The following is a 209,334-nucleotide window of genomic DNA, read 5'->3' on the forward strand; positions in this document are numbered from 1 at the left end:
ATATCACCTTAAGTGCACTGGGAATCTCTTTTCATTCATTATTTTCCGGGTCTCAATATAATTCGCAGGTATTCACAGGCCCAGACAAGTGTTGTTCACTGTGTTATATTGTATCCTATGAGCTTGAATAATTGGTTTTGAGAAGAGAGAGGTCATTGAAACTGAAAAGATGGAAATGCATATGCACATACCTTTTTTTGATGCCATGTTTATGATGTATAACATGGCATCTTAATACATTTAAAAAGTAGTTGTTTTAGTTTTTATTTTTCATAGCATCAAAACATCTTGTGACGTCTAAGCTTCGCCTCGAGGTGGAAGCTGCAGTGATTTTATTTGGATCTTCTGCATCTAAAACCACAACACTAATGTTTAGTTGATTTTTATATTTGCATTTTAAATTAAGTGTGACTTTGACATAATTTCAAGCACAAATGACAAGCCTCTACATCTATATCTGTATCCCTGGCAACCAACATAAGGTGTCATTTAAATATATATATGTATGTTCCTTTCCATAACAAAAGAAGACTCTTGGATGCCCTTGCATATTCGCAAATTAAAAGCCGTCTGCAGTGATGGAAGCTTATTCGACCCAGTTATCTAATCAAGCTGTAACCTATAAACAAGTCCTGCAGAGGAGGCAGACATCTGTCAGAGAGGAGTCACACAGATGTTCGATGTTTGGCTTTCCCTAAAAAGCTAGTATTTCTATCGCTCTGCTCTCTGCGTCATCGCCACATTGTTCTTGTTCCTGAACATTGGGGACAAGTCATCGCTGTGATCACACATATTACACCACAGACTTCCTGCACAGCTCATGCTTTATTTCAGTGTTGTGGACTACAGTTCCCTCTTCTAACGCCAGATCTGATGGATATCTGCTATCTGTCTGTCAGCCTGGTGTCACTCCTCAGAGAGATGGTACTTTTCACTTGATGCGAGCAGCAAAATTAAATGGAAAAACCACCATAAACGAAGTAGCATCCACCTGTATTGTATCCCTGTTGGCTGATATTTATTTAGCTTGGGTTATGTAATAGCTGTTGGGACTTTCATCAACTCCTGCGGCGTTTGCTCTCCTGCTAAAAAATGAGTATGTTCAGACAGTCAGTGAACAGATGAGCAATGCAGCCAAGCTCAGAGCAAACTGGATGAAATCACCTGTGAAATCTTGTGAACAAGATTTCTTACTTTGCTGACATGTATTCCTTTTTATCTGGAAACTACAACTCTCACGGTGATTGTGTCAGCTTCTGTTGTGATGTGTGGCCTTTACACTTAGCCTCTTAATGTTTCCTCAGTTTTACCTGATATAGTTTGCAATTACATGCAATACACACATCCTTTTTTATTTTGAATTTTAACTCATGCAAATTCTGGATGATTTTAAAAGGAGTTAAAGAAACTAAATTAATTAGATGTTCCTAATTGGTCTAGTCCTGCACCCTTCCATTGTAGGTTTTACATCTTTATTTAGAAACATGAGGAAGAATAGGCATTCAATGAAAACAAAAGAGAAAAGCGCATAAGGGCTTGTGCAGAAATTTGAAGCGCAGATAAAGAAAAGAAAAGCCGGGTGCAACGAATAGGCTCTGACAGCATTAGATTGTGGGTTTAGATGTAACTATACATTGTAAGGTTTATTATGAATGGTTATTGTCTTGTGGCTTCATGTGGTTTGTGTATTTTTAGCAGAGAGGTCAGTGATCACAGGCGTCCTCCCATAAAAAAGAAAACTGTGGGGGAAATTCCAAGTTACATGAATAAACATCCTCACATACTTTCCTATATGAGCTTATGAATCGAATTATAGCTTAAGTGCAATTTGTGTTTAAAGAGGTATTTGACATTTTTCCATTAATGTTAGACCTTACTTGCAAATATAAATTATGTCCTTGGAGTTCTTTCAATATAATTATTGCTGGACTGTATTTATTTTAGACTGCAAATAATACGTTTTCATCTGTTGGCTTTTGTGGAAAAAGGTTTCGTCAGTGTTCTGCCCAACAGAAATGTGCAAATTCAAACTAAACTGAAAACAATCACTGTCTTAATTTCACGATGGGCTTTGCATGAAATTCAAACCAGTTTTTTTTCTTAATTTCAGGCTGCACAGCACAACTCAAATATTTGTAATTACTGCCAAAAGAATACTTTGAGAATTGTAGCTGCCCACATTACAGGAGTGGGTGATTTGCGTTCATGTTTAGTTGCTCCAGAAAAGAAGTGCTGCATAAAAGCATCTCTTAATGTCCACATACATGATATTACAGTCTTTGATCCAGTTCAGTGAAAAAGGCAGTGAAGTGCAGAAGAGTCAACAGAGATCAAATGACTTGCTTAACTACTGTTGGCTAATTTATTCCAATTAAATTGGTTTGAAAGAGTAGTTTCATATTTTTGAGAGAGGGGGGAGTGGCCTGTGTTCGAAGAATAAAAAAGATCCATCAGCACTTCTAGAGTATTAATACCTGAATCCTAACTATTTACCAAAAACTATTTTACAGGGAGCTAGAGAGAGGCCAATGAGAAGTGGCAAAATGTCAGCTTGACCTAGCTGAACACTGGTAGTTCACCTGGTTAAGCACTAAGCATTAAAGCTGTTTACTGTCTGGAGTGTCATGGGTTTGAATCCAGCCCATCTCTCTCTCTCTTGCTCTGTGTTATTTTAAAGACAAATACATTTAAAAACAACAGCCATTAGTCTGTATGAAATTGTGGAAGTAGCTGGGAGCACTTGACCACGCCATGAGCCTCTCCCACACACAGCCAGAGACGCAACTGTTGCTTTGCAGCATCACTTTATTAAATGGATCATTAAACATAAATCAAACTCAACATAAACAACTAGCTTTGCAGCTCAGGCGTTCAGTCTCAGTCTCTCCACGTGTCTCTCCCTGCCTGTCTCTGTCCTCTGAGCATGTCTCTTTGAGGCCACACTGCTGCTGCTGCCTTTTGTACCAGAGCATCAATCAGCTAACAGCTCTCACCTGCTCTGATTGATCCTCTGGTCCAGGTGGAGGTGCTCTCCCAGCCACCTCCACAGAAATCAATTGGAATCCTTTCAAACATTCTTTTGTATACTATAGGTAAAACATTTAGCAAAAAAAACTGTGCATCAACCAAGTGAAAGTCATTTAAACTGGAGACAACTTAGTCTTTGGTTGAAAAAATTCAACTTTAAAGCCCAGAGATGAGAGAAGACTTCTGGAAACAGGTTGATGTGTCTAATGCAAAAGACTTTGATTTAAATTTTAAATCCCTGCTGCATCACAAAAGCAAAGTTTTCCTTTAATTGCACCCACAATATTGTTTGAGAGAAGAGTGTGTGTGTGTGTGTGTGTGTGTGTGTGTGTGTGTGTGTGTGTGTGTGTGTGTGTGTGTGTGTGTGTGTGTGTGTGTGTGAGTTAAGGAAAGTTGGACACTGAAAGTTGAGGAAAAAGAGCCGTTAAGAATTAATTGCTTTTCCCCTGGTTGTGCAGTAATTACCATGTATTGTCGTGCATCAGTACAGAGCTGTCGCTGCAGAGCACAGCAGTTATTTGCATAACTCCACTTGATCCTGCTTTATACTTCTGTCTGAAGTAATACACCAGTACATTAATCAAGAGTATTTCTAAACCCAGAGCATGTGGCTTGTTATTTGAATTCAAAGTTAATATGCTACTGCACTCTGTAATTCTGGGCCCTACAAAGAAAAAACTTCTTTCCAAAACTAACCCAGCAGTGGAAAACCTGAGACTAGAGCAGTGGCTCCAAAACCCAAACCTCTGAATTCATGTGAAAACCACGAACCACAGCAAGAATCCAGTCATGGGGTTACTCAGACACTCCAGAACAGCTCAGGAGGTAGAGTGGGTTCTCCACTAACCAGAAGGTTGATGGTTTGATCCAACATTCCACAGTGTCCTTGGTCAAGATACTGAACTCCAAATGTGTATGAATGTGTGATAGATGTATGAATACGTGTTTATGAGTGTGACTTGAGGTGAAAAGCACTTTGAGTGGTTGATTAGATAAGATACAGGAGCGCCATTCACCAGTCTATAAGAAGGAGAAGTACACTAACATTATACTATTGTAAAGTATGTCGTACAAAACATGACATTATACATGTTGTATAACATCTGATATGGACCAAATTGAAAAGTATGTGTCACAAAATATGAAATTATACTGTACACTTAATGTGATATTGTATAAAATCTCATATTTTGTATATGGCAAAGTACAAAACATGACATAGTACATATTAAGAATTATGTGGTACAGAACTAGATGTTTAAATTTAAGCACTTTTTGCTTTTTCCAAAACAAAGAGATGAAACTTGTGTCCCGAACGATTTAATTTGTAAATTGAGAGACAAAAATAACTCCAAACTTTATATGAGAGTAAAAGTTCACTCTTGACATGACAGTGAAAACATCTTTAAACTCAAGTTTTACTTACTAACTTCTTATTCATTTACTGATGAAGGCTATGAAATCCAGAAGTTCAAAAAGGGATCTGCATCCAAAAGGTTGACCAATGTTTGGCACAGGGATCAAATAGAAGAAGATTGCAGGTATCTGGAATCAGGTTCAGCGTTGCCCTCTGGTAATGCAGACAACTCTGAAATGAAAGGTCCTGGTTTGTAGAGCAGCTTTTCCAGGAGTGCACAGCAGCTGAGCATTTTCTATTTGATGACTGTAATTTTCAAAAGAACTCGGCTGGCGTGACAGGTGGGAGGTTTAATGGCCCCTCGGATGGATAGATGGAGCGGCACCTCGGCTCAGACGATCAGGACACATTGAATTAGTCTGGAGGCTGCTGATCGAAAATGGTGGCATTCGCCGTCGTCTGGCATACGTCTGAAATAAAATGAGTCTAAAATAAAGAGTGCAGTGAACATTAGAAAACTCTCATGAAAATCCGTTCTCTATGCAATGCACTGTCAGCGACATCATTTGCCATATGTGAGACGTGCTTAGCGTTGCGTTATTGCTGTTATAACAATATCAGCAGCAGCCGCTCCAGTGGCAATGCAATCACACTTACGCCTCAGTGGGGACACAGTGTTTCTCTTTCACATATCTTGTTTATATTTTTGTGTCTGACTTGCATTTGTGATTTAGCTCTTTGATCTAAATGCAGGCAGATGTACACAGTAGTCACAGTGGATTGAGCTGCAGCTTGGACTAAATAAATAATTGTTACTATCATTAATGTAGTATTATTCATATTGTTGTTGTTGTTACAAAAGCTGCTATCTCATAGCAAGAGGGATTCCATTTATGCCTCAGTGTTAATGTTCAGTCCTTCGGTAATGTGAGACGGAACTTTTCCCTCTTTGCTTTCTTTCTGTGTTTAGGTGTGAGTAAGCAGATATTGGCTGTTCTCTGTAGTTGATCTACACAACAATTACAGTTTATTTTCCTGAAACAAAGATTGTACAACTTTTAATACTTGTTTTCTTCGTAAGTCCATTTGTTTATTTAGTTATTTGTTTGGCTGTTGGTTGTTTGGTTCAGTTGGTTGGTTGGCTGTTGTTTGGTTGATTGGTTGTTTTAGTTGGTTGGTTCAGTTGGTTGGTTGGTTGGTTGGTTGGTTGGTTGGTTGGCTGTTGTTTGGTTGATTGGTTGTTTTAGTTGGTTGGTTCAGTTGGTTGGTTGGTTGGTTGGCTGTTGTTTGGTTGATTGGTTGTTTTAGTTGGTTGGTTCAGTTGGTTGGTTGGTTGGTTGGCTGTTGTTTGGTTGATTGGTTGGTGGTTTAGTTTTTGAATAAGATGGATAGCACTCTCAAATGCTCTGCATTAAAACTGAAAGTAGGCAGACAATATTTTCAATGATCTTCTGCTGCAGCACCTTTTGATGGATTTTCTTGTTGCTCCTTGGTTCCGTGAACACCATGAGCCTCTTTACCTGAAGGAACCCCAGAATGTTTTGCCTTTGCACAACAGCGGGAACTACCCTCATCTGAACCCTGACTGATGCCTATCCCCTGTTGTGAAGTCAAATTGAAAATGTATTTCTGACTCAGAATTTAATTTGAATAATGAAGCCTTTGGTCCAGAGTAACTGTTGTGATGTGCTAATGAAACTCACTTTGATCTAAAATAACTCAGGAAGCCGAAGCGCACGCTGGACCCATGCATGGAATTCAAACAGTGCTGATCTGCAGAGACTCGAGTCAGGGAGCTCGATGCAGAGCATACGCACATTGAAGAGATAGAAATAAGACTGTGAGAAAGGAAAGAACAGTAACGGTAGTGGACAGCTCTTTATCCTCCAGTTGTCTGTCCTCGACTCATTTTGTCTCATGGCTCCCTTCTTTTTTTTCTGCTCATCACTCAACCTGACAACCCGTTCATTGTATTTCCATTTTACTGAAAAGCAACACAGTCACAGGGATTGATGGTAAATCTCAGCAACTGAAATCTGTTGTAAATGTGTATTTACTCTAAACTGTTAAACTTATTCTCATATTTTCTTCTCATAATTCAATGTTATAACTAGAATTTCATTGGTTGTTTTGTCAGCCGTCAATGTTTTGGCCCCTGTGTGTGTATGCACATAATAAGTCAACAACACTGGGATGGATTTTCCCCAAACTTGTTGGAAATATTACTTGGGATTGTTTAACCAAAGGATTCATGTTTGGAGCTTTTAGGTCAAAATTAAGTTCAACAGAAATGTGTTCAGAAAACAGATTTTCCAAGATATTCTCCATCATATATCATGATATATCATGTTTTCATTTTTAGTGGTTCTCATGGTTTTATTGGCGATTTGGTTTTTACTGTTGAAGCATGTTTTATTAATATATGCATGATTGTAGGGCCGTTGCTAAATCTGTGGAACGATTTGTTCAGCAGTGAATGACAGCCTTTGCTGCACATGTTGAAATGTGTTTCCTCCCACGCTCCTGAAGTGTGGTGCAGATTCATACTGTTCTGCGTATAAATGTGGCTGTGAGTCAGTGATTGTTTGGAGGCTGATATCTGTGACGGACTGGTGACATGATCCTGGGTGTTTTCCCTGCATTCATCCAATGACGGCTGTTACAAACAACAACAATCATTGACCGTGTGGAGATAAAAAAAATTATAATAATTTAAGCTTTTGAACATATTATCAAATATTAATGGCGGGGGGGGGGCTGGATCATGCAGGGGTTGGCATGAGGGTTCAAATCCCCAAATCATCCTTAATTCTTTTGAACATCATAGGAAACAAATACAGAGATATTTTCTGTCTAGATTGTTTCATCTCAAATTTCATCTTTATTTTGAAAGATGTACCACATTTACAGCAAGAATGTTACCAGGTTAAAAATGCAACAAAGAATTATTTTCAGATATTCTCACATCTACCACCGCTGTGGCCGTGATCTGTACAGTTAACTATCAATGTTTCAGCCTGCGACAAGTCTGTGTGTCATCTGCTTCTGTCATTTTTTTCTTCTGTCATATTGAGACCAAAAAAAGAGGTAACGGTCAATTTTGAGCTTCCTGGAAATACCCAAGCAAGACACAGGACCAATATAGGTTTCCAAGTATAGTGTGCTTTTCTGAGTCTTAGTGCTTAACTCAAGTATAGAGAATTCTTAGGGAGGAAAGCATTGATACTATAGATATTAGAGCCTTTACTTTCTTTAATTTCAGCTTCTTTGTAATAATGTTACTTGGCTATAATGGAACTATATTTATAGACTCAGTGAAAGCTCTCCTCTTAACATTTTTAACTTACTTGTTTAACTATTAATGCTCATGTAAATGGAGCCAACACCGTTTTTTTTTTTCTCAGGTTGAAAAGCACAGGAGGTTAAGGCTCTTTTGAGTTCATGGGTTCCGCAGACAGGACCTCTTGAGCGGAAGCAGCCAAATGGAATCCAGCCATCGTTTAACCTAGTTTGATTTTCTTTCTCTCATGTGTCAAACTCATTTCCGATGATCCCCAGTGAGATCAAACTCCCACAGATAATTTTCATTCCTGTCCAAACAGCACATTTGAGTGTAGCTGATGTATTTACCACATGAATCCCAAGCGACCTTCCCGCTGGGAGCATGTCCCCGGACCCCCACGGAGGTTACATCACTGCCTCTGCTCTATAAGCCCCTGATCGTCCATAATTCCGCCCATGGCTCTAAATGTAAGGGCATTTTTTCACCATTGTTTTGAATGAAACACACATAATTTGAGGCTGCTGTACACAGGACAGTCAAATAATTCTGCTTCTGCAGCTGAGGTGCACCAATCATCTCCCCATTCATCCACAGGCCCTGGCAGACCCTACCCTCCTATTTGTGTGCAGCTGGACCCTTTCATTATTTACACTTGAAATGATAATGACATCATGTGTGCACAGCTGCACTATTTTGCATCCGCACGGCAAGCGGCTGAGTTTGTGTGACAGAATCGGTGGCGAAGGATCCTCCTGCAATATTTACTCGCAGGAGATGGAGGTTTTCTTTCTTGTGTGATTTAATAACAGGGTGGAGATGGACAGAAAAACAGAAAGAGCAGTTTGCAAGAGTGATGCAAGTCAGAGCCAAGGAAAGTTCATGGTTGGCATCAGTCAAGAACTCAGATATTGTTGAGCTGGGTTTCTGGAAAGTTTCTGGTTTCTGGAGCAGGGCGAGACGCTTTGATGAGTAAAGATGGTCGAGGAGCGGCGGGTGCCAGTATTGTGCTAAACTATACACTTTGTTCAACAAGAAGAAGATGGGATGACTGGCAACAGGGCTTGGGAATAACAGAGTAGAAGATTTTATTTCATCTGAACAGGTTTAACAACACAACTCTACCAGGCAAGCACGTACACTTACAATCATGTCATGTAAACTGCAACAAGATCATATTCTGGTGATACAGGACTTGGCCAAACATGTCATCAAGCAAGTCTAGAAATTACAATGACACTGAATACTAATCGCTGCTTGTCTGCTCTTGGACGCTGCTCAGTTCACACAGCGGTCAGATGTGACTGAAATGTTGACATGCAGTTCCATGAAATAGAGATGATGGCATTGTATTGGTCCTCTCCAGGCATCAGGGCCTTAGGATGAGTGGGTTGACTCTGCTCGCTTTGATAATGCAAACTGCATAATCTTCTCTTGACATACTGTTGAGTTCCATCTTTTTTGGGGGGGTTCTGTGTCCTTGGTTAACCTCAGAGTGGGTTAATACTGCTACTTGGCTATTTAAAGAATAATGGGGACATATATGTTTTTGCAGTTTCTCGACTTTTGCCAAATGCAACACCTTTAAAGACTCACACCCCCCTCTATGTCTATATGCACATCAACACGACGTGGGTAGTTTTAATCCCGACAGAAGACATACTCAGTGTAGCTCGTCCAGATTTTGTCCTCGTTTGGATCATTGCTGGTGTAGGCGCAGGTGCCTGTGGAGCTGCAGGCCACCATGTGGAAGCCCACCTCTGTCAGCTTGTCAAACGCCTGCTCTAAGAAATTATACTTCAGGTAGTACCGGGACGTGTATCTCTCCGGGGGCCTGTCCGGGTCCCTGCTCTCATTCAGCGTCTCCCCGAACACCTCTTTGGCCAGGGACGTCTTCCCGCACACCGTGATGCGCGCCACCCTCCTGAACTTGGCGTCGGTTTGGATGTCTCTCCCGATGGTGTAGGAGCCGCGGTATCCTATCGTGATGTAGCCCGACTTTCTGGAGTCCAGGGACGGGGAGCGCATGGCACCGGTGATCGACATCGCGCGTAAAGTCTCCATGCCCACGGAGGAGCCGCACAGCTGCGCGCCTTCCTCTGTGTCGCTGTGGCTGATCTCCTCGCTGATTGAATTATCCTTACTCACCCGGGGGCTGAGCCGCTTGGCGAGGTCCCGCAGCTGGAAGAAGTCAGCCTCCCTCTGCAGCCGGCTCTTCTCCGGGAAGTAGTCCGGCAGCACCAGGTTCAGGTCCCGCAGGTAGTCGAGGATGTAGCGGAACAAGAAGCCGTCCCTGTCCAGGAAGAAGCGCCCTTTGCTGTCCCTCGCCAACTCCTTGGGCGACTTCTTGCTGAACATGTTCCACAGGAGCGAGTCCGGGACGGCGACCAGAGTCTTGTGCCTGGTGACGTACACCTGTCCGCCGACGTTCAGCTCGATGATCTCGGTGAACGGGGAGCCGGAGTCCCCGCAGCCGGAGCCTCCGCACTCAGTGTCGGCCAGTGCCATGTTGCTGTGTGCGCCGCTGCACTGATGTGGGATCAGTGGAGACTCTGAGGAGGCTGCGGCTTGTTTATGAAGCCTGGGCTTACCGCGTGCGTGAGTGCGCGTGCATGACGTGTTGACTGTTAAGTTAATATTTAACTGTTACATGGCTGAGTTGTCCTGTATGAGCCCCCCCACACACACACACACACACGCATCATGCATCCCCCTAGCCCCTCATCCTGACTTTATCACAACGAAATCCCTAAAGTTAAACCTAATTCAATTAATCAATCAAATTTCATTTGTATAGCCCATATTCACAAATCATAACATGTCTCATATGAGGTTTAACAAGGTGCAACATCCTCTGTTCTTATCCCTCCACAGTGAAACGATACCAACAACTAATAACAGAGGGTAAAACTGAACACATCAACAAAATAACAGTATTTACAACATTGATTAGAATAAGCAGTCTTGTTATAATCATAGTCCATTTCCTAGATCATCACAGAGCTTTAATTCTAACCCTCAACCAAGTCTTAACCCTCAAACAGCCCTTTGAATCTGAGGACAGGCCAAAATGTCCTCACAACGTCAAAATGTCTTCACAATGATGGTATTGAGCCAAAATTGGCTGCCATAACTACACACACACACACACACACACACACACACAGACACACACACACAGTCAAGTGTTATTGTTCAATGTGTAAAGTTGACTGTAGCAAATTTTAAACTAAACCTAATTCTAACTCTAACTGTAACAATCAAATGCTTAAACCTAAGCTCAACTATAAACTGAGCCTAAACCTAATACTAACTCTAACTTCCCCCTGTATATCCTCCCTCTGTAAGTTCTATGCTCAAAATGGTCCTTGCAAAGATATAAGTAGAAATACTCACAGAGACAGACAGTCTCTTCCAGCATTACTTAAATCATAAAAACACCTACATGTGATTATGTGTCATTCGTTTCTTCTTGGCCTTTTCAGTATAAATACAGATCTAGCCTGTTCTCCAGCTCTTTAGATTATTTATTGAATCAAATCATTTATGAGAGGATTTTTTTTCTTCTTCAAATCCCACAGGAACACACATGATCGCAAATCATGCAGCTGGTTCAAGTTATTCAGCTTTGAGCAGCGGAAGGAAAATATGGGAAGAGTGACACCCATTGTAGCTCTGAGGGAAATGCAACTGAAGTAGCTAAAATAAAATTGAAAAAGTAATAATAAAAATAAAATCATGTGAAAATTTGTCATTCACATAAAAGAACAGATTAAAATGAAATGTTAAAGTAAAGTAAATAAAAAATAAAAATATATAAAATCCAAAAAAAAGTGATAAAAGTGCAGGAGTGCGGGCAAGTACAAGATCTAGTAAAGAGACGTATTTTAAGTTTTCTTTTTAAGTAGTTTACTGAACCAGTTTCTCTGATATCTCGCTGCCGTCTGTTCAGCAACTTCAGAGCATAATTTACAAAAGCTGCATCTCCAGTTTTCTGTTGGCTGTTGTTGGGAACCTCTAATAGACTTGTTATTAACTTTTAGTGTCATATTATATCTTGGTTAGATTTCCTTCATAGGAGCATGCTTTGAATATGATGTGTTGTGTCCGTGCAGGGTGACAGTCATCACAAACCTTGTGCATTGTTACAAGAGAAGTCGAGTTGCAGGTTGGTCATTATCAGTTTCTTAGCTGTTTGACAGCTGTTTGTCTTGTGATGGTCAGTGGGTAATTTTTTCGAGAACTTCCCTGTTCAGAACTTCCCATTGCAAAAAAATGAATTCCCACCGTCTGTCATTTCAAGACAAAACGGGTTGTGAAAGAGCCTGACAAGTCAACCCTCATCTGACGTTTTAAACACTTCTCCTTCTGAACTTAAATGGAGATTTTAAACTCAGACATTTAAAATCAAAACAAAGCAGAGAAAAGCAGTTTAGTGGATTTCCCGATACATCATCTACCAAGAGGTGAAAATAAAAGAATCAAGTATGATGACCAGTTATGTAAAACGTCTTATTTCTCATCCTGGGGGTTTGTACACAGTTTGGAAAGTTGGTAGTCCAGCCCTCAGATCGTGTAATGGCATATAAAAGGCGTCTGCACATTAATAATCTGGCATTGGACGAGATACTTGAGCTGCAACAATGCTTCGCAAGGTATCACACATTTACCTTTTCTTCTGATACAGATTTTCTCATATTGTTTTCCAGCATTTCACAACATGTTTTAAACGAATAAACGCTGCATTTTTCAGTTTCTTAGTCTCTGAACTGGAGTTTGGTTTGTGAGAGTTTTTGGACTGACTGGTCCTGCTTCACCTCACCAGGGTATAACAGAGAGCTTTGGAGCTGCGGTCCATTCACTCAGCACCGCTCAGCTGACAGATGGAGTGATTAACAGGAGCAAAAGGATGATTCTGGACACCCTGGGTGTTGGGTTATTAGGAACCAGGACAGCTGTCTTCAACAAGGCTCTCACGCACAGCCAGGTACAGTCAACTGTTTGATAAGGTATTACAATATAGAAGTTAGCGACACCGGCGAACACAGTTAAATGTTTTACTGGGGCCAGAACGTAGAGTCATGCTTCAAACTGCTGGCTGAGGGTAAATACAGTAAGATTGTTATTCACGTCGGCAGTAACAACATGAACAAAAATCAATATTGATTCTGTGTGTACTTATGCAAGAGCAGCCGGCGGCTTTCATCCCACTTTGAATGAAGTTTATTGAGAGTCAACACCATGACAGTCCAGAGTTGAGACCAGGAGCAGAGTCACCCCCACAATATCCTACAGACACTGTGTCTGCCCCCCCATTATGAATAAATGAAACCAAAAGTAAACAGGAGAGGAGTCATACATTCAATCTAATAAAAGTAAATATGTAATATATTATATTGGTACCAAACAATAGAAGGATAAAATGTGGTTTATTAAACATCAGGTCACTTAATCCAAAATCCCTTTTTTCCATCAAGGGCTGTTTTAATTTTCATAACGTCCTTCAAGGGCCAAACTAAATTACTGATTATTATTAATCGATCCCCATTCACAAGGTTCGATTCAATATCTATTTAGTTGAGGATATTTTATTATACATGACTACTTTAGCTTGGACATGTGTAACTGTGCAAGGAAACCTCTTACCTGGTGTGTTATTAAAAATATAAAGTTAGGCTTGTTATTGTAATGAATGATATTGTCTTCATTTTGAAAATGTTCAAATATCCTTGATGAATAAGGATATTTTAATGAAAAATAAACCACACAACCACAAAAGTGAATAAAACGGACTCTCTGGCTCTGTTGTTACCGGCTCAGTAAACAGGGTGGGGCGGTTATGATTTACATGAGCTTTTAGCTTTGCATTGTATTAGGTTAATATTCCAGCGTTTCCTGGAGCTGAATCAAAGAAACACAGATTAAACAGGAGAGTTCAGTTCCTAATAACCTGTGATGAGTGTCGGTGTTTATAGTTGAGGTGTAGAGTGAGAGCAGGTCAGCAGGGGGGGGGGGGGGGCACTCAGAGACTCTGACACGATACTTCTGCTCTGATCCTGAAACAGCGAATAATCATTTATTCGTTTTATTCATCAAATATATTTGAATCATTTTGAATTCTAATGTCCGACTGAATTTTCTTAAGAAGTAAATCCATTGGTCTTTGAAACGGTTCATATTTTCAATAACAAACCAAGTTAGAGGTTTCCTTGCACAGTTACACACGTCCAAGCAAAACTGGTATCGTACAATGATATATACTTAACTGAATAGATATTGAATCAAATCGAGACCTTGTGAATCGTGTGGATTCATAATAAACAGTAATTTATTATGGCCCTCAAAGGTTATTAAAATTAAAACAGCCCTGGACAGAGAGAAGGTTCCCAACCCCTGTTTTATGTAAAGTGCCTGGAGATAATGTTTATAATGATCTATTCAAATAAAATTGAATTGAATGAAACCAAGTGATCCACTATTTAGTTTCATTCCTTTTACATTTTCACGTCTCCGGTCTTACTACAGGTTTATCTATTGATAACAACTTATTGACTCTGCCAAGGAGTTTGTTTGTTTGTTTGTTTGTAAGCATGATTACACAAAAACAACTTCAGGAACTTTTTCACTCTTTTAATTTGTAGGGATGGAACAAGCTTTTCACCATTTTCACCAGGAATGAATGTGAGGATCTTGTTAAAAAAAATTTAATAATCTAAACCTGGAGCAGTGTGATTGATTAAAGGAGAATGTTGGGCCTTAGTTATGCTCTCGACTGAAGTTCATTCTTGTTTTGCCATTTGTGCAGAATTGTGTTTCCTGGAAGCTGGTTAAACTTACGTCCCTTTTTAATTGCACCCACCCTTATATTGATTTGTGTGATTGCAGCGGTTCATGTCTGAAGAGAGGAGCAGCGTGTGGGGTAAATCCAACATCACTCTGCCTCTTCAATACGCTGCACTTGTCAATGGCATCGCTGTAAGTTTGTTTAAATAAGAGCATCATCATATACAGAAAACAAAGATGTGGTGTGGTGCTGTTTCGACCTGATTATTACGACCGCAGGTTCATTCCATGGACTTTGACGACACATGGCACCCTGCTACTCATCCCTCGGGAGCCGTGCTGCCTGCGTTGCTGGCCCTGGTAGAGGCCCTGCCCAGCCGGACCTCCGGTCTCGACCTGCTGTTGGCCTTCAATGTTGGCATCGAGGTGCAGGGCCGACTCATGAGGTTCTCCAGAGAGGCGCACAACATCCCTGAAAGGTGAGGAACTTTCAAATGTTGCCCCAAATTTGAGTTCCATTTCTGTCTCATTGAACGTTAGTGTGGACTCGAGATATTATAGCACTGAGAAGCTGATTCATCTAAATTACATAAAGACCAACACCTACCTCAAGTGGTATTCATAGGTTTGGTTTTAGAAGTGGGGGCGGTGAACAGGTTTTATTTTGAGATAATCACAGTATTTGATGAAACAGGAAACAGTGTCCTCCAGTAGATTGTGCATTTAAACTATATTTTAAAAAAAGATTTGGGATCTGCCCCCTCATAGACATCAGTCCCTTAAACATTTTTATCACCAAGATCCATTAATTATTCTCTGAGAAATGTTGACTTAAAAAAAAAAAGGACCTTTTCATTTCTATAAATAAGCAAACATAAAAATAAAAATCACTGACTAACTGTGCTAATCAAAGCCTTAGCTATGACTTATTAAACTTGGATATATCCTCATAGTTTGCTCCTCCTTGTCTCCCAGATTCCACCCTCCCAGTGTTGTTGGGGTGATGGGCAGTGCTGCAGCCTCAGCAAAGCTCCTGGGTCTGTCCCCCACACAGTGCATTCATGCTCTGGCCATCGCGGCTTCCTCTGCCGGGGCCCCCCTGGCCAACGCCGCCACACAGACCAAGCCCCTCCACATAGGAAACGCAGCTCGCAGAGGCCTGGAGGCGGCTCAGCTGGCTCAGATTGGACTGGAGGGGAATCCGGCCATCCTGGATCTGGACCGGGGGTTTGGGGTTTACTACAAAGACTACAGTCCCTCAGCGATGCCAGATTCTGCTTCCAGTGGCTTTAAATGGATTCTGGAAGATCAGGACGTGGCTGTCAAGAGCATTCCCGCTCACTTGGGGATGCACTGGGTCGTGGATGCAGCTCTGGCAGCTCGAGGGAAGCTTGTAAAAGCGGACAGGAACTTTGACCTCAGGCACATCCGGCACATCACGCTGCGAGTTCCTCCATCCAAGTACATTGACTGCTCCTCCCCAGCCACAGAGCACCAGGCCAGGCACTCGTTTCAGTTCAACGCCTGTTCTGCGCTGCTGGACGACAAAGTGACGGTGTCCTCCTTCAGCGAAGCTCAAATCAGCCGACCCGCCCTGAAGGAGCTCCTGTCCAGAGTGACGGTGGAGACGCCTGAGGACAACCGGCCCAGCTTTGACGAGATGTACTGCGAGGTTGAGGTAGAAACAGTCGAGGGGCAGAGCTACACAGCCAGGTGCGATACCTTTTACGGCCACTGGAAGAAGCCACTGAGTCACAAGGACCTGGTGGATAAGTTCAGAGTTAACGCTTCGTCAGTGTTGTGCACAGAGGGAGTGGAGGGAACGATCGATGTGATCGGAAACATTGAACGAGTGAGTGAATGTTCGATCCTGGGTTCATATCTGAGGATGACACACGAGCAGTAACACAGCTTGTACTGTATCTACGTTTTTTTATTTGTTAATCAAATATACTTCTCTAATTTTCTGATAAACTGTTCTGTTAAATGTAGTAAATTTTCTTCTGTGGTGGAAGATAAAAATTAAAAAAATTAAATGAACTGAAAATGTCGACTTTTTCATTTTATTGCATTTTTTTGTACAATCCTCTACTTGCTATAGATTTTCATGTGATCAGTTCTGCTGTTATGACACTGATCCACTGCTTCAGATCTCTGTCATAACAACAAATAATCCTGGATGATGTGCAGATTTTTTCTACCAACGAGTATCTGGAAGTGCTTCTAATAGCGATGATGCTTTATCTTCTTAAAAATCAGCTCGGCAGGCAACCATCTCCATCTCATTTGAGTTTCAGTCAAGTCAAGCCAGTTTCAGCACGTCCCGCACCATCGAGCCGATCCCGTCGAAGATCTCGTGGATGGGAGCGTTGCACATGAAGGCGCTGGTGGTGACCAGCTTGTTCTTCTCGTCCACGTGACTCTCGCCGACGCTCTTGCTCACGTGTTTGCAGCCCAGCTGGTTGATGGCCTCGGCGGTGCCGGTTGTGTCTGGGTACCTGACGTGAAGAGAGCAGGACCAAACAGTGTTCAGTTACTTGAAGGAAGATCTTTGTTAGATAAAAGAAAAGACAAAATATCTGAGCAAATCTTTCGAGAATTGAAATCTGAATTTGGCAAAAATAAGACAACTTTGGCAAATACAGCAGTCAAACTTTAACTCAATCGCCCCCTGGTGGGGACAGTTTATGTCATAAACCCTGCCTCCTCCATGTTAGTGGATCATATGGACCAAACTAAAAAGTGAACGTACACGTGAAATAAAGGTTTCTGTGTCATTTATTGAGAAAGTTTGGTTGTAAATAGTAACTTGATGATATAAACCTGGGTTGTAACATCATGAGTGACAGCTAAGACTGACCCGTGATTGGTTGGCAGGACCCGAACACTGTGGCCTCATCCCCTATCGCTACAGCTCCTGTTTCTCATCATGTGAAACTTCTACTTCAGTGTTGCTACATTGACAGATCTCAACATTTGTCTTATAATAAAATTCAAAGTAATAAAACTAGGAATATCTGGTTTGGTCAGACTCACTTGTCGTCTTTCTCCACGCCGACGGTGACCTCACACCCAGGGAGCACCTTGGCAGCCAGCACAGGTGAGATGCAGCAGAGTCCGATGGGTTTGCCCTCACCGTGGAACGCCTGCAGCGCCGCCTTGACCTCCTCGTTGACGGAGCAGTCCTTCCCCTGAACTGCCCACGTACACAGGTTCTTCGCTGCCCCGAAACCACCTGACAATCATCACAACAGAAGTGAGGTGAGAATATTTTATACAATCAGCGTCTAGACAGGAGAGAATTTAGACTGACAAAGAAATCATGTTGCTACGACCACACCTGGGAAGATAACGGCGTCGTGGTCTTTGACGCTGAGCTTCGACAGGTCCTGGATGTTTCCTCGAGCCAGCCGTGCGCTCTCCACCAGCACGTTCCTCTTCTCCTGAGATGGTTCGCCCTTCAGATGATCCACCACGTGCATCTGCTCAATGTTGGGGGCAAACATGTTCACCTGCAGGAGTAAAGGCAAAGGGGACGAGGTCATCACAAGGAAGCGTAGAACTCCAAACATGTTCTTCTGCCAGATGATGATCTGCACATTTTACAAATAGTAAATGTTTTCATCCATCCCTCCACCAAGTTTAGTACGAATCAGTTCAGTACATGAGGTGTAAACAAACTAAACAAACAAATAAACAAACACTTTACAGCCATTATAGTCCAGACGGAATAATTTTACACCAAAGTACGTGAACCTTTACAAGTATTTACAGTCATGCACAATGTGTGTGTGTTCATGCAACACTTTCACAATAAATCAGTGAACGTCATTGCTACACAAAAGAGGAACACATGCACATCACACACATGCAACAAGTCGTCAGCAACATGAAAACAACACAACCGATCAAATTACAGATATTCTGCTGGTACACACCATAGACTGTCGGGCTTTTTAACATGGGAGTCAATGGGAATTGACTCCCTCTTGGAGCCAGCCTCAAGTGGCCACCCAGTGAACTGCAGTTATTTGCACTTCCGTATTGGCCTCAGCGCTCAGCCCGGGATGTTGCCGCTTGGCGCGCGCACACACACACACACACACACACACACACACACACACACACACACACACACACACACACACACACACACACACACACACACACACACACACACACACACTTACAGTCGCCCCCCCTCTGCTCAGGTGAACCAGGACAGCGGAGGCCTCGTGGATCTCGCTCCCGTCATAGACGCCACATCCCGCCAGCACCACGGCCACGCGCTTCGCCATGTGTGCGGAGTAACAGTTGTTGGAGACGGTGTGAACGGGTCTGAGGGTCCGGAGGTGACGAGCACTGAGCCGCAGCACAGAAAACAGCATGGCGGAGGGACACACGCAGAGGACGCCCCTTATCGGCCAGCTCTTCTTCTTCTGCTGCAAGTTTTACACGTGCACACAGGCGTCCGCAGTGCTGTAGCGCCACCGTGTGGTGTAAAGTGTAGACCTCATAAACCAAGTGGTGTTCAGTGATAGTGAAGCAGAAGGAAAAATATAAATTAAATTAAATTAAAAAATCTACATTCTATGGAAAAAACAAGCCGATTAACACAATATGACAAAAGGTGCAGTTATACTTCTTACTATATTTTGTATTTTATTCTGAAAAACATTATTTGCAGTGATTGTTTTACTCTTGTTAGAAAATAATAAAAACAACAATAACAATAATAATAATAATAATACATACAAATATAATATTCATGTCAATATTAACATCGTTTATTCATGCACTTATTTATTTTTCTGTGAATTATTTTAAATAATATAATTAATTGAAGACACTATAAGAAAATTAATATCATACTTATCATTTTTATAGTTGTGTCAAACTTTGATCATCGGGCCTGAAAGGGACAGAAATTGTAAAATGATAAATTTGTGTAAAAAAAATTTAATTTACAGGAAAAAATATAAACTAATTTAATAAATTGCAATTAAAATAGATTCGGAATGAAAAAATGAAGTCTGTTTTATTTGTATTTATTTATTTCCCTGTTTGTTTCTTAGTATTTTCACATTTTAGTTTCTTCCGGATCATGTGATGTCGTGTGATCAACAAAAGCACGTGAGCGGGGAGGCGGAAGTGAGAGAGAAGGATCATGGGAAGTGAGTCGGTCGTGTCTGTAGTAAACAACATGTCTCACGCTGGGTCGGTTGTGTGTCTGTTACACCTGCTGCTGTTTCTTCGTGTCGGGGCTCAGCTCGGGGACAATGTCCGGCAGCGGTGGCCGGTTCCCTACAGGTACCGACACTCCTCCATTACTGCAGCGCGTTCCTCTGTGTGGCGTGACGTCATGTGACTGATGGTTAAATTCAGGTCCGGAGAAAGTTCCGACGACAGGAGATCGTTTAACTTACTGGTGTTTCACGTGTTTCACGTTTATTTAGCTGCAAACCAGACATTTGAATCTGTGCAGTCACGTTCACTAAGTAATTAAAAGTAGATCTGAGTTGAATCTTAACTACAAACTAAATTCAAGTAATTCAAACGAAAAAAAAAAAGTATTTTCTGCAACAAGAGTAGTACAGGTGAAGTTTATAATACTTGTTTTGTATGAACAGGTTTTACCTGTGGAAGAAACGAAGGTACAATCATGAACATTTCAAAAAAGTGGAAACAACTAATCTGAACACTAACAATGACTTTTGTAAACATTTTCATGGACCACCACCACCACACGTTACTTTAACTAGGTGTTGTGAGGTTGTTGAACTCTGGGGATTCATCGATATAATGTTTAGAAAGAAAGTTTAATTGTAAATAAAATTAATTATGCTTTTATTGTTATCATGAGGAAAGACCTCATGTGATCATAACCATGTAAAAGAAAAGCCTCTGTACTCGTATAAAACCTGTGGTGCGGTTCATGTCCTCCTCAGACGGTTTGATCGTCGTCCTGCTGCCGACTCCTACTGCGAAGCTCTCTTCCCCTTCTGTCCCACCGGAGACCGTGACGGACAGATTCCCTACATGAGCGACACTGATGTGATCTCAGTGTATAGACTGCAAACGCCTGTGTGGGAATTCAAGTTCGGAGATCTGCTGGGGAAATTTGTAAGTACGTCGATCCTCAGACAAGCTGGTGATGCTGCAGAACATCATTTAAAACCTTAAATGACAAGCAACATTAGTGCAAATATATATATATATATTTTAAACAATCTACAAAAAATAACCCAACAAATCCTGGAAACATCTGTGCAGAAAGAAAGTGCAAAAAACTCAAATGTACAACTATATTTAAAACTGTTCACACTTCCTCCTCTCATAGAGCCAGTATAATGTTTCTGATTGGTTCACAGCATATCATGCACGATGCTATTGGGTTCAGCAGCTCAGAGACGGGGGCCAACTACACCATGGAGTGGTATGAGCTGTTTCAGCTGGGAAACTGCACCTTCCCTCACCTCCGACCCGACGTTCACGCTCCTTTCTGGTGCAACCAGGGAGCCGCCTGCTTCTTCGACGGCATCGACGACCCACACTGGTCACAAAACGGCACATTGGAAAAAATAGGAGCAATAACTGGTGAGGACATATGAATACGAGTGGATGTGTTTTCGATTATTTATGAATCCACAGCTGAAAGTAGTCCCCAGAAAGTGCATCATTTAGTCATATTTGAGATTTTACTTGCTAAACACTTCCCAACTCTCAAGCTTTCTGAAGAATCAAAACTGTATTTTTTATTTCGTGTTTGGGGCAGAAACAGAAGCAGAATACAAATACAGGGCAGAGAAGTCAGAGTATTGAAAGATGGACTAACACCTTGGTTTGCATTTTACATTATTTCTTTTTTTACTTTTTGGAGACACAATAGCTCAGCTCTCTATTAGCAAGAAGGTTCTAGATTTGATGTTTCATTGGCATCGAGATGCAAAATTCCCACAGCCCAAAACATGTGGTGATTCCCATGCCCACTTCACCCCATTGCATTCTGGGAACAGCTACAAGACCTCTCTTGATCCAGAAAAAAGCAATTTCAATATCAAATTAACAGATAAAAGGATAATTAAACCTTCGAATGCAATTCTGGTTCTGTGGTACAAACACAAAGTGATATTTATTGGTGCTTTTGCTCGATACTCATTGTTTCTTCTTTCTCCAGGGAACCAGTTCAATGACATGGCTCAGTGGGTCCAAGACGACAACGAGACCGGGATCTACTACGAGACGTGGACAGTTCGCTCTGACCCCGGACCTAATGCCACAGTGTGGTTCGAGTCTTACGACTGCTCCCAGTTTGTCCACCGCACGTACAGGAAACTCTCGGAGCTCGGAGCCAAACTCTCCAGTCGATCACAGACCAACTACACCAAGATCTACCTGTACAGCGGAGAGCCCAGTTACCTGGGTAACGACAGCGCCATATTCGGTCAGCCCGCTCTGAAGAACCTGGCAACGGACATCCGTAAATTTTACCACACGTTCCGGCCGCACCAGTCGTTTATAGACTTCGCCATCAGTCTACTGGAGGCGTATAAAAAGGTTGTGCTGGACAAGAGCTTTTACCTCTACTACAACTTTGAGTACTGGCATCTGCCAATGAAACCTCCTTATGTGCAGATTACATACGAAGAGGTGCCTTTGCCTTAACGTCCCACCTGCATGAACGAATCAGTCGATCAACCGATCATCTAAAGTGCAGACATATGAGCAAGAATTAAAAAGCTGGAAAATGGCACATTTGAGAAGCAGAAACCAGTGAATGTTGCTTTTGTATTTTGATAAAGTATTTAAATGATTATTGAAATAATTGTCGACAGCCAAAGGAAATGTCTTTGATGGTGAAGATTAATGATGTTCACCAGCTGATTTTGCTCAGTGGTCCAGTATTTCTCACCATAATGCACTTGTTTGTATCCTCGAGGCCTCACAGACTTCTTCCTTCTTCATACAACAGACCTCTGACTTACTCACACACATTTTATGTAGCACGAGCTAATTATGATTAGCACTATGATGTGCTTCAGTGTTTGGAAAATAATGAAATGACAGTGAGTACATTCAGAAATTTTATTACCAGTACAGGATCACATATCCAAAACATTTGTAATTTCAAGACAGGTGACCAGTAAAGCAAAGTAGACAAAGCATTTGCCATACAACACTAAAGGACAGCATCATCAACACCAGTTTATTCCAAATAAAACTTACCGGAGGAATTACTGTCAACCTGCATCTTTATCATGAAAGATAAATAAACTTTCTGATCAGCATTCACGTGTTTAACTTATTCAACTGAATTTTTCCGATAAAATCAAATCAAGACAGAAAAAAGATTCTGACCAGAAGCGTTATTGAGACACAACCTCAGATTGAAGCTGCTGGCATAACCATTGTTAAATACACTGCACAAATTAATAGAAAATAATCAGGCGATATGTTACTGTACCGTTCAGATGCTAATGTACGAAAGCACAGACACTCAGCACAGGTATCTACTGCAGTGACCAGAGACCCATGCTATTGATAAACTATATAAGTTATCCTGCAAATGAAGTGCCTTAGTTTGTGTTACTGTTTGGCTTCATGAAGTGGCTAAATGAAAATGATGAATAAGAAAAAAGGAATGAAATCTGGCAGAAGTTGTAAAAAGCAAACATAAATCCTAGAGGCAAATAGCGACGTCCAAAAGTTTGTCCACTACTCGCAACATTTTACAAAAGCTACATTTTACAAATTGTAAAACATAAACTCAACTTTGCGGCTCTTAGTAACACAAACTGTCATAAGTCAAAAAGGTTGGATTTTGCAAGCAATTTGAAGTGCCCTCCACCCATTTCTACAGATCCCTTAAGAAGATCCTAGCTAGGGTTTTGAAGTTTTAAATTTTTTCAGGTGACTGTTAACTTTAGTGCTTTTCTGCTGCAAAACAAACTTCTCTTTTATACAAATTCTTAACATGATGGCCCCTCTCTGCATAAAGAGTGCAGGGTCAAATTCCCTAAATGGAGTTTGCTACATCTTTGTTTTAATCTCCATTATATTGATTAATGACATTCAAAAAAAAACTGTTTTGTAGTGAAGTCACAACTTTTGAACCACCTGCCTGCAACAAATCCACAAAGATGGAAGTGGAACTAATAAAACCAAAATCTTGCTGCTGGTTATAACGATTTCTTTCTTTCTGTATAACTAAAAAAAAAAACAAATGAATCACAAAAGCAGTATCTTCATCAATAAATTACACAGCCTGTCTTCTCTAGTGATAGAATGAAAAAGATCCATCAACCCAGACAGAGGGTGAAATAAAGAAACAAGTACATTTCTATTCATAATAATCAAACACACAGCGTTTTATATACAGATGCATTTGACTTCCTTCTTAAAGGAAAAAAAAATGTTTCACTCATCTGACTTGCCAAATCTCTATTTACTGAAATGGTTTGGATGTTTTTGGGGAATGGGAGCACGAAGGAAATCTGGAGAGACGGTGTTTGTTATGAGAAGGGTGAATGATCTGCTTCCTTTCCTGCAGGTACGATGTGATAACATGACACAGAGCAATGTGTGGGCTAACAAGGAGGGCAGATATTCACGACAGGTTTCGAGCTTAAGCAGGCAAATAGCAGAAGTTACAAATGAAACTTACATAGGAAATATATTCATTTAATGCACCTGCAAGACAATGTGATTGCGTTTGCATTCTCGGATTGCACTGTGAGCAAATAGCTGCAGAGACTCGTCTATCTGTTGAGTAAGATTCAGACGTGTCGGTGCAGGGTTTATATTTACATAGAATTATTTATCTGCTTTTTCTTTTTAAAAATCAGTAATTACAGATTCAGTACTTCAATATATAGTTCTTGGTTTCTGATCCCAGCACAGTGTCAACAATCAGCATTTAGATCTGGGTCAAAATAAGACAAGTTGATTACAACAACGTTTCATTGCTTTTGATGTCAAGCAGAAGGACTTGGTTTGTCCTAGTGATTATTTGGTATTCATGTGAGGTGCTTAGGAAATAAGCTTATTAAAAACAGAATATCATTTTGTCAAGCCAGTTGATGTACACTGCTGGTAAAAAATATCTGCAATAAAATAAATGACATCAATTGACATTGTTCACCTTCACAACACAAATATAGAAAGACCTGTAAATTTGTGTAAAATTAGGCGAAGGACCCAGTTTCTGCAAATCTAAGTGAACCCACCATCGACCCCTCCAGACACATCCTATATACAAATAACATTGCAGACATTTGGAAATCCTCCAATGCCATATTGTGTTAGAGTGCAGAGTTGCTGTCGCAGACTGGATTTAGGTAGGCAGAGTGGTAGTGTAACACCATGCAATCATGTACCTTATTACTGCAAAAGACATTAAAGCACACGCGTGCACACACACACACGCACCTCTCAGAAAATAGATTATCATAACCAGGCTACAATGTCCACATTATGTCAGTTTGCAGTTTAAAAATTGCTTTTTTTGTCAAATATTTCCTGCTGCACTGGGCTGTCGAGTGCCGTCTCCTCAATAGAAAAAGCCGGATTCCACAGTCTGTTTTCAAACTACCACGCAGAGATTACTGTGGTGTTTGCACTACATGACATTGTGTAGCAGTCGACTGCCGCACTATACCCCTGAGCTGCACTCTCCGCTACAAAGGGGTTCAGCAAGTCTATGCCCTCCATGATGGCACCAAACATTCCACTACAGCTGAGCATTTAAAGGCTTTTCAGTGCAAACATGGAGGCCATGTGTTCTGCGCCACATGCTTCACGTACTGAACTGCTCTCTGGATTTACTTTACCATGTCGGCATCATGTCTGGGAACCAGACCCGGCCCAGGTGCTTTGAAACCTCCCAGTGAATCTCATCCAGGGAGTACCTGTGATCGGGAATCAGCACCTCCTCCATGATAGAGAGCTGGGACAGCCTCCGGCCGCACATCTTTACAAACTCCACAAACGCGCTGCAGGAGACTTCGCACTCCCCCAGGCCAATGGCCGACAGCTGGGTGCAGTGCTTCGCGATGCGGATCAGCTCCTCGTCTAGAGGGCGCAGGCCGTTGGCGCACACCACCAGCTCCACCAGACGGGGGCAGTGGAGGCCAACGCGGCCCAAGACCTCCTTGCTGACTGAGCGGCCGAAGTAGAGGTGCGTGACAGGGATTTCCTCGTTGAAGAAAGGTCCAAACTCGTCTTCATAGAGAAAGAAGTACATGACCAGGTTGAATTTGGGCGAGTGCCGCACCATGGCATCCCAGCTGCTCTTTTTGATGGTGTGGAAGTGCTGGCCGGGGTTCTCGCTCACCACATCAATACGCAAGTGTTCCAGGTGGACGTGTTTCTCCGAGGAGAGGGCCAGCAGAAGTTCGTCACTCAGGAGGTGGTAGTTCAGTGCTAGCTCTCTCAGCCCGTGACACTGGTCTGCCACACACAGGATTCCTAAAAATACAGATTGTGGTTTTAAAACACAAACAAACTTTTTTTAACCAACTAAAAAAGACAGAATTCCTAAAAATATTTGCCAGAAGTTGCAGTTGAACCAACATCATTATCATAGCTGACAATTAAAAACAGTTCCAGGGAAAATGCATGTGAGAGGGGAAAACTTGAAAGCCGCACAATAGTTCATTTATAATATGTCATGTGATGTCTGCTCGTCCACCACGTGAACTGACAACATTGTATGAGAGCAGAGAGATAATTACACCAAGTGGAAAACACTTAAAAGCCTTGTGACTCAAAGCAGGAAATTAAAAACAAATGACTGAGTGCAAAGCAGGCATAGATTGAAAATGTTTGGCCACTAAAATAGAAAATAAGGACAAAGCTGCTTCTTATGTTGAGCAGTGAATCATAGGAGTCTTTACTGTGACCGACCTGCGGGGGAGACGTGAGGGCAGCTGCTCATCTTCAGCAGTTTCAGGGTGTCACTGTTGTTGGCCACCAGCACCTTCAGAGATGGGTCATCGACTGGCGTGTCGTCAATCTTCAGCGAGGAAAGCGACTTGGAGTTGACGAACACCACAGTCAGAGCCGAGATGAAGTGAGACTGTGGGAGGGGGGGAAATGATGCACTGAATTATAAATAACTAAGATCAGATATGAGATATAAGATATCAATGTTACATTTTTATTTATCTAGAAATTGGGCAAAAATGCACCAGAAGCCTGATTTGCACAGCACTTTGTCTATCTGCCTCTCTCCCATTCAACTCTATTGATCTAAATGTCCCCTTGATTAAGAAACAAGTTTATGCCCCAATCACTGGCTGTAACCCATGACCATAACAAACTCTACTCAATGCAAGAGGTTAGACAAGATGTCAGAGAAAAGCCAGGTACAGCAATTTCTGACATCTCTGATATCTCTTGAGCATGCAGATGCTCTGCAGATGCTCTGCAGATTTAAAATGTCCTAAAGACTGAGATGTACAGAATATCGGGAGACAAAAACTATATACATGTCCAGTGTGTGTTAAAAGTTCATCAACTCATACACACGTGTGACCTCAGTGTGCAATGTGACAAAATAAGAAAGTAACATCCTGCGTCCTAATGAGTCTGTGGAACTAATTACAAATTTGTCCTTGGTCGTGCACAAGAACAGACGCTGCTTTTCAGCACCGTCCTTAGATATGATGAGGATACAAAAGTTGTCCTTTGTACAAACACACTCAGCCAAACTTTAAGAATACCACTATGAAAATGCATTATCACTGTATAACAACATGAGGATGTAGGCTTTAAAAAACATTCTACTGACTTCCCTTTTGAATCTGAAGTACAGGACATCATAAAGTATTGGGTTTATGTTAATTATACCTTTGGAACCTCCATGAAACTTGGTCTGGCTGTAGAGATAAGCCCCAAGGTCTTCAGTGAGCAATTCACCAACTGTGAAAGAATGTCACATGCAGCCTCTGCAGACTCTGTACTACTGTCCACCTGGCAAGTACAAACACAGAAAACACGTGAAGGACATAAAAACACAGTTTAAATAAACCCAAATGGTGCTGGAGAATCACCAACCAAGATTCAAGACATCGCTTGTGTTGCATATTTCTGCACAGACAAGTGCTGCTGCTGTCTCACCTTGAAGCTGACATACTGCAGGTGGTTGGAGTGCCTCTTTATGATCTGCTTGATGAGATCTGGATGTGTGGCTTTCAGGTAAGAGCTTGCCGGCTGGTTGAGCTCGAATTCGAAGCATCTCCACAGCTCAGGCATGTGGAACGCCTGGTTCCAGCGCCGACACACCTGAGAGGCATACGCTCGGTCCAGTAGCGGAAGGTACTGGAAGATGTGGAGCAGGAGCTCCTGAGGCAGCAGCGCCCAGTCGCTGGCCGCCACGGCCTCTGGATCCTCGCTCAACTGCTTCCGAACCTTCTTGCGTGCCTCTGGTGGGCTTTTGCTAGAGGAGCCGTTGCTGCCCTCCTCAGCTCCTTTTATCCGCTTCATCCTGAAACATAGAGATGCAGCAGCTTGGTAAAATCCAACATGGCAAAACAAGTTAAGAGACATCACTTTATGTACATGATGTGTTATATTGACCCTTTTTATATTCATTTAACTTTTAAATTTCACAGACGGGAATGGAATTATTTACTACATAAAAAATTATTATCTTGGTGAATTGTTACAGCAACTTGATAGAAAAAAAGAGTGATACACACTATATACACAATCACATTTAGATAAGAACTCCTAGCTACAAATACACACATGGTTTACAACATTATTGCACAAGGGTGAAATAAAAGATTATTATGATGATAACTCAATGACAGAATAATAAAATCAAAGTGTTTAATTATGCTTGATTTTGAATGATGTGTTAACCTTAACATCAAATTAAAACACATAAGACTTTTTTATTTTTTATTTGTCACCTAAGATCCAAGAACAGTTTCAGTGCACATTACCAATTATTGTGCGTCTCAGTAGATCTACTGGAGCTATGGAACATCATTCTTCCAAGACATATTTTCAATTGTTTTTTATGATGGTGAAGTAGAGCGCAGTCTACTGTTTGTCCAAAACTGTCCATATGTTTCAAATGACTGCAAAGGCCACAGCACATGAGTCACAGCATTTTTACACAATGACACAATTCTGTGCTCCTGTGCGCCCTATGGACGGGGGGCACTGCCGCACTGGAAAAGACCACTCCCATCAGGACTGACATGTCATAGCCTGGAGGTGATCATAGGGGACAAGTGGAACTAAATAACATCCACAAAATGACACCATAGCACAACCACCAGACCCCCCCCCCCCCCTCACTGTAAAGGGCCAAACATTAATGTAGACAACGTGTGCTGGTGGAGAATATGATGAAGCATGACTCATCTGACTGTATCACTTTTTCCCCACATCTCTGCAGGCCGGTGTTTACAGTCTGGGCACCGCTGAACTCTCTAATCATCTGTGTGATGAGGGGTTAATGCACTGCAGGCCTCCTCTGACATCCCTCTCTGTGTGGATGGAGTGGGTTATTATTGCTGACACAGTGAGATCACATCCTGCACTGGCTCTCTGGAGGAGTGAGAGTTGCTCTGCTGTTTATCAACGTGCAGACATGTGCAGGGCAGATTTCTCTTTAGCCACCTTTGCTGTTAAACCACTGGTCAGCTGACTAATCTGTGCAGCTGGATCTCTGTGACCTCCCGGTGAACCCTCTTCTTTACATGCGTAGATCACTGAATCTGACTGGACAGGGCCTTCTGTGCATCATCACTGAGCATTGTGGGATAATACCAGCTTAGTTAGCAGTAGCATTCAGTTAACCTGTGTTACGGCATCTGCCTCAGATTTGCTCATCCACTCATTTATAGAAGATTCAGACAACAAGCTACGACCATAAGACTCTATGGTGACATGAGATTGATCAACGCATTCACCGTGTTACCAAGCAGCCAGACTGTCACTGTTACTGCCTATGTTTGTCTTTATTTGATTTTATATATAAATATGTAGTCTTAAGTTTTACTCCTTGCACTGTTTTTAAATACACTTACATCTCCAGTACCATCATTTTACAGGCTATGCTTCAGTTAAATATCTTTAAACCTGTATTTATATTTGGCTTCAATACTCTGCCTCGGTTGTTTGTGTCGTTCAATCACCTGCTTCTTCAATATGTCGTTATCTCCATTTATACACATCTCTATGCAGTAGTTCTGTTAGCTGGACTTTCATTTCACTGCAGTGAACTTATTGTTGACTCACTTGTATTATTCTTGTGCTCTTGTGTTTGACCATGTTGTATCTATCAGTATATCTGTCTGTGCAGCGGTCTGTGAATTGAGATTAAACGTGAAGTGGTAGGTTTACATCATTAGCTGGGTGGGTGTGCAGCTAGCTTAGCAGCACCGACGTTTGGGTTAAAGCGAGTTAGCGGGATTACAGAAAGCGACGCAGGGATTCACCGTTAGCTTGATTCGCTCACTAACTAGTAACCAGCCTCCGTGCGAGAACACAAACACGCGGTTCATTCACGTCTCGTTCCCCGCTGAGACACCCGGACCGCGGCTCCTGCAGGCGGACATCGTACCTTGTTGTTTACAGCTAGCTCGCCGTTAGCAGGGAAATCCGACAGCTGGCAGGTCGACGCTTCAGCCCGGGCTGGAGAAACTCATCCGCACCGGCCACAGAACGCGCATGGGAGCGCCGTGTCCGAGCCGCCCGACGGTGAAGCAACCGGGGGTGGGGGGGAGACAGAGAGGGTCGTTCACCGGGGAAGAACGTGACCACCTCCGCCTCGGCTGACCTAGTTCCTCCGCCGCAGAGCCGCTGCCTCCGAAATGGCGAAATGTTGTTGTGATGGCCGCGCTGCATCCTGGGAAATGGCAATGCGAAATGGCTGTTGGTGAAGATCGTGTCCGTCGGAGCGATGGCTCACTCGGTGTGAAAATAAAGTGTGCATGTTGTTTCAAAGACTTTTGATGAGCGCATGTTTCTGTGTCTTTATGATGCATCCTGTCTGCTGATCGATATTATATCAATATTCATTCATATATTTAGGTTTTGATCGTTGATTGTTCCACTATTTGATCATTTAATCATTACAAAGAGAGAAAATTGTGTTGTCATTAAGACTCACACTATATTTTTGGTCTGTGTTTTGTCATTTATTTGTGCTTTTATTATTTACTTTTATTCTGATATGAATCTATGAGTCAGAAATCAAGCGACACAAAGTTATGACAAAGAAACACAATAACGCTTCATGTTGTAGAAGCTGGAGACAGTGAATGTCATCTTTGCTCAAAAAAGGACTTAAACAATTCCCGAGTTGTCCCTTTGTGGAGGATGAGGCGAACACCAGATAACCCAGAGGGATCGTGAGATGATAAACAGACTGTAAACCAGGAGTTATTTTAGGCCACTCCACAACATAACATAAATACTTTCAGGATAATAACCTCATGATTAGACAAAAAGCGTTTAGCGTAGTCTTTAAAACAAGATATCACTTTTCAGTTCAGTCATGCTCCACCTCAACTTCATTCAATACTTCAATCATTTTCCTAATTTGGGATCAATAAAGTACATATCTATCTATCTATCTAGCTGCACCGACTCGAAATCCCTGATTCAGTTCAGACGTCAATCACAAATCAAGATCATGGACATTTGTATCACGGTTTCAGTGTGGCTCTTCAGCATCGTCACACTCTTATTTACTAAAAAATAAAAGTATACATCAACCATATATAGTTTAAGCTTGATTTGGCAGCATCAAGCAGGTGGATAAATGAAAAAACGAAAATGTGACCTCTCATTAAGAAACCACACAGTGGATACTTTGTGAAACAGAGAACCTGGTTTATTACCATTCAACTCCATCCACCACAGATATTACAGAGCAGATTCACAAGTATTAAGCTTTTTTATATAACAGCAGCTGCTTTTTTTCCACACTCTGTACCCCGGACCCCCACCCGACCCCCCAGTCCCCCGGCCTCCTACTTGGGGAAAAGCATTACAGGTGCACAAATTTTATTTGGTGTGAAGACTGGCCCCCTTAAAATCATTCAGCTGTAATCAGTCTCACTGTGAGGTGTTTTTGTATTACCGTAGGATTTGGTACTTTCTTTTTGCATTATTTTTTTAACAGAGTTGTAAATGGGATTTAAATCCACCATCGTTCACTGCGGGTGCCAGGCTCCTCCTCCTCATTTCTAGACAACATAAGAGATCTGACATTAAGAAGGGGGGGGGAATTACGACTCTCTACTGTATAAAAATGTACAGTGGCTTTATTGACATACATTCCATAGGTTAAACAGCTGCAAAATAGGAGGCACACCCAGTATTGCACTTCATTAAAATTTCTGGCTCAAAACATAACCCAGAATATCAAACAAAACTGAAGTGAAGAGTAGCAACTTCGGAATACAGCTATTTTTGAATAGTATCGTTATATACAAGATTAGATAAATCGTACACTATTTTCCGCCCCAAATATTTTTAACAGTCTTACCCACCAACTCGTCTTTTTTTGTCCGTCAACCCACGATGCACTTGACAGTGGAGGATACTGTACAAGATTACGAAAAAGGTTTACATACAACAATATTTTAAATTTATAGTTAGGAAGCTGGGAATAGGGCCTGTTCCTTTTTTTAAACCCCCTCACTGATCCACAGTTGCCTTTAAGCAAATTTATTTCATATTCAATGTTTAATCTTGTATTGTTACACTTCAGGAGGTGTGCAACTTCTATAGAAGCCGAGGGAATACAACGGCCGCATGCAAACACGTCACAAGTTTTTTTCTTTTTTTTTTTTAAATCTTGTTTTTTAAATTCTGTTGTTCTTTTTTTCCCTCCACCATTCAGGTCTCTCTGAATTCCAAAGGAGCCACAGCCTGTCTTTGTAGAAGGGCCCGGTTACTGATGTAGGTAGAGGGGCAGACCTGAGGACTCTTGGCATCGAGCAGAAACCTGGTCCAGTGTCCAGGAGACTCGACGGAGCAAGAGCCAAGCTTTGCGGCTGAGCCTCGGCAGCAGCCAGAAATCACAGTAGACGAACTGGTTCTCAGTTTAAGTCCCATGTTGTTTAGAAGGTGTGGGCATTCCTGCACACCCCACAGCCCAAGGCAAACTCCTCCCCCGTTGGTGGGTGAACCACATGCAAAGGGCACTCGGTGCCTTCCAGCTGTTTGCCTTTAGGGCCTGTGATAGAAGAGACAATAATTACATCTCAACTCAGTCTGTTATTTGCAGTCAATCATTGTATTTAAATTGTTATTGTCACAGTGGATTGCTAAATATTTGGGGGCACATTATATAAAACCACATGTAACATTTAGCTGGTTTCTCCTAGTCATGGATATACAGCTTCAGTTTGCAGAGCAATGCAATTAGCCATTTCATTGTGACTTTGGTGTCTGCGTGCATGAATAATTCAATACAGTCACTAGAATCATTTTGTACCTGCAGGACAATGGGGCAGCTCCTCCTTGGGGACACTGGTCATCCTCTGGAAGTCATCATGGCAAGCGTTGCAGAAGTGTGTAGTGCCAAAGCAGAAGAAAACGGCCACCGAGCAGCAGTACCTGCATTTATACTCCAGGAAGTCTGTGCCGTGCTTCGAGCACATCTGGTGAGAGTTCGAATGAAACATCAGGGTTGGGTTTATATTTTGTTTTATCAAAAACATGTTGGCACCATTTTAAAGGAATAGTTCCATATTTTGGGAGAGAAAGCCAGGTTAGTTTCCAGTCTTTATTCTGAGCTAAGATAGTCGCCATTGAATCAAGCTTCATATTTAGTAAACAGAAATAAGAGTGGTATCAATTTTCTTATTTAACCCTCAATGTGTTTCCAAAAATGCTGAACTGTGCCTTTAAAGTAGTTGTCGTCTAGCCAGGATGTTCAGTCATCTAACACCCACCTGTGCCCTGGAGACATCTGAGCAGGCTCCACAGATCAGCTCACTGGGGTCGTAGTCGTCTCCCTGTCCTGCCTCTGCATCACAGCGAGCCTCTCCACCAAAGTAGGCCTGGGGGAATAATGGATGTCATTAATTCTCTACACACAAACATGTAACTTCACACATTTTGCTTCTTTAGCTCACACGGCACCTTCTTGCACTTGTAGCAGACATAGTATGCATATCTGTTCATGGCAAAGCCTGCAGGGTCGTTGTGGAATCGCGCTCCTGGTGTAGTTATTGCCTCGCTCTTGTGCAGACCCTCATACTCCAGCCTCATCAGGGCCTTTCTCCTCACATCCTCATAGAGCTCCTTGATGGGGTCGAGTAGGTCCTTGATCACTGAGTGATTGATTTTGTTCTGAAGACAAACAGACGGCCATGTTCATAAAGTTTGTTCTGCTGAGTCACTTTACACACCAACATCATTTCACAAAGACGATAGTAAACAAAGAAGTCACGGTCTGCGTCACAGTAATCTGAGCCCTTTCAACAAAGCTTATAAGTAAACTGAACTCAATCCTCTTCGAGGCGTGGTGGAAAGCATTTTAAACCTCTTTGTTGCTAAATCAATCTCTTAAGTCAGACGAGCTCAGGTAACAACTCACCTTACAAATTGGACACAACATGAACCCGAACGTGATTCGGGGACCCAGCCAGCGATTTTCAAGAACACGGCGAGTACACTGAAGGTGGAACACATGAGTGCAGTCCAGCTGGGAACAGAACAAAGAATCAAAATGTTGAAACAAGGACAAATCTGAATCCAGGGGTGAAACTCATAGACAGACATATTTAGTAATACCTGTACTGCAGGAGCAGCAGAGAGCGCTTCTGTGAAGCAGATCATGCACATGTCGTCTGCATCCTGTTTCAGACAGCCGGTGCTCTTGTCACAGCCGTGCAGACATGGGAGGCAGGTCTCCTCGTTTTTAACCCCTCCACAGGGGTGGCCACATGCATGAGTCTTACTGCACGCCAGTTTAGAATACTCCTAAAGGAGAACACACAAGAGAAACTTCTGTTATTTCTATATCATATAATGTGCACTCTACTACACAACCTTACATTGCTTATTATGCTTCTTGAGTGTGTGTTTTCTTCACCTCATACATTATTTGTTACAGAATTATTTATGCTTGTGTTCTATCAGGTTGCAGTGGAATCATACTCATCCTATAAAGGTTTATAAATATTCTCAAACAATCTTACCACTCACCAAGAGAAGACCAAAATCTGTCTATCCTAATTAAGTATAGATGCAAATAATAAATTAAATCTAATTCAATTTAACAAACAAAGAGAAAAACAGTTTTTATAGAATGATAGACAGGTTTTTATAATTTTGGAATAATTTTGTTTTCTTGTTATTGTTCTTTAAGCATGTGTTTCTTTGTGAGCATTTGTTGACATGAAAACAAGTTTTTAATAAAACAATAGTTTTAATAGATATGACAAAGAGTAACAGAAAGATGTGCAGACAATAAGGTTTGGTTGAGTTTTGTTGTTTATAGTTGATGTTGCGTACTTGACAGTCGGGGTCTGAGCAGACGCTTCCCACTGCAGACAACTCAGTGCCATTCCTCGTTCCACAGAACCTGCAGGCATCAGAGCTGCTGGAGGCTGGTTTACCTACAGAAATATTAAGATTCATCAGGATGGGTTTACATGTGGTAAAGGAAGGCTCGAGGAAATGTTGTAGTTGTGACTGCAGTCACAGAGAGACAATGATAATCTCTAATTCTGTGTTACCTGTGTGCTCTCTGAACTCCACCATAGCCTTCATAGTCTTTGAGTCAGCCAGAGCCATGAGCCAGAAGAGCTTGGTTCTCCCGCAGCCTTCATGCAGATCCACCTTTATGGCCTCCTCTTCCTCCTTGAACACCTGAAAGCAGTCATGAAATTAAGTTATAATATCAGCCTGATCGATAATCCACATTCCTTCTGTAATCTGTTTCACATTATCTATATTCAAGTAAAACAGACCTGTCTCTGGTGGGAGCGTGTGCGTCGGTGCAGATGGAGGAAGCGGTCACAGTCGGTGCAGAGGTTGCCACACATGTTACACAGTATGATGGCTGCTGTCTCGCCGTCGTCGTGGTTGTCACACATAGGCTACGGAAAGAAGCAGAGGATGATTATTACACATTCTTTTGATTATCTATCAATTATTTTCTCAAAGTGTAACTTTTGGCCATTCTCACCATCTGCTTCTGCTGTCCGTCTTTCCCCATCCAGCGACCGGAGGACAGTCGATCCACATGGTCCTGGTCCAGCACACACAGAGATGCTAAGGCCAGCCACAGCTATGGGGAAGAACAGGTAATGATTACCTAATGTATATTTGTTTCTAACACAGGTAAATGTTCTCATATGATTAAATCTGAATTCATACCCTTGTGGTGGCGATACAGCGTACAGGGGACCGATGCTCCTCCTCCATTTTAGTCAGTGCTATAATGGTCTCAGCTATTGCATTTTTGGTGACTCGGGACCAAGCATCTGAAAGGTGGCCCTATAAAATCACACACAACTCTATTAGAAATACTTTTTTTAGTCTTTACAACAGATATTACAAAATACAATATACAAATGACTAAGACGAGAGATCAATAACACCACCATGGACTTACAGCTGCCATGTCTTTAACCAGCTTTATTATGATCTCTGCGATCTGAGGAGGGGTGGAGCCTTTCATCCACCAGTGGCTCTCCCCTCTGCGGATGTAGCTGAACACAACAGGAAGGAAGAACATGAGACTTAATGTCACAAACCAAGTGAATTTGCGTTGTGATGACTCTGCAGAAACTCACCTGGAGTTGAAGATCATGGGCAGCGTAACGGTGGTGACCCCTTTACCCGCAGCCGTGCCAGCCGTGCCAGAGATGGTGGTGCCTTTGGCTTTCAGCTGCACGGTGAGGGCTTTGGCGATGCAACCCAGAAACATGTCAAGGATGCCGAGCTTGTTCCAGTCGCCCTTCTCCGTAGAGTGGATGATGTCACTGATGTCTGCCGGTGGCAGAGCCTTCACCCCGATGATGCTGGCAAGTCGCACAGGTGCGACCTCTGGAAGGACCCGCCTGAGCAAAGATGTCACCTGGGAGGAGGCAAGATCAGAGAGTAAACCAGAACTTTGAATTTGTTTTGTTTTTTTATCAAATGGTATTTGCTGAAATGTATACATAGAAAAATATCTTATAAAACAATTCTCAAAACTCCACAACCACAGTGAACAATATTTTGGTCCCAGCTGAAATTTCTTTGTCATTAGAATTTGGTCGCCACACAAGGCTCTGATTTGCTCCATAATAATATTTTTTCTTCTATGCCAATTTTAAATTACACATGTCACAGCTATTAAAGATTAAAAATATTACCTTCTATCAGCATTGAGCAGTTTAACAAACAGATGAAGAACCAAGCAGAACAAATCATTCATCGCATGACATCATCAATGATAATTCCCCTGTAAGTTAAACAATTATAGAGCAATATGTTTTCTTTACTTGATCTTTTTAGTTTTTTCGAAAATTAAATATGTGCGCTCTTAAGGACACAATATACACATCTCTGCTGCCAGTTTCATGCTGTTCCACTAAATGACAGTTGGTGGCAGTGATGTGCCAATAAACAGGTCATGAATGAAAAGATGATAAGAATGAAATTAACTAATGAAATTAGCTTTGAAAACATTTTGTCTGTGTGTGTGTGTGGTTGCCCACCTGTCTCTGTACACGTGGGGAAGCCGTGTGCAGCAGCGAAAACAGGTCTTGCATGAGTGTCAGCTGCTGAGCGAGGTACTGGCGGCCCACGTTGGAGCCACTCAGAGCCAGGACCATGGACAGCAGCTCAAAGCAGTAGGCATCTGAGGAGGCGTCATCGTCACTGGGCTGAGAGTTGGCGTTCTCTTTGCTGGAGATGGCGTGCTCCCACTCCTCCCTCACACGCGTGGCCTCCATACGGATGGCCTGGACGATGTGGGCGCACACCTGGAGTTGAGAACACATGTTAGCTCATAAGAGGGCAGAGGCAATAATAATAATTCATCCTGTTGAATGAACAGAGGAACTCATTATTTACCTGTTTCTGCAGGTTGGTCAGTTTGCTCCTGCTGAAAATGATTCCCACCATGTGCTCCTTAAGGTCTGCATCAGATGGAACCTATTCACAGGAATGCAAAGAGTAAAACATTAGGGTGAAGGGCACCAAATGAGTCACTTATTGAAACAGGTCAGTAAAACTATCAGAATTCAGACCTTATCTTCTCCCTCTGGCGACGAGAGCAGATTTTTCTCCTCCTGTTCTGGAGTCGGTTCTGCATCTCCACAGATTAGTTTTCCAAAGACCTAAGGGTACACAATAAATTAGTAACAGCATCAAAAATGCAATTCCATTTTCAAACAGACAGGTAGAGTGATAGATAAACAACTTGTCAGCTGATTGTTTGGCTGAAGCCGTTGAGACAGACCTGTGAGGTGATGAGGCGGAAAACTCTGAGGGTCTCAGCCTCGCAGTTCTTCTGCTGGGCCATGCTGGCTGAGATCTGTCCAGGAATCTTGATGCTTTCACCTTCTTTCCAGCCAAGAATCTTCACCTGCCGCACCCTCAGGGTGTTTTCTGGACCTTTCAGTTCCACTTTGATCACATGATGATCTCCTCCAGGGAGCTCACTTGTTACCCAGCCCATGTGACGGGAGTCAAGGTCAACCTGGAGGGAAAAGTTGTATAATTTGGAAGGCAGACAAAGCAGCAGCAGGACGCCACAGGTCATCTCTTAGTGTTTTGAAAATGGCTTCAATGTACTGAAAGTGGCTGAACTAAAAACACTCATGGCCAAGCATGTTGACTTCAAACAGACTCTTTAAGAGACAAAGAGGTTATACTCCATTCACATGTACTTGATTTTACCCACCTGTTTAATCCTGCAGAGGTCCTCTATTGCTTTTCCACAAAGGAACGTCACTGCTGTGACTTTGTTCTGTGAGGAGAAAAATAATAGCTTATAAATACATTATCATCATCACATGCATTCTGTCTGTTATTTTGCATTTCTATTATAGCTGTTAAGTAGTTTTTAATTTGAATGTCTCTTTACCCCAATGTCCCTGGAGTTGTCCACGTGAACAGACACGTTGGAGGCGTTGATGCCTTTCACACAGCTGATGGTGATGCTCTTGGTTTTGTTCTTGTCCTCATCTCCAGATTCCCAGAATGTCTCTGTGGAGCCGTCTGTCAGGCTGCCGATCATGGCAGGACGACTTGATGTCTTGATGTCCACCACACTGGTCAGATCCTTCAGACAGGTCACCAGGCAGAGATCCTATCGTCACACAGGGACAGATTGCGTCAGAGCAGTGTATGACAGATGAATAACAAACTGAGGACACAGATCTGTTAGTAGTTTTTTTGTTGTTTTTTTTAAATAATGAGGTGAGGGGGTTTTCCTACCTGGCTCATTGCTTCGTAGCCTGACTGCACACTGATGTTGAAGCTCTCCTCGCTGTCTCCATCATCCGACTTGGACAAAATATTGTTGATATGATGGAAAACATTGCTCTGGTGGAGGAACTGGTGGTCCGACTGCTTGAATTTGAGACTCCAGCACCTAAAAAAAATGCGAACCACAAACATTAACATTTCAACATAATGAAAACAAAACATTTGTTGCTAATAAACTGGCAAATATCTAGAAAATTCTACCTTAGTGCCATCTGCTGAAGCGAGCTGCCACTAGGAAGTGACATCATGAGGTCAGAGATGGTCTGAAGGAGGCGGTGGAAAGTGTGAGGGAGAGGATGAGCTGCCTCCCCAGCGATGACAATATCTGACAGAGGGTGTTCACAAACGCCAAGGTCTCTTTCCTGCTGAGTACAGAATGGAGATATTCAGGATTAAAAGATACAACAACAAAGATAAAAGTAATCAGGCATGATTTTTGACCTCGTTACCTGTTCCACAATTTCTTTGTTGCCCTTATTCTCCTCATCTTCCTCATCCTCTGGCTCAAAGGGTGATGGAGTGAGAGATGCTACAAAATGCCAAAGGATGTCGTGCAGAGAGGTGGTCTGGATCACATTGCACAGCAGCCAGTTGAATGCCTGACAGGGACGCCAATCACTCCAATTAGTTGTACACAGAGACAATACTATAGCCAAATTAAATTCTTATTTAGTATTAATCTAAATGATTTAGCTCTGAGCCTGAGACAGATATTGCAGACCAGATAGCAGTTACTGTACCTCCATGGCAAACACTCTGCAGGCAGATTTCCTCAGTGCGTGCCTCATGGCCACCTCCAGGCCCTCCAGGTCATGGTGCTGGATAACGAAAGCCAAGACAGGCCACTGGAAGTTCCTCTCCCCCTTACTGAGGGAGCCGTGGGCCGAGATCAGCCGAGAGAGCTCTGGAGACGGGTGCCTCAGCAGGGAGGAGCCCACCTCTGAACGGGGGGGGGCAGAGAAAGTCAATGTATCAGATGACGCCATTTAACACTTAGAGTCACATATTATTTCTTAACAGTTACTGATGCTTACCGGCATCACCACTATGCACCCTGCGTCTGGGTACAGCTTTGACTCGGGCCGGAGAAGGTGAGTGTTGCTTGTCGTACTCGGAGGCTACGACTGAGTAAGACCTCTGAAACACCGTACGCTTGGCCGTGTCGGTGTCTGTGATTGGACTGGTCTCGAGACTAATAGAGAGCCAATAGGGACAAACACAGATACCTACTGTTAAACCTCAAATCGAAAAATCTTTGAAGATATCAAAATCAGCATCATCTGGAATTTAGCGTTAGCACATAAATGAAGTCAAGTTTAAGAAATTAAGGAAATAGCACGATTAAGATGTTTCACCTGGGGGGCATTGATTTCATGTTCGTCTCAGGTTCCTCAAACACATTGGGGCAGGCATCAGGGGTGACTGAAATATAAGGTGCAGGAACAGATGTAGAGCGCAAATACCTCATCTCATCTTGGAAGAGGTTATCATCTTGGTAGGACCCAAAGTTCTCTGTGTGTTGCCTGGGGAATATAAGGAGAGTGACTCAAATCATTACACAATCACAACATATTGGCAAATTTTTTTCTTACCTATAAAAAGGCAGCCTATTATTTACCTGGCTAGTGTCTGCAGGTAAAGGCAGCCCATTTTATTGGGCAGTTCGTCCGACACGCCCTCCTTGAGGCTGGGAAGCAGCTGCGAGTGCAGGGGCCGGGGAGGGTGGTGGCACAGCATGCTGGGTTCGGCCGCACTGCTCAGGGACAGCAGGAACAAAGCGTTTGCCCGAATCACCTGGTGGGCTTCAATTGTGGGCAGAACCCTCGGGGTCTTCACTTGCAGGGGTTTCTTCCTTGACTGCTTCACCTGGCAAAGACCACACAGACGTTGTGAAAAAGGCACAGAGTGTTTCTAGATAAAATAGATTTAAGAGACTTAAATGCCAAAACCTTGAAGCAGCAGTAGGGTACCTTTTCCCTGGCAGCCGTCTGTTTCTCTCTGAGGTATTTTTCCCGACAGCGATCGCACACCAGGTACCAGGTGCTGCCTCCTATGCCTCCATCTCCACAGTTACCAGCCCAACCACCACAAAAGTGGCCAATACTGTTGTAGCCCTGGCCTCCAGCATAGCGTCCACACCCTGTCACAGAAACACAGAGGAAGGATGTTTAAACATAAAAAAATTGATGCTACTTGAATTAAATGTGGAGTGTGAAAGTGTCATATTATTTGAATGACTATGGTGCTTATACTTAAAACATAAAACTTCTTACCTGGGTGAGCTTGTCTCATGTGGTAGGTGACAGGATACGGGTGAGATTCACCACACAGCTCACAGATGGTGTCTTTCTCCGGTCCACCCATGGCAAGCTGTGCCATCTCTCCAAATAGATTCCCTCTGGGACGCACGTCTGCCTTCTCCCTCTTCTTTTTCTCCTTCTTTGACTTTTTACCGTCTTTCTCGTGTTCCTTCTTTTTTAAGATGGCGCTGGACCCTGGACTGGGGAAGATCATGTTCTGAGTGGCAGCCTTGATGGTAGCCATTGATATGTCCTCCCAGAAGGCGACCAAATGCTGCAACGTTAACGGTAATATCGACTTTACCCTCATAGAGGGATGAGAATTCATCTCGTAGGAAATGGCCTCCCCTTTTCCATCTTCACACTTCTCTGGCAATGGGGGTTCCTTCAACATGGACAGTACCTTGTTTTTGTTGATGCTACCCATTTTAGAGATGTCAGGGCCATGTGGAGCAATGTTAAACATGTTAAGTGCAGAGGAAATCTCTAAAGAGTGTCGGTTCTTTAACTTACTTTCCTTCTCCTCAGCACCCTGTCCACCCAGGGAGCTGCGGATTGGGGCGTGCTCTTTGGTTAAGTCTGGGTTGAACTTTAGGAAGGATGAGCAGGCCATAGCATCATGGACAATACCTTCATGCCAGAGGAATGCTGCGAAGACTGCTCGCGCACATTCAGCCACAGAGGGCGACATGGCCTGTTTGGCAGGCTCTGTGACCCTGGATGAGCTCTCGCCTTTAAAAAGGGGCCCAGACTTGTCCTTCTTCGGGCGCGTGTGTCGACTGGAAGTTTTGCGACTGACTTTAGGTGAAGAGCGACTCTCAAGCTCTTCTTTCACCGGAGCTTTGCCAATGCTAAAGTGCACCTTACATGAGCCTTCCTCTGCATTACTGAGCTCCACATTCTCATCGTTGCCCTCCTCGTTGGAGAGGAGCGCACTAGACGTGCAAACCTCCACTACTTCACTATGGAGGTTCTCTTGGGTCACATGTGGAGAAGGAACACGGTTCTCTGCATTACTGCTAACACCTTTGTTTGGATCTTTAGGAGATAGTTTGGGCTTGGGGGAGGTAGATCGGCCTCTAAGTGGCTCTGTAAGTGGAACTTTCTTCTTTCTGAGTGTGTCTGGGTCCAGAGTGTATGAATCTGATTTGGATCTCTCTCTGGGAGGGTCAAGTCGGGCTTTGGAAGATGGACTCACTTTAGGTGGGAGGTTCTTGTCGTGGTGGGTTGAAGAGGAGTGCTGGGAGGAAGTATTGGAGGGACTCAACCTGCCTGAGGACGATACAACTTTTTGTTTTGGAGAAGAGGAGCGGGAGCCAGGGTTTGGGGACTCAGCCCGAAGTCCTGAATTTCTCCCGTCTGCCTTTAGAGCTTGCAGAGTGTTGTGATTGGGCGAATGTGAGCGACTGTGAGAGTCTGATCTCAGTTTGGCTGTGTCTGAGCGCAGGATGAGTGCTTCGCTGGCTGAGATTCCACCCTCACCCGTCTTGCTCTTGCTCTGTTCAGATGACCGGCTTCCTCGACTTTCCTGTTTTGGCGAGCGGTTCTCCTGACGGTGTTTGGAGGCTGGGGACATGGGTCGTGCACCAGACATCAGGCTCCCTCGTTCACCTAAAAGTTTTAAATTCAAACCGTTATATCGCAAAACAGTGCAGCTTCAGTGGTAAGAGTTTATCCATTTACTGCAACTCAAGATTGAAAAATCAACATCTGAGTGACAAAAAATGTAATGTTAAAAGGATAAGGTCAAGTGAAATGAACGGCAGAAAGACAGATAAGTCCCAAATGTGGAGGATGGTAAAAATAACTGCTTTTAAAAAACAAAATTTAGCAGTTGGGTTTTTCTGCCAGCTTTGTTTATTACCAGACAAACTGATATGGATGAGAATAGCTAGTGAACTATGGAGGAGTTAATGAAAGATGAATTCCAGCCCAGTTCTGGGACCTCTCCAATTGGACCAAGCCTTGGTCTTGATCAGAAATCAGGCAACTTGTCTAGTAACTGTAAAGTCAATTAGTAGAATTTAAACTTGTGCTTATTGGGTACTGACTTCTGTATAGTTTAGAAGGTTAACTTAGCACTAATAGTTTATGCCCAGACTGTTATTATTCACAAGCTCAAGTACAACACACTTGTCTTTTTTTTCCGGAGTTCCTGCCTACCCTCTGCTCAGTCTGAGGGAGGCGTGCATGCTGTGATTACCCACCCTTTTGCCTCAGAGCGAGAGATGAGAGAGCAGTACCATGCCCAGCCACAGACACACTGCTTTTGTGCATACGCTCACGAGAAGCGAGGCTGCGAGATGAACCATCTACAGCGGAAAACAGTGGAGCAGGTAAACAAACAAGCCACGGAATGCAAGGCCACCGCAGAGAGAAAGAAAGCACAAAGAGGCAATGGTGGTCAGGTCAACAGGGTGAGATAGAAAGAAGCAAAGAGGTCACGTTAAAATGAACGAACAATCAATAGATAGGAAAGGAAACTGATAGATACGAGGAGAGAACACTTAATGAAGAAAAAAGAAATGATAGAACCCTGAGGTATCATGGAGAAAAAGAAATCTTCCTACTAATAAAGGTGCCAAAGGTGTTAGATACAATGCATTCAGTTAGCCTCCAGTTTGAAGAAGACCAAGACATTTATAATGCGCTCCAGAAAGTTTAGTTGAACATCCACAATATGAATAGTTTTCTGGCACAACCTTCTGTTATCCTGTGAATTGGTTTAAGGGATTAAAAAAACAAACCCAAAGTATATCCAGATATATTAACCAAAAATGTAACCTATCCCAAGATAATAGCACTCTACAAATGCAATTTTTTTTAAATAAAGATCCCTTCATTATTTCTTGAGAAAACACCCTATCTTGCAAGGTTAAATAAAAAAATCCTGGATCCACACTTGAATTTAATGGGTTCTTCCCTGACCTGCACCGCATCGTCCCACCAAGTTTTATGGTGATCTGTCCAGTAGTTTATGTGCAATGCTGCTGCCTATCAAACATACCAGTGGCATGAAGGTGATAAGTTACTACCAAGAGGATTTTTTACGCCATGACATCTCCATAAGAAAAAGAAATAGGTGAAGAAAAACTAAAATAGAGAGAAAATAGCAAGACAAAGAAAATGATAGACTGGAAGAAAGAAAGCCTTACAGAAAGTTACACACACATTTTTTGTGATTCTGTTGTTGTGTTTTTTTTTTTATTTGAAATATTCAGTGAGATAGTGAGGGTATGCAAATTTGCTGTCTTGGAAATTTAGCGTACAACTATTTTGTTGTTAACATTTGCAGTGAAGCTCTGGGCTGGTTCAAGCAGGAAATGAGAGGTTTTAATTATGGAGGATGCAGATCCAAAGTTAAAGCAGCGATGAAGAAGGTGAAGAAGAGGAGGGAAAGGCCCATTGAACAAGAAAGCAAGCAGAAAAATAAGTATCTCAGCCTTTTACTTCAGCACATGGCAAAAAATATCCATTTTAACAAGAGGATTAGTCTAGTATTACAGTTTAAAATCTTGTTTTCAAAAACAAGTTGATATCACCTCACTTGTTTTTTCATAAACAAGATTCAAACATTGAATAATAGACATTTTAACTTGTTATGGATATTTCTGCATCGTAGAACATAACTGCACCGTTATGTTTCACACATCGCTGCTCATCCTCCCCAGAAAAAAACTACGAGCAAATTCAGAAAACAAAAAAAAGCTGTGAAGAGAAGGAGCTACACCTGTGCAAGCGAGCGCTGTCAGAAAGCAGGACAGACTTACTCAGAAGCTGTGGTTGTGGCTGAGACAGTTGGGAGGGGGATTGTCCAAACACAAATGGGCTGTGGACAAGGGAGGAGGAGGAGGAGGGAGGTTGAGCGGCTTGCTCAAATACGGAGGAGGAGGGAGCTGCTGAGAGGAAAGGCCCAGACTGAATGGAATTCAGTATGGCACTCAACCGGTCACCTGTAAACATGGAGACAGAGGAAGGGGAAAAACTACAGCTTATACTAGGGTATGAGGTTTCCAAAAGGGGGGTGAGGGTCATTCACTATTCATTTTTCTATCAATTGTCCAATCCTCTCCCATAACATAAGAGATGTGTAGAATGGGAGGAGCTAATACAGATATCCGATGTTCTGAAAGTTAAAGCTGTGCTTATTTTCTTTGTGGAAATAATCAAGTGATGGGCAACTGAAACTCTGCTGGATGAAGGAGAAGTGACGGAAAAAACAAAAGGTGAGCAGCTGTAGGAATTATCTGGTTGTTTAATTTTAATGTTAAAAATATAAACGCCTTTTGGTATATGGAAAAAACTAAAAGATGACAGAATTACGACTACTTTGACAAAAAGCATCCAATCACCATGGACACAATTAATTTGCATGCACTGTTAAAGTGTATGCAACAGAAATTAAGCTAAAGATTACACTTTGTAAAAACCTGATCATCTTATATTATGTGATTTTAGATAAATTCAGCAGCTATGTTTTTAGATTTTATTTAAGCTTAAAAGAAGCAATCCAGGTAAACTATGAATGTCTCTCCACAGCAATGTCGGCTGATTTAGTATTTATTATTCACTATACTGAACCAACACACTTGACTTCAGAAATAAATCCTTCCAGATCTAGCAGCTCCTCCCATTTCACAACTTTATTAGAGGAAGGATTGAAGGAGGGGTCAATAGGGGTCTCCTCAGATTCTTAAGAATCTCTCTGTGTGACCACACCAGAGGATCCAAGGATACGCAGTTACGTACAGGGGGAAAATTCACCACTCTCCACATCCTGTATTTTAGGCTGATGCTGCACCAGTACACATTCAAAACCAAATGTTTGGGATTTAAATACGTCCATCTCTCCATGTCAAGTAACCACTTAAGGTCCTGTCTGTTTTAGTGGCAGCCACTATGACACTGAAATTATTAGTCACTGCAATTTTGAAATTAGTTAAATGAGTTAGAAATTAACAGCATGTTAGCATTCTATGGAGCAAACAGATTCAGGAGTATTTCCATCAACCTCTAGACGTGAGTAAGACCGACACAGATTTAAATTTAGTGTCGTAAACACTTGAAATAACAAGTGTAAATTGGGCCTTTAATCCACGACGGCAAGCGTTGTTGAAATAACTTCATATTGTTTGGATAACAAACTCAACTGATCAACCTCCTTTTTCAAGCAAAAGTGAGAAAGTTTCGACACAGTGTCAGCACAGTATTCAGGCAGAAAGACAAACAGACACGTTTGGAGCGAGCCAATCTCTGATGGAGTAGCAAAACTGATGAGCTCATTCAAGTGATGTTCTCAGTAATTATGAGTAAACAGTGAATGATCAAATGTTTTCTAAGAGACTGAATTCCAGACAACATGAGGTAAAGGGTGAAATCACAGAGACGTGTTCAGGGTCAGTTATCCACCAGTACCCGACTAAACAAAGTCCACAGTCTTCCAGATGAGCGGAAGCACAGTGACTGACTGTCCCATGCACATAGACACAGACATTAAGTATGCCTGACACCGCTGAGATGTTAGGCATGAAATAACGACGGCAGACACAATAAAAAGCATGCATAAATAAAAAGACGTGATAGATCATTGACCAAGGGCTCCTGTGATTTTAAAAAGACTGGGTAGTGATACCACGTGGACCTAATTGTGCAATTGAAATGTGATAATGTATGAGACTGTATGAGAAAAGCCTCAGTGAAAAGTATGGGGTGCAGTGAAACAGTGTGAGGAATACATCTGTTATGCTAAACCATCGGTTGAAAGCTTTGACAAGGCTGAGGATTTTAAAAGTTCAAATGTAAATGAACAGAGTCAAAGGATGTGATGATGTTAGAGGCAAAGAGAAGTGCAGATTGAGAATTGTTTGAAAAATGTTGTGACTTAAAACTTCTGGAGTTGACCTCACCTTTGTTGTTGGAGATGCCGTAGTCAAAGCCCTGCGCTCCGTTTGAAGTCGCAGCTCTGTTGAAGGCCTGCACGGAGAAAGGGCTTGGAGGTGGGGTCTGAGCACCATGCTCAATCAAGGCTTGTTCTAGAAGAGCAAATGACATCATGTTAACTTGCAATACTTCATATATTGAGGTTCAAAAAAGTTTTTAATGTAGATTATGAGCAGTGCTATAAAGTGAGGTCAAGCTGTGGCTTACCGTCCTCATGGCGAAGGTACTGGTTCCCACCACGGTCTCTGGCCAGTGACCAGGCCTCTCCTTCATCACTCTCACAGAACTCCACGACACTGTTCTTATCCAGCTGTACCCAGGTCCCCTCTGAGTTGACCACCTGATATACAAACAACACTCTTTATCTGTACTCACACACACAGGACACACACAGTTAAACACCATGTCTATTAAAAACTAGTTAATTTTAATATAAACCCTAAAACACCCACAGACAAAACCATGACACAAATTCATCTGATTGACACATCCACACCAGCAAATCACATGGAATTGATTTTTGTGTATCAGTAAAAAACTAATTAAAGACATGTAAATTAAAGTGTTTTTCCTCAACCTCCTGAAATAGTAACATTTCAAAAACAAACATAGGTGGAAGTATTAGTTTGTGCAGGCTGCAAGTCTCAGATCCAGTCAGGGCATTCAGTTCAGGCTCAGAGAACAACCTAATGAACAGCATGACACACCACAGCAGCCAATGATAGGTCATATCCCAAAAAAGAGGAAAAGCTCCACTCATCACCAGGCCAAAGGCAATTTTAGAAAGTATATAGATTTGACAGAATAGTTAAAGGTGTAAGAAAGATACAGTCAAGGCACAGAGCGGCTCCAGCATTTTGTGATCAGACTTCCTCTGAGAAGTCTCGAGGCAGCTGAATATGACACCCTGAAACTGCAATGGATTTATAGACAAACTGAAATTAGTCAGGAGGCACAGAGAAACGTAGCAGCCACAGGAGGTGATTAGGACTCAACAAGTGGAAAGATACAGAACACCCACCCACACCCAGAAGCAGCTGATTTATTTAGAAAGACAGATTATGTTCTGAACATCCAAAATCCATTGAGGAAAAAACAGGGAACTAATTACTGAGAATTAAGGCCAATCTACTTACATGAGTACATTACTTGATCTAAACAGACTAATTTATTCATCTCCAGTCACAAAAAACACATTGCATTATTTGGGGTGAGTGCGTACCTCGCCTATGGCCTTGACCTTGTTGCCAAGTACTAACATTCCAATGGGGATACCCCTAAGGTTTGGACAGCTTCTGATGTTGTGACCAGAGGGGCCGGTCTTCACTACCTTATAAAGCCCCGGGCCGCCGCCCTGCCCTGCCCTGTTCTGCACCCGAATGGGGGCCTCATGGGAAGGGCAGCTGCTCACCTCCTTTACGTTCTCCTCCGATTGGCCCCTGACCTCCTGCAAGAGTTAAGAATATGGATTAGAAGCAGACTGCAGAAAGATGAAAGACCAGGACGACACTCACGCAACTAAAAGCACTGAATTAAAATGGTGAAAAGTCACCATTAGATATTATAATATTGCAAACAAATGTATTTGTCCTTTCAAGAAATCAAAAATCCAGAGGACTTAGACATATGCCATGTGGTCCTTAAGGTTTTAAATCGGCAGTTCAACATTTAAGAAAGGACTTTCTGGCCAAAACTTAGATGAGAAGACTGACACTTACATCTGTCTGTCAAAGTTGAAGCTATAGCCAACAGCTGGTTAGCATAGCTTAGGTAAACTTAGCATAAGCACTAGCACACAGATTTGGCACTGATGTTCTTATTTTCTCACTGTCTGACAAAGCCAACTTAGCTTTCTCTCTTTGTTTAGTCTTTACACTAAGCTAACATGTTACCTTATATTTCCTAGACAGACAGCTGTGTTATTCTTCTCATCTAACTCCTATCAAATCGGGATATTTTTCCCAAAATGTACACCTATTCCTTTTACAATGTCAGATGACAAAACAATTGTTTTGCAATTACTTGAAAACTGAAAACATACATAAACTTCCATCCTCAACAGCATCAAGTCATATTCAAAACCCCCAAATATCACAAATGCACGTTTCAATTGAAGAAAGTACTCACAGTAATTACAACATAAGAATTAAATTTCCCATTCAACAATGAATGAATGTAGTTTAACAAACTGATACACAACAGACCAATTAAGTACAATGTTCACTTATTTTCTAAGGGGAGGCATGCTATTACACACAATGATACAGGACTATATTTAACAAGCTTTTCAAACAAGGCCTCATGCAACAGACTGAACATTAGTATCTTCAACCCCATGCAACATAGACTCTCGAACTATAATTACTCAAAAATCCAAAATGTGAATACTGCAGTATTCTACAAGAGAAGTGGTCGCTGACATTCAGTACTGTATCATCACTGTACACACAACCATGCAACTGTGGTTCCACCTCCTATGCCTGATTAACACTGTGGAAAAGAACTAAAAAAGTCACAAGGGGTTCAAGAGGACAAGTAGCGCAACAAATAGATGATAAGCTATGGGGCAGTCAAGCTATTTATCCCTTGTTCATACAACTCACCTGTGGTGGGAATATAGTTAAGGGGGTCCACGATAAAAAGCCGATATCCCTGACTCCTTGGCTAGCGTTAAAGACATTCTGAGCAACAGATTGTGAGACAGTCAAGAAACAGTAGATGACCCGAGAAAGGAGAGAAAACAGGATGGGGTTGCTCATGTATTTTTTTGGAAGAAAATTTTGGCCTGGCTCTTCTGGAATTTCCAGGATCAGAGGTTATTTGAGAAAGTGGAGAGGAGAAGACAGAATCTGACTGGGGTCAGAGAGGCCGGTTAGTTGTGGAGCAGTGATAAAAGAGGCCACGGGGGGACTGCATTAAAAATTATAGAAAACACAGTTGCAGAAAGAATTGAAGATTCACTCTAAAAACCACAGGGTCGTTATTTCCAAATCCACGACCAAATCAAATACATGTAAAGAAGAAACTTCCAAAAAAATCCCCCACTTGGATGATGTAGTGTGTCATGCTGTTCAGACAGAGACCTTACATGGAAGCCTCCTATAGCACCTAAAGCATCCCAATGCAAAGGTGGAACTGTAGAGCAGTAGAAGTACATTTTCCCATTGAAACCTTGAGGACAAGTGATTGCTTCATGACAGAAAACCACCTGGATATTATCAAACTTTCCTGTAACTGCAATATTCATGTTTTTTTTTAATCAAGTCACATTTCTCATGTTTTGATACTGTTGCGTATTACGGCGGTTTTTGTGGCATGGAGCAAAATGCAAGAGAAACCCTTGTTATCACATGCTGTAGTGTGCAGGTTTTCATGAATAGTGAGTGAGAGGCAACAAAGAAAAACAGACTGAACAGTGCAGACTAATGAACTCTACCACACTACATTTCTCTACCAGTCAGTTCTTGCTTAAGGGAACACTTCAGTGCACTAATACACTCCCCCAGGCATGTGAACATTTACAAGTGTTGTGTCCAACTGAACTAAACACACAACGGTCATGTAACATTATTAACCTTCGAACATGAGTGAATGCATGCATGCTCCCAGCTGCTGTTCTTTTGTACAGTGTGTTAGTTTCATACTCAGTGCTGCTTTAATAGATGTGTCATGCAAGAGAACACCCCAGTAGTTACACTCCACCATGCTTTCAAGACATTTGGGGAGTGAGTGCCAAACAAGTCCTTGAAAACCCATCATCATTAACCAACAAAGGTGATCTCTCTGAGCGTTTCCCCAAATGAACAGCACAGGAGCCTCTGCTATCAGTAAACTAAGTCCGACTGCTCAGCGGGCCGCCTTCTACTTACGTCGGCTGGGACCAGTAGGCTCCGGCCCAGGTGCTGGTTAAATGAGAGGCACCAGGCTTCAGTGTACCCATTCATGCTGGGAACATACTTCTTTACTGTTTCATCATTGAGCCTGAGCCACACACCATCATCATTGTGGATCTACGGGAAAACAAGCAACAAGAGCACAGCACAGCCATGCCGTCCTGTTACTGTGGAAGCAGGAAGGACAGCGCTCACTCAGTCAATCACACACACTTCTGAGGCTGCAGGAAAAGTCAAATTGGAGGACTGCAATTGTCCTTTATTGCAGCACGGTGCAATTGATATGCATAGGCCCTGTTCAGACCTGGTATTCACATCTGTCCTGAGAGATCTGTTCACACCTTGCATTAAAATACATCCTGAATGTGTCTCCTGTGACCACTTGTGATCAGATCTCACTTCAAAATAAACATGTATGTCATTTCTGCTGGCAAAGACTAAATTATGTTTTTACCCTGTCTTGACAGAGTTCACAGATGCATCTGCTGACAATGTTTGTGAGTGTCTGTGTTAGCATGGCTAAGAGATAGATAGATACAGAAAGAGAGAGAGCAGAGTCCGGAGGGGCTGAGTGAATCCATGAGTCGTGCACATATCTACTATGAAGAAAGATTTTATAATATGTTGGTCAGTGTTTATATTTTGGCAGCTGTCACAGTGACAAGCGTTTCATTTGATTCTTTGTGAAATTGTAGCAGGTCAGAGATGTCAGCTGAATAAGCAGTCCTTCATATGTGGCCTAGGACACGTTTGCATTCACGCTGCAAAAAGAATTTCCGAATGACATCTGAGTGATCGGACCTCAGGACGCACACCCATATCACTTGTGATCAGATCAATTAGTACAGATGCTAACACCAGGTCTGAATTGTATCATAGTGTCACTAGTGTTGTGACTGCAAATACTGTGCAGTACTGGTAAATGTGCAATAGTTAAATAACTGGTAGAATTTTTTATTTTTATTTTTCATTTAAATCCATTTCATCCATTGGCTGTATGGTGCAGGCATTGAGGCCTGTCCTGCAGCCTCAAAACACTTTGCAAGACTATGAAGCAACAAAAGGTAAGAGCAACAAATGTATAAGCTTCGAGAGAACGTGTTATCATTACAGAAAGATGGAATTACATAATACACAGAAACCATCTAAGAAGATTCAAAATTACTTCTACCTTACAAACAAAATTGATTGTAATATTTATTACTTATTGATTTGTAGAAGAAAAACCACAGAAATGGAATAAAAGTGAATAGTGCTCCAGCTAAGTCTACTTATATTCTACCTGGTCTAGGGTCAATTACCTCGTCAATGAAAGTGATGGTGCCATTGACATGCACTATGCCTATCTGTTCACTCTGCAGGGAGGGGTGACTACGCACACGCAGGCCTGCGCTGTCCTTGGACACAAATTTGCGGACCTGAGAGAGGCAGAGGGGAGATGAGACCGTGAGCGGCAGGAGCAAAGAATAGAAAGATTTAAAAAAGAAAAAAAGACAAGGAGTGCAGCAGGAGGAGATAGAAGAGGAAGCTGGACAAGTTGACAGTGGGAGATTGCGTGCATTAACCCACACAGAGCTTGTTGTTGCTTAGTGCACACATACACACAGCAAAAGATAAGGAAACTCTGGCTGCACGATTTTCAGTAGCACCAGTTACATATAAACTGGTGCATGGAAAACCAAAGAACGTACGATAAGAAGGAATATATCCAGTGTTGATTTAAAGCGTTTGGAGATGTTGTTGCTTGTTTCCCCATGAGGGAGTTCATGTTTTACAAAATGATGATGACGACAATACGCTGAACATCAGCTTGATGCTTTCTTTGCATTTGTAGTTCCAAAAGTAACTTCCAACCACTAATCTCTGTAGCCTGAATACATGACTGAGAGACAGTACCAACAGCCAGTATGTTGCACAGTATAATGTGAAGGCCATGAGTAACCAAACTGTCATTAGTCTTAAATAGATGGTAATAGAAATAAAAATTCATTAAAAAGAAAGGTTTTATTTTCATTGTACAAAATACAGGAAAATTAGAACTACTCCTGATAAGTGCATTTAAAGGACACAGAGGAAACAAAAACAACCTTGGTGATAAAAAACAGCCAACAACATAGGTTCCATATTAATAAGTAAAATAAATAAATGAATCTAATGATTGCACTAGAACGAATTAAGTGACTTGATTAGATCTATCAAATATTGTCCTGGTAGGACGATCATCATTTGTGAAAGGGGTCATTCAGAGCTTGTAGAGGTTAAGTGTGTTTGTAGCCCTGGAAAACAAACTCTCTTTGAGTCTTGTGGTCTGTGACTTGATTGTCCTGTAATACCTGCCAGAGATAAATAGGTCAACCAGGAGGTGTCCAGGACATGAAGAGTCCTTTAAAGAATCTCCTCAAGTTACGAAGAAAGTGTAAACATATCTACGCCTCTTTTCCTTGATAAATGTCTGACTTTGTTCACTGGTTTATGTTACATTCCCACAATCTTGTATTAGACTGATATCCTACTGTCAGACTCCGTTGCTTTCTGTGGACTAGCTTTAGTTTGTCTCTTCCAACAACTAAAAGCTGAAATGTCGAATCTCAGTGCAATCAGAAATGGCAATGTTTACAATCCTTTCACATACTGGATCTGCCTTGTTTAATTATTTTATTGATCGTTCTTGCTGAATGTGGCTTTTATGGAAAGAGTTGTGTTAAAGGAAACAGGTACACAGGTGGAAAAACTGTTTCTGGTCTGTTGAGTTGTATTTGATGGGTGAGTGCAAGCACACATGCATTTTATCTGTGTCTTTATGTTCATGCTCCTGTTGGTAGAGAAAAAGCTCACCTTGCTCGGCTGAGGTTCGGCCTTCGGTTTCACCATCTGAGTTCCAGGTGGTATCATTCCTTTGGGAGGATCTTTGACTTCGACCTCCAAACCAGCATCTATCCAAAAAGATCATTCATAGTGCATGGGGACATTGTAAAAGATGGCATGTTGTAAAAATAAGGGGTGTTTCTAACAGACATTAAAATGTTCTTACCTATTTCAATGCCGTCAATGGTGACATGGATTGTATAAAGGCCTACTGCTCCTGGAGTCCAGTTGGCGCTGTAGGTTCCATCAGTGTTAGCACGAATCAACATGTTCTCACTGGGTCTGTGTGGGAAAATGATTAATAAGTACAGACTGTAACTCGCTGGTCATTGAGTCTTGTTTCTACAAACCTCACCTACCTCTTTGGGGTGGGGGAAGCAAAACGCAGCTCCTCAAAGGAGTAGTTTTCATAAGCCTAAAAGAGACAGAGCGCAACTGTAAGACTATCAAAAGAAACAGTGTTAGCAATACAAATAGCCGAACAATATTAGGCAATTTTACAAATACAGAATATTTTTTATTTTGCCTTAATTCAAACTGTAATCTCAACACCTTTTATATTTAGCTATTTGAAATGCCATGAATTGTGTTTCTGCTCATGACTTGCTTTTGCTCATGACTTATTTTTCTTTGCCAATCTGCTTCATTTTCCATTCATTGTTTTTCTTTTACTAGATGATTTGTGCGAACGAACAAAAACAGTAGCTATTGAAAGGTGCAGTGGTGCAAATGTTTATGCTGCTAAGATCTTTTTTGCTTATTTGACAAGACATGTTGACATCTTCAGATCTGCAATGCCATTTCCTATAGGGAGCAGACTACTCCCCCTTGTGGAGAAACTGCAGCCCACTAAATGTAAACAAGTGTGTGAGTGATGAGCCAGTTACACGACGCTGACCTTCATCATGGTAATGGCAATGTATCGAGCTTCTTTCACAATCATGGGCTCGTACGTGGCCTCCAGCTTGGGCATTGGCAGACCGCCAAAGGTGAGGTCAGGACCAGAGGAAGAAGGGGAGGAGCTTCCAGGTAGGCGCTGCAGCTTCTTCACATTATCGGGCTGCATTGACTTCTTTTGTGAAACGGGTACAGCCTTTACCTCCACCTGGACATGAAACCAAGGGGAAAAAAACCTCATAAATGGCAAGTAACATTTTTTAAAATCTTGATTTGACATTATAGACAGAATTATACAGAAAAGCCAAAGGAGCTATCCTGACCTTCATGTTGGGAACATGCACCACATCTCCATACTGGTCTTTTGTCTGTACCACCACGGTAGTTGGCCAACCACAGCGTATGTCATCTTTGTTCAGGATCAGAGAGGTTTTTTGAGGGTCTGCGTAAGAGTCTGGCTGCAGCCACCTACATGTGATGAAATAAGAAAGGGAGAGAGGCAGGGAAGGAAATGACTGGAATTTCTAAAGCAGAGGAATCGCCAATCAAAACCTAATCTATATCAAGTAATCTGCAATGAAGAGACAGCCAGAGCTCAAGCAGGTTGATCACAAAATCTCACCTGGCCAGACGTCCTCCACTTGAGTTCTGTACACAGGTGATGAAGTCCTCAAGGAAAGAGTGCTCATTGGTTTGTAGGTGAAGGGGCAGGTTCCCCTCCAGGGCCTCCAGGATGGTTGGGGAGTGAGACAAGGCCAGACCCTTTCCAAGGATGCCTGAGTGGGACTTACACACCTGGTCAAAGTGGCAAAAGAAATGAGAATGAGATAAAGTGCTCTTTTTACAAGACCAAAACTCCCAGAATTTAACAGATAACATACCTGTAAAGATGCTTCCTCTAGAATCTCAAGATCCTCCTCCAGTTCATTGCCTTAAATTAAAAAGATCAGAAAAACAGAGGTATGTTTTACTCAAGATGCCAGACAAGATTAATCAAGTATCTTTTTTTAGCCAAAGCAATTTATCTTATCCACAGTTTTCCATACCTATAGGGAGGGCCAGGTCTTTCTTCATCAGGGCTGCAGCACAAACGCTGCCCAGGTAGGCCAACTCCTTCTCTAGTTGGATAATACCCTCATCAGGACCAGGGTTGAATTCATATCCCACAGCCACACACTTGAAGCCGTAGAAGCAAGCTTTCTCATCTTTAACATAATCTGAGGCCGTTTCCAGTGAGAACAGAACTTCATTTCCTGTAGGGTAGAGAGAACAGAAAACAGAAAATAACAGATGAAATGAGAGGATGGTAGAGGTCTGTAAGCAACTACTGGTAAACTAATGGCTGCCTGCTGTGACAGGTGGCCCAGTAAAGTTCCATTAAACAGATTAAAACACTCATGAGAACAATTAAGATCAATGAACAACAACTGGGCTGCAAGAATAACCGTTGGGTTAAGAATGGTGTCTCTAATTAATCGCTCCTTATTTATGCTTGATAGTGCAACATGTTCAATCATTAATACTGCAAGTTACAAATAAAAATTAGTGCCACTACCTTAATAAACAATATACATTTTCTTGCTTATCTTATTACAGATTTACGGTCACTACTGTACAGGCAACTTTGAGAATTTCTTATTCCTCAATTTTCCCAGTAAGGCATCAAAGAAATGTGCTTCATATTAACATTTCTATCTTAATTTGAAGTAAAATTTGGTAGACTTTTCAGATATTGAAGTTCTTGAATACTTTGAGTTACTTTTCAGCAGCACGATTATGAACAAGCTGTTCTAGTGAGGTTCCTGTGGTAGACCATTACTGTATTTCACTAGTCTACTACTAAGTTGTAGAGCATGTCTTTGTTTTTGCAACCTTGTTTGATTTCTTCATAACATTTTAAGCTGCATGTCCAATAAAAGTTGACCAGCTAAGCTATTCATACCTGGCAGCACAAGGACAGTGGTTGGCCAGCCTGTGGAGCCTGAGAACTTCTTCAGCTCAGTCCAGGTGTTGATGGTATCATGTATCAGAGGTTTGCTGCCCACACTGGACAGGTGGAGGGTTCGGCTGGGGATGAGCAGGCGTAGGACGTCCTCTGGCTGTGCAGTGCCACATTGAGGATCGAACTCAATGGTTGTCCAACGGACGCAGTCTGGGAATGATACCTGAAGGACGGTGAGAGAGAACAAGATTCCGTTTAACTTAAATTGTATTCTTGTCTCTTATTTTTTTCAAATTGTAGTGGTGGTGGTAGTAGTAGTAGAAGTAACCATCTTACTCTGTATTGTGTGACACCCGCTTGCTTGTAAGGGTGGTCACTCTCCATTACCGAGTAGTGGTTTGAGGTGGTACACGCTGACAGGCCCTGCTCAGGCTGGTTGCCTGTCGTGCTGTCTGTTGATTGGTTGGGATTGAAGGTGGGTGGGGCGTACTTCTGGTTGAGGGCAGAGACGGCAGGTAACAGCTCCTGAACCAGTCCAAAGACCTCTACAGCAGCCTGGATGAAGAAGAGGAGTGATTTTACCACAATGCCAAGGAAAAAAAATCCATTTAGCACAAGAAGACAAAGGGTTTGCTTTGACCTCTTACCTTAGGTACAGATGCTGCCACAGGGCCGATGTAGGCCAGGATAAGGGGCAGAAGCATGGAGAACAGGCTGGAGGAACTTAATAACTCAGGAATGTCATCAACTGGAAAGAGCAAAGAACAAAGATAGAACTTAAGAGAGGCTGAACATATCTGATCTAAATTCAATCCAAGAATTACCAGTGATTTTGTACGACAGGTGTAAGTTTGTCGTGCTCACCATCGACAGCAAATGCTCTATGAAGCAGGTCCTTTGCTGCTCTAACCACAGCACTGACAACAGATAGGGCTCTGCTGCAGTTCTTATCCTCCTCATTGGCTTTGCTAAGCAGCTGTGACTGCAGATCCCCATCATACTCACTCCTTACACCAGGAAAAAGAAAATAGAGTCAGAAAAAACACATCAAGATGGAACATAACAAAAAGCTACGTTATTATAAACCATAAAAAGAGTTTAAAATGATTACCTGTAGTAGAGAATCTGTGGGATCTGTCCTCTGGTCTGATTGGTCCCATTGCTACTCAAGCTGCAGGTGCTGAAGGTGAAGGACACACCGTCCGAGCACTGGACGGTGGTCATACCTCCGTCCCCATTAGCTGTCCTGCTGCCATAGTTTCGCAAACGTACAGCATACTTTACCCCTTCCTGCAACAGAATAAACCCATCAGTGAGAGTTAGCATTTAGAAAAAAACAGCAGCTAGAGTAACAACTGGATATCAACACCAAACTATTTTTTGACAGTGTATGTACCTTGAGTGGCACAGCCTTGTCCAAGCGAATCTCAGCAATATCACTTGGAGAATCATCAGTGCTGTAGGTGCCCTTCACCAGCTCAAGAGACGTCCACCTGTGAGAATGTGCTGAGTCCCCTGGATGCTCTGTTTGCGCCTAAAGGGTGAAGGAACAAAACAATGAGGTAAACGTGTTAAGCAACACCAGAAGACATGTCAAATACAAGTAAATGTAACCTCAAAGCATTTTCTAATCACTTACATCATCAGCCAACACCTCTAGTTCATACTCATGGATGCCCCCTCCTCCGTACACACAGACGCCCACCAGCACAACGCCTGGCTTGTCCACTGTCAGACAGATGGCATCCGGTGAACCATTCCCCGTATTCCAACTCCGGCCCTGGCTCGTTTTTGTGAAGCGGTTGGGAGATGCTTTCACTGAGTGGAGTGAGTTCAGCCCATCAACCTTAACAGCAAGAACATATTAACCAGGTTATTGTATAACCACACATGGCAGAGAGGATATTGTTACTACAAACACAAGCAAACAATGAAGTACTGAACAGAAATCATCACAAAGAGAAATCATCACAAAGTATTATCCATACCACTAGGTGGCAATAGAGAGGGCAAAGCATAAAACGGATCAATTACAAATAATATTGTGTATAACGGCTGTTACATAAATGTGAAGGCCAGGTTTTTTTTAATTATAGACCAAGACAATGCAGTGAGAAACTGGATGGAGTGTGAAAAATTATATGGACTGAAAAAATACCATCTCATATTTTTCCTGTGGTAGTTAAAATAAACTACTACTATTTATATCAGCCAGCTGACAACAGAGAGCCAGACATAGCCGCAGAGGGACTTATCTCTGTGCTCATGGGAGGAAGACTTGTTTCCCTGACAACAGACTGGGGGGCATAACAGTGATGTCAAGGGCTGTCGTCGAGTGACGGTTACTATGACAACTAGAGCTAAAGAGTCCCGATTGCAGCATACGGATATGCATGTGAGCTGACAGAATGATTATAATTACAAGAAGAGTGTGAAATGACAGTATGACAGACGTCGGTCCCACCCTTTGAATGACTCAGTATATTATAAAAACAAAACTCTTTCTGTTCGGTTTTCTAGCGATAGTAAAGACAGCACCTCCTCCCAAGAAAGACCTGTCACTGTGAAAGGTAAGCAGTAAGATGATAAGAAGGTAAGCAGTAAGATGATAGGAGTAATAGTTGTTAAGTGGATATGGCATGAGGAAATAAAGAGAGAAAAAATGTGGAGTGACATGTAGTCAATGGATCGTATCTACAGCTCCTCAAGCTGTTTAACAACTTTGATTTTAACACATCAGGAAGTGGATGCAATTATGACGCAAACTGTATGAAAAAGTAAAATGGATTCGGCATCAGCAATCATGATCCATCTAAATAACAAAGGGCCTTCAATGTGAATGTTTAGGACAAAAACAAGTGAGTTTTTTTTTTAAAGAAAAAGCTTATCAGGACTTGGAAATATGTTTGCCTCAGCAATGTCCTGCATCTATACACAATGCCTTATGTGTGTGTTTGGGGCATGTGAGTGTAGTTACCTCAGAGCCAAGGGCAGAGGCTGTGAGCTCCGAGACGATGGAGGCCAGCAGACCGCAGGTGTTGGAGACCAGGTGTGGAGAGAAGAGCTCCACCTCCTTCCTCAAACTCTTTCTCACTGGCAGCACCACAATCACCAGCATCTTCTCCAGAACCTCTCGAAAACTGGTCATGCCCATCAGGTTTTCCTCCGTCTGCAGGAGCAAAAAGATATTCAAAGTTTTTTCAAACAACAGGAGACCACAAAGTTTCATCAAACAGTCTAACCACCATTTTGAAATAAAAGTACATTGTATGACATAGACAACTCACATGGCTTAGTTTCTCCATATGGGCCACCAGCAGGGGGAAGCGGTGAGCAAGGGCAGAGTCGTTCTCTGTGCTGACTTGTTTGACGAGTGAACGCAGCAGCACTTCTCCATCATATGCGATGGGCAGGATGGACGTCAGCTTGACAGAGGTGTTGCATAGAGCTGACATTACCGCTGCCAGCAGACGACTGCTGGATGTGCGGAAGTTTGCCTCGGCGATGTCCTGAAATAAAACAACAAAAATGAAATGCTAATCTTCTCTTTTTTTACTTTTTTCAACTACCCAGGAAATACTGTGAGAAATCTATGATTTTAAGGCTCAGGAAAGTTGAACTAGATATGAATATTTTACCTGGTCGAGGCAGTTGAGCAGGTCACAGAGGCATGCCCACTGCAGAGCCGGGGTCGGGTAGAAGGAGTGGAAGCAGGCGGTGAAGGTGTTGTGACACTCCTGAAGCACAGCTTCCAGCAGGGTGAGAGGCTGAGACAAGTAGCCCTGGGGGTCATTGTCCAGCTTGGTCAGGCAGTTGTCCATGCCTTCTGACAGGATCTTCTTCAGCAGGCTGCGTGTCTTTCCCACGCACTCTGCAAGCTTGCTCGACTCCTCCACCACAGCTTTGGTGCTGGCTGGAAATCAAACAACAGGCAGACATCAAAATCAAAACCTGCACTATACCATCCCATTGAAATGTTTTTTTGTAAAATACAAAATGTGTTACTATTTTATGTCCGTGATATATAAACATGGACAAAGACATTATATTCTGACATTATCTAAATACGGTTGTTGATTCTCATTCAGAAAGATCTTAACTCAACAGAAAAATATACTACACATGATTATTTTTAATTCAAAGCACCATTGTGGTTTTCTTTTTGCAAAGATCACACCATTATATAGAAATTGATACAATACTTTTAGGTTCTCTGTGTTCATACCAGCAATAGGGAAGATCTCACAGATGTAGACCCTGAGCAGGCGAAGGCAGCATGTGCCAACGAAGCGCAGTCTCTCTAGATCCAGCAGGGTGGCTGTGTACTGGAAGCCCTTCAGCCCTCGCAGCTCCTCCACACCCAAAACCAAGGTGGTCCAGCTCCAGTGAAGGACACTCAGCAGAGACTCGAAACACTCCTGCAAAGAGATGGAGGTAGACAGACAAAATGACCTGTTAAGACACAGGGAGAAACAGATAGGAGGCAAGAAACATGAAACCATTGAGACGGTACTCACTACGGACACTGTGCGAGCAAATGAGCGTTTCAGGATATGGACTGGTTCACTGGTCTGCTGTTTCCCTTTCGATGCATTGCCATCATTCGAAGGAAGCCTAATAAAAAATATAAGTAATTATTTAGACAAATAATTAGTTGACAAGTCTCTAAACAGAAGCTTTCATCTGGTAAGAAAGTGTGAGGATCTTCACTAGCCTGTAAAGTAGCTGAGGTATTTGACCCGCATTAACATCGGTACCGTTGTTTGACTTCTTGGAGCTTTTGAACTGAAAGACAACACTGAGAAGGGAAAAAAACTATTAATGGCTGTGACCACAATTCAAACATTATTAAAATGTGATCAAACGGTGGTAGTTTTACCCGTCGTCAGTGGTAATGGTCGCCTGTCCGTGCGAGCCACAGTCACTGCTGGGACCAGACACTCGGGCCCACGCCACATACCACCAGCCCAGCTGCAGCAGCACGGGCTCATCAAACATCATGGCATATTTCTCCCTAAGAGTAAAAACACCATCATTTAAAGCTATCAAATATAAAAGACTGTATCATTCCATATTTTTCTCCTTAGGTTAATACTAAACAGAAGGGAAACATAAACTGTACCTGGCAGCACAGTCATAAGCCAGGACGTCTGTCTCAGCCAGCAGATCACCATCTGTCTCATGGTCACCCCCATCAGGTCCCAGCTCAAAAAGCTGCAAAAGAAGAATGAGTGAATATATTTTGAATGCATGTAATTTGAGATCCCACTTAATTCACTGCTGAGTGTTTTATCCTCCAGTGGTAATTTGTCAACAATCAACTGACAACCCAGGTGAACTTGGTTTAATTTTGAAAAAAATATATTAAAATGACCGAAATGGAAACAGAGCAAAGGGCAAAAAATCCAATGGACCTTTGTGACACAGAACAGCTTACCTTGATCTTGGCAGTGTACTCCCCTCGACCCCCAAACAGGCCAAGCCCACCCAGCAGGATGTCAGCATCAGCACAGAAGCGAATGGCCTCCACAGAGTGAGCTGAGTAACCCCAACCTCCGCCGTGACCTATAACATCACATGTGGGATCAATAGGATCAATAAAAAAGGAGCAGAGTGTGCAGGGTATGTTGTTTATCTACAATGACAATTTAAATGCAGGTTCTTGACTTACAGTAATCAAATCAAAGCTTATTGTAACCAAATGCATCTCCCATTATGCTGTATCATGCATCACTTATGTATTCTGTGAGAAGTCACTTACTCTCAAAGCGGTTCACCACACTGTAGTCTTCCTTGGAGTAGACCTTCATCACTGCCTGGGTCTCTTCCTCTGCACTGGCTACACCCATCTTTAGCTCCTGCATTGCTGCCAACGTATCAAGGCAACCTAAAAGGACAACGCAGTATATATATATATTAGCGTTGGATGTGGATAAAAATCAAAAGTTCATTACGTACTGTAATAACTCCTGCCAGAAGAATGTATACCTGTATGTCTGGGTATGATCTAAGAGGTGTTTTTCTTCAACTTTTCCCCCAAAAACTAGTTAGAGATGCCCAAATGAATGTCAAGAGCAGAGGATTACCAAGGATGTGCAGTGCTCCGTGAGAGCGTGTGGTAGTTGCATGTGATCCTGATGGCAAAGCCAGCTCTGGACTAAGGATGCTGCAGCGGGCCTGTAGATCGGTAGCAGAGGGCATCCTGGCATCAGCTATCACTGCGTTGTAGCACCACATCTCTCTTGAGGCTGGCAAGAATCTGGTAGGACACAGGGGTAGCACACAGTGGAGTGGATTAAAAATCAGCCAGTACATTACAGTATGTGGTACAGAACTATTCCCAGAAATGATCCCAGGACTGACCTCCATATGACATCGTACACAGGATCGAGACACAGGCCGAATCCCTGCAGGTCCTCCTGCTCAGAGTCATTGAAGGTCCGGCAGCTTCCATCCATTTTGTTTATAAGCAAGCATTTAAATGGAGCTGGCTCGGACAAAGAGGAGGGCACAAGGCCAATGATGTGTTTGCTGGCAAAGATCTCTGAAGTAGCCAGGACATGGGAGTTGATAAGAGCCTCATCGATCCGTAAGAACGTCTGGTCTCCGCTGGCGCCAATCCAGGTGGCCTTTCGTCCATATTTGGCACCGATGTTGGGCATGGGGGATGGTTTGGCGTTCCAGTAGGGCATGTCTAGGATAGGCCGGCCAAGCTGCCCTTTCTGGACAACAAGAAGACACATTAATTTTATGATGTACATCTCAAGTGTTACCTCCATTATGTATGAACAATGAAGTTTGTAATTTTAAAGAATTGCCCTTTCATTGAGGAACAATATTTGTCATACCGAGAAGCTTCCAAATGTGAAGACCTGTCCATCCATGAGGAGAACGGCGGTGTGGTTACTCCCTGCTGTCACCTGGACACTCGGACCCGGAAGGGCCTGCACTAGAGTTGGGGAACCCCTGGCAAGTAGAAAAGTGCAGTTTGTGTGCTGTTGTTTAAATTGCTTTTCTAACTCTTTCCTGTAACAATTTGGTTAATTTTACTTTATTTGTAAATGGCAATGAAACAATTTTATTTTCTAGAAATGACAATTGTATATATCATGATTAATGAATTTAATTCCAATAGAAATCGCATTAAATTAAAAAATCATCATAGGCTGTACCTGGAGTTGACATCTCCATGTCCAAGCTGCCCATGTTGACCATAACCGAATGTGTAGACGTCTCCATTTTCCATCAACACCACTGCAAAGCAACATAAACATGACTCTAATTACTCATCATTACTTTCCCCACTTCCTTTACTTCAAGGTCAGATTACTCATGTTAAATGTTTCTTCATGTTAAATTTTCCTTCAGGAAATTTGCTGATAAAGGAAGTACCTCTCCTGAAGTAACAAGAGAAAGTGAACGAACCTGAGTGGTGAAAACCGCAGCTGACCTGTACAGCTCGTAGCTCGCAGTCAAACCTCACTGCCCCCGGGGGGTAGGTGGTGATTTTGCTGGCGTCTTTCTCTCCTCGCTCGCTGCTACCATCTACAAGGCAAACACTAAAGTCAGCAATTTTGAGGGGAGAGTGGTGTTTAGTAGCGACTTCAGACCGCTGAGGTTGATGTCTCTGCACAGTCCTGGAAAATGGGAGCTGGAGGGAAAAGAGGACTCAAAACAAAAAACAGAGCGAAAAAGGGAAGTGCATGCTGAAAAAGGAAGGAGGGAACAACACCTCTTTAACAGAAAGGCTTTTGGCTACCAGCCCTTTTAAAAATTGATCAATTATTTTGCGCAAATAACTTCTTATCTTTTAAACATTTCTCTGTAACTAATGAAGATGAGTAAATCTGGTTTACCTAGAGCCCTGTGTAAGAGGTCAAAGTTGTGGTGTGGGAGTGGCAGAAGTCGGAAAGAGACCCATGCATTACAGTAAACATAATGACTGTCAATACCTTTTTGGACCAGGAACCAGCTTACTGTGGCGTACCTCTGTAACTGAGGCCAGCCAGATGAGAAAACAACTTGTTTGCAATTCTTGAACTCTCCAATTAATGTGGAATAAATATTGACTGGCTCGTGGCCCAAAGTTTTACAGGAAAGGGGTTGAAAGTTTAGCTCATGGATACAACTGTCAATGTTGATGAGTACACAGACGTTCTTCAGGAACATCTGTATCATAGGTGGGGGGTTAAGAGCACCCATTCCTCTTCATAAGTAGAAAACCATGAAGAAGGACGCTCAGGGGAGGCACCACAAGTCATCAAGCCTTACAGCTGAGCATCAACCACAACGGAAGAAAAGTTATTCTGCAAAGTAGGACAGCCTCAGGTTTTTAACTGACATTAAGGAGGAAACCACTGCTGTTTGGAAAGAAAATACTCTTGTGGCAATCTTTGCTATTTAAAAACAAGCAATTTATCACGAACAATGAGTTTCTATTGATAAGGCTTTCAAATTGTACGTGTTCAGGGGGCAGTCAACAGGGGCAAGCTTTCATGTAAGCTAGTCACCAAACATCAGGCCCAACCACTGACATCCAGTGTCAGAGCAACCTGCGCCTCCTGTTAGCTTTTGTGTGGTGATAACTACTTTTGGAGTTTCTTGACCTTTCATATTTTACTAATTAATATTCGAACTTATGTCATTGGGTGTCCTCCATCCTGATCACTATAGAAGGTAAGAAAAATACACCTTCACAACAGAAGGAGGCTGAGAGTCAGTGGTCAAAACAAAATAAATAGGAATAAGGGATGACTCTGTACTGTCCTTTCTGCTCAATATTTAAATAATTACTGCAGCTACTATTACAATCATATTGGTTGAAATCTATTTCTCAGGAGAGTTTACACTTACTCTTACACTAACCTGAAGTTCAAGTGCCTGAAAACTTAATATTAGATCCACAGATGTTTGTGAGTCTGTGAGTTCTTAACATTTCCATGAAATACTACACATCTAAAGCATTTTTTTAAAGCTATCAACTCTGCTTACTTCCCACTGCGTCGTGTTTTTCAGCTTGTTATTTATCAAAGTTTTGCTCTCCCCTGTAGTCACGAAGTGACAAATCAGCTACTATGGGAGTGATGGCAAATCCAGTTAGACAAGGACGTTGGTTTATATTTAGGTCTGAACAACAGCAGTGGGCAGAGCAGACATCCTACTCTGAGGACTAAGGCTGTTAAACCAGAAAATTAATTAGTATAACAGCCCAAATCTTTATTTTAAATTCAAAAAAGGGAACCAGCCTTTTAAAAGAGGCTGTACTTTACCCTGGCCTAAAGGTTCAGCCATTTCTCCAATGTGAGTCACAGTGAGTCCCTCTTGCTAATAGGCTACTTTGTTTGTTACCATGAGACCTGGTGAAGACACAAGAGTCCTGCGTTCAGAGAGTGAGAGAGGAGGTGGGCGGGACAGCCAGATTGGGAGATGAGTCAAGTGGGTGTCTCTGCACCCGTTGAGTTAGTGAAGACCGTAGTACCTTTGTGCTTGTCCCGTTTATGCCTTAGTGCCTGAAGGGGTCTTATTCTGGCTAGGGCCTGCTCACGTTGGTTCATAAAAATGGGACCAGGAAAAACAAGGGGGCCTGGGGGAGAAAGAAACTTTCACATGCATGCACAATGCTCACAAATGGGAAAGAACACATGAAAAAATACTACACCACAACTATTCACACACACTGAAAAATTATAAAAAAGACACAAGCAAGGGGGAAGTCACCAAGGCACAACACCCAAGCTCACAGAGCCCCTGAAGGTTATCTGAAACTAAGCAGGATGGGTATAATGTTAGCTTCACTGTCTTCTCTAAGTCCCACTCCCCTGTGCCTATGTTGAATGGTCTACCCTAGAAACATCAACCTTTTAAAGCCATTAAAACCGCAAAGCCCTTCCCTAAACATAATCCCATTCCGTCTAGCCCTGACCCATACCTCTGCCCTCCTCCAGCCTGTGCCGGCGGTTGATCCTCTGTCGTTTCTCCTCCTGGCGGATCTGAATGTGTTCCTCAATGTTCACTCCTGGAGGGGGAGGGACAGGCACAGCTGAAAACACAAAAGGCCCCGGGTACAGGCAGCCCAGACAGGATGCAGGAGGACGAGGAGGAGGAGGCGGAAAGATGGAGCAGAGCAGAACAAAACAGGACACACATCAATGAAAGATGGAGCGAGGTGATGGAGAAGCAATGACTCTGCACAACACAACAACAAAATGAAGGCCAGGCAACGGCAGGTGCGCAAAAATACTACATCCAAGCAAATGCAACAGAAAGGGAGATATGTGCAGCATAAGCAGCAACCTGGCACAGCTCAGGACAGAGAGCTTACACACAACTCCTTCTCAATTATTTTGATCAATTATGTAGGATCACAGATAAAACAAACCACCAACAAATGTAATATCCACTAGAGTCAAACTGATGAGTTTTCTGTAAATTGTAAACATAAAACTCCTCTCAGCAAACTTTAGCTACATAACAAATATATCTGTGAAAGGCTAATATCTATTGATTTTATCAGTCGACTAATAAATCCATCGGGCTCCAATATCGACATCATGAATCTATGCCATGGGTACATGTAGGCCTATGAGATTCCAACATGCCTATGGCTTTCAGATTTTGTAGTTTTGAACAAAATGTAAGCAACATAAGTGGCGATACAGATGAGATGTAAATGTTCCATGAATGACAGAGAAAAAGCAGGGGAACATGAAGTCATTAGAAAGCTTTTTTACCTAGCAGCAGGTCCAGTGGAATCATCTCCTTCACAGCATCAAAGATGCCTCTCTGTCTTGCCTCCTGACCATCGAGCTCCCGGGCACAGGCCTTGCAGCAGCCGCAGGCTGAGCAGCCAGACTCTCCAGACCCACAGCCACAGATACTGGTTGATAAAGATGAGTAAAAAAAGATTTTAGCTTAACCTCAAGTCAGATGAACATTTTTTAATCTACTAAACGTGTCCTCTTACCCTCCTGGTACTCTGTCTGGCCGACCACTGCTGACACAGCTGGCCCCATAGCCAGTGCAGTCTCCGCATACTGTGCAGACCATGCATTGGTCCAACTTCCACTTGTGCATGCCTGGCTGGCACATCATACTCTTCTCCTCCTTCTCCTCTAGCTCATCCTCCAGGTCTTCATCCATGGCTGTGGCCATGCTCTCCACACCAAATGCTACACAGAGCATACACACCAAGAGGTAAGGTAAGTGAATGAGTGTACTACAGAGTGAATATACATATGTGTAAAATACAATATACTGTGTATTGTAATGTGTATTTGTTTTTTTCATTATCTCACCTTTCCCTGTCTGGCTCATAGCTCCAGTGTCTCTGCCACATTGGCCCTTGTTGTTCACACCAAATGTCCACACTTCACCGCTCTTGGTCAGGACACATGTATGGGCTTTTCCCATGGCAACCTGAGTTACAAAGTGACCTTTCAGGTCTGTCACCTGACCTGTAGAGCAGAAAGGGTGGGTTTCAAACACATATATATACAAATATTGACAAATACATTTTAATCTTAAAACAGTTTCCTCAGAAAAGCAAAGAATGTTCAAATGTCCCAGTCAACTTACAGGTACTGTCACTGTAAATGGCATCTTTGCCAAACATGTAGAGCTCTCCGTCCTTTGTGACAATGCTGCTGCTGCCATTGTTACACGCTGTATACACTGCCGTCTTGGTCTCTAGCTTGATCATCTTCTTGGGCTTGTACGGCTTGGGCTGTCTGCGACTTTTAGCTGCAGAGGAAAATAACAAACATCAACTATAAACCTTCAGCTGAGATGAGTTTGATTCTGTGTTTACTGAAAGTTGAGTCCACTGTTTAGTTTTTGTATGTAGTTTAAAGTTGTCTTACTGGACTCCCCATCCTCTCCCTTGCTGGCAGAGCCTGTGAAGAACACACTTCCGTCTTCGGCCACTAGCAGAGCATGAGAACCATCATGGCCGACTGAGAATTGAATGATCTTGGGAGACTTTGTAACAGGCAGTTCCACCCATTTTCCTGCTGACGGGCCACCCTGCTTTATACCCAGGCTCTGGTACTTTCCTGTGTAGTAGATCTGTGAAAAGACAATGAGGAAAGAAACAGTGAAAGAGAGGAAATTTAAATATCAGAGGCTGAGGAGAAGAGAATGTATTTTATATACTTGGGTGAGCAGACAACACTGGACAAATATAGGACGACATTTTGTAGAATATACCAACAGATTTTTTTTTATTGCAATGAATGAGGACACTGGATTGGTATATTCAGGTTTTAATTCTACCACAACTTTTTTTGGCTAGCATACTCAGCCTGCATGTGATGGGCTTTCATTGATTGTTTGAAAGATTGCTTGTTTTTCAGCCCTTACATGTAAAATACTTTGTGGCAAAGAGCATTGTCAACATCAACATCTGAAGTATAACCACACATTTTTCAACTCTCGGCCATTGACACTAATAACAGGGTCTCTTTCAGTGTGTGTGTGTGTGTGTGTGTGTGTGTGTGTGTGTGTGTGTGTGTGTGTGTGTGTGTGTGTGTGTGTGTTTGAGTGTGTGAGTGTGTGTGTGTGTGTGTGTGTGTGTGTGTGTGTGTGTGTGTGTGTCTGTGTCTGTGTGTGTGTGTGTGTGTGTGTGAGAGTGCCAATCGGGGCTGCAGCTTGTGATAGAGAGATTTGTCATCTGAACTGATAATTGTGAAAATGCATCATAGTTTTACTCAGAAAAGGAGTTGATGAGATAAAATGTGAAAAATAACTTATATGCATTGCTTATAAATAGAAAAACAATTTTCTTAATCTCTCTCTAATAACAGCTAATTGATACTATGATCTTTTATAATAAAGCACCGGGGCCTGTTTAATAACCAGGTTTTGGTAGCCATCTAATGAGGACCTGGGGTTTTTTAATGCGCTGCACACCGTCTGCAGACCCATTTGTATGTTTTAATCATTCAAACAGCAGAGGCAGCTTGGGATGACACATGTATAATGGCTGCTGCTGCTGCTGTTCGCAGGATCATTTTTATTACCCAAATCTTCTGACACAAAATACTGCATGCAGAGAGATCTGGAGCTCTTCTAATGTTTGTAAGTGGTATCACATGCCTGGCACAATGTCTAGCCCAAGTGATGAGTGACCTTTGTGCCAAGACACAGGTCAGCTGCTCCTATTTTTACCCAACCAGTCGCTCTGGGTTAGGGTAATCTGTAGATAAAGTGCTCTGTGAGATTAGGCCTCAACACAGACACAGAAATGTGCAATAGGCGACTACACTGGGCTGCTATCTACAAAAGAAGCATGCTGCACCACACCTAAAGCACAGAGACAGACAACCACACCCACCACACACCCCAACAACCTACATATTTAGCATTCTCTTCTCAGTGAGAAAAATGTGAAATACCTTCACCAATCTTCCCGACAATGATTGGGCCTGCTTTGCTTAATAATGAGGAATACAAAGATCCCAATAGTCAATAGAAACAGTTTAAGTAGTTAAAGCTACTACTGAGCTGGGGGAAATTACTCCTATTTAAGCAGGGATGTCACCCATAATCTCTGCACGACAGTTCAGTCTATAGCATAATGAACTCCCAACGAATACAGCTCCCTCAGTCTGTACTGTTTAAAGACCATTTAACTAAGAAAGCCATCAACTATTTAAAAAAAGAAAACATGTTTTATTGTTATGCTTTGTTAGAAATATAACTTTACTGATTACTTTATAACATTTCTTTACAAACCACTAAAGTGGAAGGTGTGTATAATGAATGTACGGTAAAATCTGACTACAGCCGACTATCTACAGATGCTCTGAACTAAGAGTTAATTTGTATAATGGGCTTCTGTAGGACAGTGTAGAAGGAAGAGACATAATTCATTCAGAGCTTTCCCCCAGGTTCACTCTCTAAATTTCCTGGCCAGTCATTAACAAGACAGAAGTTGTTAAGAGCTCAGCAGTTGAACTTGCTCCAACTTTCATTAAGCAGTTACGGCACACCACCAGAGAAGAGTTTTAGTCTCACCTTTCCTGAGGCAGTTTTCATCAGAGCAAACTCCCTGCCTGCTCCAAGCAGCGCTGCCTCTTCATCAAAGCCAGTGCCTGAGAGAACAACATACTATTTAGGTCCAAATACACAAGGAGACAAGGTTGCAAAGTACTTTTTTTATTCCTCTGGGTTTTGAGCAACTTCTGACAAATTTGCAACCATGAAAACACATACGGTATGAATTAGCACGTGTACGGACAACATATGGTAATCACTTCCCACAAGCTCGTTCAGATTATAGCACATTTAATATCACTTACTGATGATGTGCAGATCCTTCTCTAGGTCAAAGAGAGAGATGCCGCAGGCGTGCAGACATTTCCTTGCCAGCTTCAGCTGCAGTTCCTGCTGCAGGGCCGGGTCTAAGCTCATAGTATAGATCCGCACCACAAAACCATCCTGCAGGAGTCAGGGCCGAGAGGAGGAATCAACGTTAAGTGTCAAAATTCTACATTACATCACAGTGTGGCAGAAAAAGTTCATCTGATTGATGACAAACATATCTCTGCTTCAGCTGACTGAATGTCACAATCAAAACGAATAAACGAACAGTTCAGAATTATTTGTTTTATTTAATATATTGCTAAAAGTAAGAAGATCAACACCACTTAAATAGTAGCACAATAAATATTTAGTGTACTGCCATGAGGGCAACATTGACAAATATGTGTTCTTATAACACAGATGTGAAGGTAGCAAGAACGCTAATAAGCATATTTCTCTAAATGTCAAGCCATTTTCCAATATTTTGCTTAGAGGACATAGACATGACTGTTTTGGAAATCAAATCATTTTGTAACTGGTGCAATTGTGCATTTTGGTGCAGTAGGAAATTCGGCAAGTTGTGCTGGATGCTGTTTGGATTAACACATGGATTACAACCTTAATGGTTTAAGTCATGGATAGATTTATCAGCAGGGGGTCAATCTAAGTCATTTTTGTTATATTAGTAGTTAAAGCCTAAGCCATGTCATTTTTAATAGTATATCCATATATCTTGAAAACACTGTGGAGGACATCTACTCACACACTCAATGTAGGGCACATAACAAATGATACAACTGCAGGAGAGGCAGGTTAGTCATACTACAGGGGATGCGGATGAAAGGGGACATTTACAGGACAGTTAGAGTTTAGAAAGGACCACAACAGGAAAATAAGTGGGAGACAAAAGGGATTTAATAATAGGATGAGGGGTAGTGTGTGGGTGATCTGGTTTCTACTGTGTGGTAATGATGACAGGCTCTTCTATAGTGCTTTGACTCCCGCTGAGCAGAACACATGTGACACTCAAATCATTAAGTAAGTGCCTCTATCCTCTGGCCAGTACAACCCTTGACTATCCTCTCTACAGGATACCCTTCTGCTCATCATCCTCTTCCTCTCTTCCCCTGCATCTGCTCTTGCTGGCTGACCAGTAAAATCCCAGGCAGCATCTGAGGACCCCACCCCCTTGATGAAGCAGGAAGCTGCTGTCCAGGAGGGAGGCTAGTATGACGGCAAATATGTCTATTTCACATCTTCCCCCTCCCCCACCCACATTACATGCTGCTTATGCTGATGACTCCTGCTTGTGAGATTAAGCACTCTGGAGAAGGGCCGCATATGGTCCCACTGCCCTCTCTGCCACGCCCACTTATGCATTACTCATATATTCCCTCCTCATACAGGGCTGCACACAGCTGGTCATCAGCTGAGGGTCCCGTAAAGTGAGGCTGGGGCCTCTACAGCTGAGGGCGTGACAGAACAATTATTTAAACTAACAAAAGTTTTTGCACAGGATTAAGAAAAATTATTTTACCAGAGATTATTTGACTGCACTGATGCATATAAATTGATCACTTGGAAAATTTGTTGTTAATGCCTCGTTTGCACCAAAATTTGCAGGAGGGTTAACGCGTGATAAAAAGGCGATTGACTGTTTTCCCCTCACCTCGCTGTCTTGCCAAATTAGCGCGTTCACCTGGGTGTCACGTTTTCCTTACTGCTGCTCAGAGCCAATTCTACAGCATTTGACCTAGGAGTGAATGCTGATAACATCCATAGACCAGATGTGCGTGTGGGTTTTGTGACCAATGGAAAAGGGGCTTAAGTTAGTAGGACACCAGCTGACGTCACTATGTGACAGTTACTCTGTCAGGCCATAACTTAGCTACCGCGATGAAGCAAGTCAATGGTTTCTGTTATAATCAAGAGGAACTTACATCTTTGCATGCAGCGATCTGGTTGATGTACTCTCCATCTGTGAAGATGATGTTCTGTCCGTCTGAGTGTTGCCCTGCAGAGCGACACAAAAAGTATTTCAATATTTTGTTAGTTAATATGGTCAACCCCATGAGGTGTTTTTAAAAAAAAGTGTAGTCTCAGCACCTGGCATGGTGACAGTCCCCTCATGCTCCAAGGTTTCTGGGTTGATCTTGACGGCCGACATACTGTGGTTACTTGTGTCCCGATACAACAAGTATCCCTAAATAGACAACGCAGACATTACTACTAATCTGCAATCAGAAAGGATGATTCATAACATAGTATTTACTTATACTTGTGTAAGTCATAGCTTAGCTTATGTTCTAACTTGGACAGACTGTCGATAATGGTTAAGATGAGTGTGTATTCAAACAAGTTAGATTTTTTTAAAAAGGCTTACAGGTCTTGAGAATGTCACATCAGAAGTTTTCAACTGAAGTCTATGTGGGGAGCATCTTAATGAAAGCTCCACTACCTACCTGAGCAAAGCCAAGCCATGATCTCTTCTCCTTCCGATTCCTGATTCGCGATGTGGAGTTGTACACGTGGCCCTGTGAGGCATCAATCACACATGAGCGGACGACCACAAACACTTAAAAATCTTTAATTCAATGTTGGCAGATGAAACGCTAGAGTTTTATTTAAAAAATAAATAATGAACTTCTATTTTTATTATGGAATGCTGACTTCACCTAAATCTCTAATAGGCATATAATATACATACTGTTAGCTACTGATGTTGCACACATCAGACAGCGGTGTTAATAATTGAACTGTAATATGAAGAGGAGAGAATCTTTTCAACCCATAAAAGAACATTTGATCCTTAAGCTTATCTGAAAAAAATCTAAATTTATAAATTATAAATTTAACACCAAAGGTTTATGTAAATATAGTTTTACTGAACGAACATGCAGCTGTAAGGGTTACATACCCTGACAGTGCCACTGTATCCAGAGCCCACTTTGTACAGTCCATCTTTGCAGAGCAAGTACAGGAAGGAGCCGTCGGTCTGCAGAAGACAGCGCTCATCCTCGTCGATGGCCACCTCTTTCAGCACCCACTTGTTCATCAGGGCCGCGCGTTTGATGCCATTCCCAAACCAGTCTTGAATTTGGATCTTTCCCACCAGGACAGCCTGTACGCTTCTCTGTAGCGCATTTAGTATGGTGGGCACCTGGTAAGATTCAGGAAGAAAGGGAGGGTGATGAGTCTGTTTAATTGGGGGGGGTTATTTAAGAAGTAGAATCTGCACCAGGTGGAAACAGACATAGGGAGGTTTCCTGTTGCTGATTGAATGAAAATGTTTAAATAATAACTGGGACTATAGTAGGTGTTGATTAGCATTTTCTCACCATTCACACACACATTCAGTCACTACCTGAAAAGTGATGAACAAGGAGGGAAAAAAACACTAGGTCTATGTCTGTGGGGGATAAAATGTGTGAATAAAACTCCCTCTGGAACCCTAGGAATTGCAAGTAAAGGTGAGATATTTTCATGGTGAAACAGTACTGAAATAAATAGTTGATGTTTTAAGTTTCTCCCAACATTTTACAACAGCAATTTTCATATAAATCAGAAGCAAAGAGGAATAAACAAAGAAGAAAGAGGGAGAAGACAAACTAGAGATCCAAGCAAAAAGAAGACCAGCTAATTGGCGGAAGAATGCAGGCAGGGTAACATAATCAAACAGAAGAATCACAGAGGCTTGACATTTTCCTAAACTCAATTTGTACTGTCCAGACACTGCTCTGAGTCTCTCTCTGCACAAAGGAAATGCTTGGAGGAGCCAGAGGTTACTACATCCAGCCAAAAGCTTCTTTGGTGGTCTAACGCACTGCTACTAATCTGGCAGAAATACATGGATAGATAATAAAAAAGTTGAGATCTCTTGGTGGAGGGGTTTTAGAAAACATTATTTTTGCAAGCAACAGGATCATCTGGAATTCCCCTTCCAAAAAAGTGTTTGTTTAGGGTGAGACAGTCTGAACAGGTCATCAGTACAAAGATTAAATGATGACATCTGATTATGCAAAGTTATTTGTGCCGGTAAAGCCTCATATCACAAAATGCACTGACTGACTCTTCTATTTTATTACCTCTGCTAAGGAGGTTTTGTTTTCATTATCCGTCCCCAGGGTTACTAAAAAACTACTTGACCGGTTACCATGAAATGTTGTAAAGGGGTGGGGCATAACATGGCAAGATAGTGAGTTGCAAAAAAACCAATACAATAGTGCTGTCTAATTGATTTAAGCTGGTGAATTACCTGTATTGTCTGACAGGCGTGGCTGCCGTTGTTGGTGAGGATGGCAGACACGGCCTGCAAGATTTTACCAGTGTCTCCCCAGGCCACCACCAGACTGAAGAGGCAGGCGCAGGACAGGGCAGTGATGGCCTGTCCTGTGGGGTCATTGGGCCCTGTGCTCCGGACTGTGGTCTCCAACAAAAGCTGGAAAAGAGACTCTGAGAAAGCAACCAAGGTGGAGGAGAGGTTAGAGATTTGTGGGGAGAAAAAAAGGAAAATCTGTATGTGATTCTGGCTGAAGTAAAAACTGGAAAAATAATTAAATGCGGACCAATGAGCCATTACATCAAACTATGGCCAAAGAAAAGATCTGATTTTAAGCTTTGCAATCAAGATTGTTGCAGTGCGATTGGATTAAATTGTACATATGCACCTCATTAAACTCCTTTGTTAACTCATTTTCAGCCTTACCTAGCACATCAGGAGGCTCAGTCTGGAAACCCTCAGGCTGTTGTCCCTGTAGCATGTCCAACAAAGCTTGCAGGCTACGCAGGCACAGTGAGGGGTGAGAGAACCGGGTCTCTTTTATCAGTTCAAATACCCCACACAGGCCAATGCCAATGATCTGCAGAAAGAAACAGGAAAAAAAACAGATTGCTATGAGCTAATGAACTCCATGCTAACATTCCCCAGCCAATGTCGAGGTAGACTAGCTGTGATAGAACTTTATGGAGCAAATGAAGACTAAACATGCTGACCTTGTGCACAGGCTTAGATGTATGGATGGACTATAATGAAACAGAACTGATTAACAGAAGCTTGGAGAGGATGTTTTCTTTTAAATGCCTGATCTCATCATGCTACACTAAAGCAACCTCCATTTATCAAGGGGTGGGCAGTGCAGTTACTACCACTGACTTCAGCATCCACCATTAACATCGTGTACAAAGACAGACCCACTTGAGTGTGTGGAGAGGGGGGGTAGTCAAAGCAGTTTGGCCTAGAAAAGGATGCCGTTCCCTCTCTCTCTCAGTATGCCTTGTTATTGAATCAAATAATGATCCAATGTTCCCTCCAGTCTCAGTGAAGAACTTGTTTTGTAACAGCAAAAAGAAAGCTTAGCATGAGCGTGTAATTAATCTAAAAGAAATAACACAGAGTAAATAAACATAGAACATAAGAGACATATCACAATAATGCATTTAAATATATAGTAGATTAATGGATAAGTTAATAGACAATTTACATGTTTAAAACACATTAATTTTATAGTATGGAACAGACCAAATAACACTGAAGAGGCTGTTTGTTTGACAAACACAAGATCCTAAACATATAGGTAGATATGTAATTAAGCAGGAATTAAAATGAAATCCCCTTAAATATGTTCTAATCAGCAGCTGTTTTAATTTGTCTTTAATTTAGGAGGATAAAAGTGATACAGACTTCCTTGTTCACTACGATGACCTAAGTCTTTCTCAGAATTGACCTGATAACCAAAATGTACAGATGGCAGACAATGCAACATACAAATCTCTAAACAGACATGTACATTATTCAAAAACTGGGCTGTCATTCCCCTGCTGCAGATCAAAAGAAAAGATAATTACAGATCCAGTTTTTAAATTTTGTTCCCACATTTAAAAGATGGTTAACAAAAAAATAAAAAGACTCTGCCCTGATCCAGAGGTAGGAAAATAAAGCAGCAGGTGCTGAGCAGATGACAGAGTTGGGGGAAATAGTGCAGGTGTTGATGTAATAGGAGTTTCAGACCTCAGGTAAAGTGTAAATTATCACAACATACAAAATGATGAGCCCTACATACAAACCACAGGGGAAAGAGCACAAGCTGCCTCTCACCTTGAAACCAAGCGCTGCTACCACCATGTAAGCAGACAATACTACCCTGAGCTCATACCTTTGGCAGCTTGATGGCTGGCTCTCGATACTCCTCTTCCTCCTCGCTGTCTGAATCGCCGCTCTGCACCGAGCTCCTGGAGGCCAAAGCGAGGGAGGCCTCTCTCTGCTGCCAGTCCAGCACACAGTGCCGCACATTGCAGTAGACATTGAATGCAGATGGGTTGCTGTGCAGCTTGATGTCCGGCACACAGAGGGCTCCATCTATGCTCTCGGCCTGTGGAGAGAGAAAAAGTGGAGGTAGTCAGCAAGGTCAGCAAAACCTTTTCTTGTTAACCACAAGTACTGATAATCTATACAGCAAACCACAGATGTCAATTCTTCATGAGCAGGCCTATTTATGAAGAGGGGGAAGCCTCAGATTGGTCCTTGACAATTGACCTTTTTGTATTTCTTTATTTGCTTTCAATGACAGTTGCAGCCTTTTTTGGTCTTGACCAACAATGTCAAATTTTATTCTGTAAACACGATGTCAGACAGACTGCCTGGTAGTTTAATAAATTTGCTACATTTTGATAAAGGACTCCCGACAGACGTTAGCTGTTTGCCAGTTGACTTAAAGCAAAATAATTGGGAGTGAAAAACCTCAGCTTAAAATGAAAAGTCTTAAAAAGTCTGTTCTGTCATTGTCTTGTATTGAGTCAGTGACACAACTGTGAAATTAAATAGGTCATTTTTCTTTTATCTTCTCGATCAGCTCAACACAGCTTTCCCCAATACAAAATGATTTTCCCAACATTTAACATTAATATTTACCATCAACTCTAAAGATAACCTTACATTTCTTAGTTATGTTAAACATTTGTATATTCAAAAGATCAAGATTTGATTAGGAAGAGTTGATTTAACTTTTTAGTAATTTTGGAGTATGTGCTATAAACTGTGAGATGTTTGTGATATTGAGCCAAACTTAATTAGGTGTAAATGAGCTGGACAAGCCCTCAGGAAAAAATACATTAAAACCAAGCTCAAGAGTTTACAAACAAATAATCATTATGATGAGAGGAACTACACTCCACAGAGAAACTTGATAAACTAACTTATTGATAAGCTTTTCCCCGACGCACAACGCAAGGCCTTTTTTAACTACAGTGCTGGGGCAACCTCTAGAGAACTGTATTGATCGATTGTGCCTCTCTTGCAGTGCTGCGCTTTTGGCATCACAATCATCAGCGAGTGATGTCATCTATTTGGGAGGAGAGGGGTCATTCATTCTCAGCTCAAACCACCAGGGAGGATATTAGCTCCCCTCTCGTCTAACAGTGCAGCCTACCGCTCTCGTGGTTGCTGCTAATGTAGCATTTGTGACAAAGTGATGTACGGCGTTCACAGAGGAGTGGGCTGCCTGGAAAGAGCACTTATTTCTAAAATGTAGAAATGCTCTGTAAACCCAAAGCAGCATGCAAGAAAAAAAACTAGTTTCTAGGGAGATAACAGCAAAACAAAGGGGTGGAGTACAGACAGAAGCATTGAGATAGGAAGCTCAGTAATTTTTAGCCGACACATACCAGGGGGGTCCCTACTAAGATCCTATGTGCTTGGTTTTTCATGGATATTTCAATATTTTGGTTGTCTCCATTGTTTGGAAGCATTTCAAGCGAAAATCTTGTCGATCTAGTCGATTTTTATGGAGGTAAAAATGAATAATCGCTGAGCTGCTGTGGAATGACCTCAAGAGAGCATTTCAGAAGAGACATCCTCAGCATATGGATGAGCAGAAGAGGTTGTGTGAGGAGGAATGGTACAAATTGCCATTAGCTGCAGAAGGAGCTTGTTTGAGGTTATTGACCAGTAACTAAATCCAAGGCTTCACTTATTTCTTCCACCAGCAGTGAACGTTTAAGGGATGTATTCAGTAAAGACACAAAACATTATAACTCTTTGTGCGTTATTAACTTCAGCATAATGTGTTTGTCAATACTTCTTACTTAGATGATCAGATTGCATTTTATGACGCAGTTAATTCAGAAAACTACATAATTGCACAGAGCTCACTTTCTTTTCTTACTACTGGTCATCTGATCGTTTCTTTTGTGTTTCTGCCTGGGCTGAAATGATTATTTAATGGCCATCTAAAAGCTTTGGAAAAGGACTGGTATGAAGCCCCTGACCGCACTTAAGACCTCTTCAGCAGCTCAATACTCTCCATATGTTCAGGTCAAGTTTGTCAAAATTTCTTCTAAAAGATACACAAGTGGAAATGTATTTCTAATTCTAATTCTTCCAGATACAACAACAAAAAAACTCACTCAACACTTGTCTATATTCCTATAGACATACAATTGTATGTACAATTTGATTTAATTTGAATTAACTTGTCTTATCCATTTGTTTTTCCATTTAGTACAGGCTGTCCCAAATGTGATTAGCTTAGACTGTTGCCATGGTAACGAGGTCCAAATCAGTATTCAAATGCTGTGTTATTTTTGTATAATTATATATGCATTGCCACAAAAATACCACTGGCCCATACAGGAGGAAATAGTAAATCAAAAAAACTCATTATCCATTAACCTTAATTGGTTATTGCAGACTAGGACACTGTCTTAATGATCACAGCTCTCTTTTATAACATTACCAGCACTGACACTAGGACACATGACCACATGGGAGGCGAGTTACCACAACGCAAGCGTGATGTCTAAAAATTTGAGTCTGGGGTCATTTTTCCAATTTGTGACAGGACCCCCAATAAGTTGAGCACCCGATATGCCAAAGGAAACTGGAATAACTGGCACAGCAAAACAAACAAACAACACATTTTGCAAATCAGGTGAAAACTGCATGTGAGCCATCTTGCAACAGCTTAACTGCTGCATGCTATCAAATTATAATGATGAAATCTGATTTTGGTCCTTATCTCTTTCTGGCATCCCCTTCCTTGTGACGTAATAATAACCATTATTGCCAAACCATTTTGAAAGAGAAACGGCCATTTAAGTCTAACAGTCATCCGGCAAACCAGTGGTCATCCGAGGAGTTCTTCTATTAGATGTATAATTTTGTACAATTACATTATTATGATAATTACAGTTTTTGAAAAAAGATAAATCACTTGTGTCCCTGTACACAAGACGTTACATCACCACCTCCATTGGGCTGATAAGTGTTTATGCTTGGTCTTTTGTTCTGCCTCCACTTTCAGATGTGTAGAGGCACAGAGGCAGACAAAAAAGGTGGAGAAGAGGCGCTTTGAAATCACGCTGTTGTCTGACTGTGTCGGAGTGAAAGGCATGACAGAGCAAAAGTGAGGACACGACATACAAATACAGCATGACTGCTGGTGTAGCTTCCCATGTTTTTATGCCTGGTTGCCTGCCTGCCTGCCTGCCTGCCTGCCTGCCTGCCTGCCTGCCTGCCTGTCTGCCTGCCTGCCTGCCTGCCTGCCTGCCTGCCTGCCTGCCTGCCTGCCTGTCTGCCTGTCTGCCTGCCTGTCTGCCTGCCTGCCTGCCTGCCTGTCTGCCTGCCTGTCTGCCTGCCTGTCTGCCTGCCTGTCTGCCTGCCTTGTCTCCGGCTCGATTCTCTGCCCCTAAAAAATAATATCTAATGTTCAACTCACTGAGCAAGTCAATCTGAAGAGAACATAACTGACTAGTTCACTCTACACTGAATCACTCTGTCCTTTTCTGTTACTATCTCATATCACATCTCTCTAGCCTCTGTCTGCAAGCTGCTGGGAAAAATATATATAATAAGGTTAAATCTGAGCAGTGAATAACAACATTACAGAGCAACCACAGAGCAGGCTGCTCTCTCACTCTGAGAAAAATAACAACGGGATGAGTCGATGTAATCTTAGCGGATTATGTTGACATAAATTGGGGATCGACGAGTCAACCTATCTTAACGTTGCCAAGTATACAGCAGCGGCAAAAAAAAAAATACAACCACATCCTCTGACACAGACTACGGTTCCCACTTCGGATGAAGGAGATGGAGGCCGGTAGCTGTTGCCGTGGAAACATGGAACACATTAGGTCGCTCGGCAACAGGACATCGTGCACAAGCCAGAGCCACTCCCATTTGTCTCTCATTCTGTCTGTCCAAATCTCGGGCTTCATGTGTGCATGAGCTTCGTGGCACCTGACCAATGCCACCCAAAAAAAATGACTCTGCCAAACACTTTGAGACTTAAGATAATCTAACTTTATCTTTAATCTAATTCCAATCTGTTAAATTCATTAGTCAGAGCAGCTGGAAGGAATAACAAATGCATACCTACACCTGTGACAGTTGCAAATAAAAAACAGTCATGTTATTGTTTTCAAAAAGCTAAATACTAAATGTTGACATTTGATTGTGTCTATGAAATGATTTAAGTAATGAGGATGTTGAATAATGTGCCTATTTGTGATTTGACATTGCAATAATTACCTCCATGGTGTTTGAAGGGCCTTGTACAGTGTAGCCTTGGCCTTACAAGCCCTCAAAACACATCAATTACGATTATCTGAATGTAAATATAGCAATCGTATACTATTACACAGAAGCACAAGTGTAAAATGGTGTAATTTACTTGACAGTAAAACATTTCTTACCTTTGTTCTTGATTTGACTTTTGACTTGACTTTCTGTCGCCTCTTCAGTTTCTTCTTACTCAAAGCCTTTTTTCCCCTGAAAGTAGGAAGTAATCACTTAGTCTTTCAAAATATAATGTATGTTTAAAGCAACAAAACAAAAAAAGGTTTTATCATAATGATGAAAAGCTTGTGATGGGGTAACGGTTGCCACATTTGTCCTTGAGCTGGCCATGATTACTGAGAAAAAAACATTTATCATTTTATTTTTTGGGAATATCTTTCACTTGGATCAGTTCCATTGTTTTTCATCACAATTAAATCTGGCTTCAATGTTAACACAATGTAACAATGTTGTCAACTTTTTGCTCAGCGGGCTTGAACGATTTTCTTTGTTTCACAACTGTTCAGACTGGAAATATCAACAATTCCATCGTGGAATATAAAACTCGTTTGTTTAATCTTCATATCATCTATAAAATGTGAAAATGACAGTTTTCTAGATCCTATTCAGCAGTCCAAAACAAAGGTATTCAATCTAAGACTATTCCATTCATTAATCAATCAATCAATCAAAGAAAGACTTTTATCAGATAAGATGAGTGTTGAACGCAGCTGGATATGGAAAACAGTGGCTCATTGAGACAAAAGTCTGACATTGCAAAAGTTGGGGCAAAGGCTGAACAGTTAATGAAAATATTATCAAAATCATAATATTATGATGTAATGATATTAAATTAAATGTAATATTTAAATGTCAGGTGCTCCGATTTGTGTAATACAGGCAACTTATGTCACAACTTATCATTATGAATGAAGCATTGTGTTGCTAGATAGTTGAACCAGCCAACAAACAGTTATCAAGCAGACCACTGATAAAAGCACCCATCAATTTAATTACACATATCCAAGTCATCTGTCAAAATAATGGCAATTTATATATGTAATTCAGCCCTAGCTTGGGTACCCCAGGACAATTTACATATTTTATTGATTTCTGGCAGATATCGGAGCTTGCAAACCCTTTCTGCAGTCAGCTAAAGCCTCTTTATTCTTCATTTAGGAATTTTCGCCCACTCCTTCTTGCAGATCAATTGAAGAGCTGAGATATTTTTAGGCTGTCTTGCACACACAGCATGTTTAATATCTATCTGTGTCCAGGGACTGCGCGGGTCATCCCTAAACTTTCAGCTTGTGAACCTTAGTGCTGCTCATGGTGGATTATGCCTCATTGAAGAAGCTTCAGTTTCATTTTGACAAGTTGCTGCATTACATTTGCATCACAAACGTACAGATATTTGTTGGCATACATTCCTCCCTCCATCTGTGCAGATGTTTCCTGTGCCGGTGGCTGCCACACAACCCCAAAACTGAAGATTTCTACCCACACACTTAGCAGGGTGCCAAACTTTGTCTCCCTCGTGTCCCAATTACAGTTTTGGTTTCTCTCTCTCAACATCATTAATTATAATAAGAGTGCATTTTGCCACAGGGATTGCACTCACTGTCCAACTAAAATCAAAAATTGGGAACATGGTTAAAGCGGTTATGAAGGTGATAGGCGAAAAGGACTGTCCTTCCCTTCAGATCATCTAGGAAGGTTCTGTGGCCAGGCGAGCACACAGGATCCTTAATGACCCGTCACACTTTCTGTCCTCTGAATTTGACTGAGGTTGATGTTACAGAGGTTAAGTTTAAGACCAACCACCTCAAGCTCTCATTCATCCCAACGTCCATCACATCATGTATCTCAAAAACCTTTGCACTCTGGCTTTTAGCTTTTAATGCCAGTTTAAGAGCATGTGTAATATTGAACTCACTTGTACTCAGCATTATTATTCTGTCTCTTACACGATATGTCCTTGTGTACTGGTTTTTTTTTAATGTTTGTTGCAGGATGTACTGATCTGTGTCTTTCTCTATGGGGACAATTAAGCATTTTTGACTGGATTTGACTCTGTGGCCAAACTTTTCTCTCTTCGTACTGGCCCACGTTTTGAAGCAGGCATTGTTAATGGCTGGCTGTGGAAAAAACAAATGTGTTTGTGAGGGAGGATGATGCTGCACCGACCCAGCTACTCCAACACTACAACCTGACTGACAATGACGTAACTGCATTTACCGCTTGTGTCGTACGAGCAACTTAGTTCATCCACCTCCAGAAAGCACGAGCAGCGTTCACACAGCAGTGTGTTGAATGTGCTCTGCTTTAAAAACACATATGTTACCACCCAAGTTAAACGTTAGCATGACCTGGGGAAGGGCTGATGCGAACGGCTAGCTATCAAAACGTTACCGGGCGATGGGCCTGAATATACACCGCTGAGATGATATTAAAGCCCCAGTTAGGTGGTGTACAATGTGATGACAATGTTAGCGAGGCGTGTTTGAAGTGGCTAACAAGCTAATTTGAGTATTGCACTAGCCATACGTTTGTTTACGTTTAGCTAGGTAGCAGCTATTTACCCAAAACAAATTGTCAACCTGCTGTCATGACAGTTAGCCAGCTAGCTTGTGTTTGGGCTACACTTCGATGTGTGTGTGATTAAATGCACAGTTTGAGTTTATCACGGCTTGTCGGTCTGAAACACGGTGTACGGACAGAGAGCAGCCCGTCGGTGTAAATCCCCGGCGCAGGGGTTAACCGAAGCAACGTTAGCTTAGATGACACGGATAAGCTAGGGAAGTCAAAGCACCAATGCTACCTAGCAAAGCTGACCCCCGTAGAAAGGTTGCATCCAAAACCGAGGAGCCCCTGGAGCGAGTTAGCGTTTCAAACAAAGTCTGCAGTGACACATGTTAAACTAACTCGTGAGCCATGGGTGTGCGTTAATCTGAGGGTTGCTGGTGCTCCGACGTGCCGCTTAGCAAGGGTTAACGTTGGCTAACGGTCGTTAGCTCGGTTAGCAGCACAAATGACAGACCAGCTCCCCGGCAGACATCTCTGTCTTTTCCCACGTAAATCACTCACCTTCCTTGATTTAACCCTTGCTCTTTATCGTTGATAGCGGTGGTGTAAATCCGCCTGTATCTCTCCGCCAGGGCTCGTCCCGAGAGAAGAAGCTGGTACCGAGTCCGACAGTCCGACTGGGCTCCGGGCGTCGGGCAGGAACCCATGCCCGAACCGATGGTGGAGAGCTCGGCTCCTGCTCCAGAAACGACCCGGACACCGAGCCCCATGGACGGTGCTGCGGAGGGCAGGATCCCACCGCCGGCGGCCGCTGCCGCAGCAGCACACATCATCGTCTTGGAGAACAATGCATATATCACTCAAAACACGGCACGACCAGGTGACATCGAGCCGTCAGAAGCGGGTCCGCTCGTTTTGTTAAATCCGCCACATGTTACATCATCTGCTCGCTCCGAGTTGCGGGGAAAAAACACAATTAGCATCCACGGTTATTATAAGCGCAAATTGAAGCCAATCCGGTGGCGCAACTACGGTCTTCCGATCCAGCCTCAGCGTCAACACGGTGCCCGTCGCCTGGAGAACGAGTCTCATCGAGCCATAACAAAATGTCTGGTGGGATAAACGGAGCCGCTAATTTCCTGGAGGGGAAAAAAAAACACCCTATGGTTGTTTGGGTCTCAGTTGCTGCTTGATTATTTCTTGACCCCGGAGAGGCAGCACCCTCAGCTGGGCTGCCATCTTAGCTCCATCATCCCTCCCCTCCCTGGCGGAGTCTTGCGTCGCTAGCATGCCGGGATATTTTCATACGAGCAAAACCGAGCTATCATTGATTTCTGTCCGAACAATGACCCCCCCTGTTCGCAGATAGTTTTCTGTATGATCATGTTTCTGGTTTGACGTCCGTGGAAGTGGGGGGACAGCTCTGCAGACACGCGGCAGAAGCATAAGCTGCTGTTTTTCTATGATGCATGACACTTTGATTGTGCACTATTAATTTGCAGAGGCTTCATCCACAGCCCCTCCCAGTTTGATCTAAAATTGGCACAGTGTGATGCTTTAAAGCGATTAAATGCAATTAACAGCAGCTCCCTGGAATAATAATAACGATGTTGTGTTTTATTGTGCTTCTTCCTCCAGTGAGACAAACTGGGAGGTGTTGCCCTTTGAACTCATTAGTTTTGCACAAGCACTGCAGCCTCCTTCACATTAAATCATCTTTAGTGTAACAGTGGTCTTCAGGATGCAGACCTCAGTCGAGACCCACATAGCCACTACTGTGCTTTCTTAAAAGATAAGATAATATTCAGTAGCTAAGATTATCTCTTAATATTTCCACAATAAGGACATTTGCCACGTTTCAGCAGCCGAGGACAGTCAAAATAGTACACATAAGTACACATGATAGCCTATAAACACAAGAAATTAAAAGATTATGTATATAAAAGAGAAATATATCCAATGTAAACAAAATATGTTGAATATTGAGGGTGTTGTTCACACTCAGCGAGACAACAAACACACTATATGTTCATTGTAGTTCACTATGTTTGTGTTACAGCAGTAAAGAGGACAGTCAAAATAGAGACATCAGTAAAAGTAATTCATTAGTAACCACACAAAAGTCCATAAATATAAAATAGAGACAATATATACAATGTAAATAGAATATATAGACCCTCCATGCCAAATACTCAATGTACAATATGTTCATGTTTAATGCATAAAAAAATCAAATGGCATGGGGATACTGAAGTGCCTCAGCAATGCAACATGCTGATTGTGAAGATGACAGTACTTGTATTTTTCATTTTCCATTCTGACAATGGTGCGACAACACTGCAGGGGGGGGCAGGGTTGGGGGGGGGCTCCGGGAGACACTGTGATTTGGGCGACATCAGTCAAAATGTCAGTCAAGACCAAAATACCCTGCAAAGCGAAGGCGGACACAGGAAACCGGTACAGATTACACAGAAATACACATAATATGACACACAGATACTCCATGTCTGACTTAGAACATGAACGTGGATTTTCTAAATCCTTTAATTAACTGGATCTTCCTATATTCAAATTCAAATCTAATATAATCTCTTTAAAAAGGTGGTATATGTGTATGTATATGTGTATGTATATGTGTATGTATATGTGTATGTATATGTGTATGTATATGTTAATGTATATATATTGAGAGAGAGAGAGAGGGAGAGAGATTTACACAGGCCCTAGTGGTGCTTTATTGGCTGCAAGGCTTTGCAATAGTCCAATGACGAGAGAGGGGTATGTCCACAGTCTCTCCTCATAGCAACCCAGGAAGCATTCACAGATTATCATGCGCAGTATCAGAGCAGGAGCATGTATCAGTGATGACAACTGAGTCTCCAACAGCAGAATTTATGAGCATAAAAACTGAGGGATCATGCCATTAGATGTTCAGTGTGAAACATGAGAGGAGAAGAGGAGTTTTAGTTGAAGTGTGCAGTTATAATCTATTGTAAAAGCATCATAAATATGCTGGATAACAAACTGCTGACATTCATCGTCCCCCCCTCCCTCAGTGGCCTTTAGATAGAAGGTTATAAAATCAGGATGATTTGGCGTCGAGCTGGTGGAGATTCAGCTCTCAGCGTTCAGAGGCTGCTCACCGTTAACCCCTGGTTGTCATAGCTCTGTCCAGTTGCAGGAGGGAGGATGGAGGGAGGTTCACTGGTATATGTGGGCCAAGATGATGTCATGGGTCAGGACACAAACATGAGCTGAAGTGGTGGAGATGAAATCAAGTTGCCATGAACACATCCAGGAAAGATGGCTGGTAGAATCCATTTAGGTTTGATTGATCAATACAATCACTTGTCCTGATATGACAGCTCCCTTTCAATCACTATAATAAAACAGGTTGAATAAATGAGACATGCATAGACTTGAGCAACTTGTTATATTTAATTATCAGTATTGTCATTTTATAGTTCTGGCACCACCCAGTGCCAGTGATCTCCACTTATATTTATAAAGCTGTAGCGTACAGAGCAGAAGATTATTACTGACTGATGAAAGAATGACAAATAGTTTCATTCGACATAGTTTGTGGTTGACTTTTTCACTTTAATTCAATGCACATGCTTTAATATAACTAACACACATTCACACTTCATACATACTTACTGCATTCCTTTGGTGCTGTCATCATGACTGGGAGGGGCACACTTATCAGTCCTGTGTGCTGTCACACCCTCACATGCTATGCACCTTTCATACCTTTGATCACACAAAACATGGCACTCCCAGACAATGTGACATATCAAGTTCAAGCCTGGTTGTCTTTTGAGTTTTACGACCACTGATGATGATTTAGATCTGTGCGTTTGAAAATAGCCTCTTAACACCTATAACTCTCATGCTCTTACTGCTCAGTGGTAATTGTAATTATTCATTGTTTGTGCTATTAAATGTCATTCAGCTTAAGATTCCTTCAAAGTCGAGGGTATTACGACTTCTCGGACTTCAACCAAACCTTTAACCTGAGAGTGAAAATCAAGTTGAAACCACCTTATCTTGCAGTACGTTTATTAGTATGTGTGTGTAAATGTCCACTGTTAGCCAGGTGTTTTATTAAAAAGCCAGAAGGATATTAATACACAGGGTAATACTTTAATCTGTCCATCTTATGTTAAATTCAAGATGGTAAATCAGTCATGAGCTTAACCTCAATACACAGTATGTAATATTTTTACCTGAAGAATATGGATAACATCTTCTTATTTAATTATGTCTTAAATCATATTCCATCACATACAATGAGGAAGTCGGAGGTGAAAAAAAAAAAATCCTAATGCATTTTACAGTTCTGCTTCCTTGACACCTAAGTTGAATTGCAGGTCCTTCAGCACCCCACCCATGCAAGGTTTTTTAAACTTACACACAGCAGACAGAGCAGGTAATGAGGTATGAATGGAGATGACAGAGAAACATCCAGAGTGACAGAGAGAGAGTATTCTTTGATTTGTTATGTGAAGCCACACCCTTGGGTGTCAGCGGTATCTCCTCCCTCAGCATTAAAACAGAAGGAGTGACCAGGGTGTGATTGCACATTGCTGAGAGATAGACAGGTGTCCGGATACCAACTGTGGTGAGAGTTTGCTCTTTCCGTCTCTTTCAGCGAGTCCCCCCGTGGAGGTGAGTGCAGAATATCTTTGTCAGTCTCTCAGTCTCGATCAGTTTCTATTAATGTGTCTGTGATTTCCAATAATGTGACGATGTGGTTTACAAAATACAGATGATTTCATCTCTGGTAATGATTTTGGATAATAAAAATCAGGTATAATGTTTGAGGATTGTGTATTAATGGAACTATGATGATAAATATAGCCGGTATACTTTTCTAGTGACTTTATTATGAGTATGTAAATGCATTTCTTACACTTGACATAGGGACATGACACATTTGAACACAGTTTAGGATTTCTCGTCCAATCTTGGTTACATGACCTAAGATGAATCTCATAATTGCTGTCGAGTTGAATTATATGGAACACATTTCTAGCGTGCTCAGTTGAAAACATGTTCTGTCTTGAAAAAGTTTTCAGTTACCTAACCAGAGTCAAATTTTGCCACGCAGAATTATAGAGACATGTATTTATAAATCAAAAGCACTTTTCGATTCTGAAATCGTCCTTGAAATATTTTCTAATTCTCAGCAGCAACTTTCTTTTCTTACAAACCATAAAATCTTGAAACCAGAGATTTTACTGAATCTGTCTAGAAATAAAGTTTTTTTTCCCAAATAGCCATTAATCTCAGTCAGAAAGCTCCAAGACAAGTTCAGATTCAGCTCTTTGTCTCATGACGTCTGTTACACGGGCCTCTCATACACATTACAACAAAAGTTCCACAACTACTTCACAAAAACGATACAGACAATCCCACCACTCGACAATCCTTTTTATGACAAATGAAAGTCGTCAGAAAGTAGTTTGTGGGTCTGATAAAAGACAAACGTTGCATTTACAGTTTACAACTTTCCACACAGCTTAACATGTCTGTCGTCAGGCCTCTGATATGAAGGTGTTTGTGCGAGAGTGTGTGTGTGTCGTCAAAAGGACACAATCTTTATCATCAATAGTTAATGGCATGTTACGGGTACACCCCTCTGTTTTGCTGACAATGGTGTGTTTAGAGAAGGTGTGTTATGGAGGAGAGGTGTGTGTGTGTGGGGTGGGGGGATGTCTTCATGTGGGTTAAGATCAAGACAAACCAGTTCAGGCCTTAATCATTGTGTGTGTGTGGGGTTGAGCAGAGTTTAGGCTGATATGCCGCAGCCACCATGACCAACCTGGTACAGTGTGACTAAGTGCCTGAAAATGTGCACCAGGGTGCATGTGAGAAAACAAAAATCACACTGGGGGACTACATGGAATCCCAAAGTGTTTTTTGACCTCAGGTTAAACTTCAACAGAGCTGGTACTATATGGTGTATATGCAAGGTCTCAGGCCACAGTACCATCTAGTGGATAATGTGCTGCAGTGTCATTATGTAATGAATTCTTGTTCTCTTTCACTTACAGGTGAAGTTACAAATGAGCGGGTACACATATCAGACTTGTAAGCACTGATAAATATGAATTAATAAAATTCCGTGTAGTGCTACAAATTTATAGGCAAAATCTAAGATCCATATGTATTATTATATTATTATATTATACTTAAAATACACACATATATATATATATATATATATATATATAGTAGAGCCAGATGTTGATTATGATATATGTATGTATGATATGTAATAGATCTGTTTCCATGTGTTTGCAGCTAAGGTCACCCGCTCGAGTCAGGTGATGGAGGACAGCAAGAAGAAGACGTCTCTGCTGAAAGACGGCAGCTGGATCAAAAAATACGAGGAGGAGGATGAAGATGTTGAGTAAGTAAATGAAGTTGTCGAAGACATTCCACGCGGTGAATTGACCTTACACAAAGTATTGGGTGTGACTTGTAGTTCATCTCGGTTTAAGCCATCTTTAAAAAAGTAGACCTGCTGCATTCCTTTTGCGAGTCGCAGTGTTGAATCATCACTGAATCCTTATTTTTTCTCCTCCCTCAGCCGCGACCCAAACTTTGGCAGATCTATTCTGAGCCGATACAAAACCAGTGAGACTGTTGAGAGGTAAAACCACTTTTCTTCAAATACAAGGCGAAATAATGGGAAGCTATCATTTACTGTGGTGAATGGGAGGAATATTTTTTCATTAATTATGTCAGGAGGTTGTATTTTCACCTGTCTGTCTGTTTGTTTGTGAGCAAGACTACACAGGGAGGCTTCTTGATGAAAAACAAATTAGGCTCATTTAGGGAACTGATGTTTTTGAGTTTGAAGCACAGCTTGATTGAATTCATGGGGACTGTTAGACCCTGGCAGAGGTACAGCATGTGCTCTACTGAATTATTTGTTAAATGTCATTTATTGTCTTTTGCTCACAGTCCAAATGGCAGTGAAGTAAAAACCACCAAAACCATAAGCACGACCACATCTGTGGATGCCCTCACCAGGAGGTAACGTTTCTATAAACGTACTTGTAATCTGATACCTAGTTTTTAATATATGTGATTATTATTTCTACGCAAACTTCACGTGATCAGATTGTGACAGGAACATCGATTGTGATCTTTGTCGTTTCAGATTCAGTGGAAGTCAGGAGGAGGTGAAGAGCAGGTTGGTACAGAAGGCAAACAGTGTTATCTGTTGTTGGCAATCAATGCACTTGCAGTAATTTCAATCTGTACCCTGACTTAATAAATCTCTCTCTCTCTCTCTCTCTCTCTCCTACCGGCAGCACCCTCCCTTCCAGCACGTCCACATCATCCTACACCAGAAGGTCCATTTTCACAACAACACAAATAACCCTGCTAAATCTTGTGATTTTATTTTTGCATGCCAAACTCCATGTATCACTATCACGTGTAACGTTGTTTTTTTATCATATCACTACAGAACCAGTGCTGTTACAGAGGAACCAAAGACAAGGTATGCAACAGATACTTCAAACCAGCGAGGAAAAGTACAGAAAATACACTGAGGCACTTTGTAACTTTGGCTTCGTGTGTGTGTCTTCCTTCAGCACCACAACCACGACCGTCTCCAAGGACGGCAAAACCACCGAGACCACCATCACCACCTCCCAGAGCCTCAGGTAAAAAGCACTGCAGCATCACTCTCGATTGTTTTACTGCACTTTGAGTCCTTGTATCAGATGAATTAATTGTATTGTTATTTCTGCAGATCTCCTGTGATTAAATCTCCCACTAAGACTGAGACGTTCACTGAGCGAGTCCAATCCTCAAGCAAAGGGTGAAAACATGTGTGCTATTATATTTTGTGTTGAGGCAAAAAATTCCATCGTACAAACATGTAAAAAAATAAGTGTACTGTTACATTGCTGGAAAATAGATCTGATTGATCATATAATGTTGAATGAAAGATTGGTTTCAACATCTTCTCCTCACAGGCCACTGTACTCAAACTACACACCGACCAGAACTACGAAACCAACTGAGACTGTTTCCACCAACAAGGAGTAAGATATTTTCAGATTGTCAAACATGTGGTCATTGAATAACAGATGAATTTGAATTCTATACATGACAGTAGAATTAAAATGGTCTTTAATACATTTCTTTGCAGTGCGGAGGCGAAACTTTACGACACCCTACTGCCCTCAGCCATCAAGGATGATTACTCATCTACAGAGAGGTGATACTTTACAAATCAATCAATTGTATTGATCATGACATTAGGGAATTAGGAGTTTTACACTGTACTAATGCATTTCTATTCTTTACAGCAAAAGAACAATCTCCACAACTGAGACTGTGATAGTGAGAAGCAGCAGTGACACTGAGTGAGTTTCATTCTGTCGTAACGATAATAAAAGAAAATAATATTCTTTATTTTCATCGACACTAATGATTAAATATTTACATTATTTAACATTTGCTGGATTTATTTCTCTGCAGTGTTGAGGACCAACTCTACGGTACACTCATCCCAAGCGCTATCAAGGACAGTGTTTCAGACAGGTAATGTTTGAGAGATCCTGCTTCATCTCAACAACTTTACTTGAACTTACCTGCACTACATAATTATATGTATTAGCTCTGAACTTACAATGTATGTGCATTAAGGTTTGATAAATGTTTATGTCATAAAGTATTTAATAGAATACATCTTAATGGGATAAATTATTAACAAACAATGTGTATTAATAAGCACATAAATGTACTAATTAAGACAAATAACTCAAAACAAACAAAACAAACAAGTATGTAATTATTCAGTGAACCCGAAAAACTGTTGTTATCACAGAGGTTCCAGCATCTCGAGGAGTAAGACTGTCACAGTGGAGAGCAGCAGAGGGTGAGTGATGGAAATGGATGATGGAGAATGTGTTGCTTCTTTATATTTACCATAGATTTAACCAGGTTTTCTTTTGTGTCATTTAGAGGCGACAGCCCAACTCTGTCATCACCGTCCTTCACAGGAAGACTGAGCAGGTAAACATGTTGTAGTTAAACCAGTTAGAACAAAACAATACTTTTTTATTTAAATTGAACCTTTCATACATAAAATTCAGCTCAAAGTGCCTCACATACAATTATTAAGATTGAATAGCAAAATCATAAAATACATAAAATAAATAATTAATAATTAATATTAATATCAAATGCTATTGACATAAAAACAATCTACAGATTGTATTATTTAAATGAGAAATACTATTTAATGGGGGGGGGGTATTCATATCTTTTCCAGATCTTATTCATAAAATCAATTTCAATCACTGTCCTTTCTTTTGACACCAACATGCTGCAACACAAAACTTGTAGAACCTGATTTCTAACATGAACTCAGATAAATACAAATAAATATCCAGCTTGTACCCAACTCACTGCTTTGCCTCTGACACGCAGTTACAATGTGTACTCTGACGATAACCCCTCCACCCGCTCCACCTCCTACACCGTCAGCACCAAGCCCAGGTACTCATTTGACTACGCTCACACTGTTATACCCACACCAGATGACACTATGGATGCAGACTTTCCTTTATTCCTAATCTGGTCTGTGTTTGCACACACAGCGACGAATACAGCAGCGACCAAAAATCCTACTCCAGAACCGACAGCAGGTAAGAGGATGCAGAGCAGTCCAACACCTCACGTCATTATTTTTTCTTTTTCATTCTCCTTCAGTGTGGAATAAATCTGTGATCTGCGCTTTGCTTTGTCTTTGTATAGCTATGAGTACAGCAGCATCACCAGCCCCACTACCTACTCATCATCATCGTACAGAAGCAGCAGGTATCAGATATGGGTTTAATGCGGGTGTACGTTATACATTAATGACAGTAAAGAAAGACTCCAGCTGATGACTGTAATTCTCACAGCAGGTCAGATGACAATCTAGGAGATTCAATCTACTCTAAGTCCTCCACCAAGAGTCTGTATGGATCTTCTGACAGGTAGGAAAAGTCTGACAACGTCTTTCTTAATCATGGACGAGGTGGTTTTGCTAAAAATAGATTCCCAGTTAGACACAAATTGCACTTGAGGTTGATGGCTCTTTCATTAGTTTTGCTGGCATTTGGTCATTAACTAAAGTTTGGGGCACATTTACATTTTGATATGATGATGGTGTTACATAAAAACTTAAGGGATCTCTAATGTTACACATCTACCAAGAGGAAACGCGATGAATGTCTGAACCAAATCTTGGTGACGGTTTGAATTTAAGTAATTGTCACGAAATTTAACTGAAAGACAAAAATGTCAACCTCCCAGTGGCACTAAAGAAAAAGTCATGGGTCACAGTTAGAAGGGTTTAACTGCTAACTTGAAACCATGAATGTCAGTTCTTCATAGTTCTTCAGATTTATCAACCGTTGTCTGAACCAAAGTGTTACCGACCCTCTAACAGATCTTATTTCAACCTAAGAGTTTTCAACTCATGTATAATTTGGTCCATTGGCTTTTTTTGTTGCCAAACCACTGCCTCCACAAAGTCAAGAATGAACTATCCTTGCTTTTCTTTTGAAAAATAATGTACTTTACCCACCTCTCTTCCATATAGGACAGTGCATGAGAAAGATTTGTGCACTTCCTGCCGTAAGCCGTTCACTGGAGACGCCAAGATGGTCCTGGATGACCTGAAGATCAACTGCCACGCTACCTGCTTCAAAGTGAGCAGATTATAGACACATATAAATCAGCAATTTAAGAAAGACGTATTTCGACGATTTACAAAAGCAAAAACTTGCAATACTAAACTGTCAAAATACTTTAAAGTACGTTACTACTGATGCATTAATGTGAACGGTCCCTGATGTGTGTGTTTGTTTGTGTGAACAGTGTGAGGTGTGTAACTGCACTCTGGGTAACATGAAGGCCGGCGACAACATTTGGATCTACAAACGCATGGTGCACTGCGAGAACTGCTTTGAGGTCACCAGAGGTAAAGAAAACAAAAATTAAATAAAATGTTTTTATCTTTATGAAGGTGAAAGTATTAAAGACCTTGTTTTCAACATTGTTATTTGTTCCTCCCTTACAGACAAATGGCGGCGTTGAGTTTCTCGTGGGATTTCAGTGGAGATTCAGCCTCTCGATCAATGATGACGACGAATCACTGTTTATCAGCATGTTTCTGGGGAGTGACACTGGTTCCCCTGTACTTTAGCTGAGAGATCTTAATCTGGGTGTTCTGGCAAAAGATGGTTTCATTATACAAATATGTTATACTCTTTATTTTAAACATGCATTGCATCTAGTTGTTACAGTGTTTCTGACACAGTGATATTTTATGTTTCTGTATCGACTCTTTCATAGGTTGAAGATGTGTATTTCTGATACTCTCTTAGTTCTGATGCCTTTATGGGGACTCTTTGTGTAACGTGATAAGAGATATTGCAAAACTTAGGGCCGGGGGCTTTTTCTGTGTGCAATAAAGTTCACGAATGTGTATTTATCAAAAAAGTTAAATGTGTTCCTTCTTTTGTGTTTGAAGAATAGTTATAATTCTTCAGTTATATATATTTTACAGTCAAAATTCTACAGAAATATTAAACATATAATTATTTTATATCACTGTCATAGAATGTTCAATTATTAGTCTTGTTGGAATACTCAGTGAGAAACGAGAAAAGCTTCACTATCACCATGGTGCTCGACAGTTTTCTATATGTTTTTATCCCAGTGAATATATTTTACTGATTCTCTAATAAACAAAGATACAATATATTCTCCTCATGTCATTCTTTTGATATTTAGAGACCTCAGTCACCAATTTGCTTGAATTTTCATGTCTATTCATGAGGTAGTTTTCACCCCAACTTCATAACAAACATTTCACATCATGAAATTAATTTGAAGAGATAAGAATTTATTAATCTCAAAGGAAACTCTTGTTCCATCTTGCTCCTACATTACAGTACAATATAAGACAGAGAATGAAGCAAAAGAGTATTAAGTCTTAAAAATAGAGGACATAGTAATGCCGAACCTGTGAGAATTAAATAAGCAAACATGAGACAGTCGAACTAATAGCAAACAAAGTCACAGTAGGTAGGAATGATAAATAGAAAGAAATATGGGATTTTGCACGATAATGAATCATAAAAAAAAGTTATATTACACATAGTGCAAATATGAATAGTATTATTGCACAAGTGGTCATATTGCACGTGAGAAAGAAAAACGTCTTTAGTATATATTGTTGGTATTATTTCTAAGCGCCTGATTATCAGAGGTCCTCCTTGCAGAAGGGGGGGCTGTACAGTTTGATGGCCACAGGAAGAAAAGACTGCTTGTGACGTCTCAGTCTACCATGGGGAGGGGGAGAGACATTGTCCAAAACACTGAGTAGTCTCCTCAGCATCCTCCTCTCTGTCACCTCCACCAAAGACTGAAGCTCCACTCTCAGGACAGAACCAGCTGTCCCGATGAGCTTGAGTCTGTTAAGCTGCTTTCAAACAGGCACTGAATTCTGGAGATTGTCTGGACATTCTCAAGGGGGGGAGATTGAACCCCCTCTCATTTGCCTTGCAGTGGTAAGGTCCACTGCCTTTCCCACACACATGCACAGTGGTTAGTGGTTACTAACCTCCAGTGAGTCGTAACTCTTTTAACATAAAGAGTTGTGTCGCTCATGTCGTTTTAATTCTACCACTCAGCAGAATAAAACACTTTTCCATTCAACCTGGCAGCATCTTGTTCCTGTTCTACCTCATGGTTGAATCTTAAATCTGACCCAGGCCATGTTGGTACGTGTGCCGCCACGTCTCCTAAAGCACATGTAAGGCAGGTGGTTTATCAATGATTAAAATGTTCGTAACTCATTGAATAACCAACCGATTTTCAAGCCCTTTGGTGTGTGATGAGGTGAAATATCCACCCCTGGTACTGCTGGACAGAAGCCATAATCACTTTATGGGTGAAGAAATGTTGTCAGCACACGTCTCACTCGTTTCCCCTCAGCTTCGTAGTCGTCCGCTCTCACATTACTACACGTGCTGGGTGGCTGAGAGTCCCTGTCGTACTGGAGAGCAGCACTCATGCTTTCCTCATCCACAGGCTGTCCCTGCAGTTCACAGTAGTTGTGCAGAACGAAACAAGCGTAGATGACAAAAGGCAGATCGTTCATGTTTATGTCCATGGCCCTCCTCAAGGCGGCAAACCGTGCTTTCAAGCGTGCAAACGAACACTGGATCACCATGTTTGCCTTGCACAGTGTGAGCCCGTAAGACTGTTCCTGTGGGGTCACTCCGCCTTCAGGGTATTCCTTCATGAGGAAGGGCATCAGTGGATAAGCTGGATCACCCACAAGAAACACAGGCACAGCCTCTTCACCCTCCACCAACACTTTAGGAGAGGACGGGATCGTTCCATCCTTCAGGTCACTGCACAGTTTGGAGTTGGTGAATATACGCGCTTCGTGCACACCACCAGGCCATTTCACAACCACATCCACGAAGCAGTACTTGTAGTCGCACAAGGCTTGGACATTCAAAGAGTAAGCCCCCTTTGTGTTGATGTAGTCTGTGGAGTTAGCTGTGGGTTGTTTCACCTCGATGTGTGTGCAGGCGACTGCCCCCAAGCATTGTGGGACACCGTGTGTTCGCTGGAAGTTGAGGACGAGATCTTCCACCTCAGGCTCCGTGCTGGGTTTCTTCACGTAGTCCGGGCCCAGGAAGACGGTGACGGCCTTGCAGACTCGTCGGATGATGACCGACACGACCTGCCGGGACAGCCCGAACGCATTAGCGGTTTTCCGGAGTCTCCCCTCGTCACACAGGTAAAACAGCGTGCACGCCACCTTGGTGAGAACATCCACGGGCGCCCGCATTTTGGTCGCGGCTCCCTCCACATGCGGCCGCAGCCGCTCGCTCAGGTGCATCAGGGCCGATCTGGACATCCCGAAGTTTTCTCGCCATTCCTCCGGAGCCACGACTCCGTTCGTGAAGTTATCCCACCAGGCGCTCGTTCTCCCCGGTCTCACCCAGAAACGGCGCTCGGCGGCGGGCTGAAGGCGCCGCGGGACACGGGAGCTGTCGCAGATGGCTCGAATGATGGCTCGTCTCCTGCGCATGTACGCGGTGGTCGCGTGATGAAATGCGGAGTTCAACTGCACGACGGCCGTGAGCAGAGACAGCAGGGTCAGCAGCGCCTGAGTTTGATTATCCATGTTGGTTTCTGCCTTCATTGTTGTTTTCTTCCGGGATGGGCGTCACGTGACAGGTGCCTGGCGAATCAGCGAAGGCGACGTCACGAGGGGAAAATAACCAATCGGAAAGCGTTAAGTCTAAAAAACGCGTCCCTGAGTTTTCAAACTAAAACGAATATTTGACGTTTTGAGCTGATGATGGAGCTTCAGGATGAGTTTGGTAATTGTATTTATTTTGATGAATTATACAGACATTTCTCTCCAAACCAAAAATGTATATGTCAGTACACAAGAGGAAAATAATAATAATAATACATTTTATTTATACAGCACCTTTCACACATAAAATACAGCTAAAAAAATCAGAGACATTAAATGAGATAATTAATTGCAATGATAACTGAAGTCATTGAGATTCCTCATCTGGGGACCATGAATGTCTGGAGCCAAACGTTTGTGCCAGTTCATCCAATTAATACACCGGCTGCATTTGGAAAGTCCAAACAATCTCCTTTTCTAACCACTATTCGTTGACCTCGATGGAATTAAAAACATAATATATATTTTTAAATGATATTTAATTTGAGAAAGTTATGAGTGCCATAATGAAAATGTAGCTAACTTTAAATTTTATTTTCGCAGAAACTTTACAGCTAAATCTTCTGAAACCTGACATACAGACAGCAAGGGTCACCATGAACAAGAGTGAGGTGGAATGTCTCTGTCACTTCATAAGGCAAGTTATTTTAATGTTTTGTACTTGCAGTACTTGGATGAAATATGGATGGATACTATTTGTTTCTGGGGCATCATTTATTAGAAATATGTAGTGTATTTGTTTTTCAGGTGTGTTTTATATTTGAGAAACAAAATGCATGTGTTTGTTGGTGGAGTTTTGTATTTGTAAACCACACTGTGTTTGCAAGGAACTAGTAAAACATGTTTATGTGTTTTGAATGAATTTAGCTCCATACCTTCCTCTCAATAATGACTTTGGTCCATCTTCCGTGTACCTGCTACCAAATATTCGGAGGTAGCATCATAGATAAAATAATAAATAGCACACACATATATATATGCTTTTTATATACGATTTAAATCAAATATTTTTGGGTTGTGGAGAAATATTTCCTATCCACTGAAATTTAGAACTGTGCAAATATAAAAATAAAAAGTCAAAAGGGTGCAAACAGCCTCAATGGTGTTTTTGTAATAAACACTTCCTCCTCAGCAGTGGTGTGATGGGAGTTGAACTCCAGGCTGCTGACCAATGAGATGCAAGATGTGCAGTCTCACCAGCAGCAGCAGCATCAGTGTGTGTAGTGTGTGAGTGTGTGTGTGTGTAGTAGTAGTAGCTTTAAACGGGGGGATCTGGACACCCTCTCTGAGTTGAATAGGACCCTCTGCAGCAGCAGGCCTCTTTCTCCGCCTCTCCCTCCCTCTCAATGTGCTTGTTACCAGATGGAAGCAGAAGTGTTGAGCCCCCAGATGATGGCAGACGTCAATGGCAACAATAAAATCACCAACGCGGAGCTGGAGGTGCTGAAGCTCCAGGAGCTGGTGCGAAAACTGGAGAAGCAGAACGAACAATTGCGGAGCCGAGCGAACGCTGTAAACAATTGCTCCGTCGGCCCTCACCATCACCACCACCTCCAGACGTCTCTGTCGGGTCTGCGCGGCGGTGGCACGCCGTGTCCGAGCGACGATTTCCCCGCTAAATACGGCGTTTCCAGCCCCACGCAGCCGAATCCGTGCACCCCCGGAGCCCGGAGTCCGACGGAGGAGCTGTTCGCCTATTTCCAGCCGAGCTCGGTGTCTCCTGATGTCGCTGCGGTGGCGGACAGCGACGCAGCCGGAGCCACGACTGTCCTGGATGAGGTGGATGTTTTGGACCTGAACGTCGTGCTCCCTGTTGGAGAGGCTGATAGCTGGTAACTATACCAACCACTTGACTTCACACGCATGTTCAGTGTGTGGTTGTGATTTTTAAAAACATCAGTGTCGTCTGTGTTTTTGTGGCTGTGCAGATTCTTCACAGGCCACAGCAGTGTCTATTATGAGACATCATGTGTAATACTATACCTGGCATGTGTCCTCTATTGATTATATTATTGATTCTCATCCAGGAAGAGTAGACTGTGGTAAACATATACTACTAATAAGAATAAGAATAATAATGATCATTATTATTATTATAACAGTAATAAACTTTATTCATAGAGAGATTGGTCCAAAGAGTAGGAGCCATGACAGAAAAGACCCTTCCACCTTTGGTCAGAGTAGGGCCTCGCTGTGGACCCCAGATTATGACCAGGCACATATGGTGTCAAAAGATCTGAAATGTACCGATTGGTGCAAGTCCAGAGTGGGCCTGAAAGCTCAACAACAATAAAATCTTAAGATCAATTCTCAAATGTAGTATTATCCTCTCTTATGGTGAGAAATCTGGCTGCTGCAGTGTTTTGGACGAGCTGCGATCTATGTCGACTCTGTGGGCTCAAGCAGGTGAAAAGATAATTGCAATAATCCAAACGAGACATAGCAAAGGCTTGAATGAAAGTCTCCAGGTTTCTTCTAAACACATTCTGATCTTTGAGAGTTTCCCGAGCTGCAAAACACACGACTGGACATCTGTGTTGACTTGCTTGCATTGTGAGTTTTTACAGGAAGAAAGATGAATAAGAAGAACTAAAACCAGGTTTGATATCCCAGCATGCACCGTGTGAGCAGCACAGGTATCAGCTCAGAGGAAGACAGTGCTGGGATGAAATTAGAAACAATGACCCGTTTCAGCCTGGGATCAAACAGCTCGTCTTTGTGTGCAGCAGCATGAGCCCCGGGCTGAACTACTTTGAAATGCTGTATCTGCAGACACGGGAAGCTCTCACACACACACACACACACACACTAAAATGCCGACTGCTGAAGCGTTTATAGCTTTATGCATCTGATGCAATGATGTGGAAGAATGTAGCACACAGCTGGATGTAGCAGTGATGGAATCTAGCACCCAGCATCCATCGAGAGTGTTGGTGTATCCTCAGTCCATTTAACATAACGAACTGACCTCCGAGTCGGTGTTAAACACTGTGGCCTCGTTTTCAAAGGACAGCTCAGTCCTGCATGGTTCAAGAAACTGTCACTCACATAGTCACGCACAGTTTTATATTTATTATGATCTTGTCATTGCAAGCAAGAATCAGAATCAGGTGGTTTGGTTATTACCTCCACCAAGTATATTATGTTTGCACCCCTGTTTCTTTGTTTGTTTGCAAGATTATACAAAAATAGCTTGGTGAATTTCCATGAAACTTGGATGAGGATGTGATATAGGCCATGGAAGCACCCACTCACTTTCACCAACTCAATTTCTTAAATTTTTCCACATCTTCACTGTTTCCCATGGAAATCATTTATGGATCCTGATGAAAAAATCTGGCCTGTGTCGGGGACAGATTTTTCTGAGTGTGAAATTTTCTTTAGCTTCATAAAATGTCATAAAATATACTGTTGGGCCATTTAGTTTCATGTTCCACTGATAAAAAGCAACAATAAAATGGGGGTGTAAATGGTTTGTATTTATATAGCGCTTTTCTAGTCTTGATGACCGTGCACTCAAAGATGTAACCACCAGTTTTGTTCTGGTTTAGGGACAAATATCAAGATATCATGCAGTTAGTTAGTTAGTGACTTTAAGTACCGGTTGATTATTTCCTCAATTGATTTATCATTTAGTGCATTAAATGTCAGAAAATAGTGAAATTGCTTCGTTTTTTCATTTCCCAAGCCGAAGGTGGCCTTGTCAGTATTAAATCCCCCAAATTTCATGTTATTTTACAAAAATATGTCAAAGAAAAGCAGCAAATTTTAGAAGCGACCACCAGAAAATATTTATTTTCTGTTTAAAATTGACTGAAACTATTCATGGATTATCCAAATAGCTGATTAACTTTTAGTTGATTGTCTAATATACTTATTGACGATTATTCCAGCATTACAAGTATTCACATTTCACAATGAGAAGCAACAATATTACAAACCTTGCAGTTGCAGCAGTTAAACACTCACATCCTATACATCACTGCACTGAATGAAGCTGTCACCACTTTAGTTTTTATTTTACACTGTTGGTTTCATAGCTCAGGTTGTTGCCTATAAAATGGCAATTGCTCTTTGGATTTCATGATCCTTTACACAGCCACTGGTTTACTTTAGCTATAAAAGGCTTTACTGCACTGTGTTGCACATCTGAGAAATATCACCACTGTAAAACTCATCTCCAGCTTTTATTCTATGTGGGTGCTGGTTGTGCACGGCAGCCTCCAGCTCGTGTCACTGTGCTAAACTATGGCTTTCTGCTGTGTGTTCCAGGCTGTATGTGAGTCACAAAGCCAGGCTGCAGGGTGAGAGTGCCCTCAGTCCTCTACAGTGGTGCAGGCAGGTACTGGACCACCCGGGGCCTGAGGTGGCACTGGCGAAGATGAACCTCTGTCACAGACTGGACCAAGGTACAGTGTATTTGCCAGTCACATTAACAATCCCTCATCTGCAGCCACATCTGCAACATCTGTCTCTCTGGCTGGACTGACATGTGACTATAAGCTTCAGCCGCAAAATGTTTCCACGTGCAGCAGGATTTCAGCCACAGTTTCCTGAGCCGTGGGAGCGTTTCACTTCACACAGCTCAGTCGTTACAACAAATCGACCATTTAACTCACACGCTTTATATTTATGTCTTTTAAAGTGCGACAGCTAACTTTCCCACAGAGTGATTATTTTTGTGTGAGTGAAGCTGGATGGACTTCTCACATTTCACAGCCTCCACAGAGAAAATTTCGCAACCCCCGCAGATAAAATACGTCTCCACTTCTTCCCACTACCCAGAAATTAAGCCAACGTGTCTTGAGCCAAAGATGTAATTTGGAGCCAGAGTCTGAGCAGTTGTGATCATGGGATGAACCGGCTGCTACAGAGTCTATTTACATTCACACTTGTGCCCCAGATTTAAGTCTTGTCCTGGTTTTGATTATATTTAGAATAAACTGGAAAATGTGCTGGGATCAGAGTAAATTCTGGTTATTCAGCTCTCTGGATTCATGATGATAATATTATCCAGGTTGCTGATGATCTGTGGTGTCACCATCTTTGACTCATACTGTCGATTCCGTACTGAGGCATTTCAAATGAAGTTTCACCCACTTTGGATTCTGGCTAGTTTTTATTCTTTATTTAATAATCGTTAGTGGAGCACTGAAGAGAGGATGCAATTCATCCACCACATTATTATTCTCATAATTTAATTTGTCAAATGTTTTGGTTTTTCTGACTAAGAAAGAAATGATTAGACATTTAAATTGAGGATGCACCTACGCTCTTGGTCTGTCCTGTGTTCCTAATCGGCTGCTGTTTCTAAATTAAGGACATGATATTTAGATGCATTTGATATAGTTAGGATCAAACAAAGCCCCCTCATAATCAGGATATAGTGTGCTAGTAAATTACATTTTTGCTGCTGGCCCCTTTTTCCGATTTGGTGCTGTACTGTTTCCACACTTATGCAAGGGGATATAGTTGCCATAGTAACCATGCTTACATTAACTGGATTTTTGAGTCAGATTTGTCCTGCGCTCGCTGCTCAACACAGCCTGTACAAGAGACTCTTGTGCTGTTAAGAGTACACACTGCTGCACACATCGGTGTGTGCTGTGGGTAGGATGCTTAGATTTTTCCTATTATCCTCATATTCTTGGTCCGAGCTATGATTAAATTCTACATATTTATTTGTTTGGGGTTTGTTCATTAGTGTTTGTGTACGGTCCAATGTCCTCCTCTCTCACCAGAGCTGTATTCAGTGAAGGTTGGCTCCCCTCCTGGGGGTCATGAATACATCCTTGTCACTGAGCTCCAGCAGCCGTTGTTTGTGTAATTTGCTGTGAATGTGAGTTTTATCCAGTAGCTTTCGAGGCTAATTGTGTCAGGAATGCAAAATGTGTCCCTCTGTCGGGTGTGCAACGCTCTGACTACCAATCGGGGGTGAAGACACAGTGTTTTTGCATCTCAAGTCAGTTGTGTCATTTCAGGTCAAATCTGCTCACTGCTAATGGACAGTGAAAAGGACAGTACCACTTTCTAATGAGGCACATGTTATTAAGCATAGTTAACTAGTTGCTCTAATTACAATTCAATTCAAAACAACATCAAAGCTGATGGACTGTATGTAAAGATGGACTGTCCGTCTCACAAGTCAGTCTCAGGTGTCAATCATGACCTTTAAATTAAACAAACACCAGTGTGATACAAAACAACCTTAAATGACAGAAACCATTTCTGAAAAAAATTATAATTTATCTGTACTTTGACTTCTTAGTTTGGTCCATGTCCAATCCATTTACACAGAGGAGGCAGGGTTTATAACCTATACAACAGCCAGCCACCGGGTGACACTTTGGCTTCACTTTGGACTGTCATGTCGTCCGTCTTTATATACAGTCAGTGGAGCTGTTAAACAAAACCCTGGTAACCCTGCCAAGATTTCCATATCAGTGGTTTATACCACTAGAGCTATAAACTGAATTAATTGTGTTTTAACAATTACAGCCATTAGTTACAGCTTATAAACCTTTATTATGATATAACATTGTTATTTCATTCACATTATAATACTAGACTATGCTCTATAGTTTGTTGACTTGTGTACTTACTTAATATCAATCGTCACATTTACTTTACTCGTGTTTTAACGGTTAGCCAGTGAGCCAGTTGACGCATTACCTCATCCATGAGCATGATTTGCACCTGAGTCACGTGAGGTGGATGTTTTATAGGCAATGACGGAGAACTCCCATGATCCCCGGCTGCTTCACGACATCATGAAACTAGGTCTTTTGTAATGTTTTTGAATGAGAGACCCCTAGCAGCTGAAGTTACAGATTGTTTGTTAGAATCATTACATTTGAACAGTATAAATGTATCCTCTACACCCCCATGTCAACCATATAGTGGATCTAATTCTGATTTTGGGAATGAGATGTAACCTACATGCACAATCCCCGCTTATCCCAAGATCCCTCTGAAAAATCTCTAGTTTAGCCCAATAGCCTCGTGGTAAGCTAGCCCTCATCTTACTGTATCAGCCTCCTCTGTCTGAGCCGTGTCCCAGTCATTTAAAACATCAATACTGATCTGCAAAAAAGCGGATTAACATTTCGCTGGAGTGCGTCCAAATATGAACAATGTACTGTATGAGTGGGTGCATGTGTGTTACATGGTGAAGCAATCAGACAAACTTGTCCTTCGCTGCGTTCTTGTGTCCAGCTAAGCGGTGGCGAGGAGTCTCCCCCGTCCGTCCATACAGCTGCATCGAAGGGCTGTCCACACACAGCTGCCCCGTCCTGCCTTACACTAAATCTGCTGCACTAACCGAGACCCCAGGTAACACAACTACACCACAACCATACCACACGTATATAACTCATGCTAACAACTCAACAGTCATGCTATTTTCCACACAAAACCACACAAAAACAACTTTTCGACTAACCTCAAGTTGTTTTTGTGCGGTTCAAGGGATGGCAGTGTACAATTTGTTACCATCAATTTGTGGCCATAAAATGTACCCAGACGTTCATGGTCCCAAGAGGATGAAGCCTTACAACTTAGGTGATTTGTTTCACACCTGATGCCATCAGCAAGTGAACATGTTCACTGTATCCGTAAAATAAAACAAATACACCATCTACGTTTCAACAAATAGGTGATAGACTGGCAGAACCTTGTATATAGACGTTCAGGGTGCCCAGAAGATGAATCCTCATGACTCTGGGATTTTTTTCCCGATGGTGCTGCAGTAGGTCAACATTTGTACCTATCCTGTAAAAACTCTCAACAACTGTGAGACGGATTGACAGAAATTTTTAAGCAGAAGTTCATGGTGCCCAGAGGATAAATCATTTTTTGCATTGACTTCATGAGGTGGAGGCCAATTTGTTTTGGTTTAAATACCTTGATGAGTGTTGGATACATTGGCAATAAACTGTATGATGAGCTATGACGACTGGTGATCTGTCAATGTTTTATCTAGCGTCACCTTCAGGCCAATGTTGTCCAGTGCAATAAATGACCACATACTTGTTAGACTAATGGCATTCCCATTAACCTGAGTTTTAATTTGTGTTTAATGGTAGTTACAACTTAAGACAGTGAACATTTTAGCATATTAATGTGATAATGTTAGCTTTAAGATCAAATCACCTAGTACTGCCTCACAGAGCCATCAGCAATTACCATGACAGTAACCTTTATTTCAGCAGTTTTATTTTGCCAGTCTTGAGACTCAGTTGAACTTGTTGAGCCTTCAGGCCCTCACTGTCCTCCTTTTAAATCTAAAGTGAATTAACAGAAATGTCCGCTGAGTGTGCAAATGAAGGCTAATTAGCTTACCTTTGGGCCTGACATTTAAAGTCTGTTTATCTTTTAATTTATTGCTCAATTTAATCTGGTTTGTTAATGTGTTCGCAATTGTTGCTCAAATGAAAACCTCTTAGTCTTCCCTCTGTTTCACATCGGAAGTACTGTAATAAGATTCCATCAATCGCTCCCAGAGTTTTTGGGAGCTCTCGGTATAAACGTTACCCAGATCCTCAAACAACCTGTCGCTTGCCGTTTACAATCAGATTACAGCGAATTGGAGGGATGAGATTATCCCGTCATGCTCAGAGACAGATGGTGAAAGGCAAGCTCGAATCTTGCCAGAAAATAAATCCTTGTGGATGTTTATCCATATTTGACATGAACACGGTTGATCGTGCAGGCTGAGTTTTGATTTGCATGTTGCATTAATTTTTCTCTGTGTGAATCTCCTCTGCTGTGTTTCTCACCTCTCAAGCCCCGTTGCCGTCACCCGCTCAGTCCTACCTCCAGCCGAGTATCCCACTCAGGACAAGCTGCAGCCTCAGTGACAGAGCACCCACCTTCCTGTCAAACTCCAGTCTCCACAGTAAGAAAATCAGTCTTTCCTGCTGTGTGATTTACCATCAATAAACGCCACATCTCGTATCTTTTGTACACTTGCTCTTGTTTCTTCCTGGATGAGATAAAAATATCTTGGTAAAATTGGTGAGTTTCTCTCTTGTCTGTTCTTTTTAGACGTGGGTCGCCGGCATGCAGCCATTAGCCCACAGTCTTCCCTGGACAGTGAGGTGGGTGTGTCGGAGCTTGAGGACGAGTCCGTCTCCATGAGCTACAAGCTGCAGGACATTACAGATGTGGAGGTCATGGCACGACTTCAGGAGGAGAGTGAGTTGCCCATCTAAATGTTTTGTGGATGTTAGAGGGGAGAGAGAAAACGAAATATACCCTCATGGAAGAGGAACTAAAGTTTTAAAGGAAGCTGTTTTAGACATGAATGTGGCTCCACTTTTTCATCCTGGGATATTAGTTTTGCTTCTTAAGATGAGATAATACAAGTGGATGACGTGTAATGTAAGTATAATAAATTGATGCAGAGCCTTCTGAACAGACTCAATTAATCTGTCTCCTTGCAGGTCTCCGACAGGACTACGCTACTACCTCAGCCACGGCCAGCCGTCGCAGCTCCAGCTTCTCCCTTCACACCCTGAGGCGCAGCGAGATGGATCTGGAGGAGGAGGATGAGGAGGAGGACGAGGGGTACGACCAGCTCCCTCCTCCCCAGCCTCGACTGTTCCGCACAGGGTCTATGCAGAGGGGTGGCCTACCCCACTCCCACACCTTCTCCAGTATCAGAGACTGCAGACGCACGTTGACCACCCCTCAGTTTTCACTCAGTGGACTCTCCCAGTATTCCGGACCCTCCAGCCTGAGCACAGAAATACAGACAGCATACAGGAATAGCACAGGTGAGCATCTCATGAATCGCTTGTCCAATTGCAGCTCGACTACGGTCACTAAATATCCTCCTGGATAACAACATCACTACAAGGGTTTAGATTTTGTCTGTAAAACGGACATAAATGTCCCAATTCAGGCTGAAAGCTTCTTTGCGGAATTACCTACATTTGAGATGTCCCAAATTTCTGACCAGACGATTTCTGTTTGTGCCAAGATGGATTTAAAGAGAGCTCTTGGTTGCAGGATTTTAAAATCGTGCCCGGTTGGGTCCGTTTTTTCAGTTGCATGATGATTTCTGATGTTGCTACCTGATTTGAAAGTGTCAGGGTGACGAGCAAATCTGTGAAATATTTAACTTTCACTTGCTGTGTATAGTTTTAAGTGAGTCATAATTCTTAAAGGAATAGTATGACATTTTGGTAAATTAATAATAATTTGGAAATCTAATGCTTGCTTAACATTAGATAAGCAGATTGATACCACTCCTATGTCATAATGGAAAATATAAAGCTACAACCAGCAACCAGTTAGCTTAGCTTAGCCTTACATCTGGAAACAGAGAGAAACAAACTTGCTTTGCCCAAAGGTAACAAAATCCACTTATATGTAGTACCTTTTAAGCTCACTATATAAATTGTAATTTCTTATCATGTTATAACTAAAAAATATCTATTTGAACCCGACCAATATGAGCCTTTCTCAGACATAACAGTAGGACTTTAATTTTACAGGATAAACAATGAATTTGAGAAGTGCATTTATGTTTAAATGAAAAAAGAAGATAATTCTCTTAATTCAAGCTCTATATTACAGTTAGTTATTATTTATTATCATACATTTTCTTTATATAGCATTTTTAACAGCGCTCAGAGATACTTTACATCGGATAAAAACAGGTAAGCGGGTTAAAACAACTAACCAAAAATAAAACATCATAATCACACATTAGAATAAAATTCTGATTCATCATATTTGGTATTTGTATTTTCTTTTTATCTAAAGTTATTTATAACAAAGTTTATGTATAAACTGTAAAACATCTAACATCAATTACATAATGATGACGACATCTAAGGAATCATTGCCATATATTTATTAACATATATGTATCATTGGTTTCTAAAAATCATTACCGGTTGGGGTCTAATATCTATCTAAATACAGTATATCTAACATACCCAAGAAAAGATTAGTTATGGTGTTTAGAGGGTTATGTGCAGGATTAGTCTCATTGACGTTGGCATTTTCCAGAAAATCAATTTGTTTGAAATGTGACTCAAAATCTTTACAAAACCTCAACACCTGCAAAACCCAATCTGGTTTATTGATGTGGTTGCATAGACAAGCTACGGAGAAGCATGCCCAACCTCATCCGAGCTCCCAGCATGCCCAGTGTTCCCAGCATTCCAAGCCTGGCCTCCCCTGTCAACCCACCCTCCCACGGCCCTTCTTCCTTGCCAACTATATCCTCCTCCCTGCGGAACAGCCAGAGCTTTGACTCGTCCACCGGGCTCGCACGACTCCAGTCCTCCAGTAAGACTCTTTCCCTCACGTCTATGAATGAATCAGCTTTTCAAGGCTCACTTTTATTTTTATAGAGAGCGCTGTTTTTTTGCAGGCATGGTTCTTTCAATTGCAGTACTATCAATATTGTTACTGAAGTAAGAGTTACTCTCTTGCCGTGTTTCAGTTCCTTCCCCAGGCCAGCTCATTCAGCGAGTCCAGAGCGTGGCGAGCTTCCCCACCATGCCCCGACATCCGCTGAAAGCCACAGCCTACGTGAGCCCCACGGTGCAGCAGGGCCCCGCCTCCACCCCTCTGACCACCTCTGCCAGTCTGCACTCCATCCCGAGCAGCATAGCACTGCCTCAGCCCCTAAAACCCAGCAACAGTTTGGTACCACAGCCCCTGAAAGGTGGCCTCAGCCAACCGGCAGTCCCTCGCAGCTCCCTCCCTCGTCCAGCCTCCTTTGTAGGGACAAGTGGAGTTCCACGACCGAGCAAAATCACCCCACCCACACGCAGGTAAGAAAAGTCACACTGAGCCAATTTTTATACATCAAGGTGGGCAAAATATGCACCAGGGTTTTTAATGGGAAGAAGCATTCAGGGAACAAAACATTTTTTTATCTCTGGTTCTTCTGCATCTACTATTACATTTTTCTAACTGTCCTGCAGCAGTTTTAAGAAAGAAAAATAATAGAATAAACTGTACTCAAACCAGTGTACAGATTGAAGTGGGGCATTAGTTATTGTTTTCTGATGTTTATCAGCCAAACATATATTTTTTATATTTGAACCATTGAAAAATATGTTACCAAATTGTTTGATGATGAAGATAATTGTTGCTTGCAGCTCTATGGTGAACACGATTAGTATACAGTGTGGACATGGACACAGCATGTGTTAAAACATTTACATGGTTTGTCCAGAGTGAGGCGCTGTCAGTAAAGTTCAAAAACTGAAGGCAAGTTAAACCTGCTGAAGTAGAGATTCCATTGACTCGTTCCTCTGTGTCTGTAGTTTATTGACTCCTCCAAAGACCATGGCTGCCCTGAGCGCCCTGAGGGACGGCAGCTGGAAAGATGGCTGCTACTGACCCAGAATAAACAGAAGCTCCTGACGTGCACACAGGGTAATGCTGCAATGGGACCCCGATGATTTAAGGGTTCCCAGTCTTGGGCCGAGACCCAAGAGAGAGTGACTGTTAAGATTTCTTTTCTTTTTTTTAAAGCACTTGTCTTTACTGAAGGACAAAGTAGAGACTGAGAAGACTTTGGGTCCAGCGGGCTGGATCTCTACTGTACGATCTGCTGAAACACAGACTGACTCGCAATGTGGCAATATTCTAATAATCAGCTGTTAAATGTGAACTGGATCTCCTTCAATGTGTTTTTTGATTTATTGTTGTGGAAACTTAAGGCTTTCATTCAACGGAATGAACATTTCTGTCCAGGTGAAAGGTTATTAAAGTTAGCTCATGCTTTTGTACATGCTTCCAATGATTTCATCAGACCATGTCAGACTCTGACATCAGATATAAAAATGAACCTGAAATTGGAATTAAGTAACTTCCAGTGCCTGTTTAAAAACCGTGTAATTCACGACACTTGTATCTATTGGCTGGACCTCGCCGCACTTTTGATCAGAATCATGATTAACACGTAAAATAAATCTGCTTAAGTTAAAGTGAATTATGACATTTATTAATGTGAGCGTGCTCGTTTTATCAGTGTTTGGCCAGTTTCTTTTCATCATTGTTTACATTACATGCTGTGATTTTTTTAATGGTCTTTGATAAAAACAAAATCGCTGCAATGATATTGCACATATGATCCTGATGCTTTTTATGGATGAGAAGAATCTAAAAAGGAGGTGATTTTTTTAAGTGAATAAAAGCCTCTCTCAATAATGTTATATTTTCTGTGTCTGTCTTAAATAAATATAACCTGTATTAAAGTCATGAATCTAGGAAATTGGAAAATAAATGAAAGAGATTGCAGATAGCATTGTTACTCCACTAGATGCAGCAATACACTGGCAGTAATATGTTTTGATATTTGTTAATAATGTGTATGTGTTTATATAAATGGGACAGTTAACATTTTAATAAAGTATAACTAAATCTGCAGCATCAAGCTAAAACTATCATTTTGAAAACAAAAGTTTGGTCACCACCAACAAATGTTATAGAATCCAGGAACATGATCCTCAACTGAAAACTGTTTTTTGTATTTATTTTTTATATATTTCAGAAAATAATTATAATATCTTGATCTAGAGTTTTGCCATCAAGGTGCAAGACCAATGTTTGAGATAAAGTAGGGCGCAACACGACTTATTAGATAATTTCTTTTAGATATTTTAATTAATTCTCTTTATATTTGGTGCAAATCCAGATCAAAGAGATGCAATAATTTTTTTTACTGTCTTTAACATTGCAAGATAGGCACATTTAGGGAATTAATATCTGTGAGTTAAATTTGGTGCAGCTTGATTTAATTTAAGGGAACTGTTGCATCTTGGCCGAGGTATGTGCACTACTGAGTGCAAATTCTGGAAATCCACTCTACATGTCCAAAACTGGAGGAGACAACATTACTGTCCATTACTGGAAAAACAAAGACAAAAAGATAAGATAAGCCTTTTTTTTTGTCCCACAATGGGGACATTTGCAATATTACAGCAGCAAGAGTCAAAAATAGGCATCAGTTAGTAATAATAACTAATACTTAAGTGTAGGTATAAAATATAATTAAATCAATTAAATCCACTTTTAACAGAGTACACTTGTTTACCTGGAGGCAGGTGGAAGCAGTTTAACCTGACAGTTAATAGCTTCACACAAGACCCTAGAGAACTAATGTGACTAATGTTTAACAGGTCAGTGTGTTGATGTTGAATCTCCACAGTAACTCACAAACCACACTCGATTTAATGTACATAACAAGGTAGGTGAATCAACTCTCTCTCTCCTATTAGGAGCTTATGACCACACACATTTATGTTAAATCATTGTCACAAAATTAAATTTAGTTGTATTTATGAAAAAGGGACTGAGAAAGTGACCTGCACCGTTGATCTCCAGGAATTTGAGATAATGCCCAACAAAGCTCAGGAGGTGAGTGTAATATGTTCGCATTTTCACTTCCATGTATCTTTAATCAGCAAAGATATTTCATTTGATGCTTTTCTTTTCTAAATCCTCACCAACTGATTTTGCATGTCACTTTTCTAAGGATGCTGTGATTAACCTGAAGACGCTGCAGGAGATTTCCACTCAGCTTGGTTTTGAGTGGACCATTCTAGCGTCTGAACTTGGCTTCAACAGAACTGAGATCAGCCGGTTCCACACCAGATCAACAGAGAAGAGTGTGCAGTCCAGGGCCATGTTGGAGAGCTGGTACAGTGTGTGTGCATGTGTTTAACTCTGCAGTGGTTGGATTTATTCACTGTCAGCCTGCAGATACTGTTGATTATAGTGTCATCAAACCAATATAAAACTCAAATATGATGCATACATAACATTATGTCATAGAGGATATATAGATCCCATTGTATGTTTTCTTAGTTCTTAAACTAATTTTAGATTGCATAATTCACAACGATATATACGCACTCAGGCTAAGTTTTGTCAGTTTGTCGACTTTGACTTTTGGACTTTCTTCAGACCCTCCCTTCATCAGATACAAAAGCATCCCTTCAATTCACAATGCAGGTATGAGAAGTCATGGGACAAGCCCAATAAGACCAAGCTGCTGCAGGATGGTCTGGAGCAAGCCGGCAGACGGGACCTGGCTGAGAGGCTGCGCTGTCTCCACTGGGGTCACCAGAAGCTGAGCCACAGGGTGGAGCTGCCCTCCGCCTTCCCCTTCCTCATCACAGTCCACAAGACCATCCACAACCAGGACGCCCTGAACAGGATCAACGAGCTCAACCGCAGATACACCTGAGTTTGGGTGACGATGCAATGCATATTTCTGACTTTGACACGGTCAGTAATAAAACATGTGAATGTCGTGGGATGTGTAGGACTTGTGTTGTATGAAATTAAAGCTTTGCAATTATGAGGAAAAACCTATTATTCCATTTATGCCACTTTGCCCTCAAAATCTTGAATCTTCAAAATAATAGCACCTAGCACAAACACTATGTAGTTTCCCAAAGAGGAAAACTTTGTTTCAGCAGTAAAACATGTTGACGTGAAGTGACAAAAAAGTGCTAATACATTAATATACAATATAGTACAGTAGTATGGTTTAGTATTGTGTTACATACAATACAATAAGCTCAAAAAAAGGTATAATAGGTGTGAATATGTCATCATATTATACCTTGCATTGTAGTGTTGACCCTGTGTTCACTTGCATATTACGAAGAAAACTTGAAAACTACTAATACTACTGCTTCTACGACTGCTACTAATGATAATAATCATAATAGTATTAATAGATAGATAGATAGATGCTTAATTGAACAACAACAACAACAACAACAATAATAATAATAATAATAATAACAATAGTAAATACACTCTTATTTCAACCAGAAGCCATTGAAAGAGAAATCCTTCTTGTCTTTGATGGCTTTGATTAAATGATATTATCAACAACAACCCAACATAAATTGACCTAGTTACACAGACCAATCAGAAGCCTGTTAGCAAGGTTGTGTGAACGAGCAGTGACCCCCAGCGGAACCCAGAGGAGGACACCTTTCAAAATAAAAGACTGCACTTTCTTCTGTTTGAAAGTGAAAGACTAATATAACTCATGGAAATACTTCAAACACTTAAAATAGATTTAAAAACGACCAAAATGTGTTTTTAATTGGAATTGGAGTGAAATAAATAAAAATGCGTGCAACACAAAATGACTTGAGTTTTAACTTTGAAATTTTTTTTCCCGGAAAACGTCGTTCCAACCTTATCTACTTTGACACATTTTCTGTCCTGATGACTTCAGCGTTGAAGACAGAAATCAGACAGTGAGTAGTAGAAATATTCACAGAAACCTAAATCTGAACCATCGGCGGACTGTCTCTGGTTTAAAAGCCACATTATGAGCGCGTGGAGCCCGCAGAGTGTCCGGAGACGCGGCGGAGCCTTCAGCCGCTGATGTGTGATTTCCACCCGGGAGCAGCATGTGTCATTATTCGGATCATGTCTTTTGAAGGTAAACACCAAACCCCCCAGTGAAGCCGCAGCCATGGCTTCGTCTCTGAGTTTCTTCAGCGGACCCGAGGTGCTGGAGGATGCGAATCACGCCCGGGGCTTGGTGAACGAGCTCAAGCTGCTCTTCGACTGTCGCCTGCTCGGGGACGTCACCATCGGCGTCGAGTGTGAGGAGGAGCCGCTGGAGCCCGGCGGAGGGTCGATCGGCGGCGACCCGGACCGAGTGTTCTTGTGCAGCCGCAACGTCCTCGCCGCCGCCAGCCCCTACTTCAAGAGCATGTTCACCGGCGGCCTGAACGAGAGCGTGCAGGAGCGAGTGCTCATCCGCGGCGTGGACCCGGAGAGCATGTCGGTGATCATCGAGTACTGCTACACCGGCAGGGTGACCGTCACTGAGGGCAACGTCCAGCGGCTGTACGCGGCCGCCAACATGCTCCAGCTGGAGTACATCCGGAGGGCCTGCTCCAGCTTCATGACCCGGAGGCTGGACCTCTCCAACTGTGTGGGGCTGCTGAAGTTTGCAGACACCTACGACAACCCGGAGCTGAAGGAGAGCGCGCGGGCGTTTATAGCGAGGAACTTCGGCCAGCTGTGCAGCGGAGGGGAGCTGTGTGAACTGGATCTGCTGCAGCTCAGGGACCTGCTGTCTTTGGACGCTTTGGACGTGGACTGTGAGAGGAAGGTGTGTTCGGCAGCTCTGCAGTGGATAGAGGCGAATGCACCGCAGAGAAGGGAGGATGCTCTGCAGGCGCTTAAGTGTGTTCGCTGGAACCTGTTCACCGAAAAGGACAAGTGTTACCTGGAGGGCCTCATGGCCAGGCCTGTAATTGAGAAATACCTCGAATGCTTTTTCAACAGGTCCACAGAGGACAGCTGTGGCGTGTCTGAAGCAAAGGAGGTAGCAAAACACAGAATAGGCGTCAGTGCAAAAGAGATGATCCTCTTCTTCGGCCTGCCCAACGACAACATCATGTGCTGTGACCCATACTCTGAGGACCTGTATTTCATGGCTCCCCCTTTGGAAGACCTCAGCAGTCAGGATTACAAACGCTCCACCATGGAGTCCTTAATCGCCTGTGCCACACCTGAAAACAACCTGTACCTTGCCTCCCACCTTTCCAAACACTTCTGGCTGTATAACCCTGTGCTCAACAGCTGGCAGGAGCTGGCAGAGAGACCTCTGGGGAGGATACACTCCGGGATGGGCTACCTCAACGGCCACGTATACCTTTTGGGAGGAAGGAACCCAGTGACGGACACCAGACTGAAGGAGGTCGAGTGTTACAGCGTCCAGAGGAACCAGTGGACATTTGTGGCCCCTCTGCCTCACTCTCTGGGTAAAATGCAGGTGGTGGCTTTGAACGACCAGCTCTACGTGGTAAACAAAAGGAGAATGCTTTGCTATGACCCCAAGAGGAACCGCTGGCGTCACTGCGGGTCATTAAGACGGGACAAACTTCACAAGGCCTGCGTGTTTCAGGACCAGATCATCTGCGTGTGTGACATCCCCGTGGTGAAAGCCTACAGTCCCACCAGGGGGGAATGGAAGAGGTTGGGTGACATTCCTATTGACAGTCGAGCTCTTAACTACCAGGTGATCCAGCACAACAACAAGCTGCTGCTCCTCACTCAGACTTTACTGCAGCACAACAAAAACAGGGTCCTCATCCACGAGTATGACCCAGCCAAGGACACCTGGAAGAACGTCATGGCAGTGTACGTGTCCACACTGGGGCCCGTGTGCGTTTCGACACGCGTGTACCCAGCCTGCCTTGGCTCGGCTCACAGCTTCTCTACAGAGGACGACGACGACAGTGGCTCCAGTGCTGATTGGGACTTTGATGGGTTGACAGACGCAGATTCTGACTCTGGTAGCTCGAGCTCCTTCTCAGATGAGAACTGGTAGTGAAATGCGTCACTGTGTCAAAGAAAAGTTTAAGTTATATGCGATTTAAAGGATATTTACAGGGTTCTGTCTGCAAGGGGGAGTCACAGATCTAGATTAAAGTCAGTATTAAAGCCAGTCATTGAGAGTAGGAAGCACAGCTGTTTTGAAGAGGAAATTTTGACATTTTTGTTTTCTATTACAAATCTGACTATTCACTGGAGAAGGGAGGGGAAAGAAGCAAGAATGGTTTCATTCATTGTTTTCTGTCTTTTTCAAACAGTGAGACCAAGAGCCAAGAGCGAGTGGCTTTGTTCCTCACTTTGTACTATGATCTGCGAGCAGGAGGGACAGCGTGACGTCTTGTAGAGTCTTGGTGCAGAAATACTTGTCAGATACATAACTGTCTAATAAAAGTCTCCTCTATAGAGTAGAGGATCTACCATAATTATTCAGCACATGCTGTGTAGCATTATTGCAGGTATTGAGATCAGGTCCCCGTATCAGATATTAATTTTTTGTTTTTAATTTAAGAAAATGTTACAAAAAATTTGCCTCATTAAAGGCAGTGAAGAAAGAGTCCCGGATCTGCCCGTTTATTTTGATCTGCTCCAAAATAGCATGGGATTCTTCCTTGAGTCATGTCCACCCCTCCACAAACGATTATGGAAAGTAGTTAGAATGGCAACACATCATCACCAAGACCTAAAAGTCCCCTTAAATTCAATCAAACCATCACAAAGATCTGTGAATGATTCCCTGGGAAATTGGTGAAAAGCCCCCCCCCTCCAAAAAAAAAACCATGCTGTCTCGCAATGTTAAAGAAAGAGAACAATAATTCCTGGATCCACACATTTCTCCAGGTCTGTCCCAAAATGTAATGTGTGGTCTTTTGTTTTTTTTGGCCCATGTCTCATCCTTCCACCATGTATTTTTGACTGGACAGCTTGTCCTGAGATACAAAAGACTTTAAACATTTGAAACTGTTTGCACATACAGAGTAGTACTCCCCATGATAAGGAAATTGACATGTTTGTGTTAAACCAGTGGAGGGCTCCTTTAATGCTTTAAGACTTTGGGCTCATGCTGTGTTATATTAAGACTTGAAAATGCTAATAACATGACAAATAACATAATATTTAGCTGGAATGCAGGAGCAGTCCTGCCTATGATCGATGTAAAGTCGTGACTGTGACCTTTGGAACATTAGGCAGCTCAAGTGACTCACGTTCACACTAACAGTCATTTACAGGGCTTAAGAATTTGCAGTATTTCTAACGCTGATGATGCACATCCTGATGTGGCACACAGCAAAAACCACTGTATGAAATGTAGAAGCCATTTTACTATGCTCACTCAGGTTTAGGCTTTAAACAAAAGCCTGTATGCCATGATTGACTTCTTTTTTTTTTGAGATGTTGTGAAATTGTGAAAGATGTTGATTTCAAATTTATTTTAAACTATTTTATTGTGTATGATTTTGTATCTATGATTTTTTTTAGCTTAACATTTATGTTACAATTAGAAATTGACCCACGAGGTGTTTTGAGTTGTACTGTTGAGTCCTGATTCATTATTTTATGTGAGGAATTTTCTTCTGCATGTCTCCAACTGTCGTAAAGCCATTGGCCTCAACAACTGCCCTGTACACTCACTTACCGGTTTATAATCTGTCTTACCTCATTGATATAAATGTTGTAGACAGAATATTAGACACAGTGCAGCCTCCAAAATGTTGATTGAGTTGAGTTAAAACATATTTATGAGAATGCTGTGGTTTGAGACTATTAGTTAGTTGTACCTAATAAACTGGTAAATGAGTGTAGATCTTGTTGTTCTCTATGATGGGAGGTTGAAGGTGTGTGTCTGTGTATGTATGTGTGTGTGTTAATTAAACATCTGTATCTGATGCAGAAGAACACGTGAGTGAGTTTTTGTAATTTTATTTTCAAAATTGTAGTAAATAAAATTATTTATACGGCAACAACAGGGTAAAAATGAAGGTCACACTTGATAATGTCATAGTTTAGCCAAGTATTGCCTATTTAAACATTTAATTTAAATACTTGATTTAATGTTAATATCAATAAAACTGCCTTGCCTGACATTTTTAATGAGCTATTTGATAAACTCATTAATTAACCAAATTATTTAAAAGGAGAAACATAGGTTTATTGGCAGAATAAATGATGAATGTAGTGAAAAGTATGTCAAGTGATTAACCTCATGTTCAGTCTGTGAGTAACGGTGCAGTCAACACTCGTCCGTCTGCGGTCTCTCCAACTCTCGCGATATTTGAGCGCAGTCCGGCTCCAGACCGCGAGATGAGGAGAAATGGCAAAAGAAAACAGAGCTGAGGAGGAATTTCACACAGTTTTCAGTAGAAACGATTCTCTGGAGCTTTCTGCACAACACGACCATGACACCACGCAGGCTCGGACCTTTAAGATCATCGTGATCGGGGACTCGAACGTGGGGAAGACGTGTCTGACGTACCGGTTCTGCGGAGGCACCTTCCTGAAAAACCCCGAGGCGACGATCGGGGTCGATTTCAGAGAGAGGTCTGTGGAGCTGGATGGAGAGAGTGTCAAGGTGAGAGGAAAACACACGAACACACGAAAACACACCGTCACACAACTCATTCTCCTGCTCCATGTATTCAGCCATCTTTTCTGAGCCGTGGTCCATATGCGAACATGGAGGAGAGTCTGACCTGCAGCTGGATGAAGATGGTGGGTGACCTGTCCTGCATCGACCAATAAATGCTCAACTGCAACTCAAGAAAGATTAGAAAAAGCTGAATAACATCTCTGTTGGCTTTTATTTGCAATGTATCATTTGAATCTGAATATCAGATGTACTTTTTCCAACACACTGCAGTCTAATCGTCCCACAGCCATTACATATCAGGTAAAAAGTCAGGTTTATTCATATGTTTGAGTAAATTGACTAAGAATGTGTTTTCAATGTTAACAGTTACTTACATATTTATCTTTACACATATTGCACTTTGAGGTTTTTACATTGGCATCATAAGAAGAGTGATAATGATGTGTTGACTCTGAAGTTCTCTCACATTTACCTCAGTCTGAGGCTTGTTTGTGTGTGTGTGTGTGTGTGTGTGTGTGTGTGTGTGTGTGTGTGTGTGTGTGTGTGTGTGTTTTATTCCCCCCAATTAGGCCTTCATTGTTGTTGGAAAAAGAAGAGCATATCACACTGTTGCACTGGGTAAAATGTACCTTCAATACTGAAGGTGTGGTAAAGCTTTTTTTAAATAAATATTAATGTCTTCAGCAGGAACAATCAGGCTTGGAGCTGAGAAACCGAAGGGGGTAGGGATGATGAGAGCTTTGAGAGATATTGTTGGTTTCAGTGTTTCCTTAGTGTTGGTTGACGATATGAAAAATTTACAGTAACACCACTGTTTGACTATTATAATTTGAATATTATATCACTGTTTGACTATTATAATTTGAATATTATATCACTGTTTGTTTCTGTTGTGCCAGTTGCAGATCTGGGACACGGCAGGTCAGGAGCGTTTCAGGAAGAGCATGGTGGAGCACTACTACCGCAGCGTCCACGCAGTTGTCTTTGTGTACGACGTGACCAGCCTCTCATCCTTCGATAGCATCCCAGAGTGGATTGAGGAATGCAGCCGACACTGTGTGGGGCCCCTGGTCCCCCGCATCATGGTGGGAAACAAGTGTGATCTGAGGGACCGCAGGGAGGTCTCCACAGCGGCGGCCCAGTGTCTCGCTGACAGATACAACTTCCCGTTGTTTGAGACCTCAGCCAAAGACCCTGCTGAGAAGGAGCATGTCGATGCCATTTTTCTGACGATAGCTTATAGGCTGAAGAGTCACAAACCTCTGAGACTGAAGCAGCTGAGTGAGAGCGGTGTGAGGGGTCTGTGGAACCACAGAGAGCAGGAAGAAGCAGCTTGTCAATGCTGAGGTCAACTCCATCTTATAGGGATTTATATGAAGGTCACCCATTGTCAGGGATAATAAAGATGCTGAGAAATGCAGCATTGAGTTGAGCTTTCAAACGTTGACCTCTGAAAGAAACAAATGCTACTTATGATTTTGGTCCCCTTCCTACTGTAAGGCACAGCTTGTGACAGTATGGGTAATAATGTATATTTAGGTTTGCACAGTATTGAATCAACATTTCATTGGAATGCACGACTCGATTTGGAGTTATGACGAGAATGTCAAACTGTTCATGATCACTCACAGCATTGCAGAGTACGTTTTATTATGCACATGAATTTAAAAAATGCAGCCGTCTAGTAGCACTACAACTTTCAGAATCCAAAGCAGACAGTAAACAAAGGGAAAAACAGATTCACTGTGCATAAAGGGACCAGTGAGATAAACTGTGAAGTAAACATTCTCTATAAATGTTTTACAGTGACATGCAATTTCTAAAACTGTGAGTTTTGATGCTGTAATATAAATATGAACATTTTCAGCTTTATGATGTCAGAACTAACCCATATTTGACTGGTACTTTTTTGCATGTGTTCAATAATGCAAATGTTTACCAGTGGCACAAAGAATTGGAAGAATATAAAGCTGCAAATCAATAAAAGTGGTTGGAAAAGTTTTCCTTATGTATTAAGCAAACATTGCATGTTTCAGTCTTGTTTATAGATTTTTAATCGATATAACTTAAACATGTGGGAAATATGTTGACATTTTCTCCACATAAGAATACATGTCAGTATATTAGAGTTATACCATTGAATGCTTCTTCAAACGCAGCCGGAAAATGTGTTGCGTTCATCAATGAGAAGCCAGAAAGGCCTCAGACTGAGACATGTGAGGCGACTACAGAGGCAGAGTCAACACATCATTATAACTGTACTTATGATGATCTTTGAAGAACTTTTCATCACTGAAGCGCAATGTATCATGGGATATGTTGGGCCGGGAAGGATCCAACCTGTGGACCCTCCGCTGCTCGGGGGATGGAAGGATGCATTTGGAGGAGCCTTCAAATTGGAACAGTCTAGCCTTGTTGTGGCGCTGTGATGCAATCAGCCTTCAAATGCCTCAGAAGGATGCAGCTCCCAAATTGAGACACAGCAACAAAGAGACATCTCACTTGTGCTTCTCAGAGAACCAAGGTCACCACAGTGAGTCCCTCCACCAACCAGGGATCACTTCATGCCCAGCCTCAGCTCAGATGATGAAACTCTATAAACTAGCCACTTTCCCCCCCCCCAAAAAAAATGTACTGTGGCAGAGAGAGCAAGAAAACACATGCAAATAGCAAAAACACACGCAAACTCAGAAAACATCTTCATCAATTAGACGAATCTGGAGTCACTGAGGTTGTAAACTACTACTGTTAAACCACTTCCAGGTTCATCACATTTTCATTGAGGTTTTTTTTGCAATTTGCAGCGCGCTTCTGTATTTGCATGTGTGACTTTTTGCAGAATACACACGTATATATGATCTGTCTGAAACGCGGGCTGCACCACTGAAACAAACAAACACGACTGTTTGCTGCTCGCAGTCGGTGACATCTGCGGACAGCGTTGATATTTACGAGCTTGTTTGCGGGTCTGTGAACGCAGCGCGGTGTGTATTCCTAACGGCGTCCCTCCGCGGCCATGGTAACACTTCCCCCGGCACCGAGCCGCGGTTCACGGAGACGCCACAGCAGCGCCGTTCATGCAGGTACGAGCTCCACCTTCGCTTCAACAATGTGAAATAAACCCCGGTTGTTTTTATTTTTTAGTCTGTTCAACCGCCTGAGAGGATTGACCGCGTTTATTTTCCGCTTCGCGCCGCGTCTCGTTGTGTGTGTCTGTGGCCCAGCAGCGGTTAGCTAGCAGGAGCTAACGTGTGACAGGCTGCAGGCGACAGGAGGAGCAGTGATGCACTGAGAGGTTTATAATCTCACCTCCTCCTCCCTGCTACCAGCTAGCTAAGCCTCCGTGCTTCACACCGGGTGGAGCAGGTTTTTGGCAGCTGAATAACGAGGACAGTTTAAAAACGGTGAAACGACCTATTTTAACTGAACATATAAACAAATAAGAGACGGTTCAATTTGCCTTGGGAATAAACACATCACTTCGAAATTAATTCAAAGCATTAAGCAATTAAAACAAATGCATTTACTAAAAAAAAAGAACAACGTGTCACTATTTATTTAGAGTGAATTTTCATTTTGGGGAATCAGAATCAGAATCACTTTTATTGCCAGGTATGTGAACACACACGAGGAATTTGACTCCGGTTTTACTTAGCTCTCTTAGTACAAACAGTTAAAAAACAAACAAACATAGAGATAAACAAGAACAAAAACAAAAGCTATGTACATGTACAAAAAAAAAGCTATCTAACTAACGAACTATCCCTTTAAGCATAAAAATTAGCTTCAGCTTGTTCTGGAGGTTCTTCCATGTTGCAGGTCTGTTGTCACGTCTATGGTTCATCATAATGTGATTTACTACTCAAATTAAACTGCAACTAACTCACATCTATCATTCTTCCAGTCAAACTAATCACTTGTTTTTTTCCCCCCTCATCATGTAGCTATTATTCAGCATGAATCTGGCAGAGATATGTGACAACGCCAAGAAAGGCCGTGAGTACGCCCTGCTTGGAAACTATGACTCCTCTGTTGTGTACTACCAGGGCGTCATTCAACAGATCCACAAGCACTGTCAGACCCTCAGGGACCCTGCACTCAAAGTCCGATGGCAACAGGTGAGTTCCCCCAAATCCGTGATGACCAGATCAGCAGTACAAATATTTGGGAACCTGCATTGTGCTACATTACACGTCTACTCTACTGCAGTTCATTTACAAATGTCGCACTGTTTTTACTCCATTACACTGGTTTTGTAGCTTTAGTTTGATAACATTAAACATAATCAACTGATAAATTATGATTTATTAGAGATTAAGGTACCCAGGAGTATATAAAGTGGTTGCAATTAATCTCACCTTTTTCAGCTGTAACATAAGTTGATTAGTAATTATGAATTAATACAATATATTATTTGTGAAATGGTCCATTCTCCATTGAAAATACTACGTGTGTTAAATTTGCTTCCATCAGACTGGAGGTTTTACCTCCATATAGTTAGCATTAACAGGAATGCTTTATTTTATTCTGTCAGCTCTTGTATTTTGAGAATCTAGTTTGTGGTTTTCTTTCCAATAGTCCACTGATTACAAGCAGTGATGCAGTGCTGATATTACACTCTTTCCTCTGTTTGTGTTCAGGTCAGGCAGGAACTCACTGAGGAGTATGAGCAGGTGAAAGGCATCATGGGAACGATTGAGAGCCTAAAGTCAGAGAAGCCAAACGACATCATTGCACCTCTTGCCCTTCAGTCTGACGACAGACCCGAGGATCCCGCAGTTTGGCCCCCTCCCATCCCTGCCGAACACAGGTGTGTGTGCGTGTGTGTTTTATAATAATTTTAGTGTGTGTTTTATTGGCCTGATTGGATCCAGGAGATTTATTGAGTTTCTGGCAGAACTGATTATTACTGATACCATTCAGAAAGTCTGTGGGACAAAATAACTTTATAAGGAAGCACTTTGAAGTGCACACAGACCTCATCTGTTCCATCTCATTCAGCACACTGTGACTCATCATGTTGGATTTTTATTTTGAATTTCTGTTCATTAAAATTGACATATCAGGCTTCACCCTCACAGAAGCAGAGCTGGTTTACAGTTAATGCTTTACCCTGTTGCAAATTATCCGAGGCAAGTCCTGTTTTTATCTGTGTGTATCATTTTAATCCTGTGTCTCGGTAGGAATCCTGTAGCAGTGAAGCGTCCGAGCAGTGCAGTGAAGCAGCAGAGAAAGGAGTCCCCAGGTCTGAATCACAGGGGAGGGGGGGCAGGAGGCCGTGGTCAGGTCAACTTGAAACCAGACCGGCCAGGATTGAAAGACGCACGAGGCACAAAGGCCAAAGACGAGAAGGTCAGGCCGCAGTTGATTATTGGTGGTTGAGTGAAGATGTGGTTTTAGAGAAATTTGTCTATTAATGTTTCCTTAACAGGGAAAGAAAGGGGCGGGAGACGCACCAGGGGATGTCGAGCTGAAGAAATTTGACGGCACAGGGTATGACAGTGACCTGGTGGACTCACTGGAAAGAGATATCGTGTCCCGTAACCCTAACGTACACTGGTATGGTAGCACACAGATTCACTTTAACTGCTTTACACTGCAGAGGCTCTTTCTTGAGCTTTGCTGACTGAATTTTCTTGGTGAACTGCAGGGAGGATATTGCTGATCTGGAGGATGCGAAGAAGCTGCTGAGAGAAGCTGTGGTGTTACCCATGTGGATGCCTGACTTTTTCAAGGGCATTCGCCGCCCCTGGAAGGTACTCGCACACACACGCTAGCTTACATACATACTGACCAAGAAATCACATTCATCAATCAAGCAACAGTTTCATCATTTCACATAGTTTTGTGTTCAAACTTGACTCGTAGTTGCTGACATTTGAACACACAGCTGTGTGGCTTCACAGTGAAAGCTTGTAACCCACCAACTAGAGTCGTAGTAATGTGACTCCTGCAGCCTGTTTCAACAGCTGCACTGAAATTATGTGTAAAGTCAACACCCTCACACTAGTTTGAAAAATAGTCGCAGACCATGCTGTTTCACATGGATCATCATTCATTTCAGAAGGACGGGTAAACAATATAAAGAGACCTACAGTGGACTGATTCAGTTAAAACAGGAGACAGTAATGCATGCAGTCACGTATGAACTACATAACATGACACATTCACAAATGAAAAAGTCATCTGCCATGCACCTTTTGAAAACTATATCTTCGCCTTGAGGGAATTTCTTCAGATTTGGTGTAAAGGTTCAGTTGGACTCATAGATGAACTACTTCAATGTAGGTGGTTAATTTTCAAGGTCACGGCGACACAAAACATGTTTTTGTGTTATGTTTTGTCACAGTGACTGTAGCTGTGAGTGTTAGAAGTTGTTGTCTGTGTACATTTGGTCGTGCTCAACAACAGTGTGTTTGTTTCAGGGTGTGTTAATGGTCGGCCCTCCAGGGACGGGAAAGACCATGTTGGCCAAAGCTGTAGCCACAGAATGTGGGACTACTTTCTTCAACGTGTCCTCCTCCACCCTTACCTCCAAATACAGGGGCGAGTCTGAAAAACTTGTTCGTCTGCTATTTGAAATGGTAAGAGAATACTGCGTGTACATGTGGATGTATGAGAGGTGGAGTGGGTCAACTACAAATTACAGGGTTGGTGGTTCAATCCCAGCTCTGTCCACATGTCAAAGTGTCCTTGGACAAGATACTTATCACAAAAGTGTATATGTTTGAGAGCTGTTAAATAAGACACAAATTCATCATTAAAAACATTTTTGTGTTATTTGTCAGAGGAAAAGTTTCTTTTCATATTTGTTTTTTCTTAGGCCAGGTTTTATGCACCAACAACCATCTTCATCGATGAGATCGACTCCATCTGTGGCAGAAGAGGAACATCTGATGAACACGAAGCCAGCCGCAGGGTGAAGTCAGAGCTTCTAGTCCAGATGGATGGTGAGTGAAAGAGAGAAGTGGGAAGGTGAAGCTAATGTATCTTCATTTTAAAAATACTCATCAAAACCCAGAATTGTTCTGTCAAGACCTGTGCAACATGGATGCAGTGAAGTCTGTCCTGAGTTGTGCACCTTTTAAAATCAAAACTCTGTTTTTTTTCACTGAATGAAGGCGTGGGGGGAGCACTGGAGAATGACGACCCCTCTAAGATGGTCATGGTCCTCGCCGCCACCAACTTCCCTTGGGACATTGACGAGGCATTACGACGACGCCTGGAGAAGCGGATCTACATCCCCCTGCCCACAGGTGACCTCATCAGCCTCAGGCTGACAGCACAACAAAGTAGAGCGAAGGTCACTGTCGTAAAAGTAACAGAGGTTATTCTCAACAGTGAAGCTAAGATAAGAGTAATTGATATGGACTCACACTGGGGAGATAATCAATCAATAATTGATTTCATTCGCTCAGTATTTATAGAGCATTTCTAGAAAAAGACAGACATGTCATCGTTATGTCTGACAATACTGTGTGTTTGTGTGTGTGCGTGTGTGTTTAGCTGTGGGTCGTGTAGAGCTTCTTAAAATCAACCTGAGGGAGGTGGAGGTGGCCGATGACGTTGACCTGGACCTCATTGCTGAGAAGATTGAGGGCTACTCAGGAGCAGACATCACCAACGTCTGCAGGTGTGTGTGTGTGTTATTGTATGTTAAAGTATGTTATGGTATGTTACACAATCTATATCTCTCCCAAAGGTCATCCCTGCTCTCTGAATACCAATCAACCAGGTTTCATTGTCTATCACCAATCAGCTCAAACTAACATAATCACCAGAGTAAAGGCTGCTATTCAGCAATCACAGACTAAACCCTGATCTTTATTCACATACAAAGAGTAATTCTATTCAAAATGATTATTTAATCATCAGGTCATGCTTCTTTTTCTATTTCCGTCTGTTCTTGTCAGGACTGTAGCGTATGAATTTCTTAAAGCAGCTACACACAGAGTTGTCTGCTCATTTCAGTAACAGCTTGTTTTGTTGATCTTGGATGTGTGTGTATCATCTACATACAGCATGTAGCCTGCAGGACTTATTCAAAACAGTAGAAATCCTACATGTTTAATTGAGTGAACTTGTTCCATGTGTATAGTAACATTTGTCTGTCCGCTGCCCCTCTCTGCTCCTGTCTTTCCACGTATAACAGGGATGCATCCATGATGGCAATGCGTCGTCGCATCCAAGGCCTGAGCCCCGAGGAGATCCGAGCTTTGTCCAAAGACGAGCTGCAGATGCCTGTGACCATGGAAGACTTCACCCTCACGCTCAAGAAGATCTCCAAGTCTGTCTCTGCTGCCGACCTGGAAAAATATGAAGCCTGGATGGCTGAGTTTGGGTCAGTGTAGACAGCGGTAACATTGAGACCCAGAGGGACCTGCACCTTAAGAGGAGAACTCATAGTTTTGAAAATGATGAAGAGGAGGGACTTAGGAGCGTATGCAGAGCTGAGCATGTGAACCAGACGGCACATCAGGGATCAAGACAACACACGCTCAAGTTCACATCAGACGACTGGTGCCTTTGGTGATGTGAACGTTCAGTGGTGTCACTCCTACACGGGAGTGTCAATCATCGAGCTGCTGACTGACTTAAGTGACCGGAGGAAGAATGAGGTGAACTTTTCTCACAATGGAAAATTTTAATGTGTAACTAATAATCAACACAGTTAGACCAGGGAATGCACTCTAGTTTCATTAGATATCAGGCCTCATGCAAGAATTCAGATTCTCAGTCTAAACCTCTGACTCCTTTACCTCCACCAAAGAGGTTGTATTTTAATCTGCATTTGTTTGTTAGTTTGCAGGATTACATAGAAGCTACTGGATTGATTACTACATAGAACAAAGTATGGGAAGCATCCTCTACATTTTGGTGCAGAAATGGATCCAGGATTTGTTTTCATCATTTTCTTACACATTGCGAGATTGGGCATTTTTTTTAAAACAATCGGGCAATGACGTTTCATCAGTGCATTGTGTTGTTAGACTGTCAGGTCCCAGAGAGAATATTTACATGGTCGGCAACAAGCATTGTAAACCCTGAGGAAGCTGTTGCTGTGAGAGAATTTTAATCATTTTGGTCGCCATGACAGAATTTGTCAGTAAAACCTACAAACCTCACAATTGGTGAGTCATGATGATGATGGTGGTATGCTATGTGAAAGTCTACTTAAGTTGGTTTCATTTCATCTACACATCCCTGCAGATTAAAGCATCGTATTTCAGACTCTCCGGTTCTGGATCAAACTAAAAATCAATTTGTGCTTAAGAGAAAATTCTGCTTAAATCTTAAATGATTGTAAAATCGACTCTGTCAGTTTCTTGTGTCACAACCCGTCTCAAAAGGCTGTGACCAGGAGGAAGATTACAAATGTTGATGGTTATATTTACAGACATTTATTTAAACAAATCAAGATAGGAACCTTAACACCACTGTCCACAAACAAAGGGATGCTGCCATCAGGAGTCAGGGAGAGACAACCTCGTCCCTCAGAGAGCTCAAGAGTAACATGAATGAGGCTTTTTAAAGGGCCCAGGTGTGCACTGATTGTAGCTGATGTCACCTCCACCTACAGCTCAGGGAAAAGACGAACAGGACCTAGTGTCCAGGGTTTTCATTTATAACTATTGCGTAAGCACAAGAGGGGCCTGGAATGTGCGTATTACACTTCTCACACAAATATTGGGATTTATAAAAACAAACTTGATGGGAGGATTTGCGCATTTCCACCCAAACTCTGACCCATGCATACGAACATTTTGGAGATGGGAAAGTGGCGATGCAGACGTGAGGTGGTGAACTAAAGCAGATTATTGATCCACTTCATCATTTACATTAAAACCAACTTTATTTGTGCTTGTGCAACATCACTGTTCCATAAGAACCTGCAATTGCAAAAGATATAAAACAACTTACAGCAAATTATGTTCAGATACCATCCAACAGCAGAGTTGCAGAGCCAAGTCATCATCAGTAGTTTTAATAATATCTAACACTGTGCGTGTATCATTAAGAACGAGTGTGTGTAAAAAAACTATATACTATTTTCAAATAATATCCCAGAGTGGAGGATAGGATCCACTGATGTGTGAAGTAATCAGCCCGACGCCTCTAAATATATAAATACTGGGGTGACACTCGTGCGTAATGCTGCGTGACGGATGCAGCTCCAAGTACGAATGTTTCCAGGTACATGAAGAAAATTCTGCAAAATTTTCGGCCTTTGTGGGCATGTACTCTTTTCGTATGAATCCCACGCACTGTTTTATAGATGTGACCCGGGGGGAGGGGGTCGTCACACTTGTGATTCTTGCATGAGGCCCATCGTCTGCATGTTGGATCACTCTCAATGTATCTCCTTGTGGAGCTCATGTATTTACTACTGACTGAACACACTTGAAGAACCACGATGTCTGTTTTGAGGTCAGTGATTATGTGTTTGTGTTTTCATGTTTTTTTAAAAATTCATCTCAGTTTTATTTCAGTTGACACAAACAAATGTAGTGAAACTAAAAAGAGAACGACCACATTGATTGTGTATTAAATGATGCAGATAGTTTATCCTTGTCTATATTTTATGGTTCCTGTTTTATATGTAGTCTGTTAAATCTCCCTAAACTGAGTCAGGTTTTGTTTTGTATTGACCAAGTGTTGGATGAGTTTCGTGATAAGATGAATACATTGTGAACTAATGATGGACTCCATCTACAATCAATGGATGTTTAATTGTTCTCCCCTGTTTCAAGTGTTTATAACACTCTGCTTCAGTGCATTAAAAGCTCCATTCAGTGTATAATTTGCATGTCATTTTATTTTAATACCAAAAAATAAACTTTACCTTTAATGAAACACACCTGTTGTTGGGAATTTAAATTTATTTTAAACACTGTCTCCATTGAATATTTTTGCAGCATGACAAAATGTGAAGCTGAGAGACAAAAGTATTTTAAAATAATTTTGTGGAACGATGTTTTACCCTAACGTATCCTAGTGTCTCCTGTCTACTAAAGAAAGATGCGATAACCAACTTGTTCTCTTGTTTTTTAGGTAAGAGGCATTTCTATTTTCTTCTATTAGCTTACAGAAATAATGGAAACACCTGAGACACACGTGCTGATGATGTCGTTTTTTCAGAGAAACTCCCTGAGACCATCCAAATGACTCCTGTTGTTCTTTAAACCTCGTTGTTTGTGTCCATGCAATAAATAATTTCACCAACAGTGACATCAGACAGGCTTTTCACAAGCGGATCTTTCAAAGCGTCCTCAGTGTATGTAATAAAAACATTTGCTCAGTCTTCTTTGCTGTTCTGTGTGTGTTATATACTCCAGCACATTGACCCAGCAACAGCAAGTCTGTAGTTACATGTTTGAACGGCCGCAGCCTCTCATTCTGTTCATGTATTGTATTGTCAAGCACCTTGAATTACAACATTGCAAGAAAGGCGCTATGTAAATGAATCTTTGGAATCATTGCCATTTTTAAAACATATATCGGCTGATATATTAGTATCTGAATGTTTTACCCCCATGTATCGCTATCAGCCTCGTCACCCAACAAATATCGCCCAAATATCCCTTTAAGTCACGCTGTAATAAGGAGTGAAACTTGTGGCTGTCTTTCTATTGACCAGTTAAACAGCAGTTACATGTTTGCTTACTTCCAAGTGATTGTATCAACAGTGTTTGTCAATGAAAATGACAACAGAGAGTAACTGGAGTCTGATCAGATCATAAAAACATCTTCGTGTTATTTGTCAGAGGAAAAGTTTTCTTTTTCATATTTGTTTTTTCTTAGGCCAGGTTTTATGCACCAACAACCATCTTCATCGATGAGATCGACTCCGTCTGTGGCAGAAGAGGAACATCTGACGAACAGGAAGCCAGCCGCAGGGTGAAGTCAGAGCTTCTAGTCCAGATGGATGGTGAGTGAAAGAGAGAAGTGGGAAGGTGAAGCTATCTTCATTTTAAAAATACTCATCAAAACCTGAAATTGTTCTGTCAAGACCTGTGCAACATAGATGCAGTGAAGTCTGTCCTGTGTTGTGCACCTTTTAAAATCAAAGCTCATGTTTGTGAGGAAATCTACTTTTTCTTTTTCAGCACTGGAGAATGACGACCCCTCTAAGATGGTGATGGTCCTCGCCTCTCAGTGTTCCACTCAGTGTTCCTCTCTGTGTTCCTCTCTGTGTTCCTCTCTGTGTTCCTCTCTGTGTTCCTCTTTGTGTTCCTCTCAGTGTTCCTCTCAGTGTTCCTCTCAGTGTTCCTCTCTGTGTTCCTCTTTGTGTTCCTCTCAGTGTTCCTCTCAGTGTTCCTCTCAGTGTTCCTCTCTGTGTTCCTCTCTGTGTTCCTCTCTGTGTTCCTCTCTGTGTTCCTCTTTGTGTTCCTCTCAGTGTTCCTCTCAGTGTTCCTCTCTGTGTTCCTCTCAGTGTTCCTCTCAGTGTTCCTCTCAGTGTTCCTCTCAGTGTTCCTCTCAGTGTTCCTCTCTGTGTTCCTCTTTGTGTTCCTCTCTGTGTTTGTCTCTCTTTCCTGTTTAAGTTTGTTTGCTTGTGTGTTTTCCCTCCTGCCCTTGTCAGGTTCAGCTGTTTGTCCTGTGTCACCTGTCTCTAGTTTCTCATTAGTTCAGTTTGTATTTAAGTCTTTGTGCTTCCCTGGGTCTTTGTCACTTTGTAGTTGTGAGATGCCGTTCCATGTCCCTGTGTCTTTTCACCACTCGTTGTTTCCACTCAGTTTCTGTTTTTGCTTTAAACTTTTGTTCTGCCTTTTGGGTCCACCTGCTCTCTTACCCTCCCCCCACAAAACGTAAAAATAACTTACAAACCTCAAAATTGCTGAGTCATGATGATGGTGGTGTGATGAGTGAAAGTTTACTTAAATTGGTTTCATGTCAACTACACATTCCTGCAGGCACTGTATTTTAGACTTTCCTGTTCTGGATCAAACTAAAAATCAATTTGTATTTAAAGGTTCAGTGTGTAAAGTTTAGTGATATCTAGTGTTGAAGTTGCATGTTGCAGCTGAACACCCCTCACCTCACCATCTCCTTCCAAACATGAAAAAGAACCTGTGGTAGCTTTAATTGTCATAAAAACTCAAAAGGTGTTTAGTTTGTCCAGTCCGGACTAATGTAAAAAACATGGCGGCCTCCCTAGAGCGGGTCCCCTTGATGGAAATATAAAGTATTTAAATACAAAGGGCCTTTTCTAGTGTATAGAAAACAACAATTACTACAATTGTGGTGAAACACACCAGTGAAAACTTCACTAGGGTTATTTTATATTAGCTTTGTGCCAATAGATTATTTTTCTCCTAAATCTTACACACTCTACCTTTAATATTCCTTAAATAGAAATTTAGTGCTGTACTTATATTTATAAAAATAAGGTTGGTCGAATCCAAAGAACTCTTTGGGTACCAGGGATATGCCGTCCCCACTCCACCCTATATTTCAAATTTACTATACAATAAAAACGTCACATTTGTCAATATCTTGAAACTGTCCCTGATCTGTGGAAGCTTATTTGCACAGGTGAAAGAAAAAACGATGAATACTAAGTCGAAAGTAAATCTAAATAATGAGGTAGTGAGTCATACTTATAAGACAGTGAATCATTATTTTGAGATCTTAAGTGATTTGCAGCATCTTTTTTTAACAAAGCGCTATAGAAATGGGCTTCCATGTAGATGTGTGATGCAACTGAGGGCATGAACAATAGCACAATAATAATAACACCAATAAACTTTATTTCTTCTCAAAAAATGAAACACAAGTGCAAAGATAGCAGCTCATAGAAAAGCCAGATAATACTGAGTAACGCAATAAAACACATGAAATATGTATACACATTATCACATCACCCTGTGAGTTAATGTTACCAGTGTCATTATGCGTTATCACTGATAATAATGATGAAGATGAAGATGATGATGATGCTGCGTTGCTCCAGTGACGCCGTGTGGCTGCATCAGCGCGTGGCTGCAACGCGACAGCTCGTTTCTCTTCTTCTTCATCCTCCTCCTCCTCCTCCTCCTTCACTGCTGCTGCTGCTCCTGCTGTTGTTATCACACCGGTTCCACAATGGAGACCAAACCGGTCATCACCTGCCTTAAAACCCTCCTCATCGTCTACTCCTTCGTCTTCTGGGTACGTAGCGTTTCTCTGTGTGTCTCTCTCTCGGAGCTTCGCTGCAGAAAACCATCGCGGTGGTGTTTTTTTTTTTGCGGTGCGTGATGAAGGGTTGGACGGATCCAGCATCACCGACGGAATCATCGTGTTTGTTCGGGACAAAAGCGAAACGATCGACGGGTGTCGCCCAACGACGCAGCGTATTGTGTGTGTGTGTGTGTGTGTGTGTGTCTCTGTGTGTGTGTGTGAGATTGTGGTGTGTTATGTAAGTTGCGTTTAGGTTGCACATATGTTGCCTGCTGGGCGTCAGTGGTGTCGGTGCACTCAGCATCGTGGTCGGTGTCAGTGAGGAGATGGAGGATGTTAAAATCATAATTGTCTGATGACATCAACCTGAAAGACCTGCTCTGTGTGAAAAGGTCCATTTAGAATCATTTACTCAAACACACACTGCACATGTTGGGTCGGTTTAATCCATTAATAAAGGAACGTGTGTCCTTTGTATATACTCGTGTATATAGATGTTGTGAAAATGGAACAAACATAGTTGTGACAGTGTGTTTGAATGCACCTGTAGTGTAGGGTACCCCCCTGCAGATGTAGTCCAAATGTTTGAAAAGATTGTTCTAACAATATATCTACCAACACATTTTAGGGTTGTTTCAATACATTTTGAAAAGGACTTTGTCTATATACTCCATATAGACATTGGTAAAATGTAAAAAAAAATAAAAGAGTTGTAAGAATATCTACCAGTAGTGATGGGTGATGCAACAAAAACAATAATTATTGCAATATCATTTTCATCAATAGCAATATAACAACAGTAGAATATATATATATATGGATATATATATATATATATGGATATGTTACTTGTGCATTTTACATACACGATTTTTTAAAATGTTTTGCTGATCATCAGGTGTGAATGTGCCCACATGCATATGAAGAATGAGAATTAGCTATTTATCGATAATAATTATCAATATCAATGTAATTTTGGGCCATATTAACCAGCCCATATTACAAATTATATCAATATCTATTTATACACTTTTAAGGTTCTTGAACTTCATTGGCGTATTCCCCATTACGTTAATTCTACTTCACCACATGTCAAAAATAAAATGTTACAGTTTTTATCATTCTAAAACTAAATTGTATAAACCCAGCTCATAAAATATGAATTTGCCTTTGTATTGTTAAAATGGAATTGTTAAAACCCCACCCAACTGTATATGAATAATTTATCTCCCTCTCCACAAGCTTTAAAGGAAAAGGCTGCTCACATGTTAATTACTTAATTAACATCAAATGTATAAATGAAACATATGCATCTGTATAAGTAAATATAAATATATAAGCCTATATATACCACTATGTCATTAACAGGAGTTGTATTTTGTATCAGTGTTAAATAAGATTGAGGGAAGCTGCAGCTAATAAAAGTAAATGATTAGAACCTGGTTAAAAAGTTCAACATCACAGTTCCTAAAGTTTAAATTGACTTTTTTTTTTCTAATTGTGACCAACAGTCTTAAAACCCAATAATGTTCAGTTGAATATAATGTAAGAGGAGAAAAAGCAGAACCTCTTCTCACTGGAGACGCTGGAACCAGAGATGGTTTGGTTGTTTTGCTGGATACGTGATAGTGACTTGACTATTTCAGTTACTTTTGAAACCAGTCTAAAGAGCTTCAGTTTACTGTTCACACCTTATTTAGAGACTGTGGTTTGTGATGGTGTTGTATGATCCAACAATGTATTGATATTAGAGCATATTTTCAGGATTGCTCATCTGTAAATAGTTTTTCCCAATAACATATCTCACATTTCAGAAGCAAAGATCCAGAGAATTTGGAGTTTGAATTTATATAAAGCTGCATTCACAGTGCTAACCAATGAGGCTAATTTGAGGAATGAATTCTGCCTTTTCACTGTAATTAAAGGTCTTGACCTCAGGATTGTAGGCAGCAGATCACTCAGAATCATCCCAGCTACTCAAACCAAATCAGTTTAGTTGAGACTCCTTCCAATTGTGGGATTAAATACTTTGAGATAAACTAGAGTGGTGAGGGGCATAATCGTATCTACTTTTCCCTGGGCTTTCTTCAGTGGTTTCCATGTGAATCTGCAAATATGATCAAGCAACAATATAATACATTGATCCACATATCAGCCGAGTGAACACCAAGTGAATGAGTTTATTATGTTGTTGACATAATTTGTGACCACAGTCGTACGTTATAAGCTCATTCCTGTGAGTTAGGTTTCTGATAGCTGCCAGAAACAGCCAGGGGTAGATTATCTAATAAGAACACGTGGAAGCAGTTTATCTGTCTATAACGCGTTCAGGACCTGAAGAGGGTTTCCTGTTCTTTCATGGAAGAAAAAAAGCTTCAATGCTGATGCTCGTCCATGAAGAGAAAAACTGAATTAACTTGCTTTTAGTTGAGATCTGTTGCCAGAACGGCTCTTAAAGCAGAGCTGTGCTGCTCTGCAGACATGTGCCAGTGTCCCAGATACCAACTTTTATATTTAGTCTGGATTGAATGGTCTTGTCGCTCCCTACGTCTGCAGCATCAGGTTTCAGATGTCTGAAGAGCACAAGTGTCTCACAGGTCATTGACTCTCTTCAGGCCTGAGGCTGAAGCACGCAGAGGGAGCTGGCAGTGGCACTGAGTTCGAAAGCGGGGGAGACGTGCCTCAATGTCAGGCCTTGGTTTCACTGTCATCAGCTTGTCCTGCCAAATAATGTCCGGAGTGTGAATGTCTGTGTTGCTGTATAGTTTAACATGCAGGACGGGGGAAACGCGGAGCAGGTGGCGGAGTCTGTGCGGTGGCCTCGCCGGCATATTTTGTCATCACACCTTCTGTTTCTTTATTAGGCAGGGGAGGAGGAGGGGTGAGGAGCGACCTGTTTTAAACTCGGTGCTGTAACCAGGGTGGCCGGGCCAGGCATTGAATTTCAAACAAAACGTGCAGATGGAGGAGGAGTGGGGGGGGGGCTGTTTTGAATTCAGCAATGGGCATTAAAATCTAGATGACTTGCCCCTGCTCCTTGGACTTGATTTCGATGTTTGCTTTAAAAAAAATGCTTAAGCATCGACAATTGAGAAGATGGGTTCTTGATTTGTACGTGGCAGCAGCTGTTAGGGGGTAGAGACATTTTGTTGCTGGGGATGTCGGCCATGAGCGATTGCATCGTCATCAAGAGGACAAATGACTCAGGCTGTGAGAAACTCTGTTCATGGAAAGAGTTGATGTCATTAGTGACAAATCAAATCATCAGCCTCCACTTCTTCTCTTCATATACATGCATACTGTGTAGAAGTGAGAACAAGCTGTAGCTATGGTGAACCATGTAACACAGCAGCCACAGTATTTGACAATGTATTCCATGTTGTTGCCATATTTTGTTTTGTATTTTGAAAGAGGAAAAGGAAGAATATTTCCTGCAAGAACGCCTGCGTGGGCATTTTCAAGAGACAGAGCGAAAATAATAGCTGCAACACCAACTACTGAATACATAAAAAGACACCAAACGGAAAGAGCATTTCACTTATATATATATAATTAATATATTGTCTGGTTGCATTAGCCAATCATTCCAGTCTCTGCACACAAATTTGTGAATAAATAAATCCATCTATATTTATTCCACTTTTCCTTCGAGGGTCACTGAGGAGCGGGAGCTAGTCCCAGTTGTCCGCGAGAGGCGGGATAGGTCGGGTCACCAGCAAATCACAGGGCCAACGCACACCTACGCTGAATTTATGGGCAATTAACCTGACCCCAGTGTGCATGTTAATGGGCTGTGGGAGGCGGGCAGTAGCATCGGAGAACATGCAAACTCTTACAGAACCAAAAACCTTCTTTCTGTGAGGAGACAGCTTTAACCACTGCACCACTGCCGCCCTGAATAAATACAAATTCCGCGATGCATACATAAGATATTAGGTTATTTACATGTTCATGTGGCTGGTAAATCAATACTGTCTGGCCTACAGTCATAGTCATGTCTTAAAATAAATTTATATAAAAAATGTAATGGATCTCACTTCTCACTGTGTGGTTCAGCTTCATTAAATGCTGTGCATCTGCCCACAGGTCGTCAATAATACCAATTTGCTTACATAATAGAAAGCAACATGTTTAAGTCATAAGTACAGAGATAAACAGCACAAAGATTATATTATTAATGGATGATTTTAATTCCTTGATTGTCCGATAAGGATTAAACGATAATTCTGATAATCAATTTACCATTTAATTTGTTTTCTGAGCGAAAATGCCAAGAAAAATTTCAATGATAAAAATAAACTGAATGTGTTTGAGGCTTAAATCTATTTGAAAACTATGATTACAAAAAATAAACCGTAAATCTCACCTGTAACTAAAACTTGTGGACGTCTCTAACTACTTTCACTGTATTTAATGCTAAAAGAACATAAAGACATACAGCCTCATTTAAGACCAACCAAAATGAAAACAGAACAACAGGCGGCTGGAGGCTGGTGATTTGTCATGGTGAAAAATCTTTGCCCACTCATTGAGTGCACACCCTGCCAATGGGGCAAAGTGTAAATGTTGTCAACACAGTCATTAACCTGCGGAGGCTGGTTGAAGCTGTAGCCAGAGACAGAGCACAGCAGCCTCACTTCACTCAAAGAGATATTTTTGTATGGTTGTCAATCACTTCTGTATGTGTGTTATTTTTCATAACCTGACCTACAGGCTTGAGGACATCATCGTCCAATAGAACTCAGCAGTAATATTTTATCCATCCAAGGTAGACTTACCAGGCTACGAGATTGTGAAACGATGCTATACACTCCCAGTGTGTTAACACAAAACGTGTTTTATTCATGATAATGAGGAGAAGTAATATACTACCCACAATCCTTATAGCACTCTCTGTGATTGGTGGAGCTCATTGTTGCCATGGAAATGTTTACCACCACTGTAAAAATAATGTCTTCTTTAAACATATTGTTCTGGGTTACGTAACGTTTGCCACAAGGCAACCGTGAGTTCTCTTTCTAACAAGGTTCAACTGAAAAATAAGTTGTTAGATCATCCACAATGGTTTATGGGTAGTTCCATCACTCTTTTGTCAATCGTTTGTCACCTTTGACCATTAATCACCTTTGCCTTTTTTTATGTTTTCCATTATTGTTTTTGCTCCGAATCAAAGATTCATCCTGTAGCTGCTCGGCCTGGTTCAGGATTTTCTGAATCACCAATGGAGACACAGAAATAGGACATTTGCATTTTGGCACCAGAGACGTTCTATAAGTGGGCAGCCACTGTTGTGCTCTATTGCTAAGACTTTTCTTCTCAAGTCTCGGTTCACTTTCTGCTGAGAGAAAGCCGAGTGTATCGTGCACAGAGACATTCTGTGCCGGCCACTCCCTTTCTCTATTCAGAGGGCCTGGCAGCAGGATGGCGAGCGGCCTCCTCTTGGAAGGAAGGCGGGTTAGGATGATGAGTTGGCCCTCACTCGAGTCTGATCATCAACAGCCGTTCCCACACCCCGCTCTCTTTCCGATGCCAGTGAGACATACCCAGCTGAGACACACGCTGCTTCAGCTGCCTCGTACAGCACGTTCTTTTATCTGCGGCCTTCATTTGAAATGCAAAGAGATGCGCAACAGGAGCAAGCGTCTCGCCTCGCATCAAAGAGCTTCTATGATTTGTCCCCTTTCTTTTTCGTCTCTTTCTCTCTGTATATGTACGAGTGCAGGCACATTCATAAAGCAGGTGATCACTATCCCAGTACTCCAGATAAATCTGTGTCTTGTGTCTTCTGTCTCCAGTTTCCTCCGTACTCTAATTGCTCTTTCTTGTTCCACCTTGATCCCTTTTCCCCTCCTCCCACTAGCTATGCTGCTAAAATAGATCCATTGTAGTAAGTTCAGAGATAAAGTGCCTGTTCCCTGCTCTCATTTTGTTCCTCTCTCTATGTTTATGTCCTTCTTTCTGCCCTCTAGATAACAGGAGCCATCCTGCTGGCCGTGGGAGTATGGGGGAAGTTGATGCTTGGCCCGTACATCTCCCTGATAGCCGACAACTCCACCAACGCCCCGTATGTCCTCATTGGCACCGGCACCGTCATCATCGTCTTCGGCCTGTTTGGATGCTTCGCCACCTGCAGAGGAAGCCCATGGATGCTGAAGCTGGTGAGAGGCTGCAGGAGGGAGGGTGGAGTGATACTGTATGTCACAGAGAGAGAGAGGTGGGTTGTACATGCTGATTAATTAGCCCCGGGTCACACAATAAAGGGAATAATAGTTTACCTCTATCACGTGGAGAGGGATCAGAAATCCAATGCTGCTGCAGGGCATGTTGGTCTGTTAACGGTGGACAAGTGGGTGTGTGTGTGTGCAAGCATATGTAAACGATAACCACATGAAGCAGAAGGTGTTGATGCAAACTATCCAAATCTTCCTTCCTCTCTATCTGTAGTATGCCATGTTTCTGTCGCTCGTCTTCCTCGCTGAGTTGGTGGCCGGCATCTCTGGATTTGTGTTTCGCCATGAGGTCAGTGAGCAGTTCACCATTTTCCATCCTCACATGTTTTAACACACAAAGCATCAGAGCCTTCTCAAGCTGTTAACATGTGTGATTATGTCTCGGCCTGCTGCAGATAAAGGGAACCTTTCACAGGACGTACACTGACGCAGTCCTGAACTACAATGCTGAGGACGAGGCGAGCCGTGCTGTGGACAACTTGCAGCACAAGGTAAGTCCCTGATGTCAATGTGGTACAACAGCCAATAAATACAAAGGCTGGGTGCATAACTTTGTATTTTAAATACATGTGGCAAGTGGCAATTTTGATTTCTTTCCATGAAAATTTGATGTGGGAAGTTGTGTCCAAGGAGTACTTGGTACTCAAGTGGTTAAATAGTGATAAACACTGCTGCTAGACCATAGAAACATGGATGCTAATATTAACTTACCATTGGCTTACCAGCCAGCAAAAAATGTACATCCAGCAACTCAAGCTTTCTGAAGAATTTGAGGTCAAAGTTCGTAAATACAACAAGATTCTGACGTTAATGTGGAAACAGGAAACACAACCCCATTCAAAGGCTGCATAAATAAAGCAGCAGGCTCGTGGAGCTGATCGAGGGTGAATCTCTGCTGGGCAGGTGAGTTGGCGGGAAGCGGTAGATGTCGGCAGGACAAAGCACAGCAGGAACGCACACAAAAGACACACCCAGACAAGAACAGGGACAAACAACACACACAAGGGCAACAAAACACACACGGTGGAACATGAGTTTGACATTTGGATCAAATGGGGTTTAGTGTGAGTGCCACAGACAAAGATTGAGAGACCTGCACGTCCTTAGTTTTGATTCTTGCAATGGTTTTGTTCACAATAACAAAACCGTGGAATGAGTCCAGCCTTATTCATGAATTCTAATCTGCTATCAATCTTCTGTCTGTTTTCAGCTACGTTGCTGTGGAGTGTATAACTACACCAGCTGGTTGGCCAGTGTGTATTATCCCTCCAACGGTATTCCTGCCAGCTGCTGCTTTAACTCCTCCGACTGCAACCCAGAAGATCTCCGCAACACGACCATAGCCCCGAACAAGGTCTTCCACCAGGTCAGTGTGTTTTGGTGCTTTTCTATTTCTCGACTTTCTGCAGCTGAATGCATGTCTCGTCTGTCGTCCTGATACAATTTTTTCACACTACGTCCCTCATCCATTCTCCAACAAACCTCAGATAATCTCCCAGCTTCCCATTTTACCCCTAACGTGCACAAATAACATATCCCTGTACCGTCTACAAACTAACCTGCCCCCTGTGTTTCAGGGCTGCTACGAGCTGGTCACTTCATTCATGGAAACCAACATGGCCATTATTGCAGGAGTGACGTTTGGGATTGCCTTCTCACAGGTAACGCTGAACCAAAGTGCTTTTCTCTGCAGTACAAATGAAAGATGGCGCGTGTGATGTATTAGTGTAAATAGATCTTTAATGTGATCAAAGTTAGAGATTTGATTACTGACAACAAGCAGGACAGTTGCTAATGAAATCAACAGACAGAAGTAATGTTGCGTTTTGTGCTGACAGATGTGATTTGACAGGAAATGATTGACTAACTTGACTGGAAAATTGTAAGAAACGTGAACTAGTATACTCTGCAAGGAATATACACCTTTATTCATATGTTTCATTTAACTTAATTGTACTTTGACATAACCTACAATCTGTATTCTCTGCATTGTTTAAGCTGTTTATATACTGCAGGAAAGCAGAAACTTGCAGCAACAGGACAGAATAGACTTCATGGGTACTCGAGTCCTCATTAAAAGGTCAATTGTACTTTTTCTACCCTTTTAACCCTTTTCTCTTTGTCTTTCAGCTGATTGGCATGTTGCTGGCCTGCTGTCTGTCCAGGATCATCACAGCCAATCAGTATGAGATGGTCTAGCTGACGTGACGTGGCAGGTAAAGAAACAGGAAGAGACACGAGCAACCACATGTTTAGAGTTAAAGCCGCTACAATCAATATTTTCATAATGCACACCACTCCAAATACATCTCAGGAATATGTGAAAGTTGTGTTTTTGCTGCTTCTTCCCAAGGGGCCAAAAAAAAACATTCCATACATTAATATTATTTCTTTATGTTGTCATCTTTTTAGAACGAACATATACATACAAGTGGCCAAAAAATAGAAATTTCAATTCTCTTCTTTGTGTTTTAATCTTTTTAGGGAGATGAAGAGAAGAAGCAACAACGATGCTCGACACATGACCAGAGTAAATTCCCTGAAACACTCTCAAATGTCTGAATTGGAATTTACATCCCTCCGTCTCTCTGCCTGTGATGTTAATGTAATATTTTAATGTATCTTATTGTAAAGCACCATTCCTTGACTCACTGCTTTCTGCATCGCACACCGCTCTGCTGCTTGATGTTTATTGTTGCTCATTAGCACATATCTTGGATCGGCACGGCCCACATCGAGCAGGTAGACCTGACCTGTCTCGAGGCGGCGGCGGCGGTGCTGGTCTCAGATACGTGACCGGGTGCAACTTGGCTTCTCAGTTGGATGCAGCATGCTCGACCAATTGCCACCAGAAGACCACCACACATCTTTGTACAGAATGACATGACTAAAGCTTGACAGTAATACTTTAATAGATTGGTTAGCTTTGCATTTGACTTTGCTATTGCTCACTATCGTGAACTGATTATGTGTAGTGACGATGATATTTTAAGTTTATGTAAAGTTTATATAAAAAAACTAGAAAACTGACAATGGGGAGAAGAGGGGGAGCTGTTAGAGAGTATTTTTTATCTGTAGATATGTTTTTGACCCAAGTATTTAATTTAACTTGAAGGCACATTAGGAGTTAAGTTACATTTTCAGTTGTAATTCGTTATCTGGAGTTAAATCTTAAGAACAACAAATGTGAATATTTGCTGTTAAACGCCCACATTAACTTAAAGTAACTTAAGTTAAGTACGCTTTTTAACACACTTTTAATTATGTTTTTTATCAATTAATTAGTTTAAATAGGAAGAGAAATATATTCATATATAGGAAATCTTTAGGCCCTGTCACACCAGACCAAGAACAGAGTTTATGCATAAGTGGGATTTGTACTATTCCTATTTTCTGGGAATAGTTTTAAAGAAAGTGAAAAAAATCGATTCCGGATTTGTCATCTGATCTAGATCAGCACCAAAATGTAATGGGTTCTTCCCTCAACCCCCACCACATCACCACCAAGTCTAGAGGAAATCTGTTCAGTTGTTTTTTGTGTAATTTTTCTTACACCCCAACAAACGGACAGGGGTGAAAACATAACCCCCTTGGCAGAGGTAATACAATTTATCATGGCGCGACACTAACCAAGGCGCTATTACTATAAAGTATCCCAACAGTGAGTGGGCATGAGCGGTGCTAGGACCATGAAACTGCCTCACCTAAATCATTTAAGTTCACCTGCTTTGACAATTCAAAATAACTGCAATTAAAATGAACTACAGCTCTTTATACTCTTAACCCCCTAAAAGTGCAGTTCTCAGCTGTCAAGACGACTTTCCATTGGTCAACGGCAAAAATGTCAAGGCTAAACAAAGTTGAATTTAGCGTGAAGTATTTTGCACAGAATTAGCAGTTTCATGCAGTTTCATGCTGGTGTGACAGGGCTCTGAACTATGCCTCTAACACCCAATTACCTTTAATGCGTCAGTGTGCATCGAACAGCATTATTTGAACGAGCTTTGGCCTGAACGCGTCTCAAGCTGAAAAAACAGCAAAACACGAAAAGGTGGATCGAAAAGCATCAAGGAGTCTGAGATTCGCGGGATTTCCACAGTGTTCATCTAGTATTTACAGTATTCTATGTAGTGCATCAACATACAACGTATTCCTTCACCACCACCATCTGTAGATATGTATTGGAAATGTACTTTGTATAATGAAATGTTTCTCATTCTGATATGCTAATTATGTAAATGTTGTGTCAAGAGTTTGGATTCCACACAGTTTGTGATGTTAATCTGTATTTGTTTGATAGTTTATAGGAAACTTGCATTTAAAAAAAAAAAACTTGTGGCCAATGTTTTGACAGTAACATGTAATCGTTTAAATGCAGCTGTATATTTATTCTTATTTGGTTGGCATTAAGTTTACAGGTTCACCAAGTGGTTTTCTATCGCTCTTTCAGTGTGTGTGTGTGTCTGTGTATATGTGTGTGTGTGTGTGCGTGCGTGCGTGTGTGTGTGTGCACGTGCGTGTCTGTGTGTGTGGGTGAATGACCCTTCTGACCTGGTGTTGGCATACGTCTTGGGTGATCTGATCACTAGTGCACGAGTCTAATTTGAGCGTTGGGAGGTCAGATTGCTTAGAGCACGCTCAGAGGTGGTGGGATTCACATGGCCTCAGTCATTTTGGCTGCGTGAATGCAAATGCATCCTGGGCCACACTGAAGGATCGTCGACTCAGCTGATGTCCTCTGGCTCTTTCTCTCCTCGTCTCAAACACACTGACCATGGAGCAAATTGTATAGTCGGCTAAAAACCACAGAATTCGGTCTTTGCAAACAGAAATTATAGATGTTCATTAGATCCGATCTGTCACTCTGCACGCCTCCTGATGCCAGGTGTGAAACGACGTTGATCAGATCACCTGAGACGGATGTTAAAATCCAGTTTGTGTGTGTGTGAGAGAGCATCTTGATTTTGTGGATCCTGCTGTTTTCAGTTTTTGGTCAGTATTTGGTTGTGGCTTCTCAAGGGACAAAACCTTGTTGCTTTCAAAGCTGTACATTTATTTAGTGAATGTATGTTTTCCTGACTCCACTCTGAAACTTAATTTTCCTTCCTCGAGCTGATATTGTCCTGTAAATACTAAATTGTAATACCATCTAGCGTACACATGGGGTCATTAGACACTCAAAAAGAATTGCACCATCTACTATTGACTAAGTCACCATCAGTGGTCTTATTATCATTAAATATACAGATAACACTTGTGTTTAGTGTGTGTTTATTCTGCTATGATGGAAACTGCTCTGTATTTTAAATCTGGAGTTGAATATGTTTCTTATCAGGTGACTTTAAAGCTCAGTACTCTGTGGTTTGTTAGTAACTTTCTACAAGACCACCTCTGACATTCAAAACCTCCGGTAGGGCTTCAATACACTGATGTATTTGCTCAGGTATGATATAAATATTGAATTGAATTTATTTATCAGGTTTATTTTATTATTATTCGGAGAGCATAAAATCAGTCAGCTTTATTGTCAATGCTGCCAAATGCACAGAACACAAAGGGGATTGGAATGTTGGTTTATTCCCAATTTAAGCAAATAAGCCGACACATAAGCACTCAACACATGTAACATGTAAGTAGCACAACATATTAAGTACCCACGTGACATATACAGTAAGTACACAACATAGTATGCAGTCAAGACTGGAATAAAGCAAAAATATATAGAGCAGTGCAAGAATATCTCATGGGCAGTAATGTTATATTCATCCACAGGAGTAAAATGTGATTATTTAGGCTGTTCCAATGCTCAAATCGAAATGAATCATATTTCTATCGTCAGGATTAGGGTCAGAAGAGGTCAGGCTAAAGGTCAAGGCCTTCTAGAAGGCTGAAGGTGCTGTGGATACAGGTGTGTGTGTGGGGGGGGGGGGTGACTTGATCTGACTGTGGGTGTCAAGTCATGTATAGATTCAGTAATGGCGGCTATAGTTAGTGTATGAGGTTGCAGTTAAAGAACCTGATGCTACACGGTGTCTTAGAACGCTGAGATGTGATGGCTACAAAACTGAGCGAATTAGTAACAGTGACAACACGAGGCCGACCAAAAGATTGTTTTTATTTCGAGTCACACAGCAACAAAAAGAAAGCACAATGGAAAATCAAGACAAACATTTTGTCAGCATTTCCTTTCTTCGTCCAATCAACAATGAGCCTTGTCTATCGCAGATACCCTTGACTTTTCTTACTTGTTGTTGTTTCCTTAATTGCCATTTTCTTTTCTTATTTACTGTTGTGTTTTTTTGTTTGTCATTTTGTTTTATCTTGTTTGTCGTTTTGCACTTCAGGGTCACTGTTCTTCAGTTTTTCTATCGTAGTGACTTGGTGTTAATTATGTGCACATAATAAACTTTATATAACGTACATATTATAAACAATCTGCTTTTGTTTCAAAAGTATTTCCTGTCCTTCACACTGGCTATTTTATATAAAAGAAAGAGGAAAGACAAACTGTATTGACATTTTCTGTGACTGACAGTTGTGATGAACATCCAGCTGAGTCCACGAAGTTTTTTTTCCCTCTCCTTGATCACAAACTGAATGTACCTTTCTCGTCCACGTGGGGGCGCTTGGGTATCAGTGGAAAACGGAACTGTGGGTAAAACAGGAGGAGGAGGAGGGGGCTGCTGTTTGTGTGGAAGATGGAGCTCGACGCACTCACACATCCTCTGTCTTTCCGCGCGTCCTCCTCCTCCTCCTCCTCCTCCTCCTCTCCCGCTGCGCTGCCTCCGTGCGCTGCATCCGAAACGAGGCCCGGCCAGCGGCGGTGGAGGCGGCGGGGAGGAGACGCCGCTACTCGGGGAGAAACGCGCTAACCAGCCGCTCTCCAGTCTCGTTACGCAAATTACCGACAGAGCGGCGCGGCAGTGGGTCCGTTAATGGAGCGTGTGCGCGCCCGGCGGTGGCCTCCTCCTCCTCCTCCGCCTCCGCCTCCCGGATACACTTAATGGGTTAGAGGCTGCGGGGAGACGCCGCCGGGGAGGTGCTATTACTCACACGGACGCACACCGAGGAGCGCACACACGTTCAAGAGCAGACACAAATGTCACATTTACGCGTAAAGATTGCGCAGCAAGCTTATAAAAACTAAAAAGCTTCAGATGGTTGCGATCAGTCAATGTTTGTTTTAACATATGGAGTAATAATTTACGATTATTTCAGTCAGACTAATTATTTGTATTCAAACCAAACCAGGCAATGTTAACAAACAGACTTTCAGTGTGTTTCTGTTTCATTGTTGTTCCACTCTCACTGTACGTCCATGTAGTTTTATCCTGTATTTATTCTTTTGGTCTCATTTGTATTGTGTGCATTGGTGTTGACTGTTACTGTGAGACAAATTGGTCCTCAGGGACAATAAAGACAATCCGTCCATCCATCATTCTTCCATCCAACCATTCATGCATCTTATTCCACATCATTTGCTTCTACATGATTTGATCAATCGAAACGTTTGTCAGCATTTTGTACCAAACTATGTCCTTCATCTTTGTGACCCTGCTTTCGAAGACAGACATTGAAAAAAACTGTCTTGAAGACCTAAACTTTTCCTTGTCATTATTAGTTAATTTGCTGTAAAGTTGTACAATTTCTTCCGTTGTGTCTAAGTTCAGCAATTAACACAAGAGGCTAAATTAGCCTGTAATGCGGAGCAACTACGAGGTTAGCACTAATTGGAATAGCCTAATGTTCGACAGTGCATGGACAAATCATAAACTCACTTCTTTTTATTAGTATATATATATAAATATATATATATATATATATTTATATATATATTTATATATTTATATATATTTGTCATTTTCAGTCCAACCGAAACTGACTCAAGTGACATTTGAGGCGAAGATCCCACAGCTCCCTCTAGAGGTGATAAACAGCTATTCCCCCATGTAGGCTCACGGCAGTAATGTTACTCCCCAGGACCTGTAAACAGATCAGTATGTGCAAAATGGCAGTTCCCCTTTAAACGGACCAGGTCAGCCTGAGGCCTTCTGTACAGATATGTTCTGACATATGATGATCTGATATTATGATACAGGAGTAAATAATGAAATGAATGATGGCTGAAACTTCCACTTAGCGTCTTCTTTTTCACAGACCTGTTTCTGTTCCTGCTGCATCACTGTCACACTGTTGTGCCTGACTGGGACTCTTGAACAGAGCAGAGCTGTCATTAAAGTTATTACAGTAACGCTTGTGCTTTTCTTGCCATGACAAGTAGAAATGACTCCTGTGAAAAAGTCCTGTTGAAATCTGTTGATTATTCAGTGTAATTTAGGAAGTGGTTGCCTTGGAACAACTAAGCCTGATAAATAATGATCAGAAGGTTTATTTTTACCATTTTGAGCAAGGTTATTATAAGGCAAAGTCTTTTTTTAACACAAATGATACTTGCTAGAATAAAGATATATAAAAAAATCCCCATGAAACTACAATTTGAAAAATGTACTGGTGCATCTTAAAACCTGAACGTGACTGAATTGAGTTCTGTCCTTCATCGTGGATTGCGTTGTTTTAATTATTGTGAAGAGAAACAGTCAGAACTTTTTGTGAAAACACAAAAAAGCTACAAATTAATAAACTACAAAAAAATGCATACTGGGAAGACAGCTCATGCTAATCAAGTTTCTTCAAAACTTTGATTGAAGTGAACTCAGTCATATTAATTCATTATTAAGTAATGTAGTTGTCTAAAAATAAAAGACATTTGTACACATTAATAAAAGTTATTTTCATGTAGTCAGTGAGAAAATATCAGGTCAATCACACACATGTTGTTTTGCAGTGTGTGGATTCAAGTTCTTTGAGCTGTAAAATACGAAGCTTGAATAATGAAATTGTGAGTCCATTTATTTATTTGTTTTTTGTTCAGATTAGATGACCTGATCACCCAAACATGGTGGAAACTCCTGGGAATATCCCCCATCATCTAAGATTCATCACATGACGTGATGTTGTTTGTCTGAAGGGGAAGTCCCAGTTTTGATGACACCGATTTGCACCAACTTCTAATTTTGAGTGGCTGAGTGTAAAAGTGATGTGTTTTTAAATGGCAGTTTAATTTAGACTGAAAACCATATTAAAATCTATGACAGGAATTTTACTGCTTTAATATGACCTTCTTATGAATTTGCTTTTCACAAACTTGCAGTGGAAGCACTTACACCGCACACACAGAGCCTCCCTCTTTGGATCCACAGTGACGCCTCATTTATTGCCTTATAAAGTAATATAGCCGGCCTGTCCCACTCCACCCGTTTGTTTGTGATTCGAGCCGCTGCTGTTGTCATAATTGCTGCTGCTGCCTCGCCTCCAGCTTCTGCTGAACCCAGACACACCTGCCTCACACTTTTCAGTAACATGCAGTCGTGTTGACAAGTACAAGAGTTCCCACTCGAGCTGCCTGTTCCTTTAGTGCAGCCACCAACGCCTCCCTCCCTCCCCACAACATCTTCCCCTCCACTTCCTCCTCTCCCTCACTCTTTGAGGCCTTGTGGGATGATGATGATGACACCCGCCGTAATCGGTGGAGGCTCCGCTTCTGACATGACACACAATCGAGAAAAAAAAAACCTTTCCGGACTGATCCAGGTCTCATTGTTGCATTCAGGCACAGTGCGTCCCCTGACAAGTGGAGAGGGCCTTTTTCACGGGAGAATAGAAGAAGTCAGCGAGGTGGGGCCATTGATTGACAGCCCTGTTGAGAACGCACTCCTATCTGATCTCCGCACAGCACTGGTGCACATTTGCTCTGCTGACCTGCTTTTTCTAGAATCAGCTAATCTTCATTGGGGGGGGGGATCAGATTAGTCCATATGTGTGTGTGTGTGTGTGTGTAGCTTTGCTTCCAAGGCAGTTTTGGGGGGGTGATGGGATGTGGGCTCAGTGGGACCAGACCCCAGGCAGTGACGCAAAGTGACATATAGTAAATATATTCTGAAGTATTGCAGTTAAGTATAATTTGAAGGTACTCGTACTTGACATGAGTTGTTCCATGTGATGCTACATTACATTTCTTCTCACTAGATTTATTTGATTTCTACAGTTACTACCAAGTAGAAATATACATCGGGAAAACCTATGGACATGAAATGTAAAATCGGCTGATAATGGTTAATCTCACCAACATTATATAGCATATAGCAAGTGCTGCTTATATGTTCATGCATCAGTGATAGTAATCCAATAATGTTTTGTGTACTAATATAACACATAATAATAGGTACTACGTATAGATTAATAAATCAATAGGGTTAGGGAATCCAATAATACAACTTATACCTTTAATTATACCTTTACCAATAACTTTACCGATACCTATACATGTTCCTATACCTTTAACTATAACTATACTGACTATACCAATATCTGTAAATATACATGTACCAATATCTATGTGTGCACATAAAACTATACCTGTGCTTATACAGTACCTATACCTGTAGGTAGATATTTAACTATACCACCTATAGCTGTACTATGCTTGTACATATCTGTAACTGTACCTATATCTTTACATGTACTTAAACATATACCCACACCTGTATGTGTACAATAAACTATAACTATATCAACTACAGCTGTACCTAAACATGTACTTATACCACCTATACCTATTCCAATAACTACATCTTTACATGTACCTATACCTCTACCTTTAACAATAACCTATAGCTGAAATATACTTGTACCTACACAATTAACTATACTGAACCAGTACCTATATGAGAGGTACGAGAGGAGAAAGAAGTAGGGTGGGACAAGGAGAGAGTGAGACAGAGAGAGAGAGAGAGGGGTGGGGTAGAAACTCATCCAGCAGGTTTTGCCATCCATGTTCACATTCTCTCCATTCTTGCTGAGCAACAATTTTTTTTAATGAGTGATTCCTTTGTGAGTTTCTGGAACAAACTGTGCCGGAAGAGTCCTCTTCCTGGAGTATCAGTCAGGCCTCCTCAGTACATCAGCCTCCGATGAGTCTATTCTCTTAGGAAATGAGCCTATTTTAAAATGCATACATGCAAATTCATCACACGTTTCTCGCGATGACCGCCACGCTGCAGTAAACATGTTTGTGGCTAAAGTTTCAGTCTGACCAGAAGTGTTTACAAAAGCTCAGATTTCAAGCTGAGCACTGCACCAGAGCATGCACGGCACATGTGCATGGAGTGCTAATGGTCGCTATTTCAGAGGCTGAGGCTATGTTGGAGTCCCCCCCCCCCCCCCTGTTTACCAGCAGCTGTAGATAGAAGAGTGGAGGGAAATCAGCAATCCTCCATCACTGCTGGAAACTGGATGGTGCAACAGTTTGGTTTTAAGTGTAATCTGAAAAGCTTGTCAGTAACTGCAACGGTCTTAGCCTAAAGTTACCCCGAGGGGAGATAACCAGGCCTATAATACTTCTGTAGAGACTGTTGGTTGTGTACGCAGCGCTCATTAACAAATGAATTTGTGATTTTATGACATTTTCATTCCCCGTTTCATTGATGTAATTGTGCGTTTTCTACTTTATAAACCACTAATCATCTCAGAAGCACTCAGAAATCTCTTGTGATCATTTGGAGACACACAGGAGCCATTGAAGTACAATATAACTGTACGTGAAGAAGTTAAAACATGCTCCACCTCTACCAACAAAAGCAAAAAATGATGCATTGATGCATTGTGTCTACAAGTTTTATCGCTTTGTTATCAGGGGGCGTTTCTAGTGCTTCACAGTGAGGTTACATTAGTTCAAATTCTGTTGTTTTCCACAGCAGGAACCTGAATGCAGGCAAGTGAGGCTGCTTCACTTTTATCTAAGTAAAGCATCCGAATATTTCTTCCAATGTTCAGGCTGACACAGTGAAATAAAAATTTCTGAATTTAATTAAAAATCATTCAAACGCTCCAGAGCTGGACCACGTGTTGCCTTTGCTATCTGCAAATGAGTGGCCCTCCCCATTGGCCCCAACACAGATTTGTCCCGCCTCGGAAGTGCACGGGGCCATCGGATTGGCTTCACCGGCAGCTCCGGCAGTGGGCTGATGGCTTAATGAATATTCATCACACCGGGCTGCTCGGCTGGGCCTCACTCTGCATGACTCTCTGTGTCTGGCTCACTGGAAGAGAATGTGATGATGTAATGTCAGTGACTTGTTTCAGGAGAAATCATAGAACAAACTCCCATTGTAAGCTTCTGAGTGAAGTTTGAGACGAGAGAGCTGAGAAGTGGAGTGACAGCGACTGTGCGTAATTACGCACGGCAAAGCGTCCTGTAAATACATCAAACTGAAAGAAGAGCATGAGGTTTTTTTTTTTACTCCCACTGTCAATGTGGAGCCACTCCTCTTCCAGAAAAAGTGCCAAGCCCCCTCTGATGCTCCACTGTGCTATTTCAGGTCATTTGGGTCTGGTTTCAGCTGCAGTGGGAGAACCTGACAAACAGGTCGTGGCACCGCCTTCAAATCACGAAGCGCATAAAGGCGCACCCGTCTTCCCACAAATTGAAAAGAACGAACAAGACATTAACAGTCCACGAAGGGGACACACTGAAGAACCGTGCCAGTCGACCAGCGCAGCTCGCCTGATTCACCGGACAGCCAATCCCCGCAGCAGCAGCAGCATCACAGCCGCTTCTCTAAGCCGATCAGCTCAGAATTAAAGCAGGGCTCTCACAGAGGAGCAATAACAAGACAGGAGCCGCTGATCCTCTATTTCACTTCTGTTGCTGAGTTGAAAAAAACCGTCGCCAAGATGATGATGCAGCTGTCAGACGCACACAACCAAAAGAACTCACTCTTCACGGCCATGAACCGCTTCATCGGCGCCGTGAACAACATGGACCAGACCGTCATGGTGCCCAGCCTGCTGCGGGACGTCCCACTGGACGAGGACCGGGAGCTGAGCTCCATGAAGTCGGACATGGACGAGGGGGACATGTACAGCTACTACCAGCTGCTCAAGTCCATCCGCACGGACATGGAGTGGGGCGTGCGTTGCGCCACGGTCGATGACGAGAGGCGACAGGAGACCATGATGATCACCCGCATGAACTCCACGACTTCCACCTACTCCTCCGCGTCCTCGTCGTCGTACGAGGAGGACGAAGAGGAGGAGGACGAGGATCTGGAGAAGCAGTTCCAGTACCACCTCACCGGGCTGCAAGGTGTCCTCTCCAAGCTCACGCAGCAGGCCAACTCCCTGACCAAGCGCTACAAGAAGGAGATTGGTATCGGAGGATGGGGCCAGTAACAGAAACTGGGAGAAAACCCTTTTTTATTCTTGGACTAGCTGACCTGACTTATCAATAGGCCTTATTGCTGCTGCCATGCTGATTACATGTACTGACAAATAGAAACGACTGGTAGAGAAAGGGGGCAGCTTAATTCCTCTCTACCAGCCCACATGGTGTTGGTCTGCTCTGTGGTATGTGGACTGTAGATGTGTTGATCTTGAAGAAGGCATCTTGTGTACTCAACACCAAACCTCTTAAATGTTTTGCACTCTGCGTGTTGTGCACATGATGCCTTTCAGTTCTTGTGATACGCAGATGAAACATATTTAAACCTTTTTATTTAACATATTATTTATTACCTCACACTGGAGCTATGTTTGAGAGCCAGATGTCATTTCAAAGTTGGAGGACCTGTCATTTTAGCCACCCCCCTCCCTCCCTCTCTCTCTCTGTGTATGGGGATACAGACAAAAGACTCAGCTTCCTCCCCTGTGATGCTGATGATGTCAGTGTGTTCACATGTATTTGTGCTTCTCCAAGTTTAATGCTTCTGTTTCTTTAAATTGTGCTTCGCATGGAAGGAGGCTTACGCTACTGCAGCTGCCCATGATCTCCCACTGTCCTACATGGTCAATGAACTGGAATCAACTGATAATTCTTTTAGCACAGAGAATAATGATGAGTTTCCACGAGATGCATTGTTGTTATTGTCATTTATGTTGTCATTACTGAGGTATTACTGGATTTGTCCATCTGTCGGAGTGAGTGAACGTTTTTGTACGCACCTTCCACGCAAATTTTGTACTGAAAATATAAGTTTTTACAAAATAAAACTTTTATTTAAAAATACTCAGTTTGTTGTGTACGTTTGTTTTTCATGGATGCAAAAAATGTGAGCAAACAGCACAAAAAAATCACAGGTGTCTACTTGTTATTCTACCTTGCCCCTTATCAGAGCGGACACCACAGACAAGGCTAAACAACCTGAAATATGACAGCTTTTTTATATTATTAATACATTGTTTCTTGAGATATTTGCAGACAATGTCTCACAATGACCATGAAAGTGAGAAACATTCCTTGGTGAGCCAGATCTCACGCCCCATCCCATCCACCAAGTTCAGACGCTTTGAGTCTAATGCCAGTTGAGGAATAAACAAACCCACAAACAGACACGGCTGAAAACATAACCTCTTTGGCGGAGGTACAAAACACTGTTATATACGATTTATTGGAAGTTTAATAATAGAATGAACAATCAGTTCACTGCAGAAAAACAATCTGAGACATGGGCAGCAATTCAGAGATTCTCAGAGAACCGGGTTCTAAAGAATACACTGACAAAATGTCAGACAGAACATGAGGACAGAAACACAATTGTCTGCATCTCTGCAGTGTCTCTGAATGCATCGTCTCATACAGGTGATGTAACGATTGCTGTGCAGACAGAACGTAAACACTTGCAAAGAGTTCGTCACAGCTGCTGCTGGTGCTTTTATTCTGATGCAGATTTCACCTCCAGAAGTTCACTCTCAGGATATGATTCTTTGATTTTGTTTTATTACTACCTCTGCAACAGAGGGTGTTTTCCCTCAATTGGTTTGTTGGTTGGTTTTTATGTGTGTTTGGAAACAAGATGACACAAAAACAACTGAATGAATTATTAAGAAGGTTGGTGGAAGGATACCTCAGCCGGGAACCCGTTCAATTTTGGATCAGGGTGCAGATCCATGACTTTTTTTGAATTGTCTTTAACATTTAGCGATAGAGTGTCTTTTGACATTGTCACATATTTTCCAGGGAATACTGCACGATTCAGGCATGTTTAGGGGACTGGTATCTATGTATGTGTGCAGTTTGGTGCAGCTGGATGGAAGTCAAGGGCCTGTTTACCTTGGTGGAGGCATGTGGTCTACTTAGTGTCAGTGTCATTATTATTTGTGGTTGAACAGCATTCTGTTGAAGGTGCAAAAGGTTTATGACACTAAAAGTTATGTGGGCTAAGGCTGCACTTCTACATTTGTTGCTCTTGTGGATTATTTTACTTGCAATCAGCAAAGACTCTTGTATTTCCATTTATAATGATATGCATCTCAAAATGTGTTACTTGGATACATATATACATATAGAAACAGGATTTAAATGTATAAACAGGGAGGAGGAAGGGTTTAAGGCCTGCAGTTGAGGAATGTTGCCTGTCAGTTGAGTTTAAGAGACAACACCTTAAACCACTTGAACTTTCAAACTCAAACAAACCGAGGGAAACTGTTGCACTTGGTGTTCTATTCGATTTTAACCAGCTCCACACATTATTGTTTATTCTATAGGCTGGGAATACATATGACAGTTTATATAACTGTGCACGGCACCCAGTTAATTCTGCTTTTTATTGTGCATTTATATAGAATTTTAAAATGAGCGCAAAGAAGAAAGACTTGTTTTTATAAACAAGCAAAGAGAACAGATAATCTTAGTACCTTTGAGGGGGAAACCACAGGCTATTTCTTATATGCTTTGTTTCCGTATCCAGTGTGTTTTGCTTATCCAAACCCTGCTGGTGCCTTGATCCGTCATGAAGCCTTGTTTGTTGCGATTTCCATGTAGAACATGTTATTCAAGTTGGGAACATTAGTTTGAAAGTTTAAAGAAGTGTAAAAGAATTATATAGTAGCAACAATATGTCCTTCTCAATATGGTGTAGCAGCGGTATACAGTAGCACAAGAGTACCACGTAAATAAAGTGCTGATCTGCTATAAATAAAATAAAATGAAATAAATCAGCATCAAACATGCAATAAATATATATATTTTTTTTTAATTAAATGAATTTCAACAGAAATGCACAGACAGTTTTTAATCTATACATGTAATGTTACAGAATAGGGTTTTATCAGACAACCTGTGGAAACAACTTTTCATAAACAACTCAACGACTCCCTCGCGACAGACGCGCAGCGCATGTAGTTTGTCCCTGCGTGCGCACCGTAGAAACAGGAAGTAGAAGTAAAGCTCCAGCAAAACAAAACCAAACTGAGGCGAAATCATCTCAAAATAAATAACCCTGAGTGAAAATGGAATCTGTAGACACACGGCCACCTAGTAACGATTCACGCTGCGTATTTTTTAATGCACATACCGAAGACTATCGATGCGTAAGTAGCTAACGCCACTGTGTGCTCTGTTTTCTTTTTAGCTTGGGGGCTAATTAGCTGGTTAGCTTCACAACGTGTCACTGTTAGCTCACCTCTGGGGTCAGCGATGACTGCGCCCGATGGGTTCATACATGATCGATAGATTTATCGATCATTAGAGGTTAGCATGGTTCCCGGGGCTAAACTGTTAGGGTGCAGTCGATCAGTCATCAACAGGCTAGCTGTTTATTAGCCTGTTTAATATGAGATAAAGTTATTTTCCACCTACGACGCTGTAGCTAACGAAAACTTTAATATTAAACCAACAACTTCGCGTCTTTTGAGCCACTTATCCTCCTACATGTGTGTTAGATTGCCCTCGTTGAAGCCTTGGTAATATTTTAAATCCATTATTATGTGTAATTTATCAAACAAAAACAGTACATTTATTTGCTTTTCCTTTTTTAAAAACTGGATTGCACTGAATTTACATTGTGTTCAGTCTCCATCTTCTGCATAAGTGTAAAAAGTTGATTATTAAACCTCAGTTCCCTTATGTTCCCAATAACTTAGTCAGGAAATAAACAGACTGGATCAATGATTGTTGATTAAAGTTTAGTGACAGAGTCAGTCCATGCCACAGTTAATGTGAGGAGGTATATCTTTGCACGTCAGCAGCTTGAGGCTTCATGTTATCATCCCGTCTGTGGGCTCAAACATCACAGGAGGAATGCTGCAGTAATGCCGTCTTGCCAAGGGCCCACATTTCTCCTTTAGTGACAAGCAATCGATCACAATCACAAGCAATGAATTAGTGTTTTACACTTTCCGACCTTCCTAGGTACCAGTTTTGCATCTCACTTCTCGGGAAAATTAAAGACAAAATGTTCAGGCATGAATCCACTGTCCTTATTTTTCCCATATGTGTCTTTGGAGTATTTGCAAAATACGATTGCTCGTTCATTCAAGTAAAGATTACTAAGAAAATTAAACACTTCAAGTCAAAAAGGGAGTGAAGGAATGTAAACTAATCAGTTGATAACAAGCCTGCAAGATCCTCTTCTCTTTGTGTTTTGAGCAACACTTGTCACAAATTTAAGTTGAAACTCAGGATTGTTAACTTAATTTCTCAATCGACAAAAACTTGAATATTTTCATTTTATGAACCATTTATTATCTACAACCTTTTCATATCGTGCCATCAACATTTCCTAGTTTGAGTTTGTGGGGATTTGCTCCTTTTTGACAAATGTGATAACAAACTGAATCTCTTTGGGTTTAGACCAATGGATGGACTAAACAAGCCATCTTATCACATTTTAGATATTAAAGCAGGAATTTTATTCAGTATTAAAAAACAAATGAGAAAACAATAGATTAATTGAGTTCTTCTCATTAGTTGCAGCCCCAATACTTCACTCATTTGAAATCAAATCTGTGTTAATATTATAAGGCTGCATAAGGTGGTCATTGCTTATTCTTTGGACATTTTCTCTCTTTATACTCTCGGACACTTACAGGACTGACTCATCTGTGTGCTCTTCTTTTCATTCTTTCTTTCATTTTAGTTTTTGTTCCTCGTCTTCTCTCCGAGTGTAGCTCTCAGATCAGTTTCAGGTTGGATGTGGGTTAGCACAAAATATGCAGTGTGTCAGGTTCTAGCCCGGTTAACAGACAGGCCTGTCAGTATATCATTCCCTTCACCTGTCTAATAGCAGCAATCTGTGTTATATATTGTGTTAAAATGGGTCAAATGCAAGTGGAGGTGATTCAGAAACACCTCAGATGAATGAGGTTCAACCACATTGTGAATCCTTTACATTTCAAATGCTTGCAGTTTTTAACGTATACAAATCAGGACTTTTTTTTATAATACTTCCTTTAACTGCATGTGTGTTTTCAGGCACGTACACAAACAAACAAAAATATCACGCAGTATGTAGCTAAGTAAAAAGTATGTTGTTTTTATTAATTGTGTGTTGTTATGTGTGTTTCTGATTGACAGGTGGTGATTTTAACAGTAAAACGAGCCACTGGCACGATCTCCTTAGCAGGATGGTAAATATTTCCTGATAGTTTTTCTTTCTCAGTTTACACTTTGTTTTTAAGGCCTCTGCTCTACTGACTGACATTCTACTGACCAATGCAATTAACAAGAAATGTCTCATTGCTGTCTTTCTTTTCTCCTCAGTCTCTTCATGCTGTTTGTGATCTGGCTGCTTCGCAGATATCACTCTTTGGCTCAGGTAAAGTTGTACACTACAATGTATAGTATGTTTTCCATTTATTTATGCTTTGTTGCCACAGGAAATGTGTTCAATTAGAATTTGTAAATCTTGGTATAATTGAACCAAATTAAAATGCACAGATTAATCAGTTGTGAAGTGAAGTGACTCGTGGTAATGATTTCCGTCCTCGGCTTTTTCCTCTCTCCAAATTAAGAGATTAACATTAGTCTGAGTCTTCGCTGAAAAATCTCAGTCAAATTCTTTTTTGATAAATTTCCTATCCTACATCACATTTATAAATTCTTTGTGTGGGGTTGAGCGTGCTGCTTGTGAACTCTGCAGCTGGTTTCTGTTTTTGAAGCCGGTCTAGCGGGTCTGTCAGGTTTAGCAGTGCCTCGCGTTATCCTCCTAATCAGAAAATAAGTGACAGCTTAACGCCGAGCTCTGATGGATCCTATTACCTTCAAACCAGGTCGAAAGCAGTGGCCTCACCTTCCTCCTCCCTCTTCCCTCCTCTTCCTCCACCTCCTCCTCTTACACCACACAAACCCTCTCCTTTACCTCCATCTCCACACAAAGGTTATCTGTCAGTCAATAGTCTTTAGTGCACTGTGGCCCTCCTGTGCTCTTCTCCTCTGTCTCCTCCTCCTCGCCCCCCACCCCTTCTCTTCCTCTGCAGCCTTGCCAGGGTCATTGCTGGAGGACAGAAATGGACACAAAGCTCTGTGTGTCTCTTTATGTATCTACCACAGCCACCTCTATAGTCACAGTCACAGTAAAAACTGACAGCTGGCATTCATAGCAAATACCATTTTACACTTCTGGACTAGGCAGATTATTGATTTATTCCTTAAAAACCTATTGAGTTTGGTTTGTATAGAGGGAATTAAGAAGACTCTCCCCTCTGTGATATGTTCACCGAGTTGTCACCAGGGACGCCGTATCCCAAGCTGTCAGCCACATCAGTGATCATTTGATCTATGATTTGCCCTTTTCGTCTGTGTGAATATAAATGCAGTGGCATCCCTTTTCATGTCGTTCTCTCATTTTCCCTGTACAGAAGATGATTCTCAGCCTGACTGTCGCCGCCTTTTTCGACAGCGTAGCATATGTCATGGTGAGTTTCTCCTGTCGGTTTCACTAAACACGCAAATATTCTTTTTTTTATTATTTCTCTCCTTCCTTTACCCAGGGTGAGTCACATCCAGAGGGGTCTCTTTGTGCCTTCCAGGCCTGGTGGCTAACTTACTTTGGTAAGTCAAAATTGAATTAATTACTCACTGGCAAACTTTGCACGATAGAGACGAGTACTCCAGCAAAGACATCTGTTGAGGAGCTCATATATCACAGTGGAAAATAATACGGCTTTGTCAGTTGTTTTTTTTGGCTCGGGAACAAAAAGCATCTCGACACTGATTGTTCCAGCTTATAACATCTTTCATCTAGATCTTTCTGGAATGTAAGGTGTGGAGTTGTTTCCGCTTACTTCCAGTTTTATTTTTGTGATGTGAATCAAAACATACATTATCTAAAAACACAGCAGAATAGGGGTTTGAGACCCTACAGTATTACTGAGAGAAGAGGAGATAAGAGCGAGAAAGCTTTTTAAATCGACAACATTTTCAAAAAGAGAAAGTCACCACTTTTCGTAAAATGAAAATCTCCACACCTGTAAATCTTCTTAGAAAACTGATGTCCCCAAATCACAGGACACTGGTACTTAAAGCTCAATAGGTCCAGAAACTTTGATTGCAATTTGGTGCAGATCCAATTAAGAATCTGGATTGAATTTAGTGGATTTACAGTTGACTTCAATTTGGTTTGTCTTTTTTTAATCAGCCTTCATTCTTCCACACTGGAGATATGATCTATATTGTTCTCTTTGGCTTATCTGTAAGGCGGGACTGTTGGGCCTTGTATAGGCATTGATTGTAGTTCAACTCAACCTATGTGTCCGACTCAAAATGAAGGGGTGTGTATTTGCTTGTCATTCGATGCAGTTCACTAGCCGTCATTGCTGACAGTTAAACCTGCTCATCATTTAGGAATATTCACACAACACACCCACACTAAGAATACCACACCCACAGTGGTGGTGTAACACTTGGGAGTCAAACACAGTGTTGTTAACTTATTGGCAGTTCATGGTGCTGCCTTGAAACCAGATTCCTCAGCGTTTCATCACCGTCTCCTGTATGAGGAGATCATTTTCCTCCAATGACAGAACAGGACTGCAGCATTTCATTAGAGTTAATCATAGTCGTTTATATTGTTTATAGTTTGTACTGATGAGACAGGAATTTTTTTACATGGGAAATCCTGGTTTTATTTGCATTGCTGGCATTTGCTGTAATTAAAGCTCCTTTAGCCTTAATTAGCACAAGGATTCTTAGTTAAGACCGGTTGCTAATACGACACTTAACCAGGCTTGTTTTCGCCTTTGTGGCTTTTGCTTCGCAGACAGACACACAAGCACCGAGACACACACACACACACACACACACACACACACACACACACACACACTCACACTCAGATGGGTAGAGGGTAATGGGCAGTGAGTTACTGCTGCAGGGTTCGTGCGTGTCACCTCGGTTTATCATGAGGATCCTCACGCTGAGGACAAACGGCTGTACATAAACACTGGCTGAACAGGCACTTTGTTCTGTTGCGAAGCGTCAGGTCTAGTGGGAGCCTGAGAAGCACAGCTCTGCTTTTAACTCCAACCAATAAAATTTTATGAAATGTGTTTGAAATGGAGGAAGAAGATGGTAGCAGGGGCAGCGTCAGGACAGGTGGTGTTTTCGAGCGAAAGCGAAGCCCCGGCTGGTGCCTGGTTATATAAGACGGCTTCTCTATCACCGTGACAGTGATTTATTGTGATGATGACATTGACGGCCAGCCTCCTTCTTTCTTAGTCACTGCAAGCTCTTCCTAAAGGTTCCCTGGGTGTAAGAAGAGTGTGTGTGTGTGTGTGTGTAGGGGGGGGGGGGGGTGTGTTGTGTGAAACTGAGTAAACTGAGTATGCGATTCAAAGAATCCATCTTTGTGACGACCGGCCCTGCCTGTCCTGTCAACAGAAACTACACACACACACACACACACACACAGGAAAAAAAAAAACGGAAAATGACTAAATACGAGGGCAGAAAAAGCAAAGCGATCTTTCTCGACTTTCTTCTTTGTCTCTGTAAAATGCATTAATTTTTTTTTTGCCCCTCTGCTGACTGCACCTTCATTTCCCTTTCTTCATTTCATCTTTTCTTCTCAGCATCTTTACACCCTCAGATCTCATCCACTCCGCTCGCCCCCACACACCCCCACCTCCCCACAGCTCGCTCTCCTCCTCCTCTTTCCTTTCCTTTCTCTCTCCGGCGCTATCTCCCTTCTGCTTTTCCACAGTTCATCATTATCTCTCTCGGAGCTCCCCCCTCTCATCCATCACCCTGAGCCACAGGTTTCCCTCATATTACTGCAGAATGGACCTTCATTTATCAAAAATTGGGCCACATGCACGCACAAATACACACACACACACACACACACACACATACATTGGATGCACATTTGCAGGTGCATGCTGTGTGTGTGGGGGGCAGTTTGTAATTTGACCTTGTTGTTTTTCTGTGTGTGTGTGTGTCGACAGACTGGAGTTCCTTGGCCTGGGTTTGCCTCATCACTTTGAACCTGTACCTCAACCTAGTCCGAGAAACAAGCACCAACAGATTTGAGATGTGAGTAGGAAACTTACCCCCCCCCCCCTCGGTTTGTCTCTTTTTTTGTTGTGCCCACTTTGTGTGTTTATGTGTGTGCATGTGTTTGGTCTGCCGGAGCATGTGTCTCCCCACAGAACATTGACAGCCCCCCCCCCTCCTCCTCCCCTCCTCCTTTTCTGTTCCAGCCAGCCGACGCTCTAATTGAAAAGGGAGTGGGTTTCAGCCGTTCAGCGCCAGTGTGTGTGCGCACCCATCTTCACGCTTTGCAGCGCTGTGTTTCTGTCGCTCAAACTCCCATGAGCAGTCTCCACAGTGCGAGTGTGAATTTGCTTGTGTTGGTGTGAGCTATTTTCTCATTTTCCATTCCTAGCACGGAGCTTCCTGACACAAACATGCAATATGAAAAAAATGCGCTCCATGGGCGAAAAAAAGAGGCAGCTTTAACAAGTTTGCAGCACCGCTGTTTGCTAAGTCAAGGCGATTGTTCGTGTGTCTGCTACCCCCATCACCAATCCCGGGGGGTTTCCCTGCAGTGATTAGCAATAAGCCAGACGATACAATAGTGCTATAACTCAGAAGAAGATGCCTTTATAGGTGCAGAGAAGGGGGCAGGCCAAAATCAGCTGACTTCACAGGCTTATGAGCTGCACACCTCTTGTACGACCGGAGAGAGTAAGGTGGGAGGAGGATAAGTCTTTATCTTTGTAGCTGGTCGCACATGAAGTGGAGAGAAAAAAAACCCCACCACACTTAATAGGTTAGAGCGAAGCGCAGACGAGGCATCAGGGGGGCTGTCGTGTTTTGACTGCACATAGATAAGCTGTATGTGTTTCGGCAGGCGAGTATGTGGCTTTGCATGCATGCACAATTACCCCTCAGCCCCTGAACACAACCTCCCACCCTCCCTCTCACACGCACACAGTGACGGCACAGTGTGATGGTTTATGAATGAACAAATCGCCAGAGGAGATGGAGAAGGAGAAGGGAGACTGGATGATCTAAGAGTGATTGAAGAGGATGCAACAGAGGATAGGAAGTGCGTTTGTGTGTGTCCGTTTGTGAGTGTATGTGCGCGCGTGCATCTATTTTTACGTATTTGATGGATGGATTCAGGCAAACTGGATCTGCTGTGCGCAGAGAGCACAGAGATAGCGGAGAAGCTGAAGACAGAGGGTAGGAAGAAGAAGCGGTGTGAGGTGGTGGAGAAATGAGATTGAGCCTCGGGAGAGATTTCCTAGTGAGCTTGCACGTGTGCGTGTCTGCACGATGGCGTGCGTGCAGGTGTGTGAAATGCAGAGCACAGAGCAGTCCTGCTGTGCCTCATTAGGCCCATGTTGTGCGCTGCTCCAGACCTCGGCATCTCCCTCTCAAAGTGTTGTGTGTGTGTGTGGGATATGCGTGTGTGTGTGGTGTGTGTGTGTGGTGTGCGTGTGTGTGTGTGTGTGGTGTTCATCTGTGAGTCTGCAAGCTCTCCACATTGATTTCCTGACAAGCCCCCCTCCCCGCACGATCGTCACGCCATGAACTGGAAGCACTGATTTCACCATTTGTATCCCTCCTCCCACCACCACACACTCTCTCGCTCTCCCCCTCGATCTCTTCTTCTCTCTTTCTCTCTCTCTATCTCCCTCGCTGTCCTCTTTGCTCTTTTGCTCGCTCAGCTGCTCGATTGCTTTCTCTTTTTTAGGTCTTCCACTTTTTTCCTTTTGTCCCCCTTCGTCTCCCTTGTTTATTCCTCTCTCACACACTTGCTCTCGTGTTTTATCTAAGCGCACCCTCTCCCTGGATCTATACATTTCCTATGTCTCTTTCCCACCCACCATTCTGTTCTATTTAAACCACCAGCCATCTCTTTTCCTCCACCACCTCCCACACACTCGCACTGCTGTCCATCAGATGGGGGGCATAGGGGAGCACAGTGTGCCCCAGTGAAAAAGAGTGTGTGTGGTGCACAACTCGAGAGGGATTGAGCATGTCTCAGCTGTGTCGGCACCGCTCGATTGACCGCACTTGGAACAAGTCAGGGCAGGACTTCCACTCTATTGACCAGGCAACGCTCTTCGCTCTATAAAGTATCGACGCCCACACTGACACCCAAGACACTGGAGCACACACCTCATCTATCAGACACACACACACGTTATTGAGATTTTTCAAACTTCTTAGATGGCAAATCTGAGATATTTATTTATTTTTGACAGCTACTATTAGCCTCTGTGACCTTATTCTATGATAATAGTCTGTTTATACCGTACATGCACATTTTTAAGACACAATTTACGCCGCCTGGAGAGAATTTGCATCCTTTTTTATGGTTTTGTATCATACATCTCCTCTGTAAATCTTGTTTTCCACAACAGTGAGGATAATTATGGTTTATATTACTATGAGTAATTGGCAGTCTGGCCGTATCGGGATCTGCACCTTAAAAATGACCCCTATGAGAGTGCCAACAGAGGGATGAACTGAAGTAGAAAAGAATTGATTTAGTCATAGGACTTTTTCTCAGGGGCATAGCTCCCTAGTCTCAGTGCTCAGAATGAAATAAATGTCTCCTTTTTATCAGGTTTTACCATCTGGTGGCGTGGGGGGTTCCTCTGGTCATGGCCTCTTTACCCCTGCTGAAGGGTTACTATGGCCCCGCGGGAGCCTGGTGGTAAGTAAGGCCAACGGTCCATCTATAGCATCTTTTTTATTTGTGAGCCAGCGACAGTATATTTTCTATTAAATGTCTTTACTTTGAAAGAAGGCCACAGCTCTGGCCTCGTTCCAGCTCTAGCTGAGCTTCGTCCCTCGCACAGTTTTATTTGATAAAAATTGGCAATTATCAGCACATCCTTGAAAAGTAAAAATGCCCCCCCCCCCCCCACTCTCCAGTTCTTGTGGTGAATAGGAAAGGCATTATTTGTTTGGAGGGTAGTTAAGGGGGTGAGGGAAAAAAGGGGAAGAGGCCGAGGAGAGGAGGAGGTGGAATGAGAATTGGGACAGAGCCTTAATCTCCGGGCTCGGCTCTCTCTTTCCACTCTCGGCTTATTAATAGCTACAGCTGCACAGCTTTTCCCCTCCGCAGTCACACAAGTCTCTCTTCCGCTCACACTCTTCCTTTCTTTTGTAACCCTCTCATCGCTCTCCCTCTCTCTCCCCCTCTCTCCCCCCCCTCTCTCTCTCCCTCTCTCTCTCTTTCTCTCTTCCTCTTCCCCCAGCTGGATCACAGACGATCACGTAGCCTGGAGATTTGGGATGTAAGTAGACCCTCTCAGCGCTGCCATCAAAGCTTCCCCTACTGGGGGAGGGGGGGGCTGTCTCCACGGGGAAATGTGAAGGGTTGCATGTCAGGGGAGCCTGCAGGGTTTTTTCCCTCTTGGTGTAAGGCCAAGATGTGTGTCTGTGTGTTTGTGTCTGTCTGTGTGTGTGTGTCTGTGTCAGTGTGTCTGAGTCTGTGTGTGTGTTTGGTGCGCACGTGTGGATGTGTCTGTATCTGCCTCTGCCTTGTCAGATTTAGGGGAGTTGCTACACTGTGTATTTAAGTGTTTAGGACGGCTATGAAGGATTATGCCTGTCTACTGCTTTCTGCAACTGGCCCTAAGTCTGCAAGGGCTCTGCCAATCCCCTGGCGCAGACTTTTAAACACACACACATGCACGCACGTACACTCCCAATGCCTGCGCACACGGCAGCACCTCACCACGAGCCAAGGTAATCGCGTTGCTGCTCACAGCTTCAGTAGGGAATCAATCTTTCTAAACAAATAAGTGCACACTTAGACTTGCATGCAGAACAACACATAGCTATCAGCTGTGCTAAACGAGCCTGTGTCTCTTTTATCAGTGCTCCTTTGCTCCGCGGCTCTCTCTGGTTTTCCATGCTGTCGTGGCCCTGGGGGACGAGCTGCTCACAGGATCACGGAATCTTCATTAGCACTAATTACATCAAACCAGACAAGAGATTAGAGGCCAAGGCAGCACCCGTCGAGGAAAAAATATACACTCAAACACACACACACCCTGCTGGCTGCTCACGGGGGGAAGGCACAGGAGGGCAGGGGTTGTTGCATTAAAGGTGAAAAGTGGAAAGGGTGGGAGGAGAGACATAAGGGGTGTAGTTAGAGAGATGGAGAATTACTCATCACGAGCAGGAAAGCGGCATACTGGCACGGGAAGCCGAGGAGAGTCAGAGAAATAAATTGCCCTCGTCTCTGCCCACGCCCCGTAGTGTGTCTTCATCAGAGTTCAGCGAAGCGCGCAGACAGGACAGAGGAGGCGGGGAAGGCTCGGAGGAGGAGGAAGAGGATATGAAAGAGGATGAAAGAGGAAGGAGAATGGAAAGCAGAGGACAACGCTGTATGATGGAGGTGCGGAATTTCAGGGTTTGAGTCAGCAGTTGGAAGCACTCAGGCTTAGCTGAGTCACAGCTCTTAGACGTCCCCATCACGACAGAATATGACGCTCACAAACGATTAACATAATTAGCAGGGTAATGCAAGCAGAATGGTTCTGTACGCAGGGATGATAATGTCGGGGATTGGTTAAACACTGTTGGATAGATTGTCATGAAATTGTGTGCAGACATTCATTGTCCCAAGAAGATGAATCTTATACCTTCATACACCTCATTGTCTAAACTGTTTTTTCAAACTGTAGAAAGAAGCGATATGGTGTTTGCATTTATATATAATTTATTTCAGTTTCTTCAATGTCAAGGCCAGTCAAGCAGTGTTGGACCCATGCTCGACATGGAGGGAAAACTGTAGCTGAAATAGCAAAGACTCCATGACCTGTGTCATAGCATCACGTCAGTAAAGGGACGTAAATGTGTGTGTTCACCAGATAGTAAATACCTGGGACTGCTCCAGAGTCTTTCGCAGACATGAGCCTTTGTCTCTGAGAAAAATGGCCTAATGTCTGTGTGTTTTTGTCCAGTTTGGGAGGACAAACATAATTTATGCTGGCATGCGGCATCGTTTCTGTTGGTCTCCACAGACCCCTTAATGACGGAGCATAGAGATTCCCAGATGGCTCTGGGAGGGAGATTGCAAAGACTGGTTTTAAAGACCAGGCATTCTGCTGGAAACTATGGAAAAAACCTATGAGTCTGTGGTGGAAAAGAAGCGCACACAAGCTCGAAGCGGTTCTTCTGAAGGGAAAAAAAACTGTATCAACATGGTTCTGGTTGTTTTTGCTCTCTTCACTTTTTCCCAGCAGTGTGGTTGTATTCTTCTCAGTGACGACACCTGTCATTTAATGCCTGTATGAAAAGGAAAGGCGTTATGTCACAGTAGTTGTGCAGTAGTTTTCAAATTTTTGCACGATGACCAATTCATCAAGCATATCAGCAGATCGACGCTGACTTGCGTTTTCAATGATTGTCGTCATTAGTTGGACATTTTTGACCACAAACATTGATGTTCCTCTCAAGATGAATCGCTGTAACTTCTTATGTTTCTGTTCTCTCCTTTCGTCCTGTCCCTGCGTAAGTGGTTGAACAGGTAGATCGTGCTCTCTCACTCAGCAGTAGGATCTTGTGGGTCAGAGTTGCAGTTGAACACTAACCCTGCACAGTCGGATCTCTAGACGCACTCTCATCTCCCACCGAGCACTTCAATTAAGGCCTCTTTCATCCAAGCCTCATTCCTCACTTCAGAGCAGCACCAGGGGGAAGGCCAGGCTCGGGCAGAGAGATTGAATCTCTGATGATCTTTCTTTCTGCCAGTTTCAGGCTTTCCACCTTTGCTCGCTGTTGTACTTTCCTCCAGATCTCGAAACCCCCTCTGTATTTATCCACCTCTCTATCTATCCTTCCGTAGTCAATCCATTGGCCGCAGCCTTTTTCTGCTATTCCTCTCCTTCTCACTGTGACCTTATCCCTCTCCCTGTCTTTTAATCACCCAGCACTTCTTTCGTATTTCTGCTTTCTGGTCCTGACCCACAATCTGCCATCATCCATCCATCTTTCCAGCCTCACCTCTATTCTCGTTTCACCTTTATCATCTGCCCACTCCGGATCCTTTCTCTCTCTCTGCCTCTATTTAATTCCTTCTCTCTCTCGCTCTCTCTCTCGCTCTCTCTAATTCGCTCCCTCCCTTTTGCTCTCGCTCTGTCTCCGGGTAGTGCTCAGCTGTAGAGCACAGCGGACTCTAATGGCAGATCGTTATCATGCTAATTAGAGCACTTTGTAGCTGCCGCCCGTCATTCTCTCCTCCTTGCAGCCCCTCCACGCTATTGTTAAAAAGGCCACCCCCTCCTCTCCCCTCTACGCCAACCCCCCCCCACCCCCGCAACCCGTCTCTCCATCATCAAGGGGACGTGCGCTGGTGTAATTGGACGCTGTTTATTCCGGAGATCAGGTTATTAAATCACACAGAGGTGACGCCTGCACAGGTCTCCCCTGAAACGCTTTCATCATTGTCCCATGCCATTATTGAACCCGTGTGGACGCGCACATACATGTGCACTCGCACACGTGCACTCGCACACATGTTCACAGAGGGTTGTATATATTACCAGATGATACAAGACGTGAAGGAACATGTTGTGTAAAGCGGCCATTCCCCATTTCCTGCTGTGAAACAAGCGTGTACCATCTCAGATTCCCTTGCCAATAAAGCGTTTAATTTATAACGCTAAGTGAGTTTCTTTCGACCCGCAGGCTTTGATGACAAGTGTGGGCGAAGTTGAATTAGGCCATGGACCTAATATTTGCCTATTGACATGCTGCTAACAGATGCAATTTTAGCACACGCTAAGGACTTTTTCAGGCACAGCGATGACATTTTTTCCCCTGATCCATTTTCCTGTGAAACTGTGTGCGTCCCTGTATTTATGGGTCAGAGACAGACTTAGACTCTGTTTTAAATGTCAGACTTTTTTTCCCTCCTGGATCATGATCAGGCCTATAATTACTCTTGGTGTTGTTCCTCTGCACAATCCATTATGCTTATCACGTAGGTGCATTCGGTGCCAGGTGCTCGGGAGGAATTGGGGTGTTGTGCACACTTCTCTGAGTTACTGAGGCTGAACAGGGAAGTGGTGGCCAGGAACTTGTCGATCAAAGTGAGACAAAGGCTTGTTTCGTGATTACAAGGAGAGGCTGAAACTCCTCTGAGCTTACATCACCTCCCCAGAGGTTGCCTAACACAAGCCTCCCATTCCAACAAAGCCATCACCCCCGTTTCCCTCGCTCGTCTTGCTCGCTTTCATCTGCTCAGAACTACCTGACATGTTACTCTTCACCCGTGCCTCTCTTCATTGTCAGCCCTTCATCCCATAGGAATGCCATGCATTTCAAGTGTTGTGACTTTCCTGGCATTATCCCTTGTTTTTTTGTCTGCCTCTCATCTCTACTAGCTGAGGTGCAAGGTCCAGAGGTTCTGAGTCAGGTCTGTTTATGTACATATGGTGCGTCCTCTGCACATCCGCCGGCCAGAATAATTCTGCCAAGTGTCCAACAGTCTCACCTATACATAAACACCAATTACATATACATAAGTACACTTAATATTCATATGTGCAGTTTAGTTTAGTGTCAATCTGACTTTTCCTAAATAGACTAAGGGTTACAATGATTTAAGTGAAGCATCATATCAGAACAAGCTTCTTTCCCAGTCTAGAACAAATCACATCTAACAACAATAGCCTCCTCAGGTTTTGATCCTGATCGGGGAATCGTATTAGATGAGTTTCAGTGGTCTGATCTCTTTGGCCAGACACCTGGTGTGCCTTTACATTTGATTGTGTTATAGACTGCTACGATGTATGGCCTTCTTCAGACCTCCTGTTCCTGAACCAGGACTGAAGAAAAACAAACCATCACAAACAAAACAACAGCAATGATCTGATCTTTTGATAACACTCAGTTATCTTACTACCTGCTTGTGTCTTTGCTTCTCAGATGGTATGTGCCGCTGTTCAGCCTGATCTTTCTGATGATCTGCTGCTACGCCAGGATCATCTGCGTGGCCAATGCGAGGGTGAGTGATCCTCCTGCGTCCAGTGGGTAGTGGCGGGAACCCAACACAGTGGCAATTAAGCTGAATCCAAATGCATCATGACCTTTTAGAAAACTGACATCAGTGAAAGCTGAAACAGCATAGCCTCATTCTTGATCATGGTGACGAGGCAAAAAACATACACATAGTGCAGATAAGCAAACAGGTTGTGAGCAGACAGGTTGTAAGCAGACAGGTTGTCTGAGTGACTTAAATTTCAGGTAAATTTGAATGCACACAATTAGGTCAAAACGGGTTTGTAAACAGAAATAAGTATTTACAGCAGCACGTTTGAGTAAAGATTTTAAAGTTTTCCTTTTTTTGCTTGCTCAAACATGTCTGGCTGACCTAGTGATCTGTCTAAAACCTGTCTAAAACCTGTCTGATCGTCTGACCTCTTTTTAGTGAACTTAACTGCATTTACAGCTCTTTGCAATTCATTTGTGCAGTACAATGACCAACAGGAATACAAGCCACGAAACAATGAAACTTAAGATCCAAGTCATAATAAGCTCAAACTATCTTTAAAGACACTGATTATTCAGATTATCTAATCTTTTGTCTGTAATAACATGTGTGTTTTTAAAGTCGTCTTTCATGCCACTGGGTGGAAGCAATTTAGGAATTTGTCTGTACATGTATCTATCAGCTTTCAAATCAATTATTTTCATATAATATAACATTTTCAATGTGTAAAGTAAAAGTGTGGCTTCTTTAAATTAAATTCAATACCTTTTAATTTTGGATTGATTTTATTTTCTCAACATTTTGAATTTCTCTATGGTTGTATTGGTGTGACGGATACTTTTCACTATTTTGACATTTCAATCACTTGAGTGTCTACCAGAGCAACTAATCTGCTGATCAATCAATTAACCACTTAGTTGATCTCACCGTGTTGGCTCGGAGTTCAGCAGAAGCCCAGAGGCAGTACTCCATGAAGTTCACATAGCTGCCATTCACCCGATCTTACACCGCCACAATGTGGCCGAAGAAGAAAGAAACAATTAATCAAATGCAGGAAGAGAGAATGAGGCTAAAGCCACACGCAGGATGAAGTGGTGAACACTGACATTCTCTGTTTGAGCGTCAGTGACCGTGAAACTGATTTTTGCAGATAGCTGGGCAGCAGACGGGCGAGTCAGAGACAGAAAGCAGGTAGCTGAAGGGAAGGGGGATAAAACAGAGAGGACACAGCTCTTTATCATGAATGTGATAAAAAAGAAAGGATGAATGAATGTCGCTGGTTTTGAACCTGCATCTCATAACTCATTCAGCTCACATATTCAGCCATCTCTCCCTCTTCCTCTTGTCTCTCTGTATCTCTGTTTTCCACCTTTCTCATTTTCACCCTTCTCTTTTTCCTTTTTCGAACTCCATTTATCTCTCTGTCTGTCTCTGACTCCATCCCCCTCTCATTTTTCCCTTTTCTCCCTTCAGCCTCCACGTCTGTCTCCCTCACTCCGCCTTCACTCTGCCGTTTTGCTTTCTCTATCATATTTATGAAGAGCTCAAGCCTTATCTCTTTTTCAGCTGCAGGCTGTCTCACTTGAAAGAATTTCAAAAGGCTTTGAAAGGAGGGTAGGTGGCGATGCAACGAGGAATGGGATAAAGAGGAGGAGGTTCATCGAAGAGAGGTGGGATGTTAGCCGGACGGAGAAGTTTGTCCGGTCTCCGGAGTCAGAGGGGATCGCAGGATCGTGGGTGAAAACGAGTCGGTAGCGTGGGAATTCGTTTAGAGAGTGAATGTCTTATAAACCAGTAAAACACTCTGAGTTACCGTGTGAGCTCATACCAACTTGAGAGGTTTGAAAGTTAATGAGTCATGATCACGGCAGACAGAGATGTCTCAGAGTGTGGTGTTGTGTTTGTTTTACGGAAGCGTTTTTTTTACATGCCGACTCCTTCCCTCCCTCCCGCGCCTCGGTGCTTAACCGACTGAATTGCTTGGTTCTCTGTGTCGCGGCTTGAGCTAGATTGCAACAAAAGCCGGGCACGCACTCCCGAGACCTGGCCGAAGCCCTAATGATATTGCCACTTATTATCAGTGTTTGTTGATTTTGATGGATCGTGGTGCTCAGCTGTAAAGTGAAGGGCCGCTCTGGAACAAGTTTGGTCTAATGGCCAAATGGCTGTGGCCGTTTTCCTTCCTTCCTTCCTTGCGCCGCACAAACACACCACGTAGTCACACATAGATTTATAATGACAATCACATCAGCACACAGAAACCATGGCAACGTTGAGTTAATAAATAGCAGAACAGCAGAGCTGTTAGAGCGTATCGTTCACACTGCCGTATTGTGTGTGCGTGCGTGTGAAGCTCAGGCCCTCCAGAGATTTTGTCTGTGATGTCTTGGGTTACGTAAACCTTCTGGCTTCATAAAGCCCCCCCCCACCTCTGTCCCACCATTACAAATCCCAGTCCTGTGCATGGGCGTATGCGTGCATGTGTGTGTGAGCGTGCGTTCCTGTTCGTGTCTGTTGACATTTTCCGTGCGTTCCCCTGAGAGGGGAGTCAGAGGAAGAGCGGAAAGTATTCCCATGTCGTCTCCAGAGATTTCAGATCTGCCATGTTTGTTCCACTTTTTTCTTTTTCGTTCACGCTTTCACACAATTTTCTCCCCCTTTCTCTGCTCACCCGTCGCCTCTCCTTCTCTCTCCTGTCATATTGTGAGCACTTAAAGCTGATCAGTTCTCTCTTTTGTGAAACGTTGGGAGCTCCCTACTGCCTCTAAACTCTGCACCCTGCTGTGATTTAGACAATTGTGCAGGGATGAGGGAGAATTGGAAAGATTGAGTGTTGGGATCGTACACAATGTGAAACTTATTTCAGCTTGTCGCTTTATGCACTGACCTCTAAATCTAAGGCCAGTCCTTGGGAATACCAAATAACGTATGTTTCCTCATTTTCTATTTCTTTTTATTTGTTTATTTCGGCCAAAATAACTGACCTGACCTTTCTTTCCACTTTTTGTCTTTTCTGAGCAGTTGCAGTCATGGTTGGGAACCTTCAACCCAGAGAGGGAGAGACGAAAGGTAATGGTCTGTCTGATCATCACATTTCTCCACACACACACACACTCATATATACACACATGGAGCGTGAGGATTAAACTGTGTGCAGGATTAGCTCTTGCGGTCACGCTGGGTAGGTGTCAAACCCAGCAGGGAGAAATTTGCCCTCTTGACTCTCTTCATGTGTGTGCTTGAGCGTGTATATAAATGTGGGTATGCACTTACGCACGTGTTCCTGGCGTTACTTAATTAACAGGGAACAGAGGAGGAAAAATAAGAGCGACATGAAGACAAGAAGACCCTTCATTATGTCGGCCCTGCTTGTTTACACCGAACCAAACAGGCCGTCATAATGCCACCACAGGGTGTGATGTTTAGATAAAATGCCAGTGTTAAGGAATCAGAGGCGTGACGTGTAACACAACAACCATGAAGGCTCTCACTCTTAGAACAGACATCAATCCAGCACCATCGCCAGACAGTTTCCGTGTGAACATCTGAGTTTAACACTATGAATGGTTTCCAGGAGAGACTGTCTTTAAATGTGAGCAGTTCTAAATGTATTCAAATAATATTATGCCCCTCCGCAGCTCACATTGTCGGAAAAAACACATACAAACTGGTTATTTGAGAATAATTCTTGTGGTGCTTCTTGAAAGTCTGAAGTAATAACTGAGGGTTATCTTGACATGGGCTTGGAGACAACATACCTAGCAGAAATCTGCATTACTTCTAGGGTTTTACAAAAGGGAGTAATAGGTTCTATCATGGGAATTGAAAAATCATGTATTTTTAGCACTTGACCCTACTTTGGAATAAAAGTCAGGATATCTCAATGTCTGCTGCTTTGATTTAAAATGTGTCTCTTGTGAGTCCCTTAACTTTAAATGTAATGCTAAGTTGTTGCAGTTCCTCTTTGAAGGATTTGTTGAAGTCAAAAGTATTTCTTCTCTCTGACTGAAAGCTTCTTGTTATGTTATTTCGACTCAGCTCCTGGCTGCAGACATTGAAGTGTCCTCCAGCAAGACACTAAACCTTCAGTTGCTCAAGCAATCGCGCTGGAGATGCCAAATCATTCAAATGAATCATAGCCTTCCCCACAGAGGTGGTCAGTGTTGCAGCACGACTCCTGAAAAGTTTAATATGTGATGGCAGCAATCCCTCGCTGATCTGCCTTTAGTAACCTGCTCACTGTGTCCTCTGCTCTGCTGCTGCTCCTCCGCCCTGCAGGGTGGGGCGTGGAGGGCAGGTTAGGGTTAAGGTTATGTAGATGCTGCCCCTAAGTGGCAGATGTAATCACTGCACACTGAACTGGTGTAACCCTCAACCATGATGGTAATGGCTGGAACACACACGCCCACCGTACATATAGCTAATTGCTATGTCTGCAGTGGTTTCAATCGCACCGCTTTTTCCTGTATTTTTCTTTCACAAATGCTCTCGTCTTTTCAATCTGTTTCTCTTTTAGCCTTTCACTGCACAGACTCTTTCCCCCTCTTTCTTTACTCCCTCACTCCCTTCCTCGGTCTCTCTCTCTCTAACTCTTGTAGTCATACCCAGCATGAATAAAGCAGCAAGCCAGGTTCATGGACATGAATATTTAGGAGAGTTTATGCACGCGCTGCGATGCTTTAAAACAACAACAGCCTCCCTGATTGTGCTTGCCAAGCAAGCGACCGCTGGTTCGTGTGTGTGTGTGTGTGAGAGAGAGAAAGCGAGATAAAATGATTCCTGCTTGGTGTCTAAAGACCACTGGCTCTGGTGATTTCCATTTTCCTCCTTAAATCTCTGTCCGTCTGCGCCTCACATGTTCTCCTTTACTGCGTCTCACACACACCCATGCGTACCTCCAAGCTGTCACTTGTAGCACGCTACTTTCACCATTCTTGATCTTTTATATTCTCCCCCCTCTCTCCCTGACTCTGTCGCCCGATATGTATCTGTGTGTATCTGGCTGCAGCCGTGAAGTACATAACTTGTTTCGACAGTTATCGCGGCCGTCAGTCACATGGTTGTGACACATCTGTGTGTTTCTTGGGCGATTTGTTTGTCGTCACGCTTGAGCACATGCATCCAGTCAGCATCACGAGTTCTTCACAGCAGCACAGGTCAGCAAGAGGATGTACAGAAGAGGGTATTCAAGTAAGACAGACACACACTCTTTCCACAGTTGTGAGGACACTCATTGACATAATGCCTCACATTCAACCCAACCTTAGCAATAACAAATAAATGCTTAGACCTAATCAGAACTCCTGAACCTCATGTGATGACCATCAAACAACCTTTTAAAGTTGGGGGGAACGCCCACACAATGCTGGTGTCAATCAAAATTTTGCCGACACAACTGTAGAGTGACATGTACACACACACACCCACCTTTAAACACATTTGCACAACTGCACACACAGCCGCTCAGTCCTGTCGGGTAGCAACAAAGCTGGCTGAGCAAACAGCGAGCCGCTTGTTCGTTATCTTCCCAGGGTGTTTGTTTACGGAGCCACACAAGCCTTGAGTCACAATGCGATGTGTCTGCTACGCTGTGTCTGTAAAGATGTGTGTGTGTGTCCGTGTAATTGCACACACAACCTTGTGTCTTGTTGTGCATTACCTCTGCACTTGTGAGTCCTCATTTATCCACCGTATTCTAATTTTACATGTCACCAACATCCTGAAGAACGGAGGATGAATAAGCTGCAAGGACAGTTGGGTTTGTCGAGAGCTCTTATGGAACACGCATGGCTTCGTCAAAACACATCCAGCTTCTTTTGTTGAGAAAGGCTCTGCAGCTGCTGGATAATCAGCGATACTTCTGGCTGCTTTCTTTTTACGTTTAAGAAAAACTAAAAGTATTCCATTTTTACCTCCGCCATCGTCCATTTGCCAGTTGGTTTGGTTTGTAAGCAAGTTTACACAAAAACTACTGGACAGATTATCATGAAACTTGGTGGAAGGGAAAAAGCCAGAAAATGTTGCTGCGGATCCAGATCAGAGGGCGGAATTTTCTTCCCCGGGAATAATTCATGGAGAAGAAAGAGGTATACGCTCTACTGAGTGCCATTCTAGTTTAAAATAGTTTTATTAGCACTTTAAGGATTATATATGGATTTTGGCTAAAAAACTGAGATGGAAAGTTGTCTCAACATATTCAACTCTATAGTTTACTAATAAACTATTGACATTTCTCCTTAAAATAATCAACAAATCACATCATGAGAAAAACTCTGTGATGGATGCAGCAGATAAAGATGATCATGGTGATGAAAATTATCTGGCGCCATGTCTCACAGACAAATATTTATCCATGAAACTTAGAAAAGAAAAAAAAAAAGCAAATTTTATTTTAAGTCCTTGAATTTCACTTCAGAAAACTTTTTTTAAAAGCCCTTTAATTTGGTGCTCAAGTGCGTTTGGGAAACCTGATGCTGTTATTTTTAAAGAAGATTTATCTGCTGAGATGAGTGTGAGTTCAGGGCTGGTTGGATGGGATGGGTTGTTCTCTTAAACTGTCTGTAATCCAGCACGCATCATGAATGTAGGGACCAGTGAGCCCGCAGCAAATAATTACGGTTTCATTCCCTTCTGCTTCCCGAGCAGTGCAGGGGCCTCTGACACGGGAGGACTGTAATTAAAAACACGAGGCTCTTCCTCCTCCTCCTCCTCCTCCTCCTCCGCTATTCCACATCCTGCCTCTTGCGAAGTGAAATTCCTTAAATGCCTGCCTCTACACCTCACCTAAATTTTGCCTGAGATTACACGGCTCTGTGCGTTCTCTGCAACCCAATTTCTGGAACCTTTCATTCCCCTGCAAAAGCCCCCCCCCCCCCACAAATCTCCCATCTTTCCCCAGCATCCTTCAAGGTCCCTGCTTACTTGTTTTCTCTCTTGACCGTGAGGCAGTCCTCTCTCCACACACACACACACACACACACACACACTTGAGATAGATACAATAGGTATTTCTCGACATGTTTGGTGACGTCAGAACTTCCCGTAATTATAGAAATTAATTGGTCCAATCGTAATGTCTGACTTATGCTAAGTTGTCAAATAGGAAGAGGCTCTTATCAGTTGATCACACACAGCCTGCATTCGTTACACAGTGGAAACTTGGCTCGTATATTCAGTACCCTCACACACACACACACGCACGTCAGCAGAAACACACGCACACACACGCACGTCAGCAGACGCACACACACACGCACACACACACACATGCACACACACACACACACACACACACAGAGAGATACAATACCACCGGGGGTCTCTCGTGATTTTCATTTGAATTGTTTAAAATGCCTGCGTTAGAGCTTGCACGCCTCAGGGTCTTTCTGGTGAGTAATTAATTTCTAGCATGTGGGGGTTGAGACCAGAGCTCGTGGGCCTGCCTCCTGGCTCCGGCTGTGTGTGCGTGTGTGTGTGTGAGGGAGAGAAGGAAAGGGAGGCTTTGCGCTGGCTCGGCTACTGCGTCCTAGCCTAGGGGAGGAGAGGGGTTGGGGGGGGGAGAAAAAACAGCACAGCGCAGAAAATCGATCCAGGGGCCGCTCTTCTCAGCCTCTTCCGGACGCAAGAGTCCTCCTCTCCGGGGAATTAGATAACGGCTTGTAAAAGCTCTCCACCGCCAGCCCCTCTCTCTCTCTCTCTCTCTCTCTCTCTCTCTCTCTCTCTCTCTCTCTCTCTCTCTCTCTCTCTCCCCCTCGCCGACTTTTAGCTGCTGCCACATCTCTCTGTCTCCCTCCCTGCCCACCGCCCGCTCTCTACCTCACTGCTTGTCCACGAGATATTGAATTCGTTCCGTTCACATTACGGCAAAGTATTGGCTTCCAGTTTAATTGGAATCCCTGTTTCTTCTCATAACTGTGTGGATATTGCGTATTATCTGCAGGTTAATATTTTATTAGATTTTAATTGGCCTTTGTTGTTTTCCTCAGTGCACTGATCCTCCAGTTAAGACACTGACTCTGTGTGTGTGTGTTTGTGTGTGTGTGTACGATTGAGACACAGCAAAACATCAGTATTAATGTAAATATTCACTTTCTCCACATGGGTCCCTCTTCTCTCCCCTCCAGGTTTCGTTGGCCGAGGAGATCAAGCCATTGAAGTGGTATCCCTCCGTTTACCTGCTGGTGTCAATCTTTCCCCTCATCAACAGGTAACACACACACACACACACACGCACACACGCACACACGCACACACGCACACACTCTCACGCCTGCACGGGACATCAACTCTGCGCTCGCATTTTATTTGCATGTTGGCTTCGCTCCGCTGTCTTATCTCCTCTCCGCTGTCACCCACTCCCTCCCCCTTTCCTCCCTGCTCTGCTTTTCCCATCCTCCTCTCTCTCTCTCTCTCTCTCTCTCTCTCTTATCTGAACCCTCACAAAGCTTCACGCTCTCTCTCTCTCTTCGGCAGCATAAACACTAAAGGGGATTTTGTGTGCCGGTGCCTGAGTATTGGAAGTACGGAGCATTTTATTGCCTTTTTTTTTTTTTTAACCCAGGGCCTCATCGACTGGGGGTTGGTGTGAGGAGGCGAGTGGTCCAGTAAACGATAACCCCCGATGCTGTTATTACTCCCTCACTCCCTTCCCTTCCTCCCTCTCTCCGTCTCCCTCCTGCTTTAATTTGCCCCTGCTCCCTCCCTCCCCCCTCCTTTCCCTCCCCCCTCCTTTCCCTCCCCCTCCCCACTTTGAAACCGGTGTGATTGACAGGTCAGGGTTACTAAGTGATTAGCTGCGGCGGCTCTGCTTGTCGCCACGGCGATGTAGGCGGAGACACAGGTCAATTACAGGGTCAACGTCTTTCAAAGGCGCCGCTCAAACACTGCACCCCCTCCCTCTTCACCTTCTCCTCACGCTCTCTCACCCCCTCTCCTCCTCCCCCTTCACCTCTCCATCCATTCCAGCCTCCCCCCCCCCTCTCTCCATCCCGTTCCCCCAGCTGTCGGCTGATGAAGATGACAAACTGCATCCTGCGCTAACCCCAAAACGCCCTATCTTCCTTCCCCTCCCTGTCCTCAATCCCCCCCCCTGTCTTTCCTTCCTTCCCTTCATTAATGTCACTTTCTCTTCCTCTATCCCTCATGTTACGCTCACATATGTTTCTTACAATCCTTTTATTTCCACTCCTCCTAGCGTGGGCTTGTCGTCTTTCTCCTTCTGTGTTTTTCATGTCAGCTCCCCACCTCTTCCTCCACCACTTCTCCTATCCTCTGCCACACAAAGCCCTCGCTCTCTCTCTCTCCCTCTCTTGAGCAAACAAGCTCTCGCTCGCTCAGCTCCGCTCCGCTTTGCCTTTCTCCAGAGAGCGAACGAGGAGAAAACGGGAATGAATTGCTCTCGTCGTCGTCCTCCACCACCACCGCCTCCACCTCTTCCCTCTCCCCCCTCCTCCCCGTCCTCTCCGGCTCAGCAGCGCTGGCTGTATACATCTCCGGCTCCTATTAATTTGTTAGCCTCCCCTCCCTCTTACCCCTTCCCTGACTCACTCGCCTCCCTCCCTCCCACCGGCTCATATCCTCCCCCGCCTTCTCCTCCCTTCTTTCTCCATCTCTCCCTCCTTCCTTCCCTCCCCTCTGCTGAGTGCTGGAGTGTGTAAAGTGTTTGTCACGGTGCCGTGCCGATGTCGCTCTGCCCTGCCGTGTGGAAGCGGCGCACAGCAGACAGCCTTAGTGTGTGTTTCGCTCTGTGTGTGAGTGTGGGTGCGTGCGCGTGTGTGGAGGTGGGTGGTTGGCTTCGTGTCAAGGCGAATGTGCTGTCTCTGCTTGTTGCCGTGTGTGCGTGTGCCTGCCTGCGCACTTGTTTGTCCGCCTCAACTTGAGTGTGTGCTTTTGCGTGTCTGTCCGTGAGCATTCCCATGTGTTTGTATATGTGTGTGTGTGCTGCAGTTTGTGTGTACATGCCTACCGTGTGTGTGTGTGTCTGAGTGGGGGATTATTTCTATCTGAGCTCCAAAGCCTCCTAAACAGGGCTTAGAGAGACGGCCCAGGGCAGCAGCTAAAGCCGTTGGGTAGAGCTCTCTCTCTCTCTCTCTCTCTCTTTCTTTCTCTCTCTCTCTTTCTCTCTCTCTCTTTCTTTCTCTCTCTCTCTCTCTTTCTCTCTCTCTCTCCTTCCACAGCTTGCTCTGCATCCCTCTTCCCCCCTCTCTGCCATTTCTCCCTGCCCTGATCCATTGCGTTAATACACAGACACTCCCACACACAAACACCATCATGGGCCTTCATCTGCTACCTCGCACACACACACACACACACACACAAAAAAAACGCACGCACGCACACAGTCACGCCACACACGCCACACTCAATTTTAATCTGTTCCAAATGCACACTGGTAAATGTGTTAATTCGACACCAGCTGTTGCGAATTGAAATGGGAAAGCGCTCCTACTTTTCCTCGACGCGCTCTTACACACATGCACGGACGAGTCATTATACATAATTTTGCCACACGTCCCTCTCTTTCGCTCTTCCTCATTTACTTTCCGTCATTTGGCAGCACAAAAGTAGCACCAGACACTCGCACCTTAGCACTTAAACCTCCTCCATCTCCTCTCTCTACTACTCCTTCTTTCTCCGCCACTCTCCCCTGTGTGTGTGTGTGTGTGTGTGTGTGTGTGTGTGTGTGTGTGTGTGTGTGTGTGTGTGTGTGTGTGTGTGTGTGTGTGTAACCACTGCCCGGGCACGACTAGAGTTTTCACAGTCTGCTTCTCACATCGCCTCCCCTGTGTGCTTTATGGTGTGGGTGTGTGTTTGTTTACAAGGCTTGTCTAGATTCCTACTGAGCGTGCTTGTACGCCTGTTTGCATAAATAAACCCTGTTGTCGGAACCTCGCTGCTGATTTCTGTGGCTTGATGAGCAAGTGCTCCTCCTGGATAGCCTGCTCGTCTTTTACAAGGACTTTTTGCTCTCCATTAATACCCCCCCCCCTTCCCCTTTTTTTGACACTGAGCAGGGAGAAACCGTCATCCTCATTTAGTGTCCTTTTTTCTTTCCCTTTTCTCCTCGCAGGCTTTGTCTTAAAGCTCTAAGGGAAGACTCTGGGCTGGAGGAGAGAGCCTGAGAGCAATCAGTGTAATATGCCTTGCAGAGAAGTGCTTCAGCGTGGATAGATTGGCCCTGGCGGCGGGACTTGAACCAGTAATGTCTCTGTAACCTTGAGTTCACCCTGTCACTCCAGGAGGCTGCTTGCATCCTCCTAGTTATTCTTAGTTTCCCTCGATACTGCGTGTGGGTTTTTGCGGTGTGTATGGGCCTATACGTGCTTGCAGGGGATTTTTCTATGGGCTCCCTACAGCGTCTAAGCCCCCGCCTTTCTCTGGAGGAGATCTGATTTCCCTGCTCCAGGCAAGCAGGGAGAACAAGACAGTGCGTGCGTGCGCCTGTGTGTGCTTCAGTGCGTGCCTGCGCTTTTGTGTGTGTGTGCGCGCAACCGGGGCCGGGCAGACCTTCCCCATCTCCGTTCCGCACTTTGAAAAACGAGTGAGGAAATCTCAGAGCAGCAGTTATTATTCATCCCTCAAAGAGAACGGGGGAGGAGGCGGAGGGAGGGTGGGAGGGAGGGAGGGAGGGATGGATGGAGGGAGGAAGAAAGAGAGAGCCAAACGGGAGGGAGTAAGGAGGGGTGGGGGATACATTAACTCTTATCTCACTGTATTCGGCTTTCTGCATCCCAGGATGCGCTCTTTCTCTCCCTCTCTCGCTCAGCTCTGCTCTCTCCTTTCTTTCTACACTCCCTTCCTTCCGCTCCTCGCCTCTGCGCCTCTCGGAATATCTTGCATTCAGCGTGCGAGGATGTGTGTGTTTGCGCCTCCGTGTGTGTAGGCTGGTGTGTGGTTTGTACTGTATACCCTAATATCTTTTGTGGTGTATTTTGTTTACTTGAACAAGTGAGCTCCTCAGATGCTGAAAGGCAGTATGCAAGGTTCCAACTCTCATCTTTGTTTGTCTGAGAGCTTTTTTTTTATTTATCTATCGCTTCACATTCAATTTACTGTATGAGAGTGGCAGCATTGGCCTGTTTACTAAAATAAGTTTTGAAGTTGATATAGCTGGCAGGTATTTGATGTCTCTTTTGTCTTTAGATTCGGAGGCAAAAGTGGGGGTCGCAAAGAAAGTCACTTTGAATATAATCTTATAAACTACATTAGAGCCCGACCAATATTTTTATTTTCTTAATAAAGTTTATTGTTGAACTATAAAATATCAAGCCATAATTAAATTTCTTAGTCAAAGTGTTCTGTAACAAATCTTTTAAAATCGTATTAAATGTTTTCATATATACTGGCCGATATATCGGTATTATCAATTCTCTATGTCCTTATTTCGGTATCGGCATCAGCACCAAAAAATCCATATCCGTTGGGCTCTGGTGCCTATAACCACCCTGATTGCCTGTGTGATAATTAGTCGCATACATTTGCTGAGTTATGAGAAAGTGGTCTCAGCCTATTGGACCCTGTGTGTGTATGTGTGGCTGAGATGATATTTAGAGGATATACAGCCATGTTTACTGCGTGTGCCCACGTGTGTGTGCTTGTGCCTTTGTATCTCAGGCGGCGACTGGTGTGTAATTGAAGACGGTGAGCTGCGCTGCCATCCGTCTCCCATTGAGCAGCAGAGATGCTCCGCTATTAATCCCTGTTTAGCGAGACAGCGAGTTGGCCTACAGGGCTGCAGGCGCACACAGGGCAGGCACCAACACCAACGCTGGACACGACACACACACACACACACACTCACTCTCACACTCACACACACACAGCTCGTCATTCATTATCGTAGTGGATGCACACACTCTATACGTAGTAATTTATACATAATTGCATCCTTCTTAGGTGAATATGCAGATATGACACATTCACATACAAACACATATATAGTTGCCCATACACAAACATTAACACACATATACAGTCCCTATAGACATACATATGAAGCATGCTCTAATTTACAGATATACAAACTACCACATACATGTAGTCATATACATACATTCGTGTACACGCACATGCTATACGCACGCAAATGGTAGAGGAGATACTAGATAACCTCCCTCGCACACACTTCGGCACGAGCACACATTCACAGGCGCATGCAAAGATAAACACATGCACATAAACACACACACACACACACACGCATGCGCACACACACACATGCATGCACACACACAGTTCCCCCTCTCTCTGCTCTTTCAGGCACGTCTTTAAATATTCATCACTCTGGCTGCTCTGAGAGTGCCGTAAACGCTGCCTCACACTCCAGGGAATCGCTAAAGCCTACTCTATCATCTGCTCTCCCTCCTTCCCTCCACTCTTTCTCTCGCTCTCTCTCTTGCTCTATGTCGCGCTCCCCCTCTCTTTCACACAAACGCACACACATTCTACCCACAGGGACGCACTCGGATAAACTGGCGTGCACGAACACTCGAGGGCACAGCCAGTGGCATCGCTGGACACACAGAGACACACTCCAGTTCATGAATCAGACACAGGGAAACACATGCCTGGCGATGAACATGTACCAGATTTTGTGTGTGTGTGTGTGTGTGTGTGTGTGTGTGTGTGTGTGTTTGTTTGTTGGTGTGTTAACTGGCTGCTTCCAGCACGGGGAGCTGAGCGGTGTTGTGTTCCAGGAAACAGGATGTCTCTTTGTTTGGGTTTTATTCTGTTGGTGAACGTTAGCCGCTTCAGTCCCCTGGGTTTGTGTGCGTGTTTGCACCTCTTTGTCTGTTGGTGTTTGGTTCGTCCACATGCACTTGCGTAGGTGTGCGACTGCATGTGGCCACGTGTGTGTGTGTGTGTGTGTGTGTGTGTGTGTGTGTGTGTGTGTGTGTGTGTGTGTTTTTTTTCCTGTTTATGTGATTCAGCCCCATTCCAGAAATATTCGGTTAAAAGTTTGCACTGAGGGTTGACAAGAAAAGTGTGTGTGCTCTGCACCAGTGGGTGGGGTTCTAATGGGACTCATACCCTTGGCTGTGAGTTTTATCCACATGTTGACACTGTGATCAAAGTGGGGTATGTTCCAGTTTTCAATTGTAGAGCACACGGACACTAATGCACAATGCAAACCATCTTTTATTGATTTGACATGATTTACTGTTGAAAATACACTCACATGTCCACGGAGTACACCATAGCACGAAGATGCCTCACAAGTATCGGAGCATTATGCACATTAGAGCAGCTGATCACATGTTGTCACTGAACAATGAAAGGCTTGTCCTCTGTCTTTGGTGCCATTTAGGCCACCGCACATGTAAAGTAGATAAGGGAAGAACAAACGGAATCTTTTGAACCAGTGTATCCATAGGTCACATTGATCACCAGCCATTGAGATTAACTTCTTAACGAAAATTGGTTATTTATATCTTCGTTTATTTAAATTGCAAAGATGTGATTATGCTTTGAGGGATTTCGATTGAATAAGTAGATTTTATTTTGTTAAAATTCGATTAAAGGCAATCATGCACTGAAGCATCAAAAAGGATATTGTGGGAATTTCTGGTTCCTTTTCCCTCGTGTGTTTGTGAGAAGTGTTTTGTAATCTTTTGGTGTTTTAAGTTTTTTTTCCTCTAAATTTAATTACCTTCAAATCGTCCTAATAAACCTTGAAGCTTTCTGAAAACTAGGTACACCGCACAGCGGGTTTCACCTCAGAATGTCCTACTTTTTAATATAAATCCCCCAGTACTGCACCAGAGCTGCAGAGATTTACACATTATATATTCTCAGAAACAAAGGTTCCTATCAATATGTCTCCTTGACTCCACTGACTTACCTGTGTCTTTTCATGTTTTGTCTGCAGCTAAACATTTAAGAGAGTTTGAAAAATAAAGTTGTGAATCACACGCTGGCCTTACACCAAGTCGAGAGATTACACTCGGTACCCCTTTAAAACAGAGAAAAGTTCAGATTGTCTGTCAGCAGCAGCACAGCGGGCAGCACGAGGGCCTTGTTTTGGCACCGTGAAGCGTGTGAGTCATCTGGAGGGGAAGAGAGAAAAAAAGAAGCCAGGCAGTCATACGGAGAGAGGAGGAAGCGCGATCGAGGTCAGGATGACTTCTCTGTCTGGCCGGCCTCCACTCTGGGGAGGGAGCTCTCAGTCCAAGCTGCAACAGTGTGTGTGTGTGTGTGTGTGTGTGTGTGTGTGTGTGTGTGTGTGTTTTTCTCCCACAGCTGTCAGGATGTACGGTACAACAATTAGAGGCAGACAAAAAGGTGAACTCTGATGGAGGCAGGAGGGAGGCTGATGGTTGGAGACTGGCAAGGTGGGATATTGGATGAGATGGGCAGAGGCGATGGAAGAGGGATTTCGCACTGACGCTGGAGGGTGAGGGAGAGACGGGTTCAAAGAGTGACTGACAGCATGATAGATTAAAGGGCTGAATAAGTGAGCAAGGCTCGGAGACACTGTGCGAGTGCTAATGATTGACTGCATGCTAACAGGTGGTAGCAGACTTGGACTCAAAGCTACATGTGTCTGCTTCTGTGTGCGTCTGAGTGCGAGTGTGTTTTTGTTGTCGTTGACCAGTTGCTCCCGGGTCGTACAGTACACACAATATCTTCTCTGTTGTCTAACTCCAGACAGCCAACTGCAAGACTCTCTTGACTGTGCGCGCACACACACACACACACACACACGCACACACGCACACACGCACACACACACGCACACACACACACACACACACACACACACACACACGCACACACGCACACACACACACAGTAGCTCAGCCAGGCATCGCCTGCAGCCACACTCTCCTTCCCACCACTGCCTCCCTCATTCATCTTTCATTAGCCCAGCTCACACAGGAGAACCCCCCCCCCCCCACTCGTCTCTCTCCCACCACCTCACGTCGCTCCATCTCTCTCCCTTCTCTCACTCTGTCTAACCTCCTCGCCTCTTCCCCCCCTCTCGTCTTATCTTGGTTTCTCTCGCACGTAATCTCTTTTGTTTGTCTCGCTCGTGTCTTGCAATCTGTCTTTTTGGATATCTCTCCTCCCCCTGTCTCTCTCCCTCGCTCGCTGCCTCCTTTTGCTTTTTAGTCTTTTCTCATTCAGCCTCACTCCCTCAGCCCACTCCCCTCCTCTCTCTCTCTCATCCTCCTCCCCGTCCTCCTCCCCGTCCTCCTCCATCACTCTCGGCCCTCGTTCCCCGTCTCAGCCTCGCTCTTGCACATTCTCACCTCTTTATCGTGTACTCCTTTCCTCTTCCACTCTCCTTCCTGTGCTGTGCCGTTTCTCTGACACTCGTCTCTGCACCCCCCCCCCCCCCTTCCTGTCTCTCTTTCTCTCTCTCTTGCCCGCTCTCTCTTTCTTCCTTTCATTTCGCTCTCCGTCTCTCCCTCGGTGGAGGGGAAAGGCTCTTCGCCTCTAATTGCGGCTGTTCCGTTGCCATGGCGCGTGTTGCTCAGCGCTGTGAGGCGCTGTGCGTGTTTGTGCGTGCGTATGTGTGTGTGTGTTTGTGTGTGTGCGTATGTGTGGCAGGCAGATGATTGCTTGCTGCCAGCTCTCGTTTCCCGGACGCCGATCGCGTTTCTTTGCAGCAGCAGGAAAAAAAAATGAGACGCCAGAAATAGCCCCCCTTCACACAGACCCGCTCACTCTCACCGCTGTGCTGTCAGAAGAACACACACACACACACAGGCAGGCTGACACACACACACAAACACAGCATTTCCACTCCACCTGACATCCTCAATGCATATGACCTAGGTTATACTGTATGTACACACCTCTGTGCATATGTGCAGGTGAGCCGTGTGTTTATATACATCTGCGTGTGTCCGACTTCCTCTATGTGCATTTATGTGTGTGTGTTTCCTGCGTCTCTAAGGAGGTTGTGTGGGGAGTCCTGATTTATTTCACCTTTAATGGGAAGTGAAATGAATGTGAGCAGCAGCTGGTCTGGTCCTTGGAGATACAGCAGTCAGCTAACCCAGAAAACAGGCAGCGCTGCTCCGAAATGGCCCTCACTCCGATGGGCGCCAGGACGCTCCACGAGCTGCTCTGTTGGTTTTATTTTAAGCAGAGTTGAGGTGTTTAGTTGACACCACTTGCTCAGAATAACCTCCAGGTTCTTTTTATCTCAACCCTCGGCCAACCCAACTGGTGGTTTCCTTCCTGTTGCAACTCTTCAAGGAGTTGTTGGAAGGTAAATGGAGACAGATTACTGGGGAATAAACCTTGCAACCTCACGTTGCAAAAGAGGATAAAAGGGGATTATAACCAGATTTGTGGACGAATCTCCATAATCATCTTCTGCGGTTCTCACTGGGTTTTTTAAGGTGGAAGAGAAAAAGTGTGTGCTTGCTGCTTTGTTTAATAAAGCTAAAATGCCTCTAACCTGTCATTTAAATTTTGACATTCACAGGGGAACCAGGCAATAAACCTGAAACTTTGCAAAAATCAAACAAAGTAGTCCACAGCCATGTCGGTATATTTCATTCGTTAATTAGATCCGCCAAGAAGGTTGCGTTTTTCATCCCTGTTTGTTTGATGGCTGGTTTGTCTGCATTCACACCTCACACCTTTAATGATGTATTCCACTGTATGCACCCAGCGGACTCATTCTTATGGAGAAAATGGATAAATGGCGAATTGAAGTTGGATGTGTGGATTCAGATGAAGAGTAGCTAATGGTGAATTGGTAATGTGAGCACACTTTGGCTTCAGTAAGCAGATTAAAATAAATAAATTTAAAGCTGCTGGAAAATAGCGCTTACTTCAAGAAGAAAAACTAACAATTTGTTCCATCACCTTAAACACTGACTTTCTTACAATATGATGCGTGCGTAGCAAAGAAAGTTGTAACAACGCAAAACCCACAATAGACAATGGCAAGCTGAAGGGGCAGTAGTCACTCCATAAACCAAAGTGTTGTAGAAAGAATTGAAGCCATAAAATATTTTTACTGTTCATGATTTTCTCATTATTGTTCGGTACAAAAAGAAGAAGAAGAAAAAAAAAATCCCCTGCAAAGAAAATCTTGAGCACAGATGTGTTCAAAAGATTCATCGCTCTCAAAGAAACTGTGACAGTTAATCGTGATGTGACTTTTAATAGTGCTCAGACCTAAATAATATTGAACAGATCATTTAACAAAAACCAAAAAGGACCAGTATGGCTACAATCGTTTCTTGCCTTAATCTCAATGGTTGTTAGTTAGTTTCTTGTCAGTAAAGACAAATTATGCTTGTATACCTCTAACTTTAATCACAGTGTCTGACCCAGACAATCTTCTGCTGCTCTCTTCATTTGTGAAACACAAACTCCAGAAAATCTTCACACCCAATTGTGTAGACCTTTTCTGCAGTTCATGAATTAAAAACATATTTTGTACTTTATCTTTATGCCTTGATGCCAACTTGTGTTGGCCGTGTGACAGGATTAAACACAGCATTGAACAAAGTATGTATTTGATTTATATTGTCAGTACAGTGTAGATACTGTATCTGTGTGGGAATTGTTGTGTGTTTGCCTCTTGTGTAGTCACTTGGCTGGTGTCACCGAGGCTTGTTCCTTCAGGGACGTGTGTGGTGCTCATCTGGTGATGTCACAATATTGGCAACGCTATTGTGATGTGATTAATGTGGAAACCAGAGCGGTGGTATTACCAAAGATTTCTCCAGATCATTATCTGTTTAAATAACTGGAAGTTGGTCTCATCCTGTGACAGTCACTCCGAGATGAGCCACTGTTCGTGTAACCACAACACAACAGTGGCTCTTTTCTTTAAATGGTTGGTTTTGTATTTTCCTTCCCTGCGGGTCACAAGCAAGTTGGGGATGACTTTCTCGACCCTGAGGTCAACCACCGCGGCCGTTTAGTTTACTCTGAATGCCCAAGCCAGGAACAGCGCACTTGCGGAAAACGCTGGGAGCCGTGCGCGGTTTGATTGTCTCGCTAACAGATCAATAAAAGACATTAGTGGCAGGCTAACCCGGCGAGCAGCACTAATACAGGGTTAATCCAGGGTTAATGGCTGAGCAGCATCATTCTCCGAGGCAGCCATTAGTTCGCAGCCACACCACACAATATCAGGTTCACCTCCTAGTCATGCCCCAGGCTCCCAGCGAGATAGGCACATGGACGGGAATTGAAAAGAAAGGAGGATCACCCTCATGAGTCAAGATGAAAATGAGATATCCAGACAGACGAAAACCAATGCAAAGAAATGGGAGAGTTATTGTGGAATGGGTGGCGGCGTGTAAGGAGCGTGCACGGAATGAAAAAGAAGGAGAGGATGGGTCGGGGAAACTGTGGTAAGGAGAAGCAGGAAACCGAGATGAGAGAAAGGGGAGAGAAGGAGAGGAAGGGAGTTGAGCGCTACACTTCTCCCTGTCCTTGTAAAGTGCTGCGTGCTGTCGAAGCGGCAGCCAAGAATGTGTCAGCCCAGCCGTCTCACGCTGCCTAATGGGCTCTTAAACGCTGATATAAAGCTCACTCGCTCTTTCACCCTCCCCTTTTTCCTCTCTCTCTCCCTCCTTCTCTTTTTCTGCCTCTGCTGTTCGCTCTCATTACCTCTCGTTCTCACCCTGTCCCTCACTCTGTCACTCACTTGTCCTCTCCTTCTTTTTCTCTTGCTCTGTCTATCACACCCTCTCTTCCCTTTTTCCTGTTGCTGTCTCTCCTCTCCGTCTGACTTCTCCTTCAATTACTCCGTCCTCACCTCCGAAGCTCTCTCGCAGGTTGTCTCTTTATTTACAACTTTTTTTTATAGATGAACTCACCACTCCTGCCTCTCCCTTTGTCTCTCTCTCTCTCCCTCCAGGCTCCACAATGCCTTCTACCCACAGGATCCGTCCTTCTCCCTCACCTTGTTGCACGTCCTGTCGGCGCCACTTCACGGCTTGGCCAATGCCTTTGTCTTTGGCCTGGATCGGGATTGGTGGAGTCTATTGAGCCCCACAGGCCTGCAGGTACAGCGAACTCAGGCTATGTCTTGCCATAATTGCATCAACGTTTTGAAGAAACATTTCCTGTTGCACGTTCTTTTCCAAACAAGTAAAAAACATTAAGTACACAGACACTGACTGGAATGTGTGTTAGAAGAAAAAATATTAATATTTTAATGTGATTGTACTGGGAAGGGGAAAGTCAGGCATTCACCAAAGTTGTTACACTTCAGGTTTGACGTCTGTAGCAAACACAGCAGATGTAGATTTAGCGGACATGATTGTCATTAAATGTCTTGGAAATCCATCCTGTAGTTATTGAGATATTACATTCTTGACTAAGTGGTGGATGCTGCCATCACTAGAGCGACGTAGCATCACTCTGACAAACTGATGCGGCCAGATTTATTACAGATCCATCCTCTCCCGCTTTATTGACTCCTCTCAGGTCACAGGTGTTGAACCCTGTCCCAACATTCTTTTTGTATGTGCGTCTCAACCATTATCACGTAAATGAAATTTCAACTTTATGTCTCAGACCAGACCCTTGGACCATAATGAATACAAATGGTAGAGCCAGAAAGCTGACTAATAAAAACAGATGGACAACACAGTCAACACAGTGAACAGTTAGAAAAGGATTTGAAAACCACCCATCTCAGCATCTGGTTAAGAAATTGTTGAGTCATTGATGTGAAGTAACAACCATGTGAGCTAATGTTTGGAAGATGAGTGAAATCACCTGACAGTCTACCATATCGTAGGTCGTACGCCCACACGATGTGTTCACTTGCTTAGTTTTAGCTCCGAAAATCCCAGCACAGGTCGGGAAATTTCCACAAATCAGAGCCAGGAAGTCGTTTTTGAATCACTTCAGATTACAAGTCCTTGACCATTAGTGAAAAAAATAGGCTGGATAGAGCTAGCATTTTTTATAGCGATCTCCTGTGATTTAACATTTAAAACCTTTCATGCTTTTTGAGCAGTTTTTGATCACTAGAGGGCAGAAAGACTCCAAAACAAACATGCAATGACAAGCATCTACTTGCTGTTATGTCACCCGTCATGTGGTTGTGACATGTTAGCAAACAACTGTCGACCAAGTGAAACAGAGGAATATGTAGATGCCACGTTAGCGTGTGCTTCTGCTTACCATTTCGACGGGAGTCCGATATTCTCTCTCTGATTAGATAGCCTCATGTTTTCTCCACTTGTCTCCTGTTTCATGTCGAGCATGCTGTGTGCAGTTAGCTTGTGTTAGCGTCTGTGCTTGGACCACTTCCAGTTTTAGGTTTGTGTGGGTCATTATTTTCTTGAGCTTTCTTCCCAGTACGGAAAATAATTACTTTGGAAACAATGAGCTGAAACTGGCCGGGAGCTGGGATTTGTGGTTTTGTTTATACCAGCTGAATTTCCATTTAGATTCTGTGTAAATTTTGCAGAAATTTCAGAAAATCTGAAAAAGCGAATGAAAAACAAGATATGCAAGTGATGGTGCTAATTGTTCAGTTTTCCCAGCGAAAAAAAACAATGATGTAAGCTTATCTTTATCAAATACATTTTTATTCAGCGAACGCAACTTTAATTTAACTTTTCAATTCAGTTTTATTTGTATAGCGCCAAATCATAATATACATTATCTCAAGGCACTTTACATAGACGGTCAAGACCTTAAAATTGTATTCACATAGAGAAACCCAACAGTTCAGTGGAGGAAAAACTCCCTCATTAACAGGGAGACACCTCTAGAACCAGGCTCAATGTGGGTGGTCATCTGCCTCCACCGGTTGGGGTGAGCAAAGAAAAAGGGGAGGATAGTGGGGAGGTGGAGGAGCGGGAGAGAGAGATGTTTGATGTTTAACGCACATAATCATTATCTCCCTCGGCCAGTGTCTTGTGCTTTGGGTTGCACTGTTCTTTTTAGAAATGTTTTTTCTGATATTTTCTCTCAAGGGTTTTATGCGTAAATTGAAAAGGTGCCCGAAAGCAGAAGGATGGAATTACACTTTGTTCTTTTAAAAACATGTGAGCAGTGCAGCAGCAGGAGTCTTCACAAAATAACAGAGCGCTGCTGTGTGCTCGGACACTTTTCAGTGCCCAGTCGATATAGTTACACACATAAAAGGGTGGAAAAGAGATTTGGAGCCCGAAATTACAAATTGTAGTTGAGCGCATAAAACGTACATCAAGTGCAGCGTAGACATCTTCACCCATTAAAATTAAAGCCAATCTGTTCAGTGAGATGCACATTAGATAGACAACTGTGCGACATAGCTGAAATGTGTCTGGTGTAAACAGGGTAACTGCAGCACTCACATTAGGAAGAACCATTTCGGCTGAAACAAGCAGTCGATCCATAGAAGAATTCATTGGCAACAAGCTTAATAATTGATTTAACACTGAAGTAATTTTTCACGAGGGAAAAGTGATAAATCCACTGACAATGTTGAAAAGTGAATATCTCTCAGTTTTGGACAAGTGGTCAATCAGTTTAGTGGCCGATGGAAACTACGAACAGCATTTTTCATTTCCTGACGGTTCATAGATTTAGTGACAAATCAGAAGCTTAATCAATAATAAAACAAATTGTTATTTGCAGCCTCTGAAATATTTCTATTGTATTTGTATTTCATAACCACCTTGTTGGAATGTAGAATTCAAGCAACACTAACACTTTTTATAAGTATCAGGGCATTTTCTCACCTTCTTTGTTTGGTCTGGACCTTCAGACTTTTCAGTTTAGTCCAAACCAAAATAACAGGCTTGAGATGCTCAGGAATTTTGGTGCAGACCAAAAATTTTGTCAGACTAAAAGGACATTTACTGGACGCCAGTTCCTGCCATTCTACAAACCAATGAATGTCAGTAGACACAGCCCAGGTGATGACGACAGGACGTACATATGTCACACAGAGTTCTTTAATGCGTCCCCTAATTTGTATTGTGAAACCAAAACTAACCAATGCTAGAAACGAAAATGAAATTGATTTGGACTTTCAGGTGTGAAAACACCTTTAGTTAACTCATGAGCTATTTCCTCAGAAACTCAGTCTTTTTTTAACCCGTGTTTTGAGCCTTCTGCTTAAGTGCTTCAGAATTTATAATAACGCTCCTTAACTCTCCAAATTAACTCGTACTGTCTATCACAGGTGTTCACACATCACCCTATGCAGGAAAATAATTGTTGGCTCTTGTACCTAAATCCCCTTATTTCAAGAGTCAAATTAAAAACCCACTGACTTTATTTTTTTGAGCTTTTAGGGAAACAGAGACACGATTACCAGAAGGAGGATGCTTTTACATTTGAACCACAAACCACATTGGTTGTATTTCAATAAACACCACAATCAATACAGCTCCCAGCAGATTTGTCTCAATCTACAAACATTGACAGTGTCTGTGGATATGAGCCGGACCTGATATTGAACCACGAGCAAAACATTCTCTGTGGTCTTGGTTCACGCGCAGGCAAACACACACTTTGTCACTTACTCACTATCACCAACCGCCCTGATAACGGGTCAGGAGCACAATGTGGAAGAGTGGAATGTGCGGTATGACCTTCAACCCAAATGTCAATGTTGCACTGTGGTGAGTCGGGAGAGAGAGAGAGACGGAGGAGTCAAATGGAATCTCAATGTGTTCGTAAATCACATAGAAAATGCTGTGTGTCTGTCTGTGCGTGTGTGTGTGTCTGTCTGTGCGTGTGTGTGTCTGTCTGTGTGTGTGTGTCTGTGTGTGCGTGTGTGTGTCTGTGTGCGTGTCAGAGAGAACGAGACAGAAGGTGAGAAAGAAGACGACAGAGAGAGAGAGAGGCAGGCAGACAGACAGACAGACAGACAGAGAGAGAGAGACACACACACATATTCACACACACAGAGGCGGCATGTGTGGTCGTGCTCTATCGTGACTAACAGCTGGTTGTTATTCATCTTGGCATGCGACTCCCAGCAGCCCCCACACATCAGGTGTGAGATTGGCTGGGGAGAGGGGGGTGAGGGAGAAAAGGGGGAGGCGATGGTGGTGGGTTTGTAACAGCATCAAAACATTCATCTCTCAACACAACGATTCCGTGCTTTCTCACCAAACCTGCCTCCTCCGGCTCCCTCGCAGCCGCGCTCTTTACCTGCGGTGCTTTTAGAGACGTTTAAAGGATCAGTCCTGAGATTTCTTTCACTGTGTCTTATAATACACTTCTCATATAGGCTATACACACACTGAAAGGTCGTCTTCGTACCGGACCTGAAGTTATCCACCCCTAACGTGACTTCTAGCTCAAACTCAACAGTCATTGTTCTAGACTCGAGAGATTTTCAGACATTAACAGAGAACGCATCTTGAGGCTGCAGGAAAATGTCCGGAACATTCAGGTGAAGAGTAGCATCTGGGTAGAGCAGGAGGCAGGACAGGACATATATATATTAACCTGCATAAAGCACACGGCAAAGTTTTGTATGACTGCGTCTTCCACATGTGCGACACCTCCTTTTCATCCTGAGATATTTGTTTTACTCCAGTTTTGTGTCTTAGAATTTCTGGACATTTTCCCTGTTGTATTCTCACGTGGACTCACATTTTCCGGACATTTTACTTGGAGGCTGGCAAGGAAAAAATGACATTTCTAGAGTTCAGTGCATGTCTGAAAGCAGGTCTGGCACTGTGCCCGTTAATGGCTGTTTCCCCACAACTAACCAATCAGATCTTTGTAGACACGATTAAATATTTAAACATCACCGTCCTTCCGACAGTTGCTTCCCATGAAAAATGGCAACAGAAAAATGTGGATGCAGCTGTACAGGCTGTGATTAGTCGACTAACAGAAATAACGTAAATCTCCACATTTTTATTTGTTTGCCGCTCCCAGCAGCTTTCAATGCAGCTTCCATGTCATTTGAAATGGCAGTGGTGGGATGGATAGGTCACTTGCTACCGATTGGTTCAGACAAAACAAAAAACCCCAACAAGAAACAGGCTTGTTGTCAGGCTCACTGAAATAAGTGAAACAAAATGGCTATTGAGTCTGATAATCAGGCTTCTGCGCCTGCATGGCTTCGTAGATAAGGATAGATTTCACTGACACTGGCTCTGCAGCAGAGAAGACATTGGCTGCTGGGGTTAGCTGTTTGTAAGAGCCGGCTCACTGACGGACATATACATCCGTCTACGTTTCTAAAGAAGAAACTTTGAAGACTGTTCTGCTGGCCATTTTACTATTCTCAAACAGACAGAAGACTGAACAGTGTTTCCAAATCATTGCAGTCAACTTAAAAAAATTTAAAACAGGCGTAATACTCCGATACACACACCTGTGTGTGGGAGTGTAAAGCATCTGTGCATCTTCTCTCCAGTCAAACAGTGACCAGCTGCCTCAACTGCCAGTCGCGTTTCCCATTCACTCCAGCAGACAACATACACGAGTGAGTGGTCTGTCACGATGGTCTGTCACGATGGTCTGTCACACAGCGCTCCGGAGTAAGAGCCTAAAAATAGTTCCCCTCTTTTTTATTTATTGACTTGAGGATTGAATCGTGCCTCTAAGACTTTTGAAAAATCAGCAGAATCTAAAACAAGATAAGACTAAGTAGACTGTTCCGATTTTAAACCTGTTGCGTGTATACAAGGATTTTACTGCATCCGGATTACTACCTGCATGACCCTATTACTGCCAGGATCCTGGTTTCTGTGTGCATGTAAACATAGCGCTGCCTCTCCGCCATGTACCTCTAGTCCTCCGCTGTTGTTATTTCTCTCTGTTCCGTGGCTGTCTTTGAGTCGTCTTGTCCTCCCTCTCTCTGCCTATCTCTATCTCTCTGTACTGTATGCACGCCTCTTCTCCCTGCCTCCTCTGTTCCCTATACCCTGCTACAGCATTTCTGGCATTTATCTCATTATTTCTTCCGCTCTCCTTTGTGTAGCATTTCCCTCCCACCTGTGTGCTCCCCCCACCACCCCCCCTGTTTCTCTCCATCCTTCCCTGATATTGATCTGCATTCTAGCCATACAGCTGAACTGCCTGTGGCTCTGCAATGAGCTCACCTCTTCACTTCTCCTGCGTGTATGCGAGAGTGCATGCAGGAAAAAAGCTGTTCCCGTTCTCGTATGTCTCAGCATCACTTCATTCTCAAGGCCTTTTTGAACAGGGAACCCACTGTATTGCTGCAAAGACGTCCCGGCTTTGCTGGTTTACATGGAACATAATGCTGCTCCAGTGTGTGATTTTGAAGTCGCATGCTGCCACAATGACGGCATAATATGCTGGCATGGTATTCAGGCTCTAACGTTTACACAGACGTGGATCTGGCTCTGTGGATCTGGCTCTGTGGCTATACCTCCGCTGCTGGCTTTCAGGAGACATAACGTGCTTCTTCAGTTTATCTCTCCTCTGTGTTATATTGTTTTTTCGTGAAAAAGTTAAAAACACTCCCCATGAACTGTCATTTATCAACAGTCAAATTAAGTTGTTGTTTACATTTTTTCTGTCACTGATTAATTTTATACCCTACATGTTGCCTGTTAACCAGACAGACGCTCCTACACTACTGCAATGCGACGTCAATCAAATCACGCTTTTTACAATCACAGGCTTGTCGAACAAAACCAACATTAATACAACCTGACATCTATATTGTGCGATTGTTTGTTTTAGTATTTGAAAGGAATGAGTCGACAAGATTACAGTCAACAGAGAGTCTTTTGTCTCATCGTCATTGCTGTACAGCTGCCAAGCAGGTTTTGAGTTTTCAATAAGCTCTGCACCGAAGGTTTTCTCCTGTCCATACAATGCAGGCGTTTAGACCGTGAACAGTCGTGAGTTAAAGCATGCACGTTGATTTAAATCCCGGTGAGAAGATGAGATAGTCCGAGTAATAAAGCCATGAGTTTGAACAACAGTTTATTATGCTGTGACGAGGTTTTACAATCCTGTGAAGTTATCAAGGCAGCAATTATTGTACCTTATAACACAATCACATGACTCAATATAGCGTTCACAGCTCCAACTTATCTACCAAAGGTTGAGCCACCTGCAACTTTTTTTGTCAGATAAGCTTTTATTTTATTTATTGTTCGATGAGATGATTAACCTCCTGCTTCGTTTACAAGTTCACATCCAGAGGCTTATTTATCGTCAAGACGATATCTGCAGGACTTCAGGATTGGTACAGACCGATCATTAAATGAATGTAATTTCTGTTTGCAACCGAACTTGCTTTTAACTAGTCTGAGTTTACAAATGTGTCTGTTGATGTATTAGTGTCAGAGCAAGCAACACAGAGAGAGAGAGAGAGAGAGAGAGGGGGGAAGGAGCCAGGAGTGAATCGGTGCACTGTGTTTGACTATGGAACAAGATTTTACCAATCTGAAAAAGAAAATTGAGATCATTCTGTGTTGATCAGTGTTGATATTGTGACAGTGGCCACATACAAATCAGTGTAGAGTCGACACGTTGATTTGACATTTATCTGCATTCAGACCTAAACTTAGCGCTGACCACTTGTGTTCGGATCACTCAGGACAGATTTTAATGACAGGTCTGAACAGGGGTCTATGTGTGAACAGAGGGTGAATTGCCATCAGCACCAGCATTCGCCAGATTTATTAATAAGTGGGTCGATGCAGCAATTGATGGATGGACAGAGCAGAGAAAACATTTTGGGAAGCTTAGTGTGAACATACTCTTTACCCCAGCACAGATAGTGAGTGTTCATTTCTAACCCGCTGTGTTCGTGTCTGTGTCTGTGTGTGTGTGTGTGTGTGTGTATGGTTCTAGCTGGCTCTGCAGTCGCGGCTGTGTGACAGGACTCGGATCGGAGAGTACCACCCCGGGGCTGTGCGCTACACACAAGCTGACCTGGTCGACCTCAGCGATGACGAGGATGACGATGACACCAACGTGCTCTTTTACTCCCCTGACATGACCCTGAAAGGCCGAGTGCCCTGAGAGAGAGCTGCATAGAGGGACAGAGAGCGAGTGAGAGAGGAGACAAAAGAGCTGGAAGGAAGGAGGGTCACAGCCAGAGAGAAACGCAGCAGATTAGAAACCGAGAGGAAGAAAAAAGAGGTAGGGAGGGTATGGAAGGGAAGATTGGGGGGACAGTCAGGCAGATAGAAGCCGGAGATGAGCTGTCAGGTTCCATTATTAATCCCCATCCTTTACTATTTAATATCCTAAAGACACACTCACACACACACACACACACAAAGACACACACTGTGCAGAGCAGCAGCTCCCTGCAATGCTATCAACCAAAAGGAGTGGCTCTAAAGATCCTCCGAATGTTAAAGATATCTGCTGCATCCCGAAGGTCTTAAACCGATTTCCCTCTCTGCGTCACCTTCTTGATTCCTGTATTCTGCTCCTGTGTTTTGGCTAACCACAAAAAATGAAGGGAGGAATAAAAAAACATAAAGGACGTCTGAAAGGCAATCATAACAAGGTGTTAGTTTAACATTCGCAGCAATTACCTTTTCACTTCTCTGCAGGAGATGAGGTGAAAGCGGGCCTTTTAAAAAGCACCCCGTGTGTCAGACATGAAAGCATCTACAGCTACACGTAGATTGATCCCAGCACTGAACTACTTCCCTGCCAATGAGCGAGGTGCAGTGGAAATACAGAAGGGTTTTAAAAAACGTAAACATTACCTGGTAGTACAAAAAGTCCCAGAACACCAGTGGTGGTTGTAAGGAGCCTCTCCCTCCTCAGACAATATTTGTTTTTCTCTTTGTATCTGACTTGTATGTTACTGTTGTTTGCAGCTTTCGTAAGTTTTTCTTTGAAAAGCTTGTTTTGTATTTTTTATGAAATCCTGAACTTCTAATGTAGTATTTATATAATAGGTCAATGTACTGTATATCTGTATATATTTGAGTATACACTCTATTTTTGTACGTGCCTTGGACTGGAATGTGAAGAAAAGACTTCTCTAGGTCCAAAAACCTGCTGCACTCACATGACAAGTCGAGGAAGAGCTTGATTCAATATGTAGCCTTAAGAACAAAGTACTGAAAGAAGAAACATTTTTCTAGTCAAATAAGAACCTACACACACACAAGCTGTTTTCAGACATGAATATTGGGTCTGGAAATGTTCCGGACATTCCGTTTCACAAATGAATCATGCAGCAGGAGATTGTCTGGACCAGAAATTCAACTGCGGAAAACTGTTTTTTTGTTTAGAGCCCATTGGGTCTTATCGACAGGTTCTTGAATCTCCTCTTCCCACAATTTGACATCTTCTATGTCTGTGGCTCCTCTTTTTCATCAGATATCCGTATTCTTTTTGTTTATTCCCCCTTCTCATCTGTCATGTTTTAGAAATGGCATCAACACACCCCCTCGCTCGTCGGATATTTTGCCGATATTTTCCTGCTTTGTTCTCGCTGACATTTTACTACAGGGGCTGGCAAGAAAACTCCCGGAAAATGTCCGGAGTTCAGTTCATGTCTGAAAGCAGCTGTAGACATTAGACATACAGTACATGCTTCTCATTAAATGTCCCCGTCAAAAACCGGTTGGAAAAGAAGACACGTGACACAACAACAGCCTGTGATGCTTTGTCGCCTCGTGGCTGCTGCCGTTGAGGGGACATAGCTGAGGTGAGAGTGGCAGGATAATAGTCACTTTATATTCAACCTATAGCCCCATGTGGTCCCCCCCCCCCCCCACGTGTAGGTGGTTTCATCACTGTCGGTGCACGCAGCTTGCTGTCAGCTGCCGCTCTGACGAGTTGAACTAATGAACCGACACTTGACCCTTTTTACCCTTGAGTTGTTGAACTTTTCTGCTGGGCGTCAATGACACCAGAGTGCAACTTTGGTTTGCAGTTCACAGAGGCCCACCGCACTCACATGTACTGTGCCCCTACCCCTCTTTTGGCACTGTTGCTCGTTTTACTTGACTGCGCACTCCATCAAATAAATGAGCAGGAGATACATTTCATAACAAAGCTCTGGCTGGGCGTGTTTATTTCATTTTCACATTGATGCAATCCCTCATTCCTTCATGCCTCTGCCCTGGCTCCTGTGGAAAAGTGTGTCCGTTTAAATGTGTGTGTGTGTGTGTGTGTGCCTGCACGTGCGTTAAGACATCCCTTAGACCGAGGGTGCCCAGATAATGGTTATTAATTATTGGTCGGACCCTGCTGCACCCCCTGCCGTCTCTCCAAATCTGGTTAACTGGATTTTGATTAATGAAATGTGCGCGCATGTCCTCCAGAAAACCAGGCTCTTTTCCTACACACACACACACACACACACACACACACACACACACACACACACGGCTCTCACACAGACGTTTGAACGTTTGGAGCCCCTCACCCTCCTCCATATAAAGCGCCTGGAAAATAAGCGAATCTCCCTGTCACGCAAGAAGAATTATTATTCCCTCCTCATATCGTCGCATGCGCCGTAATTGGATACAATTTAACACCCGCGGCCCACGGGCATGTCGGCAGGCGCGCTGCCTACTATTAGCTGCTCACCTCGCCTTGCTTCGCCTCCCTATCATTTGTCAGATCTGTGTTTGTGTGCTGCTGCTGCTGCTGCTTCTGCTGGTGTGTGTGTGTGTGTGTGTGTGTGTGCGTGCGTGTGCATGTGTCTCTGTGTGTGTCTGTGCATGTGTGGCTCGAGAAACCGGAGCCATTGTTGGAGTCCGGCCATGACCTAGCTGTGACGCACAGAGGGAGAGGGAGAGGGGAGAGGAGGAGAGACGGAGAGAGGCGACAGCAGCAGCAGCCCAGACGCTGAAAAACAAGCCGGAGCTCTGTCACCGCGCAGCGAACAGCGAGCCGGGCCTGATGGCTGTGTCCCCTGCGCAGCTTCCACCTGAAGTCTGCGGTTTAATAGAGCCCCGGCAGCATTATGACGCAGGGATGTGGTGGAAGGTACAAAAAAAAAAACACCTAAACTCATTTTGCAGTAAATATAATGCTGTGGAGGAGGTTAATGAGGAGATTACAGCCTTCATGAATGATGTCCTGAAAGTATTAATAAATGCGTCAAAGTTGTGCAGCCCCGTACATCAGATGATTTAATTATCTAGTTTTACTCCAGGCTGTTTGTATTGAACCAGGGGTTTATAGCCTTGCAATATATGATTAAAAAGAAAGTGTGGAATGTTCCAGTTTGTGCCAACAATCAGCTGCCCATTAAGTATTCAGAGAATCCCTGATATAGAGATGGCACATGAGCAAATGCAGATGTTAAAATACAAGATTAATGTCTTTATGATGTCACATAGATTTAAGATTCAGCCTTTTACCTGCAGTCGTTTGTCGTCAATAAATCCCATGAAAGACTAAAAATGCTTGAGCGCCAACTGGGAATTTAGATGCATTAATTGTTTTTAAAAATGTAGCCAGTATTACTCAGACAGGACTAAAGAGTGCATCTGGTGTCCTCCTGGTTGTTTATGGCACCAAATGCCAGGTTTCCTCCAAATAAACCAACCTGAGTTCATCATAGAGAAGGAACGTAGACCAGTGGACCGTGCATGGGATTTATTTCTGTTAAGAAAAACATCTTTGGACTTGCATTTGTCTGTTTATTCTAAGGAGGGTTTTTTTTGGCATTTTGCCTTTGCTTTAAAGGGGACGGCAGAGACTGACAGGAAACATGAGGTTAGATCAAGGGGAGGTAGACATGCAACAAAAGTCCCAAGTTGGTTTTGAATTGAGGTTATTGCCAAAAAGTGGTTTACATGTGTCACTTCTCTTTGGGGACTGTGCACAAGAGCATTTTCACAAGAAAAGAAATGGCTTAGACTAAATCAGTCAGACTAAATAACTAACCTTTCAGTGCTGATAACATTGATGAGGCCCTGGACCTTCAGGGGCCCTCAAAACCCCCAGATCAAATCTTTGTCACATAGGTTTTTGGTGGCCGTAAAGCCCCCACGTGTGTAAAATTCAGGTTTTAGGAAAACACTACGCTCTCAGTGGCATTTGCCCTGGGCCCCTTAACAGGTTAATCCCACCACTCAGTGAGCAGTTACACAACCGCTACAAAAAACAGATAAAAGTTAACTGCTGTGCAGGGGCAATCCAACAGCGTAGGCAAAGCAGGCAACTGCCTGGGGAGCTCAGAAGAGATGATGATGTTAATTCCTAAGCAACAACAGTTTTGGGGGAAACCCCTTAAAGTGTGATATCAGCTAGAGAAGACAATGCTTGGAAACGAGGCCCCATGCCTGTAACTTTTCGCCAAATGCTGCAGTCTACATATAGGTGAACGTCTACATATAGGTGTGTGATATTAACTACATATGCACTCGATGTTGGGCCCCCCCAGGTCCCTTTGGCCTTTGGCCCCCCAAAGTCCTTTGAAACGCTCCTGCTGCAATGTTCTGTAACTTGGTAGCTCTTGTGACCAGTGTCCAAACAGACACAGTAACTCTGTAAACGTCATTAAAATATAAAAATGCAGGAGTCACATGACTTAAAATCCATATTTTCACAATGTTAAAATGGTTTATTCTATAATGAAGAGGCTGTCCATGCAATAACAAGGCATGCTGTTGCCCCTCACACTCTTCTTGACTGATCGTCACCAAACAAATAACGAAATTCAACATTCTAACGCTCAACGTGCCTCTAGGTTTATCATTGGTGCTCATTCTGTTGTTGTTTAAAGTGGTGTCAGTTGATGCGGTGTAATTGTTTTCAAGGCCATTTTCTTTGGAATCAACATTTCAGCAGTTTATGCAAATGAGACATAAATTAGTCAGATGTATTTTTCATTGTGTGTCCTAAAGCTTGGAAAACAGAAATCTAATATGAGGCCGATCTGACCATTTACATTGTAGGGACGTTTGGGACTAGATGCCACTCTGGATCATTTTCTTTAAATATTAATATTATCGTTTTGTTAGACAGACTCAACCATTTCCCTGTATTCAGTTCTCTAGCCAGAAGAAACACTCATGATAAATTCCCCCTGTGAATCCCCCTCCACCTCACAAATGTTTGACATCAACAACCACATTCTCTGAACGTATAAAAGTAAAACACGGTTCCACATAATGTTTGCTGATGTCCTCTCCCTATATAATTTACTATTAGCAATTATCTGCAGTTTAAATGAATTTGAAGAATAATAGAGGAATTAATTGTGTTATGCCAGGAAACAGTCAAATCATTCAAATTCAAGGTGACATATTCGTGACATATATATATATGTGATATTGTTTGATTTGACCCACAAATCTAAATATTTAACTATGATTTAAGATAAACGAGCACCTCCTCACATTTAACATTTAAGAATCGCATCGATCTTTCTATCAAATAATCAATTAGGCCTAATTGTTCCATCTGTTGTCTAAATATTTAGTCGAAGCCTCCGCTGCGCTGCCATCCTGGCTCCGAACAAGCTGCGTATTAGTTTCCAGCCAAGTTCTGAAATAATCAGCCTCAAAAACACCAGAATCAGCATCGAAAACCATCGTGAGCAATTTATGTGTCATCGCAGAAAAAAAACAGCCCACGTTCTAACAGATATCACCGAGGACGCGACCTCAGCAAATGTGACCCTGCGCACGTTTACATATCTCGTGTTTAACGTCCACATTTCCCCGCATCCTGTCGAACATCAGCTCGGCTGCAGCAGCGCTGCTGCCGGAGCTGTTATCGGAGCGCAGGAGCGAGCGGAGCTCCGCGAGCGCCGAGAGCTGCGGTCGAGCTCCGAAAGGGTTAAATTAATCTCTCGCTCGCTCTCTCTCTCTCTCAGCGCACACACACACAGACACACGCAAACACACGCACAGACACACGCACACACAGGCTGCCACCGCCCCAGATAACAGAGGGGCGCCTCTCCCCAGCCAGCCAGCCTCCGCTAATCGCAGTGGCAGGAGGGGGGAGTGGAGTGCCGGCGGCCTCTCACAGCGCTGGGCTTTTTATTGACGCTGCCTGCCTCTCTCTCCCTCCTCGTGTGTCTCTGTGTGTGTGTGTGTGTGTGTGTGTGTGCCTGTGTGCGTGTGTGTGTGTGTGTGTGTGTGTGTGTGTGCGCCTGTGTGTGTGTGTGTGCGCGCCTGTGTGTGTGCCTGTGTGTCTCTTTGTGTGTGTGTGCGTGCATGCGTAAATTTGTGCCTGCGTAAAGTGTGTGCGTAAATGTGTGCGCAACGCTGTGCGTGCTTGTGGGTGCGTGTCAGAGCGAGAGAGCTATAAAGAGGTGTATGTGCGTCTGCGTGTGCGTGTGTGTGATGTGTGTGTGATGTGTGTGCGCTCCCCGCCAGCAGCGGAAAGCAGGGAGAGGCGGGGAACTGGGAGGGTGGGTGGCGAGGTTATGAGCGGAACTCGACAGAGGCCGACAGACGAGAGAAGGAGGGGAGGAAAGAGGGGGAGGAAAAGAGAGTAGGGAGGGAGGGAGGGAGGGAGGGAGCTTTCTTGTGCTGCGCTGAGAGCCGCCACCGCTTCTCCTTCCTCTCAGATAAGGCTCGTTTGAAGGTTTTAGTCTTTATTCTCTCTAAAAAAAAAAAAGAAAAAGAAGGAAGGAGAAGGCGACGGAACGTTTCTGTCCGCGCGGTTTGCGGCGGAAAAAAACATTTATGATCCACAAGGTCGTGGATGAGACACGCGTGACTAATCCCGGCGCTTATTTGATTTAACGCGCGCACTGATTGATTGCATCGACGGATTTAGCAGCCTATTGATTAGGGCTTAATCTATAGGTCCGTGTCTCTCAGCGCTCCAATAATTGCCCTCCCTCCTCCTCCTTCCCCCCCTCCCCCCTCCTCCCCTCCTCCTCCTCCTCCTCTCCAGCAGCGGCAGCAGCAGCAGAGTTTGGCTCGGAGCCACTCTCGCCCTGCCGCGCCAGCCTGTAATTATCCCCGGTGAGGCCGCGCTAACGCAGCGTGGCGCGCCTGTGGGGAACCGGTTAGCCCTACAACACCGGCGGGGGCTGCATGAGTGTGCGTGCCCGTGCGCGCGCGCGTGTGATTCGTTGTTGTCTGTTTGTTTGTTTGTTTGTGTGCAGACGCAGATTCCAAGTCCTCACGTGAACCTTTAGAGATATGAAGTTTATAGAAGATGTAGAAAATCGGTTGAACACTATTGATACGAGTCACAGCATAGGAACAAACTATATGAATTCATATAATCATAACTGTGTGTGTGTGTGTTCCTGTTACGATCCATTGATTGTATATGTCCGAGCCTGTGCGTGCTTGAGAGGGTTCAGTGAAGTCTCTACGTGCGTGCGTGTGTACATGCGTATGTGCGCGTGCGTGTGCTTTGCAGTAAACGATCCATAACGATCTGCAGGTGGATTGTGCTGATTAGTACCGGCTGCTGTGGACGGAGCTGCGTGCAAAGAGCTTCCTGCAATCCGAGCCTGTCGACCGTGCGTGTTGGTGTGCGTGTCTGTGTGCGTCCTGCTCGCCTGCGTGCTGGCAGTGAGCCCTTTCAAAATGTGTGTCAGGGCTGTGTACGTGTGAGGCTCCATGTGTGTTGACGACAACATGTGTATATTTGGCAAAACCTGAGCTCGTGCCACGTGTGTGTGTGTGTTGGAGGGCGTGTGTTTGCCTGCGTGCACACATGAACTTGACATGCATGCATGCGTGTTTGTGTGTGTTTGTCAGGCCACCGCTTCAGTGTCTGATTGCAGCAGCAGATGGTTGGATCACTGTGACCTCCCAGACTGCGCCTCTTTCGACACTGGGGCGCACTTGCGTGTGTGTTCATGCTGTTTTGGTTTTTACAAGACACACTCTATATGCGCGAATCCCTGACAAGACATAAAATGACAGTCAGAGGACGGGATCACACGTTTTAAGCACATATTTCATCGCCAAGGTCCAGCACTAGTATATTTTCAAAGGCACATGCTGTTCTCTCAGACGGGCTTTTCAAACCACAAAGTTCACACAGAGTCATAAAAGTGCAGCCATAAAAAGGCCTGCGCTTGATCTCCAGACCTGTTTTTTGTGTCTCCCTCAGACTCAGTAAGGTGGTGTGTTTCTGTTTTGTAGGTACGCTTGTGTGTTTTTTTGTAGAGTGTCAGGAACTTACTTTGCCCTGCGGTTCCTCAGAGCAATATTCATCCTAATCCAGTTTTCCAGTGACTGATGGAGAGAGCCACTCTCTCTCTCTCTCTCTCTCTCTACGCCCTCTGAGTCAGAGCAGAAGGGGGGGAGAGCAATTGTGTGCTGTAATTTCGCCAGTCTTTGCAGCACCCATCTGACCTTTCAACATGATTATTAGTTGTGTGTGACATCAGCGTGAGGCTGTTTTCAACTGCTAAAGACCAGAGGATTAGAGGAGTTTGCCATTTTCAGCATTTGCAAATAGTTTCCCTGCTCTGAAGGACACATTCAAACTTTGATTTCTCTTGACGCCATGCAGACCTGAAAGGGTTGGGGGGGGTTGGATTTATGGCATTCAACCCAAAGTTCAACCCCAGTGTCACCAGTTGTTCTGTAATTCACTAAAAGCAGAGCGACTTTGAGGAGGGAGCACATCCACTGATAGAATCTAAACCTCACTGATGCTAGAATCAGAATCTAGAGTCACAAAATCCATGTCATTGCCGTGTTGGTGCTTTTTAATAAATCGTGGCTCACAACAGAACATTTTCTCAGACTGTTTGGAGACTAGAATCAGATTTAGATCAGGGTGCACGTGAAAACTTCCCCGCCGACAGTTCTGAAAAGAGTCACATCAGATCTCTTTATAGTCCAGTTGCCAGGTTGGATCTTACCTGCTACAATCTGGGCAGGGAACGTGAATGAGACATATGGTGCCATGTAGCTAAATGTGTAGAGCAAGGCTCTCACATTGCCAGGGCTAAAGATGGTGGTGTGCGTCCATGGTTAGTACATGCTGGCATATCTCTCAGCTGCTTTGGCTGCAGAGAGCACAGGTAACTAAGTGCACTTCTTTGTGTGCCAAGTGCTACTGTGCGGCCACATGCCTGGAAAATTGGGTCCTGACATTTTCAGGACTTTGCCTTTTACATATGAAGAACGCAGCAAGAGATTGTCTGAGTCAGTTATGTTCTGGAGCATTCGGACGAGCAGTGAAGCCTGGGTAGAGCACGCAGGAGGCCGGACATGACGTATAAACTCATCATCAAGCAATGATTATAGTTAAAAAGCACATAGACACCGGTTTTGGCTCTTATCGCCAAAAGCTTCATCTTCATCTGCGTCTACCCATTATATGGTTCCTATTTTTCATCCTGAGACATGTCTTCTTCTAGTTTCACCTGTGAGTTTTCTGGAAATGTCCTGTTTTGTCACATGGACATTTTCTGGACTTTTTAGAAATGCACAGACAGGGAAAGTTCTGGAAAATGTCCTGAGCATCTAATTTGACTTATTTTTTTCTGCTGAACGCAGCTCTTGATATGATTTCCCTAAATACACCCTGTTCTTCAAGATCCGTCTATTGTTCCCTGGGAAATATGTGAAAATGTAAAAAAAAGAATTTTGCCATGTGAAAGAAAGGTGATAAGAAATTGGTGGATCTGTCCCAAACTTCACTGGGTCCTTTCTTGGCCCATGCCACATCCTACCACTAAGGTTTGTGGAAATCCGTTTGGTAGTTTTTGCGTAGGCCTCCTGATAAACAAACAAATGGAAAGGGTTGAAAGCATCCTCCTTGGCTGAGGTAATGAAAATTGGTTGTGTTGGTTTCTCTCTGTTTGTGCCTGATGTTTATCTCTCAGCTTGTGGCTTAAGAATCATCTGGAGTCTCTGCTTCCAAAGTTTGTCAGACCAAACCCTCCTAAATCTTTTCTATCTATGTCCTGAGCCACTTGATGAAGATGTCACTCTTGTGCTGTGACACTGTCACCTCCTCACAGTTCAGAAATTTCCACCTGTGTGGAAGTGTGGATGTGAACATGTGGCTGTGTGTTCCAGACAAGTTAAGCTTTTTTTCATTGAGGATATTGCAGCACATTTCTCTTGGTGTTGGGGCCTCTCATGTCAAAAATCTTTGCACACATCCACGATCCTGAAAGCTCAATAAAAGCTCCATTGAACGGCATGTGTTATATGTTACACACCATCCGATCCATCAGCAGCTCACGTGAAGGCCCTCCACCTCAGACTACATGCTCAGGTTGGGGGAAGAAAACGTTTCCCTCCATTTCGTCTCTCCGTCGTCATGAGGCTAGAACTTAATCTCTTTGAAAACAGGAGGGACACTGAGCTTCTGAAGAGCGATGACCTCAGACTGGTCGAGGATCAGTGTCAGTAAAGTTCAGAAGCCGACTCTCTCCACCTCTAACCTCCTCATTTATCACTCGTTCAAAATGTCAATACAGTTGACAGCAGAGTTGCCATTCACCTGTATTTATGTTTGACTTTGTCAGCTGACTGCAATCACAAAGCAGTCATTTGATCAGAGTGTTGCATATTTAAGTGACCAGTAAAATTGGCTGTATGAAAACACATTGGAGGGGAGGTTCAACCTATGGGAACACGGAGAAGTAAAGCAGCCTTGTCCCACGTCTTCCCAGATGTACGCTGAACACAATTTCATAATTTCCACAATGAATAAGGAGAAAGGAGAAGATATTCAAGCATTTTTCCACTGATTAGTTGTGAATGTAAATGATGTGACAGCTCTGCAGTGACAGGTTTCAGATCGACCTGGTTGAATGAGGATGTAGCTGCTGGTGTAGAGCCTGTGGTCTTGGTGCTCACCTCAGAGGAAGAGGCTGAAGACACTCTCACCCTGAATCTACGTACATTTGATGAAAAGGCTTTTGTAAGTTCCTCGCTACAGAAATCCAGAAGCATGCTGTATAGTTTCCTCAGAGTTCAGTCTGCAGAGAAGAAGTGGTGTTTTTGTTCTGTGCCATGCATGAATACGCCCACCCTCCTTCCCTCTTTCTTCTCATCTCACTGACTCTCCCTCTCCTCTCTCGGCTCCCTGCTTCCTCTGGGCCTCTTGTCTCCCGTAACTTTTCAGGCCTCCGAGATGAGCTTTGCTTTTTAACGCGTCCATATGTGAGCGCTTTGTGTTTGTTTGTGCTCGGCAGTCTGGTTTAACTCCTACTTTCAGCAGCTGTGGCGACTGCAGCCAGACCTTCCATTTTCCTGCTCTGCCTCTGTCTGCCTGTCTGTTGGCCTTGCTCTCTCTCCATCACTCTTTCTCTCTCTCTCTCTCTCTCTCCTACACACACATATGCAGGCACATGATGCACACACCTCAGGCTTGATATTCATAGCCTCCTCCTCCTCCTTCACTTGACATGGGAGCCTTAACAGATGTGCCCCAGCCGTGAGCTGCCTCTCCCTCTCTCTCTCTCTCTCTCTCTCCCTCAGCCTCTCTGAGACTCGTGCTCCACACATTTACCTTATCTGCT

General features: G+C 42.9%; 16 protein-coding genes and 1 long non-coding RNA gene across 42 annotated transcripts; 12 read left to right on the forward strand and 5 right to left on the reverse strand.

Moving 5' to 3' along the window:
- Positions 1-8,728: 8,728 nt before the first annotated feature.
- Positions 8,729-11,394, reverse strand: kctd12.1 (potassium channel tetramerisation domain containing 12.1). The gene has a single exon (XM_069532672.1). It carries the CDS (start codon positions 10,170-10,172, stop codon positions 9,306-9,308), a length of 867 nt encoding a protein of 288 aa, XP_069388773.1. The 5' UTR covers positions 10,173-11,394; the 3' UTR covers positions 8,729-9,305.
- A 580-nt stretch (positions 11,395-11,974) lies between these two features.
- Positions 11,975-16,498, forward strand: acod1 (aconitate decarboxylase 1). 2 transcript variants are annotated; one of them, XM_069532670.1, is made up of 5 exons: positions 11,975-12,319; positions 12,490-12,651; positions 14,550-14,639; positions 14,727-14,926; positions 15,423-16,498. In XM_069532670.1, the coding sequence occupies exons 1-5, from the start codon at positions 12,308-12,310 to the stop codon at positions 16,351-16,353; spliced, it is 1,395 nt and encodes a 464-aa protein (XP_069388771.1). In that variant the 5' UTR covers positions 11,975-12,307; the 3' UTR covers positions 16,354-16,498. The 2 variants fall into 2 exon arrangements, with proteins under 2 accessions (XP_069388771.1, XP_069388772.1); XM_069532671.1 differs by having other exon boundaries at positions 12,276-12,319; positions 12,490-13,283; positions 13,882-14,639.
- Positions 16,497-18,835, reverse strand: LOC109646775 (glutamine amidotransferase-like class 1 domain-containing protein 3, mitochondrial). Its single transcript, XM_069532673.1, has 4 exons — positions 18,638-18,835; positions 17,788-17,959; positions 17,484-17,682; positions 16,497-16,945 (listed from the first exon to the last, which is right to left on the reverse strand). The coding sequence occupies exons 1-4, from the start codon at positions 18,833-18,835 to the stop codon at positions 16,750-16,752; spliced, it is 765 nt and encodes a 254-aa protein (XP_069388774.1). The 3' UTR covers positions 16,497-16,749.
- A 140-nt stretch (positions 18,836-18,975) lies between these two features.
- cln5 (CLN5 intracellular trafficking protein) lies at positions 18,976-22,735 on the forward strand. The gene is made up of 4 exons (XM_020100701.2): positions 18,976-19,757; positions 20,396-20,570; positions 20,819-21,044; positions 21,625-22,735. The coding sequence occupies exons 1-4, from the start codon at positions 19,615-19,617 to the stop codon at positions 22,110-22,112; spliced, it is 1,032 nt and encodes a 343-aa protein (XP_019956260.2). The 5' UTR covers positions 18,976-19,614; the 3' UTR covers positions 22,113-22,735.
- fbxl3a (F-box and leucine-rich repeat protein 3a) lies at positions 22,519-30,324 on the reverse strand. The gene is made up of 5 exons (XM_020100700.2): positions 30,028-30,324; positions 27,567-27,933; positions 27,297-27,419; positions 26,352-26,523; positions 22,519-25,913 (listed from the first exon to the last, which is right to left on the reverse strand). Exons 2-5 carry the CDS (start codon positions 27,930-27,932, stop codon positions 25,273-25,275), a joined length of 1,302 nt encoding a protein of 433 aa, XP_019956259.1. The 5' UTR covers position 27,933; positions 30,028-30,324; the 3' UTR covers positions 22,519-25,272.
- Positions 30,325-31,280: 956 nt separating this feature from the next.
- On the reverse strand, positions 31,281-84,961 carry mycbp2 (MYC binding protein 2). 17 transcript variants are annotated; one of them, XM_069532658.1, is made up of 84 exons: positions 84,690-84,961; positions 81,740-81,815; positions 77,203-77,418; positions 75,756-75,909; positions 75,306-75,502; positions 73,968-74,210; positions 73,513-73,584; positions 73,157-73,253; positions 72,991-73,064; positions 71,047-71,185; positions 70,763-70,839; positions 68,608-68,812; positions 68,324-68,488; positions 68,044-68,202; positions 67,713-67,917; positions 67,480-67,625; positions 66,678-66,788; positions 66,228-66,332; positions 64,175-64,294; positions 63,922-64,003; positions 63,598-63,715; positions 63,113-63,471; positions 62,836-63,008; positions 62,511-62,636; positions 62,187-62,314; positions 61,872-61,963; positions 61,629-61,763; positions 61,464-61,547; positions 61,267-61,363; positions 60,975-61,167; positions 60,388-60,662; positions 60,037-60,258; positions 59,727-59,918; positions 58,389-58,595; positions 58,146-58,283; positions 57,861-58,039; positions 57,614-57,756; positions 57,397-57,497; positions 57,086-57,304; positions 56,750-56,972; positions 55,854-56,060; positions 55,689-55,738; positions 55,430-55,602; positions 55,131-55,275; positions 54,809-55,015; positions 54,270-54,325; positions 54,077-54,192; positions 53,881-53,978; positions 52,347-52,463; positions 51,022-51,162; positions 49,756-49,833; positions 48,375-48,599; positions 47,360-47,492; positions 47,119-47,244; positions 44,983-45,165; positions 43,420-43,524; positions 41,186-42,823; positions 40,883-41,052; positions 40,531-40,778; positions 40,376-40,435; positions 39,947-40,104; positions 39,653-39,852; positions 39,362-39,511; positions 39,114-39,274; positions 38,862-39,018; positions 38,509-38,733; positions 38,326-38,391; positions 37,882-38,121; positions 37,670-37,759; positions 37,494-37,574; positions 37,136-37,402; positions 36,227-36,510; positions 36,046-36,142; positions 35,808-35,927; positions 35,617-35,718; positions 35,399-35,527; positions 35,165-35,297; positions 34,941-35,044; positions 34,218-34,406; positions 34,021-34,128; positions 33,564-33,773; positions 33,374-33,481; positions 32,914-33,079; positions 31,281-32,652 (listed from the first exon to the last, which is right to left on the reverse strand). In XM_069532658.1, exons 1-84 carry the CDS (start codon positions 84,959-84,961, stop codon positions 32,537-32,539), a joined length of 14,256 nt encoding a protein of 4,751 aa, XP_069388759.1. In that variant the 3' UTR covers positions 31,281-32,536. The 17 variants fall into 17 exon arrangements, with proteins under 17 accessions (XP_069388759.1, XP_069388758.1, XP_069388755.1 ...); XM_069532657.1 differs by having other exon boundaries at positions 39,114-39,277; XM_069532654.1 differs by having other exon boundaries at positions 40,268-40,435.
- On the forward strand, positions 84,541-85,379 carry LOC138411783 (uncharacterized). Its single transcript, XR_011244284.1, has 2 exons — positions 84,541-84,676; positions 84,761-85,379. It is a non-coding gene; the product is annotated as an uncharacterized lncRNA (long non-coding RNA).
- A 3,278-nt stretch (positions 85,380-88,657) lies between these two features.
- scel (sciellin) lies at positions 88,658-95,913 on the forward strand. 2 transcript variants are annotated; one of them, XM_020100617.2, is made up of 23 exons: positions 88,695-88,799; positions 90,188-90,224; positions 90,438-90,546; positions 90,727-90,789; positions 91,104-91,175; positions 91,303-91,335; positions 91,457-91,498; positions 91,615-91,647; positions 91,742-91,813; positions 91,903-91,971; positions 92,129-92,197; positions 92,305-92,373; positions 92,465-92,521; positions 92,637-92,699; positions 92,986-93,036; positions 93,123-93,173; positions 93,591-93,659; positions 93,761-93,808; positions 93,918-93,980; positions 94,067-94,141; positions 94,750-94,858; positions 95,028-95,130; positions 95,230-95,913. In XM_020100617.2, the coding sequence occupies exons 2-23, from the start codon at positions 90,200-90,202 to the stop codon at positions 95,244-95,246; spliced, it is 1,362 nt and encodes a 453-aa protein (XP_019956176.2). In that variant the 5' UTR covers positions 88,695-88,799; positions 90,188-90,199; the 3' UTR covers positions 95,247-95,913. The 2 variants fall into 2 exon arrangements, with proteins under 2 accessions (XP_019956177.2, XP_019956176.2); XM_020100618.2 differs by lacking the exon at positions 90,188-90,224 and having other exon boundaries at positions 88,658-88,799.
- Positions 95,914-97,101: 1,188 nt separating this feature from the next.
- LOC109637924 (putative nuclease HARBI1) lies at positions 97,102-98,358 on the reverse strand. Its single transcript, XM_020100596.2, has one exon. It carries the CDS (start codon positions 98,356-98,358, stop codon positions 97,102-97,104), a length of 1,257 nt encoding a protein of 418 aa, XP_019956155.1.
- Positions 98,359-99,659: 1,301 nt separating this feature from the next.
- On the forward strand, positions 99,660-111,620 carry slain1a (SLAIN motif family, member 1a). Of its 3 annotated transcripts, XM_020100764.2 has the most exons (9): positions 99,660-100,268; positions 102,709-102,845; positions 105,652-105,768; positions 107,222-107,332; positions 107,482-107,631; positions 107,880-108,212; positions 109,546-109,737; positions 109,895-110,228; positions 110,727-111,620. In XM_020100764.2, the coding sequence occupies exons 1-9, from the start codon at positions 99,799-99,801 to the stop codon at positions 110,800-110,802; spliced, it is 1,920 nt and encodes a 639-aa protein (XP_019956323.2). In that variant the 5' UTR covers positions 99,660-99,798; the 3' UTR covers positions 110,803-111,620. The 3 variants fall into 3 exon arrangements, with proteins under 3 accessions (XP_019956323.2, XP_069388769.1, XP_069388768.1); XM_069532668.1 differs by lacking the exon at positions 109,546-109,737 and having other exon boundaries at positions 110,727-110,948; XM_069532667.1 differs by lacking the exon at positions 105,652-105,768 and having other exon boundaries at positions 110,727-110,948.
- Positions 111,621-112,755: 1,135 nt separating this feature from the next.
- LOC138411782 (p53-induced death domain-containing protein 1) lies at positions 112,756-113,723 on the forward strand. The gene is made up of 2 exons (XM_069532674.1): positions 112,756-113,106; positions 113,422-113,723. Exons 1-2 carry the CDS (start codon positions 112,889-112,891, stop codon positions 113,654-113,656), a joined length of 453 nt encoding a protein of 150 aa, XP_069388775.1. The 5' UTR covers positions 112,756-112,888; the 3' UTR covers positions 113,657-113,723.
- Positions 113,724-114,615: 892 nt separating this feature from the next.
- kbtbd7 (kelch repeat and BTB (POZ) domain containing 7) lies at positions 114,616-118,682 on the forward strand. Its single transcript, XM_020100719.2, has one exon. The coding sequence runs from the start codon at positions 114,911-114,913 to the stop codon at positions 116,780-116,782; it is 1,872 nt and encodes a 623-aa protein (XP_019956278.2). The 5' UTR covers positions 114,616-114,910; the 3' UTR covers positions 116,783-118,682.
- A 362-nt stretch (positions 118,683-119,044) lies between these two features.
- Positions 119,045-121,387, forward strand: LOC109637988 (ras-related protein Rab-33B). 2 transcript variants are annotated; one of them, XM_020100722.2, is made up of 2 exons: positions 119,045-119,353; positions 120,277-121,387. In XM_020100722.2, exons 1-2 carry the CDS (start codon positions 119,096-119,098, stop codon positions 120,715-120,717), a joined length of 699 nt encoding a protein of 232 aa, XP_019956281.1. In that variant the 5' UTR covers positions 119,045-119,095; the 3' UTR covers positions 120,718-121,387. The 2 variants fall into 2 exon arrangements, with proteins under 2 accessions (XP_019956281.1, XP_019956279.1); XM_020100720.2 differs by having other exon boundaries at positions 119,047-119,353; positions 120,271-121,387.
- A 935-nt stretch (positions 121,388-122,322) lies between these two features.
- On the forward strand, positions 122,323-130,229 carry katnal1 (katanin p60 subunit A-like 1). The gene is made up of 11 exons (XM_020100730.2): positions 122,323-122,454; positions 123,316-123,489; positions 124,012-124,181; positions 124,555-124,723; positions 124,803-124,930; positions 125,022-125,127; positions 125,797-125,955; positions 126,195-126,321; positions 126,493-126,627; positions 126,878-127,004; positions 127,524-130,229. The coding sequence occupies exons 1-11, from the start codon at positions 122,449-122,451 to the stop codon at positions 127,720-127,722; spliced, it is 1,500 nt and encodes a 499-aa protein (XP_019956289.2). The 5' UTR covers positions 122,323-122,448; the 3' UTR covers positions 127,723-130,229.
- A 3,109-nt stretch (positions 130,230-133,338) lies between these two features.
- tspan7 (tetraspanin 7) lies at positions 133,339-145,011 on the forward strand. Of its 2 annotated transcripts, none has more exons than XM_020100545.2 (8): positions 133,339-133,519; positions 139,498-139,686; positions 139,973-140,047; positions 140,154-140,249; positions 140,969-141,124; positions 141,336-141,419; positions 141,889-141,974; positions 142,243-145,011. In XM_020100545.2, the coding sequence occupies exons 1-7, from the start codon at positions 133,454-133,456 to the stop codon at positions 141,955-141,957; spliced, it is 735 nt and encodes a 244-aa protein (XP_019956104.1). In that variant the 5' UTR covers positions 133,339-133,453; the 3' UTR covers positions 141,958-141,974; positions 142,243-145,011. The 2 variants fall into 2 exon arrangements, with proteins under 2 accessions (XP_019956104.1, XP_069389235.1); XM_069533134.1 differs by having other exon boundaries at positions 133,340-133,519; positions 141,246-141,419.
- Positions 145,012-151,681: 6,670 nt separating this feature from the next.
- Positions 151,682-153,880, forward strand: LOC109637882 (mid1-interacting protein 1-B-like). The gene has a single exon (XM_020100525.2). The coding sequence runs from the start codon at positions 152,551-152,553 to the stop codon at positions 153,046-153,048; it is 498 nt and encodes a 165-aa protein (XP_019956084.1). The 5' UTR covers positions 151,682-152,550; the 3' UTR covers positions 153,049-153,880.
- A 2,115-nt stretch (positions 153,881-155,995) lies between these two features.
- On the forward strand, positions 155,996-199,961 carry LOC109637898 (cyclic AMP receptor-like protein A). Of its 4 annotated transcripts, XM_020100564.2 has the most exons (14): positions 155,996-156,183; positions 158,168-158,220; positions 158,354-158,408; positions 159,451-159,507; positions 159,583-159,643; positions 162,037-162,124; positions 164,673-164,762; positions 165,310-165,348; positions 166,319-166,457; positions 169,994-170,072; positions 173,079-173,126; positions 178,181-178,263; positions 189,895-190,042; positions 197,787-199,961. In XM_020100564.2, the coding sequence occupies exons 1-14, from the start codon at positions 156,103-156,105 to the stop codon at positions 197,810-197,812; spliced, it is 1,047 nt and encodes a 348-aa protein (XP_019956123.2). In that variant the 5' UTR covers positions 155,996-156,102; the 3' UTR covers positions 197,813-199,961. The 4 variants fall into 4 exon arrangements, with proteins under 4 accessions (XP_019956123.2, XP_069389346.1, XP_019956122.2 ...); XM_069533245.1 differs by lacking the exons at positions 189,895-190,042; positions 197,787-199,961 and adding an exon at positions 181,126-181,254; XM_020100563.2 differs by lacking the exon at positions 166,319-166,457 and having other exon boundaries at positions 155,997-156,183.
- Positions 199,962-209,334: the final 9,373 nt, after the last annotated feature.

The sequence above is a fragment of the Paralichthys olivaceus genome, chromosome 10 (genome assembly GCF_024713975.1).
Source record: "Paralichthys olivaceus isolate ysfri-2021 chromosome 10, ASM2471397v2, whole genome shotgun sequence".
Classification (NCBI taxonomy): domain Eukaryota; kingdom Metazoa; phylum Chordata; class Actinopteri; order Pleuronectiformes; family Paralichthyidae; genus Paralichthys; species Paralichthys olivaceus.

Bases quoted from the DNA above. Each gene is read 5' to 3' on its own strand.
- kctd12.1 (XM_069532672.1), bottom strand. From the start codon at position 10,172: ATGGCACTGGCCGACACTGAGTGCGGAGGCTCCGGCTGCGGGGACTCC.
- acod1 (XM_069532670.1), top strand. The intron at 12,652-14,549 runs GTACAGTCAACT...GTGTGATTGCAG, and splicing joins AGGCTCTCACGCACAGCCAG to CGGTTCATGTCTGAAGAGAG. The intron at 14,640-14,726 runs GTAAGTTTGTTT...TTACGACCGCAG, and splicing joins CACTTGTCAATGGCATCGCT to GTTCATTCCATGGACTTTGA.
- LOC109646775 (XM_069532673.1), bottom strand. From the start codon at position 18,835: ATGCTGTTTTCTGTGCTGCGGCTCAGTGCTCGTCACCTCCGGACCCTC. The intron at 17,960-18,637 runs GTAAGTGTGTGT...TTACTCCTGCAG, and splicing joins TGAGCAGAGGGGGGGCGACT to GTGAACATGTTTGCCCCCAA. The intron at 16,946-17,483 runs GTGAGTCTGACC...TCTTCACGTCAG, and splicing joins GGCGTGGAGAAAGACGACAA to GTACCCAGACACAACCGGCA.
- cln5 (XM_020100701.2), top strand. From the start codon at position 19,615: ATGGGAAGTGAGTCGGTCGTGTCTGTAGTAAACAACATGTCTCACGCT. The intron at 19,758-20,395 runs GTACCGACACTC...TGTCCTCCTCAG, and splicing joins CGGTGGCCGGTTCCCTACAG to ACGGTTTGATCGTCGTCCTG. The intron at 20,571-20,818 runs GTAAGTACGTCG...ATTGGTTCACAG, and splicing joins GAGATCTGCTGGGGAAATTT to CATATCATGCACGATGCTAT.
- fbxl3a (XM_020100700.2), bottom strand. From the start codon at position 27,932: ATGAAGCGGATAAAAGGAGCTGAGGAGGGCAGCAACGGCTCCTCTAGC. The intron at 27,420-27,566 runs GTGAGACAGCAG...TGTACTTGCCAG, and splicing joins TGCAGTATGTCAGCTTCAAG to GTGGACAGTAGTACAGAGTC. The intron at 25,914-26,351 runs GTCGGTCACAGT...CTGTATTTTTAG, and splicing joins CCCTCACGTCTCCCCCGCAG to GAATCCTGTGTGTGGCAGAC.
- mycbp2 (XM_069532651.1), bottom strand. From the start codon at position 84,961: ATGATGTGTGCTGCTGCGGCAGCGGCCGCCGGCGGTGGGATCCTGCCC. The intron at 73,254-73,512 runs GTAGGTAGTGGA...TTGTCTATTTAG, and splicing joins CATGGCTTGGCTTTGCTCAG to GGATACTTGTTGTATCGGGA. The intron at 60,663-60,974 runs GTATGAACACAG...TTTGATTTCCAG, and splicing joins TGAGATCTTCCCTATTGCTG to CCAGCACCAAAGCTGTGGTG.
- scel (XM_020100617.2), top strand. From the start codon at position 90,200: ATGAGCGGGTACACATATCAGACTT. The intron at 92,700-92,985 runs GTAATGTTTGAG...TTGTTATCACAG, and splicing joins AAGGACAGTGTTTCAGACAG to AGGTTCCAGCATCTCGAGGA. The intron at 93,037-93,122 runs GTGAGTGATGGA...TGTGTCATTTAG, and splicing joins ACAGTGGAGAGCAGCAGAGG to AGGCGACAGCCCAACTCTGT.
- LOC109637924 (XM_020100596.2), bottom strand. From the start codon at position 98,358: ATGGATAATCAAACTCAGGCGCTGCTGACCCTGCTGTCTCTGCTCACG.
- slain1a (XM_020100764.2), top strand. From the start codon at position 99,799: ATGGAAGCAGAAGTGTTGAGCCCCCAGATGATGGCAGACGTCAATGGC. The intron at 107,632-107,879 runs GTGAGTTGCCCA...GTCTCCTTGCAG, and splicing joins GGCACGACTTCAGGAGGAGA to GTCTCCGACAGGACTACGCT. The intron at 110,229-110,726 runs GTAAGAAAAGTC...CTGTGTCTGTAG, and splicing joins ATCACCCCACCCACACGCAG to TTTATTGACTCCTCCAAAGA.
- LOC138411782 (XM_069532674.1), top strand. From the start codon at position 112,889: ATGCTTTTCTTTTCTAAATCCTCACCAACTGATTTTGCATGTCACTTT. The intron at 113,107-113,421 runs GTACAGTGTGTG...TTCACAATGCAG, and splicing joins AGGGCCATGTTGGAGAGCTG to GTATGAGAAGTCATGGGACA.
- kbtbd7 (XM_020100719.2), top strand. From the start codon at position 114,911: ATGGCTTCGTCTCTGAGTTTCTTCAGCGGACCCGAGGTGCTGGAGGAT.
- LOC109637988 (XM_020100720.2), top strand. From the start codon at position 119,096: ATGGCAAAAGAAAACAGAGCTGAGGAGGAATTTCACACAGTTTTCAGT. The intron at 119,354-120,270 runs GTGAGAGGAAAA...CTGTTGTGCCAG, and splicing joins TGGATGGAGAGAGTGTCAAG to TTGCAGATCTGGGACACGGC.
- katnal1 (XM_020100730.2), top strand. The intron at 124,724-124,802 runs GTCAGGCCGCAG...TTTCCTTAACAG, and splicing joins CAAAGGCCAAAGACGAGAAG to GGAAAGAAAGGGGCGGGAGA. The intron at 127,005-127,523 runs GTGTGTGTGTGT...CACGTATAACAG, and splicing joins GACATCACCAACGTCTGCAG to GGATGCATCCATGATGGCAA.
- tspan7 (XM_069533134.1), top strand. From the start codon at position 133,454: ATGGAGACCAAACCGGTCATCACCTGCCTTAAAACCCTCCTCATCGTC. The intron at 133,520-139,497 runs GTACGTAGCGTT...TCTGCCCTCTAG, and splicing joins TCTACTCCTTCGTCTTCTGG to ATAACAGGAGCCATCCTGCT. The intron at 140,250-140,968 runs GTAAGTCCCTGA...GTCTGTTTTCAG, and splicing joins TGGACAACTTGCAGCACAAG to CTACGTTGCTGTGGAGTGTA.
- LOC109637882 (XM_020100525.2), top strand. From the start codon at position 152,551: ATGATGATGCAGCTGTCAGACGCACACAACCAAAAGAACTCACTCTTC.
- LOC109637898 (XM_020100563.2), top strand. From the start codon at position 156,103: ATGGAATCTGTAGACACACGGCCACCTAGTAACGATTCACGCTGCGTA. The intron at 165,349-169,993 runs GTAAGTAGACCC...TTTGCTTCTCAG, and splicing joins GTAGCCTGGAGATTTGGGAT to ATGGTATGTGCCGCTGTTCA. The intron at 190,043-197,786 runs GTACAGCGAACT...GTATGGTTCTAG, and splicing joins TGAGCCCCACAGGCCTGCAG to CTGGCTCTGCAGTCGCGGCT.